This window comes from Calonectris borealis, chromosome 4 (assembly GCF_964195595.1).
Source record: "Calonectris borealis chromosome 4, bCalBor7.hap1.2, whole genome shotgun sequence".
In the NCBI taxonomy this organism is placed as follows: Eukaryota; Metazoa; Chordata; class Aves; order Procellariiformes; family Procellariidae; genus Calonectris; species Calonectris borealis.
In genome coordinates, this window is record NC_134315.1 from 2946105 (window position 1) to 3192199 (window position 246095).

General features: G+C 46.2%; 2 protein-coding genes across 9 annotated transcripts; both read left to right on the forward strand.

The window, feature by feature from the left end:
* Positions 1-57631: 57631 nt before the first annotated feature.
* On the forward strand, positions 57632-159308 carry SLC4A11 (solute carrier family 4 member 11). 8 transcript variants are annotated; one of them, XM_075148383.1, is made up of 22 exons: positions 63542-63759; positions 64660-65062; positions 75540-75590; positions 87176-87328; positions 97589-97635; positions 102243-102474; positions 103123-103185; positions 103730-103811; positions 112851-112974; positions 116177-116383; positions 121423-121507; positions 129017-129142; positions 129917-130030; positions 130907-131039; positions 131350-131423; positions 136123-136372; positions 137146-137252; positions 138414-138582; positions 141568-141741; positions 146447-146642; positions 148779-148948; positions 152166-159308. In XM_075148383.1, exons 3-22 carry the CDS (start codon positions 75557-75559, stop codon positions 152227-152229), a joined length of 2604 nt encoding a protein of 867 aa, XP_075004484.1. In that variant the 5' UTR covers positions 63542-63759; positions 64660-65062; positions 75540-75556; the 3' UTR covers positions 152230-159308. The 8 variants fall into 8 exon arrangements, with proteins under 8 accessions (XP_075004481.1, XP_075004482.1, XP_075004479.1 ...); XM_075148380.1 differs by lacking the exons at positions 63542-63759; positions 64660-65062 and adding an exon at positions 57632-58253; XM_075148378.1 differs by lacking the exons at positions 63542-63759; positions 64660-65062 and adding an exon at positions 61670-62625.
* Positions 159309-168595: 9287 nt separating this feature from the next.
* Positions 168596-177706, forward strand: LOC142082386 (5-hydroxytryptamine receptor 7-like). Its single transcript, XM_075150507.1, has 2 exons — positions 168596-169158; positions 176575-177706. The coding sequence occupies exons 1-2, from the start codon at positions 168650-168652 to the stop codon at positions 177344-177346; spliced, it is 1281 nt and encodes a 426-aa protein (XP_075006608.1). The 5' UTR covers positions 168596-168649; the 3' UTR covers positions 177347-177706.
* Positions 177707-246095: the final 68389 nt, after the last annotated feature.

Genomic DNA, 246095 nt, shown 5'->3' on the forward strand with positions numbered 1-246095 from the left:
GAATCTCACACAGGACGCAATAAATTAAGGGCAGATAATTAATAGAGGAAGGAAATTAAAGGAGGGTAACAAAACTAAGGCCAAGTAGTAATACTGTCAAGTGACTTTGGTACCTTTTTAAAACAAGATTTCCGAGTTTTATAGAATTGTAACAGGCTTGATCTTATAGGTTTTGTCAAAAAGTTACAGAAAGTGGTGCTGCAAGTTAGTTCTGATTTTAGTTCGAATTAGAGTTACAATGGTGTGCAATGCATGCGGAAGACATTAAATAGCTTGCAAACTAGCTAATTAATAGGATTCAAAGGGTCATTGTAAATGCAGTAATAAATGTAGTGGCCGTGTTTCCACTGGGGTTGGGCAGAAAACATTTCCATGCTATTTAACATTTGAATTAATGACCTGAAGAAAACATACATTCGCCACTGATAAAACCTTTCAGGTGACCCAAAGAGCAAGGAAGTCATAAATGACAAAGGAAGGAATTCTGCAATACAGAAAAATTTTGATTCTTTTATTGCCACACAATGAGGATGCATTTGAAGACAGCCAAGTATGCAGGTAGATCCACGGGCATGGGCTTTGGGAATTTGGGGGTGCGGTGGGAATCATGTTTAATCTGGGCTCCCACTGCCGTTCGGTGACCAGAGGACCGACTTCACCTTGGTATGCAGAAATGGTATGGAAACATAAAGTAGGAATAAGTTTCAAGGCTCAGTCCTCCTGAAACCCACACCAGAGGACGGTCCGCAGTTCAGGGAGCCACAGCTTGCGGAAAGCGTTGACAACTGGAAAGGGCTGATAGAGTCATGGGATGATTCATGGAAGTGAGAAATGCCTTACAGTCAGAGACTGCAGGATTTCAACTTTGAATGAACAAACGGCATTTTCATGCTTTTGGCACTTTAGGCATTCAGCGAATGTGGGCCACTAAGTGGACTCTCTGGCGATCCCTGCATTTCTGCTGATCGTAGAGGGTCTGAGCCACCCAGCTTAGGTATTTCAGAGTTGTTACTAAATTTAGACAGTGGGAACAGGCCCTTCACCCGAGGATGAATGTTAGATGCAACTCGATCCTTATCTATAATGCCCCCATGGCGTAGCAAAAAGGGGTCTGACAGCAGAAGTCATAGAATCATAGAATGGTTTGGACTGGAAGGGACCTTAAAGATCATCTAGTTCCAACCCCCCTGCCATGGGCAGGGACACCTTCCACTAGACCAGGTTGCTCAAAGCCCCGTCCAACCTGGCCTTGAACACTTCCAGGGAGGGGGCATTTACCACCTCTCTGGGCAACCTGTGCCAGTGTCTCACCACCCTCATAGTGAAGAATTTCTTCCTTATATCTAATCTAAACCTACCCTCTTTCAGTTTGAAGCCATTACCCCTTGTCCTATCACTAAACGCACTTCTCTCCTCAGTATAAATAAACAAACCGTTGCAAAACACAGTGGCTGGAGGGAGACTCGGACCAGGAGCGAGGGATGTGAAGCAGGTTGCTGAGATCTGAGTGAAAGATGACGATACCAAGCATTTGATCAGATGCTGCTGGGCACAGATTTTTTCTCATCGATGCTGTACACTGGGACGATGACAACTGAATCACAGGGTACCTATGGCCCTCCACCAAGAGGACTTGCAATGACGTACAGGCATGTGACAAGGTTTTGTCCCTGATGACAAAACCAGTGTTGCTTCAGCATGGTAGAGTTTTTCTTTGACTTAGGCGTTTTCTGTGGGCAAAATCAGAAGGTCGCACCAATTTCTGACTGTCCAATCCCCTGACCTCTGAACATAGGGCAGCAGCTGCCCTCTCTGGATGGCCAAGGGGATGTTGACCAGTGAGAGCATGCAGCCCTGGCAGCATCAGCTGCTCGGTGTCGCTGATGGGTGCTGCTAAGGCGTTAGGAAATCAAAGTGGCTCGACAGCAAGCACCAACAGAAGGAGGGTCTTGTAACCTTCTTCATCAGGTCTCTGTTCACTGTTGTCAAGGTTGCACAGCTTTCCTGAAGACTCTTGTTCTACATCAAAGAGGTAATGGATAAACAAGGGAAGTGATATATTTTCTCTGACAGGCTGTGCTCTCACCTGGGCTGTCCCTGACCTTTTGCTGTGAAATGAATCCGATTCCATGAATTTCTAAAACTCTGTTGAAGTGCTGCCCAGGCCTTTTGAGAGTTGCCCATTATACATCTATTTCCAAGAAAACCCCCCAAGCTGGCAACCTCCTCTTCTCTTCTCTTCTCTTCTCTTCTCTTCTCTTCTCTTCTCTTCTCTTCTCTTCTCTTCTCTTCTCTTCTCTTCTCTTCTCTTCTCTTCTCTTCTCTTCTCTTCTCTTCTCTTCTCTTCTCTTCTCTTCTCTTCTCTTCTCTTCTCTTCTCTTCTCTTCTCTTCTCTTCTCTTCTCTTCTCTTCCCTCTCCTCTCCTCTCCTCTCCTCTCCTCTCCTCTCCTCTCCTCTCCTCTCCTCTCCCCTGCCCTGCCCTGCCCTGCCCTGCCCTGCCCTTTCCATTTTTTTCAGATGCAGCTATGATGTGGTTCCTAAATTGACCCCTTTGATATCTGACTGACCCTCTGTTCATTTTCCCCCTCACTCTGGATCTGCTGACTACTCCTTTGTCTTCTTGTACCCAAACACTGACTTTCCTTTTCTCCTGAGAAGTCCACATGGCTTTTCAACACTCTCAACCTTTCCCTAGAGGTCAGTCTGAGGAGGACAAGAGGTAGGCAGAGTTTCTTGCTAACATTGGTATTCGTCCTCCTCATCCACTTATTCTCATCCCACCAAAGAGAAGTTCTCCCAGTCCCTCTGCTTCTTGTCCCAGGAGGCTTCTTGTGATCTGAGATCACAGCTCCTACCTCAAAGGCAGGACCCCTCTGCACAACACACTACCTCGGACCTTTTGACATCGTAGATGAAAAGGATAGTCAAATTCTAGACTGGAAAACAGTGGAGTGTGAAGCTCTTTGCTATCATGGGACAAAATCTTTGCAGCAGTGAGCCTGGCAGTGCCTGCTGGCCCTGGACAGAGGACACAGGGCTGCATGTACATGCCTTCAGGCATGTGTACGCAGTGGTGTTGAGGTTCCTGAGTTTGCTGCTTGCAGACCCAGATGCAGCACGGCAGTGTCATGAAGCTGAACACAACGTTATTGCCTTGGATGGAGTTCTGTGTTGGCAAACTGGACTGGTCTGAGCTCCAGGCTAGTTCCTCCATGTTGAATATGCATTGCACTTTACTGTGTGATGCAGAGAGACCTTTATGTCTCCTTTTGACTGCTATAGCTTGTGTCCACCAGTGTTTTCCACAAACAGACCCTAATCTTTGTACTTTTTTATCAAGCTTGCAGTGCTGACCGTTTCAGGTCAGTCGGTTCCTTTGAGGCAGTTGTGGTGGAGGAAATCATCAGCAAGCTTATGAGGGACTCCTTTCCAAAGTCTCCCCTATGAGCCTGAGGGCAAGTTTTGTCATCCTTTCACTTCTTCTCATCTGATGTTTACCTTGGGAGGAGCTGTAGCTCTAATATCTTAGTGGACAAATCCTTTGGAATTGGAAGAGGTCAGGTCCCTCTTGACAGGACTTTGGTGCTTTGCCTTGTTTTCCAGAGCCTCGTGCCTACAACCTTGTCCCTGAGCTATGTGGTCACCATGAAACTTTCTCCAAATCTGTACAAATAAGATCTGACAGGCAACAAGTGTATCTCCAGAGCCCAACATGAGCCTTAATGCAAAAAACCAGCCTTTCCTGGTTTTAGCCTGCTCCTGGTTTCTTTTTTTTTTTTAAATTATTTTAGTTCTGTTTAAAGATGACGTTTTTCATGAATGAAAATTAACCTTTTGACTGATTTGTGGGACAGTGTCAAGAAATAAGCAAGCTGCTTACATCTTCTTTGCTACTTTCCTTAAATCAATAAAATCATAATTGTTAAGGCTGGACAAGACTATTAAATTAAGAAGACCTGAACTCCTGTATAGAACAGAGCTTTTCATTTACCCTGTTAGCCCTGTAAGGAGACTGATAGTTTATGTTCATCCAGGACATCTCTTGCAGAACGGCATTTAGCTTTGAACTCAAGAAGTGAAGCTAGAGAAGACTCCGCTGCCCTCAGAGAATTTCACTTCCATTGTGAAAATTGAGACTTCATTTCCCATTCCACTTTATCTGGCTTTAATTACTCCTGACAGAATAGCAAAGTGACCCACGTAGCCCTAGAAAATCCCCCTTCTTCTGTTGAAATCCCTGCACAAGTCATGGTGCTCCGTGCTGCCGTGCCCTGCTGTGCTGGCTCTCACCATGCTCACTGGAGAAGAACTGAGAAATCATAGAATCATAGAATCACAGAACGGTTTGGGTTGGAAAGGACCTTAAAGATCATCCAGTTCCAACCCCCCTGCCATGGGCAGGGACACCTTCCACTAGACCAGGATGCTCAAAGCCCCGTCCAACCTGGCCTTGAACACTTCCAGGGAGGGGGCATCTACCACCTCTCTGGGCAACCTGGGCCAGTGTCTCACCACCCTCATAGTGAAGAATTTCTTCCTTATATCTAATCTAAACCTACCCTCTTTCAGTTTGAAGCCATTACCCCTCATCCTATCACTACACTCCCTGGTAAAGGGTCCCTCCCCATCTTTACTGTAGGCCCCCTTTAAGTACTGAAAGGTTGCAATGAGGTCTCGCTGGAGCCTTCTCTTCTCCAGGCTGAACAACCCCAACTCTCTCAGCCTTTCCTCACAGCAGAGCTGTTCCATCCCCCTGATCATTTTCGTGGCCTCCTCTGGACCCGCTCCAACAGGTCCATGTCTGTCCTGTGCTGAGGACCCCCGAGCTGGACGCAGCACTGCAGGGGGGGTCTCACCAGAGCAGAGCAGAGGGGCAGAGTCACCTCCCTCGACCTGCTGGCCACGCTGCTTTGGATGCAGCCCAGGACACGGTTGGCCTTCTGGGCTGCGAGCGTGCATTGCCGGGTCACGTCCAGCTTTTCATCCACCAGAACCCCAAGTCCTTCTCGGCAGGGCTGCTCTCCATCCACTCATCACCCAGCCTGTACCCATGCTTGGGATTATCCTGAGTGAGAAAGCTCTTGCAAAGGCCATTGGCACAAAACAGCATGGTTAGCACATATACCTTAACATAGGAAACTTCTTTGCAAGGAAGCCTGATCTCAGCTTCTTCAGCTGGAGAAGCATGTCTTCAGCTCTCAGTTAAACAAAGCTGGGAGTACCAGGGAACAGAATTTCAGAAACAGCATTAAATTCATCCTAATGATTGGACTAATTAACAAGCAGTGGAGCCTGCCTCCGCTGGGAGGTTTCCTCAGCCCTGTGGTTATTCATTATGGCATTTGTGATTTTCCGTCTGAGATGGCCTCAGAATTAGGGGGTGGAGATATTATTTCCTAGACACAGCATGGCTCCTGCTGTGCTTCAGAGGCAGTGGGGGGGATGCTGCATCAGACACTGTGACCTCCAACTACAATGTGAGTCACGACAGAAATTATTCTCCTCTGTCTCAAGAGGAGAGCTTCGCCCTGCGCAAAAGATGGCCAAGCTCATGAGGGTCATGAAGCAGGTTGTGAAGGGGTGGGGAGGTACAAGAGGATGTTTTTGTGGGTTGGTGTTGAACAACCACCTGTCCTTGGCTCTTCTTGAATGCCAGAAAGGGGAGATGCAAGTGCCTTATGAACAACAGGGAAGCCCCAATTTGAAGGGACAGTATGTGCTGCAAAATAAAGTAGTTTTCCTTGAATTTAAGTTGCCTTTGCTCTTCTTAGGCCCTGTTACTGGGAGGTAAGGGAATCAGCTCTTTTCTCCTGGGTGTTTCCTACCAGAGCTAGTAGAGATCAAGCGAAAGAGGGCAAAAACTGGTTATGCCAACAAAACATGCTCTCACATCAGCACAAAAGTGAGCATCACAACAACCCTGTTCATCGGCCAAGAAAAGGTCTGGCACAGAAAGCCACAACTTCAAGCTGAAGTTCAATCCCGTGCCTTCAAAGGGCTGATGGGCACCAAACTCCAGGAAATTACTTAACTCCAGTAAAAACAGTGAGAAAGCTCTAGATTTACCTAAGATCGGAATATGGTCACAAGGGCTGGTTGCTCCAGCTTAGTTCAGACGGGGGATTTAAAACACAACCCATTTACTGCCACGCTGCTTGATTGTGTAAAGCAAAGACAAACTTGTGGTTTTTGCCCTGAGAAAATGCTTTCACTCCTCTGACCCACTGTAGCTGAGTGATCCTCATATCACTGAGCAGTTATATTTCATTCTCTCAAGGATAAGGTCTCACCCACAGCTCACCAAAGTCTATGAAAAGACCTTGTGGAGGCCAGTAGATGTTAGACCTGGCTGTGCTAACCTGCTAGCAAATCACCGGAGCACATGCTTGGAAATGTTCACTGCTTTCTTTCATCCCTGCCAGGACAACATTTGCTTTTATTTGCTTATCAGATTGATATATGTGAATTCACAAATAAATAGAAAAGATAAGAAGATCATAGTAAGAGCCTTAATACAGACAGAAAAGCAGTGGAGAGAAATGGAATGTGATTATTGTTTGCAGGAAGATTAATGCACCTTCAAACAGAAACGCTGTCGGATTTCTAAACCTTATGTAATGTTTTTTGTGGTCACTGCTTTCTGGGACATCATCAACACCTGAAGGGTTTCTAGCTGCCTCTTCAAGCTTTTCTCAAGTAGGGACTGCAATGGCAGATCCAAATATGCTTGACAAGTTCTTCTTTATTCGGCTTCTTTTTTTTCTAGGGATAAGTGGTTTCTTTTAATAACGCTTAATCAACCCAATGCACGATAACATTCATTCAGCATGAGAGGGGAATCAGGCACGCGGAGCTCGCAGCTGCAGAGTTCAGGTTGGAAGTTCAGCTCCAGCTGTGTCCCCGATACATTCCAGCACGGAGGAAGCGTGGCGGGACGAGATGCCTGTGACGTTCAGGCAGCTTTCCCATTTTTGCCTGCAACATCTACCCTGCGAACCCTCTCTGGGATGAGAGCCTTCACCTTTTCAGTGCCTTCTCCAGTACTGACGTTTCAAACAGCCCCACTGAACTCCAAGGCAGGGTTAGCTCAGGGTTATTCCCGCCAGCACTTATTGACTGTTGTCTCCTTGTAAACGATAATGTCTTCTCTAAAATGTAATTGCATATTATCTGGTGAAACTAGGGGCTCCATCCTCATTGGGAAAAGGGGAAGCTCTTAAAATAAAGTTAAGTAATGGTATTCAGACAAAAATAAACACAGCTGAAATTGCTCAGTTTGGACTATGCTGCAAGGACTTAGCAGTTGATGACTGCAGCTACTTCTTTTTCTCAGAGACGAATCTCTTGACTATTGAGAATATGCAGAATTTTTGGCTGAATTTAGAAAAAAAAACCCACACTTTGTGTTGTAACCTTGATTGACAATCAATTATAATTTGCAAACTGCCACAGACGGGAACTCATCCTTTGCTTCATGAGCTTCTGCAGGTGACACCGGGAGACGATTATACCCTCCTGTGTAATAGACATCTGCAAATGTTGTCAAGAACATTTTCATTGCAACTTCCTCCCTTTGATTTTTTTTCCCTATTGTAAGCAGCTTTGGAATTATATGCTTAAATCTAATCATGAAATTAGGAAAACAGTTATCCTAATTAAAAGTTGATGACAAATCTACATACAGCCTTATACGACCTTCTTTCATTTTACCATGAAGGCTGGCAGGAGAAGATGTCCACACTGACACATTCAGTCAGCAGCCTTGCTCCGAGAGAGAACGTCTATTTGGGTTAATATAACAAAAGCGAGTTGGTTTTACTCTTGGGAGAAGGTATGAGTTTACATGAAGAGCTGAAAGCCGGGTGTCTTCACTCACAGCCTTGACCAGGCTGCTAACTGGGACAAATGTTGTCAAAATATAATTTTAGTAAAAGGTGATGAAAGGAAGAGTTTGGAAGCCACAAATGTTTCTCTGTCATTCACTGTTTCTCCAAACCACACAGAGAGATTGTTTCTTTACTCCAAAGTCAGGGCGCGTGTCTCCTGTGCTCCTTGCCGGTCATTAGACTTGTAGCTTTTGCTTCCCTCCTGCTGTTTTTTTCAAGGATGGATATCCAGGTGCTTAAATATATCTGCTTTGGCAAGTCTACCTGCACAATCGTAGTCTTTCAGCACAAGTGTCATCTTGGTCTCTTGATAGCATTGGTGAAGTTAAGTCTCAACGTTGACTTGGTTGTCCTATCAAGGGACACAGGTTGATCCCATGCTGGGGGGGACATGGTGAGCTGCTCTTTCAGGCTTTCTGTTCTGCTTCTCAATTGCTTTTCCTTGGCTCTCATCCCACTGGGCTCATACTGGTGGAGCAACCAACACACCGTGTGTCTGCTGGTGCAGTCCAGCTCAAGCCGACTGTGAATTCAGGTGGCTCTCACTGGCAGCAGTGTGAGGGAAAAGCTGTCATCAGGTCTGTTTTGATATGATTCAACGTCCATTTGTTGTTGTTGTAGGCCACCCCGATTTCAGTTTGCATTTCCACAGCAAACTGTCCTGTGAAATAATTCCCAGCAGTGTGAAGACGTTGACAAATGCCAGCACTGTGACAGAGCAGCGTCACTACAGCTGGAGATTTTCTGGGTGCTTTATGTGGTTCATAGAGAATGCACACTACAAAACTGAATAAATTTTCTAGGAAATGTCTCTGTTGACAATTCACAAGAAATAAATGTTTTATATGGCGCAGTGTACTCAGCACGTCCCAGTTCTCGTGGTCCAAAGCAAGTCCAGCTTGTGTTTATCATGCTCCTCTCACACTTCTAGCCTTGACCCCATCTTGCCACCACATCAGCCAAGGTGAAATGTCATGCAGGTTATCCTGAAAGCCACACTATGTTGTGGGAGACCCAAGTGGGGCTGCTCAGCTGCTGGATGGGTCAAGGATACGGTGCAGCCATAGAGCAGGATATCAATCTCAAACCGTGCTTTGATGGTACCGCTTCCTCGAAAGCAGTGACAGCAAGGTAGATGCAAGTGATCTCTGGGCTTTGAACCAATCTGAAATCCTTCCATGGAGTCTGGCTCCTGGCTCAAAACCCAAACTTGTCCAAAATGTCATGCACAGGCCCAGTGTTCCCATTCAAATCTTGCTCCTGCTTACTGGATAAGGAAAATTCAAGAGCTGTAGGACTTCAATCTAGTATATAACTAACTTTCAGGGAGGCTGTAGCTCACAACTCTGTCTTTAAAAACATATTTTACAGCTCAACATCCTTGACTTCCAGGAACTCATGAATAGAGAAGATATATTGTTCTTGGTAACTAAATAACATCATTAAAACCATTATGAATCCTATAAAAATTATTCCTGTCTACCTAATTTAATCATGTAACAATGACTATTATTAACTTGTCTTCTGCTGCTGCCATTTGAGATTATGGCCCTGGATGCACGGATAGCTATTATATGATTCACTTATTGTAAATGTGCATTGCTCTTAAGTGCTCGAGTGCCTATCTTTCAGTTAGCTCCCTGAATTTATCCATTCCAGGGCAGTATGGTGAAACTGAAGAAGAAAATGAGGAGTTCAGGGAACAACAGAAAGATTAACTCCTGTCCTCCTCATATGGATTAGTGTCTCATGGCTGAGTTCTGATGTCTAACTACACAAGAGATCCAGTGGAAGCTTCTCCTATGATTGACAATAACATCGCTCTGTGTGACTTCTCGAGTGTCTATGAAAGGCTTGAACTCCTCAACGTCGTGGTCACCCCTGTTTGTCTGTAAGGAATGTTATATTTTTGAAACCTACAAGTTTCAGCCAATTTTGGCTTCATACCCTCAGGCTCTGTCCCACAAGTCCTCAACTGCAGAGGAGAGAAAGCGAATCCCTGTCTGTTCCTATCCTCAGATTTTGACCGCATGATCCCAGACTTCACCTGAAAAATGTGGCATATTGAGCAGACGGCACTCCCTAATAGTGTGACCTCCCCCTCCACACACAGTTTAATGGAATAGGCCTCATTTCCTTAGGAAACTGGCTTCTAGAGAAAAAAAAAATCCTCTACCTATTTCTCTCCTTCCTTGGTAATAAAAAACCAGTGTATTTTTTCCCTGATCACAGATTCCAACTGAACCAGACAAGTCCATTGGAGTCCCAAAAATAAAAAAGAATAATACATATAAAGTCTGCCTTACTTTTGGATTAAATCACTGTGAGGATGATACCAGCCTCAGCAGAACCAGTTGTATGAAGGCAAAGTCCCTGCAGAGAGCAGGATGGACTAGAGCTGGGGTTCACGGTGTCTGTAAGGGTGACTGCTGAAGGTGCCAAACGTGCCTCCACCTGACTCTCGTTTCTCCTCTGCACTACAGGAGCAAATAACAGGAGTTTCTAGGCATCTCCAGCAGGAGACAATAGTGTTTCTGGTGTCAAAAATGGAAAATAGAAAACATTATTAGCCTACTTTTCTAAAGCAATGGGGTACATCGGAGCATCGTGTGTGAATGTACATGTTATTCCTACCCCACTCCTCTCTGGTGTTAGTTTTTACCCCTTTGGCCAATTCCAACCAAACCTGACAGAGCCACAAAACTACTGATTTCTTGAAAGTTTCATGAAAACAGACAACGGAGCAGCGTTGAAGGACCCTCCCTCCCACAGCAATTCTCACGTCCATGTGGACAGCAACCCCCCCCAATCCCTCCCAAACCTGTAGGAAAGCAAACATCTGTGTTCAGTTACCGCCACAACTATTTGTTTTTCAATCTGATTTTATGTGAGAAAGTGGGATTAAGGATGCCAGACTCTGCTATGGAGGTAGGTGCTCACACAAGAGCAGCTCAGGTACTCAGCTACTGAGACGTGTGTGATGGTATCATCCTGCCTTCCTGAAACATTACATGTCCTCATTAAAGAGGCTCTTGAATGAAAGATGCTTCGTCTTTCGCACTAACATCTCCATGAAGTTATTGATGGTACTGTCGAAAATTGCAAGACGGATCCCAATTAGGGCTTGTAAATGAGACCAGCCAGAGGAAATCCCTCTTGATGGGTGACCTGATCTCTGATTTGAGTCCAATCACACTGCCGCAAAATGCTGGCACCAGTTGTGATGTATAGTATAACTTAGCTGTCAGGGACAACATGTTTGAGAGCTGAGGTAATTTCCATGTTGGGTGGAAACTGTTTTCACAGTGGAATTCTTGCATTTCATTAAATACGAGTTATTTTGCAAAGCAAATGGGTTGGAGGATATCCCCTCCTGGTTCCTGGGCGTTAGAGATGTACGGACAGGGCACTGCGCCTGTCAAGGCAGGGATCAGTCCCTACAGCAACTTGCCATAAAATGGAGTCACCTGCAGAAAACAGAGGCTCAAACTGAACATCTGAACATATGAGCCGGCAGTGTGCCCAGGTGGCCAAGAAGGCCAACGGCATCCTGGCCTGTAGCAGAAATAGTGTGGCCAGCAGGAGCAGGGAGGTGATCGTGCCCCTGTACTGGGCACTGGTGAGGCCGCACCTCGAATCCTGTGTTCAGTTTTGGGCCCCTCACTACAAGAAGGACATGGAGGTGCTGGAGCGTGTCCAGAGAAGGGCAACGAAGCTGGTGAAGGGCCTGGAGCACAAGTCTGATGGGGAGCGGCTGAGGGAACTGGGGTTGTTTAGCCTGGAGAAGAGGAGGCTGAGGGGAGACCTCATCGCGCTCTACAACTACCTGAAAGGAGGTTGTAGCGAGGTGGGGGTTGGTCTCTTCTCCCAAGTAACCAGCGATAGGACGAGAGGAAATGGCCTGAAGTTGTGCCAGGGGAGGTTTGGGTTGGGTATTAGGAAAAATGTCTTCACCGAAAGGGTTGTCAAGCATTGGAAGAGGCTGCCCAGGGAAGTGGTGGAGTCACCATCCCTGGAGGTATTTAGAAGACGTAGATGTGGTGCTTAGGGACATGGTGTAGTGGTGGACTGGGCAGTCCTAGGTTAACGGTTGGACTTGATGATCTTAAAGATCTTTTCCAACCTAAACGATTCTGTGATCTCCCTCTAATCTCCCAGGCTCACTGCAGCAGCTGTACAGAGGGGACAATACGTTATCCCCCCATTTCAGAGCTTTTTGCAAGTCCATGTGAACTACCGTATAAAAACCAACATGGAGTTTGCTCTCCAAGAAAAGTCACGCCATCTTCAGAGCAAAATTTGAATGATGGGCTTTAAGTAAGACCAACAGCTTCACACCGAGGATGGAGGATATAAAGAAATCTCAAATAACTTCCCTTCTAGTGAAAGGCTCTGATGAGAGGACTAACCCCTAATATCTGTAATTGAGCAGATCAAAGTGAAGAGACAGAATAAAACACAGTTGTGGAAAAGCTCATAACTTTGCAACTTTAATGAACTTTTTTGATTATTTTTTCAGACCCAATATAAGGAGCAAGTCATGAACATTTGCACCCGGTAACACGAGGGCTGTGTGACACAGCCCTAGGTCATAGAATACCAAAGAATGAGATAGTGTGTCATTTACTGTCACTCGAGTAGGTGCTTGGGTATATATTTTTTTCTCTCCTCCGAAACTGGGATTAAAGCCTCCACATGAGATATGGAGTCTGTAATAATACTGACCAGTTGATTATTTTTCCATCTTAGTTATCAGGAGCCCAGTATTGTGAGACAAAGTGTGAAGAAAAGTGCTCTGATACCAGGACAAGCAATTAGTCTGGAGAAGTATCAGGAGTGTGGGATTGTATCAAAAACCCTTTTGTGGGTTACAACCCACAAAAACATACCTTGGGAATAACATTGAAAAAGCAGGGAAATTATAAGAACCAAAAGCAAACTTAGCCGTATGGTCTAAGCTCTCCCCATTCACCCTGGCTTCTCTAAGCCTCTCCAATCCCTAGGGAATGCCACTGGGAGGAACTTTTGGGGAAAAGCCCTTTCCTGCCCCTGTCTCCAGGTGAACCAGGTTTCCCCATCAGGCTGCCCAACATCACCTGTGCAACCTCCATCCCACCCCAGTGCCTCGCCCCACCCCAGCAGCAGCTGTTTTTTCAAACCCCAGGAAGATTCCGAGAAGCAGCAGTTAAACGATCACCACTGCTGCACCAAGGAGCCACCAAGCTGAACATCTGCAGCTACTCCTCATTGACCCATCTCCCTGCCTGGAGGAGAAATACCGCCTGGCACTCTAAATACTTGAGTATTAACCTCCCCAGGCAGGTCAAGCCTGGGCTGTTGGACCACTGGGCTTTAATCCAGAGAGCTGAGGAGCTTCCCCCACCACAAAGTGTAAATGAGTTTATAGGAAATAGCTGAGGGTAAAGGCTAGGGTGGGCGGGGAGGCTGTCTTCCTCCCCACCCTTATTAGAGGACCTGGCCTTCTTACTGTGTGCCCTTTTCTCTTCTCCAGTGGTGGGGAGGAGCTGCTTCTCCTGGGCTTGTGGTGGGGGTGATGAATGGGGTAACCCCTCCGGGAGCCAGCAAGAAGGGAGAAGAGGGAGGGGGCTGCGCCCTCCATCCCCCGAGCCCTGGGAAGATGAAAACTGAGTCAAAGGAGGTCCTGAATAATGAAAATGGGCTTTCTGTCCAGCAAGGTAAGTTATGATTTTTGTGTTTTGCTGCTTTCTTGTCTTTTTGCGGCCGTTTGAAGTGAAGGGAGACAATGCAGGCAACGCAGTAAGTGGCTGGGCTTTGTGTGGGGCTAGTAAAGCAAGTGAAGTGGAAAGCTGTTGAAGGGCTTGGTTAAAAGGCATCTGGTTTCTGATGGTTTGATGTTTTGGGTTGCGTGTTTTTGGTGTGTTGTTTTTTTTTTTTTTTATGGTTTTGTTGGGTTTTTTAATCTGTTCTTAAGGAGTCCTGAATGTCTGTTGTGCCTTTCCTGGGAAAAGCAGTGCTCAGGGGTGATGACTGTAGAGACCTCACTGTAATGGGAGGAGGGTGAATGAGCAAAGCTGTGGGATGATGTGAAACAATGAAAGGGACAGAGGTGAGAAATAATTTTTTCTCCTCGAATACAAAGGCTGATGTAGGGGTGGGTATCACTTGAAAGGTCTTCCAATATTGAGTTGCTGTTAAAAAATCCACTCTGTTATGTGTCCCACAACTAACTTGTACTTTTAGCCAGTAAAAAGGTATTGGCAGAGAGCTACACCACAGCCTGGGTAGTGGGGAAGCCAAGGTGATGAAAGGTTGTGTTTCTTCTCCCTTAAGCAGTGGCATCTCTAACTATGCTCTTCAGGAGAAAAAGCAGCTACTGCCAATAGCTGCTGGGAAGAAATTTCCTTGTTGTTGTTCAGAGGAACAGCCAAGAAAGCTCCTTGTGCCTCCTGTGGTAGCATAAGCTTGTGGACAGGGTGATGTATGAGCTGTTTGAGCTAATGCAGCAAGATTTTCCTTTCCAGGAGAAGCTAAGCATATGAGTAGGAGACTAGGCAATGATGGTGCCTAGGGATTTTTACCTAATTCCTAATGAAAGCCTGGGCTGGAAGGGGATGAAATAAACTGAGTGTGAAAGGAGCTGTGAGCCCCTTCTCACCAGGGATGAGGCCACAACCTGTGTGATGCTGCATTAGGCGACCTGGCACAGCTGCCTCGGGAGATGGTGTGAGAGATGAAGAAACTATGGGAATGGACCCTGCGCAATGATTATTCCTCCATCCATTATGAGAGCAGCCTTTGGGCTGTGCCTGTTACCTCTGGTTAAAGAGCCACCTTTAAATGAATGCTGCTGGTGGGGCAATGGGGAGACTTCTTGTTCCAGGAGTGATTTCTCTTCCTTTACTCACTGTTTCTTCTGGATAAATCTTGATGGACCAGGTTGCTCCTGAAGGTAAAGAATGAGGGATATGGGTAACCACCAGGTGGGAACTTGTATGAGGGAGACATGAAGGAGATCAAATGTTTGGTCCCTTTTTCAATCAATGCATTAGGTCTGGGGTACAGGCAGCAGAGATGAGCTCAAGGGAGAATGTTTCCAGGTGTGCAAGTAGATGTCTAGGAAAATACCCCTAACCCCTGAGGCTGCTGATGTGGGGTGCTCTCCTATCTAAAAGGATGTGTTGTAGCTGGTGGACTGCTGCTTGGGAGAGGTTCAGGTGTGTTTTATTAAATAGCAGGTAATTTGGTTATCTGCTGCACCCACCTGTGTGTCACTCTTGCTCTGGAGTTCAGATACATTCTGCAAATCAGCCATCCAATACTTGCTTAGGACTTGATTCAAGGATAACTCCTGTGAAAAGAGGCACTTTGCCTCCTTCCCAGGGGACCTCGATCTGTCCCTGCATCCTCTGCTCTTGCTGGGGAGAGGCTATAGAGGAGCAGACTGTCCTCCTCCTCCTCCCAGGAGCTGAAAAACTCCTTTCTGCACGGCCCTGGGAGAAAATGTGAAACTGAACTTCCCTACAGTTTAATCTTCAAAGCAATAATCTAATTTGCAGAACAGCTGTGAGATATGGAACTGACCCAGAATATTAAATTGTCTCCCTGCCCTGCAGTGAATAGGAGCTACAGTTCAAAAGCCGAATGCCCCTGTTATCTCCTGTGACGGATGCTCCCTCCTGATGAATGTCTCCTGTGATGTGGTGTGCTGTGTCCCCACAGATCAAGTTGGGGGGGCGGGATTCACGTGGGAGCCCCAAGGGAGGTTCTGGGGAGCAGAGAAGACATTTCCCTTTCATAAGTCAATTGGTCATGACAGAGGAGCTCCCTTCAGGGAAGCAGGGGTTGGGAATCTTCTAATTAAGTGTGCCCAGCTGGGCTCCCCTTCCTGGAAAAGCCTTGGTTCAAAGGGTGGCTTTCAACTCTGAACTTCACAGCTCTCTGGTATTTGAGAGTGATCTTAGCTAGAACTCTAGCCTACTACAAGTTTTTCTTTTAAAAAAGACTGGAATTGGAACTCGGACCTTAAAATAATCCTTTCCTTCTCGATGGGATAAGGCCTGTGCATCATCTGCTTTGTCTGCAAGTTCCACTCCCATTTTCCTGGTTGCTGTCTGTCACCCACCCCTAAAAAGCCAAATCCTCTGTTATTTAACCCACTGGCCAATCTTAACTGTATTTGATGGGAGTGGATGGTTCGAAGGCATCAGGGTTCCACTGTATCCAGTGCTGACTTACAATAATTACAGAAGTGATTGGAATTTCTAGTAAAGTGGGAATCTTTAATCCCCAAGACCTGTCAGCAAAGGGGGGAAAGTGGAGCTGGCTTCTCAATTACTTCTTGGATTGCAAACCTAGGGAAGGATTTCCCCTGGCAGAACCAAGGGTGGGTGCTGTAAACCTTCTTTTCTGCATTACCATGCAATTGGGCTTTTGATCCTTCATCCCAGTGACCAACCCAAAATACAACTCCCTAGTCAGATGGTGCCTTAGAGGATTCAACAGCTACAGTCACCTGCCAAAAGCTTCTACTTCTCACACATGCGTGCACATACAACTTGGCAAAAGCCTTGCCTGGAGTGAGCTGCCCTTTGCCAAGCCCTTCTTCGGTCCCATAATTTACTGGTATTGATGTAGAACTGACTGTTCCAGTTTTGCTCTCCCAGCAGAGTGCAGGGTCAAAAGTAGGTGAAGTAGAGTATAATGTAATTATCCCAGCTGCATGCTCGTGGCAGGAATTGAGGTAAGGGACATGCTAATGTCCTCAATAATACAATATATATGCTAACGTAGGAGACTGAGGGATGGGATGAACTCCAGCTTAGCCAAAAACTTTTCCTGGACTGGGTAGGGGACAAAATTGTATAATACAGAGGACAGGAGGGGCTCCCATCATATGGAAACAGTGCCTGGGACTACTTTTATTTCCTCGCGTCCGCTTGACATCTCCGGTGTTATCCCTTGGACTGATGTGTGGTGTCTTGACATCAGCTTGGGGGAAACTGGGACAGGATGTTTTGCCTTATGTGATAAGAGTGAGAAACACTTAATAGCCTCTGGACTGGGATATCAGTGGCCTGTCTGGGTAAAAATGGAGGTTGATGTTCTCGTGAGACCTCAGATAGATGGTTCTTGGGGAAAAACAAGCTGCATCCTACTGCTTATCATTAAGAGAAGTGAGTTCACAAATCTTACTTTCTTTTATTTTTTAAAGTGGGGTATTCCCAAGGAGGGAGCTATTCTTCTGTGGAAGGAAGGTTGCTGTGTTGTAGGTTGTCGCAACTGGCACCTGCTGATCCCCACCAACCTACTGAGTGTGGATGGAGGGGCTCAGCAGCACCAGTGCTGCAGGAGTTACTCCTCAGTGAGGAAGCTATGTGGGTGTGGGAGCCTCCAGCCACACACCTGGTGTGTAGACAAGATGGTGATGTGCTTTTGGGAATGGAATCTGCTGTGCAAATTCTATGGTAGGGCAGCTTGAAAAGTCTGCTGGAGCTTGGAGAGAGCCCTTCGCACATCTCCCCCAAGCCCTGGCAAGGGGCTGAGTCACTCTCATGTCTAGGGTTTTCTGATCTCTGTGTGGCTCTTTCTAAAAAGTTCTGTGCAGTTGGAACTAATGGATGTATGTTCCCAGAACAAAAAATATGACATCAGCCGTTCCCATAAACGGAATTAAGGCCAAAGCCTCCAGATGTCATGCGTTGGTTTTTTTATCTCCATTTGACTATAGGAATGCTTCCTTAACAATTTGCAGCTAATGAATAGAACAAAATGCAGAAATCTGCACTGGGTTATAAAGAAATGGATGTGTTTTTAAAAACATAATGCATGTTGACATGGGTGTGTTAGGGCTTGTGGCTGTATCCATCTAGGCAAGGGGTATATTAATACCACATGGTAGCTATGAGTGGTGCCTGTAAGACCAATCTAAAATAGCCTATAGGTATTCAATCTTAAACATCCTTTCTCAGCATGTGCAGAACATCTTTGCTGATGGTAACTCTCCTCCTGTGGGTGGTACTTGTGCTGTTGTGCTCTTGCTCCTATGATGGCAATGCAATGTGTGTCTGAGCCTGCTAGCTGAAGGACTGGTCAGGACCCACTGCTCCTGCTGTGAGAACATCTTGATTGCTAGCTTCCTCATGCTAATTGAATCAAGCTCATAGCTTAATTTAATTGAAACAAAGAGGGATCTGATATGTGGCATCTGTCAGCAACCTCAGAAGGAGGTAGGGATGCAATTTGTGTGGTAGGCAAGAGCATTTGAAGTATTTCCTAGAATGTCATATTTCATGGGAAATGCCTTTAATTAGGTTTGGACATTTCCACACTTCCTCACCAGACTGGGAGTGGGTTTCTCAGCTCGATGCCAGCAAGGAATATCTCCTTTGTCAAGTTAATAAAGAAAAAATAAAAAAAAAAAATATTACCTGGCCAGGCCTTCTGTATTCATAGCTGGTTCCACGGTTTCTTCTTTAAAACACAATAATACATTTATAATTGGTAATGAAAAAATCCCCAAAACTTGTAGCACAATGCCACTGCAAACATATTAAGAGACTTTTTGAGGAGGAGAGGATGAGGGATGACTTTCCTACCCAGTGTCGACTGAAATCAGAGCCAGTGATACAAGGAGGCTGAAGGCTGTGAAACTTTGATATCCTGGTTGGTGAAGGCATGCTGGTGAATGCCAGCTGAGGATCCAACTTCTGCTGGTTGAACGTGGTGCTGGTCCAGTACCGCACTGCATGACAGCTGGCTCCAATGGCCTTCCTGGTTTTGTTGTAGGGCAGAAGGAAAACCGAGGCTTTAGCTTCCCTCAAACTTTTGAAAAACCTCAAGTAAATGAGCAGCAAGAGAAATGCTGCTCAGGTACCTCAGTAGCTTTTTGCTCTCAGATAGAGGGATGGATGAGAGATTGAGAGCTGAGCGACTTGCAGCTCTTGTGGTTGGCAAATGTGTTACTGGTGGATGTGGTGTATCTGTCCCACTAGCCTGAACTCGTGCGAGCTGTGATGTGTGCTGACTTTCCCGAGTCATTAAATATGAGCTGAAATTGAACTTGCATGAACCTGCTTTGAACGAAGAAGTTAGCGCGATGACGCATGGGAATGCTTAGCTGGATGTGGATTCTCCACAAAACTGTTTCAAGTGTTTCCCTAACGCTTGTGTGCTTGATGGCTCCTGATGTGGAGCTGGGGGATGCTGGTCCTCTGCTGAGGATGGTAGAGCAAATACCTGCAACAAATGCCCATCTTGACTGCCCAGCACAAAGCCGCGAGTCGCAGGGCGCTGCTGGCAGCACGACTCCTCTAAGTGATGCAGGGCGAGAGGCTGGTGTGATCAGAGCTCGGGAGGCTGCAAGAGGGCAGATCTGCAAGGAGCTGCCTTGCTGCTTCTCAGTTCACCCGCACCAGCAGCTCTTTTCTTTTCCCCTCCATGCGCTCATTTTGTAATGTTTACGTATCACTTTAATACTGTGAAAATGGCATAGGCTTTTTCCATGCTGATTCAAGTTACCAAGAGGATAACGGCAGATAGCTACGCTTGAGTGGCTGAGTAGTAAGAAGCCTTGACTGGGACAGCTCCGTTTGTCTTACTTTTTCCAGGAGCGTGTTGCAGCTTTAAAGCTCAGACTGCCCAGTGCTTGAGATCGCTTGCGTGCTGGAACAATGCATGAACTCATCTTTGTTTTAACTGAAATCCAGGCTGGGTTGTTGGGAGCTCCTGTTTCTCTTCTTCGTGTAAATGTTTTATGAAGTGAGTATAAAGTCAATAAACACTTCCTGTTTAACGTCTGCCTCGCTGCCTTTTGAAAGATGCTTTATAAAAACATCAGATCTCTCACCCGGCACACGGCTTATCTCTGGTTCCCTGCTAAGAGTGATATCAAAACTCATCTAGTAGAGGGGGAAAAAAAAAACTTAAAGAGAAAATAAACTTGCATCTTCCTCTTAATGGTGCTGCACAGATGATGCACTAACACAGCATATTGAAATTGCTCTGAAATGGGATTTTGGAGCCAGCTGAGCTTCAAATCCTGATGGGAAGGCTCATAGGGAAATCTGGTCTGCACCTAGTGTGGAGAGTGAGCACCCAGCTTGCTTCTTTCTTGCTGCTTTTCAGTGTGACAAATGAAATAATGAAATTTGAATAATTGCTATGTAAACTGAGAGCAGCTCTTGAATCCAAGAGGGCTGAAAAATATGTGCTTTTCAGCTTTGTTTGCTCTGTTGCTGATGTTGATTCACATTGATCGTGGCTGGAATCTTAATACTGTGGAATACAGCAAGCATTTCTATTATAAAATAAAAGGTAAGCAGATTCCTGTTTTGCATGACTCTGCAAAGTTGCAGTTGGCATAGTCAAACCGGGCACGGGCTCGTGCTCGGCAACTGCCTGATATTGGCAAGAGCTTCATGCTGCCAGTGCCTCCCTGCACTTGGCCAGGGCAGTCCACGGCCACAGGTGGGTGCAAATATAAATGACTGATGTGATGCAGCTCCCGATCTTGTCTTTGCTCTTCCTCATGTGTGAGCTGTTGGCGAGTGTGCCTAGCAGGTATGGGGCTTTTGGTTTGCTCTGCTTGCTCTTCTTGGCTCCTTCGATTGGAGGAGAGGGAAAGGAAAAAAAAAAATAGATACACACACTTATTTTTTCTTGTTCCCAGATCTCTACAGTGCTTTCCTTCCTTTAGTTGAGGGCAATGGCCCCTGTTGAAGATGTTATTTAGACTCTTGCTCTGCTCCACGAGGTGAAATGTCACCTAAAGAGTGCAGTAACACATGACCTATGAAGCAAGGAAAATGACTTGGTGAAGGAAAACACTGATATTCTTTTTTTTCTTAATGGTTGTGCATATGTCTGTATCACATCTTCAGACGACGGTGATTATTTTCAAACTGTCTGATCCTCTGGAAGAAGCTTCCTGACAATAATAGTGCAGCAGCTGGCTTGCTGCTGAGGGCCACCTCCTCAGCCTTCACCAGGATGAAAAGACCAGCTTACCTGTAGTTCAGGGTGTCAGACCAGTGTGGTGTTGAAGGAGGCTTCAGTAAGTTTTTGGAGACCCTCTGCTTTTCTTCCTCCTTTCCGAAAAGAATCTTAGCCACAATGGCAAATAGCAGGATCTGTCATGTGCTCTCGGGTGGAAGTGCTAAAAACTAAATCTGTTTAGTACAAGAAACATAATGGAAGAAGTTACTTTTCATTAGCGGGGGACTTGTTGCTGATCCCCTCAGTTTTGCGAGCCCTCGTGTAGGTGGCACGTTGAGCTGTGCATCCACAGAATATATAACGTGAAAGCCCCCCACTGTGCTAAACGGTGTCCAGTGGAAGTGAGTGGGAGATGGGCTCGCTGCCTACCTGTGCCTGATGAAGTTGTGCTATTCTCTGCAGCCTCAATTTTGATTTCCAGGACTGCTTGGCAATTTTAATTTGACCTGCATCTTCACATACGGTTAAAAAGAACTCCAGCTTTACAGCTGCCTATAGCCCAGATACTAGTTGTGAATTTAGTGACTTTAAAAGTCAAGTTTATTCTTCCTCCAGATTCTTTTTCTTTCTCCACATAAAGCTTGGAAACTGCAACTGAACCTCCTGTGCTCCTATTCTAGCCCGGACTGCTGAAGCAGTTTTGCTTGAAAAGTTTAGTTAGGGCAAAACCTAACCTAATTATCCCATTCTCTTTTCTTTTTTTCCCCAACTGCTCCTCTACTAGATAACAACATTGGCCGTGCCTTTTCTCTTGCAGGAGAGCCCCTGCTGTTCAGTTACAATGATTGCTCTGATGAGACCTTGCAAATAATGACCTCTGTGTTTTGCCCCATGTAGGAGAGACCGGGTCGAGCTGAATTTAACAAGTAGCCCCTAGCATAGATGCTGTTTTATTGCTCTAAAGGTTCTTTGTGGCATTATAGTTAAAATTAAGGAACAGACTTCCACTCTGAATGCACTGTGTCTCATAAAAGTGAACAAGCTGTGAATAGACAAGGCAGCAAAGCTCTTGGAGATGGAGCTGTCAGGATGATATTACTGTGCGTTCACGAGTGCTTGCTAGCTTATGCAAATCTGAACTTGAATTGGGCTGGGCTCTCTCGGTTCAGAGGGTATCTGCTCAATAGTTTCTCAAATCAGTTGGAGACAGCTCCCTATCTCTGAAGGGCACATGAGGAAGGCTGGAGATAGGAGGTGCTGACAGCATCCCATCCCTTGCCAGGATAGTTATGTGCAGCCATGGTGAGTCTGAAAAGATAGAATCTGATGCCCATTTGGATGTGGTGAGGTCACATTGACAACAGAGACGCCGTGTTTCACAACTCCCATCTCATCAACTCCCAGTCTGAAGGAACAGGGATGTGCGGCAGCTGGAGCCTGAAGAGGACTTGCTTGCTTTTGAACAGCTCTTGGTCTCGGTGCAGATACCATCTGCTGTTGCTTTTTAAAATGGCTTGCATGATGGTGGAGAAATGTCTTGGTCCCTTTCCCACCTGGAGGAGGGACTAAGCTGATGTGCTTAATGCTTCATCCCGCCCCCCTGACGCCTTTAGGTGATAAGATCTGGTAGGTAGGCTCCAGAAACCCTCCAGCAAGTCCTAGCTAGCTGCTCTTGCTGGCATCCAGTTTGCAAACTGCAGTGCTATAAACGAATGCCCAAGAGATCAGTCGAGCGTGGCTCCAGGACAGAGAACAAGCCACAGTCTAGCCTTGGTTAACACTTTTCTGTTTCATGTCTGTGTTCACAGCAGCCTGCAATTGGGCTGCTGTTTGTGATCTTTGATCTGAAGCTGTGATGCTCCCAGTGTGACCATACACATCTTCAGAGGCCAGCTCTCCCCTTCCATGAGAAGGCTGCTGAAATCTCAACTGAATTTTTTTGGTTTTGCGGGGAGGGGGAGGGGGGGGCTGCTGTTACCTTGTCACTGCTGCTGAACTTGGTGGCTGTGGGCTCTGTGAAATGCAGGTCATTAAAAAGCCAGTTCAAAGGGAAATACTAACTTGGGTGTAGCTCTTTCTTTGAAAGACCTGTCTGTTTTTCATTAGGGTTTTGGGGCTCTGTTTTAAAATCTCTCTCTCTTGTTAAAAGCCCCGAGGTGAGACAGAGGACACTTGGTGGAAAAAGTATGGTCATGATGGCAGTAGGAAAGTAAATGTCTTGCTAGTATGCTTTGGATAAGGCAAGGGAAGCTGTTCAACTGCTTCTCGATCCTTTTTTAGGAAGCCACTGCTGTGTAGCCAGTCTGTTTGCATGGTCTGCCTTGGCTTGAGGTACCCGGGTGGGCAAATGCCTCTATGTCAGATCAATGTTTCCTTGCTGAGTGGTGCTCACCTATCCCCAAAGTTTTTTAGCCTTAGCAGACTAACTAGTATTACTTGTTGGAGACTTGCATCTTGTAATGCATCTTGAAAACGGAGAACCTGCATCCTGCAGGTGAAAAAAACCCAAACAAAAACAAAAAAAACCCTAACAAACCACCCCACAACTTTGCCATATTCTCTGCAAATGGACTGTGTTTTCTTCCTCTTGCTCTCCTGGAGGGTTGTGTATTGTCTGCCCCTGATCGCTATCTCCTGGCAGGCAAGTCAGGGTTTCCTTTGATTTGACTGCATTTAGAAGCTGTAATTCTGCAAGGAAAGTTTGTGATCTGCAGCTCTCAGAAATGCCACTTGCTCCAAGTCCGAGTGCTCGGAGGCAGCGAAGCTGGTGTGGGAAGGTGTGTGTGCGCTGCTGTGGCTGTCTGTAGTCCTCCGAAGAGAAAGGTTAGGAGGACTTGAGTAAGACAAAACAGAGGGTGTTTGGGAGGGCTTTGGCAGAAACTAAATATATATATATTCCTACTCCCTTTCAGCCATGTAGCACACTGCTTTCTCTGTGGGACCAGCTATTGGTATAAGGCTGGGGGTGGGATGTTAATGTAAGTTGTGGGAGAAGAAATATGAAGCCTGTGAACTGCTGAGGGCAGCTCATGCTGATCCAGGCTGACAAAACCAATGTGGTGCCATGCTATGGGTCTCTTCATCCCCCCCATTCTGTGCGTGCTGACACCAGGTCCCTCCTGCAACACGTTTCTGGGGCTGTGAGTTGGACAACAATGAGTCAGTAGCGGTGCTGGTGGGATCTAAACCCTCTGAGTTGTGGTGTGCCATACATCTCCGTAGCTAAGACTGTCCAGAGGGCAGCCGGCATGTGCAACCACAATGGCGTTCGTGCTCTGTGGGACAGGAGAGCTGTTAGGAAGGCTGGCAGGAGGTTCTGCACACAAGCAATCCTCTGCTCCAGCAATGCTTCACCTGGTGACATCTCTGGTGCTGAGACTTAGCTGTGGTGCTTGAATGGTCTTAGAGGAGCAAGCACATGCAATGCTTTCTTATTGCAGTCTTGCCTCAAGAGCTACCCACCTCAGGACAGCTTTCCTGTAGTGCCCACACCGAGGGAGCAAGTGTAAGAGACCTTTGCCTTGGCCATCTTGCAACTGAAAGACAAAATCCCAACAGCATCATCCCTCTAGCCCTGCTCTGCATAAAAGTACCTGTCTTGAGGTCACTCCGGGTAAACCTTCTGGCCTGTTTTTAAGTTTCCTTCAGGGGAAGGAACAGTTGTTTGGTCTCATTCTGTGACATGACTCACCGGTGCTTTCAGCTGCAACAATGGCAGAAATAGGCAGCATTTCTTACTATGTGATTATTCTTAATTTGTGCAGGATAGAGAAGTCTGGAGTGGAATTGCTGTGTGGCTGCTGTCCTGAAGGGAAGGTGCCTTTCATTTCTTGAGCAAAAAGGTTGGCAGTCTTACATGAGTAAATATTTAAATTTGAATTGGAGAATAAATGAGGTTGGAAGGGAGGTCTGGAGGTCTCCAGTCCAACCCGTTGCTCCAAGATCAGTGGCTTTTAAAGCTAGGTCAGGTTTCTAAGAGCTCTGTCCAGTCGAGCTGTGAGTAATTCCATGGATGGGACACTCTCCTACCTCCCCGAGATCCTGATCCAGTGCTTGAACACTGTAATTAAGGAAGAAATGAAAACCCCCAATATTATTGAGTTGGCACTTCCATTTTCATAGCTAGCATTTGTTACTGTGCACCTCTGAAGTCTGTCTTCTATCTTGCCTTACGCTAGGTAGCTGTACGCAGCGATGAGATACCTTCTTAGCCGTTTCTCCAAGCGGAACAGATCCGTTTCTCCCGCTCTTCTCACACACCATATGCTCCAGTCCCTGGTTGTTCTGGTATTTCTCTGCTGGTTTCAATTTGCCTCTTGTGCTGGAGAGCCCAGGACTGGGTGCAGCACTCCCGATGTGGTCTCACCAGTGCTGAACAGAGGGGAGGAATTGCCAGAAAGTTATAAAAGAGCTTCCATAGCCACGATACCTGGCAGACAGTGCCATGGCTGAAGATGCAAAGGGGAAGTCCGCTGCTTCCTGAGGTCAGAACTAGCATGTTGTTTGAGATGTCGTCAAGTGACAAATCTGAATTTGGCTCTGCGTTGACTTCTGATGACTGCTAGAGCTGTGTGCTTTGAGACAGTGGTTAAAACCGCACAGCACTGTACAAGGGGAGTGTAGCTTTACTGGTCAGTTCTCTCTTCAAACGTTCCTCCTGCTCTAGATAAGGCAGAACACAATCGCATAAGATCAGGCAGTTAAGAGCTTACATCTTGCTACGAATCTACAAAGGAATGGTACTGACACTACTTTGCCTTGACCTAAACACCATGGGCTCTTGGTTGCCTGAAAGTATGCTTCTACTGCAACCTGGTTCACGTCTGTGTCAGAAGGAGATGTCCCATTGAGATAGCCCTCATCCATGATGAGCAAACCCACAGCTTTAGCTGTTTCTCTGGCCCTTGCGAGATCTAGAAAGTGGCTGATGACATCCTCCAATATATTTCAAGAATAACAATAGCCACCCCACATCTCTGGTATCAGTATGCTCTTTCAATAGTTTCAAATACTGGCATTTCCCCAGATAACTCGCTTCCTCCTCTGTTCCTTTAGGAGAGATGACGCACTTGCTTGTGAGGGAGGTGAACTGGTGCTCAGGCTCATTCTTGTCTTGCATTAAGGTGATAAACAAAAGGTTTAAGTCTATAGCAAACAGGCTGTAGCTTGGTATCAGCTCTCAGATTAGTCATAATTGAAAGGCGTAAAACTTTATGCACCAGCTGCTGCTTTAGCACTAAAACAATTGGGTTCTCCAAGCAATTAACCTGTTGAGTTTTGAATTGAAGGCTTTCACCTGCACAGACAGTGAGACCAGAGGACTCCTCGGGTAATTTCCCGAATTCCTTTGTATGTGGTCAGGCTTGTTAATGTGGCAACTCTGCCTTGGCCCTGCCTTGTTTCCTAATCTGGTGGTAACTTTGGCATGACAGACACTTCTTTCAAGTACAAGAGTCTATAGCTGATGTCACGTTAGGATTTCAACAGTGTTATGCAAATGTTCGCTATTGTCCTAACAAGATGTCTGAACCCATGTCTATTAAAGTTTGCCTGTACTTATTTTTTGTTAGGAGGTCAGCCTATTATACTTCTTGCTCCAGGTCCAGCTCTGCTCTGATGGGAGCAGTTTGGGTATTGATATATTTGCCTCTATTCAGTGGTGGTTCAAAATGGGTCTGTCTGGGCTGGCTGGTCTATTGCATGCCCTAGATCAGAACAGTTGGACAAGGCTGTGTGTCTGCTGAAGCTGTCCTCAGGACTGGTGTGGTTTTTTTTTTTACAAGCTAGATAGCAAAGTCATCTTGCTAAATCAGCAACCAAAGGTAAAATAAGTGAGCGCTGGGATTTTCCTTTTTTCTAGCACACAGAGTTTCTCCCGGTGTTTGTCAATACCACTGCTATGGTCTTAAAACTTCCTTTCCCTGTCCCTCACTGATGGGTTCAGCTGCAGTTTCCCTCTGCTCCTGGGAATGGGGCAGAGCACTGCAGCTGGTCCCTGGGCCAGAAGTGGTGGGAGATACCAGTTTCCCCCCTACCAACATGTCTGGGTTTGCTGGTGTCGATGACAATATCTATTTGCAGTAAGGTCTTGGATTGGAGTCTATCTGAGTAATCAGAGCCCGCACGCATCTAGACAAACATGCTCGTACATCGATATCTTGTATGTCTGCTTGGACTAATCCTAGAGGCTGTGGATTTATTAATCTCTGGATTCCTGTGTTCTTGCAGTTATAGCTTCCCTTCAAATTAACCATTCTTCTCTTGAAAAGCAGGAACATATCTCCTATGAATAGGAGGGTTCGGCTGTTCAGGCCCCATCAGCCCGCTGGCATCCCCCTGCCCCAAGATAAGGGAATTAAGGAGCGAGTTTGTAATAACAAAACAGCACCGTGATGCCCTGTGCAGCGGAGATGAAATGGCTGCTTTGTGTGCTGGAGGCTTGTAGCTGACAGCTTGCTCAGCCTGGGGATGCCTTTTATTTCGAACCGAAATAAAAATAAATGTCAAAGTCTTCGCAAGCTGTTGTTGTGACTGAATCTTCATCCTCAGAAATGTTCCCCTGGACTTGTGTGCGCCATGAGCTGTCACAGTCCTTGAAGAATCGAACTTGATTGAGCCCCCAGCACTGTCTGCATCCAGATCTTGTCACTCCGAGGTCTATTGTAGTCTCTGCCTGGCTATTTGAAGTAGGCTAATAACTATGTAGGAGGTGCTCTTAGCTGCTTTTCCCCCTAAAGGAAGCTAGGTTTTATGTAATGGTACCACCTGTGTCCTTCCTCTGACAACCAGCTACAGCCAAACTTGACAGGAGATCTCAAAGCCTTTCACAAAACTAAAAGGAAAGGGACATGCAGGGGGAAATAACTAACTAACATCCCTGCTAAAGGAGGTTTCCTTGCACCACAGTGGATGCTGAGGAATCCACCTGTGACTTTGAATCCAGGGATAAATTTTAAGTCACTGGCTCTTGTTCCGCTGCTCAAGGAAACACTTGTTTATCTGGTGCTAGTCCCAAATACTAGAGTCCTGTCCAGCTTGGATTATGTAGCCACTTCTAACTAGCCCCCCTTCTCTAGTTCCTTGATGTAGGGGAGGGTTGGAGGCCACCCTTTGAGTGTTTGGAGCACTGCAGTCTCATTATCTAATGCTTGCTGGAGGGAGCATGGTTGTGTTAAACTTTTTTACTCTGACAAACTCCTTAATTCTGCATGGTTGAGCCTTTTTCCCTTGGCTGGCATATTTCCTGATGAATGATGGTACATGACCAGATAGCAAAACTGGCTCATAGCATAGTTGACATGGGATGGGCAGCAAGCTATGCTGGGGGTGGGTACAATCCCCCCCCGCCAAAACTTGCTCACTGTGATCTTGGAGCATGTGCACAAAGCAGTTGTGCAATCAGGTTTAATATTGGCTTGCAGGAAAAACAAGCTATTTGGAAGAAGGATATTTTGGTGGATACACAGCCACGTTCCTGTTGCTTCAGGAAAAGAGAATATATCCAGGTTATTTAAGAGAGCAGATGGATGAGCCCAAGAGACTCTCCAGGTTTGAGAGGGATTGCTGAAGTCTCCTGAAGCAAAGCTTTTGTGTGCACGCAAGTACACGTAAAACCAGAAACAGCATGTGGCTAAGCTGAGAGTTGAACCTTCCCCAATATTGGTGTCGACTGGTTTCTCAACTTGTTCGGGCAATATCAGTTTGTGGAAGTGGGTGAGCAGTGCCCTTCTAAGAAATGAGAAAGCAGAGGAAAAGCTCTGCAGCTGTCTATCCTGCAAGAGAACGTGCCTTCAGGAGTTTGCTGCACAAGCAAAGGAAGTGACAGCGCCATTTAGCTCATCTATTCATAAACCTCTGCAGTTCAGACTTGGTTAATGAGACTGCGCTAAAACAAAACACAGCTGGAGGGAAAGGACCTGGCACCTGCTGCTCAACCCCTTTCCAGTAAGGAAAAGGTGGTGATGAGCTGCAGTGACTCATACTGGATTGAGAGAATGGGTGTAGGATAGTTCTTAATGTCAAGTATGGAGCTATTGGGTCTGGGCAGAGCAGCACTTAAACTTGATCTTTGTGGTTGAAGTGGGAGAAATGTGACGTGGACTCCTTAAAGCTTAATTAGAAGGCTCTTAACACTGATCCTTGAGGATAGGATTGGGATCTTTAAGAAAGAAGCTGATATAAGGCTTCAAGATCTCCTGAGGAAACATCTTGTGGAAAAAGCCTGTGGAGTGAGAGCAATATCCCAACTACTCCCAATGGTTGGAAAGCCAAGAGATCATCATAATTGGATGAGACATATTGTCTAACTTGATACCATCAGGTTCAGAGGGTGTCCTTTTTACCTTTCTGCTGGTTTTGTTATTACCTTTACATTTACAAGGAAGGTTTTAAAAGGGGTTTGCTGTGCCCAGCAGCTGTAAGGATGATCTTGCAGAACAAGTCAAAGTTGTCTGACATATTAGAGCTGAGACCGCTGACAAGCACTTGGCTTGGCAGAGGTTGGGAGAATGACTGTTCAACCTGTCTTGTACTAAAAGCACAGCTGTTTAAAGCACAGTAGGATTACAGAATTGCTAACGAGGACTCTGCCTAGGTTAGGGATCCAAAAAACCTCTTTCATAAAAGCAATCCCATTGTAAACAAGTCTTTTAGTCTCGGTAAATAGACACCAAGTGCTGTGAACTTGCAAATGGTGAAACTGAACTGCAAGGGGTAACATTTAGGGGTAGACTCCTGTTCTGGACAGGCTGCATTATCTTTCTGCAAGCCATTAATTCAATAAAGCAGTGTAACAGATCCATTTCTGCCTCATTTTCAGATGCTATCATGTGCTTTTATTGTACCCTGAATAAGGTATGAAAAACTTTGTGTGGATGGAAAGCTGGCAAGGCTTAAAAAAAAAAACCAGATAAAAGTATATAAAATTGACCTTAAAGAGTGTGGGCTGACAGAAGGGGAAGAAAGAGCTGCTGGGGTCAGAACTGAGGTTAAATTTGCATCACGTGTACCTCTAGTTGCTTACAGTTCTAACATTAAACCTCAAAACACTTGACAAAATTCTTCCTCTTCAGCTCAAAAGTGAGATTGAATAAACTGAAGAAACCCAGTCTCTACAGAAAGAGGTGGTGTGGTACTCTTGGTCACGGGTAGATTTTCTGCTTGAAAGACCTGGTATGCCATTGATTAGAAGCAGGTATCCTTGGCTTCCACCAACAAATGGTGAAATTCTCAAATGCTGCAATTAAGCCTCTGCAGTTGCATTAGCAGAGTTTCATTTTACGCATGAAATGTCATAGTTAGGTGTTACCAGACTTTGTTTGAAGCTTCTTTGAAGGAAGATGAGATCAGAGTTCTGACTCTTCATGCAGTCCCTACCACCCAAGTAATAGCAGACTGCTTTGAAACTTGTGCATATGTCATTGATGCTGATATAAGCTTAGGATTGGAGCTGCATCCTTCACCTGAATGCTCTAGACATCAGATGGCCAGGCATTTAACTGGGTAGTTGTATTTATAATGTTTGCACCCTGCATGGCCAGTGTACAACTGATTTCAGTCTTTTGGTACTGTTTAGACCCCCTCACTAGAGCTGGATATCTCTGGAGCAATCTCTATGGTGGTAGAAACAGCTGTCATTGACTTCATGCAGGAAGATGTGACCACAGCTCATGTTTTTCCATCTCTGTTCCAAAACATAAAGGCAAACTGAATAATAATCAGATATAAGGTTACACAAATGTTGAATAAGGCTTAGCAAACACTACTGTTTCGGATCTGTTTCCCTTGAGCATAACACCCAACACCCAACTTTGTGCCAAATTGCTAAAAACGCGCGGGCCACAAAAGCAGCGCTCTAAAGCACAGAATAATGGAACTAATGCTGTATGTTTTATGGTTGAATAATTAAAGACTGACTTACACTCTTTCACTCACAAAATAAGAAAAACTTGCAGAAACTAATTCCTGCCTGCTACTGTGAAAGTGTTTCTCAGCGTGCCTCTGGTGTCACTGTTGTCCATCAGCAGGTTTGTGTTTCCAGAGCTGCTGGGCAGATTCTGCCCCTTAAAACAAACAGCAAAGGGCTTTTCCAATTGAGCTGGAGACACAAAATCTGCTTTGGCCAGCTGAGCTTTCCTGACAAGGAGAGTAGGTGAAATGAGGATCCTCCCTTGTGATATAGAAAGGCATATTCTATGGTGGAGCCCATAGAGGATTTCTTGCCATGTCTGTTTTGACACTGTCCCTTGTACAACTCTTCAGTCTTTCCAAGCTGCTGCTCTGGCCTACTGGCTTCAAACCTGGGTTCTGAATCTCCTTCAGTCACCGATTCTCTTGGTATATCTCCTGCTGCTGCGTATTTTCTCTTCTTTTTTTTTTACTGCCTCCTATTCCTCATTACCTCCTGCTTGCTCCATATATGCTTCCAATTTTACTCGGCAAAACCAAAACCCTCAAGTCTTAAATTCTAAAGTCTCTAAGGGTTGTTGAGCATATGCAATTTAGTTGCTTTTTCTCCTCCCCTCAAAAGGCTTATAATTTGCCTAGATTTTCGGCGATGACAAAAATTAAATTTGACACAAAAAGCTATCCCCTGCTCATTAAAGTCCCAGTTCTAAATCATGGGTCCAAGGCTTTTCAAAAAAAAGTCACCAGACATTGAACAAAACAATGTGTTTATTCCCATGCTGCTTTCTGAGAAGCAGTTGAATTCACATGTTCCAAAACAACTCTGCCCGAGGCAGCCCCGGCTAGCATGCAAACTCCTATCTTGAACAGCCAGGACTTGGTGAATTTATAAGCAACTGAAAACAGTACTGGGAAGGGTTAGGCAGCCTTAATAATATTGTCTAAAGATGCAGTCTTGGAAGGAAGATTATCTCTTTAAAATTCTCCCCACCCCCCAAAAAAAATAAAAAAACCAAGCCCTGCTGAATTCCCCCAAGAACACGCAGGATTTAATTCAGACTTGCCACACTCTTGCGCAGACCTCCGCAGACCCCACATCATTCCTGCTTAAATAGCCCAGTATTCTTGAATCTACCACAATAGCACAAAAGACAAATGGAAGTGATTGTGTGCTTGCGAGCCTATTTTCTTTAATGGATGCATTTCAGGGGTCATGGGCCATGTGGCCCTCCCTTAGATATACAATCAGACCCTGAAAGAACATTGTCTGCCGGAGAACTTCCTCTGACACACCACCCTGCTGAAACAGCATGACAACAGCCGTGTTTCATTTTTCAAAGAGCTGCGTTCAGCCAACTTTGTAATTAGGACAATGAGGAATACGTATCTCTAAAGCAGCGTGCCTTTTAATAGTTGATTTATTTTTAAGAATGGGTGTGATTCAACAACTTTTTAAAAACTTCATCTCCTACTGTCTGTATCTTAAGGAATAAGCCTGGTGTTGATCTAGTGATTCTTTAAATGGAAGGCTGGAGTTAGCTGACTTTGCTGTTTTGAATGTCTTTTTATCAATGTTATACCAGGGTCTGGGGGCTCGAGACTTGCTCCTTGGCCCCTCTATTACCGGCAGTCTTGCAGTGCGTTTGTCTGACCTGTTCAAGCGAGAGCCTCGCAATGGAGATGTCTCCTGTGAGAGGTTAGTGGCATCCGTCTGGTCTGACATCGGTGTGTGAGCTCTGCGACAGCCAGCACAAATGCGTGTGTGTTGGATTGCTCTGTTGAAAGGGGGCTGGATTTCCCCAATTTTGGGGGCTGAGAAGGAGGAATGATGCAGAGTGCTCTGGGGCTTTTACTGTCCGGCCGCCCAGGTAGCGGGGTATGGTGTATTGCTTGGTGCTTCACAGTGGGCTTTGAGAGGATGCTTTTGAAGTCTTTTTTTTTTTCATTGGCTTGGCTATCTTTTGTGTAAGGGTTGTAGCATGTAACTTCTGCAGTCCAAACTTTCCACGGGCACTGGAGCAGCCTTGCTATCCCTCAGCCTGAATGGGAAAGGGGGAAGAATGTAGACACAAACAGTAGTTGTGATGTTCAACTGATGTCCCCCATACTAGGAGTTCCTCTTTTACCCTTGCTGCTCTTTTAATGCCACATCTCTAGTACTGGAGCATGAGGTACCTCTGCCCAGATCCTCTTCTATGCTTGGACTTGTCCTTCTGTTTCCTTGCTAGGAGGTGCTGACATCTGAGTAATCCTTTCTGTACAAGACCTCTAGACTCCTTTTCCCAGGCCTGAATTACGCTGGCTGGTGCTGGAAAGCAAGGCATGGTGCAGCCACAGGGCACTGGGTTTTGGAACAGAGAAGACAAACTGCAGTGGGTGACCTGTGTTGGCTAAAATGGTCTTGTTTTCAATCAGTTCAGCTGCTTCCATCCCCATCAGAAGAACTGTCCCTCAATGCTCCCTGAAGCTTTGGCTGCTTGGGTACGGTAGTCAGGCTATTGTTGTGTACAACTGCTGTCTTTAAAACAGAAGCCTTACCTCTCCTCCTAAGTGCATCAGTGTATTTTTTGCGTTCTGCAGTATTTTCCAAGGTTCTCATGCTCTGAGCCTTAAAAGCAGTTGAGTATTTAATATGCAACCTGGGATGAACACGGGTGCCGAGCTTTGAGATGAACTAAGTTGACCACCAGCTTCCCCCCTTCACCCCACTAACTGGTCACTTCAAATTCAAGCTACATTTGTTAATGGAAACTTAAATTGCTCTTGGCATCTTGGGTGGGCTGAGTATTTCCCCGATAAGCCCTTGAAGGGTCTTGCTTGTAATAATGTTCCTCAGTGCTTGGCGTGGGCGAACAGCACTGAACTCGCAACAGAGCTCCATGGTAACAAGCAATGGGATTAATGAGAAAAATAGCCAGTTCTCCTGCTTGCTAGCTCTTATAAAATAGCCTTGCAGCTGGAGGAGCACATGCCTGGATCAAGTGTGACCTGGGTTCAAACTGAAGTAGCCGCCGCCACCACTTTGTGGACCTACAACCCAAGCCTTGTTCTTCCAATATGCTCTCAGGCTGGGGATGAGGTCTGCTCTGCAGGGCTCCTCTGGAACCAGAGTAAGTTCAGAAAGGGACCAAGAAAGAGCAGGCTGTGAGCACAGTGATAGGCATCCACTTTGGGTCTGCTCCAGGTACTGCTGACACCTTTGGCACTAGAGTAGCTAGAAGAATGTGCTCTTTGCCGATTTGGATTTCGGCATGACCATCTTAAGGGGCTTCCTATTAGTGTGGGATGGGGAGCAAGCAGGACAAAGGATAAAGAAATTGTATTTTCTGAAAGCCACAGTATTTCCATTTCTCATTAGAGGGTGGGTGGAAATAGCTGGCAAGCGTTGGTGAGATTATTTTTTTTATTTCCTCTAACTTTCAAACTCTTCAACTTTGTACTCTGAAGCTAATTGGTTTCTCAGTAGCCCAAGTTTGTGTTTCTTAGTGCCATTGGGTTGCCTACCTAAAAGGCTTCAACTTCTGTGCTGAAAGAGTTGAGGATTTCCCTTACATATAGGCAGACCTCTACCTGAAGGTGAACACCTCCAGGTTGGAGACCAGTTCTTGTCTACTGAAAACGCTGTTCAGTGCCTAGAAACTGGCCAGGGCTTCAGCTGACCAGAGAGTGCAAGAGCTGTCTCTAGGTCAGACTTCAGAGGCTTTCTGCTAACAGTGCATTTGAAGTGTTGTGTTGCTTCAGCCTTTGACCCTCCTAAAGGAAAGGAATCCTCATGCTTGTCTCTTGCATATTGGAGTTGTATGAATATAATTTAATAGAAAAACAAGTAGGGCCACAAGGCACAGCCACCAAGGAGTTTAGGTACTGAAATTTCAGCCTGGCTTTGTCCTGGGTTCAGGGTAAACAGTGTAGGATCAGATTGAGGGGTTTGGGCATCAGTTTCCATCATTGTCAGGTGTTAAACTTGGGAATTCACACCCCTCTGAAAGAGGCAACTCCTGTAACTACGCAGGACTGAGCAATGCTCTAGCTCAAATTCGAGAGCATGCCCCAGACACAAGTGCTTGGATGCTGGTGACAAGGGAAACTGTTGAAAATCGTTCATCCCCTTGGTGGGCCTGACACGTGGGTGGTCAGTGTGGTACATCTGGCCACGTCTCCGTGTTGCATAGTACTATGGGAAGGAGAAGGTCAAGAGTAAGTGTGGGCAAGGAAAGGACTGTTTAAGTGTCCTCCACACAGAGGTGGGGGAATCATTTTACACATTGAATTTCTACCAGCAACAACAGAATTAAATTGCTGATTTTTATTTAATAATTTTGTTCATGCAGAGTAGAGAAACAGTTAACCTGAATGGTGGAAACTCTGCTGACAAAGCATTAAGTACTTGTTTCTGACAAGGTTGGTTTGTTTGTTTCTGGTAATGAAGATCTCCTAGGCTGGCTGGAGAGCTATGACAAGCCATAGTACTGCTCCCACTGCATTTTGTTTAAATATATGTATGACTCCCATCTTGATGATTGGGGGTGAAAACCATACAGATAAGGTACCTCTGCTGGAAAGGCACTTGGGAGAGAGACCCTTTCTTTATGAGAAATTTAAACTATTTTCCCTGCTGAATTATCTTTGCTTTTCTTAAAATGGCTTTCTTTTTTTTGAGTACTTCACGATGGCACTTAAATAACACTTTATATCTCAAAAGTACTGAGTGTGCACTAAATCCTACTGTAACTATTAAGAAGTAAAACTTCTGGGGATTGGCAGAAAATGAATGTGATGCTTCTGTATTTGAGTCATTTACTACCTAAAATAGTAAAAGATGGGGGTCTGGCAGACAGTTACGTAGCCCAAGTGTGACACGTATCTGGTAAGGAGACCAATACAGACAGGCACAGGAAGCTTGAAATGATAAGCACTAATTCTCTGAGGCAGGTTTCTATTAAACTTACTATTTCCTGAGTAATTTTCAGATATAGCTCTTGTCTCAGAATCTTCTATGTGGCTATATTAAATGGTACATGGTGTACCAGAGTCTGAGAAATGTACTACAGGGAAGGGACGTACCCACACTGTGGTGTGGATTCTTCCCCCAGCAGATAAGGGTTTATAACCAGAACTGCCAAAATACAAAGAGACTAGCAGCGCGAGGATGTTTATCGGTTTCGCTCAAGTTGCGTTTAAATAAGCAAATACCTTTTTCTTAAGCAAACCTCCTTTGGCAGAGGGGAAGAATAGATTTTTTTTTTTTAAATATCGAGGGTTGTAACTTAACTGGCATCCTTGTCAGTTCATTAGCACTGTGTATTTGTGGGTGACAGCTCCTTTCTCCTGAAGGAAGGATAGTATGGGTAGTGATTACACATCTTGGTTTTGTTTTTTCTTCATCCCCATGACTTTAACCTCTTTTTGTCAGCTGATATTGATGTCTTGTTAGCTTGGTTCATCTTTTTCCCTTTTTGAAAACACTGCATTTTTCAGCTCCTCTAGCAAACTTGATAAATGGATTCATCATTAATTCTTGCTGTATTTTTGTGCTGGTACTTGCACATCTCAAGTGTGCCTTGTTCTCATTGCTGATTTCTGTGGAGGTACTATAGCACCATAAGCCCCTCTCTGCTTTTTCTCTAGCTGCTATTAGTTGAAAGGAGGAATTCATATCTTCTCATGCTGGCAGATACATCAGTAAGTTGTCACTTCCCTGCAGAACTAAAAATCTGCCTCTGATGTGTGTAGCTAACTATCAACTGAGCTCGGCGTAGCTTAAATCTTCATCTGTGGCATTCTCCTCATCACCAAGTGCCCAAACTCTCCTGTTTATCTTCCAGGGTTTCCTGTATGCCATGGGTCTCCCATATCTTGTTCACTGAGATATAGCCTTTGTCCACTCTGATTTCTACCTCCTAGAAGGTGGATTGCTTACTGATCTAGATATGTTTGGGTTTTATATTCAGACATCTGTTGATGGCGTTTCTGTCTTGCTATACATCTACCTCACCTGGGAGTCTGGTTAACTATGATGTCCCTGATGTAAGCCAGTTCCTTTAAGAGCTGGGATGGTGTTCATCAGGAATGATACTTGACTCTGAAAACAAAGCAGTTGGAAGCTGAGCCTCTTAGGAAAGCCTAATCGCTTAGAAATAGGAGTAGCTTTGCTTTCACTTTCAAAAGGCAATAGGTGACAGCTCTGTTGCAAATTAATCGGAGTTTGTGCACAGAATGTCAAGAAAACAAATGCCTCAATCCTGCAATGCATTGGCTAGCTCCTCTTAACCCTATGCCCTTTGTACCACCCATGTCATTGATGCTGGGTATTTAAAGTTCAAGAGAAGCTCTTTAGAGGACTGGGGTCTGTGCAACCCAAGTATTTCCCTGTGAGACAGAGGAAGCGGTATCCTTTAGCAAAATGTGTTTGCAAAACTTCTACTAGAGATCCTAAGGCTTGGTCTGGGAGACGGGTGACTCCATCCCTGGTCAAATTCCAGCTGAGTTCTGCAGCTTGCCAGCAGGCAGGGGCTCTGGTAGAATATGGTTGTCATCCTATACCATATGAACAGTTAGGTGGATCCTGATGTGTTGATGTTGGATTGTTGCCTTCTGCCAAAAATGATGGAAGGTGTGATGTAGGTAGCGGTGCAATGACTCTTGGAGGAGAAGAGGTCTGTGCGTGTAACTCTGACCCTGACTCAAATTTCACATGCAGATAAAAAAATTAACTGGAGAGCATTCAAATGTCATAAATGCGCCATGGTCACTTGGTCTCTCCAGCTTTGCAGATGAGAAAATGTGAGAATGACATGTTTTTGGAGGAGTCTCAAAGGATAGACTGCTTTGATATTTAAATATGCATCCGGGGAGGCGGGTAGTTGTGTGTCTTGGAGAAGAATGCAAGTTTATTTGCTTGCTTGGATGATTGCTCGACCACCACTTGTAGCGTGAAATATGAATTTGGAGAGCAACTAATAGAATGGCTCCAGTGACGGCAGGCAGATGTGGGGTGGGGCATGCTGTCTCTGATGCCTATTTAATGAGCTCTGGTTTAAAGGTTGGATATAGAAACACAACTATGCATGCACATCTTCTGTAACCCTTGCGAGACCTTGGGCTGTCGGATTCTTACTTGATTGCAACTGTAGTTATACGGAGCATGCTTGTGTGAAAGAATTGAGGGGAACCTTGAAAACAGCATCCTGGGGAGCAGCACTGCAAGTTTAGACTCGCTTTTCCCTTCTGACCAGCTTTTGAGGCTTTTGAAGCATGAGCTGTTGCTTGAGTGTATAAAAGCAAAGAGTATTGCTTTTACCTCCGTGGGATGAGAAGGAGCAACCTTGTCCCCAGGGTGACAAGCCATCCAGCAGCCCTTCACACAGAGTTACTTCTGAGATGGGGTGACAGGGTCTGCTCTACCTGACATGGGGCTGGATGACCATATGGAGGGCAGCATGAAATACATCTCTAGTAAAACTTCAGATAAAACACACTGTATATGTGCTGTTTTAGCTGCACCTAGCGTCCAGCTAAGAGCCGATCTGGCACTGACAGCTTAGAAATGAACCTATGGTAGGATTTTTTTTTGTATGCTGTCTTACTATGAATAAATACAATTGGTCTTCTCTATCCAAGTGCCAGCAAAAGCAGAGCAAGAGATAAGGACAGTCAACACCTACCCTATTTTTGCCTGAAAACCTCTTACAAAAAAATAGTGCGGCATGATAGACTGAACTATTTACGAGTCTACTTCACTGCAGATAAGAGTGGATGGGAAGAAAAAAAACATCTTTAATACGTCTAATATCTTTTTGACTTGTGCACAAACTGTGGACAATTCGGAGCACTCAGCTGCAGGTCCGTGGATGTCCTCAACATGAAAAGGTCAACAAAGGCCACTAGTTAGTCCGTCTGCCCAAAACCAACTCTGTCGCTACCTGTAGGTCCCTCTGTAAGGGTGGGTTTAGAAGTCTGAAGGTAAAACCATTCTAGTTGCTCTGATCACTTGTATCTGAGGTAACAATGCTTCCAAACTTAGGGAATAAGTCTGCTCGTGAGGTGACTTACTGGGGTACTGTGATGTTAACTTTTGGTTAAATGACCATGAGTGATGACCTTAATGAGTGTGTTTGCCAGTGGAAAAGTATGAGGCAGTTGGCGTTTAAAACAACATTCTAATACCTGCTTATATTACCAGGCATTATCTTAATATAGAAATACTGGTATCATCTGAGCACTTAAAATTAAATTTTACTTAAGGGTCCCCCCAGGCTAAGGCCATATATCTGTTACATAACACTCAAAATAACCTCTCTCAGGTATCTGAAAGTCCCTGTGGGTAGCTGAGCCTTTAGCTCATCCCGTGGGTTGTTGCAGCAAGAATCTGCTAACCAAAACCAGCCTGATCCACTTAAATCAGCTCTTCCCTCAATGTCATCAGCTATTTGGGGCTCTCCTTCTCTCGAATAATACACATGGCCTTCTGCTTCCTCATCTTTTGGGGAAGAAGGGATCAGCTTGTGGCTTGAGCACCGTAGGCGCTGTAATATGGACCAGACGTGTTCCCTGTTCTCCTATCCACGTGCACATCCCCTCTAGCAATGCTGGTGTGGCTTTGGGATGCTCTGTTCTGCCTGTGAGCGCTCCTCACCTGCAAAATGAGGGAGGATGACTGCGTTAAAGAAGGCTTTTCTGTAACGGGGCATCCCCTTTGCAGAGTAAGAGGGATGAGCTACCTGTGGTTGCACATCTCGCGTGAGCCTTCAGTTAACTAACGCACCTGGACGTGTTAGCCCAAAGCATTCCTTCCATCTTCTCTGGCTGCGATGTTTCTTTCAATCCAAATGAACTTTGAGTTGAAATGCAAAACAACTCTTTGAAATTAAAGCTGCTTAAGCTTAAAGCACTGCAGAAGTCATGCTGGATTGCAAGATAGGTCTGTGTCTGCAAAACCCCCTAAGTAGTCTCCCATGTGAGTAATTTCTGCCTATTAAAAATCTAAAATTAACCCCTGGGATAAACACCCCATGTTACAACTGGAGAATGAGTTTATCTTTTTCTGAGGCACTGAGTGTTTAATCCCTACAGTCTCTGTCCCTTGAGACACAACTTGGCAATTTATAGCAGATCTGAGAGTCTTTTGAACTTGGCCTCCGGCAACTCTTTTTGGCTAAATGTCCAGTTTCACATCTGACAAACTTTTAACTCGGAGTGTGTGAAAACAAATTCAGAACTTATCCATCCACAATCCAAAAGGGCAGGAGTTCAGACCCACTTCAGAGGGCTTTTTGTCGAGCAGTCCTGCTCATGGGTTTGATGGCCAAATCGTTCTGCAAGCCTGTAGGCTAAGGTGGTGTTGTAGAGGCGGCATGAGAAGTGGCTGCGATAATGATGTGTGAGGTTGGCAAGGTTGCAAGGGCTAAATCGTGTGTAATCTCACAGGAGACTTTGCTATGAAACAACAGATGTCATAGCAAGGCCAAGAGGAATGCTAGCCAGAACTGAGCAGAGCAGACCATACGTACCTATTCTGGACTTCATTTTGTTGGCTTACAAAAGCATGGCTGTTGCATGGTGGTCGGGGTTCCTCTTCGCGCTGTCCTTGGCTCTTCTGGCTGTACAAACACGACATCCCCAGAAAAGCCTCTGACACTCAAAGGCGCTCACGCTGGGAGATGTCAGCTCTCTGAAATGTTCTTTTAGGAAAGAAAGCAGAACTCTGCAATTAAATTCAGTCAAATTCAAGATGTGCAGAACAGGAATCCTATGGTGCAGGACAAAGCAGGACATGCTGTGCTATGTATTCTGCTGGGGTTTCCTTTCTTATTAAATGACTTAACAGAAGGAAGTCATAACCCACTCAGTGTTCCCTCTTTTGTCTGGAAGAGTTAACTTTGCAGCACAAAACAATCTGGCACAGCAGAATGACTGCAGTGAGTGCAACGTAGAAATCCATTTGCTAAATCGTGGCTTTCTTGGTGGTTTTGCAGAGTGCCTCTCTCTAAAGAGAAACTCTTATGCTACTGTGGGGGTCTTTTAGATGTAGCAAAGTCCATTTGACAAATTTAAGATGTTTATAGTGTGCGACCTTGCTACAGATTGCATTGAAGTGCAGCTACCTACTGAAATGGCCTCGGTCACCAGCTTGGCTTTGGCCACCCCAGGAGCAAGGGTGTACGTGCCAGGATGGAGCGGGCAGGGGTAGCTGGACACAAAACGCTTGTCACTAACAAAGTGAGGGGGCAAAACAGGCTGCACATTAGTTCCTACCTCTAGGAAAAAAACTCTCAGGTTGTCTAAGAGCCTTCTGGTTTCCCTTGGAGACCTTACCAAGAGGAAAATAACCAGACAGCTTATCTGACTCCAGCTAGGGAAGAAGTGAAACACCAATGGATGAGACCCATCCAGAGGCAAGGCTATAACCAGGAGTCAAGAAAGGTGTTGGCAGTCCTCATGTCCCTTGCTCTGGAGGAGATGAGGAGAAGCCCACGTGATTTCTCCAAGGTCAGCTAGTGTTGTGATGCTGGGTTAAAGGCCACAGAAATTGGGGGAAATCTGGAGAGCAATTTTAAATGAAGATGAACTAGCTGTAGATGCCTCTCTGCAGAGCACTTGCTTCTGTCTACACCTGGTTAGACTTCTTTAGATCTAGGAAACATTTGGAGATTGCCCAGCCTGCTTTTTATTTTTTGGCACCTTAAGAAAGTCTGTTACAGATATACATGCTTAAAAGCAGCAGATACCTTTGCTTTGTGTGCCTCTGGCTTCCTCTGGATAGCTGAAAACCTAGAGAGCAGGCTTTGAGGGCCTGCTGCTGGCTCCCATGCCTGCTACTTTAATATTTCTAAGAATTGAATGCTGTGAGCAGAGTGTGTTTGTGCTGGGAATATTGTGACACTCAGAAGTTACACCCTTAATTGGGATCTGCCTTATAGACAAACTTGTTCAGTAATAAAACACAGCATTTCTTGCACACAATTCTTAACTTTTTTTTTTATTTATTATTATTTTTCCTCCCATCCCCCTGAGCCAGGAAGCTTAAAGTGAATGTGCTGTTCTCAGCCGTAGCTTTCTTCCCTGCTGCTGCTGGGAGGGATAGCCTCTGCCCGGGCAACAGCCCCTCTGCGGGCAATAAAGGAACAGGAATGGGGTGTCGGACTTATCCAAGCAAGGAATGAGCCACAGGGCATTGAGATGAGGAGGAAGGATCTCGCAGATGCGTGGCACTGGAGAGACCCAAATTTTGTTCCTATTGCTCTATTCCCCTCTTAAACTTGGGCATGCGGCTTTATCTCTGCCTCAATCTCCTCCAAACCTTTTTTCTTTGAAGGTTGGGGGTAAGGGGAAGCCCATGCAGGAGCTGGGGTACCTCCTCAGAAGATGCTGAAAGGATGAGCCATTTTTGGACAGTATTATCTGCTCTTGTGGCTTTGTTCCCAATGCCTGAGCGCAGCCCTCAGGGCTGTCCCTGGATGTGGGTAATTGTTACAAGCCGAGACGAAACGCGGAGGCATCCCCAGCCGGGGCTGCCAGTACAAACAGCTTTCCCGGCCAGCCGAGCCAGGAAGCTGCCGAGTGCTTCCCCTTGGAGCTCCTTCCGGAGGCAGGGGGCCTTCCTGCACGGGAACACCGGCCCTTTCCCAGCTATATTTGGAGGATCCGTGTGGCATATCCCTGTGTAACTCTTGCAGCATCATTCCAGCCTTGGGCTGCTGTGGTGGAGGGGGGGGGCGGGGAAACAATTCTGGGTTAGGATGAAGCAGCAGGTCTGCAGGAGGCAAGGTAGTTGCAAGGTGGTTACAAGGTGGTGGAGTGGCCCATGGCCATGGTCTGCCCCTGGTAGAGATGGTGATGGCAGGGCCGATAACTAGCACTGATTTTTTGGATGGTGAGGCTGGAGGCAAGACTAGCCCTAGGAAATCTGCTCAGCTTGTGTCTTTCTGCCTCCCCCTTGGGATTAGAGGTCCTGAGCAGGCTGTGAAGCAGATGACGAGAGCTTGTCCTAGTGTGAGTTGGCTCTTGTTGCTTTGAAACTCGCGATTAGCCTGATGAAGATAAAACAGAAAACGAGGTGTATCTGAATGGTGAGTGCCCTGTGGATCAGACCAGTTGCTACGTGGTTGGGGATGATCTCTGCCCTGCGGAGCTGCAGGATGGATGGAGGAGGAGAAGGGCTTTGGGAATACCCTGGATAGCTCTAGCAGCTGGTCCTGCAACTTCATTCATGCTCCTAGCACAGGTATGCAGGCAGCAGCCCAAGTTGGTCATGACTGGGATTCCCAGCCCTCACCAACTTTTGGGAGTTTGGGTTGGCCAGGAGCTGTTCCTGAAAAGTACTTGGAACCCACCCAAAAATTGCTGGTCTTAAACTTATGGAGAGCTTCCAGCTCTGAGGAGCTGGCTCCAAAGAATGCAGGTAGAAAAGGATTGTTTTCATGTTTTCCTGTGCCAACAAACAATGTTCCAAGATTGTGATGGTCTTAAGAGGAGCTTTTAGCAGCCTTGGGGTCTCCTGGATGTTGGGGGCTACCTGGTCATCTTGGACAGATGTGGTGTCCCCAGCCACTTCCCAGGACTCCAGTACCCATCTCACATCAGCACAATGGTCTGGCAATAGGAATTCTACCCTGAGGGCACTGTCTTTGCTCAGAGCTGTAAAGTGTAGGAATTGTACAATGTAGGAAGACTTGTTGCTTCTCCTGTTCTGATCCACCCCTTACTCGGCCTGTTCTCAAGGCGTGTTGATTGAAAGTATGTCTGTGTATCTCTCCCTCCAATAGGGAAGCCTCTACCTGCAGGACGCCTGCTTTAAAGCATCTCAGCTGCTTTCCCCCAGAGCTCCCCGTTCTGTTCTTCTGGGATGCCATGATTTGTGCCTTCCAAAAAAACCTCTTCCAGATGGCTGAAATCACTGCGCAAATCACCTCGCTTTGGAGCAGAGGTGTTACTGCTTCATCAAGCACCAAACTCTTGGAAATCTTTTATGTTAACAGCAAGTATTCTGTTAGAATAATAACTGGATGATTATTTAACTCCCGACTTTGGTTCTGTGGTGCTCTCTCGCACTGTTAATCAACTCTATCTTCATTAAACTGTGCTCCAGTGTCATTACTGGGGCATAATTCACAGAGGGAAGTGGAACGTAAACTTGTGTTCCTGAGCCAAATTTGCTTAACCTACCTAAAATAGTCTATCAAAGTCGTATTCCTCTAGGCCACCACTAATTCTATTTGTGCTGCTGAAGACCAGAATGACACTGGATGATCTGATCTTCCTTTGATTTAAGGCCTCTTGCTTACTGGAAGTGCAGTGAGTAGTTTCTGGCTTACCCGGACAATAATGGAGGAAAAGCACTGTGACCTCTGGTAGGCAAGGAGAGGTGTCCTCGTATGCTTTTGCTCCCCTTGTTACTTGAATCCTGGCTTGTCTTCCTGTAAAATGCGGTGCTCCAAAACGCAGAGGTGCCTGCACTGCACCTCCGGCAGCCCTAGGCATCACTGGCGGGGTCAGAAAGGCAATGGTGAGGGCCAAGGTCAAAAGCAGCTTCTGTCCAAGAAATAACAAAAAATTAGGCTGTCTCCAACCTGGAAAAAGTCACAAGGGAAGAGACTGAAGAGTGAAGACAAAGGTGGGAAATGAAGACACATTATGCAGGTTTTTTGCTGAAAAATCTAGCAAAAGGAAACCGCTTGTGACAGCGTGCTAAGCTGTGGAGCTCCCTGCTGCAGGATTTTGGAGATGCTGAAATGCAGATGACCTCGAAGAATGAGTAAGCCCTTCTGTGGAAGGGATGTGTGCTGCAGGTTATGGAGCACAGAGACCCACCTCTAACTCTGAAAGTCCTTGGTCTCCAGACTTGTTGGAGGATGCCCTAGGAAGCCTCCCTACAGGCTGGGCTGGTGCTAAAGCTCTTGTCTAGGTATTTGTTGGTAGCTGTTATCCAGTCCAGGACACTAGGCTGGATGCAGATTTTGTTGATCAGTGGAAGGAGCTGTTCTTAAGCTCTTGAGATGCTCTTGCTTTGCACCATACCCATCACCAGCACTTCCCATACTGTTCAAAGCTAACGTACTGATAGCAACCGTGCTCCAGGCCTTAGCTTTCTCTGCAGGACCAAAACCTTAGTGGGATGTTTGTGTAGGACATGTGGCCAGAAACACCCACTGTGTGTGGATGTCGTAAGGACATGGGCTGTGTCTTTAGCTCCTGCTCTCTTCCCCAGTTCTTACTAAGCTGTTCCTTGTGTTTTTCATAGGACTTGCTAAACTCTTTCCTCATAGTTTCTATTGCTTGTTGATGATCATAACCCTTCTTACAGAGGAAATGTACCAGGTGAACCTCTTATTATCTGACTTTCTGAAAGAGTAACCTTGAATCTGGCTAGGACGGTGCTCTCGGCACTTCAGCATGCTTTGCAGGATTGGGACACTGCTAGTTAGCGATTTCAACCTTTCATGTGTGAGGCTGAAAAGCGGTCTGGTGACTCAACCCACACTAGATCTAGGCAGTGATAAGTTTGATATAGACTGAAATAAACTGCAAATTGTGCTAAACTGTTCCGAGCTGGAGCATGTACCTTGGGCAATAAGGGATAAGGCTTTGAACTTCTCTAGGGCTGTCAGATCTCATTTACGCTGCTTGGGGTAGAGCTTGAAACCTGAATTGGTCTTGGTATTGAGACAGAACCAGCCTGTCTCTGAGGACATAAATTGCTTCTCCAGTCTGCTGCTGGGGGACCGAAACCAGAGATGTGATGTCTAGGCAGGCTGCCTGGTGGAGGGTTGCTCATGGCGAAGATACACAAAGCTGGGTAGCAAGCTCAAGTCAAATCTTTAGTAAAGATTTCTTGCTAAAACTAACAAGAGCACTTAATTTATCGGTGTTGGACCAAGATGGATATCTTCATCCCGATCTGTTGGGTACTGAATGCCTATATCCTGAGGAGGTGACAAAAGGCTCGGGGAGATAGTATTGCTCAACCAATATGACCACAACTGGCTCTCCGTACTTGGTAATCCACATAGCATTTCTTCAGAGTACAGTGAAGTATTTTGACTGCGATGGTTCAGGTAACAATCGGCAAAATAGCCTGACTAAGCTAGAGGGGAGTCCTGGAGCACATGTTGACAGAAGATGGCTGGCAGTTAACTGCTGTGGTGGTCTCAGTATATAGTCAATAAAATACTTGTAATGGCATGCAAGCCCTCTATTCAAATGCACTGTGGGTATCTGCTTTGTATCTCCAGGCTGAAAGCAGAACTGTGTGAGAGCAGCAGTCTGCCCGAGTCGCTCCCTTCAAACGTTGCCTTGATTTGCTCCCCTCTGGTTTTGCCAGCTGACAGAGCTGTACAGTACAGAGCCTGTTGGTAGTTTGGTCTGAAAGCGAGAAAAACATTTTGAAGGAATAAAGTTAATGTCAGCTGTGACCTGGGAGAGATGGACAACTGCCTTGAAATAGCTGCATGGCCAAGGAGGTGAAGTATATGCAATGCAACTTCTTACCTAAATGTTTTTGCATTGTTTTAGGGAAGAGCGTTGCTAGCTCCTTAATGTACAACACGAGTGCTTGGCACGTCTGTGCGTAAGGGAAATGTACTTGTAGGACGTACCGGTTTTTGACAAGGTATCTTTTGTGGATCTGTGTATTGGGTACCTGGAAGGGGATGGAAGGTCAACCTCTTGTTGCTCTGCAGGAGGGTTGCTCCAGGAAAGGCGTCATTGGACCTCTCCTTCCCTAAAGCTCAGAGCAGCATGGAGTTACAGTAAGCTTGATGACTTAAGGGCATCCTCCACTCAGCAGCATCGTGCATTAGTTGGTTTAATAATGTCTACTCTGCGAGTCCAATTCTAGCTACTTATCTGGTTCCCAGCAGGTCTCAAGTTCAAGATCTTAATGTTCAGAGACAAAACGATCTGAGGCTGGCACTGTCTTGGTGAAAGAAAATGCTGTGAATAGAGGAGTTGTTTCTAGCTCTGAACTAAAATGTTCCCAAAAATCAAACTGCTGTCTAGCTTACCAGGGTGTAAAAATATTCTCTTGTGGGAATAGCAATTGCAGACCAGTCTGAGCTGAATCTAGCTGCCTTTCTTCATATTGGTCTGCTGGAGTTTCTCAGACACTAGAGGTTTTCAGAAGATTTAAGATGCATGATTTTTCTCAGAAGTTTTTTTTTCATCAGGGGAGTGAGCAAAACTTTTAGACTACCAAGAATATTTGACTTCATTGAGAGGCCAAATGGTTGTTCTGTAGTGGATGTTAAACCAGTGCAAGGGAATATTCTCCCTCAGTAAAAGAACCCCTAGTTTTGGCTGTTCTGATGCTGAGAGATCAGAAATGGCATCGAGGCTTCTTCTATAAACCCATCCTTGTGGATACTTCAAACTGGTTGAACTCCTGTGGACTTTGACTACCCAAAAAAAAAAAAAAGGAAGGACACACTGTTGTGATGAAGGAGTTGTACTCCTGACATGCTTTACTCTGTCTCTGTGTGTAATCATTTGCCACATTCTAGGACTTCAGGACCTTCTTGCTCACTGGAAGGCTGGTAAAAGGGCAGGGCATGTGGGAGCTCCCCAGAGAAGGAAATTGCTGTCAAGTTACTCTCTGCTTTAATTTCAATCTTTTCTACCTACTTCCTCAGGATTCTTAGCCAGGAGCCAGTCTGTCTGCAAGAGGAAACCATCTGAATGGATGATAGCGTGCCAGCACTTCTGTAGGTGGCTTTTTGAAGTCTACTTGTTATCTTCAGTTAGGACTCCCAAAAAAATCTAGACGTGAAGGACAGGGGGTAGGTGTTGTAATTGCAGCTGTCTGCAGAACAGGATCTGCAGCTTGGCATACGCAAGTCTGTCATGGTGAACAACTCTGAACGCAGCTCTCAAACTGGCAAATAAGGGCTGGTTTCTGTCAGCTTGGTGTATAAAACTTGTTTCTGCTCATTGTTGGCGTAAGAGCTGTCTTAACAGCAGTACTTAAAGACATTTCCTGTAATTCTGCAGCCTCAGGTGGAGAAGAGGGAAGGGGAGAATCCATGAAGTGTGGCTGGGCTATCTCAAAAATAAATAAAAATTAAGTGGTGGAGTCCCAGAAAATATTAGACTGTAGCTTTCAAGCTTGGCTGGACATTTCGTAGGGTCAGTGTTGTGCACTGAGGCTGAATGTACCCATTCACATCTGTATGAGTTGAAACTATCTGGGTGGGTTACAAACTCTTGTCTAGGTAAGAAAAGCTTGCAGGTGTCTTGAGGTGTCTGCACGTCTGAATGCAGTTATATAGTCGTGTGCAGCTGCAAGGTTTTGGAAATGAATCCTACACTGAATATCTTGCATCCCTTTACATGTAGGGATCTTTCCTGTGACAAGGAAGTAATTTTATATTCTTCTGGTACAGGACTTGATGGTAAGACACTGAATTTTGAGGTAAGAACCACTTGTTTTTTCTTCCAACTCTCTGCTAGTTAAAAAAAAAACTCAAAAAAACCCCCCCTTATTTGCTATATGGCGACCTTTGGGTTTTTCCAGTTTGTGCAGGAATAAGACTCTCCTGAGAGAGGATGACTAGACCGCAGTCTGCCTTAATCGTTGAAAACTTTCCTGTTAGTCAGCCAAAATTACCTTGCGCTGTTTTGTTCTGTTCCTTTCCAGTTCCTCTGTCTCGAAGCCTATCCACAATTGCTTTCCTCGCAGGTCAGTTTTCTGAGAAACTGTAATCGTCTTATTGTTTGCTCTCAGGATCCTGTTTAGCTCTGCCAACAACGTTGGAGTGAGTGATTCCAACTGCAGGCTTTAAACCTACCTGCCCAACGCTTCATGCCAAGAAATGGAGCTGAATTATTAAAACACTGACTGTTAATGCTAAGCTGCTTGATTATGGATATGAATGGGACAAACGTAAGCCACAAAACAGGAGCTGTAGAACATGGAAACCTTACAGTCTACCTGGAAGCGTTCATGGAACAGTTTCTCCTTGAACCCTTTGTAGACTGGCAGGTGATTTCAAGCTTGCTACTGGGGTACCACGTGCTTCTGAGTTTCTTTCTGCCTTGCAAAGACTGAAAAGAAAGCTCAGAGCCTCCAGATCACTCTGAAACAGTTTCTCCCTATTAAAGGGTTGCAGAAAGCAGGCTTAATCATCTCACAGTTGGACTTAGATGATTGTTGTAGGTCCTTTCCAACTGAAAACATTCTACTCTATCTCAAGAATGGCTTGTCCAACTGTTTAGTCTTTCTTCCCTCCCATGCAAAATGGAGGTGTGTGGCTGGTCTTGAAGAGGGAGGGGGAAAAAAGCCAACCAGTGAGGTGGTGGTTGGTGGCGGGGAAGGTGCAGATGGGTATGGCCCAGCCTCAGCTAGGTAGATGTGTTTGTCTGCAGACCCTCTGAGCTCCTGCAGAAGGTCTCCTCTGAAAGTGAGCTTGGCCTTGCTGGAAAGAAGTCTATTGCTTAATGTTTAGGAAAGCCCTGGGTTGAATGAAAACTGGCTGGTTCAACACAGGCCATGGATGGCTCACAGTGGAACGGTGGACGAAAATGCGAGGTCAAGAAGGAAGGCCCTGAGCTTTGAGTTAACTCCACCTACAGTTAAGACACAGCTTCACAGCATGACTATTTGCATTAACCAACAGAATAGAAATGCAAGCGTGTGCTTGAACAAGAAAGATGGCCATTTGTAATGCTTTCAGACTCTTTCCTGCTTGGCCTTATACTTTGTCACTATTCACAGAGGAAGTAGATAAGCCCTTGATGGCATCAATAGTCTATGGCATTTAATGCAAAAATATAATATGTGGGTACTAAGCTGCTTCATAATGGCACCAAGGGCTTTATTTATCCAGTTGTTTAGGCAGTGGGAATGCTACTGGTCCAAACTAGTTTTAAGAACAAGTGCTATCTAATAGTTCGCATGTTTGAGTCAGCTGGGCTTTTAACATCAAAAGAGCTTGGTTTTGTTTAATCTGGCAGTAGGGAGAGTAACTCTTTCTCCGTGTCTGGGAGTTGGATTACAAAATCTTGAATTTGCTGTTGAGAGGTGCTACTAGTGGTTATGCTGGAGCGATGACAAGGTCTCTGTACCAGCGTTCTAAACCATGCTAGGTGATGGTCCATCTGCAACCACGTGGCCTACCTGTGTGTGGAAATAAGGTAAAAAAACTGTGGCTGTATCTTCAGGCAGTGGCTCCTGCAGTCTATTATGCCACTGATCATCAGGCAGACGATTAAGTTTTTGATTGAAGAGAATGCTATTTTAATGGTCTGTGGTTCAGTATGTGCATACCCAGCTACTGCTTTCATGCTCTAATTAGCTCTGAAAGGCTCACTTGTAAATGGGAGAATTTCTACCCCATATCTGTAGGGCTGGAATGGGATGGAAACCTTTTATAATTATAACTTGAGTGATTTTGTTTTTTTAAGGAGGTAAATGCTGCCTGGCTGCTCTGTGCTAGAGTGTTTCTTCCCAAGGAAGGCGGTGAAGGTGGCCAACACCTCCTTAGATCTGTCCTGTAAATGACCAAAGTGTGTCCCCCCCATTCCCTAGTGGGGGTAGGGGACTGCAAGCCAGACAGCTCTACACTTGTCCCTTGGTGCCCCCAACCAAACCGAAACAGTTGTTGAAAGTTTTTTTTGTCCTGTCTGTGCTATTGAGGTGTGTTGATAACTACTACGGGCTTTTGCTTAACAGTGGGAAAACAGATCCCCTTGCTGCTTCCTGATCGCAGCCTGGAAGTTGTGTTTGTGCTAACGGTGGGGAGGCGAAGCCATGAATTGCTCTGTCCAGAGGTGAGACTTAACTTGCCAATTAGCTTGGCTTATTCTGAGCATCCATTTGTAAGCTTAGCATCTAACATAGCTGTATGGTGAGCTGAAGGCCCCACCAGCTATAAAGTTCTGTATCTGGCTGGCCAAGAGGCCCTCCGGTCCCTATAGGGACCAGGTATTGGCATCCGCATTCCCTTCCCAAAGTGTTGTTCCGCTGCTGGGTTGTGCTGTTGGATTAGCTTTTACTGTCACTTTACTCGTTTCAGAGGGCAGATGTCTCCTTAAAATTAATGTTGCTCTAAAGTGATGGGCTCTTAAACCTGAGCAGATGTGATAACCCATGGGTACGTGGAGACCCTCTGCTCTCGGTAGAGAATCCTCTGAATCCACCGAGGTAGCAATGTCCCCTCTCTAAGAGGACCGGAACATTGTTGAGCATTTCTCATGCTCAACTCAAACTCTTTGCTGGCTACTTGAACTCAACGTGTTTTTTGAAATGCCCCTTCTACTGCATCCTTTTACCAAATATCCCGTTCTGATCCCAGTCTGCGGCGTCAAGTTGTAATCGCTTAACTTGGAAAACCAGCGCATCCCTGCTACTTGTATCCTACTGTCCCATCGCTGGGGGAGGGTGGCACTTCAAGGAGAGAAAAGCGAGAGGCTTTTCATGCGACTCGAATTAAGTTAAACAAGCATAGCAAACTGTGAATCTGTTTTAGCAGCAAGTAAAACACTGTTGGTTTTTGAAGCTGCTTGTGGAACTTGAGGGGCTTTTTTCTCTTCTTGTGTATTTGCTGCCAGCAATTGTATCTGCTCAGTGAGATGAAAGTCGCCATCCCAAAGTGTGAAGAATCTTCACAACCGCATCCCAGCGTATGATCCCTTTTTGTGTTAAAAGTGGGGTTTTTAGCTTGTCTGGAAACTGCTGGTGTTGCTCCCGACTACCAGCTTCTCTGTGCTGCAAGTCCTCATGAACCTGCTGCTGAGTTCGAGGAAAAACTACTCTTTGCCTGGAAAATGTTGGTCTTAGGCTTGTTTTCATCTCCAGTGATTCCCGTGGGCTTTTGCTTGGTATGAAACTGCACTGGCGCCTGGTGCCCTCCTCTTCTTCGTCGTGAAGGTTTCAGGTAAATATTTACGTCCATGGATGTCGTCTGATCTAACTGGATGTGTTAGGCAAGGGGCTTTGCAAGCGCGCATAGCTAAGATTTAAGGTTATTCCTTATTACATCTTTAGATGTTGCTGAGTGTTCCTGTTTTTTATCTATTGCTTGCCCTCAGTTGTGTAATTCTTTATTGCTCTATTACATGACATCATCTGGATCTGCTGCTCTAGTCTGTTCTGAGCTTCATAACATGTTTAGCCGAGTCTTGGGTAAGGACCATCATTTATTTCTAAATCTATTAGCGTTCTGAAAATAACTAAATAAATGCCATGCTAAACTCCTTATCGCCAGCACGTTGCCTCCAGCAGCAGTGAAAATATTCATTGTTTGAGTCGCTGCTAACTGCAGAAGAGAGGTTGGGTTGCTAGTGGCTGGACTAGTTACTAAGGGTTTTTTTTTCCCTTTAAATTGTACTCTTGCACAAAAAAGGCTGGCAAGTGTGTTCTCTACTGGAATCAACAATCTCTTAATGCTCTGAGGCTAAACTAAGGCTGAAGTCAGCTATTCAGCTGTGGCTCTGTGCAAATCTATTGTGTGTTTATCTCTGCCTGAGACCTACTCATTAGGCTAGGACTCCTTGTATAGCCGTAACATCATTTAAGGGTAGGCTTTTTCCCATGATCTTACCCACATAGAAACCAAAGCAGTGGAAAACCATCTCTTGCTGAATGTCACCTCTTCGGTGACTTCATGGCTGGGTCTTGGCAATCCTGCTGCGCCGGTACGTACTGTGTCCCATAAAGATGAGATGTGTTGGTTCTCAGGCACGTGCTGGCAGGAGGGAGATGGAGCCTGGGCTCTCTGGTCCTTGGCTGACTGCTGCTATGGGGTCTAGGGAGCAATGATACAGGTGGAGACACTGTGTCCTATTGTTAATGAGCCATGAAATGGAGATGTGCTTTGACGAGCTCCATGGAGATGTCCTCTGCTTAATTGCTACAGAAAAGTAAACTGACGCTCGGGTGTTAAAGTGGCAGGCTAGAGCTTAAGCTACTTCTTGGGAGATGGATTTCAATGCCACGCTCCCTTAGAAGTAACATTTTCCTTTATGCCAAAATAACCATAAGTGATATTCCTTCAAACTCTGGTTCAAATTTTGCCCTCGGGTGGAGCGTGCTCAGGAGCCTGAGGACAGACCATAGCTGTAAAAGCAATAAAGTCCACGTGCTGTTGCTCCTCTCTTTACATCATCTCCCTTAGCTCTCTTCAGCTCCCCTACCCTACTTAGGTGTGACGCACCTTTGCTTTCCTACAAGAGGTGGAAAGATGAGATGGCGTTTGGTGTGTTGTAGGACTCCAAGGTCTGGATTAGTTTTAGATCTCTTCCCAAGGCACTTCCCTGGGGAAATCTCTCTCTCCTGCTTTCCACACCGATCTTGCCTGGGAGGCCCTGTGATGTGCTGTACTGCACAGGATGCTTCAATCAGTCAGCCATGGGGCTGCACTGTCTAGTGCAAGCTTTCAGTGGCTACAAGTCCATGCCAAACTTACAATTCGCTGGTTGCAGCCTGGCGAGATCTCCAGACGAATCTTCTGCTAACTAAACTTTTTAGCAGACCACCAAATGTCCCTCTTGTTCCCTCTGTTTCCAAGATAAGCCCAGCTAGTGGGGATCTAAGCCTGACCTTGTCTTAGTGTGTTGTGACCCCACCTTTCTAGTAAGGTGTGAGTTTGGCCATTCTCGGACTGCCTGATCTCAAACATTGCTTGTGAAAATAGACGGATGGATGAGGAGCAATTCTTTTTAATGTCCCTACAGGGGGGAAGGCCTGAGCATCCCCTGTTCCTGGACACACGGGAAGGCTTTCTCACCCTGGGGTCTAGGCAGCTTCCAGGGATGGCCAAGTAGTCCCTAGTTAATGTTTTGGCCAAGACAAGGGGAACAGGGTTCATTCAGTCCCTGCTAACCATCGCGGTCAGGAGACAAAAGCTTGGGTGGCATTGGTGTCCATCACATGAACCACAGCTTTGTATCGCAGGTGTCCAGCCACGCTGGCTCCTGCTCTGCTGGCAGGTGGGATCTTCACACTTACAAGAGCTCCCAGTCGGGATGCCTAGGTTTTGATAGGGAATCTTCATTCCTGCTGCTCCTGTAGAGGCGAGACATACTTGGAAAACTCCTCCAAAGAGGAAAAGGTTTATTCCTGCTGCTATCCCCTGCCCCAAATGCGTGCTCCTTAGGAGGGCTGGAGCAGGGACTTTGCGGTCAGATCCTCTCCAAGCTGCAGTTCCCTTCCGTGGCATTCGGCTCCTTTCCAAGAAGGCAATGGTTGGGGGAGAGTTGCTTGTAAGGGACCCTTAAATACCTCCTGGAGGCGAGAGCATCTCTGTCCCAGGAAAAATGAATCGTGTTTTGGGGCATGGGGAGGGGGGCTGCATTTAGGCTAAGGACCGTGCAGCAAACACAGTTATGATGTTTGAGCACTCGGTTCTGCTTTCATCTCCCTGTTCTAGTCGGTGGTAACGCAAGTTGGCTTGCACGGTCCTGGCCTAATAAAACCTGCATGCTGGCGTGACTTTTGCCAGGGAGTTTCTGCCTCTAGCTCTGGCAGAGCACGCTGGAGAGACTGGCTGCCTTCCCCAACTCCTACCAGTGCCAGGAGAAAATCACCATCTGGGTGCAATCTGCATCTAAAGGACTCTGACCTTCCCAGCAGCCCTTGGTCTGAGCACCAGCCCTGGTCCTTGCTGGCCCTGCATAGCTCCAAGCATCTGTAGGAGAGAGCCAGCGGTGCTTGAGGAGCTGTGGGAAGTGGTAGGAAAAAAAACTCTACAGGAGGGAGACAGAGGAATGAGTATTTATGTACCTCTTAATCAAATATAACTAATTTCTCTTTTTGTCAGGCGTGACCGGCTCTCCCCTTAGTTGCAAACGTGAGCAAGGAGAAGCAGCAGTGTTGTGTCTCTGTTTGCTTTAAAGCACCAGGCTTCTGGGTCAGCTCCTTGGGCCGCTGCCCCTTAAACTCCCCTGATCCCCCCCTGTGCTGAAGGGACTGTTGGGCCTTTTCTTGGAGTTGTTTTGTGACCGTTTCTGTGGTCTTCTCTCCTATTTGGATGAGTTTTGGGGGTGGGGGTCACGGATGACTTTTAAAGGGTAACTTGAGACGTGCTCCCTTGTATCTGGAGGTACTGATACAGTTCTGCCTAATGTTTATTTGTGCCCTGGCTGTGGGCTGGAGGACAGGCACCGAAAAAAGGCGATAGTTGCTAAACTCACCCCAAAGTCTCAATCTGCAGGCTGCAACTGCCCAAACTGCAAGGTCCCTAGTTACCTTGGCCTCTAGTACTGAGTTTCCTTAACAAATCTGGTGCCCCAAACCGGTGTGGGTCTCTGCAGACCACCGTGCCAGAGCAACTTCAAACCTGTGTCCTGAAAATGGGATCCTTAGCGCCGTGGTTGAGACCTGTGGGATTCGGCTCCAGGGGTGAGACCAAAGCGCACTGAGGCAAACGATGGGGTGGGATAAACATTTAAACCCCTTCCAAATGACAAGAAGTCAAAAAGGAGCTGTTATCTGGTGGTTCCCCCCTCGGAGGGGGGGTTCCCAGCAGGACACTGCTCCCTCTGCTGTGCTGCAGCATTTATTGCACTGTCCTGCAAGCAGAGCTGGCCTCCTGCAGCTAATGGCACCAAGCAGGCTGTGCAACAGGAGCTCGATTTGTGAAGCAAACTGACGCTTCGCTTGAGTTGTAGTCAAAGCAGCAGGAGGGTAGGGGAGGATTTAAGGAGTTCAGGGCGTGATTAAAACAGAATAAATCAACTCTGCAGGTATGGTAGTGCTTAATTTTTTTTTTTGATCCCATGAGCAACTCCTTTGCTTTTGTTTAAAGTCTTGGCTGTGTCACAGGCATGGGAATCCCTGCACTACTTCAGGCATGAGTATTGGATAAGAGTTTCTCTGCAATGCTTGGGTCCACCTAGTGTTTCTTTCTGGGCTCCAAACTCTTGCAATCTCCAATGCTAGCCCACCAGAAAAATCAGAGTCTTGGCAAAAGCGTCCTGCTAAAAAGCAGATATACCTGATGTCTGTCCCTGGCTTGGAGGAAACCCAAGTATCTTCTGCTCAGATACATGGCTGGTCCTGCTAGACCAGGCAATCAGGTCCTGTATGATCTGGATGTGAAGGCAAGCAAAAATCCACTTCCCACTGGTTTCTAGCCCCAAACCAGCTTAGGTACAAAGAGCTACTTAATGCCAATCAGGCAGTCAAGAAGAAATAACTTGCTAAGAGAGGGTAACGAACATCTGCCTTGAAGGGAGGTTGTCTTTGTGCATAAAGCTTGTTACTTGCTGGAGGGGAATACTCAGATGAGGCTCCTCAGAAGCTGAAGGTAGGGTGTAACTCCTGCTCCTTGGACCCAGTTCCCTCTGGGTGACTGTGCTTAGCTGGGCCAGTGGTGACTCTTGCAAAAAGCAAGTCTGGAGACACTGGGATAGACCAGATAGCGCCAGACAGAAGGTATATGATATTTTCTTTGGTGCCTGGCATCGTATCAGATAAGCTGATACCTTCCAGAAAGCTATACTGATAGTGGGGCTAATATTTCTAGCAAGAGACACCTACTTCTATAATAATTCTTCATCATCATAGGGAAATACGGTTTGGTTTGGGGTATACAAGAAACTAATATGGGGCCCGGTTTTCCACCGTTAGCTCTGTGCCCATTCGATGTAGGTCTTGAAGGAATCCTACAAACCCCTGCAGGAGACTTGTATGACATACAGCCCTGCAAAGCTGTCCTTGCATGCTCCATGCATTCCTGTAGTCCTGTCCTGCCTGGTTGTCTTATTCCAGGAGGAGCTGGCAAGGTCACCACTTGGGAGACTGGGCTCCCAATCACCTGATGTAACTGGATGCCATGTGTTCAACTTGTGCAAGGGGTTAAATGTGGTATTAAATTTGTACAGTTTAAACCAATAAAACAACTATTAAATTCTGCAATGTAAGCAGAACTTCAGCAAAACCACAAATTGTTACTTTAAAATATATCCATCTTCCAAACCAACATAATTGGATTAAAACTAGACCTCCTCACTCTTCTTCCCATCATGATTTTTGGGTGGGAATAGGTTTCTCTTGCGAACTGAAGGAGGTGGCACTTAGCTTTTGAAACTGGAAAATGAGTTGATTGCTTGAAATTAATCTAGGCGCTAAATAAGCATGAAGACTCTCTTCTCCAATATTTGCTGGATCTATACAGCAGCTTAAGCCTTCAGATTTTGGCAGGGGGTTTCCCACCTCCAGCTGAAATGGTGTCAAATGGTTTTCCAGGTGTGTGGGGTTTTTTTCTGGATGTTGTTTGCTGATTTAGAGGATGGGGAATGTTCACTATGGATATGCTGCCTTGAGACCAAGATCTGTAGCAATCAAAAGCTGAGATGTCTTTAAGATTTCTTTAAACCCCCTTCACCCCTAACTTCTAAATTTTCTAAGTTGCTTGCTGCAGCTAGATCAGCTCAGAGACCCTTCTGGAGGAAGGAAATGGAGAAACAAAACAGTCCGAGCCAGCCTTTATGGTAGTATAGTTATTTATTCTAATATGACACTGTGTAAACACTGGAGGCAATGCAAATGTCCTCTTGCCAGTTTCTAATTGCTACCTTGCTTTTATTTCAGCAGAGGGGTGTTACGCTTCATTCACCACTTCTCCAACTTCTTCGTGTTCAGTGCTCCTGGTGTTGGCATCTACCTCCTTCTGGGGAGAGTGATTTGAGCAGGGAGGCAAAAAACACCAAGGCTTGCTCAGGTTGTGAGCAAACAAAGTAGCAGCAGCTGTGGAAAACTCACCAAAAAAAAAAAAAGCAAAGTGTAAGAACTTAAACATGCCTGTTTTTTCTTAAAGCGAAGGCTGCAGGTTGGGGAGCATCACTGCGCCTGCTTTTAAAAACTTTATTGTTGTTGCTGCTTGGTTTTGTGAAGAAACTCGAGGGACATCACTGCGCTGTGCCCCCGGGATTCATTTTGAATCCCAGCTGGCTGCTCTTGACTCCAATGTGCCTGCGCCAGGTTATTTCAGAAGAAGTTTTGAAGGGGCAGAGAAAACCAGTCCAGATGATGGGACCCCGTGGTGTACATCAGCATGCTTTATGGGAAAAGCAAGATTTTGTCAGCTCGATGCTTTATTTTTTTTTTTCCAGCTCTGAAATTATTAGTGGCATCTCACCTGCTAACACTGCTAGTAGCCTTGCATCTGTAGAAAAGTGAAAACTTGATTTTTTTTTTAAATTTATTTTAATTGAAGTAACAACCCTCAACATGGGAGGGGGGGAGAACTGACTTTAAATCTTCCCTTTCGAGTGCAGCCGGAGCCGTACCGGAGTGGGGTGCCCCGAGGGCCCCGGGCCGGACGCGGTGCGATGGGCGCGGGCTGCGGGGCGGGCGCTAGGACCCGGGCGGGGGTGTGACACCGCTCCGTCCCTTCCCCTCCCAGCCCGCACTCCCGCACCGCCAGTTTCTTTATTTTATTTTTTCCCCGCCAAAAAAAAAAAAAAAAAATTATAAATAAATAGAAAACCCTTCGTAAACCACAAGAAAAGCCCGAAAAGTGTCGAGAATGGGGAAGACACTTTTGGATGGATGAGAGGAAAGAACCGAGGCAGCCATGGCAGCGAGACGGGTGTTCCACCTCCAGCCATGCGGTGAGGGGCGAGGAGCCGGGGGGGCACAAGTGTGATGAGTTTTGCCGGCAGCTTGCGGGGGGTTGTGTGTGTCGTGTGTCCCCCCCCGCCTTCTTTCCCCCCAGCTTTTTGCAGCAGCGGGGAGGGGTTGGGGCTGGGGCTGGGATGCGATGGGGAAGGGTGGGATGGGGGGGGACGTGTATCCCGCTTGGAAGGGTGCTGGGGGGGTAACAAATCTGGGAAATCTTTGCTTTGTATCATTGCTCAAGGCTTTTTTGTTCAGGAGCCGGTTGGTGTCTGCGGGGAGGTGGTGACACCCCCCAAATCTGGGCTCCTTGGGCAGCAGCGGGATGTTTCAGCCCAGGGAGAACAGATGCGGCGTTGAAAGAAGTACCAGGGGATAAAGGAGCGATGTAAACTTGGTGGTTGGTTTGTTCCGGGGGTGTTTCCCCCCCCCCATCTGGTACTTGTTTATACCTAGCTAGGGGAGGAGGGCACGGTGTGGTGGTTAGCTCTGCTCCGGCGCTTTGCTTGCGGATGGGGTTGCCCGAGTTCATGTTGGTAATGGTGTAAAAGCCGCAATAAAAAGAAAAAAAAGTGAAACTTATATGGCTCAAGCTAAACTAGTGTAAAGGGCTTGGGCAGTCGTGGCAAAAACCCCAGCGATGTGGTGGGGGTTTTTTTTTTGAAAGGCGGGGAGAGGGTGGGTATAAACGCACTTGGAAACGCGCTTTGCGATTTACGCTAAACTTTAAAAGTGATTTTCTGAAGTGCCTCCCCCCCGCCTTACCGAAGGAAGCACTTCCTTAATCAGCATGGCTGCGTTAGCGCTGCTTTGACACTAAATTAAATGACAGGGACTCGGGTTCGCGTAGGAAAGTTTGTCCTGGAGGAAAAGCAACTGTAGGTGGCACAACAGCTTTGCTGCCTGCAAAGCAGCGAGCGGGAGGCTGGTCCTCAAACTTCTCTTGAGGATCTTTTCTCGGGGAGGGTTGTGTCCTTTTTTTTTTTTTTACCTCCCTCCCAGCTTAATGAAAAAGTTTACTTCAGATCTGATGTTCTTCCTCAAAGCTTTCTTCCGCGCTGCTGTTTTTTCATGTCCTCGACCGTCGTTCTTCCTCTTAAGATCTGGTGGTGCGGACTGCCTGTCCATCAGCAATATGTATTTGAACAATCTACTGGGAATATAGATTCCTCCCCCCCCCCAAGCTGTTGCAAGGTGCAATGTTTGCAGGACTTCTCCTGTGGGTTTTCTCTAGGTGTGAACATAGCCGTGTCCCTCAAGCTGTAGCTGAAGCGTGGGATAAACTGCTTGACCCAGGGCTGGATAAATCCAGTGGTGTTTCAGCCTTCTCACCTGGGTTGCTATTGGAGTTGGTTTTGTGGCTGGTTTTTTTTTTCGGAGGCTGGAAGGAAACAGTGATGCAACACTTCAGTCCTGTCTACGCTGCGACCTCAGTCATTGCTACCACCCCTGTGAGCCGCGCGTCGCCGTTTCCCTGCTATAATCGAGCTGCGTTGGCTAATCCATCTCAGCCAGAGCCCTCTAGTTTTGAAATATCTGTGGCTTTTATACAGTTGCCGCTCTGTAAGAATTATGTACCGCAGAGGAAGTTCCTCTCCGGCTCTTGTGTTGTTCCTTGGCAATTTGAACGCTTCAGCTTTTTTAAATGAATGCAGCTAGAAATATGAGTTGGGCTTTTAAACGGAGCGCTCGCTTGACTCCCCCAGTGGCATAAGATATCTGTATGTAAACTCGTAGAGCCTTGACTTCTAGTAAAGCTGTAGTAAATCATTTAAGGCTGTAAACAGTTGTTAAAGCAAGCTTTATTTTTATGTTGAGTCAACGTGAAAACAAAGACGTCTTGGTTTTAAAAGCAAAAGGATCTGAAATGGAAGCTTTCTATATTGTCTTAAAAAAAGAAGTGTCAGTGAAAAGCTTGATATTTCTTGCAGGAGGGAGCTTGAGGTTAGCTGCAAAGTTGGAATTTAGTCCAGAGTTATCGGACTTTTAGCCTGGTGCTGTTTCATTTGCCTGTATAAGACTAAAACCTCAACCCTTGTCCTTGCAGAACTGCAGTGATGCACCGCATATGTACTTTATGCCTAAAGACGGGTGCTAAATCACATTACCTAGGGGGAAAGCTGTTCTTTTTTTTCCGTGAGTAATTCTAGTACTGTGCTGTGATTTAGGTGTCTCTGGGAAGCCACAGTGATTGCTATCCAAAAGCTTTCTGTTGCTGTAGTTAGGGTGGCACTTGAGTTGCATCCTCCTAATGCAAAACCACTAAGTTGCATCTTCCTAATGCAAAACGACTTCTAGAAAAGTCCCGTTTCCTTATGTAGGATTTCTCTGGGAGTAAACAACTCTCTGGGACACTTTAATGACTCATCATCATGAAACTGTCATCTACCCTCTAATAAATATGCAAATTACTGCCAAGCACACCAGCAGATATCCAGCATATGTTAAATCCAAGCTACCTTTGTTGCTAGCAGCAGCTGAGGCATGGCAGGGTGCTATCACTGCCAAAGCAGGGTAGGGAGTCTGCTGTGAAGGATGCAGTGCAGTAAGGTTAAAAACTGGGAATGCTGAGGGCAATTCCTTAAAGTTCATCTAATTTGAGTCTGAGCAGTGTTTTGTGATCATGAAATCTGCGAAGCAGCTCCTTCAGGAGTTTGTGCTGGGACCTGGGGAAAATGAAAAATGCTTCCTTTTTTTTAATGCAATATAACTTTCTAAATAAGATCTAGTATAAGGTCCCTATAAAGGCTTTCTGCAGAGCACAGTGACATGCTGGCCCGGAGCAGAGCACTGCAGGCTTCTGCATCTGTCAGTGCTGGCTTTGATATCAAAGCACTTAGCTGTCACTTATAACTCCATGGGTTTTTCTATTCCCCCTTTCTAAATTCATCCTGGCTCTGACTTGCAATTAAAAAAAAAAAAAGCAGTACTAAGGGCTTCAATTTAACTCTGTTATTGAAGAAGGGTCTGCAAGCTCTGATGGACCAGTGGGAGCTGTGATTTGGATAGGGCACGGCGGGAATAGACTCCAGTTTCATTCCTCATAAATGCCCTTCTGAGAAACTGCAAGAAGATGGGGAGAAAAGCGTGAAAACCTGGCACAAGCCCCTGGAGTGGGTAACACTGACTTTCTATTTGTGTTGGGCAGGAACTTTCTTCCCCATGGGTGTTTTTTTGGCTCCCTAGGTTTGAAGGACCTGATGCAGACGGCAGCAGAAGAGCTTGTGGGGCTGTGGCTGCCCCAGGGGCATCCCTGCAGCCATACCATGGTGGGATGGATAGAGACGAGTGATAACGTGGGCTCTGGTGGAGGGGGGAAAAACCCAGATTTGAAGCTGGTGGAGAGAAGATCTCAGCTGGTCAATGCTTGGAGCTGGGCAAGCTTTGTCTCAAGATGCTGCGGGTGGATTTTGAACAGCAACGGTGATGGAGTGAGTTATTGCTAGGTGCTACTCGCTCCTGGGGGCAGATAAGGAGTGGAAAATTAGGAGGGGGGGGCAGTCTGAGGGCTGAGGATGAGGTGGCCTTCCTCCCCTTTTGGTGTTGGGGCAGGTGCTGGCACCCTGTAGCGGTGGGAGCTGCCACTTGGCTCACGCCCTGGGGAAAAAGCACCCCATGGAGTACAGTCGGGTGCCAGGTTTATTCTCCTTTTCCTCTCGCCCGCTGCCATCTCCTTCTCCAGGAGTTAAATGCCTCTTCCCCCTGCTCCGAGCCTAATTGCGTCCCCAGGGTTTAACACGCGTGTGTTTGTTTTATTCAACGTGTTGGCTGTTCCCACCGGAACAGGCTGATTTTTTTCTTTTTAGGGATTGGGCTTTTTTTTTTTTGCTTATTGTGCACAACAAGCTACTGCACAAGATATATTCATGGGGAGGGGGGGGGGAAGGAATTGTAGTAATGCCAATACTTGAATATTATAAACCTGGCTTATCAGCCCGACGCAGAGCTGGAATTTGTCTCTTCCTGTGCTGCATCTCTGCTTTCGGAGAGGGGCGTTTAAATACAGGCTGGAGACGCAGCCTTTCCAGTGTGCTCTGCTGGGCTGTGACAGCAGCAGCGGGGCTGCTTGAGCGGCTTTTTTTTTTTTTTGCACTAATTCCTCTCCAAAAAGGAACTTCTCTGGGAGAAGGCTCTGAGACTGCATGTCCCAACAGTACCCGCTGAAGGAGGTGAAGGGAGACGCGGTTTGCTTCGTACCTGGCTCTCCTCTCTTCTCTGTCCTAATGGAGCCAGCTTCTTTTTGCTACCCTCGGCTCACCTTTCTCCGCTCGCCCTATGGCCAGTTTGGGGCAAGCGCTGGCTCTTCGCAGGATTTGGCCCCGTGGCCGCAACGTTTGGTGACGCAGAGGTGGACTGGGCCGGTGGACGGTGCGTGACCGGGGATGAAAGAAAGGGTTGGGGACCAGAAAGGGGTGGCGTGGGGGATAGCAGAGAAGCCCATGGAGATTTGAGGGGGGGCTTTGGAGATGGTGAGTAAAGAGGGAGGCAATGCAGGTAGGACTTGGTGGATGCATTGGCGCAGTTGGGTTGATGCACTCTCCTCTTGGACCTCTTCTGGTGGTGCTGGCTTGGCCGCTGTCATCTCCACCAAGGAGCAGCTCTGGTCCCTGCTACAACCTCGTGCCCAGGCAGACTGGCCAGGGAGAGCTGATAAACAACCTCAGCACAGGAAAAAATAAAAATAGAAACTGATCTTAGCCAGTCTTTTGTTTCATAAGCTTGTTCACTTGCTGAAATGAATCCGGCAGTGTTTGAAACCTGAAATACCTGCTGGAGGCTAGGCGGGCTTGTTTCACCTTAAGGGTTGTGATGCTGTCAACTCTGTCCTTTAAAGTGCTATTAAAGGTATCAAGTGTGGGTATAGGGGAAGGTATTGAGATCCTCTATTGCAGATTTGTCTCGCTAGAAGGAAGTACCTTAAAAGTATCAGCTCGGTTCAAAAATTTACACGTTGCTTTTCTGCAAAGAATCTATATTCTTTGGAAACTCAGTAAATCCTGCTGGTTTAGGAACTGAGCCCTGCTGTAAGTGCTGATCCTGAGGACAGCAGTCTTGACTGTAGAACTTTTTTGGGAAGGTATTGGGCTTGATGAGATGAGGTCCTGAGCAGCCTTGATGTAGCTTTGAAGATGGTCCTGCCTGGAGCAAGGAGTGGGGCAAAAGACCTCCAAGGGTCTCTCACCCTCAAGTACTTTATGAACCATGGTATACTTCCTTTACATCGTATTAACATGATGCGCCTTACCTGGAAAAGCTGGTCAGGTGGCATGCAAAATAAAAAATGGAGGAGACTGGATGAGCAGTCTCGGCAGAGAAAATGCGTAGGAGATGTTTAAAAACACGCATTGCCTGTGGTTTCGTGCAGCGGAAACAAGTCTGTAGCAGGGACTGAAAACGGGGGTATGTGGCTGTGAGTGAATCCCTCCGCTAAAAGCGATGCCTCTTCCCGAGCCGTGCCCTGCCTCGCCTGGCTTTGCGCTGGGAAACGTTTGCTGCCTCCTGGTAAATATGATCACTGGGAAATTTTTACTTAAGTCAGAGTTACTGCAGGGGAGTGACCTAGTCTTGCCAGCATTTGGATAACTCGCTGTTCGTTTCTGTCTTTTTTTTTTTTTAGGGTTCTGCCTTTTCTAAGGCTGACTTGATATTGCTTTGGGGAGTTAGGGTTGTTTTTCCTTTTTTTTTTTTTTTTTGGCCAGCATAGACCATTCCTCTGGGCTTTAAATATCCAGCTGGGGGAGACTTGGCTTATTGTTATGAAAATCTTGAATTGTAAGGAAAGTGAAGCAGCAGAATAGGCTGGAGGGAGGGGGGGAGGCTGTGGCATCTTCTCTCCAAAGCTTTTTAAGCACTGCACAGTCGAGCGCTGGGCAGACAGGCTTGGATATAAGTCTCCTCGGATGAGGTGAGGTCTCTTCAGCTCTATTTTCTGCAACTTGTTGTTAGAGCACAGACTTAGTGCCCTGTTTCTCATTCCCTTATGCAGGCTCCTGATTGAATGCGTGCGTTAACCCTTGCGCTGCTGCTGCCCGTGCAGCTGAACTGTCATGCTGGGTAGCGTGGAAAAAAACATCGGAGCCCAGCCCCGCAGTCGGGCAGGCGCCGCGCTCGCGGAGTACAGCAGCTATATCTTTAAGAAATTTGCTATATCTACCTCTCGGCAGCAGTTTGTTTTTTTTCCCCTCCCTCTCTTCTTCCTGCATCTTCACATCCTCTTGTTTTCCCTGTACTTCTGTCTGTAAGGTACAGTATCTTCTCACTTCAGTTGAGCCTGGTTGCCACAAAGCTTTTTTTTTTTTAAGGAGGCACACGAGCTTTCTCTGTACAGCATCCAGCAAAAACCGCCGGCTCCGAAGCGCAGGGTCACTTTAATTATTCTATTTTTCCTCTTTGCTACCAAAGGCAAATAGCTCTGAGAGGCAGCGGGATCCGGGTGGCTGGAGGAGACAACCCAAAGCCCAGCCTTGGCCGGGGCTGCGGTGGCATGCGGAGCGGTGCTTTGCAGGCGTGAAGTTAGCGGCTCGCCGGCCTCGCTGCTCCGGTTGGGAGAGCTGGGTTGGAGGTGCCCATCTGGGAGCTAATGGGTCGCGCTCTCACTCCACCCATTCGCCGCTCGCCAATTGGAAGTGAGGGAGAAAGATGCTCTGGATGGATTAATGTTGGAGCCATTGAAAAAGCACGAGCCATTGCCGCCTCAGCCACCTGAGCAAGTGGCATTTGGGAACAAGTGTGGTGGCTCGGGGGGAGCAGCCAGGAGGGGAGCGGAGGCTGTTTGAACAGCATCTCTGTTAAAGAAGTAGTGCAGGTAAGTTGTGGTCTTATTAAAAAAAAAAAAAACAAAACTGAAGCACTACTGTTGCTGGGCGATGTATTTGGACAGGAAATCTAGAAAACCAGCTTTGCCAGCTCTTTAATTATTTAATTCACTAAAGTAAGGCAGTACTTGATGTATTTTCAATGAGCTTTGCTGCTTAGTGATGGTATCTATTGCCTGTGCCGGATGTCTCTGTGCTGTTGTGTTTAAGGATGGAGATACCTTTTTAATTCAATTTACATTAACCAGAGTGCTGTCTTTCAGGGTTTGAATTTAGTTTCAAGATATGCATGGGGAGATGAGCACAAGAGATCTTACCTGTTCTGGTTTTTCTCTAATTAATGCTAAAACATCCTTAACAGCCTGTCTGTGAGGCTTTACATACTGATATTTCACATGGGGGAAAGTGCAGGGCTGAGTGAAAACAAAATGCATATATGTAATCTGTCTAAAATGCTAGCAAACATCATCCTTGTTGCTGTAGCCATGGAAGCCATGTAGACGAACCATAAACAATGTCCTAATGAATAACACTCTATCATGGATTGTCGGTCTGCAATTATTTTACCACCGGACCGGGGCATTTTTATTTTGGGTTGATGATGGACAGTAAAATCAGATCTGGTGCTGCTGGCTCTCCCCCTGCCCGTCACTGCTGCTGTTTCGTGGCTCCTAGACATAGAAACTGTATGGGGTGATTTGTGTTATCCTGCCAAGCCTGTCGTGATTTGAAATCCCTGTTTCTGGAGGGATGGTTGGGGCGGTGGGGCTGCCGTTTGGACATCCGTTTGGGTACGCCTTTTAATGGCAGAGGGAGGTTTTTCTGTCTGTCTCTTGCCTGGAACCAGAACTGAAAATGTGTTTGGTGATCAGGTGGCTGGGTTCACCGCTCTACTTCTGTGCCTTGCCATGTTTCCAGTATAGACCTTGGTTTTGACCTAACTTCTGGTTTTAGGTGAATTAGAGCTGATCTCCTGTCTCATCCAGATGCCTTTTGGGTGGTGGTGGTGGGAAGGGGTGCAGGAATAACTTTCGCTGCAAAGCTTGGCCCAGCCACTGCTGCCTCTTTAGCAGCCGTTTTCATTTCTGGTGGCAATAAGATAGGGGATAAAAACTTTATGGAAATGCACTCTGTTCCAAAACATGATCCTGGTACCCTGGCGGGGGGGATGCTAGAGTGTGAAACGGGTGGTGCTGGAGCATCCTTTCCACCTAACCCCAAAGAAGAGGTCTTATAGCTATTAGTGTACACTTTGCTGCTGCTTGATTTTTACAGTATTTAATGCAGTTGAACGACTGCAGGGAACAGCTCCCTTCCTTCGAGTACCCCAAGCAAGTAAAATGTTGATAGACTGTCTCTTAACCATTTTTGCGTGTTTTACACTCTACCAGTGCAGATAAGTGGCAGGTGGTGACCTCTGGAAGACCTGCCTGTACAAGGAAAGCATTTCAGCAAAGAAAACTATTTCGGGCACTTTTTTGAATCCACATTCAACCCTGACCAAGATTTGGGGCCATTGCAGTATCTTTTTTATTAAGAGTTATGAGGTTTTTGATAGGGCCTTGCAAGTGAAAGAGCTGACTAAAAAGCTGTCAGTAAGAGTTAATGCTTTCTAAATTATTTAAATGTTTCAGGAAAAGTCTACTGAAAGGCCTCAACTGGTCTGTTCTTGGGCCTTTGCCAGCTTGTGGGATCTCTGGAGGTATTTGCTTTCGCTCCTCTCCATGTAGCACTTATGCAAGAAATCCTTGCAAGTCTTAAATCACTTTTTTTTTTTTAGAGGGCCCAACAAAAATGAAACCTCCCCTTCAACCTGGAAATAAAGGCAAATAGCCCAGATTCTCTATCTGCCAGCCAAATCCCAAAGTGTCGATGTTCCCCCACTTCTCGGCTTGTCCTGCTCACCTACGAAATGCTGGCCAAGAAACCCGGAGGAGGAAGAGAGATCCTGTTAGCATAGCAGCTGCATGGCTCTCGATTTACAGGGTCGCTTCCTCTTGCAGCTCACCTCTGGGAGGCACCCTGGGATATTAATTGCTCGGGTGGGCTAAATTGTGATGAGTCAACCTGGACTGGTGCTGCTTGTAAATCCAAGCACCTCTGACAGCAATGTTTCATGTGCATGGGGTTTCTTTTTTTCGGAGGGGGGAGGTCTCTGGTAGCTGTCACTGCTGCAGCCAGCCGTTCTTTCATTAGATAGTTTTATTGCGATGGGTGCTCTGGATGAAGAGGGGAATTGTTCAATGCAGTGAGGAAAATGCTTTGAAAGCAGACATGTCTGATCCCTGAGCTTGTGTGTGGGTGTGTGTTTGCCTGGGAGTGAGCAGGCAGGAGGATGCTTCCTGCTCTATCCTTTCAATATGATGCTTTCTATTTTCACAGCCAGCAACTGTGAAAATTAGTTCTGGGGTTTTGTTTACCGGAGTGATCGTGGCATGATTTAAGACCTCCTCACACCATTTCCCTTCGTTGGAAGAATATCCAGCTCCTTGCATAATAGTCCCTGATTGATACTTTATTGCCTGCTGAGTGAGCCATGGAGCTATAAAGTTGTGTTTTCCACCTGGATTGAGACTGGCACCCCAGGGTGGTCATGCTGTGGTGGAGGACACTGGATAGATCCGTGGAGCAGAGCTTAATGTCCAAGTGACTGGTGCACCATGGGGTAGCCTAGGAAATGTCAGAGGGTTGGTGTCGTGTCCTCCAAAAATCAGACAAATGGGACACTTCCCAGCGGGGTTAGAGATGGTTTAGTTTTGGTAATCCAGACCTGTTGGTCCTAAAAATAGGAATTTTGGGAAATGAAACCCTTGTGGGGATAGCAAAGGTGGTGAAAATCCTTTAGGAATACTTCTAGTAGGGGGCCAGGGGAGACAAGTGACACATCTATGCAATCTGTGGCGAGAAGAGTATGTTAAGCATACTTATCTCGTAAAAAGTGCCCTTTACTAACAGAAACATCCCCTCCTGTAAGGATTCATAGAGGACTTGGCCATGCCTACACGTAAGGAGAGCAAAGCTTGTGTCCCTGTAGGTCTGAGTCTCTTGGCCAAAGCAGCAGTTTGCCATTGGATTGGATTACTTAAAAGCACCTTTCTTCTCGGTGTCTGCTCTGGCCAACACTTCTAAATATCATCTTCTAAAAGCTTACCAAGGTGAAGGGGTTTGGAGTAGATTTAAATCTTCCTGGGTCATGGCTGTCTTCTAGACTGTTTTCAAAACCTCAAAAGTTGATTTCTTGTAGGTGTTTGCACGCAGACAATGTTTTAGTTGACCCATTTAGGTAAAGGTCTCCAACAAAAATCCCTGCTTTATTAAAGTGATGCCAATGCCTGCTGGTATCCTGTACTGCTGCCTGCGTTAAACCTCCAGGCATGCCACGTGGGGATGAGTCCCTCGTCCATCCTTTGGTGTCTGGCTCTGTTTTTCAAAGGCTTGACAGCTTCATGAGGAGGAGGATAAGCCGAGAAGAAAAGCGGGAGGCAGCAGTGCAGCAAGGGAATGTAGACAGAGGGGAGTCTGCCCTTCTTGTGAGTACTGGCTGGTGTGCCTTTAGGCTTTCACCGTGATGACCAGTACGTTGCTAACTCTTTACTCTTCAAATAGTGCTGTAGAAAGCAGTATTAGGAAGATATTTAGGTGTGTGATGGGCATGTGGATATAATCAGGGGGAGGAAGAACACAGCTGGTCCTTTGTGGAGCTGGGTTGTTGTGGGGCTCTGCTTAGCCCTTCCCTGCAGCTATGCCACTGAGATGGATGAAGGACAAGTTGAGGAAGGATAGGGTTCTGGTGTGTCTCCTGAAAGAAGTGTTTATTCCTCTCAGCCTCTGCTTGGGATGAGATGAGATGCAGATGGACGTGTGTCTGCACAGAGAAGGCACGTGTGGTGCTCACAAGAGGAGCAAGGCTGTAAAGCTGCGGTGAAGAATAGCCCTTTAGTTATCTTGACTGTTATCCCTTCAAGATAAAACTCCCTGGAAGGTAGCAGAGTGCTGATATTTCCCATTTAATGACTTACAAAAGGTCTTTTTACCCCTCTTGAGTTTTTTCTGTTATGTTTTCCTTTGCTTTTATCGATGCAAACTAGTGCTTTCTGGGGAAAGGTCTACATTTGCGCTTGCCACAGGCAGCAGCGCTCATGCACTGTATTTACCGGGCGCTTTCCTGCCCGAGTATTAACAAGCATGCCTTACTCATCTTACACTTCCTTGAATTATGGTGATTGGTTTTGAAACCCTGACTTGTGTGGTTTGTTTTCTTTCTTTTTTTTTGTCACACCTCTCTAGGTGTAGAGAAAAACAAGTAAAATCTCAAGCTCTTGTCCTGTGTGTCAATTGTTATTGCCCAGAACAGCAGCATAAGGGCATGCTTCTCATCTCTGACCGTGCCAGTATGAGCTGTGCTTTCACCAGCGTTTTCCAGTTGAAGTATGCAGGGCTGTGGGAAGGGATCAGCTGCTTAAGATATGGATAGAAATGAGAAGTCGTAACTTAAGGCAAAATAGCTTCTTGCATGCTGCTGTCCATTCATAATTGCTGACTTGAATGGTTTTAAATAATTTGCAGCAAATTTCTCCACCAGGAGACCTCGCTGCGTGGTTCTTCTTTGAAAACTGCCAAAATCTCATGTTTTATGAGCACAAGCGATGCTATGTGGGAGAATCCTGCAATATTGATATATTTGGACCCAATCAGCTAGTCAGTGTGATCAGATTTGCTGCCTGTCAAGCTCTTTTGCTATTCTTCTGTGGCAATGCAGTTTTGAGTTATGAAAGGAGTTTTGAAAGGAGTTTGAGGCTTCTTCATCTTCCTGCTGTGGTGAGCTCTTGCTGCATACAGACATTTTTAGATGCTCAGTTGCAAGCTCCTTTCAGTCAATGCTCTATGTAATTAAAAAAAAAATCCTCTCTTGCAGGTTTCCCTTGGGATATTACTCCTTGTGTGTGTGGTTTTTCTCTTAAGTCTGTCTAGTTTTCTGCTGACTTTGGGTGGAGGAAGGGAGCAGTGTTACTTGGTTATTAGGTATCTGAAGCACATAAATTGTGGCTCTCCCCCTGCCCCAAATTGCACGAACCTGGGTGCAGCTCCCTGGTCACTTGTGCTGCTGCAGACTCCCTTGTCCTGTGATGTTAATTCATGGTGGGGTGGAGAGAACAAAGAATAAGAAGCAAGCGTAGAGTTTAATTTGGATAGGTAGCCTTGTGGTCTTTCCCCACATCTAAGCCTTAGATGAGACAATACACGTGTTCAAGCTGGACTTGGCCCCAGATCTGTTTGGAGTAGTGCAACCAACAGCAATGTTCCCTATCGTGCAGGGAAGCTGGTGGCCAACTACTTAACAGTAGTGATGGATGCTTTTAGCATTGACTGACAAACTTCTGGAAGTCAGCTTGAAGTGGCCAAAACCTTGGTTCAAAGCTAAAGCCCTATATGTCTTCTGGAAAGTAGATTTCCCCTCCCCCAAGATAACTGGGTAGTTCAGTCTGTCATGCTGAGAATTGGTAATTCCTCCTGGGAGGAAACTGGGAAAGTCTAAAGGCTTTTTCAGCTGAGCAGGTGATTTCTGCTGTAACTTCTTGCTCAGAGGCTCAAGTGTTTTGCTTTATCAACTTTAAGGCAAAATGTTGTATTTGCTGATGAGTTTCAGAAATGTCCTCAGCTTCAGTGAAGCAGTGTTGAAGAAGGTGGTGGAAATCGGGATACTGGAGCGTGCCCTGAATAAAACATGATGAAGGTACCAATGTTTTCCCATCAGTACTTACGGGGTAGCCAAATGCTCCAGATATATGGGCTGCCTATGTTCAGACACAACCCAAGAGCAGCCAATATTAAAGGGCCTGTAAATGAAAAAGTACCTTTCCAATAACTCTTTCAAAATGGTGTTGTCTCAAAGTAAACGCCGATTAAATATAAAGACACTAGAACTTGGAGAGATTTACTGGAGGGAAGTCATAAAAGCCGAAGTCCGTAAAGTACCACTTGTAGAAAACTTTAGTTGGAGAGCTACGTTTTGCTTCAGTATAAGGCTTGTGCTGCAGAGGGCTGTTTACTTGGAAGATGCCAGCAGCAAAACATTGTAATTGAGTTACCGAAGTATCCAGAGAATGTGTTTTTCTTTGTAATCCACTAATATTGCAAGGCTCAAGAGAACTTATTACTAACCTTAAAACAAGAGAGTTAAAATGGGTTATTAGATCTGAGACACGTTTCCCCCAGGAATTTAATAATGGAGGATGGCATGGTAGGGTTTTGTCTGTTTTTGTTGTTAAATGCAAATGTAAAAATGGTAAGAATGTAAGAAATTGGGAAGTATACCCACTTCTGGTCTGATATTTCCCACTGTGGATCGTCTGGTTTGTCCTAGTCCTAAGACCAAGCACCTTAAACTACAGCAAACGTGACTGTCCTACCAGTTAAGAAGTAAACTTCATATACCTCCCCCTTGGTGGCTCTTGGAGTCACTGCAACAGCTTCAAGTGAAAGGGCAGTGACTTCTGAAATCTTGAGCTGTATCCCTGTGTCTAGAGAAATAGGCTTTGTTTCCATTTTGCAGCACTTCAGTGCTTCAGCTCTTCACTCTTACCTTTGATTTCAATGCTCATTAAGGGATGAGAAACTAGTCAGAAGCTTTTCTTTGAAAAAGTAACTAAGTGGTGACACTTTTAATGCCGTCCAATTTAGTCTCATCTAATAGACATCCCTGTAGGGAATAAGGTGGGGTGGCAGTAGAAACTTACTTGCTGGAGTCTCTTACCTCTTAAAAATGAAGAGCACTGCTTACATTGTCAAAAGAGCTATACCACATGCTTTTGGGCGAGTAATGGAAGATGGTATCTTGTTCTGCCTTTGGACAGGGAGAGCAATTGGGGAGTCTGGTTGGCCTTGTAGGTGTTGGATGAGAGAGACTCTGCAGAATCAGGATGTAGACCTCTCTGTGAGAGTTACTAGAGTGAATTTGCTGTGTTGTGTGTCTTAGCTCCTCGGGGTAATGCTTTCCAGCTTTGTCTCTAGAAGCCTGACCTTATGTCTTGCTGAAATTGCTTTGTTTGTATTTTTTTTTAATTGCTGATATCTGAAAGAAAACCTGGGGGAAAGGAGCTAGCAATGTGGGTTTGGTGGATCTGAGGGAAGTGGTGTGCTGGTGTGGAGAGGGGGAACTCCTACCGTTGTGGTAAAAGTGCTCTCCAGACCATAGGTCTTTTCCTCCAGCCCGCAAAGTCTGGCGTAGGGGCTGATTTATACTTCATAGAAACACTTCTGCAACTTCAGGCAAACCCTGGAAAGCACTGTAATGCTGATCTCTAATGTATTTGGAGACTTGTATTCCTGCCCAGGCTTCCCTAAGCTAAACAATTGCATCGATTACTGCAGTGTTTTATAACTGCCCCTTGATTGAGCTCTTTTTTTCAAGAGTGGAGGTGGGATGGGGAGAGGAAATGTGGGTTGGTGTGTGTGGCATCAGGTGGGGGTATGTACCTTATTGCTAGAGAAGAGGACTCCGCCTTGCTGTCAGTTCTGCACAACTCGAACCCGTTGCTCCTGTCTTCAGCAAAACATGACTAAGTTGCTGAGACCTTGGATATTAATCCCATAAGCCTTGTGAAGGGAGAGGCATGTGGACCCTGCTGATATGTTTGCCGTGCTGACTGCTGCTAAGCGTGTGCTTAAGCACAGTCTAGGTGGCCTTGTCCTTAGCTTGTATCCCATAAACATAAGCTATGCTTGCTTGTGCTAAACTGATTGAGGAAATATGGGGAGGAGGGGGCTGATGCATAAGGAGGAAAGATATTAACCGCCCTCTCTCCAAATAAGTCTCCTTTGTTCTGCTCAGTTAAAAAGTTAGATGGATGCTGCTTTCTCTAGAATCTCGGAGGTGCAGATGATGTAGCCCCCAATTTACCCTTCCTACCTCCACTTCTGCTAATGCATTGACCTTTAAGCTAGTCCCATAGCTCTGTGCGTGTGTCTGGACTTGTGTAAACACCCCATCACCTTTTACCTCCTGGGCATGTTACACCGTTCCTGATGTTAATGTGCGTAGCCCTTTCCGTGGGGGTTGTAACAACTTTTCAAAAGGCTCCAACAAGACTGTTTTGAAGTCTGAATCCCGTTGGTGCTGTGGGACAGCATTATGTAGGGAGAAGACAAATTACCAGGGCTGGACTTTAGCCAGGACATAGTAGGGTGAATGCCTGACTTTTTTTTCCCAAACGTGCCATTGCATCTTTAATTACAAGGTTAAGACCTCTGTTTTATGACTCATCTGAAAAAACAGCACCTCCGACATAATTGCCTGAGCATGTTGCCTAGGGGACTATTGCTCATTAGTGACTCAGAGGAACGAGTGCCACCTAATGAAATGGCATTGTCTGCTGTAATACCCCAGCCTTGCCCTTTTCATGCCTAGTCCAAGCAGCGACCAAACCATGTCTCCCGTAAAGGGGCGATGTCAACCCAGGCAAGCTGCAGTTAAAAGGTATTTCTAAGGAAGAAAGCGACCAACTCTGAATTCCTGCTCATTGGGCATTATCAACCCATAGAAATAGGTGTGTTCAGTTAAAGAAAAAGCAAACAATGTCTCATTTTGCCTAGTGAAGGATGAACATGTTGCTTCAGGCTCCCTCAGAAGCCATAATGGAAATGAGAAATTGATACACCATCCTGGTGGGAATGTCGGTTCCTTGGGTAATCCGTCTGCTTAGGCGTATTTTGTTTGTTTCTCTGAAATACGTAAATGCAATCATTACACAATAAGAGCCTCTTTAAAACTTTCCTTTGATCATTAGCATGCTAATCAGTCTGGATGGATCTTCTCCTTCCCTTCCAGGTGGAGGGAAACAATTGACTCGTGTAATGGGTGCCCCTTGGCCACCGTGCGTTTGTTCCTCCAACCCATTGTTCTGGGATGAACTTGGAACATTGTGTTTCTCTCTTGGACCAGACACTTGAATTGCCCTCGGGTTTGTGTGGTTGGTTTTTTTTTTTTAAAGTGGTCATCAGGGTGTCCCTCCAGGAACCCGTGCAGCCCAAATGCTGTCTGCACTGAAAGGTCTGAGCCACGCTGGGCTGTGACAAGTGTTAGGGTGGAAGGTGCTGCCGTCAGCGGTGTGACTTGTATCCGTCTGGCGCACAAAGGCTCCCGGTGGACCAGGATGAATTATGATGCTTGAAAACGTGGCACACTGTAAAAGGGGAAAAAAAAGCACTTAACCTGTAAGCCAAAAGTTACGGGGTAGAGAAAGGGTCTTTGGGAAACAGTCTCATACCTTAAGCGAAAAGCAGGAAGCCTAATCTGTAGAACAATAAAGCAGGCAAAACCTCTTTCCTTGTTGGCCCAAATTCATCCCAGGCTTGCGTAGGTAATGTTTGATTAGCCTAATGAAGTGGGGAAAGACAGAGCAAATCTATTCCTCTTTCTGATTGCATTTTGGCTGGGGAGAAGCATATAAAGAGGCAGCATCTAGTAGCAGCTTTCTGAGGGATTGCTTGGGTGACTCTTGCTCAAGGCTTGAAATAAAGAGCTCTGTTAGCTCACCATAAAATGGGGCATGCACCTGTACAGAAAAGCTGGTGCTTCTAGCCCACGCAGTCTGAACTGTCAAATACTGTTAGTATTAAAAACAGCCAGGCTGGGCTTGGGTACCAGACTTTGATCACACCCGAAAGCAGGTGCTCCTATGCTGTTTGAACATCTCTTTGTATGGCAAATACCCAGTTTGCCTGCAGTTAATTGCAGAACTGACTCGCTAACAAAGTACGTTCCATAATGAATCATGGGGACTTGGTCCTGGTGCTGTTGTGTTTGTGGGGTTCGCTCTTGGCCAGCGTCATTTCCCATTTGTGGCTTCCTCACGAGACCCTGTTGGTGTAGATGGTGTTTGCTGCAGGACCCCTGCTCAGGAAGCAGGCCAAGGAAGGCTGCAGTGTTCTGGTGCTTATCTTCAAGTACCAAGCACTGTTTTGGGATATCCTAATGATTAGGAGCAGCAGAATAGGATGAGAAGTCCTGTTCCCATCTAAATTGAGTTGTTTTTTTCTAAAATAAACTTGTTCTTTTTATCTGAGCATAAGATACAACCTGGACTTCATTATGGTTTGTGTTTTTTATTAAAGCCTCACAGATGCTTAGCCTGTATTATTTTTGGATGCACTTGTTCAGGTTTGATAGGTCACTGAGATGATCAGGCTTGTCCTGATCTTTAGTCTTGCTGTTTTGTGGTCCCAGCCCAGAATGTCTGACACTGCTTAACTTTTTTCAAGCAGCGACTGTGACTGTATAGGATATTCTGGTAAATGCTAAAGTCAATAAACAAAAGGTTAAAGCTGCCACATTCAGGAAAACCTGATGCCAGCAGTATTTTGGGGCTGGGTTTCTGCTGTAGTCCAGGCTTACAGTGAGTTTCGCAGTAAGGTGAAGACATTCAGCATCTTGATGATTCTTATGTTTCCTCTTTTCTGTATTTTTAGAGTCTCCACCAGCAGCGATGTCAAGAAATGGATACTTCTTTGAAGAGAGTGGCAAGTATTATTTGACTACTTTGTGCATAGTATCGCCTTATTCGAGGCAGAGCTGCACTATAGGGTTAGCTGAGAACTTGAACTAGGGGATGCAAAACCCATTTAGCTTAAGCAGCACGCAAAGACGGTCTTGCATGGTAGTTTTGTAATCTTGTACTGGAAGCAGACTCTGTGTTTTTAAATCCTGTAGATGTTCTAGATATTTAAAGCAGTAAATAATCATCTTCACGTTGTCATCGGTGACTATTCTGGGTGGCTCCTTGTTTTTCAAGTTCTTTCATGATGTTTTCCTGTAATACAGGCTGGCAGGTGTATTTGCTTGTCTTTTTCTGGAGTGGAGATCATGTGTAGGTGTCAGATCCCTTTGGAGACATCCTGCCAAGAGCATCAAGCAAATGTTGGATGGCTCTGGTAAATGCATTTTTTAGTGCAAAGTGCTCTCAAAGACTTTTCTTTGAAGCCAGATAAGTTTTGGCGTTTGGAAACTTGTATCATCTGCCTCAACAAAGGTGGCTGAGCTCTCAGAGATGCTGTACTGACAAAGGGCCAAAGCATCGTACAACCAAACTTGAAGTGCAATGAAGTCCCAACTTCTCTACTGGTTTTGGAGAAATCCCACGTGTGGGGGTTGTTAGGGAGAGATCATCTCGAGAGTTCAAGTCAAGTCCAGCCTCCTTGGGTTGTAGTCCGTAAGGGGCTGGGGCTTTTTGCCCTTGAAAAGGTACAGTGCTTGGAGTATTTAGGACTTCCAAATGGTGAGAGCAGAAGACTAAAATGCTCGAGTTATTTAGGCCTGTAGATGCTTGTTACTGTCACAAGACTCATCTTTCTTGTTCCAGGGGGCCAAGTCTTTAGATTAACATCTGGAAAGGGGAAGCTGAATGTCTGCCAGATGTCAGCTGCAGTAGATCCAGCATTGCTATTGACAGAGCTTCCTTTGGCACTGGCTTGCTTGCCTTCTCTGAAAGCATTATATGAAGCCTATTTCTAGGAGTAGAAGGATAAAACTGGAAGCAAGCACTCTCAGCTCTAGTAAGAGGTCTTTTCTGAAGGCTGGATCGAGTTGCAGAAGGGCAGAAATTAATACTTGACCTCAGGGAGGCTTTGTTTCCTTGGTGTTTGCAGGTTTTCTGAGGGCGTGTAGGGCATGAGGTCTGGGTAGCCCTGCTCCTACCTTACCTAGCTTGCTTGTGGCCCCTTGGGATGTGGTTGGTGCTTTCTTGAGGACTGGAATGTAAGAGGGTGGCCCAAGTTGGGACCTGGAGAGATGACTAAGCCTCCAGCTTCTGGCTGAGAGCAGTGTAAGGGCTTGGTGAGAAATGCTGCTGTATAATTTGGAGGAAGGACAAAGGCGGCTGTCTTCTGGAGCCACCTATTTCATCCCAAGCCCTCCTGCCACAGGGAACACAAGCGCAGCTGTCTGTCCTAGCATCTTATGTGGAAAAGGCTCTACATGCCCCCTTCCAGGACTCAGTCTTGTCTTCCTCAAGCTGTCCAAACAAAACAAAAAAGCAGGTATTTGGATGTTTTTAGAGTGCGCGTTTGTAGTTGTGGCATTCCCTGTGCAAAGCTCTCTTTTGTTAAGTTGGTGCCATGGCAGTGAGCGTTTATTTCTGCCCTATTTGTGTTATTACTCAGCTTCCTCCTTTGTCTTAAGGAGCACCTTAGAGCTACTGTGAAGGACTTCACGAAGCTGTGTGTGCTTCTCTCCTGTTACGCTTCTGCATGGCTTGGGGGAAGGAGGGAAGGTTGCTTGCAAGTTCCTCTTCAGCCTGCATGCAGTATTGAGTGTTGTATTAATTGTGATTAAAAATACAGTGGATTTCTTGGTTATTTCACGCTCAAATCTGCTGTCATTCTTGTTCCTCATTACAAACTGACCTTTTTAAAAAGTTCAGTTGCTGTTGAGTGATGAGTCACCTTCTACTGCCTGGTTTAACTGAGGGCCTGTGTGTTTCTGCACAGAATATATGGACAGCACATCTCGGGGGTTGCCAGTGTGAATATTCACATCCCTCTGCGAGGCAGTGTTTTGGCTCTCTCTGTACAGAAGTTTCATGCACGCAGATTCTTGAAAACTTACCCAAAAACTTAATCAGGGCTAGAGGAAATGGCAGAGAAAGAAGCTACCTTTTCACATAGTTTCAAAACTGCTTGTTTTGAAATGGAGCTACGTAATCATTAAGCTGTTTCTTGGCACCACTTGTTCGGATCTGCCAGTTCATTATGGAGACCAAGAGATGCTCTTGCCTCACCTTTAAAATAAAAACCTGATCTCATAAGCGGTGGGGGCAAAGAAGAAAATAAACTTCTTCCTTTGATTCCCTTACCACTTACATTTTTCTCTTTTCTCAGTAGAGAAACATCTTTTGATACTATTGCTCTTTGCACAGTCGAGCTTTTTCCTTATCTCCTCCTGAGATCTTGCATATACATATGGTTTTCTGTATCCTTAGTAATTAGGATGTTTTTGTTTCTGACCATGTCTGTGGCTCTGTTCAGAGACTGTCTCTGTCTTTGCCAGCTAACTTTTTTCTTACCCTTGTTATGTTCTCAATAGCAGCTGCAGTAATGTTAAAACTTAAAAGTTGAGACTTCAGTTTTAGTTTAAACTGTTGTGGTGAGGGTAATCTCGGCTGCAGCACCAAAGCAGTGCTTTGTAAGAATCTCTTGGATATTTACTGTTCATAAAAAAAAAGAAAAAAAAAAAGAACAACTTACTGAAGTATTTAATAATTTGTAGCTCTGTTAATTACTGAGGAGCTGAGGAAAGCCCAGGAAGGATTTTCTAGTGAATAGATGTTAATATATGACTATTCTGGAAGCTCAGAGGGTTGTTATGGTCCCAACCATGTCCCAACCTATTTGATAACTTCTTAACTGGCTAAAAAGCTAGAAAGTTAATCAAAGGAGCCTATGTCTTTAGCTACAAGTTCCACTTCCCAGCATACTCTGGTTTTCCCCTATTGCTGGAAGAACTTGACTGAAAGCTGCTTTTGTGGCCTTTAGTGCATTGCTGGAGGTAAATGTATGCAATATGACTGGGGGGAAAAAAAATCTGTTTAGTACCTTGCTCAGTAGAGGCCACATTAAAAGGAAAAATAAGGAAATACGTTTGTGCCTGCCCAGTTAGAAGGTGCTGATGGAGAGCGTGGTGGCAGCAGGTATGATGGCAGCTATTGGCTGTGTTCTGTTTTCAACCCGTGTATATTGCCAGTTTTAATAGTTGTCCTCTGACATCTCTTGCTGACGAAAATCCATGTTTTGACTCATTCTTTTGAGTCTCTGGAACAAGCCTCTTGCACAAGCAAATGAACAAAACCTGGCATGGCCCAGTAATATTTGGTGTCCCCCTACTCGCCCCGTGAGCAGGCTGTGTGTTTAAGTGACTTGAATCTTCAGCAAGGTTGTTTTGTCAAATGAGTTTTCTTCCTGGCAAATTTAAGTGACTAATGAGATGATTGTGTAGACCTAATCCAAACCTGAAGATAATTGGAGTCCTGATGAAATGCAGCTTGGCAATCAATGTTCAGAATAACTACTCATCAAGCTTCACATTGTCTCTTGGCTATCAGCCTCCTGCACCCTCGGTGGTGGGGGGGAATATCCAGTGCCTGATACAAGTGGATTAGCTCTAAAGGCATTGGTATGAGCTGCAAGTGATTAAATTCTGCCAATGTATGATGAGCTTTTTAATTGACCCAAGAATGTTCCCTGATAAGACACAAAACCGGAGGCTTTCTAGTTCCTCTTGCAAAATCCAAAGGAAAGAGTCCCAGTATAGTGCTGGGGATATCTGAATTGTTGCATTGTTTTAAAGCTGGCTCAACAGGTATTGCAGCATAAACCTTTGTCTTCCAGAGCAAATCCCTCATTGCTTGGTCTCCTCTGACTTATTAATTGGTTTTGCTGGCACAGTAAATTGCAGTTGTGTTGAAGGGCCCCAAGGCCCCAGTCTGGCTTGGGATGTTTGGATGTATTTTATCTGCTTGTTTTTGTTTTTCAGTTTGCAGTTCAGTGTGGTATGTGTGGTGTGGGGTTTTTTCTTTTTTTAAATTTGTCTTTATCTGTCTTGGAATTGTTTGCCTAACTAGGAAATTAATCTAAATGTCTTTGTGAAACAAATCCTGTTGCAATGGGTTTCCCCCAATGAGATGCCCAGTTTACCAGCAGGAGATGCACTACTGCTACCTATGGAGAGCCTGAGGGGGTAGCTTGCAGGTCTCTTGCAGATTTTTATTTCTGAGAACAGTCTATCAGGAGGCCTATAATAAAATGAACACTCCTGATTTCTGTGGGTTCTGATACAGAACTGAAATTCCACGTGCTGCTCTGTTTTGTAAAAACAAAACAAAAAAATAAAAACAAAGCCCCACTGAATTACTTGGATTATTCACAACATTTCCTAGAAATCTGGCTGCAAAATACAATACTGGAGTTAATTCAAAAGTGCCTGGGTGGTTTTTTTTGTAGCAGATCAGTTCTCTTAGTTCTGTTATGAATTATTACTGAAGTGGTAGGGGAAACTTTATGTTTCCATCTGGCTCTTCATGACAAAAGACTGACTCGAAGTAGGGTTGGCAACATGTGACTGAAGTTATGGTTGGCCAGTAGTGGAGGGATCTGTTACTTAAAGGATGCAGGTCTGGTCTTGGTGACTTGCCTGCTAGAGACTTTGCTAGACACTTTGTACCTTTTTTTTTCCACAAGAGGAGGTTGTGTTTTAATCTGTGGTCTTGAAGCATTCTGAAGGCTTTAGGTAAGATTGACATCTCCATAGCAGGTGGCCATTACTCCAAAAGGCCACAAACCTGTATTTGAAGAGCTTCCAGTGACTGCTTAAGAGCCAAGAAGCATCACCCAACCCTTCCCCAGCTGTTCTGTCCCTCAAGCTACCTGTGGAGGGCCTTGGATTGGAGGACACTTCTCTAAATCCCATCTAAATGACCCAGAGAAGTCATTAGTCTACCTTTGCCAACCCATAATGTTTGGCTTAATAAAGGAGGTCGTCTACCAAAAGCATGGGAGGTAAGCTCTGGACCACTCTTGCCAATTAGTTGTCAGCAGCAAACCCTCAGCAGTCCAACAACGCAGTCTGTGGACAACCCGTGCCCCTAGTTGTCTTCTCCTGGGCTGGCATAAACCCCATCCACGTGGCTGCCTGCCGCACGATGGGTAAATCTCCTTAGGGCAAAACTAGTGAGCCTTGCCAGGGAATCTCTCAACTGTAAACCAAAGGAAAAGCTTAAAATTCTAGCAAGCATCCAGCTGTATGCAGAACTGCTTTATTTAATCAGCGTGCCTTAAATTTTTAATTTTGTGGGAGACAGCTTTGCAAAATGTGACTTGATAGCAGCCTTCGGAGGGTATTGCTCTGTGGCTACAGCACTGCAATTGTTCTTGTCTGTGAAATGGAGTCATTTGTTAGGAAGGAAGGAATTTTTCATGACTGCTTTTCAGCCTCTTGTAATTCAAAACAATAAGTAACCCCCTAACTTTGAAGTGTAACCTCAGCAGGAACATGTAACATTTAAGCAAATATTTAAGTAAAAAATGCTGTTCTATCCATACAATTGCTCTCTTTTCGTCTCAAAAAGGAGAGCTGTTTTGATAAGTAGGCGATTATGCCGAAATCGGCATATGAGGTGTGACCAGAAGCTTGCCTTGGTTAGCGTGTGTGAGAGCAGGATGGTATTTAAACCCTTTTTTTTCTAGAATTCTGTGCAGATTGGAGAACTGATAACACTTGTACAAAGTTCTTCCCAGTCTCTCCTGACTCCTTCGATTGCTTTATCCCTGCCAATATTAACTAACTGTAAGGTTATCTAACCTTTGGAGGCAACACGAGTCCATGTTTTTGTGCAGAGTGTAAAGGTCAAAATGGAGGTGGAGGCTCCATTATTAATTGAGTTTCCTTTTGCACCCAATGTTGGGAATTTGGGTATTTTCTGAGTGACGCAGTGAATCTGCAAGCCTGCAGTACTTGGGGAACAAAGCAAGCTCTCTGATAGCTTAAAGCTCAGGCTGATCGCTTTAGCTCAGGTTAATTAAAACCTCATGCCTTTCTTAAAAATTAGTGTCTATAGTTGGTTAGAGCAAGTTGAAAATCCACAGGAGTGGAAAAATCAGATGAAGCTGACTTTTTTTTTTAACTTAATGCCAGTATGGTGACTAGCTTTTAGGTAGATACAGGGCTTAATTCTCTCTCGAGTTCCTTAACACTGTATTACAGCTGTGTGCTGGGATTCTCAAAGAGCCAGACCTGATTTTAGGGTAATGCCCATGTCCCAGTTGATGCCCCCTTACCTTTAAAAAGCTATTGAATATATATTATTATTGCTTCTGTTGTCCTTCTGTACTTGACCTGTAATTCTGAGAAAACGGGTGCAAATAGCTCTTGTGCGCTTCCAAAACAAGAACTTGCAAGCTTCTGCACTTGACTGTCTGACTGCAGCAGAGCTGGCTATTTGGCTGTGTGAGGTTTATGGCTTGAAATGCTAAGAGTGAGGCCAACTGCTGGATTTCAGTTCTGAATGGATCAGGATCGGTGACAAAAATATCTCAAGCAGTGATGTTAGAAGGAAAGCCTTTGCTTTTCCCAGGCGAAATGTCTGAGGCTGCTGAATCAGACAGGAGCACAGTGCATACCGTTGCTCCTGTGTTCCGGCGAGGTGACCGCAAGCGCTGTTTTGCGAAACCAGTAAAAAGGACTGTCCTGCAATTTGCTGCCTTTGCTGCCTAGAAACTCATTTGAGAAATCTGAGATGGCTTTTAACATGGCTAGCTGATCACGTTGAATTGCCAATCGTATGAGCTCAAAAGAACCCTTTTAATGTAACTTTAGCTTTCTGAAGAGATTTCATGGGAGGGGACAACTACCATTTCTGAAGAAGAGCAGATGCCACCCCATGATTCTGGAAGCTGGGGTTTGGATTTGGCTGAGGGAATAGGCATTGCTGTGCAAACAGGTGCTATCAATGAGAATGCTTTTCCAGACTTGTAGTGTAGACAACCTTGGAAGTTGAGGGTAAAAATCAGTGGTTGCCAGAAAACCGCTTTGAGCATTCAGAGTGTTAACGTAGCATATGTAGTCCTTCAGAAATAAAGCCAGCAATTTTTGCAGAAACTTGGCAGAGGTCGATAACTTTTTGACAAGCTTTGATCTTAGCTTTCCTATTTTGCCCTGCTAATCTAGCTACGTGGATAAGTACCTTATCTCATCCATGTAACTTTTGCTAAAACAGTAGCAGCAATATCTGCCTAAACAAAAAATTTGTGTAGCGCACGTATGCCCAGAACTGTGCAACATCTGGGTAACGCCAAAAGGAAAAATGCCCAATCTCCCCCAAAACCCTCCTTCTTAGATGTTTTGTCCGGCTTGCTGTGCTAAACTGAGTCTGCAGCAAAGTGTGGTTAGATGCATTTGCACTCCTAACCTGCTGGTTAGCGTGCATGCTTGCAGACGCACGTGTTGATTAAAATACCACGATGGGCTTTGCCTCCTCTGAGGCACACCGAGAGGCTATGTGGGGCTGTGTCTGGCGTAAGTCTCGTAACCTCGGATGTGAGATGATGTTGTTAGTAATAGAGCTGCTTTTCTCCCAGGAAATTGAGTTTGATGATTAAGATTTTTGGCTTTCTTAGAGAAGTCTGCAGCCCCTGGGCTGTGAGTGCTGCTCCCACGGAGCAATTAAGCTTTTCTAGGGAACGTATATGATGTGGCTGAAGTTGTGTTTCCTGCTAACTACTACTCTGCTGATTTTATTACCCCAGGTGCAGCTGCCAGGTGCCAGTAAGGCTGCGGAGGGAGAGGTAATGCCACCTCCGATTGCTGCAAGTCAATTCACTGCTTTTCCCGACAGAGCCCTGGGCTCTTAAAACTCAGCTCGAAAGCAAAATAGCTGCAGGGCAAGCACCTTGTCAGAATTGCGAGAGGGTTGGTAGCAGCAGGACTGGGGAGATGAAGTGGATCTGAGAAGGTGATGAGAGTAAGGAAAAGAAGGCTGGGGATGGATATTGAGGTATTGGAGCAAGGCAGTCCTGGGCTGGGCATGAATTACAGGGGAAGGGGTGGTGCTTTAGAGGGGAATGGCTAGAGAAACTGCTTTTTTTTCTTCCCAGCACCTGCATAAAATGGGGGGGATGGCTTATTTTCCTGTTGCATATGATGGGCTGAGGTATAGAAAGACTTACGGTCAAGGCATCTGCTACTTACGGCTGCACAGGGTGAGGAGTTGATTTTTTTCCTGCAGCACTAAGGATGGTGCCTGCTGCCCTTGGCCTCGCGCACTTTTCATGCCTTTTCCATTTCTCTTTGCTATGAGATGAGTCTTGTAGGGTGGCCTGAGGGGACTCATCCTGACCGCAAAAGGTGTTCTTCAAGGCACAGGAGGGCTGCGTGGATCTTCTCAGCCAACCTTAAGTCAGTTCCTGACTCTGGCCTCCTACTCAGCACCATCTATTTTCTCTAGTGCTTTTAGACCATATTTCAGGCTGAAGTGGCACTTCCTGTGCTCAGAGGTCTGACTCACCCTGTCATGTACCTCATGGCGCTTCAGCAAATGCTGCCTTATATGAAGGTGGCAATCTGCAGTGACAGAGATGGGGGGGCACCACTCCGGAGATCTTAAACTCTTCCCCAGCCAATTTGAGGCAGTATGCAAAGGTGTCTAACCCCCCCTCCGCCTCCCCGAAGCAACTGCTCATAGCACAGGCTTATAAAGCGCTACTGAGACTGTGCTTCCATATGGAAATCTGATTGATATTTACACAAATTGTGCAACGGCCACATCAGATCCTGCTCTAAACTTCTGTAAACACCGATCAAACTTTCAGAAGGAGCTGAACAGCTTCTGCTGTCGCTTGTGGCATCTGCTGCCCTTCAAGCAGCAGGGGTGGCACTCGGTGATCATCAGGCCATGGGGGGGGAAAACGGGTGCCAGGGCTGGAGGCAGCCATTGAACCATGCTCAGGGAGGAAGGTGTATCTGCCATGCACACAGCTCATCATCTCACCTCAAAGTGACCCTGCGTTTGACAGGCAGAAGTTGATCACGTTTTAAAATGCCTGGCAGACTAACAAGGCTGAAGGATTCAAAACAGGAATGGTTTGAATTGAGGTGGTTTAGTGACAAAGCAGACACCTGCCCGGGAGTGCAGTTCCTGTACAGCCCAGGTTTGGGTTTATTTGCAAGCTGAATGTTTTGTCCGTCCCTTGCCCAAGGGACACAAGGCTCGGCTGCCTTTTGTTCTGCTCTTTCCTCCCCTAAAGAGGGAGGAACATAGGATGCTTCCCTTGCCAGAGTCCTCACTGACCTCTGCCCAACCCTCTGATCTTACTCCACCCTTGCCCTTCTCCCAGCTCCTGTGCTGCTTCTCTCCTGTCTCCAGCCCTCTCCGCTTTCAGGGCCCACCGCTGCTGCGCTCTTATCAAGCCAGTTTCAGTGGGCTTGGGAAGTGAATAAAATAGTCTTCCTTGCTTGGCTTTTACCCATTTAGGTCTTAATTGCATTAGGACGGTAGGGAAAAACTCAACCATGTTCTCTGAGCCACGTACCTCCCATCTGACCCACTGAGTGGGAAGGATGGAGAAGCGCAGACTTGTTGTGACAGCTTCCCTGGGGCTGCAGTCCTGGATATGGCTGAGATAGAAAAGCCAGGATCATGGATTTGAGGCTGGTTTTTGCTTTGCAGGGCTGCCCAGGCTCTCCTGGCACCAGGGGGGCTGTCAGCACTGGTGGGTGCTCTGCTTTGCTGAGGATAGGTTATGGTGTCCATGATGCATTTCAGAGGAACCGAATCCCAGGTTTGGCAATTTGTTTGGGATTGAGATGCTTGCATGGAGCTTTGTAATACTTCCCATGTCAGCAGGCACCCCGCCTGGCTCTTGTCTATCCCTCCAGGACACAGACTGGCCCTCAATTCTGGCACATCTGCCAGCCCTTGTACAGATGTTTCATAGCTGGTCATGCCCACAGTGCCATGATACTTCAGGCACTGTGTTCAGGTGTTTCCTCTGCTTTCCTCACTTGTGTCTTTCTGGCTGTTTTGGGCAAGCTTTCATTATGCAGGGATGGAAACAGCTGCCTAAGCTCCACCAGCAGCAGAGGACGGCACCCTTGGTGCGTTTTGCTGGCTGTCTGGCAGGCTGGGTGGGGACAGCAGCAACCTGGATGCTTTTTATAACCTTCAGAGCAGTTCTGATAGGATCGTTTCACGTTTATTCCTGTCAAGCAGGTAGATGAAGGAGGCAGAGATCGGGAGGGGAATTAATCTGAGTTTTTTTCTGGGTTTCCTGTGCCTCAGGGAGGTAGCTCAGAAGTTACCTGAAGGCTTGAACCCCTGGCACCCGGGGAGATGCTGAGCGCCCATCGGCACGTCGCCCGCGGCAGGAAGCGCTGCAGCCCCTGTCCTGCGTCGCCGAGTTCCTGTTTGTGGCCTCCCTGCTCGGGGCTTGTTTTTTGCAGTAGCGAGCTGTTGGCTCGAGATCCCTCCGAGACCACTTGTGCCGCTTTCAGCTGCTGCTGCCTCTACGTTTGCTTATACGAGGCTTTAAAAAAAGCCATCAATATTTTAGTTTCCATTCAAGCCTCCGCCTTGAAGCTCACTCTTTTCATTTTGCTGTAGTGCCTAAAGCAAGCTAATGAAATATATCCCTCCTGCTTCAAATTAGGCATAAAAGACTTGTCAGAAGATGGGTAGAAGCTGCTGAATAATCCTAGTAATGTAAAAATTGACATTCTATAATGTCCCTAATTCTCCTAATTAAACATGATACATGAGCACACCACAAGAGTCCTCCAGCTGCTTCGTAATAAAACGTTGCAGTGAACCAGCTTGCTGTTGAATGAGGCTAGGTTAAACTCTAATTAGAAGCGTTGCGAAAGGCTAAGGAGTTGTCCGCTGTAATTAAGAAACTTGTCTCACTTTCTCGGTGCTGCTGCCTCCTGTGACCTGCTCCTCTGCCCCGTGGGGAGCTGCGGGTCTGTCTGTCCATATCAGGTGTCTCCTTGGAAACATCTTTTTTTTTTTTTCTTTCTTTCCCCCCCTCAGTTTCAAATTGCTGAACCGCAAGCGCAACGGCTGTGCTGCTGGTGACTCGAGCTGACGAACGCGTTGGGTTCAGGGTGGGCTGGGGCCGCGGTGCAGCTCTTGCTTCTGGGTGGCTGCCTGGCGTTTTTATAGTTTCCAGTCCGAGTTTTCATCCTAGTTTGTTTTTTTTTTGTTGTTGTTCCGAGAGGAGCGAGGCATACCCCCTTGGATTTACCACTTGTGCCATTGACTTGGTGAGCGGGCTGGCACGCGAAGCCTGTGCTGTCGCCCGGCCAGGCTCCGGAGCGGCCCTTAGGACACGCAGCGGCCCTTAGGACACGCGCCTGAGGCCAACCCGAAACGTGCCGGAGCCGATGGCTTATAACTTTCAGCCCTCGCCAGGCGAGGGCGTAAGAGAAGCCCCTCGCAAGGCCCCAGGCGCTGCCCAGGCCTCGCTGCAGCCCTCGGCGGCCATGATCGGTGGGTACGCCCGCACCCCGCCAGCGCCGGGCCCCGGCGTGGCCCCGCTAACCGCCCTCCCCATGTCGTTGGCAGGGTACCTCAAGTGCGACACGGACGATGGCTGCGAGGCCAAGGAGGAGACGGGAGGCGAGGAGCTCTTCGACGCGGTGAATTCCTCCATCGTCTCGGGGGACAGCATCCGCTTCTTCGTCAATGTCAACCTGGAGGTGCCGCCGAACGCCGCCGGTGAGTGCTGCCCCCCAAAACGAGACGCGGTCGTTCCTCGCTGAGAAACTTCAGAGTGATTTTTTTTTGTTTGGTGTTTTTTTTTTGGGAAAACCCGATAGAAGTCTGGCTGCTGAGCAGGTCTTCAGCCACCTGTATGAAGCATCCCGACTCCTTTTTCCTTCCTTTTTTTTTAAAGCAAGGCCTCAAGTTTGGGGCCTGGGGCCTTGCTGTCGCTTTTGCTGCTGTGGTCACTGGATGAGAGCTGTTTCTAGTGAGAAATGGGGATTTTTGGTGCGTGTGGATAACTCTAGGGCTTCCCAAGGTTTTTTGGAGCTTTTTGATCATGTTTGAATTGAAATGCTGCAGGTGAGTCGGAGCCGTGGATGGCGTGGGTCAGCCGCTGCTCTTCACAGCAGCTGGTAAAGGAAGAAAGCGTGAAGGGACTTTTGGGGTTGGACATGTACCTTTTGGGTTTAATCCTCCTTGCTGGAGGCAAGCAACCCCTATACCTGGTGTGTTGAGGCAGATAGCAAAAATGAGGAGAAAACCAGCCTGTTGGACTCCTCTGATGGAGGTCAGGGCCTGGCAGCTATGCCTGCAGTACAGGGAAGTGCTGCTGTGTGTCATGCTCTGTTTATAAATACAAACTACCTGCTCCAGGTGAGGGGCCGAGTGTCAAGGTCCCCTAAATATGCTTTAGTGGGATCTGTGCCCGCTACAAGGCAGCTTCATGCAGGGGAGGAGGACGGCATTTGCTGGCGGTGGTGCGTGTGGTTCTGGGGGTGAACCCACCAGCAAAACGCACCCCTGGGGCTTCCACCCGCGGGGAGCTGCGGTGTCAGCTTTGAGGGGTGGCCCAAGTGTTTTGGGAGGGGGTAGAGAAAAGCAAGTGGCAGAAGACTGCTCCACAGATCGTTGGAGGGACTTTGGATCAGGCTGGTTCTGCTGGCACCGGTGCTGTGCTGCTCCTTGGGAGAGATGGGTGAGAACGGAGAGGTGGCTGGGCAGCCGTGTTGCAGATGGACATGTCTGCCCAAAACTGTGCTCTTTGGCTTGGCAGGGAGTACACATCCTTTAGAAACTTTGCCCAACATGGAGAGCAAGGTGGAGGGGACTTCCAAACAGCCTAGTTAACACAAATTATGAAGATCCTAAAATGCTTGCTGTTGAGGAATAAAACCTCTAGATTGCTCCAGAGGTTGCTTTTGCCTCTAGCACACCATTTTAACATCCTCTGTAATGCATATGCTAAATAGTGAAGGAGGAGGGCTAGCAAAACCAGGCTTCCATGCTGTGTGCCTAGAAAAATGCAGCTCTGGGACATGGCAGCAACCTGGGTTTTGTCCCAGCAGCTGGAGGCAGCCTGGAGCCTGCCTGTGTGGGCACTGACTATTTTGGAGATTAAATGTGAGGGCTCTGGATTATAATTGGCGTCACGGTATCAGAGAGTTCTTTAAATTTGCTCAAAGTTATTTTTAGATTACAAACAAATCCCAATTGATCTATAGTGAGCAATTATTGGAAATGGTGATGCAGAATAGGCATGGTCTGGATCGCTGCTTGACTGTCTTGAAGTGCACTTTTTGAATCGGAGCGGTGACTTTAACTTCAGAATAATATCTAGCAATTTTCAAGCCTGCAATTTTACAAATGCCATCTTAATTGAAAGATTTAAGGGGAACTGTACTCTGCTATGACAAGTCTGGGCTTAATGCCGTGGGGTGCATTGTTCGGGGATGAGGAATGCAAGTGCTGTGGATTCTTCTGTGTCTGAAGAAGCTGACTTTCCTTGTGTGTCCTCCTGGGCTTTTTATAAGTGTTTTCCCTTCCATTCAAAATAGGACAAAAAAGGCTTCCTTATTTCCCTCAAGCACTGATGTTTGTGACAGTGGTATTAGTTGTATCCTTTTTCTTCAGCTGAGATGTTTAGGATTTTTAAGGAGAAATGGACTTCTCTTGTGCTGGAGTCCCCTTTCTGAATGCAAGGATGGAGGTTTTAAAAATGGGCTTCAGGCAGAACTAAAGTCCAGACTTTCAGTAAGGGCAGGTGTGAAGTGAGATTTCTTTTTTCTTTTTTTTTTTTTTCCCCCCCTGTGACAGCACCAAAGAAGTCCAGGTAGCCAAAATCCAGGTTCTTCTCTGTGAGCATCAGGCATAGGATTCCTCAACTCAAACACATGGAGTCTATCTAGGCTGTCAGCTCTTTCTCAGAGGTGGTTTTGCTGAAGCATCTTCCAGGGTTGATTTTATACATACTAAATCAGTCTCTGGCTGCAGAAGGCATAGCTGATCGTCCTGGAAAGCTGACTTCTAGGTGGTTGAAAGTGGCTGAGATGAGCCCCTTAAGCTCTTCTAACGAAAGTAGCCTGAACTGCTGAAAAAAAATACCCTCTTCACAAGGTTTCTAAACTCTTTCCATAAATGAAGTTTAACTATGCCATGGCCGAGGTATGTCTGGGAGTGTACTGCTCCTTGTTCAACTCTGCAAGGGGACACTTTTCAGAAATGCCCTTGCATTCCTGCTGCTCACTGGGTGTTTTGTTGTATATTCAGGCTTTGCGTTCCTGAAACAAAACTGTGGAGCTGAGCACTTGCAGTGCTTGTCTCCAGCAAGACAAGCTGAAAAGAAAGTGGGAGGGGGAAAGCAGGTTTTGTCCAGGCAATGTAAGATGCCCCCCAAACACCTCACTTCCAACCCCCAAGGGAACTAGCACACCAGGATCCTACAAGATCCTCTGATGCTCTTTAAACATAGTGGAAAAGCAAGTGTGGGAATGACATCTTTCCATCCCCATCTCGCTTTCTCCAAGCTGGGTGAAGTCTTTGAGCTGAAAGGCCTCCTTGTGCCAGAGGGCTCGATATTGCCCTTTTGTGTCGTGCAACCCATTGCAACACTTGCTGGGGCTTGGGCAGCTGCTGCTTGGCCAGAGAGGGACTGACCATGGGCCATCTTCTGCAAAGAGGGCTCTCCAGTGCTGCCTATGTTGATTTGCTCCCTAGTGTCAGATGCACTTGCTGCATAAAATACACTTGCTCGGTCTCCAGTAGGAAAAACCCCTAAGGTGACCTGAAACAAATAGCTGCTCTGTGATATCTGTGAGTCTCTGTGCATGTTCTGGTCATCACAGTTTGGTCTCTTGGCTGAACGTGGTGTCCACATTCTCTCCTGCTGGAGACCTTTTCTGGTGACCTGCTGTGAGGTTGCTGCCCACCTTAGTGTAGGGCTAGAAGATCCAAAAATCCCATCTGGGGAGGGGAAGAGTTGGTACCCCAGGGTCCTGGCAGGCAATGTGAGTGGAATTACAGATGTGGTGACAGCTCTGCCATCATCCTGTTGAGCTGTTAATCTCCATATGATGGATGTACAACTCGCTATGAGCATAATTGGATGCACTTTACTATAATTCTGTTGTAAAAAGATCTCTGCGTGGGATTAAACGTTGAGCCGACAAAACATAACATGGCCCATAAAACTCCGACAATTAACCATTGTCATAAAATGTTGGGCTGTGTGCACAGATGTGTATAAAACAGGATAGCTTGAAGAAATCTAGGGTTTAAGGTATGGCCTATCTCATTTTTAATACTGGCTGCTGTTGCATGGAATATTGAGCCCAAATCAGTGCAGATGCCTAGGCACTAAAATGCTTCTCAGTCTTGACACTTTGGTCCTTTCTCCTGGGTGTTTTATTGCTTCCTTGCGGTAGCTGATGAAAAGCTCTTTTATTCTCTTCTGCCTCTCATCCTTCCAGCTTAGGTTTTGGTGGCAAGACTTCTGTTTTCAGCAAATGTTAGTAGCTCCAACATGAAGGTGGGTCTTTATCTGAAGCTGGATGCTTTTGGACCTGGGATCTGCATTTTTGGGGGAAGATCAGGATGGTTTTTAGAGACTGAGACTTGTTCTGAAGTCACAATAAATGGATACAAGTAAAATGTTAGGTCCGTGCCCTGCTGCATGTATATCGTAGGAGTCGGTACTGCATTCCTGTCCTAAATGAAGTCCCTTTTCTCTGACACCCATGCCTGAGTTCGGAGAGGGAGCCCCTGCCACAGGAGCGGGGATGTTACCTTTCCTGTGCTGCAGGTGGAAAATCCAGCTTGATACTCTGTTCCCTGGGAATTTGTGCCAGAGAGGATGAGGAGCATCAGTGAGTTTGGAGTGCAGCGGGGGGGACCTCTTTCCTCTCCAGACTGGTGTGCTACAAGCCCTGCTTATTTCATAGCTACCGGGTTAGCTGTCTAGTGGCTTGCAGGCTCCCACATGGCTTTACAACTGCTTTCCTATTCTCTCACCCAGCTAGAAGTGTATTAACCCTTCTGTCTTAGTGCTGTCTGGATGTGAATTTGACTATGTCTTTTTGTATTTTAAATGTGGGCTTTTCCATAAATCCTTCTGGAGCCTGGGCTGCAGGTGTACATACCTGCATCCCTTCAGCCTGTCGCAGAAACGTCGAACTAGGGCATCCAACCGCTTGCTGCTTTATCTGCAGCACGCTTAGAAATAAACCCCTGCAAATGAATACAGCAATTTCTTTTAGGCTGAGCCTTGAAGATGGTGGACAGGCAACGCAAGCCTCAGTTGTTGCAGTGGGTCTGCGAAGTGTGCGGGGCCTTGCGTCGATCACAGTGTTCTTGTCTCCTTAGTGGCTCCCTTAAATCAACCGGGCAAATATCTTCATCGTTTGGACCTTGTTCTTGTAGTTTGGGGTTTTAAAACAATTCACCTTCTCCTCCCTTCCCCAGATTGCAATAGAGGGGTTTGCACAGGATTTTTTTCCTAAACTTGGGCACAATTTATCAGGGATTTGTGGAGCTGTAGCTGCTCAACTTTTGCAGTAAGCACTGCCACTTACAGCTGATGCCCATACTGGTGGTTTTAGCTGCAGAGAGGTGCCTGAAGCTGTTTTTTGGGGGGAAGAAGGCAAAATCCTGATGGCAGCGTAAAAGCCAATCGGAAAGCAGGATGTGGCTTTGTTGGGGTGTGTGGGGGAAATAACGGAACACAATTTACGCTTCATGAGAAATTAAAGCCTGTTCCACCCTCTGGACAATTGATCATTCCTAGATACGGAGAATCAACAGTTTCCTGTAATCCGCTCCAGAGGCACGCACGTGCACGCCCGCTGCTGCTGCTCTGAGCAAAACACGGTGCTCTAACTCATGGCCCAGCCCCTGCCGAGATGACTTTTTTTCTTTAAGGGGACGAGGAGAAATGCTAGATGCTGGCGCCAAGGATATTCCAGAGAGAGTAGCGTCCAGAGACAAGTGGTCTGGGCCTGAATGGGTATCATTCTGCACACAATAGTCACATTTCCTCACATTAATACCAAGGTCCTTTTTATGTCTCGAGGCACAATGCTGACCCACGCGTTCCATCTGATAACTCCTGTTTTAGCAGTTTGATGTCAGAGTGGGATGTTGGACTCCTGAGGCTTCCTATACCCTAATGGAAAGTGGATACACCGATTGTGTCGCGGCGGGGGGGAGACGGCCTCCCTCCAAATTTCCTGACAAGGGTGTTTTCAAAGCGGTGCTTACGAAGCCAAGGGAGGTGCGGGAGGGGGGGTTTGGATAGCGCGGGTGATTCTGCACGAAGGCAGCGTTCTCCCTTTTAGGTGCTTCACCTCGAGTTTGCTTCGGGGCAGCTTCCCCTGGGATTTTGAGCGCCCTGTCCCTCCAGTTGGTATAGGAAAAAAACCCTGCACCTTTTTCACCTGCCCCCAACTTAATGACAAAAGCTATTGCAGCTTTTCTTAAAAAAGAGACTTTGCTTTTGTAGTGTGTGCATGTCTGAGGAGTTGGGGGGTGTGACAAGTGACACAGCGCTTGGCCCTTTTATCTTGTCCCTGGCTCTGTACAAGAGCCCTGGTCAGTCTGTCTGTTCTGTCAGCCTGTCTTTCCAATTCCTCCAGAGAGGAACGCGAGGCGATTAGTCTTCACCTGCCCAGCCGTTGCGATGTCTGTGCTGAGCATTACTCGGGTGAGGTTTTCCTCCCCACCCTGCCTGCTCCTTTCCAAACTTGCAGCTAGTTGCTTATTCCCACCTGCTGTTAACCTGGGTGTGGGTTTAAGAAGGAGGAACCTGGCTGATTTTTAGGCTTTCTGCTGCAGCTCAGCCCACCACCCTATCGTGGGAATGTGGGATAGTTGGGGCACAACTATTTATCTAACAATATTTAAGCAAAACTACTCAAGTCTGATGGTGATGAGTCCAGACTCAGCACAGCCGTGGCAGGACAGCAAAGCAAAGAATCCCCTTGAGATCCTGCTTGTGCAATCCCTCACTGCCAGTGATGGGTTAGAGGTATCTCCACTGCTCCTTACAAGCTCCTGTCATGCCATGTGCTGATGTGTTTTTATTTTTTTTTAAGGCAATGGATTCTAAAAGCAGAACAGTTTTTGCTGCTCGCAGTGTGGTTCAACACAAGTGGTTGAGGCTTAGATTTGCTCAGACCCCTGAAGAAAGCCCAGATAAAATACCTTTTTTTTTACAGTAAACCCCTCCCAAGCCTTAAATACTTCCACGTACACCAGATCCTTGATATTTTTCTGAGAAAACCATGGAAGTCCTAACGTAGTATTCTGCTCTGATTTATTAGCCTATTTACGATGCAGATGCACTGGGGAGTGCATGTAGATCTAAAGTAGCTTGCACTGACACCTGCACAGCCAGAAGGTTCCTGCTCTCCAATTTCCACTCCTTTATCCCAAAGAAAAATATGGTCTTGAGATATCCAGTGGTGGCTTCGTGCCAAAGACTTTTGGGTCTTCTCAGGTGTTAAGGGTAGCACTGGGGACCTGTATGAGGGAAGGGATGGAAAGGGGATCTTAAGTGAAAGGAGATCTCTTAAGGCAAAAGGTGAAAGCCTTAAACTTTGGTATATGACTTTCATGGGTTTGTTTTCAGGGCTGTCTTTGTATAGAAGATGTCATTATCTAAACAGGGGGTGGAGGGGAAGCAAGTAGGGGATTTCATTTCTCTGGATTGCTATCAGGGATGTTTTATAAAGGGCAGCTGCAATGAAAAGGCTTTGGAGTACAGCAAATGTATTTCTTGCTTCCAAATATTAAATCTTCTTGATAATGTCGAAGCCGAATGGGTCCTGTTCTTCTGCAAATGGTGGGAAATAAAAAATGGAGGCGTTCCACGGTGCCCTGGCAGGGCTCTGAATGTGCTGACACGAGGCCACAAGCGTAAGTCTAATGCTGGCAATTCATCAGTGTTGCTAAAACTGACGTGAACTCCCAGCGAGTCGCTTGTAGCGTATTCAATAACGCTGCGTGCTTGCGTGCATGCATCCTAGAAATTCGGGATATGCGTGTCGCCTTGATGTGGCTGCCAGGGGATGTCGGAGATGCGTTGCTGACTTTTTGGTTTTCCCCTGGGCAGAACCTGGAGCACAGCCTAACAGATAAGGTCAGCCACCCCTGGCAGCTCTCCTTTAACTATGTGAGGACAGAGACAGTAATGCCCGTAGCTAGCTAGCTTGCCTAAAATAGACTTTTGCAGCCTGCTTTGTCCAGCAAGGAGGACCACAAAAATAGAAATGAAAATTTTACGTGGCCCTAACCTCTTCTTTCTGTTTAAGTATGCTTAATCCTGACATTTAGGTGTGAAATCTAGTTACCACTGCTGGTAGTGAGACATAACTGGTGATTGATTTCTGCCTTGTCAGTAGAGGGTGAATCCATGGTTTTCAGTATCCATTTTCTCCCCATGAAGGGCTCTTCCATGGAGGTGCAAGGGTCAAGGGTGTTGCATCTTTTCAGCTCCTCCATAACTGGAGGGAAGCAGTGATAGTGTCATGAAGGAGGAGAAAATGGGTGGCAGGCTGGTGGTGGTGGGTTGGGCTTTAGCCCAGCTATCTCCTGATAGATGTGTCATGGGCAACCTCATGCAGGGTTTTATCTCGCATTGCCTAGTGAGTTCCCCTGCAGTAAGTAAATGAGTGGTTCGTAAGCCAGGCAGAACAACACTTGGGAAGTCTCTGTGTATTTTTCCCCCCATTTTTCATGTTCCAGTGGATTTGCTACTATCCCTGAGTAATGTTATAGCACTTCAGCGGGCCTTTAAGATAACATCCCACAACTGGGATGGCTGTATCCAGCTGTCTCCTTTCCCTGGATCAAGTCTGAGTGGCGTGTTGTTTGGATGAAATGATGAACGAGGCTCTGGGCCTTCCAAAGCATCACCTCTGTACCCAGAACAGCGTTTTTGAGAAGTTTGAAAGATCCTGGTCCAACAAATGTAATTAAATGTTTTTGCTTGTGTTGATAAAGCAGCACTCGGTGCTCATCTGAGATGAGCACCTGAGAGAGCTGTCAGCAGCGAAGATTGATACATGCTTGAAACTGATAAGAGGGATCAAGAGTTGCTGCATAATAAAAGGACAGGATGAATTTCTGTTGCATTTGTATGCATCCGTAAGGACAGACTGCAGATATGCAGGTATCTTCTTAGCACGTGCTTGCTATTGTTCAGGGGTTGTGGGTATTTTTTGTCTCTAAAACTATTTCTTGCAAGAGCAGAAAAACCAAAACATGTTTTCTCCTCAATGAATATTTATGGCTTCCAAATCTTCCAGCGTACTCTTGCATGTGTAATTAGGCTGTAAGTTGAGTAAGTGAGTGTTGAAGAACTAGAAATGCAAGAGCCCGGGGAAAACGCTTGATGTTTCTGGTTTATTCGGGTGCTTGCTTTTTAATAATCAATAGCATTTTTTAGATGAAACAGCTTGTGTTTTCCAAAAGATGTGCCAACAGATGTGTCAAAAGCGTAATAATTGGGCCAGTTGCACCAGCAGACTTGTCTAGTTAAATGATGCTTTTAATCACATGTACAGCATCCAAGAACTTTGGGAGAAGTTGGGTGATGTAACCAAAGCCTCTGAACCATCTTATTTTGTTTAGTGGCAGATGAAGGCAATCCTTTCCCTCTTCTCTACTGTGGTCAACTCTCTTCCCAGTTTGAGTGGCAGCCTTTTAACATGGACATGACTTAAACTCCAGCTTGATCAGGGATGGTTTTTAAAGCAGCTTTCTCTGTGCAAAAAAAAATCATTACTTTTTTTGGAGTTCTAGTGTTTTCATGTGTGTGCAGCTGAACTGCATCCTCAGTCAGCTATTTTTTTGGACAGTAGCAGGCCTGGGCTTGAAGGTGCCTGTGTGTGTGGTCAGCCTGTGAAATGGGATTGCAGCAGTTCTTATAGGGTTAGGATTTGGAAGTCCAGATCTGGAAAGGAAGCAAAAACCTTGTCTGAATAGCTGTAACTCTGTGTTACATCTCTGTACTTTTCCACAGCTTGGCCTCTGGAAATATTTTTGGTCTTCGGTGGTTTTTTCCATGCTGTCACTATACTCATTTGAATGAAAACTGTTCATGCGTTTCATGTATAACGTTGATAGCAGGTCAACCTTGTAGGTTTTTTTGGAGGAGAAGGATGCGCAGACAGTACCTGTGATACTAGTGATGCTACAGAGGTGCTGCCTTGGATACAAGAGTACAGAGTGGCCTTGTGGCAAAAACAACTGGGTTTTATTTATGTTTTTTAGCTTATACCCAAAAATTGCTTCACAGATACTCTGAGAAAATGTTAATGTTGGTGCTTGGAAGTTTGAACTGGGAACTTTTTGGGTATCCCTGTCCATGTAACTCAGCTGCATATTAAGTGACATTTAATAGTCTCTAAACAGCAGTTTTCTTTCCCAAGAGCTCTGTTGCTTTACGCTTAGATTTATGGAGGCAGCGTGGTGAGTTGACAGGACATTAATGTGCTCATCTTCCAGTCACTGCGTGTGATCTCTCGCAGCCTGCTCCCTTGGAAGTGCCTGGGTGTTATTGTTGACTCTTTAACGAGGATAAGAATGGTTTCCAAACAAGTGACTCATGCAATCTTAGCCTCAATCTATCAAACAACGACGCATGGGATTAAATGATTACCTAAAGGATTAGGAGTTAGATTTGGGGGGGGGGGAGGGGAGGGAAGGGAGGGGTGAAGGGTAAAAATACGCAGGGAATCTAAAAAAAAAAAAAAACCACCAAGCTGCAAGACTCAAACCCTAACTGATCAGATAATACCAAAGGCTGCTTCTACACTTTACATTTCCAAAATGGGAAATGTTGTAAAAATTGAATCTCTGCTTTTTTCTAGAGATCATCCTCTGCCAGGAGAATGATACTTCACCTTATTCTGAGCTTCTGCTTGGTTCCTGCTTGCCTGTCAGGTACCTGTGATAGTAACTCTTTCCTGATTTTATTTTATTTTTTCCCCTTTCCAGCTGAAAATGAAAGTGCTGGCTGCGTGTTACTGCACACATCAAGGAAGGTAAGTAGGAATGCTGTGTGATCAATTTATTATTTTCTTCGTCATCTAGAAGCAGAGAAAAGGACCTTGAAACACTCCATTGGGGTGAGGAGGTTGCTTTTACTGGCTAAAATAGAAGGTGTATTAATGCCTCTTTCCTTGAATTCCTCTGTCTTTATTTAAACATAAAAAGCCATGTGCTGCTTGTCCTCCAAACAATTTCTCTGTAATTCCGATTGTTCCACTGCTTTTTGTCCCAGACAATTCCTTGACATGTTAATTCATCACTTTCTCTTCTGCAGCTGCCTGCAAAGGGATCCAAGTATGCGCCGTAGAGGTTCAGGCTGCTGAGCTCCTCTTGAGCTGAAAGCAGAAACACCCAATAGACACTGCTGTGATTTGGTTTCCTGTTTATTCTAGTTAATCAGATCTGCCTTCACGAGGTTCAGCAGGAGTGGATTCCCTAGAAACATGCAGTCTAGGAGGACGAATAGGAAACAACGCTTAGTTTACACTTGCTCTCAAGACCGTAACTCAATAACGATAAGGTGAAAATGCAAAAAAAATTCGTGTAGGCTGTATTACTACAAACCTCCGACTGTGAAAGTACACAGAAAGTATGCGGCGAGGAAATGGATTGATATGTAATACCACATGAAGTCTTGGTCTTTGGGGCTGTGAGGCATGGCTCGTGGTGCTTTAAGGTTGTCTTGACTCTTGCCTCGTCTGTAGGCTGGAGGGGCTGGCTGGCTGCGTGAAAACTTGCAGCATCGCTGATCCTGGTAGATCATATATTGCAGGCTTCGTTGAAGGTTGTAATTTGGGTTCTTAAATCTGTGTACCAAAGCCCTGGGGGCTTTTTTAGGGAATCCCGGAGAGCTCTTCAACTCTGTTTTGCTTTAGGGCCTCTAAGGCAGTTCAGATCCTGAAAAGGTGTTTCAGCAGGCTGAATTAGTAAGGGGAGGAAAATGTGTAATAGCTTTAGTAGAAGAAACCTTCCCCAAAGTTTAAAAAAGCAAACAAAACAAACCCCCACAACCAAAAAAAAACCCTCACAAAAACCAAACCCACCACCAACAAAAAAATTAAACGTTGTTTGATATTAAGTCATAGAAGTTACAATAAGCTATTCTGTGCTCAGGAGTGGAAATATCTTTGTCAACAATTTGTCTTGTCTGATACTAGTGCCAAGGTTCTCCAAGCTGCGTGCACTTGACTGAAAGTAACTGAAGAACTTAATCACTTAAAGTATGCATTCTAAGTCCAAATGCAGGATCTGCCTCGGATAAGAAATGGTTGGAAACTGCTAACACTTAAGTGTCTTCTATTTTCTTTTTCCTTTTCAGAGCTGTAGGATTCCTGCTTTTCTGGCCTATGGTTCATGCTCGAGCATTTTAGTGTGCTGTTGAACAACAAATAGCAGAGAGCTAGCATGCTTTAGCAGGGCTTGAGAAAAGATACTATTGCTAGTTTTTGCCTCCAGGGAGTATGACTAGAAATTTTGCACTTCAAATGCAAAGGAAATTGGGACCTGAGTCATGGAGGAGATGGTTCCAAGTGTCTGGGAAGGGGGAGTCGCTAGCAGAAAAGTGGTCAGGTCAGAAGCTGTATCTGGAGATGTTTCCTTGCTAGGTTGTCCCTGTCTCTGGTGGTAGACCTGTGGTTCTTGTGCCCCTTCAGGAGTGCTGGAAGGGCAATCTGTGTCTCGGGCAAGTTGCTATCTGGCATGGCACTTGGGAGGCATAAATAAGGAGAAGCTCCTTTGTGCGGTTTGAACCATTTAATCACCATCACGGTGTGTTTCTGAGGGAATTGGCCCAAGTGACCATGGCAGCAGCACAGGTAGAGCTCTGCTCAGGACAACGTGCTTTTTGGACACCCCTTCTTGTAAGGTTCTTGCAGTGTCTGTAAGCGGAAGTGATCTCCAGAGCAGCCACCCAGCAGAGAATATGCATTTTGGGCCTTGATGAGCGCTGAGAGCTCTTTTTTGTACAGATAGAGTGTGCGACTTTAGCCAGGAGACCTGCCTGAAGTCAGGAGAGGCTGTTTCAATGCGTTCCCCCTTCTTTGGCACAACAGCCTCTGTTCTTACCACAATGCAATGCGCAGCTTTGCAATCAAGGATACTCAATGCTATTAAAATGGCTATTGGGTAGCTGTCTTGGGTTTCTTGCTAAGCAGTTTCCAGCATCAAGTATCCTGGTGTGACTTGAGTATCTAGCTAAAAATATTTGTGAAGGAGCAATCATTAATCTCTCCTAAAACCACTGGGTGTCCTGACTGGAACAGTTCTGTTTGAGTTATCTCCAAGGTGCTGCTGTACCAGTGCTTCCACTAATTTGATTTTGGTTTGTCTCAGGGAGTGGGGTATTTATATCCTTTCATGGTGGCTATTTGCCTTGCGATGTTCAAGGTGCATATCTTCCCCAATATTATGGGAGTGATGGTAATGATGGGTAATGCCTCTATTTCCTATAAAGGACCAGGGGAATAAAACAGGACTGAGGCATGGAAAATTGTTTATCCAAGGCATTTCCTGAAGTCTGTGGCAGAGCTGGAGCTGAATCCTTATAACTTGCAGCAAGCTCTGACAGTGCTGTCCTACCACAACAAGCAAATGATGCTGTCGTGCACTGCTCAGTGGAGGATCAATGTTGATTGAGATGATGTGGACAGATAATAGCCTTCTTCTGAATGCCTTTGATTCATTTCTGCTGTCTCTAAGCTGTCCCTCAACTCTCTCCTTCCACTGTTCTGCTTCTGGTGGCTTTTCTCATGCATGGGAGACGTTGGTGACACAAAGCTACTCTTTCTTTTTTGAAAGCTCCTCGGCACTGTGTCAGTCCTGATGCTCTTAACCTTCCTCATACCTCCGTGGGTACCTCCTCTGCCATCCACCTTGTTAAATCCTGTCTAGGTCATTTGGCCTTTTTGCTGTTTGAACCAACATCCTCAGTTGGACTCTGCATGCCAGCCAAGCCAAAATGAGTTACTTTTGGGAAGTGGTTGCTGGTCATATGGTGACCCCATGAACACCAGTGTTACAGATGGTGATAGATGTTTTAATCTACTCTTGTGCAGTGATAATCTGAGACCGACTTGGCCACTTGCAGTTATATGGTCTTTTAGGTGGAGTTCTAATGTAGCTGTGTCACTGTCTCCTCTCCTAAGAGCAGATGGCAACAAAGCCTTGGGGGTGGGAGCTGAAATCCTTCAGAGAATTCTCCCTCTCAAGGATGCTGTGTACGAAGTGATTGATGCAAAGTAAAACAGTGCTAATTGCAATGGATGTGTACTGACAACTTGATAGTTGCTGTGATAATTACAGTGATTAGTGAGATATTAGGATTTTTTCCCTCTGTTTAGGCTATAAATGGAAAAGGTGGAGAGGATATGTGTGAGAGGAGGGTATTCATGACTCAGGCTCTGGGGTGGTCCTGTAACTTGGGGGGAATGTGCCAAGGTCCTGGTTGTGGAGGCAACTTGGTGTCAGACTTGTAAAAGCAATTCAGAGCTTGATTCTTACTGAGCTTAAGGGGAACTGGGGGTTTAAATGTATCTTGACAATCTGGCCCTCAACATCATGAATTCAAGCCTGGCTGGTTTCCCGTCGGAAGGAAGATCCATATAACAAAGTGCGGTTCCCATTTCCTCACTCAATCTTAAGCTGTTGAAGGGAGAGGACAGGACTGTCAGTCCTTCTTGACCAGTACTGTGAGTGCTAACTGCGTGTGTGAATTTCTGAGGACTATGAAATGGGAATGATGCATTTGTAGTTTGATCACTCAATTAATGAACTTCACAGCTGACAAATAGAGAAAGGAGATGGGGTTCTGTAATACAGCATACATACTGTTTCTTCCATCTCAAGGCCAACAAACCTGGGGCAACAGAGAGTTGAGACAGTTTCAGCCTCTGCTGTTGTGGTTTTGGTTTTTGGTTTCTGGTTTTTTTTTTTTTCATTGATTCAAAGCTAAATGTTATGCACAAAGGAAGAAAAATTCCTTGGGAGTGGGAACAATAGGAATTTAAGAAGTGTCAAAAAAGGCGATGGGCTGGATGGCATTGCCTATCTCCCACTTCAGGCTCCCTAACCAGGAGCACTGGAAGAGAGATGGTTCCCAGTTTGAGAAGAACTGGGTTAGGTTGCACTGAGATGCATGCTGGTAATTTTTCTTGCTGCTGAGCTCACAGTCCATTTCTTCCAAATAACTCTTCCTACCTTTCTGCAAACTTCTTGAATTATTTAAACCTGAAGAGGATTTTAAATGCTACCTTAAGCATTTTTGATTTTAGGCTAACTTCTGTGCTTTATCTGAGGCAACAAAACTATTTATTTTTTTTTTAATTCTGCTTTCTATGTCAGGGTGTAAATGGTGCCTAGGTATTCACCTGTGGTGACTGTTAGGGTAAGCCTTGGAAATGCCAGCCTTCGATGCATTAATAATATAACATAAACCTCCTTTTCTTCTATAACGTGATCTGAATGGTCAAAGTGATTCCAGAATCGTTGGTTCGGTGGCAGTAACCTCAACGAAACTGTCTGCTTGTGAACTACACAGATCCTAGTCCTTTGCTGTTAGGTATTGTGCGTAGCTGTCTGACGCTCTGACCTCTTCTTAACACAGTACCTGAAATTAAAGAATTTTGAGGAGGAAGTCAGAGCCCACCGAGACCTGGATGGGTTCTTGGCCAGAGCCAGCATCATCCTTGATGAAACGGCCACCTCCTTGGATGATGTTCTTCGAGAGATGCTGAAACACTTTGCTGAAGATCCTGAGAACATGGAGCCAAGCTGCAACTTTGAAAAAATCATGAGCACTTTATTCACGGATTCAGGGACCCCACGCGAAGGGAATGGTAATCAACTCTTGATTTGTTTTTGCCTGTGGGTTACTGTTAAGTTGTTATCCTTTCCATTGGTGGTGTGTTGAACACTCACTACTCTGCGGTCCCCAGACTTGCATGTTGCATGTGGCACTGCGGGTTTATTTTTTCTATGTCACCCAGGGTGAAGGGTCTCGTGTCTCTGGGGTTTTTATGTTTTGGTGGAGTCTTGCCCCTCTTTCATTAAGATGATACATAGTGGTGTTCTCTGGGGTGAGAAGTCTACAGCAGTGGAGTGTCCTGTCTGTTTGGGCCTATTAGGTGTGCTTGTCCTCAGACAAGTGTCTGATGCTCTTCAGCAAGGAGGCACTTGCTGGTGTCCCTTCAGAAATGGCTCCTTTGCCTTGTGATTCTTCATCTGAATTCACCCAGGCTGGGGAAGTTTGACTGCTTTGGACAAGTAATTGGTTGGGGAGGGCTGAGCCTTCGCGTTGCTCCCAGCACACTGGGAGGGACAAGAGATGCCTTCTTTTCCTCCAGAAACTCAACTAGGGCAGCCCTGGCCAACGTTGTTGGCTCACATGTCACCTTAAGCTATCAGCAAATGTCATAGTGTAGTCTAAAACGCTACCTTTTAGCCCAAGATGTAAAGAAGCTTAACTAAGCGTTGTTTCTCTGTAGGCACCCATGATGTTTCAGAGTCAACAGGAATGAATATACAAACATGTACATCGCACCTCAAATGTAACTGTCACAGCCTCAGTGAATTTGTTTAACAGATATGTCAAGTCCTGAGCATGTAGTAAGCATGTTCATGCTTTGGTTACTTCTTGCTACCTGTCTTAGAGCTTCGCATTTATAATCTCTTTAATATAGGCTTTCTGCCAATAAAGAAAAAATAAGCAATGCCATAAAATAATCTGAGAACAGTAGTTAAGAAGAGGGGGAGAGAGGGCAGGGGAGTCAGAAGACAATGCCTCTTCTGGTCCTGTCTATGTGTGTGTGTTGAATAATGCTAATCTAATAATCTAATATTGCAGTAGGTTGATGTTGGGAGGAGAAAACAGCTGCCTTTCCAAGCTGTGAATAGTTTAAGGACAGAATTCAAAAGCATCGGGACAAATGTTTCCATCTTTCTCTGTCACCCCCCACCCTTGCATCAATCCACTGTGCAGATAAATAAGTATGCTTGGTCTTAGTACTCAGCTTCCATTTGAAAGGAAATGTTATTTGCAGTTGCAAACCAAACATGGACAGCCTGTAACGTTTCCCTCTCTTCTTTTCCTAGTTCACCTCTTATCAGATACAATTCAAGGGGTCACAGCGACAGTCACAGGGGTGCAGTATCAGCAGTCCTGGCTCTGTATCATGTAAGTACCTGGGTTAGATTAGCAGAATCCACTGGCTGCTCAGAACTTGTAACTCTTCCTCCTGCTGGGAAGAAGAGCAGTTCAGACGGTGCCCTTGGAAATCGGGATGGTGGTGCCCTCTCTGTGCATCCTGGTCTGTGGGATCTCAGTCTCAGCATTGGGCTGCTCCTCTTTGCAAATGGTCAAGCAGCAGCCTGAGCAGAGATGACCACAGTCTCTACAGGGCTTTAAGCTCTTGGATGCTATCGAAATCTGGTGTTAACAAGCTAAGAATGCTGAAAAAAGTCTGAGCCAGAAAATGCTAATTACTGAGAAATGTTAATGAGAGGAACTTCTGAAAGGGACAAGCAAACTGGTTCATGGACTACTTTGCCTGCCAAAGTCTGGGAACTTGTACCAAAAGATTTCTCAGGTCCTTTGATGAAAACATCTAAACTTTGTAACTGAAAATTGAAGTCAGAAATTCCGACACTATTTAGACACTGATTACTTTGACAATTAATTCAGTCGCTGATTAATTGTCAACACCGTTAAACATTGGACCAGACCCTTAAGACAGTAAGGACTATGTCACCTGGGATTTATGAGACATGGTGGCTTCACCCCAGCTTCCACTTGACCAAAACTGGGTTTTGAAATTATTGTCCCAAAGTCAAGCATGTTGGGTGAGCCAAACTGTCCCTTCAAAGAGGAAGGCCAGAACATGAGTTGCTGAGTCAACCAAACCAATGCGATTTGACTTCTCTCTGTTGCCTTATGCGTATGCAGTCTAAGTCAAGTTGTCAAGAAATATGTTAATTCCCAGAGAAATTACTAGGGTTTGTTGGATAGGTGCCTAAAGGCTTGGGGAGTGCATGCACATATTTTAGCCTTCACAGCCAGTTTGCTAGGACAACTGTCAATAGCTTTTGTTCTACTAGCAGTTCTTCTCCTACCCTCTGCTTATGGCTGGAAAAAATGTGGAGTATTCTGCCTTGGAAATAAATGTTTTTTTTAAAAAAAAAAAAAACAACACAACAACAACAGAACCAAAAAACGCCAACAAACAACAAAAAAACCCACCCTTGTTTCCAATCTCTTATGAAAGAGATAATTGTGGCCTTCATGTGAAAAGGTAACTATTGCATATAGGGCTCTGTTCTGTGAAATAAGTGAACTGGAACATGTCTGTGCTGCATGAGCTACTGTCAGCTCTACACTTATGCTTGGCATGTACAGAGCAGCTTGCACAAAGAAAATGAGTTTACACAGTAAAATGGTCTTTCTGGACTGATCAACCAAGAGGGCTTTTGAGCAGTTTTCTCCCCTTCGGATGCTATAGGTAGGATAGCAGCAATAAGGATACTTACATCCTGGTCTAGGAAGGGTAGAGGGTGGAAGTTTCTACTGTAGCATGTGATATGGCTCTATGGAAGCTTTGGAGAGCGTTGACTTAATAACAGCATTTCTAAAGGTCATGATACAAATGCTGTGATTATATACCTGAAGCTGAAAAGGGTAGGTTCAGCCTTTCTGTGGAAAGTGTGCCAAAGCTTTAAATGCATCCATGTGAGTAATACTTGCTTCCATGACAAGACATGATTTGAAAAATAAGCTTACAGCCTGAAGGTGTCTTGTGCAAAACTTTCCTTGTTTCTTCCTTTTGTTGCTGTGAAGAGGGAGAAGAAAGTGGTGGGAAAGCAGTGATGAGTTATTAACTATAATTATCTAATTACTGCACTGTATTTCTGCTGTAGCTATTGTGCAACAGATTGAGAACCATATTTTTAGATCTTACATTTTTCTTGAAGTCAGATTGCAAAACAACTTCCAAAACTCTGAAGTAAAAGGAATTTGTTGATGAAAAAATTTTCCATATGAGTGGGAAGAACCTTTAAGTTATCTGCTGTTCTTTATCCTTGCATTTAGTCTATACTCTTTACTAAATTTTAAATTAGCACTACTGTTTTTTGTGCACCGTAACTAACTTTTTATTCCTAGTGGATGAGATAGGCTTGAGTATCATGATATGATTATATTAATGAGGAAGAGCAGCTCAGAGATACGGTTTTGGTAGTGCTGCTTCTGCATTGATTTCAAGAGGAAATATTAAAGCCAAAATTAACTTAGAGTCAGAAAGAAAAAACTTGCGTAGGATTTTCACTGAGTTGTGCAGAGTCTGGCTGCAGAAGAGCATTCCTAATGGACACAAAAATTTGGTTCCCTCTCCCTTCTGTGCTGGAGAGAGGGCTGCTCTTTATCTGACTTATCCTCAGGGAAGAGCGATGGGGAAAACCTAGGGCGAAATAGGTATTCTGCTTCTGCTGGAATTGGTGCTTTCCTGACAGTTTCAGGTCTATTGAACTGCCAGCAAGGTCAGATGTACCATATGGATCTGGGCTATAGCCATATGACAGAACAAACCATTGGGGAATTGAAGATCTGAAGGTTTAAATGTTTCATTGAAGTCCAGGAAAACAACTGGCTTCTGATTCACAATAGGCTTTGGGACTTTTTTTGTCAAGAATGACAAAAACATGATCTTGCTGAAGCCATACCAGGGTACATAAATTTGTGGAAAACTTGAGGCTCCTTCATTAAAATTCTGTGTAGCTGAGAGTAGCACAGTACTTCATGCCCCACTAACAAGCAATCTTCAGCTCTAGAAGAATGAAGGTTGCTAGGTATTTGTGTACATGATGGTTTTCTAACTAGAAAGCAAATCTTCAGAGTTATAGATTAGCTTCATCAGTCAAGGACATGATCTTGTATCTTAAACCATAGACACAACTCTATGTCCTATTCATAGCATTTGCCAGAACAGCAGGACGCAAACTGGCATGGAGATCTCTTGCTGTTTCACTGTGAAGCTGCTGGTTGATTGTTTCATTAGAGAACTTGGGATGAGGGATAGCCAGACCTGTCCCAGAACACGGAGTGCTGAACTGTTATCTTCAGACTTAATCAGTTATTTCGCATGAGGAAGCTCTGCTGTTAGTAGGAGCTTAGGGAGGTACTTCGGTACCCCTCCAGCACGCAATGACTGCAGCAGGTAGATGTGCTGCCAGGAGGGTGCTCGGAGTTCCCCATCAACTACCCAAAGCTTGGAGCGGGTAAACTTGGATGCTTTGCATGCCTGGATCAGGACAGGTGAGGAAGAAGCCCCTATGAGAGCTATTGGTTTTGGTGTTGCACAGCTTTGTGGCTCAAAAAGCCCGAGGAAAGTCCCCCCCCTTATTCAATGGAGAGTATAAGGAGAAGTGGCTGCCATCACAAGCCAAGTCCTATCACACCCAATTCTTTCTTTCGCTGTCTGACAAATGGAGATGCAAATGCCTATTTTCTTAAGTTTTTTTTCCCTTGGAGTGAAGGATACCTAATGCTAAGGATGTTAAAGTAACTTAACTGCCTGCTCGTAGATCTCTCTCCTTGATGTCCTCCTAGGAGAAAACACCAGCTGTGTGGGTTATTGAACAAATGCTGCCTGAGCTGAGTGGAATTCCCCAGGCATCACAACTTCCAGGCTATATTCTTCTTGCCAGGAGATGGATATAATTGCTTTCCTCCAAAGCTGAATCCTTAGAAAAACATGAAAGCAAGCTGCTTCGTAGTCTGGATTGAGTAGTTGAAGAGTAATTTCCTTTGGCTGTATTGATAAGGCACATGGATTGGTGAAGGACTTATTTTCAGTGCATTCAACTGATTTGCTAAAGCTGTTTTAACAGGCAAAGCAGAGGAAAAATGCCTCTCTGCAAGCAAAGAGTTGTTTAGTAGTTTGTGTGCTCTGTGTTGCTATAAAATTGCTTACTCTGATATAGTGTGTCGTTGCAATGATTTCTGTGGAAGAGTTTTAACTCAGAAAAACGCAGGTAGCCTTTCAAAAACAGGTATTGTGAGGTTATTTTGTGTATCAAGCAAGACTGCTGTTCAAATAAACTTTAAGAGTAGTAACGTCTCACATTTAATGTGTAACTGATGGTTGTGTGAAACATGTTACTAATGGATCTCTCAACAAAAGTAATGCAAAGCCTATTTCATGTGCCCCTTCTTTCAAAGAGCAAAATGGGATGCTATGGGAAATTAAACAGTTCAACTGTTTAAAACAAATATTCTCCTTCAGAGGGATGATTACAAGATTTGGAGTCTTGTAAACAAGAGCCTCTTCTCCAAAATTTGCAACCATCATCTCTCAAGCGTTCTTTGGGTTCAAAGAACCGATTGATTTTCTTTTAAGTGCCTGTAGCTAGCCTTGTTGGGCTGTCCCAGCTTATGCTAGAGAGCTGAAGCTCTTGCAGGTGCTGTGTTAGGAAAAGGAGTTCTCAAATTCAGACCCTTCATTAGGAATTTGGGTCCTGAAGGAGATCTGTTGGAGAGAAGGGTGACTTGTTTCAGTGCCTGCAGCATCTGTACAGGGAGGAGGAGGAGGTGTCTGCTCATGCATTGACCTGTAGGAAATACTTTCCCCTAGAGAGATTCACTGCTAGTGAGGATGGGTCTTTCTGGAGCCCAGCAAAGTGCATTTACCAGCCCAAAACGATATCCAGCCTGGAGCGACTTTGTTGCTGAAACAACTTTGTGCCAAGCTGCGGGTGAGCTGGCTTGCTGGTCACAGCCTCATTCCTCGCTTGTGAATTCTGGTTTCTGAAAGCTTGTGCTTGGAGCTGCCTTGCGGAGGAAGATTTATTTGCAGTGGATGAGAACAAGAAGTGTCATTGTTGTTCTGCATTGGGACAGGAAAAGGCTGGCTAGCTGATTACCTCTGCTGGGCACTTTTTCTTACTGCAGGGGATAATTTGTTTCTGAATTAACTTCCTTTCTTGCCTTGTTTAAAGAGGGTTTCTGTTTCTCTTGGGTCTCCATAGTTTGACCCTTTTTATGATTTGTTTGAGAAATGTGTTATTACTCTGATAACATCTTGGGCGTGGGGCAGACCTGCAGTGTGTGACTTGGTCTATCAGTGATTTTGGTGGAATGTTGCCAGTTCTTACCATCTGAGTGCCACGCTCAACGCTGCTAGATACGCAGCCTGGAAAGAGAGGAGGACAGCGAAGCAGGAATGCGTGCTATAATTTAAATGCCCTTTTTATGAGCTCAATTATTGGAGGATCAAGATAAAATTGCTGAGAACACAACCTGGCATCTCGTTAAATCATAGCCCAGCATTTCCTTGTGTGACTAATACTGGGTGAAAATAGATTTTTCAGCTCGTTGGCCAAACCAAAGGAGAATCAAATTTAGCTCAACCCAAACCAAAAGGGAACTCGGAGTCTTTGGCCAAACCAGACTTGATTTAGAGTCAGCTGAAAATGTCTTGCTAGTTCTCAGGTTTTTTGGGGCTTTGGCTATTTAGCCTTCAGAATTTTTTTTTCTTAGTGGGGAATTTACTTAAGTGCTACTTGAAAAATGTTGCTTCATTTTGAAGGTGGCTCTCCTCTTGGCCTGAATTATGCTGAGTTTTACCTGCGGTCTTGCATAACTTGGGATTTCTCCATGTGAACCATATAACTTTTTTGTCCTTTACAAATATTTGTACAAGTCTAGTAGGGACTCCAGTTTTGGTTTGTATTATATTTGTATCTGGATTCTGGAGTTAAAACAAAAGTGGGAGCTGCAAGTGCTACACTGGGGAATAGGATTTGAGTCAGCCAAATAATGGCTTCAGGTTGAAGAAAAGCTTGAGATATGCTGAATGCTGCATGGGCAGAAGTGACTTGGCTATAAGTACTAAGACACCAGTTGGTTTTTTTTTTTCCCCCAAATAAGCAGATATAACAGAGTGAGACCAGGCTCGGTGCAGATGAGGCTGCATTCTGCACAACGGCACCGTTTCTCCCCTCTGTGCAGCAATGCTCAGGTGCATCAGACCTTCTGGGGCGCCTGTTTAAATCTGGTTTTACTCTGGTTTACCCTCACTAAACCACCTCAGCCTGATTTGTAAAGGTATTATTGACTTAAATTGTGTCCATACATTGACCTAAACTAGGTTGGAAATTCTTCAGTAGTCCACACTCAGTTTTACTGGTGATACTGGGATTCAGATGCATGTGTCAGTGTCAATAGAACTCTTTACAGAAGAGTTGGAAGAAACTGTCTCATAGGTGTGAGAAGTCTCAAACTCCAGCACTGCGGATAAAACTATTTCAGATAAAAATAGGTAATGATGACAGTGGGTTTCTTGGTGTCTTGTGAATGTGCTCAATGTTGCTAAACCTTCCCGTACTGCCTAAGCACTGTGAGATCCTCTTGTTGCACGCTTTCCTAGTTCCTCAACATGAGGAAACAGTGGTCTCCTGATTTAGAGAAACACAAGGTTTTGTTGTGGCTGCTAGGAAAATTAGCTTGTATGTGAAAGCGATCCGATAACAAATAACTGGACTCTTATAGAGTCAAGTTTTTTCCCTTCCACACCCAAGGAGCTCTTGAGCTGAAGTGATGTTGTAGCCCTGTGGACTGGTACTGTTGGCAGGACTGTCATATCTGGAAAGCACGGCCTCAGAAACAAGTTACTGGAGCTGAAACAACGCTGTCATTTCAGGGAGAAAGCTAGCTGCAGAAGAACGTGTGGCTTGCTTAATTATTGCACTATATAATAGATTTTTCCAAATAACTTGTTATATTGCTACCTGACTTCACATATTGTAGCTAGGGGAGCAGGGCTCCTGCATGTTGGCTTTCCTGCCACAGGTAGGACCAAGCTGAAATTCTGGGGAGGTTTCAGTTCTTGGATTTAGTCAAGTGGGGAGGGAGCAGGCAAGCAGGTACTGCTGAGCAGCACTGCTGAGGGGTGGCTGGTAACTCGTACCTCCACAACACGTATAAACTTACGTTCATGTGCATGCCTTGGTATCCTCCCGGACTTCAGGCACCAGGAGTGTGCTGGTGTGTGATCGTCCCTTGCCCTGTAATAAGTCTTCTCTGGTCATGCTTTGTACTTCAGTAGTTCTTGCTAGGTCAGGTACTGCCCGATAGACGTGGCAGGAAAGGGATGATGTCTGGAAAGTGTTAATATAGCTCTGTGAGCTATAGGTATCTGATACCTGCTTCTGGCCATCTCTGGAGTAGAAATGATGTTTAAAATGCCCAGATGCCTTCCTTTTTAAAACAAATTAATCGGTGAGCTCAACATCAAATACTGAGAATGGAGCACAAAATAAGGGTCATTTTTGCTAATGGTGCATTAACTTGTCACTGTTGTTGACCAGTTCAGGTGGATAAGGAGAGAACTGAAGGTGTTGGACCACTTGAAGGTTCTCCTGTTAGTATAAAGCCCGGAGATCACGTATCTTCCCTGTTGGCTTGTTGAACTGTAACACAAGGAGACTTGTACGCTGTCCAGCCACAGCGGGATTGCTACCGAGGGCTTTGATTTGCTTGTGAAAACCAGCGTTGTCTGTGCTCGTTTGATCCCTTGGGAGGGAAGGACAAGGACAATGATTGTTGCAGATCCAAACTATGGGTTTAGTTGAGAAGATAGCTTGCACTCTATTTTTAATTACTTTAGAAGAGATTTATTCCTAACCTTAGGACCTACCTTGATCTTTCTCCCTTACAAAGCTGATTCGTGTAGAGAAAGGACAAGGGGCTGTGGTGGAGGGGAGTTAGGAAATAAATGAAACTCTGTCATCTTACTCATGACCTATGTTGTTCTAATTAAGCTGTTTGGTTGCTCTCAGACAAGTGCCTTTGTCAGACTAATTTGTGTAAGTAGGCTGTTTCCAGTCTGTGATCAGGAAGTCAAACTCAATAAGAAAATAGTTGGTGGTGTGATTTTGTATGCAAGTTATTAAGAATTTAATAGAAAATATAATGTGCTCCTGACTAGTACATCTCCAGCCAAAGATCTTCAGCAGCCATTACTGGAACAACCTTCAGGGTGCATGGGTGTGAGAATATATGTCAAAAGGAAAAAAATAGGCTAGGATTATGGAAGAGGGTTAAAGGAGAGATGATTTAAGGACTGTGATAGATGCTTGCTAGATGAATAAAAGGGAGCAAGCAGTCTAAGTGACTTTGAACCGGGGGAAAAAAAAATATCACTATGAGGTAGGAAAACACACTTCCATACTTCTTGCAGTGTCAATAGGCAAAACCTATGCATCTATCTCATCAGTGCTTTTCAGAAGACTTGAAGTAGTAGGTGGCTTTAATGGGAACAGGAGATCTGCGGTCCAGGCTGGTGTTAACCTCTTCCTGCAACTGCACCAAGCCTCTTCGCTGCTTTGTCAGAATTTCCCTGCAGGAAAAGTGATGGCTACTCAGATCACAGCTCTGTTTAAATATCCCAGGGTGGAGACAGACCTGGTCTGTCATGGCTTCCACAGATGATCTCTGTGTTTATTTCAAACAACTCGTTGCTAGTCTTTGTTATGGGAGACAAACAGCCATCGCATGCCCAGCAAGGCTGGCTGGATTGCAGCCAAGGATTTCCCTCTGAGCAGTAATCCTGCCTGCTACAGCCTCTGTAGATCTTGAGCAAGGAGGTCAGCTTGGTTTCTGTAATACACCTGTACCACAAAGTGGAAAAATAACAGCTGAGAGCAAATGGGGAAAGCCATTCAATCAGAGAGAGAGATCTGCCCAAGGCAAAAGAAGTGGAAATATGTTGGTCTGGCATCTTGCCTTAATGTTTCCAAAAGCACTTCGGGAGATCAGGTGAAATGAAATGAAGTGTAAACTGCTTTCCAGTAATGTAGGTGTTGGGTTTTTTCTAAGAGGGTTTTTTTGTAGAAGCTTCTGTAGCACTGCAAGTACTAGGTATGTTGCATTCTCTGTCTTTTGATTTCTTGGCTATTAAAAAGCAGATGGGGGAAGAGGAAGAATACACCTTGAAATCTTGAAAGTTATTTCCCATAAAAACATGGGTGTTCAAATTCTACAAAAGAGCTAGCAGAATTGAGCTAACAGTAACTTAAAGTCACTGTTTAAGACTTCAGAAGTGAGCCTTTCACAACCAACAACACTTTGTATTTCTCAGAGTTGAAACGTGTGTTTATAAACTTTGCGGAGAGAGCATGCCATGTGTCACAATGGTATGTATAACAATGCCATCTTCCTTGACAGTTGCACTATAAAGTCCCTTCAGCGACGTCACGTTTGCATCAGCCGCCTGGAGAGGCCTCAGAATTGGGGTGAAAACTCCTGTGAAGTGAGATTTGTGATATTAGTCCTGGCTCCTCCTAAAATGGTGAGTACTGCTCTCTTGTTTGCTCTGGTGCTTCAGAGGATTCTCCCAAGATTGCTTTTCTTTGGTCTCCTTTTAGGGTTAATGACAATGTATTATTTTTAAGACACAAGGGGACGTGAAAAGGCCTGAGATCTTCTCAGCAGTTGTCAAGGTGGTTTATTCTAACAGGAGTAGATTAGTCAGCTGCATCCTCATCTCATACTGGAGAATGGCCACTAGCCTGACTGGGAGGAGAACGCTGCAGATCAAGTATCTGTAGTCCCCATACGCTTTTTGCTAGAGCTACCTCTGTGACGCAGGTAATACTCGACAGATTCCCTCCTTCCAGCTTTACCAGTTTAGTTACTGTTTTTAGAGGTAAGGAATGCTGTTCCTGGTTAAAGCCAGGCTTGTGAAGGGCTCTTGCGAGTCTGCAGCTGATGCCCCACTGCAAAGGTCTGGGTTGCTTCCCAGCAAACACTTGATGGGACTGGCGGTTACACTGCAGTTGTAGATGGACTGAGGTAACCAAGAAGTAGATGTAGTTTTGTGAGCTCTATTGCACTATGGGCGAGACTATTTGGGAGCTGGGGTGCTTTTAAGGTCAGACTGTGCCGAGGTCCTTCGGGATGTGTTTTCACAGCTTTTGGCACTTGAAACACCGAGGTTAAAGCTTGCTTAAGTGTACTTGCTGGTTCTTTGGTGTAGACAAGGCCAACAAATGACATAGTAGTACACATTTACTGCAGTATCACGGGGGGCCATCAAGGTCAATTGGGGAATCACTATCCTGTCTTCCTAGAAAGCACTGGCTTGATCAAGATGGTGTGTTCTTCTAGCTAATGGTTGAATGGTTCAAAGCTCAAGACCTTTTCACACTTAAGCTGGCTGTTTACACCTTGGTGCTACTAGGTCTGTGCTTCTGGGAGGTGCTGGAGAGGTTGGGGACCTTGTCTGGAACAGGACATATCCTGATTCAATTTCCTGCACTTTAATGCTATCCGTGTGACCTTGGGACCTTCTAGTCTGGTCTGCCTGTCTCCTCCTCCCCTCCACCACCACCCTTGTTTAAATGGAAATACTGGTGTTTCCTCATTTCCCAGGATTTCTGGCAGATCTTTCCCAACTGAGCAGTTCAATGCTTTTGGCATAGATCTCAAACCCAACAGGCTGAAAACATATTGATGTTCCTTATGAAAAGCAGCAGGCAAACAACTGAACCCCCTGCGCAACTGCATTGATCTCTTTCATTGTATGTCAGTTTGCTTATCTCCGGCCAGCTACGTGCAAAGCACCTAGCGAACAGCTCTGCATCCGCTTGTATCCTGAAAGTTTGCAATTCCAATGGGCAGCATCAAATTAAGGAAAGGGAGTGGAGGCCAAGCAGAGCTGCAGTTGCCAATACGCTTTTTATTTTAAATGAGTTTATCTAGCCAGCTCTAAGTACGCATTTCTGGTACAGCAGTTAAAATAATTAACCTGCTGACAGTAACAGATTAAATGAGCCTTGCTTGGGGAGGGGAAGAAAAAAAGCGCAGAAAATGGGCATCTGTTGTGCTGAGGAATCCAGATCCTTGGCCTTCTTTAATATGGAGGATGGAAAAAACTTGAGTTTCCTTGCAAATCTCTGCGCTTGTCCTCTAAACCATTCATCTCTCTTTCTGGGAAAGCAAAGAAAGGGAGAAGCATTGGGCGGCTTGAAGTAACCCCTTGCAGCATCCAGCCCAAGGACTGCTGCTGCTTAGAGGTGAAGGAGAAGACGGCAAATCTAGGCTGGTTCAGTCTGAAAGGACCAAAGCAATTCCTAGAGTAGATCATCTTCACTGAAATCCAAACCCTTCCCTAGAAACTTAAATTGAACATGTCCTAGCAAGTGTGTCTGAAGGGACATTCCCTGTGATGGAGAGAGGGCGATGGAGGAGAGGTGGAGGCAGGGCAATGTGAGTGATGGAGCAAGTATAGTTAGTGATGATTTTGGGACTAGTGCAGTGCCACCCACATGTCCATGCCTCTGCGTCAAGCAACACTGAATTATTTGGTTGTGTTTATGAAGAAATTCTTCACCTGCTTTGTAATGAATCATGAAAACTAATTCAGATCAATCGCATATGCTCGCTACTACTTTTCACAGTAATGCGAGGAGCTTGGAGGCTGTCCAAAGGAGGGTGGTTGTTTGGGTGTCTCTAGCAGTTGCTGCATGATGAATGTTGAGTGTAGCTAAGGCGGGTGGGTTAAAACTTTGCATCAAAAGGAGCTCTTAATGAGCTATGGTTCTACATAACTTTGCCTTGGCAGGTATCTTATCTGTCCTGACCAAGGTGGTACAAGCAGTTGAGCAGGTCAGGGTTTGTAGGGCTTGAATTTGGTGAGTTTGTGCAGGGATGGGGAGCTCAGTCTCCTTTTGTATCTAATTTCCAAGGTGCTTTGAGCAATAGGAAAGCGGGCTTGGATACTGTTGAAGCTGGACCCTCAAAGAATCAGGCCTGTGGCTCACGGAAATGTTAAAGCCTGCAAATAGGCACTTGTTCCTTTTTCACATTTGCAAGTCTCCTGTCCCTTCCGAGCATTTAGTGAAGATAGGCAGCGCTGCTGGTGTGCATGCTCAGCTGCTTCTTTCCTATGCTTTCCTCCATGACAGTAGTTACTTTAGCCGACAGCTCTAAATCTCCACTTGTGCTGTCAGAATTGCCCCAGAGAGGCCAACCGAATTGAGTTTTAATGCCTAGAAAATAGGAAGCTGATGAAGCAGATGTGCACAATAATCTGTTTTCTGGAAGAGACATCAGGACACTACTACTTGCAGGAACCTTGATTACAGTGTCTTTCCACCCCAGTAGCAGTAATGCTGAGGTGCTGTAGGACAGCAAAGGCTCTTACTTGTTTAGCCTCAGCAGGCTTGAAGGGAGACGGGGGATAAAATGCATGCTCAGCATGATTCAGCATTGGATCGAATCCTGGGACGTTGATCAAGTAAGACTGATCAGTGCTTTTGGTCAGGGCCTGAATGTTGATGCCTTCACAGGATCCTGCTGTGGTTGGTGTGTTCGTCTGCACAGCTTCCACATGTACCCTTCTCCATCAGGTGTCTCTGGGGTCCTGGAAGCTAGGCAGCTTGCGCTTCAGATGGTGCCCAATGGGGCAAAGCAGTTGTTTTATCTTTCAGAAGTGAAAGAAAATAGTTTTACAAGGTTTTTTTCTGTCTTTTTTTTCCCTCCCCACTCAGAAAAGTACCAAAACTGCCACAGAAGTGGGCAGGACCTTTGCCACGATGTTTTCAGACATAACCTTTCGGCAGAAACTCCTAGAAACCAAAACTGAGGAGGAGTTCAAGGAAGCCTTAGTCCACCAACGCCACTTGTTGACGGTGGTGAATCAGAGACCCTCAGCAATGAGCGATGGGCACAAGTCGCACGGTCCTAAGCCACTCAAGGTAAGACTGGCCAACATCTGCCACGCCCCTGCTTCAGTGGTGTCCAAATGCACAAGTGCAAGGATTTTGGGGTAAGGAGATGAAGCAGTTGTGCTGCTTGCATCCAATGGGCTTTCCTAGCAAGCTCTCAGTGCTGAGGTTTCTACAAACGGCTGCTGTGTGTATGTCCACCTTCCTCAGCTCCTGTTGTAAATCTAAAAAAAAAAAAAAAACCACACTTCAAAGAGACAGGTGCTGAAGGGATGCAGAGCAGTAGGGGGTTGAAATGATTACAGGACTTTGATTCCAGATGCTTAGTCAAGGGTGGGATTAATGGATCACTGTGCGTTGTCAGTCCAAGGTACTTAATCCTTACAATCAGAAGTCTCTGAAGGAAACTGCTGCTTGTCTTTCCCGCAGCCGAAAGACTTCTTGGCCATGCCTGCGTGGTAATTTCACTTAAAAGTTGCCTGTCAGTATCTGGCCTGACTTCTCACTGTTTGATCTGTAGCTCTGTAAAATGTTACTTGCTTTGTACTTTAAAGTTCGAGGGAAATGCTGTAACTCAGCTTTCTTTTCTGGAATTTCCTGTGTATTGGTCATCGCTTTGCTTTTCCGTTCAGAAATTCATTCTTTAACCAGACAGCGTACCTGAAAAACAAACTGTGCCATCTCTAGCTTGCTGCTTCTGTCCCCGAATTACAAGTAACCTTAAAGCTTTGTGTTGCCTACAGTGCAGAAGCTGGTTAACTTATCACTTTTTTTTTTCCTGGAATAGACTTAAGGGGTTTTGATCTGCACATCTGGAAATGAGCAAAGCTCATGTTTTTCCTGCAGAATCCCCTTGCTCACAGGTAGCGCTTTGAACTTTGCTAGACCCCATACCTGCTCTTTAAGTTTGCAGAACAAGTCTTGAAACCCTCTTCAAACCTAGGTCATTCAGAGTGCTGGTATTTGGAGTAGTTACAGTAATGTAATTCAGATAAAGTACATTTAACCCTTTGCACTTGGTCTTTCAAAGGGGTTTTTGGTAGAGCAGTTAAGTGTCTCTCTGTCTTCTGCTAAAACTAGCCCTTTTAAAATGTCTGTAGAGGATTTTCAGCTCTGTGGCTTGGTGAGCAGGAGGGCTGGAGGCAACACTGAGCTTGTAGATGTGGGCCCTGAGATATGGTGATATTCCTACCTGCCTCGCTGGGCAAGCAGCCTTGGCCAGGCAGATTTTCAACGGCTCTGAGCCAGTGCTGTAAATAGTGACATTTGTTTCTTTAGCGCTTGCTCTTGGCATTGACCGTTCTTGGTCTGGATTTGGTAAATCATTGTTTTTAAAATGTTTTATCCTTCAGCTCTCAGGAGACTCAGCGTATGTAGTAGTAACTCTGCTTTCTCATGTCTCTTGGAAGAAACTGTCCCCTACCCTGCTGTGCCAGCATAGACCTTAAGAGCTGGGAGGGAGACTTCTTTTCCTGGCAAGCAAAGATTTGTCTGGAGAAGTGAGGTTGATTTGAGATCATAGCCTGCATTCCTCAGTTCCTATGAGAGCCATCTCCAGCAGCATCTCCTCCCCCTCTGTCTGCCCTGTGCGATAGCCTTCTAGAAAGGAAGCATTTAATATAAGCACAAACTCATATGAGACCAGGGGTGTAATTTCAACCTGTGAACCACCCCCAGTGAAATAAATACCCTAATCTGGAGCCACTGCATTATTAGAAGAGAGCCCTCAGGAGGGTAAAGTCTCTCGGTAGCATAAAATCTGCCTCCTGCTTCCTTTCTTCCCTTGGTCCTGCGGTGATGGGCCTCAATTGCTCTGTGTGTGAGTGGGATTTTTGCAAGTGCTTGTTTTTACCTCTGCTAAAATACTGAAGGGAACATGACAGTTGCACACCATGCTGTGCCTACAGCACAGTCAGTTTGCTTTGGCTCATCTCAGAGGATTATTTAGGCAAGGCTACATGCTCAGTCATAATTAAGTCAGCCTGAAATCCTCTTGTTTACTGAGGCATCTAATTGTGATTTTGTTCATGGAGGAGCCCCTAATAGTTGTGATGCTTTCTGGCTGTGATTTTGTGTCTGTTTGATACCTGTGTGGATTTGCTGAGAGGGCTGGGCTATGCTTGCTCGGCATCAGCAGAAGGGAGGATAGTGTGTGTCCCTGGTCTGTGCAAAATAGTTGTGCAGTCCCCAGTACTTAAGGGAGGACTGAGAAAGGGTCGGTGTTGTTGGAGCAGGTATTTTCTGTTTGGCTTTGTAATTGCTGTTAAGTGCTGGCTTAGCCTCTTCCTCCAACCCAAACAATGGTTGCTTATGGCAAGAGACTTGGAGGGATTTGTAAAATGAAAAGTGGAAAATCCATGAACTTCATCTAATGTTTTTTGTGTGTGCTCCTTTTGCTGCTCTTGCCTCTCTCATGTATTTGGAGCAGCATGGGCAAAGCACTGGCAGGACTTGCAGAAGAGGAGAATAAGGAGACTGAAGGAGGATTTGGTGCTGGGTACCTGAGCTACGGTTCTTAAAGGCTAATAAACCTTGAGCTTGGTGTTGGTGGGGGATGCAGCTCTGGACTCCTGGATAAGGCCACCTAGTATTAGGATGTTAAACCAAAAAGTCGACAGGGCTATGAGAGAGGTGCCACCACGAGCAGGAGTGGAAAGCCAATGGGTCAGCCAAACTTGATCCACTGAAGGAGAAAGAAGCAGGGAATGGCAGTCCAAGAAATTCCCAGCGCTGGAGCGTACGAGGAAGGAAGCAGATCAAAAAGGGCAAGAACGAAGTGTCAGCACTGTCCTTCCCAAGATTTTTGGAAACCTCACAAGGTGCAAGCTCCTGCCTGGCAGGAGGCAAAAGCCAGACTGAAACATTTCTGGAGTAGAGTTAGACAACGAAGATGCCTGGTGGGATGGATTGGGGGATAAAAGTAAAACCAAAAAGGGCAGTAACTTGAGAGGTCAGTAAACTTGGTCTTTTATCTCCTTAGTGCAACCCAAGTTGAGTATGAGGTTAGCAGAGCAGAGGAAGAAGATTAGCCATACAGAAGAAACAGCTTTCCCCATACTTAGCCACTGATGAGGTTTAGCTTGAGCTTGACATCCCCATGCCCCACCCTAGGCTAAACTTGCACACGTGCAAGAAATAAATGCATGAAGGAATCGGGGGTCTCAAACACAACCCATTGGCTCCTCTTCTCTCAAATTTGCCTCAATGTGCGTTGCGGGACAAGAAGTTAGGGAGTGCTTTTCTCTTCTGCACGCTCACCGCTGCCTATGAACAGGCAATGTGCACGGGTGCCCCTTCCCTCCCCACCCCACGCTCAGCCCCAGGCCAGCAGCACCACGTGGTTTCTTCCCCAGAAGATGAGATACCCCGAGCATCGTTTTCCCTGTACTCACTGCAGTGAGACGAGTAAACATATTAGTCATTAAAGCTATTGTGATTCTCTGGCTGACTCGTGCCTTCAGGAATGTCTTTCTGGGGGGAAAAAATAAAATTGCTTTTCAAGTGTATACGGCTTTGATGTCCAAATATGCCTCCAAATATGGTTTAAGCTCATAACTTTTTCGGAAATGCTTAAAATGCAGATGTTATGCTGGTGTCTGCCGTCTTTTCATCCCGATTGTTCAGGTTAGAGAGTTGAAACTGTCCTAAAGTAATACAGGTGTATTAGCAAAATGCAACAGAATTGACTTAAGTAGCTGAAATATGAGATGTCATAGTCACTGATAAAGGAGCTGATCCTCTGAGGTATCTTTTGCACCCCAAACCCTAGTGTTTGCCGTACCCGGTGTATTCCTTCTAAAAGAGAGGTTTCCTTGTTGTGTTTTACTTATGGCCTTGATCATCCAGGTGCTGAAAAGCAGGTAAGTCCCATGAGAAAAGGCAAAGTTGTGTGTAGTCTGTTAAACGAGCACTGCAGTGTCAAGTCTTTTTTAAAGCAGTAGTTTTTATCTGTTTCCACATAAACCAGTGAAAGGAAGATATCCATGCTCTTTTGAGGTGATCTGTTAGAGTAAATTTTGGATCTGTGATTTTTTCCCCCCAACACTCCCTAGCAGATAAGTCTTCTGTGTCTAATTCTGCAACAAACATCTGAAATGTTTTAGATGGGACAGCTGGGGTAATTATCACTGTATAAAGGTGCATTTGATTTTCAGAGTAGTATGTGTACTCTGAGTTGAGGATAATGGGGAAAAAATCTGACAGGTGTCTCATTTGCAAGTGTTGCCTACTCTGATGCTTTCCATGTGCTTTCCGTAAGGATGTAGTTGTGAGAATTGGGAGGCTGTAAGTCAATAGCAGCTGTCACATATTTCTGAAAAGCTCCTTATTGCCTGTGGTGAGCATCAGATTGTATAAACAATCGTACTGCACCTTGCAGGCCCCTAAACCAGAAATAAAAGGGAACATGGTGGGTTTTTGGAACCCTTTCATAATGATCTTACTGTCTTTTAATGGGCAGAAATTACAGCTTGGTTATGTGAAGTTATTCAAGCCTTGTTCCCTTTTGCTGAAGTTTGAGGTATAGACAGTCTTTGTTCCCTTACTACATCTGTTTGAGGTCTCCCTTTCCCATGACAATGCTGAGGAAGAGGATACTGGCTGGGGATCCCCTTTCAGAGGCTTCACGTGGATTTGGGGGAAGAGTTCTTTGTGGTGGCATCTAAAGAAAAAGAAGTTGGCTAGAGGGATGGGAAAGGCGTCTCTGACCTGATGTCTAACCCCAGGATACCCAAGGTCTAATCCTGCTGTTGGCCAAGGTGTTTTCAGCAAGTCACACTGTGCATCAGCTCCCTCACCTGCAAAGCAGAGATGCGGATATGAACGGGAGGGGGGAAAAGGGAAGGAAGGGAGGAAAAGCAGGGTGGTCTGGGGGATTTTCTCTTTTACAATGCTTTTGAGGATATAAATTGAAGTGCAAAGAGTTTATTTTTATTATCATTACAAAATCTGATTTGAATGCCCCATTCAAAACGACCAGTTTTGCTCCTATCAGTATTGAATAAGGAGGTTAATCTCTTTAACAATACATGAGCCTTTAAACTGACACAGCACTTCCTTCCTTTCTTTAGTTGCATGAGTTTCTCAATGTTGGCAAGGGGATTTCTGATGACATTGCACGAAGATTTCCAGTGTACGCTTTGGACTTCACTGACGGTATGTTGGCCAATGTTTATGAAAGCATTGGCCTGATTTTGAATTTTTGTGATGCGATGTCCTGTTTACAGTGTGCATTGAATGTGTTCTTTGATACGCGTAACAGCTCTCTTATTTCTTATTTAAAAGAATATTTTGTCAACAGCCTGTGAATAGGCAGCGTGGCACACTATAGATGGGAATCTTGCAGTGTTCCCTTAATGAAGATGCTAGCTGTATGCAGATGAGGATTTTAATTTTTATTAAGCAATGAGGTGATTAAATGGATTGATTATTGTCGTGTGCAGACACAGATCAACTCGTTGCAACCTAATTAGTCAGCACTGGCCTAATAGGCCCTTTCTGCTGTCTTTGCAAGCTAGCATCAATAGCAATTATGGTCATGCTGTGGGAGTTGAGAATGCTTAAACAAAATCTGAGCTGCAGTAACTTCAGCTCGGTGCTTTTAAAAACAGGATATAGCTTGTCTGCTGTAGCCAGATCACACGAGCAGCAATACAGTGTTTATATAGAGCCTCAGGTTTTGGGCTTTATATAGCTCCCCCAATGGCCTTGTTGGTTTTAAGAGTCACTTTCTCCCTGTTCACTTTCAGACTTTCACTTTCAGAGATTCTTAAAGACTGTGAAAAGTCTCCAGGGCAAACCATGATTACAGAGCCTCAGCCTGACATCAAAACATGTTCAGTTTTTTACAGCTTATTGGGGAGCTGGTTAATATATTCAAGTATCAAACCCAGAAAGTTTGCATAAAATGAAGATGCAGATCGTAGGCAGGGAGAATCTCGGGGCTCTATCAGACACCTTCCTGCTGTTAAATCCTCCTTAGCTCAAGCCACAGTGTCCCAGCCTTCCCTACTGCACCTCTGCTGAGGGCTATCTCCCTTGGAGTTGGCCTAAGAAAATAAGATGCATACCCGAGCCCCATTTTGCAGACAAGTATTCTAGTGCAAAACCACCTTCCACGGCAGCTTAAGCTTGAAAGCAAGCATGGGCGGGGTATGGATGTGCGTCCCCCACTACATTTCGATAAGGATGGTCACCACCAGGAGAGGAACATAGCAATCAGCTGTTGGCTGCTTGACTGAAGGAGATGCCATGTGTCTGGGGGAGTTGCCAAGTAGTTGCTTCCCACAAAGATCCAGTTTTGTCGACTAGGAATGCTTCATCCACCATGATATGTTTTGCAGTTAGTGGTGCCCACTCTGCTGGGAAGAATAAAATGGGAGGAGATGCTAGCTTAGCACAGTGCTGGATGCTTTCTCTAGGTGCTTTGTAACTGCTGGGATAAAACTATTTTCAGGAGGCTTGGGGTGAAAGGAGGGCAGGCTCCCTTTGAAGTCAAGCTAATGCTGTGTTCTCTGGGGAGTGAGGGTATGTTGAGGAGGGAGGGGGACAAGAAATTATTTTCGGGGTAGCAGCAAGGAGTCTGATAAAACAGACTCTTGGCGTGTGCATCATTGGCACCAGATCTGGCAGGGGACTTAAGCTCCTAATCTGGACGCTTCTGGAGTGGGTTCAGGATACTTCATCTCTACGGCTGTTGCTTTGCAGGACTGTCAAAGTCTAACTTTTCATGGTAAATATTGAAGTGCTGCAGAAGCACCTTGTGGGGACCCATGTGCATCTCAAGACAGAGCAGTGTGTCCTATGGCTGTCAGCATCCTGAGCGCAGCAGGTTCACAGGCACAAAAGCATCATACGATGGTCCTGCAGCCAACTTTGGCTGTTGGCAGATTTGGAAATCCATTGCAGGGTCCATGTTCTGGCTCTGAATGCATCCAAATTAACCTGTGTGTGCTGCCTCTCAGCCCTGGGGCTGCCAGCTACAGTCAGGTCTGCAAGCTTTCCATGAACTGATGTACATAGCAGATCAGGCTTAGCCTAAACAAGGTGCTGGGGTTGACTAGCTTGAAAGAATTTTTCCTTTGGTTGCATGTGCCCTGAGTGATGAAATACTGTCATAGTGAGAATCCAGCATTACAAATATTCCAGAAAAATGGTTTTGGTATAAAATGCAAATATATGTTAAAAAGTGTCAGTGAATTGTTGTACAACTTCCGGAGAGCGGAAGGTGCAGAAATGAGCCAAGTGAAACTCGAGACCTACTGCAGCTCAAATGTGAAGTGCTCACCTTAGGAGCGGTTGTGCTCTTTCAAATAGGAAATGGGGAAAAGAGGATTTTTAAAAAACCTATATATATTAGTATGTGCCATTTCTTCCCAGAAACCAGAAATTAGGATGAATTCTTTAAGGATCTGCATGGAATGAAAACCAGATGGAGCATAAAGCATCTGCCATAAACCACCAACACCGAAGGTGATCAGGAATGTGAAATTCCTGGACCATCTCAAAGCAGCAGTGTACCAGAATGTTGGGGATTTGAGCTATCCAAGTATCTGCACTCCAGACAACCACACGTGCATCATCAAAGAGCTCTGAATTACGAAGATGCCTTTTTTTGAATGGTTGGAGTCTCTAAATCCTCAATCTGAGAAGCATCCTGGGGTTTTGGTTTAGACAGATAACTGATTAAGGGCAGGGTGATAAATAATAAGGCTTTTGTAGGGCCAGCAAATGTTTTGTCAGTTGGACTTTTTGTAGGATTGGTCTTCACACACTGCACAAAGCTGGCCATTAAATTATTCTTAACCATCACGATTTGAGAGAGGAAAGAAAAGAATCGTCTTTCTCTCTTTTTTCTTTTTTCCTCCAGATTAGGAATTTGTCAACTTCAGGTGGTCTTTGGATTGTAGAAGTCTTTGCTGAACATGCAAGTATCAAGGAAGAGGTTTCTAAACTTTTGGTCCAGGATTTTAGTGATATGGATGGCTCGTGATAGGCATTTTCTAGCAGGAGAATCTGAAGATGAACAATTAGATTATGCTGAGCCTAAGAACACTTGTAATTTTCCTTTGAAGTTAGGATTAACACAATTTGGCATGTAGTCTCCTCTTAATGACTACAACCTTTGTTTATGAGATTCTGCTTTCTTAAAAAAAGTTGTACAAATTTCATCCTGATCTTGTCAAATAGGCTCAAACCACGTGTGTATCAATATTCTTACTCTTTAAGACTCAGTAGAACCATATGAGCTTCCTGAAAATTTTTTTATTTTGAGGCTGGTTTGAATGGAGGAGGGAATTCTGCCTGGGCTCAGCTACAAATTTTCTGAAACCCCTTAAGGTTGCTACCTGTATTCTTCAGCGTGTATTTTCTGGTACAACACTTGGAATAAACACTTGCGAATGCCTGGAGTGCTCAGGGGGAAATTTGAGGTGCCTGAGGTTTTTATGGTGAGCTTCAGTGCTGTGTTCTGCTGTATTCCTTCGCCTCTTGAGGAGGGAGGGTGAAGGGAAGAGAGGAGAGCTGAGATTTGTTCTGTTTCCCTCTGTTTTCCTTGACCTGTGTCCTCGGCAAACTGCTGTGGTGGGTGGATAGTTCAGCTGGAGGTGTGGATTCCTCCCTGTCCTTGGTCCTGCAGAGGATCTCTAACCAGCTTCTGAGAGTAAGGCGAGCACATCTGCTGGTGGTGTTTTGCAGGAAGGAGATCTCCAAAGCTCCTTGTAATGTAGGCATGCTTAGAAGGAAGGCTTGAAGGCACTGGAAAAATGGGATTTGAAAGGAAAGTTTTGTCTTGCTGGTTGTCTAAGATAGCACAGAGCTTAAACCTGCTAAAATGTTGACTGTGGATTGGCTGTGGCATGTACCAAATCATCGACTCTCCCTCCTGATTGCACTGGCAACCTTGTTTGGTAGGATTGCATCCTTGAGGGAGGAAGAAAAATAAAGGAGTTGCAGATAGGCTTTTTCCCTTCTCTTCAGTGCCTCTGCTGCCCTAGGTTAGATGGTGGGGTAGCTCCTGCATCATTCTGCAGCCCTTCATTCCTAAATATCACCTTGGTGTAAAAGTTCAATGGCCACTTGAAGACTGACTTTGCTTTGGGGCATCATGACCTGGGTTCACAGCTATGGTGCTTTTGACATCTCTCTGTGTCAGTGGTGGGTAGGAATACCTTAAAGATGCACAAAGACATTGTGTTTTGTCTGTGGGTGTTTCATTTCCTTCCAAGAGACTAGCACTTCATGGGAAATGGGCTGAAAGAAACAAGAGAAGAAGGGAAAGCTCTGAGCCCTTGATTTGTTTCTTCATACTTCTGTAGTCTGAGCATATGCTTGACTTCTCTGCTCCAAAATCAGTAAGAGTGGATTTCCTTTTCCAGCTAAGTTCTTAGCCTCACTTGTACTGTGATTTACTCTTCACAGAACTTAGGGAAGATTCATCTTCAGAAAATTGGGCAGAGTCCAGCAGCTATTAACATAAGCGAAAGCCCAGCTTGAGGGCATTAGCAGAAGTTTGTAATGCTTTGAGTTTTTATGGCTCAAAACCTATGAACAGATATCCTTACTGTGTGTTTTTTACCATTGAAAGGTAATTTTTTTTTTCTTTTTTTAAATCAGGGCTTTAATAGATATCCTTGCTGCTGTGCTGCAGATCAATATAATTAAACTTGTTTTGTGTTGGATATTTCAGAGCATTGGGAAGGAACATTAATAGTCAGACATTTCATAGAATGTCCATCTGTCTCGATTTGGATTCAGAAAATGTACAATTAGTAGACTTAATCCCAGTCTCTGGGTCTCTTGGTCATTGATGCAGAATACCAAGCAAAGCGAGGCCAGCAATGCTGCAGTTTTCTCTGAAACTCTACCCTTGTCTTTAAAAACTACGGCATTTCAGAAATTCAAGCAAGTAAAATAGAACTGTCATGTTGATGAACATAATTGCTTCCCATGTCAATGTGTGGATGTACCTTAATTTCAGGGGATTGCTTCTGTAATAATCAGCGACTCAAATTTCACAGCTGGTCTAAGAGTTGATTTTTCTGCTACAAATTTACGTTGTGCAGTTGGAGTGACACATTTTTCAATGGCTTTATGAACCTGCTGCAGATGGAATGCCATCATAATGCAGCCCGCCTTCTTTTAAATGAAGTAATGTCAGTCCTTGGGTTGCAAATAGACCCTGAAAATGTTTAGCCAGATGTTGACTTTAAAAAGGCAAAAGGTAAATGGTGGTTAACGCTGGATTTTAGTGCTTGTCTCAGGTGAATCTGTACAAGGAGGCAGTATTTGCTTATGATTTTAACTGTAATTAAAGAGCGATTAATCATGTTTGTGAAAGGGTATGTTTAATCTGATGTAATTTTCTCCATTATGAATTGAATTTTGCTGCCGACCAGTAGGGATTCTTTGCTCCTTGGATCTCGTGTGGCTGATTATAGACTAGAGGAAGTACTTCTTTGTACTGGAAGTCTTGGACCCAGCCATGATATGGCATAAGGACTTCTGTGATCAGCAAGGACTTGTGCTGCTTGCAAGGATTGAAGCTGAAACTAAATGCCATGCATGAGCTTTTTTGATGCTCTTCAAGGCTGCTTCCTTCCTTCTGCCCTCTCATACTATGTTTATCTACCTGAAATTTTTTTTGAAAGCACCTCATCACTTAGTAGCTTTCTCTGCTCAGCAAATGAGCTTTTTTGTTTTAATATTAGTTGCTTCTCTGGTCCTGGTTGCCTGTCTTTTTATGAATGATTTCAAAGCTTTCAGGCATTGTTGCCTCTGACCTTTCGTGTTGGAAAAACTCCTTTGTCCAAAAAGCGGTATTCTGGAGCGGCGCAGAGTCCTCTGAACAAGGATGTGACCATCTCTATTTATAAGACTAACACTCAGTCCACTGTTTGCCCTGCTAAGTCTTTCATTTTCTCTAAAGGTCTCAGGCACGTGGGAGTGTGAGGTAGGAACCCGCAGCTGGACTTGAGATCACATGAGAAAGCTTCATCTGTAAGAAGTAAATTTCAGGCCCTTTGGTTGCCAAGAGTGGTCAGGAATGTGGTCTGTGGTTTCTGAAACTTCACAATAAGTTGAAAGGAATCTGCCTTGAAACAGCTGGTCCAATGACTCCTGGGAGGTCAGGCTCATATTTGCATGCTTGCGATGTCTACTGTCAAGTTTCAGCCCCTGCCCTTTTAAAATTTATTTTCAAGGAGGCTGAGCATCAGAAGTCCTATTTTGTCTGTTCCTCTGTGTCTGTGAACAGGAACTATCATGAGATGTCCTTTATTCAGGCAGCTGCCTGTTCATTACACTCCATCTTTGATTTTTGGTTTTTGCATTCTCCTCTTGTCCTTATCACTGCACTGCAAACGGTGCAGAAAACAGATGTTAGGTAAGATCCCAAAGTCATTGAGCGATTGCTTTTCATTTCAGTGATACAGTTAGGCTGTTGTGGCAACGTCCAGATTTTCTCAAGTGTTGCACCAGCAGCCTCAAATGCAAAGCCCTCCCTTCTTGGTTCAACTCATTGGCTTGTAGCTCCCTCGGCAAGGGACTGATGCTAGCAAAGGCTTAGGTGGGCATTTGGGAGCTTAGGGGTAGATGCCTGTGTTGGGAGCTCACTGCTCAGGAGGCTTCCAGAAAGGGGATTTTGGCAACTCCAAACCTGTCCAAGTGTCTCACAGCAGGAGCATCATCAAGGATGGTGGCACAGGCAGATTGAAGGCTGTTTCAAGGTTTTCTTTGAAAAGGCCTCTCTGGTGTATCCTCTCTGAAGAGGCTGTTCGGTGGAAAAACTTATGTTCTCCTCGAGCAATATCAGCTGTTGTCATCTCTCATATTTTCTCTTGTGTGATATGAGCTCACTGGGGATGAACATCAGCCTGAAAACAGGAAAGGGAAGGGAAGCTACTTCAGAGGCCCTTAAATTCATATTATGACACTTTAATTCTCTTTCTGGCTGCTTTTGTTTTGGCCTGGTGTGTTTTTTCCGATGGAGATGAGAGGGGGTGAGTGGATGGAAAAGAAAGAAGCCATTCTTTCAGAAGGGCTTTTTTTAAAGCAAAACTCTTAATGTACGCATTCCTGACCTCTTGTGCTATTTGTTTTTGTAAGTCTGCTAGCACTAATTGGCTCAGCGTAGCATATTATTGATTCAAGCCTATAACCTCAGATTTCTGCCTAGGGAAAAAATGAAGTGCTTCATGTTTTCCTGCCCAAAGCATCATGAGTTGCGAAGACGAGTGATCATCGCGAAGCTCATTAGGGGCATAGCCCAGAATACCTATAAAGTTTGTATTAAAAAGGCAGGGGGTGGGGGGCTGTAAACCCAAAACTTATGGCTTCTGCTTTGATCCTCTTCCAAGCTTTTGGGGCTGGCAAAACTGAACAAAAGGCTTCCAGTATTTCCTGTTTTGACGATGCCAGAAATGTCTGTTGAAGCAGTCTGGTGGCATGTTGGTGCTTCTACTTCTGGTCCCAGATGAACAAGAGAGTATGATTGTACAAAAGCAAATGTTAAAGACCTACCTATATGTTTAAGACTAAAGCGTGGATTGAATTTCTTCTGCCTTTCAGCATTAAAAGAACTAATGGTACATATGGCTGATGCAAGTAGGGTTTCAATGCTTTGCAATTGGGCAGTAATAACATGACTTTTATTATGGTTTACACTAGGTGTTATTGGAAACAACAAAGCTATAGGAAAATACATCACGACTATGATCTTTCTGTATTTTGCCTGCCTCCTTCCATCCATTGCATTTGGGTCACTCAATGATGAAAATACCCGAGGAGCTATTGGTAAGTTATCAGTTTTGTGCATCTGTTATAGGATCTCATGTATTCACACTGGGTAGCTCTGGTCACAGAAAGTTTTGATAGTTTTTATTTGCTGGAGAAAAAAAAAATCACTGAAGGTTTTTTTAATTGGTTATGTTCATGACTTTTTCCTCAGAAGACTAGAAAAGTTGAACACTACTTTGGGTAGTACCATCTGACTTGACTGATACGGATATATGCTACTGTATTTTTAAATGATGCTGACTTTATAACTGTAGTTATCTACACGTTTTTCCTAGTACAAGCTCCTGTGCTTTTGATCTGAATTTGATTGCCAGTATCCAAACCACTGGTATAGCAGATGACGTTTTGCTCTATCCCAGTTGTGGCCCTGAAGCAGTTCATACTGGTATTACAGCTCCTAGGAGTCTTAGTTGAAATCTTGTCCTGAAGGCCTCCACAAACACTGGTTATGTTTTTATAGTTGTTTAAAATAAAATAAAAAAACAAACAAACAAAAAAAACCCCAAAACAACAACAAACCCCAAACCAAACAAAAAAAAACCACCCAACTTTCATAGTGCAACATCTGGAAACCTGATGGCATCCTAAATTATTGGTCTAAGTTTTTTGGCAAAGGGTCTCTTCTTGCTTTCACAGTGTCTCACCTCTATACCCTCTTAAACATTACTCTTACTCGTTAGTGGTTGGTTTCTATGCCCTGTGAATGCTCCTTGGTCAGGGAGGTGTTGGTTAAAAACCCTGGTTTTTTCTATCCTTCCTAATTACTCGTAGATGTGCAGAAGACAATTGTCGGCCAGTGTATTGGAGGGCTGCTTTACGCGCTCTTTTCGGGGCAACCTCTAGTTGTACTCCTAACTACGGCTCCTTTAGCACTCTACATTAATGGTAAGTCTATTAAACTTATACGTCAGGGGACTGATGTGATTGCAATTGATGGAATGTGATTTTGTACAAGAACCTTGCGATCTTGGTGGAGCTTTAGTTGCATTTGTTTAATAAATCGATACTAAAGGGCTGCTTCTGGTGCTGAGGGAGAGGGGAGGGATTTGATTCAGGTTTAGTTAAAGTTGGTTTCCAAAGGAATCATTTTGCATAGAAAAAAAGTTTTGTGAGAATAAACATTTCTTCTGCTTCAAGGAAGAAATCTTTTTCATCTGATGGCTTTCTCACGTGGCTGCATTTAGCTGACGAGGATAAGAGCCTGAGACAAAGTTTGGTTGTATGTTTGGTTTTTTTGATTGGTCTTTTAAGGTGTGATCAATAGCTTTCCAGTTACAGCTGCAAGCCGATATTACTGAGCCAGAGGTGTAAAGGAGCAAACCCAAAATCTATAGGAACAATCAGATAGGCTGTGATAGCTTGACAGGTCTAAGACTGAGGTTTTGTCCACAATGCAGTGACTGAGTAAACATGGTACAGAAGCAAGAATGAGATCCCTTGCTCAACAGCATCCCAAAATGTCAGCGAGAGCAAATTCCAAGGGCTGATTTTGTGGCCTTGATCCCTAGGAAAGATGCTTTGAGCAGCGTGGGAGAATATTTTTCCAAGTGCTTCTCCCCATTTCTAGTGGGGGAAGGGGAGAATGGCTTGGGTTGATCCAGTGTTCATCCGGGAGTGTAAGAATAGGGGTTTAATGGTATCTGCCATAAGCGCATTTGGGCGAAGTCTTGAAATTGGTTCTTTTTGCCATCAAGCAGATGCGAATCATAGGGTGGTAAGGGCAACCGTTTAATCTGACACGTGAATGCTTCGTTTTTACAGTCATCCGAGGAATCTGTGATGACTACAACTTGGATTTCAGTGCTTTCTATGCCTGGACTGGACTGTGGAACAGCTTTTTCCTTGTGATGTACTCCCTCTTTAACTTCAGTCTTCTGATGAAGCTCTTTAAAAGGTAGCTATTTTCAAGAAGTCATATTTTGATCAGATTATTCGGCAAATGGAAAAATTATACATTTCACAAGCTCCTTAATTACAAACTTGCTGCCAGATGTATTTTGCGAGATGAGGCTAGTATCATCTCAGCTTATTGTTCCAGCTTGAAAGAAGCTTTTAAAGATTCACTGGGTTTTGTTTCTTGAGTTGAAGTCTAACTAAAATTGGTATATTTTCATGTAAATGCATGAATATGCTGATTTTCCTTTGAATGGAGTTGAATGCAGATTCTGCTAATGGCTGTATTAATTCCTGGGATTTTTCCACAGGTCAACAGAAGAAATAATTGCACTTTTTATATCCATCACATTTGTGCTTGATGCCTTTAAAGGTATTATTAAAGGTAAGTCTTGCAACAATATTTTTCACTGCAGATCTCTGCTTTGCTTCCTTGTCAAAGGGAAATAGAAGGCTGTAAATATGCATGATGTTTGCTTGTTCTGTGTTCGTTCAGGGTCTTCAGGAAAAAAAATGTGTGTGAGATTGAAGCAGCCCTGTGTCAGTGGTTTACCTGGATATGCAGAATTTCTATCAGCTCAAATTTCAGTTACCTGAGACAGAATTAGTGTCTTAACTTAACAAATGGAGAAACCATATTAATGTTGCTGTGAAAGCCTTCCTCTGATACCAATCTCTTTGATCCTGGCAAAAAAAAAAAGTCCAATTTAAATGCAGTGCATCTAGACCTCTTTCCTTGCTACATCATTAAAACTACATGGAGGGGAGCTGAAAGATGAGTTGAGATTGCCCATTCTTATGTGAGCTCTGAGGCCCTTGTTTAATGGCAGCATAAGGACTGTAGTGCCTTCCAGCATGCTCCTAAAGCTATTCTGCCCTTTCCAGCCACTTGGTCCCTATTTCTGAGTTAAGTTCTAGGTGAGTATCCATGAGCAGCCTTGGGGTTTAACAAATTTCTCTGGCGCCTCTCTTCCTCCTGATCAGGATTGGCAGGAGGTGTTTGTGAAGGCGAAAGATGTTAGCAGAAATGCCGTGCGAATGGCAACCTTTCTGTTCATCCCAGTGAGGAATTGGCCAAGTCTGCATTCCTTGTTTTTTATGACCTATTGTCCAACAGCCCCAAGTTTGGGCTATCCTTTGAAATCCTTCAGGACGTACCTAAGCACACTGAGCACACTCCTTGTTTTAAAGATTCTCAGGCTTGTCTCATTATGGTATCCTGCAAGCAAGAACAACATCTTCAAAGAGCAGGCTTGACACTGCAGAGCAATTTGAAGTGAGATACTTCCCCGCTTCACTGGGAATCCTTAATTTGGCTCTTTGGGCACATGCTTTGATTGTGCAATCAGACGGGTTTTTTTTCTCTGCAGAACACCTGCATCTTTCAAATACCCTGCTTAGACAAAGCTTGGTGAAGGAGAAGCTGTTCTGGGATACTTTGCTTTCTCCTGGCGTACTATGTAGCTGTGAGCTTTGTTTAACGTGTGCTGTTAGTGCCCTGTTCTGGAGGCATGAGACAATCTCCCTGTGGCACTAAGGTGTTCCTCCACAGAATATTCAATGGCTCTGTAAAAATTAGCAAATGCAAATGTTCACAGTGCTTCTGTAGTAGAGAGCTGATTTCCCATAGCAGGGGAATGAGGTGCAGGTTAAAGGTATGGAAAGCATCCATTGATCTCGGCTGCCAGACTTTCAGGAATATGCAAGTAATACCTCAGAGTATTGCAGTGGGGACAGGAGAGGATCCTGGAAGGTAATTAGTGAATTAGTGTAATTCTCCCTTGTACTGGGGGAAGGGCTGAGTTTATAGGAACAATGGTAATAAAATCAAACCAACACTCCACTCATTTGCCAGCTCATGTTGGCTTGAGCTGCATCCAGGGAGTGTTCAGTGCATCAACAGATGGGACCCCAGGTCCAGCCATGTTCCCAGATGCAGAAGGGCACCGATGCTGGCAGGCACAGACTTTGTCCTTCACCCTCTCAGTGCTCATATTTAAACACGTGGCAGCAGTGCAGCTCACAGCCGCATGCTCATCTATCTTCTTCCACTCCTGTTTTGTAGCAAGAGGTGATGGTGGCTGCTGCCACCTCCCCCTTCCACTCAAAGCTTCGGTTGAGCAGTAAGTGGGAAGGGGAAGCTGGTACCTTCTCCATGCTGTTAAATGTGTCCTGGTAGTGGCTAGCCAGCTGACAGTGACTTTGGGTTTCCTGCGTGCCAGGGGCCTTGGTGCTCTTGCTCAGATATGTTTTCCTCAGTCTGTGCATAGCCTTTGATTCTTTTTTTTTTTTGCAAGGTACTCGTAGATATGCAGGAAAGAAGGGGGGAGGGATGTGATACTGTACGGAGGAATCAAGCCATGTGCGTTCACGCTATCCTGGTGACACTTTGTTTTTGCCTTGTGGCCCAGCCACCGAAGCTGTGTTTGTTTGATCTTGACATCTGCACTCTGCAGGAAACAGCGGTGAACCGGCTGAAGCAAACAAAACGAGTTAATGTTGTTGGAGGGAACTTGAGCACGTAGTAGGCTTGAGAATGGCTGTTTCAGCGAGGGCACCACCTGCTTTGCTGCTGTCTCCGAACGTGGGCGACAAGATTCACGTAGCTCTATTATAAAATCAAACTATAAATCTGCAGGAATCGAATACTTTATAGCACGTCCGTGGTGCAGGACAAAAGCTTTCACTAGCCATCTTGGCATGTTCTTGTTGCTTTAACTAAAATACAAGAGTAAAGTCAAAGTTTCTTCCCCTATATGCAGGATTGAGTGGAGCAATCCTACCTGATTTTGAGGTGGCTGCAAACTGAATCGCAGCCTGAGAGGTAGTGTACATAGATGTGGTCAGGCTGAACGCAGTGCACCAAAGATATGCTCAGCCCTAAATGTATTATTGCTATATAGCCAAGTGTGGGAAATAGAGAAAATCCACAAGACCCCAAAAAAAAAACTTGTTTTTTAGTCATTCGAGTCCAAATCTAAATACGGAGGCACGCAAATACGTTCTGCATAGTTGCTGAGTTGTATGTGCTGTCAGTTTATCATATGCTCGGTAACTGTCTGTGTCTCTAGGACGTAGTAACGCTTAGGGCCAGCTGAGATGGTGAACAGGCTTTTAGCCCTGACCAGCTGCGAATCCCCAGGAAATATTGCCATAATCATTTTTGTTATGACGAAAGTGTCCTTTAACGTTCAGAGCCGGAAACTGCAAATCCTCCAACAACCTGTTCTGGGCTGGTGTGCGGGTCACGTCAGTGCCCTGTGCCTCAGTTTACCTGTTTGCAAAGCAAGTGTGGGTGTCCTGCCTGGGCTGGACGCAGCTGTGAGGGTGGAGGGAGGAAGTGATAGCAGAGCCTCTTCCGTAGCACGCGATGCAGAAATACGCAGTGCTAATGGAGGTCAAAATGAGATTGCTCCTTAATGGGGGAAGCTTTCTTGTGCTTTAAAAGTGCAATAATCTCCTCGTTTCTGGCTGCTGCTGAGAGCACGTAGAAAGGTTGAATCTTGACCTGTAAACCTTCTATGATCTTTAAATTTATATGCAGAAGTATTGAATGTGGAGTAACTGGTCTTTTCTCTTGTGACCTTCATGCGCTATTGATCCTATCCATTTGTCGAATGCCTGGACTCCTTTTAAAACATAAAGGTGGTACAAGAAGGGTTATTACCACTGTTAAAATGGCAGCATAGCTAAATATGGGGCTTTTTACATTGGGGTGAGCTCCAAACCACCACAAAGTGTGTTTTGGCCAAATTCAAGGTGGTTGCAAATACCAATTGTGCTTTGCAAGAACGTTTACAGTTTGTTTTGCTTGTTTTCAAATGCTTAGAATTACGGTTTGTTTTGCCTGTTTTCCCTATAGCTGCTGCAGATGGAAAAGCTGAGGTGCTTGGGGTTTTCAGCAACTTGATTATTATTTGGGGGTGGGGGGAAATATTGTGAGAAGCATTATAGCCTAAGCTTCAGATTGTTGTATTTTTGCCTAAAGAGGATGGGTTTGCCCTAAACTTTTGAGTTTCCTTATGCAAAGGCTGAAGGGATATTTTGACTAAAGCAAAGAAAGGTAGAGGGACTGCAAAGCTCTGACATGGTGGTTTCCATCCTCCTGTGTCTTCCCATTGGTTTGGGGGCAAGCGGGTGCTACCTGCTGCCATCCGATCACATAACATGGGAGTAGCAAGGCTGCAAAGCCCAACTCCCGTCTTCAGGCTTTACTTGCTTCTTGTGGCACCTCAGGTTCTTGTTCCCAAAAGAGGTGAAATCATCCCAACACCACGTTTCTGTGCTTGAAGCCAGCCAATGCCATAGAAATGGGAACACAGCTGTCTAAATGCTCAAGAGCAAAAGTGTATTTACAACTGTTAATTACTTATATAAATAATAATTACTTATATAAATGCCTCTGAGCTAACCTAATATGTTTATGGACAGTTCCAGAGGCATTACTGGGTGTTTCACTTGAACAGATTTACTTCAGGTGCGCTGTAACTCTATTTCAATTTGCAGTGTAAATTTAAATGTTCTGCCAGGTTTTGCATATCATCAACACTTATCTTTAAAACCTGGACCAGCCTTGGAGGAAAAGTAATTACTCTACATTTTGTAGTCCACTTACGGATCTGTGCAGCCTGGCTGCTCTTAATTTTTTCAGAGATCCTGATGGAATTTGTTTACCAGGCTGCTTGAAAGTAGGTGTCTTATATATATATATTATATATATACACACACACCCCTAAAATATATATGTATTTTTTTTTAAAGTAGTGATTCTAGTGCTAGGAACAAAATCATATGCATAATTAGCACTGAAAGTCCTTACAGTTCAAACGTGTTGCTTTAGATCAATTTAACTTTTACCTGTTAAAATAAGTGAAAAATAAATTTGTAAAATGATTTGTAAAGTGCTGTCTTTATAAGAGAAGCAGCTCTCCTGATTTCTTTTCACTGGTTTGAGGGGCAGAGCTATAAACCTGGTGAAGCATAACGTTAATGCTGCTTGATCAAGCAAGAACGAACCACTTTATTTTACTTGCTTTGATTGTCACAAACCTGTCCTAATGCTTGCCTGTTGGTTGTTTGTACAGTTTTTAAGAAATATTACTACCATGGGCGCACAGGAGACAGTTACTTGGAAAAAGCACGAACTGATGCTATTCCAAGCCTCGGCATCAATACCACCTTCTTGATGAATTCATCAGTGAGCAGATCCATGTCCCTAGAGAATCAAACAGGCACGCATGATGTGCATTATGGACGTGAAACTGCCGTCCTTAGTCTCATGTTGATGTTGGGTACCCTTTGGCTTGGTCATACGCTCTATCAGTTTAAGAAAAGGTGAGTTACTTCAGTCTTAGAGCTCAGACTACTGATTATTTCATATTACCTGTGAGGAATCGCTAATGGTTTAGATCTTCAATTTTGTAACCCAGAAAAATCAGGTGGAACTCTTCCATTAGTGGCGGTGGAAGCCAAAGCCAGAGATTAACTTGGCTGGCCATCTGGAAAATGTTAACAGCAGAACAACATGTTCGGTCACTGGACGATGCCCTTCCGTATTTGGTTTGGCGTCGCAAGTAACTTTTTGGAAAGCTTTGGGTGAACCATGTATTTCATGTTGGAACTCCTGAAACTCCTCAAACTTCCCACAAATAGGCATTGAACAGTTTCGGGGGGCACAAATCCCTGATGGTGCTGGAAGGTCTACTGGGGAATGTACCTTCAGAGTGCTCTTGGGAGTCAAATGCCCAGCTCTAATTTGGGTTTTACTCCCATTGCCCTTAAAACTCTTCATTTGAAATGCTTGGGTAAGCAATTAAACTAAAATGGAAATGAGACACAAATTGGTGCTTGGAAGACTTTTTTCTAGCTTGCATCTTAGTTTCTTGTTTCTTTATGGGTTTTGCTTATGCATTCATCAACCTTCAAAGGCCATATAGATTCCAGAGGATTTAAGGCTGAATTAAAGACTAATTCTTCACTCCAAATATCTCTTTAGAATTGCAAGATTGGACTGAATTTTCACTTGTTAAAGCATTAACAGTATCTGGATTGAAAAATTCATCCCTACAGTATGGTGTTGATGGAAATTTTTTGTCTTTAAATTGCAGCCCATATTTGCATGCAAGAGTACGTGAAATTCTGTCTGACTGTGCCTTACCGATTTCAGTATTGACTTTCTCTGTTGTGGGTTCCTATATCTTCAAGGAAATTGAAAGTAAGTTTATATTTCTATTCTCTGAAATACTTGGGGAAGCTATTTAGGGTGTAGGGAAAAGAGAAATGAAATCCCAGGAAGATTTTTCTAAAAAATAGCGAAGTTCTTATTATTTCACAAATATTACATGTACCACCCCCCATCCCAAGAACTCAGATTTTTCTCAATATTAGATTTAATTCATTCAAAACCCTAATCAAACAAGGCAGGGTGATGTTTTTTCTCTAGATAAATTATTCCAGTGTGTCTTTTAATTTCAATGTAATTTCAAGTATGTATCTCTTAAAATAAAGAGGATCAACAATTTCTGGCAAAGAACAAAGGGCAGAGTAATTAGCAGGCAGGAAGGGTTGTTGCCAGTCATACAGACGTAGAGTTGATGATCCCAGTCTGTCCTCTTTGTCTCCAGTTTACGTTTTCCTAATTTAGGTGAAACGTTGCGGAGCATCTGGGCAGTTCTAAGTTATACAAGGAAATCTAAAAATGAGACACCATTCATTGGCCAAATAGATCAGCTTTTCCATATCAGGAAGCGATAATGGGGACAGGAATTGCATTGTCCTGTGGTGACGTGAGTGGGTGATGTGAGGAAATGTATGGAAACAAATAAGAAATGGCTTTTTTCTGTGATGGCCATTCCATCCAGTTGGATTGTAAAATGATGTGTGGCCATGTGTGATTTATCCCTAGTCATGGATTTCTTCCAGTGGCAGGAAAGTAGGGACATTTTATACTAAAATGCCTTGCATGGCTATGGATATGAGGAAGTTTTTAACCGCCTCTGTCAGGTGATTAACTGAGCAGGGGGAGTATACTGCTAGTTAGAAATAAGGTTTTCTAATCTAAAAATGCCTCGCATCTGTGGAAAACAAGTTTCCCTCTTTTGTTTTGCTCAAATATATGTAATGCCTCACTAGAACTAGCAGTAATCTGTCAAATCAGGATGGCAGCCAAATTCCAGGAGGATGGAGGAAAAAATAAACTAAAACAGCCAGATGAGCCCGTCTGGTATGGCCTTCTGGCTCCCACATGCCAGAGCATCATGCCTGGTTTGCTGCGTTGGTTCCCGATAGTTCGTGGTGTGGGTAAAACATTACTTGAGTCCATGTGGATGGTTGGACAAGAAGGTGCCTTCTAACATCATTCCCCTTCTCTTTCCAGTGTCCAAATTTAACTACAACCCATCTGAGAGCTTGTTTGTGCTGGCCCCGGTCCAGTCCCTCTCCATCGGGTCAGTGATGAGCGCCATGGGGCTGGGGTTCCTCCTGTCAATGCTCTTCTTCATAGAGCAGAACATCGTGGCGTCACTCACAAACGCCCCGGAGAACAGGTAATGCTTTCGGTACTCCTCTTCCTCTGTGGAGGGGTGTCCTCAGGTCTCTTCCCAGCACTGCTTGTCCAAAGCTTGTCTGAATATCAGAAAAGATATTCAGGACATGTTCTTCAGCACTTCTGTTGTCACAGGTGAAAGTAACTCTACTGCTTAACTCCTCACCATCCCCAAAACCCAATATTGTGGCGGCAAGTCAAAAATGCAAAGCATCAATGAGCTCATCACCTCAGCCTGTTTCTTCTTTGCCCATGTGTGAACGTTACGTAGATATTTTGTATGCTTTGAGGTCTGCGGATGTACCTCCAGATATTTAGGGAGTGTTTGACCTATCTAGACACTTGCACTGCATTTGCAGTAAAGAGATTTTTTTTGAAAATGAGAAGTCAATGACTTGCACAAATGTCCTAGCATGATATGCTGCAGTTGAGCATCAGAAAAAAAGTGTTTGGAGCTGTTAGTCTGCAACTGAAAAGGTGGAAGTGAAGTAAAACAGTGTGTCTAATGTCTGATAGGTCTGACTTATGTGCAAATTTGAGTCGAGATGTTGCACTACTAAAATATTCCTTCTGATGTTTTTGTGCCAACTGCAATCAGATATGATATCAAGAAAGAATGTGTATGACTTTTTCCAGGGAAACCACCATGTCTCAGAGGACTTTTTTGCTAATGTAATGCGTGGGAGGGTTCTCTCCTTGCATAACATACATTAGCATTCTCCATGTTGTAGCTGAAGTGACTCTGAATTAGGGGAGAGAAGACAAGCTCAGATTCAGTTATACTAATTTGGTTTTCTTTGACCACTTCATTTTTTTCTCTCATCTTCATTATACCCCTTTAAGTAAAGCATTGCATAAATCTGTAATGTAAGTGGGTCATCTCTTTCCCAAGTTTCTTCTAAACTTTCCACTAGGGTGTCTTTAAGGAATATAAAATATTCTTTGGAGTTCTTAGTGTTTTTCATAATGCCCTGTTACAGGGCTGAGCTTATGCCGATCAGGTATCGGGGCATGGGTTTTTAGAGACGGAAAAACTAGGACTTGACACCTTCTGTTTGTGGTACCATCCCAGAATAAAAATACCATTGTCTACACCAGCCAAATGGAGAATGTGCTGTTTGGTGTCTTACCAAATGTAGTGATTTCCTTGTGTAGAAAAAAACAAGGAAAAGATGATGCTTGCCTGAAAGTACACTGATGTGCTTTGGTAAAGAATAATCACAGTGAGCTTATCGGAGAGTCCAAGGAATATTGGGCTGGTTGGGCAGTGTGAAGATAACCTAGGATAAGGCATCTAGATCTTTGTATGCGTGGTGAGCTAGACACGCTCAGTGGAGCCTATTCATTGGTCAAAGCAGGTGTACACCACACACAATTCTGCAAGACTGCTGGGACCAAACAGTGTCCCAGGGGGACTGTTAGATGTATGGCCTTTGTACAGAAAAGCCCTCTGAAAAGGGCAGACAGGACAATCAAACAATAACCTTGCATGTCTTTTGCTCTGAGACAGCAGCACATGAGCAGGGGCTGTGCTTTCAAAATGTGAGCCAACATAGGAAGTGTGTTTACAATCCCACCCTTCCTGCCAGCACCTTCCAGCTTTGAGAGGCATTGCAAAGTAGACATCTACCTGACCTAGTCACCCTGTGGCCGCCTCAGTCAATGGAGGTGAGCACTTCCAGTGAGACAAGTCTTTTTGTTCCAAAACAGAACCCCACCCAAGATTTTTGCTGCCCAAGCAATGGCATCTGCTGGTCTTTGAGATAGACATTAGGCATAGATCTTCATGTGCTGGGTCAGTATCCCTGGAAGTATCTAAAAGACATGTAGATGAGGCGCTTAGGGACATGGTGTAGTGGGCATGGTGGTGTTGGGTTGATGGTTGAACTCAATGATCTTAGAGGTCTTTTCCAACTTTAATGATTCTATGACTCTATGTCTGCTAGCTCTATGCACCTCATGTCCTGGAGCATCTCGAATGACTCCCAGTCTCTGCTTAGGTATTGAACGGAGCTTGCTTGGGTGGCATTAAGACACCTAAATGGTGCTCCCTTTCCAGCTGATGGTACCTGGAGAGCAATTCACCTGATCCCTTGTGTTGTGTCAGGGTGACAACTGCTGCCTGCTCTGATGCCCAGGCAGAAACACAGCTGTAGACCTTTAAGTTAGGTATCAAAGTCTGAGAGCTGAATCCTTCCCCAGCCTTTTTCTAAACTTTACTCATGGCATCTGAGCAGTTGGTACCAGATGGGTATATTCAGGAAAGGGGCAGATCTTGCAAAAAATGACAAGGTTAAACTAGATGCGAGTTCAGTGTTAGCAGTGGGAATGTGAAGTGGTCAGCTTCCTTGGTGAAGGCTACCGGTTTCCCCCTCCCCTAACAAACAAAACGGGGAGGCTACCCTGCATTCACCAAAGTTAGGAGCATATCTCCTTGGCTGACTACTAAGGAGAAGCTGAAGCTTAATGAATTCATGTCCCATTTTCTTATCGTGCAGTAGCAATTACATAATTAGGGGATTGCTGCAGCAAACTGAGCACATGTTCTGCCTGTGGGGAAGGAGGGGGATCAGGGTTAAAAACAAGACGGGTCGGAAACTTCAGTGTCAGTAGTTTGGCAAACCCATGCCTAGGTTTCTAACCACTCCCCACGTGGATTCTACTGGTAGATATATGTGTACATTTTGAGTGGACTCTGCAGTAAATGTAGCAGCAAAACGCTGATGAAATTTTCATGGGCTGTTATTTTAGTGGGTTGCCTTTCCACTCAGTGTTTTTTCCGGGAGATGACTGCTTTGGGAGCAAGCTATCAAGTTTCATTACCTTTCGTGTTCATGTAACGCAGGCTGTAAAGCAGGAGGAGTGTGAAATCGCTCTGTGCATGGAAGTGCATTTTGGTGTTTAGCGTTCGAGCTCAGGTTCAGCAAGAGCAGCCTGTTACAGTTTGCACCGGGTGTAACTGCTGTCAACAAAAACCTCATTTCAGGTTGGTGAAAGGAACTGCCTATCACTGGGACCTCCTTCTTGTTGCGCTGATTAACACGGGGCTGTCAGTCTTCGGCCTTCCGTGGATCCATGCTGCCTTCCCTCACTCCCCAATGCATGTCCGCGCCCTGGCCTACGTGGAGGAGAGGGTTGAAAATGGACACATCTACGAGACGTAAGTGGGAACCGCGGAGCTGTCTTGGATCTCTTTGGTTTCATTTGTGGCTTCCTAACCCTTTGGGTACAGTGGGTTACGTGTTTGGGGAGTTAGCTGTCTTCCTGAAGACCTGCAAGGTGGAGGGGAGATGCACCAAATGAAGCCACCTCAGCCAGCATGGCCTGTGACCCTGCTTCATCCCCCTTCACCAAAGCGCTTGTTTTAAGACAGACGCAAATTTATGCTCTCTTCAGTGGCTGGTGGCAGCCTGCAGAGATTCCAACCCACTCTGGTGCAAATTGTCTTCTGGAAGAGTCGGCCAAGGCCTTTTTCAAGTTTATCCTTGTGGAAAGCTGAGGAGATGCTTTGGCCAGATCTTTCCAGATGTCTTCACCAGAAAGAATCCAGCCTGATTCATTGCCTGAAACCTGTCTGGTGGTTATTACAAAGGGTAGGAAAAATGCAGCATTATTTCTGAGCTCCCGTAGCATTTTCTGCCACGTTTCGGGAAGGCGAGATGCTTATTAAATTCTCTTGTTTTTAAGCAAAACCGACTGTGAAGCCATGCCCAGGTCACGGCTTTCTATTTAAGACCAGCTTTTTTGCTGTTCTGAGTTGTCCAACACACTCTTATCAGAAACATATTTAAAAAAAAAAAATTAAAAACCTAATTTCTCATGAAACCTGCTCCAGAATAGAGATTATCTGGTCTGTTTGATCTCAGTATGTTACAGTTGAGTGCTTTTACCTCAGAAGTGGTAATTTCCACGCACATGCCATTAGTTTTAATTATCCTGTCTTGGTTTCCATTTTCAGAGTTGCCACTTATCAAAAGTGAGGCTAAGTGGTCATTTACTTTGGGGGGTGGAGCGGGTCTGTCTTTTAATTTCAGTCTTGCCTTCATGCTGTTCTTGGTGCCAGCTGGCCCAGCCCAACCTGACACAGCTGCTTTTTGAGTCAGTGATAGACAGATTTTACCTTCCACATCTGGAAATTGCTGAGTCCTGCCGCTTCATGCAACGCTTTTACAGACCTTTGCTGAGAAATCAGTCCCTTGGGCTGGTATTCCCATTAGTACATGTTGGTATTAGTTGTTCCCACAAGTATATCTGTCTTGAATAAACGCTAAACCATATTTCAAAAAAAGCAACTTTGTAATTTGAGTTCTGTAGAGTTTTAATCCATGCCCTTGCTCCTGGTGTCCATGGTCTGCTCTGGGATACCCCTGCTCTCTGTTTCTTTGTGAGATGCAGAATCTACACTTTGAAACCCATGTGCCAAGCCTCCCTCCTGTGTCTTCTGTTGTCAATTTTAATACCTGGTGGCTTTTTTCCTGTTTTGCTGCCTACTGTCTTTGTTCTGCACTCTGGCTTCTCCCTGACAAAGTCCAGTTTCCAGCCTGAATTGAGGACTACCTTCTGCCCTTGTCCTCTACTCCTTCACCCAGTGCCCTAAAAGAGCATGGGAGAGTCCTCTTCAGCCATGCTAACCTAGATACGGCTCCAGTGATTATCCTAAAAAGGACAGAGGGGGGTGCCCTGATCTCGCTAAGCGTGTTCCCTCTCAACGCTGCTGTTCCTCTGCTGGAGGCAAATCGGTACGTAAATGAGTGCTGTCAGCTGGATATTGGGAGCGAAGAAGGGAACGAGGATGTCCTGGTTATTTCAACTCTATTTGAGATTGAAGCTTTTTGTTCTCTGAGCAATGTTGTCATTGTTTTTTCTTTTTTCTCTTGGTCAGCTCTGAAAAAGAAACATACTGAAGCTCAATTAGAAAATCAGGAGTTCTTTCGGCGCTGGCTCCCTTGGCAGGCTTCTTTCCTGCACTCAAGTGAAAGCTCTCAGTGAGGATGATGATACAAACAAGACTAAAGATCTGTCACAATGAAAGCAAAATTTTCTTCTCCCCTGTAGGGTAACCACTTGAGTTTCATGTGAGAATCTGCAAATAGGCTCTCTTTACTCATGGAGGAGGTTGGGAATGGCTAATCTTGTGCTAGCCATATTTAAAGGATTCTGGGGAAATGAGCCTGGATTATGCTCTTTTATCTCCATTAATTACTTCATTTCCATTGCAGCACAGGCTTTCTGGAGCTGTTTCCTCAAGGACCAAACCAGATTCTGAACCACATGCAAATTACTGGATTTCTTCTATTGACTTAATGTGACTGTTCTTGATGTCCTTACCCTGGAAATAAGAAAGGTGCTAGAATTGGCAAAGGACCAATTTGAAGCTGGGAACTTCAGCTTTAAAGATATTAAGTTTAGTCAATTATGAGCAATTTTAACTATCTTCTGATAAGAAATTCCAAACTGCTTTAATAAATGGCATTGGCAGGAGCTGACAATAGTAGTTGCAGTACATCTTGTATGCGATCAAAGACTCTTCAGTGCTGTGATTGCTGCATCCCCAAGAGATGACAGGCAGAAAATTTCATGAACTTCAAAAATCCATTACCAAAGGGCTGCTACTGTGAGCTGTTCTTGTACTTGCAGGCTTGCATCTGATTGAAATGTCGTGGCTTCGTATCTAATTTTGAACCTGAGCTCTTTGGTTTGCATGACTTCACTTGCAAGGAACCTAGCAGACTTGTGCTCAGACTGACACTTGCAGGTCATGAGCATCCCCAACAGTGGGTTAGATCTTTGCCTGAAATAGCAGAAACGCTTCCTCTGTAGCCAGGGGAACTCTTGCTGTAGCTGGATGAGGCTAAATCAGTTAGTGCATCCTTTCACTCCTGCTTTACTGGGCCACTCGAGAGGTTCGTAGTGGTTCTGGTAGCTCTGAAATAGTCTGACCGCTCCTTATAGGACTATCAAATTATGCTGAATTAGCTCTCTCAGTTGCACTTTAAGATGCTTGGCTCTGTCACCTCCAAGACTTCTGTTCTGTGATGATGCAGACCTGGAGGCAGTGAAAAGGGTGCCAAACTATATCCGCCTGGGTGATGTCCTAGTTCTTCCAGAGCTGGCAAGAGCAGTCTGCAGCTAACAGAGTGGAGAGAAGTGCTCTACTCTCCCCCGGCTTCTCTAGGCATTGGCAGGGACCTCTTGACATAGGAGACTTGCAAGAGGATCTGAATAAAATCTGTTTGGAAGGAAGAAAGCTGTGGTTTCTGCTGTTTAAACCTAGCCAGGGGAGGGGGGAGGTTACTTAAAGGTTAACGCCTCCTGTGGCTCTTCTGTGCATCCTCTCTTGTGCGTTCTCGATAATATGTATGATCTGCCCCATTACTCACCAAGGAATTCAAGTGCTGTCCTCAGGACTTTGTGTACTGTTTGTGATCTCTGTTGTTCCTTAGGTCTCATGACCGTTCATGTTAATTCTGCCATGTTCCCCAAATCCTGAGAGCAAGCCTTAGGCTGTTACTCTTTCCCTCTCTCTCTAAATACAAGTGTGGAAGGTTCCTTCATCCCCACAGCTTCATTATGCTCTTGAAGATATAAACAGAGTTGAAGTTCAACCTGACCTTACTTATAAGCAAGACTCTCAAAAACTTAATATTGAAAGAATTCGCTGGGAAGCAATCTTCTTTGGGACAGAAGGGATTATGAAGTCTCAGCAGTGCATATGTGACAGAGGGAAATATGTTTTGATACATCTTGTGGCTGGCTCTTGTGTTAATCTTCAGAGTTGTTTGTGTACAGGGTTAATTCGGAATATGAGGTCTCGCATCCAGGGAATGAGGCCACTAGATGACACCAAAACAGCCTATGGACAAGAATTTCTCCTGATATAATAGGGGAATTTACTCACTAGCTTATCCACTGAATTGGTGGATTTATCTTCTGCAAAAAAGTTGCGTTAAGAATCCCTCTTTTCTCTATTTATAAGTAGTCTTGAAAGATGAGGGTTTTCTTTCCTCCTATTGTTTCTGGTAATTTTTTTTTTTTTTCAAATTAGAAGGAGATGCTCACAGGTTTAGTTGAAGTGAAAAGAAAACAAAGCAACTTCCCCTCACCTCCCAAATAGGCTCTGAAAGTTGCTGCATGCTTTCCTGTCAGTGTTTCCCCCCCTTAAAAAAAAAAAAAAAAATCAGTCTGTGGTCTGTCACCTCTGGAAAATTTGCATTAATTAATTACATGTTATGCATGGTAATAGGCAATCTGCAGTGCAACTGCTATTATCCACAGCAGAATTAAGTTTCTAGCTCCCTGCGTAGTGCTCTCAGCTTTCCCTTCCATATAAACAAGGAGATCCTCATATACATCAAAAATGCTGACTCGCAGTCAAGAGTGCAGACTTTTTTTTTTACAAGAGGTTCATTAGTTCCTGTAGAAGTCAATGAGTTTTCTTTTGGATAAAAGCCAATTGCATATGCACTGGCTAAATCAAGGAAAGGATTACTGCCCAGAAAGAGGATTCTTGCCTTGTTTTTTTTGTTTGGTGGTCTTTTTTTTTTTGTGCAATGTGCTAAACAGAATTAGTTTAGAGGGCAATTTAGTTCAGGATAGGATCTGTGGAGCATTTCAGAAGGGGAATTTGGCATTTTTCCAGCTGCTCTGAGCTGTGGATTAAGTGCTTGGCCTGGATCCAGCAGAGCTCTGCCTTCTCAGTGTTAGCATGGGGCCAGAAGTGCTGATCTCAGTGCAGTGGAGATGAGTTTCCCTTTCCCGAGCGGCACGTGTCCTGCACCTACGCAGAGTAGTGAGCCCCAGCCATAAGCTTACGTGAATACTGGGATATTATCCCACTCCCCTAATCCCTGTTTTCTTGCTTTCAGGATCGTGAGCGTGAAGGAGACCCGACTGACAAGTCTAGTGGCAAACTTCTTGGTTGGCCTCTCGCTCCTGCTCCTTCCTTTCCCTCTCCAGTGGATCCCAAAGCCGGTCCTCTATGGCCTCTTCCTGTACATCGCATTGACCTCCATTGATGGGAACCAGCTCTTCGAAAGGGTGGCTCTCCTGCTTAAAGAACAGGTACACAGACTGGGGCACCAGCCTGGTGGAACAGAGAAGGAAATCGTATTTACAACCTTAGCACCAAACTGTGCCAGGAGCTAACACGGAAAGCTGCTGGTGTTGGGAATGGGGTTACCCCCAAAACTCATGCTCTCAGGAGGTGGATTTCCAGCTCCAACCTGCTCTTTGCATATCCCTTTCACCCTTCTCTGCAAAGAGGGATTGAAACTTGGTCTCTTGTTTAGCCTAGCTGCCACTGAGACGTGAGCAAGAGAAGTCTTTTCCATTAAAGCGGACAAATGAGTGGGAGAATAATGCAGTGTCAAACACCAAAAGTGGCACGGTTGTTGTTGGGTTAAAAAAAGGTGGTAGCTGAATTGTTCACAGAATTGCAGTGCATCTTGTCTGTCTGTCAAGTTTTGCATAAATTGCTTTCTGCATTTCCCTGCCACAAAAGTGTTTGAGCTTTTTCATGTTCAGAGCGATGTCTCGGATATAGTCGTCCTCTTTTCAGGCTAAGAATTGCTCTGGAGCCCCTATCTCCAGAAGGCAAAAATGAGTGCATGAATGGAGCCAGGATAGCTGCTGCCAGTGAAGACACCCCCTAAACTGTGTAGAGTGCAAATCAAAAATACATTCAAACAATGCCTTTTTAAAAACAGTTGCACAGACTGTTGCTCACTGAATATAGAGTGTTTGTAAGTTTTAAAAACCCACTGTGACGTCTGTCAGCTGCAGACTACGTGCATCTTAAAATAAAAAAAAATTTAAAAGCACAAGCATAATGTCAGTAAATTGTAATCTTTGATTTCTCTAAGAAAGCTTCAGAACAGGTAATTTTTTTGCTATATTTTACACTTTCATTTTGACTTGTGTGAAATACCACGAGGTAGGATTTTAAACTCAAAATTAAATTACTTGCATTATTGAAACCCTTCTGATGTGGGACGAAAACGAACCTGGAAGATGGGTTTTCAAGCCATCTCTATTACAAGTGCTAAGAAGGTGTTAGCTTGCAGTGTAGGCAGTACCTGGGAGCAATGGCGAGTCTCCTGCTCACCTTATCTTATGTAACAAGGGTCAAGGGCTTAATAAGCCCAACATTTGGCTCTGCATCTCTGCTAATCTCTAATAGAGGTTAAAACTGTGAAATCCGGGTAAAGATTACATTTGTCATATCAATTTTTGAATGAGGATTGAATAGTTACTGATGTATGTGGAATATTACTTCTGGATTTAGTACAAATCACATGTGGAATTTTCCAAGCTTTGGTTTGGAAAATTAAAAGTATTCTCAAATATGGAGATCTCCCTTTTTTGGAAACCTTTTAATGAGTCATGGCACAATCTGAAATCCATTGAGTCTGTATCGGTGCCAGCAGACAGTCGCTCATACTCTTCATTGATGTATAGACAGTGAGTCAAAGCCTGTGCTCAGACATGAGCAAGTAACTGTCAAAAGAAACCACGAGCGATATTTAGCCTATTAATGTCACTTTTTTCCCTTCTTTCTCAAAAATGAATAGCTTATGAGTTGAGAAAATCACTGCAGTCTGAGTACAGCCTCTTCCTACACCTCCCCAATCTCATCTCCTGGTCTTCCCCTGCTGGGGTTCAGCCAAGAAACGGGACCACCAGGGGCAAGCATGGAGTCTGATCAGCAGAGAACAGAAGGCTATAAAATAATGAGGAGCTGGGTTTCAGGTGGAGAAACCATCCAGCAGTAACACCACCCGAATGCATCTGCTTACCGTCACCCCCCTGCCCACCCCCACAGGCACTTCACATGTTGCTGCAAAGCCCTGATAATCCTACTCAGGGGAATCTCATTACTGTACTTATCAAGATATTTTATTGCACTCCAGATGCTCCCAAAGGCAATCTTAGCTGTGTGGTGTGTCTTTTCTTCTCCAGGTTTCTAGTGCCCAGTCATCTTCTGTGTGTTGCTGCCAATGCTGTGGTTTAAGACACTTGCTTTAACCCTACAAATCCTGCGTTCAGCTGTTGAACCTGTTAAGGACTCTGATGTTGATGCACTCTGTGTGTGTAAATTAATGATTTCCTTAAAACCCTTGTGTTCAAAAGCCGGTGCCACATTCTGCAGTTGCAAGTCTAGGTCTCTGCATGTCTAACGTGTCATTCTTCTCTTCCCAGACTGCTTATCCTCCGACACATTACATCCGCAGAGTGCCCCAGAGGAAGATCCACTATTTCACGGGCTTGCAGGTCCTGCAGCTCCTTATCCTCTGTGGTTTTGGCATGTCACCGTTGCCCTACATGAAGATGATCTTCCCGCTCATCATGATAGGGATGATCCCAATCAGGTATGAAGCTTGGCTGCCTTTTTTTTTCCTGTCTCCCATGCCTTTTGTCTTCAGGCTTGGACTGCGGGAAGTCTGAGTGGTCTAGAAGGGCCGCTGGTACTTTGCTGAGTAGCCAGATCCTGGAAGTGGGTGATGGTGACCTCTTCTTCACCAGCTGCTCAGGCTTGAGGAGGAATAGAGCTGAGAGTCTGTGATTTCACAGTTGCTGAATGTTGTGCAAAGGGTTCTGGGCTGGCAGGTACTCTTCTTCAGCTAGCAGAGAGACAAGTCTCCTTTTTCAGTGCCTGTGAGATGCCTCATCTTCCTGAGAAGCTGTAGTCTGAACCTTCCCTCTAGGGATTTGATAATGTTCCTTATTGCTTTGCAATTTGATTTCCTAAGGCTTGTGCTCAGAGCAGAGCTAGAAACATTTCCTAAGAGGAATCCTTATCTCTTATCCAGTGCTGCGATGACCTTACAGACCACCTGCACTGCTGAATGCCATTGCCAATGATCAGTTAGGTCCAACTGGTCCACTGTCTTTTTAGTCTTAAAATGTATCTTTAAAACGGGGAGGACCCCACAATATCTTGCAGTCTTGAGAGAGAATCATTGAGAAATTTAACTAATTTCTTCCTTAATGTTCGTTAACAGTGACTGCCCATCATTCTCCAGTTAAATCATTCATGCTCTCCATCCTTTGGATATAATGAGAAGCCATAATAAGATCTTGGAAGGAACAGATCTGTTTCTAGTCCACTTGATTATTTTTAGGCAAGCATGGCATCCAGCGATATCTGGTTGTCTTTGAGCTTGCAGTCTCAGATTTTCTGTCTGATCTCAAAGTTCAGGGCTACCGATGTGATAATCTGCCAAGGCAGCTATTGTGGTGTTTTCCTTGAGTGATAAAGATGGGTCCAGTTCTTTCTAAAACAAAAGCAAATGTCAAAACTACCATGGCTTTCAAACAGGATCAGGATAGAGCTATTTGAGCTGCATTTTTAAAGATAGTCTTGGAAAACACTGAAATTATTGTTCCTATGGTAAGAATCTCTCACCCACCCTTCACACAGGCGTCACTTTGGATGACTGGTTAAGTGGCTGGTAAATACTTCAACTGTGTGCAGTGCTGGATGATTGACTCTTGTGGGAATTGCAAGTCTCCGCACAGAGCAGCTCAGTACAGAAAAGAAAACGTGGGACACTCTTTGCCAAACATTCAAGTATTGGACGTAGTGTAATAAGCTAAATTAGTGTAGAGAGACTGCTGTGTCAAGGAACCTGATTTTGTAATAAGAGCTAGGTAATTTAGTGGTGCAAATATATCTTCTTTTGAGTACATAAGATATTGTCATCCCGTACTAGCTCTGTTGCTACCTCGCTTCTGTTTCCAGAGCAGCTTTTTCTAGTAGCTGGATAATCAGCCCTGCTGCTGAGAGGAACATGGTGCTACCTAGTACAATACAGAAATTTGCCCTTGGCTTTCCTTTGATTTCTTTTGCCTTCATGTAGTTTCTGTGGGCTCCAGCCGAGAAGGCAGCACCATGATGTGTGAGCTCTGTAGTTAACAATGACTTTTTCACAAAGATTTGGCACTCTAAATAGATGAGACAGAGTAGAAGAAATTAAATATATTTTCTTCCCCCCCCCCCCCCCCGAAGTGAAGGGAGGAAGAGGAGATGGGAGAGTAGCCAGAGGTCAAAGTCAAGAGTCAAACCCAGATGAGTGAGTCATGGCTCAGTGTCCCATCCAGAAAACCAGCCATGTTACTTGTCTGTCTCGAAGCCATACTTCCATCTGTCCGACAGCATTAGACGCATGATTTGCATTGTCAGTGATGAAGGACCATCTTTCTCCACGGGTGTAGTGTTAATGTGAAAGATAATGGATTTCAATGGCTTCTCATTATTGCAGTGGAGAACAGCCTGTTGGGAGAACATGTGATCTCTTTAGGTATCCCCAGTTCCTGGCTTTGATTCAAAACTTTGGGATGACTAGTTTTTGGTTACGCTCTAATCCCTGCCCTGAGGAGTACTGAGGTTAAGATTGCTCAGAGAGGAAGAATCTTCTTTCCAAGTTCTCTGTGATGCTTATCTGTGCTCCCACAGCTCTCAAACATTTTGTTTCATGACAGGTCTATTTAAGCAGATCCTGGTACGTCTCAGCAGTAAGTGCTGTTTGGGATCTCTTGCATGCTGTGGAAAAGGCCCTTCCAAGTCTTTAAACTGGCTTTCCTAGTGCTTTGTGCTTTATTTTAACAGCTGAAGAATAGCTTCCTTGTTAAGCAAGGAAAAGTGTCAAACCAAATATGCAGTAGGATTTAATGAGAGCAACTTCATCACATATTACAGTGCCTTGCCTTTCTCACCCAAATAGTTTAATTCATGAGGATGTTCTTGCAAACAAACAAATTAAAAAAAAAACAAACCTCAAAAGTAAGGGAATCGCTGTCTCCGTGATCCAATGGAGAATCCAGACACCGGATAGGGATTGAGTCTTACCAGCAGCTGGAGGAATGAATGTCACGGCCCTTCTTAGCCTCTTGCCATGGTCTCAAGTCTTGCTGATAGACTTAGTGCTTCTCTAAAGACCAAAGTTTCTGGGTTGTCTATTAAAGCTGCTTTGTGGGAGAGCTTAAAGGAGTGAGCTGGGGTACTTGGTCTTGCAGGTCTTTGAGCCAGCCCTGTAAATTGAGAGGAGGGTTTCTCCTGTGAGCTCTCAGTGCCTGGTGTTGATAGTGTTGTAATGAGTGTAAGGCTGCAGCAGGTGGGGTTTGTGTGTTGGGAAAGTGGTGAAGAAAGGAGAAACTAGAAATAAATGGTGATTCTTAGTAAAGTAACCCATCCACTAGCAAACTGGAGGCAGCAGGAAGCTATTGCCTGCCTCCCCAGCAGTAACCAGGAGCATAGCTGTGGGTCAGGTGAGGGTACATTTTTGGCAACTTTAAGACTTTGTGGTGAGAGAGTGCTCTAAAAGAGATTTTTTCCTTAAGGATGATCTTTCCTCTTCAAGTGAAATGAGGAGGCTTCTAGGAGGAGCTCTGCACCGTTATTCCTATAAAAGCTGTATTTGCTTGCAGGATTGGTTGTTTTTACTTCTCCCCTTTAGCTGGGTGAATCTGTTGTATGCGTGGCCGTGGACAAACTCAACTCAGGACAGAGTCTGTCTCGTGACAGACAAACAAAACGTTATACGACAATAAACAGGCACTAATGCTATCTCTCTGGTTCAATCTTAGGTATAACCTGCTCCCTAGGATCATCGAAGCCAAGTACTTGGATGCTATGGATGCAGAGCATTAAACGGGGTCCTCCGCACACGGAGCAGTGAGGACAGCTTTTTTGGAGTTGAAAGGCAGATTTGCCGAGGCGTAGAACAATCTATCTGCAGTTCTTTCTTTCACCACTTTCTTTCTGCTCTAATATGGCATTGGTAATGCACACATATCAAAGACCAATTGAGCGTTGAAGTGACAGACCAAAACAGCCTTGGACTCGGGAGGCCGATGCTCTTTGGAGCTGTGAGGCAAGCAAGCTTTATGGAAATGCTACTTTCCACATCCCAAAACTGGAAACCCCAAAGATGAGCATGTCCGTACGGTTGGAGCATGCGTTCTCAGAGTTGTCATGTGTTCCCTTGTTTGAGGGGTGGGGGGAAATCTCTTTTTTTATGCACCACATCCCTTTCTTCCAAAACACTATAAGGACAGCAACTGACCCTTCTTTCACAGAATGACAGTCCTGTTCTGGCCTTTAAATTCAATTTCCTGTGCATCCAGTATTCCCAAATTGGTATTCTGGGTGGGATGGCCTCATGCTAAACCACTGATGTCAGGAGAGATGTCTGGCCATCTCTTCAGATTAGCAGGGTTGGAAACAGATATACAATCCACGACTTTGGATGAATACTTAATTCCTACAAATGAGCTCGAAATGTTCAGAGGTTGGGCTCGCATGGTGATGTTGATGAAACCGCATCTGTGTCTAAGCTATTTGGGAATTATTTCGGATCTTTCTGCCATTACTTCTCAGTAATCAAACACAGAAGTGTCGTTTTGCACAACAGCAACATTCTTGCTTGCACCCAGAGTCAGATGCTGAAACTTGTTAAAGGGCAGTTGTGTTAATGATTGCATATACATATGTACAGTAGTGCCTATGTGTACATATATACATATGGATTTGTGTATATATTTTGCATAGATATACAAATAGGCCTGATTCTTTCAAAATATCAAGTGTTTTGTGCAGACAGTGTTACCTGTGATGTCTTGACCATATACTTGTTCTCTGCTTCAGTGCTGCTTTTTCTCATTTGAGGTATGGTCACTCTTTTCCTTTTGAAGCTGCTCAGTTACTGTTTTTGTTCACGTGTTGCTTTATTCAAGGTGTTCCTTTGCTTTCTTCTTCCCATGGTTTGAGACCTTCATCATTCTATCTTGATGCTCCAACATGTGAATTTTGCATTTATTTTTAATGTACAGCATGCAATGAAAGTTTTCCTCTTTCGCCTAATCAATATTTGTTGGTCACTTCATTGTTTCTGTTTTGTAGCTACTCTCCAGTTTTCCCCACTCCCAGACATTATATTATATTTCTGGATGAATCTAACTTCTGCTGTCTTTTATATTTCAGTTTATTTAATTTTGCTTGTACTATGGTCAGTTTTCTTATTTGGAGTACTGTGAAACAAGCTGCCCTTTAGTTCAGTGCTTGCCCTTTGCCGCACACTACAGATCACAGGTAAAGTGTTAAGAAAAACGTGGACGTCTGAAGATACGAACTTTCAAAACAGCAGAAATGAGGGAAGAAGGGTAATATAAAATGAAATGCAAATATATTATTAGCACAGAGAAGTGTTTCTTACCAATTGCTTGCCCAGTAAATGGTGCAGAGGGTTTTTTTTATCAGACCATGCCCTACTGATTGGGTGTTCCTCTGCGTGATGAGGAAGACCAACTCTGTAATGGGGGAGGAAGGCATTGGGTAAAAAGCTCCTATGCTGAAACTAAGCCAGACTCAAGCCACTGAAGATTTGGTGTATTTGCACTAAATATCAGATGGTATTTCATCTTAATGTAGCTGCCTACAGCTTTAAGACATGTATGAAAAACTAAATTTTTATTTTCTTATGAAACCCTTCATCTTTGTATTGATACTTGATGGAGGAGAGCAGTAAGAGTGTTCCCAAGAACGTGGCCATAGCTCATATCTCCCAGAGTAATCGCAGGGGAAAGCCCTCAGCTTAGCAAACCAAACAGCATTGTGTGACCTTTGAAAGCATGACTTTCATGTTGCACCAACTCTTGTGGGACAGCTGAGAAGTCTCGCGGTCAGGATGACCACCCCGGTACATCAAAGCGGGTCATGCCACGCATTTGGCTTTCAGTCAGTCTTGGGTAGCAGGGGTAACTCATGCCATGTCTGATAGGTGGCGTGACAGCAGATATAAATACGTGCGTGGTTTCTGACCACCTTCGTCAATATTTCTTAGCTTTTGAGTCATTTCTATGGTGAGATCGCTAGTAGCTGTTACCAAGGTCTACGTGTAGAAACGGGGCAAACAGGATTTTGGGGCAGTGCAAAGGCGGAGATGGTAAAAGCGTGTCTGATCTTCAGTCAACAGAAAAAGAGCGGGTGACAGCAAACAGTTCAGTACCTGTTGTAAGACAGGGAGTGCAAAGGCCTGATGATGCTTAAATAACACGCTTTTCCCACAGATGTCAAAAGATTTAACCAAAGGTAAAATGAAAAGCGTCATCCTGTGGTTGAGTAAGCTATTAAACACGCATGTCCTGGGGTTGCATTTCTGGTGTCTCAGCTCTTGGCAGGAGGAAGTCACCCTGTGGGCTGGTTTAAATCATACCGTGGATGCTGTGGCTGGAGGAAGGAGAGGACGTGCCCAAGGGAATGTGGCTCTGGTCCTCTTTGAGGAAGAGCAGAGGCCCTGGGTGAAATTTCCTCCGGCGCAGAGCATGGTGGGGTGAACTGGCATGCAGGTCTTGCCAGAGGAAATAGTTTTGAGATGTACCTTCCATCCCCCCACTTAGAACGACCAAAAATGTCCCCATTTAAAGCCTCTTTGAAAGCGTCAGTTTCAGATAGTGTCAGATGTTGGTAACTGAGATCATTTAAAATCCAGATAGCTTGGGAGGGGTTAAATATCCTTCACAACTCTTGTTTATATCTTTTAGTGCTGTTGCTTTACCAGTACGACTTCAGTGTTCATATTTTCTTTGTAGCGTCAATAGGATTCTGTTTTGCAGGGTTTTCTTTCTACAGAAGTCCGGGGCCAAAGAATTGACTGATGGCAAATCAGCACAACTCGGGAAAAGAAGTTGTGCTGGGTCAGACTGGATTTGGACCCATGTCTCAATATATGGGTAGAAGGGAGATGTGAGGCTCAAGGCCTCTTGGCTCGTAAGGGGTTGTAATGATCCTGCAGAGGATTTTTTTTCATGCAAGTACCTTTTCTCTTCTTGTTTGCTTCTGGTTTTGCTGACTTAAGTGCAGGCGTTTCCAGGAAGTAGGCTAACTAGGGAAAGAGAGTTTGTTCAGAGTTGATTGAGCACTTTAATACTTCTGTGAAGGTTAAGACAATTAGAATGTAAAAGAAGTTTTATTATAAGCTCTTTATATACGCACAATGCTATGTATAACTGTTGCCAAAGAACTGGGTTTGAAAGACGTTGATAGCTGTTAAGAGAGTCCGTGATGTTCACCTGGAACCGTAAGGTAATAAAAAGGCTTCTGAAACGAGTGGATTTTGGAAGTTACCTTTTGACAGCTGCCAAAACGATCAGAAACTGGGGATAGAATAAACTTCTACTCTCAAACTTGTTTTTGATCCTTGCATTGAATGTAGGAGCTAGAAGTTAGCTTGACAATTAAAATTGGATTTATACCTGAATAGTTTCATTGGTCTGAGACTTATTTTGTTGCCTTCAAAAATACTGTTGATGCGCTATGTATGGAAATAGATGAGTTTCTCCATGTAAATTGAGGAAAGTTGGTGAAAACATGGACTGCTGAACAGGCGGCATAGCACTTTCTAGATTGCTTAGGAAGCGAATCTGACAACTTCACTAGCAACAATCCCCAGATTCTCTGGCGTCAACATTTGAAGCTATTAATAAATGTTAAGCTCTACTTGGATATGCATCAGTGCATTGCTGCGAAAGGATGGGGATGGAGTAAATGAATTCAACTGGTTTGCTTCAGAGCTGCCATCTGGTGAAATGCTTCAAGATGAGCCCAACAACTGTGGGACATGATACGCACTTCCCGATGACCTGTGTGAACTGGGATGCTCTGAAAACAAACACAGTAGATGGTCGTGTTTCCATGTTCTGTAGGTCAAACAATTCTCCCCAAAAGGTCCATATCCCCAGCTGTACCAAAAGACTTGAAACTGTTTGTAAACTTTTGCGTATCATATTTTGCTGCTTCAGAAACTGCTGCTGAACTGTGTTCTGTGGACACTCTTTGAAGAAACATGAAGTTGGCCAAAGCTGGATATACCTGGAGAACACTTGGGGGTGGGAGGGAAGGGGTTTTTTGGTGGAGTTCTCAGCAACAAAAAAGGGACCTGAGACGTGCCATGTCACCAAAAGCACCTACCATTTTCCAGTCTGTGTCCCACTAAGCATGGATCTACTCTATCTGTTGGCACATGCTCATATTGCTCCTTGAGCAAGCTTTTCTTCATTGTGTTCTGTATCTGCCTACCTTAACGGGCAGAACCAGGGTTGGCTCAAGCTCATCTCTTGTGTCCGTCCCCCCAAAACTTCAGTGCAAGCCACTTTCTCTGTCATCTCCTGACCCAGCTCTCATTTTTCCCAGCCCTTCCCTGGAAGTGGATTCTGGCATCCCCACTGTGGAAATGCTGCCGGAGTGCCGAGTGGGAATTTTTCTCTGGAGAACTTGAGCCTGTGTCTGAGCAACAGCATGGCAGCGGCTGCTCCCTTGGGGCTCGCTTTGCATAATAGGCAATTATGAAGGAGTCATAATTGTCCTACAGTTGCACTGTCTTCTGCATCTCTTTAGATGATTACTTTATGGCACAGTGTTCCAGTTGGGCTGGAACATCCTTTCATCTGTCAAGCTTCCCAAACAACTTAAATGGACATAATGGGATGGGTTTGCCCCATTTTCTATCTGTGCTGAGGCCTGTGGATGTTAGAAGAGAATAGTTTTCTCTAATTGTTTTCATATCTAATTAAGTCGTTTAAGTACCAAACCCTGTCCATTACACTACTGGCTGCAGATCTGGTTGCAAAGAGCAAACCATCAATATTGTGTAAAGAGCAGACAGACGAGGGAGTTGCCAGAGTACATGCTTTAGAAATACAAATTAGCACTTTCCTCTTCAGCTTTTGTGTGTTTTCCTTTCAAACTAAGACAATCCTTGGCTGTGTCTTTCTTTTCCCTTGTAAAAGAACTCTGCATGAGCTTGGATCACTTGGCACTGTTCTGCTGTCGCATTAAATATTAAGAGCTTGTCCTGGGGGAGATGCTGCCTTCTGCTCTCCATCTGCATCTCTGCTGCAAAGAGCTGCTTACTTGGAGAGCTGAAGCCCGCTCTTGGAGCGGAAGACGGGATGCATGTGGCATCTCAGTTGGTCATCTGTGTGACAAATACTTGCTGCTGCAAAAGCTATCAATATCCCTCATTTAGCTGCAGGTGGGAGCCCCAAAGGTGAACAAAATGGCAAAGAGTTGGAAAAAACAGTTTGCAATTAAATTCTCTCCCTCTTGACCTGAGCTATGCTGGCTTTTTGCTCTTAGCATGCAAAAAAAAAAAAAAAACTGTCTGCCAGTAAAATGTTTGTTATGTGATCAGGGTTTTGCAGAAAATCAGGATATCAAATTCAACAGCTGGAGTATCAGTTTCGGTGCTCGGGAGGCTTGCTGAAGGGCTGAGATCAGTTCTCACTCTGCCTATCAGCAACAATCGGTGTCTCAGCACGCTTTTTCTAGGCATCGAATTTAGACAAGTTTCATGTGATTGGATGATTTAGATGGTATCTGCAAGTGTCCGTATGAGCGCTGGCAGGGTCACATGGCCATGCTGGTCTCTCCCGCACGTGGCTGGAGCAGAAGATGCAGCCCTTGGTGCCATGAGAGATGGCATCTCCAGTTTTGCAGGTGATCTCTTTTCAGGAGGTGGTTGATTGACATCCGAGTGACGTGACCGAGCTCATGCGGTGTACCCTCGTCTCCGTGAACTGCTTACCTTGGGAGCTGTTAGCCACCTTTCTATTACTTAAAGCGTGTATCTATAGCATCGTCTATTTCTGAACTTCTCAAATTTGGGACCAGCGCCAACTGATTTCAAGCTGCGTCCCCAGCAGAGTCCCAGCCTGCATAAACAGGCTTTTAAGTGATTCACATCTTTACTGCGGAGCTTCCTTTGCCTGCCCCGGTGTTAGCAGCTACCTCCCACCTCTAAGATTTCTGATGCCAAAGTGTAATTAGGACCCTGGCTTTAAGTGGCCATGTCTGGAAGCTGTGACCGCTGGGATGTGCATTGGATGTGTCCACCCCCGGCAGGTGCTGGGCTGTGATCTGAAGTGCCCAGCAGATCTAAGTGGATCTATTCCCAGGGGAGAAAGCACGATTCAGCTGCAAAGCCCAGCAGCCGCTGGAAAGCGAGAAGCTTATTGCGCTGTTGACCCTTTGAGGATTTTAGCCTCTCGCGTTTGGTGGAGCTGCTCTAATTTAATAAGTAAGGTGGCTTAGTGCTCTGTTATTTTCAGAAGTGTTTAGCCCCTCTGTTCTCCCTGTCCTCTTTATTGATGTGAAGTTGTACCTTGCTCCCACACAGAAGTTACCCCTGAAAACAGGAATTGTCTTACAAAAAAACCCCTTACTTCTCCAGAGTACGCGCTCCTGAACTTTAGTGCAAACCAAACCCCCTTCCCCTTGCTCGACCTGAGACAGGGCTGTATCTTAAATACTCCCTCATTTCCCCTCCTGCTTTCCTTGGAGTATAAATACAGGACAAGCTCCGAGGAGGTGATTTAAGAGGAGGAACCTTCCTGAGGCAGAGCCGGCTCATCTCAAATCCTGCATCCCGTTCCTGCGCAGGCGAAGGCTAGCGGGCAGCCCGCAGTATGCCGGGAGAAGACCAGCGGTGGGTTTATTTTCCAGCATGTCACATAGCACGTAACTGGTTAAATGTTTCTGTATTTGGTGAGCAGGAGGTTTCTGTCAGAGGTTGCTGGGGCGCTACTTTAAGTGAGGGAAAGCACGTGTTCCTATTTAGGGAGATACGGCCTATAGATATTGCACTTGCTAAATTTGCTCTTAAAGCGCATGCCTCTATCTAGTGTTGATTTTACAGTGAATGATTTCTTTTGATAAGAGTTGCTTGGGGCGGGGGGTGGGGAGGGAGAGGGAATTCCTTTATTGTGTAAGGAAACTCTGTATTTAAAAACAATAAAAAGAAATATACTGTTTATATATTTCTACTTTGTGCCTAATCTGTGTCCTTTATTTAACCTTAAGCTCCCAGCATTGCTTGGATTTCTCTCCTAGTGCTGATGTACGTACTTCTCTGGTGACTGGTGGGGTCCCTGTAGCTGAGATACTTCTGTAATCCCCAACGCTTGTAGAATCTGAGCATCTCACCTGTGAACGTAAGGACATGTCTTGTCTTAGCCATGGGGAGTCTGGGGAGCCAAAATGGGATTCCTTTATGCTTTAATGGGGAAGTGTAAGAAATAACTGCACCTTTTACCTGATACGGTGCACTTGAGAGTACCTGGACCAGGCTAGCACTGCCCTTGTGGCTCTACTTTCTTGGCATCATCCAAACCAGAGGTAAGCCCAAAACCCAGTGAATTTTGTGTTGTATGGGAGCCTGAGAATGATGCACTTCTCCGAGGAGTAAATTCACTGGTTGCCTACCGTGGGACCCAGGCTTGGATAGTTGCCCTCCGGCTCCCTTTAGCCCATCAGCATCTTTGAGGAGTTCACTTTTGCAGAAAAAAGGGGCTTTTTGCAGGTGAACGCAAGCCGTGTGGGTCTGGTAGCATCATTTGAGAGGAGCCAGAGTCTGCAAACTTGCTCCTTGCCTCCAGTCACCGTGTCTCTCCATGTCCTGTGGGATTCACCTTCCACTCAGAGGGCTGCTTCTGGCCTCCATCAGCATTAACTGCCCTAGAAGCAATGTTGCTGACCCTCTTAACTTATATATATATTTTATATATTTATATATATTTAAAAAAAAAAAGACACAGACAGGCTATTAGGAAAAGGGGGAAGTGTTAACTTCAGAGGGCTGTTGAGTATAGGGGAAGCCTCCAGTTTTGGGGATGTGAGGTGCCCTGGCATGGGGACCTTTGAGATGTGCCAGTCCCTGGGGCAGTGGAGGAGCGCTCAGGCTGTGTTTACTGCACCAGTCTTGTGCCACCCTCTTCTGCAGAAGGGTGAAGCGGGAGCAGGGTCTGGGGAGGCTCATGAGCCCTTTCATAAAATCATAGAAGCATTTGGGTTGGAAAAGACCTTTAAGGTCATCAAGTCTGTCTGTTAAGGTAGCACTGCCACATCCACCACTAAACCATGTCCCTACGCACCACGTCTACACGTCTTTTAAATACCACCAGGGGTGGTGACTCCACCACTTCCCTAGGCGGCCTCTTCCAATGCTTTCACAGCTCTGTTGCCTTCAGGCAGGTAGATTGCATCCCCCTTACACAGCGATGTCCAAAAAGGGACCTCCAAAAGGAGCCAAATACAGAGACTGATGCAAGGACTAAGGTCTTGGCAGCAAGAAGCAGCTCGGGGTGGCGGGGGAGTGGGATATGTGGCAAATGTCTCTCCCTTTTGAGGTCTTGGTCTGTGATGAAGGACTGCCTATGTGAGTTGATTGTCCTGAACGCCTGGGGATCCTCTTGCAAGATGACTGGAGAGCGAGGGTGTGCTCCTACCCGAGATGGATTCCTCCTGGACAGGCTGGAGGCCCCAAGAATGGACACAAAATGGGTAAGAAGTGGTTGTGCACCCATCAAAGAATGCCTCCTGGGAGTCGTGGGGTCACCTGTGTCCATGGTCTTTCTGTGGCAGCTTTCTCCAGTCCATCAGGGTCTTTCCCCAGGACAGCCCCTGCTTGGTGCCCAGGAGTAGCCTTGGAAAGCTGTACGGCACCTTTGGGCTGAAGTGAGGTGTAATGAAGGGCTCAGTGCTACACCAGGACCATAAACACATGGGGATGCGGCGAGCCCCTTGGGATGGGAGCAGAGAGGGGGTGGGCAGGCCATGGTTGTCACCTGGATGGCGCTGCATGGAGTTCTAGCTGATGGACATCTGCCTGCGACTGCTGGCAAGCTGGCAAGGCCGTAACCCTGTGAGGTGTAAAGTGTCCCCATTCAAAGCAGATGTCAAATAATAGTCGGTTTAAATGTCAGCTGCCTTTGGTGCAGAGCTGAGCTTGGGAAGGAAAGGGTCAGACGGGGACGTGTTTCCCCCCGCAACGTCCTTCCTTCCCCATCAGGACGCACACGCGATGCACTGCCAGGAGCTTTGCGGGAAGGGTTTAAATATCTATTGGCCAAAAATTACATGGATAAACTGTTGAAAGAGGAGCCAGGCCCCAGGGATGCGATCTGCGGTTTTGCCCTGTACCATGTCTTGGTACGGAGGGCGTAGAAAAAGGGATTATTTAGGGTGGCTGTATCTGGGCTTTCCTCAAACTGACACGAGTTTTTCAGTCCTGTTTCCCTTCTCAATGGCCTGCTTTGATTTAAACTGGAACGGGAGTTGGCATATTCCTCCCCTGTCTGCGCTTCCCAGCCCTATGAAGGACTGAAATATCTTCACGGAGTGATCCAGGTCTGACAGGGTCCATCGCTGGTCCCCGATGTGCATCTGCTACTGCAGCAAAGCTGGTGGGAAAGGGCCCGGTAGTCCCCGTCCTCTGCATTTTGGGGGGATTGAGGACCCAGAGATGGAGCAGAAGAGAAAGCAGCAGAAACGCTGCAGCCAGCGAGGGGTCGGGTACCTCAAGATCTTGGTGTAGAAGCTAAAAAAGCCATTAATTGTAGCTTTTTTTTTTTAATGTTTTGGGTGGGTTTTTTGTTTGTTTGTTTTCTGGCAAGCAGTTTGCAGCCCTGAGCCTTCCCAGGCACCAAAACCTGCTGGTTTTCATCAGGGATTTAATCTGCTGAAAGCAGGTGCCATCTAGGGGACAGACAAAAGAAGACAAGGAGGGGTTTCATTTCCAAACCTGCAATATTTACTCCATCACCCCAACCCACCTGCAACCTCCAAATGCTCTCCGCGATGCTCTCCTGGTTGCATCGGCAGTGAGCATGGTGAACGCTGGGCTCAAAACGGGGAGCTGGTGGGTACACGGCTTGATGCAAGCTTAGCTGGCCCCGAATCCGGAGCAGAAAGCATCTGCCTTCGTGCAGCACTCGTGCCCAAAGCCATGGACCGGAGAAGCCTGCACCAAGGTTTTTCTTCGGTGGTTTGCTCTAAGCGTGCAGAGAAACCAGGAGCGAGCCGGAGGGCTGCGAGCTTGCCTCTCTGTAGGCACAGCTCACGTTTCCAGCTCTAAGTTTGCCATGATGTCCTGAAGCAACCTTCTCGCTGCTCTCCAGAGGACCGTATCCTGCTGGATTTTAGAAAAGGTTTGGCCAGGAGCGCTTGCTCTGCATCACCCGCTTCTCTCCCTCTTGAATTTGGATGATCTGGAGTTGTAACACCAGCACCACACACTGGGGAGGCCAGTTCTCTTTACCTGAGCCCAAAAACCTAAATCAGCGCCTACCTCACTGCATAGACTTAAAATCAGGCCCTACCCAAACCCTTGGAGATGGTGGATGGGACAGCAGTAGGTGGAAATGCTGCACGTCCATCACTTTGAATAAATAATAAGCGCTCATGATGCCGACTCGCCAATACAAGTCTGGCAAATGGGTGACTACAGCTGCAAGCTAGAGCTGCAGGGCTGAAAGGGTTTGTGTTGGAAACTTCAGCTAAATCACTCATTTTTCACCCTTTCCTCGCTTATTTCAGACTTTTTGATTTTTCTCTGCTAGCTTCATCAGCCCCCCCTAGAAATCCCGTTAGCACCTGCCATAGACAGCTTCAGGGTGGACAGGAGGGGCTGCAGGCCAAAAGTTTGCTGTTGGGGGCTCCTCTTCTTCCACCTTATCCTCATCCTGCACCAAATGTTCCTCCAGCTCATCCCCATCCTCACCCAAGGCAGTCCCACCTTTGCAGGACATCAGGATGAGGCACTGGTGCTGGTGGCTTGCCCTGGCTTTAGCTGCGATGGGGCACAGAGATAATTCTTTGAGAGCCCTCCCAGATAACCCAAATTTGCAAATCGTGGGGGATTTAAACACTAAAAGCCACTTGCTGTCTGTGCAGACTCCAGCAGAGGGAGCGTGGCGGTGTCTGGCAGCGTTAACACCCGCTTCTCTTCAGCGAAGGCGACTTCTTGAGATGAGCTATTTGGATGTCTCCTGCGGATGGTGTTTTCTCACGAGGTTCCTGATTGCTCCCCATCTGCTCGAACAGCAAAATGCATGGGGTGCCTTTATAAATAGGTGAAAAGTGGTTTTTGTTTTTTTCCTATTTTGGGGAGATCCAGTAAGAAAAAACAAACCAAAGACCCAACTCTGGGAGTTTTAAGTCGCAGGTAGATCATTAACTTATCAATTCTGCATTGGCTTTTCCCTTCATGAGGAAAGGATTGTAAGCAGAAAGCCCTTTGCCGCTTGGATCCCCTTGCTGAAATCCTTTGGCTATCGATGTCACCGCTACGGGACCGGTCCCCTGGTCCCCACAGGGCACTTTGAGCAGCGTCCCCTCTCTGTGCCCCTATTTGCCTCCTTGCCAGAGGATGGGTTTCTGCAAGGAGGCAATGCCCCATGTTGCTGATGTGGTGCAGAGGGAAACCAAAGAGATGGGAGGATGCAGGGGTGCTCAGATGGGCTGAGGGTTTCGTGCCTTGGAAGAGGGACAGAGAGGAGATCTTGTCCTGGTCCATTTCATTTCAAAGCTGTCATGTCTTATTTAGGGACTCTTCTTCAAACACCTTAAAATTGTGGCTTGATTTTTAAAGGACACGTATGGTTTGAAAGTTCAAATACTTCGCTGCCTTCTTGGGCCTTTCAAATGCCTCGGTTTCCCCCCAAGCTCCAGTTCATTTGCCACAGACCCCTGCCAGCCCTGTTCCAGCAGGCACTGAGGGGCTGAGACCGGCCACCCTGGGCTGGTCCCCGAGTCTGGAGGGTCCCTGTCTGGGAGACCCAACTGTCTCTTGGGTACCACGATCCCACCACACTGAGATGGTGTTTGCTGGGTGAACACCTCTGGGGAGCTGGGCTTCAGTGTTCATCAGGAGGAGATGGGGCTGTCTTTGTGAGTGGGAAGCCTTGCAGGGAAAGCAGAACACATGTCCATGGAGAGGAGGTGATGCCCTGAGCATTTTGGGTCCTTGAAATGCCTCAGGCATCACCATTCCTGACTACAACCACTGGAGAAGCACCACGGTATCTGCACGTGGTCGGGTTATTGGCCATCCTGCTGTGAAAGTGGGTTAAGCCCCTCTGTTTCCAAATCAGAGGGGGTTTAGATACCCCAGATGAGTTCATCAGGAACTTCTCTGGAGGCAAGAGCAGTCCTTAGCGATGCTGCTTGAAAGCTGATAACCTCAAGTGATTAATTTTATCCATCTGGGCAACCTGCTCGGAGGGAGAAATGTCAACACGTGCGATACGGGGAAGATTGCTTTGGGACACTAGCCGTGAAAAACATTGAGAGATTGAGGTCCTTGGAGTTAATGAAATTTCTCAGAATTTGCATATTAATAACTATGCCTATTACTTTGCCATTAGAGTTAATAGGGTGTAATATTAACAATTAATAGTTAACAAAATAGCCACTTTAATGGTCATTTGTACATGAAGATGGAAGAACATATCTGGGCACTGCCTTCATGACACTGTGGGAGGACTTTGTTCATCTCTTGTCTGCCTGAAGATGCAGGGGGAAAACTTTGGCTATTTTGGATCTTCAACTTCTCAGCTTTATTTTGCAAGGACAACTTTCTTTGGGGTTCATCCGTCTTGCTCCAGCAACATCCCTGCTCCTCCAAATCTGTGCTGTCTTCTCAGTCAAAGAGAGAAAGCTACGGTTAGCAGCCAAGGAGCACTGGCCATTTCCTCCCCTAATTGCCATTAAATGCAATTAGTGCTTCCCAGTGTGCCCCAGGAGCAAGTGTCTTAACAAGGTCATCATGGCCTCCAGCTGGAGAAATGTTGCACTAAAAATTTTAGGGAGAATAAGAATTATTATTATTATTTTTAATCCTTCCTTCACACAAAAATTGGCACTTTCCCTTCTGTCCTCCAAAAACCAGCCAATGCAGAGACCGTGCCCTCCAGCCGCTCACTGCGTGTCCCATGAGCTGGCCGGTGGCTCGCTGCTCTTGGTTTTCCATGGATTTTGCTGCTCCCTAAATCATCAGAGCAGCTCATTCCCCCTAGAAAGAGGCGGGGAAACCCCTCCTTTGGAGTCCCCAGACCTGCAGGGGTTTCGGAAGGGAGAGGATATAGGTTGTATCCTACAGAAATGGTGCTGGGATGGGAGAGACGGAGGTTAATTCTGCTCCCTGAAGCTCTTGCAGGATTTTGGGGCTGTGCTATAAGTTGTGTAAGGGGTTGACCAGAGCAAAGGGACCATGAAGTTCATCACCTTTATAAGCATCTTCTCTCCTTCCTTTGCCAGGACACGAACGTGACCGCTGGGCGTAAGCCGGCTGCTTCCCAGCGGTGCGTCGAGAGGGAAAAAAAAAAATATATCCCTCCCTGTCTCTCCTTGCTAATGCACAGGAGCCGCTCGCTGCGCTGCTCTCCCAAAGGCAACCTCCAGGGAAGCTGGAAAAACCCCTCCTGCCCGTTCCCCACCCCGTATCCTTCCTGCCAAGCCCCGGTCCCAGAGGTGGAAAGCAGAGCAGGAGTTTGCAGCTCGTGCGCAGATAGTTTTCCTTAAACTCTCCGGACATCTGGCGCCAGACTGGCTTGGCATGTAACAGCTGGTCCTTAGGGAATGGTTTTATTCTTGGGTGAATTTGTTTGGAGACTTCAGAATCCTTTGGTCCTGCGGCAGGCAGTTCTGCAGATCCCCCCTTTCTCTTTGGAAATAGAGGGTGTCTTTTTCCACTCAATATTGGTGAGTCCAGGCTGAAGCAGCCCTTGCTCTCCAGGTCAGGCAGGGACTGGGCTTTGCAGGTTGTATTTACCAGCCCCATCCCGTCTCGGCATGTCGTCGCTCCGAAGGGGCTGAAAAAAAACCCACACGTAATGCAAAGAACAAGAAAGCCAGAGCTTCAGCACACCCTACCCTGGCGAGGAAGCTATTTTAGCCAGCCTCCCACGCACGCTGTGATGCTTGAGCAGCACAGGAGAAACCCTAGAGTTAAGTACAGCCTTAACAGCCCTGTTCTAGCTCGCCGGAGCTTTCCTTGCAGGGAACATCTGTCCCAAAAATCTCTTAGGCTTGGTACCGACTTTGACCCAAGGTAACGCAGTGCTCTGCATCTCAGAGATTTAAAGGTGTTTTTTTTCCATAATCAGCCCTCCGCGCTGTCCCCGGGAGGGCTGGAGGGTGCCGGGGTGTTTGCACAGCCCTGGGATGGGTGATGGAGCTGGTGGCACCAGGGATGGAGGTGCCCATCTCCTTCCCAAAGTGCTTAACACGGGGCAGGGCAGGGGGAAACGCTTTCCAAACCTCCAAACAGCTCTTGAAGCCGTCTGCCTGCACCTCTCCTGGCTGGACACCCATCGCCCCGAGGGGTGCAGGATGGGGCCTGTGCAAGGAGAGAAGCCCCACACTGTCAAACCTGCCCGGGGAGGCAGCGGACGGGCTGAGCTCCCGGGGGAACTGCTTTTAGGAGCAACCAATTCAGGAGATGACTCTGCTCCGCTTCTTTTGCCCCGGGAGGAGCGGGGAGCAGCTGTCTGATGCCCTGGGTTGAAGCGCCGGAGCAATCCCAGCACCAAAACGCCCGTGAAACATTTGGCGAAGAGGGAAATGGATGTGGTCCTCTGCGTGCTCTTGCCTGGTTTATTCTCTCTGTTTCGATTTTACTAAGATAAGGGAAAAGCTCATCTTTAGGGATCTGCCTCTCCCTGGCGGTTTGCTGCTTTTTAGTGCAGAGCTGAATGAATATGGGACCTCCTACAAGCCGGGGGGGGTGTGAAAAAAATGCATGGAGCAGGGAAAGAAACCCTCTCCTGTAAAATAAAATAAAAAAAAAAAAAATGGGGAAGGGTGCTCTGGAAAGAGCCTTTTTCTCTGTACCCCCATTCTGTACCCCGCTTGCTGGGTTCCAGGCTGCTCCTCCTGCGCCTGCCTCGCTGGGCTGCACGACCGCGTTCAAAAGCATCTTCTCAACTTCCAGCCTTTCCCTCGAGGTCCTCGCCCGCTCTCCCCCCACCCATCTCTGCAGGGCTGGCGTGGGCGCAGGACCCAGCCTGGACCCCCATCTCCCTGGGCTTTGCTTCTCCCTGGGGCTCGGAGGGAGCCAGGGACCACCTGGGTCCCTGCCCGGGGAGAGGCGAGGGGAGGGCGGTAGGAGGGACCGGCGAGGCGGGGAGGGGAGAAGGATGCTCCGGGGGTGGCTCTTTGCTTTCTCGCCTTGCCCGGAGCTCGCAGGGGCTCGCTTGGAGGATGTCTCACCCCCTCGATACAGGTAACTCCGGGACCCCCATCACCCCAGCCTGGGGGAGGTGGAGGGGCTGCAAAGGGGAGGAGGGGGTTGCAATCCTGCTTTGATTTAAACAAAACTCTCTTCAAGGGGGAAAAGGGGCTTTGAAATGAAAAGAAAAGGCTGCAGGTTGTGCATGATGTTTGGAGCCCCGCATAGCGGGGGAGCCCTGCCCTAAAGTTTCCCTGTTTATGGCTGGGAAATACTTACGGGGGTGAATACCCGGGGGGTGGGAGCGCGGTAGCTGCTCTCCGTGTCTCTCTGCTATGTGTGTGTTGGTGATGCTCACGGCTCTGGGCACAGGCTGGGATGCCCTGACGGTGCGTGGTACCCTGGGGGTGCTGCATGCCATGGATATGCTCCCGCTGCGAGCTGCAGCTCCGCACCGTGCTCCTGTGGGTACGTACGGTCGCGTGTTGCCATTACATGCCGTGTGCATGGGCTTACGGTCACAGCTTTGAAGTTTATGTGTTAACGCATGCGGGAGATAGAGCCGACGACGTGTGTGCACACGTTTGTGGCTGTTACTTGTGTTATCGCATGCTCTTCTATACCCACATGCAGGAATATGCATGTAGCTGCAGGGGATTTAAATGCACGGATGCACAAGAGAAGTGCAAGCCCAGCAGCACTCGGCAGTAACACATAATAACATGGGCAGTAACGATCGGCTGCCGTTATCTGTCCTTCTGGAAAAGCACGCAGATGATCAGGCAGCCGTTGTAGGCGGACCGGGCAGCTTGTGCTCCTTTAAAAGTGGAGACGAGCTTTCTCCAAGCATCCTCCAGCAAACCGTGTGTCTTCAAGCAGACTTGGGAAGCGGCTTCTTGCTGAGCACGTGAGATGCAGCCGCAGCTTTGGGAGGCAAGAGATGGGGTTGGGGGGGGGAGAGTATTTTATTTTCTTAGCCTGTTTGTGATAAAATGTTCTGGTTTGTCACTGGAGGTGTCATTGCTGGGAGAGAACTCGTGCCATTGCCCGCTGCGGTGAGCTCAGAGCATGTTGCTAAGGGCCAGCCCCAGGCGGTTTCTGGAGCACCATCTTCTCTTTGTGGAGAACGCAGAACAGCAGCACCCGGCTCAGAAATCGCTCCCGAATCCATTCATGACTGAGGAACCCTCCGTCCCAGCTGAGCCAGACCTGTCGTCCTCCAACCTCACCAACGCGACGGACTGCGGCGAGGAGATCCTGCTCTATGGGGACACCGAGAAGATTGTCATTGGAGTGGTGCTCTCCATCATCATCCTCATGACCATCGCCGGCAACGGTCTGGTCATCATCTCCGTGTGCATCGTCAAGAAGCTCCGGCAGCCCTCCAACTACCTGGTGGTGTCCCTCGCAGCCGCCGACCTGTCGGTGGCCTTCGCTGTCATGCCCTTTGTGACCATCACAGACCTGGTGGGGGGAGAATGGCTCTTTGGCAAGGTTTTTTGCAATGTGTTTATCGCCATGGATGTTATGTGTTGCACCGCCTCCATCATGACCTTGTGCATCATCAGCGTGGACAGGTAAGGGAAGACAAAGCACCTGCCATGTATTCAGGTGGGCTTAAATATGAGGGAGTTTCTGGAGGTTGAGGGCCACCAGAATCATGGTTCCGGTTGGATCAATGCTTCTGCATGTGTTTTCCAGGTGCACAGGGTTGCTGAGGGCTTTCTGTATGAATTAGGTACCTCAGGTTTTTTGGAGGAGCTGGGCTTAAGGTGCTTTCTCAAGTAACTTCTCTAAGTTACTTGCTTAGTCCTCCCCCTCTAGGCAGCTGCTTCACATTGTTCTTCCTTGGCTTGAGGAAGAGATCCTAGAGGATAGACCCGTGACCTGGCCTTCTCCATGGAAGGAGGCTGGACCATAAAATTATTCAACAAAACAAAACAAGAAACCCACATGCGTTTGGAAAATCCAGGTTATGGAGCTTCCGGAGCCTAGTCCTATGGGATGCTCTGCTGCTGCCTGGACTTGTGCCTTCGCTAAGGATGTCGGCAAGCCCCCCCACCCCATCCCGAGTCCCCATAATCCCTGGTTTAGCCCAGTGCATGCATTTGTGAGGATTTGCTGGCTTCAACTCCCACACCTGGGATCAGGAGGGAAAGGCTAAGCCTGTCTGGCAAACTGGCCAGACTCGGGCAAGTCAGCACCCCCATGGGTCTAATTATAGCAGCCTGCGTCATTAGGTACATTGCGCTGACGAGTCGGTGGGCCGGATCCAGATCTGACGCGTGCGCTGGCTTTCTCGGGGGGTTGGTTTGGGTTTACGCTGGCACCGCTGAGCCGGGCTGGTTTGTGTTAAGGAGCTCAGGGAAGGGAGAGAGCCGAGGAGATGGGTGCCTTCAGCTCTATGACCTCCCTGGTCACCCTCCCACCCTCCCCAGGTGTGACACCGGGTGACAAAGCAGAAAGGACAGAGAAAATCCTGCTGCTGATGATTGACTTTGCCCCCCAGCAAGCAAACAGCAACTTCTGCTCCGAAGACTGCTCCCCTGCGAGCTGCCCTTTGCTCCCCGGCCCTGGTCAGCTCAGCGCTGCTGGTCAGAAAGCAAAATCAGTCCCAGGCCACACGACGAGGTCCGGCTCTGCTGCTGAACTTGCTTTGTTTTAATAAAAAGCCTGTTCCTAAAAAAAGCAGGTGTATCCAGAGCTGACAGAAGTCTGCCTCTGTTAGGGGGAAGAGAATAAATGCAGTGATGGGATACGTCAATGCTTCCTCTTGATGAGTGAGGAGCAGGGAAGCAGCTACACACTGATCAGATTGGCTTTGCTTTAAAAAATTTCTTTTCCCTTCCTTTCCTTTTTCCTTTCCCCTTTCCTTTCCTTTTTCCTTTCTCCTTTCCTTTCCTTTTCCTTTTCTCCTTTCTTCTCCTTTCTCCTTTCCCCTCCTGTCTCCCCCTTCCCCTTCCCCTTCCCTCTTCCCCCTCCCTTCCCCTTCCCCCTCCCCTTCCCCCTCCCTTCCCCTTCCCCTTCCCCCTCCCTTCCCCTTCCCCTTCCCCCTCCCTTCCCCCTCCCTTCCCCCTCCCTTCCCCCTCCCTTCCCCCTCCCTTCCCCTCCCCTTCCCTTTCCCCTTCCCTTTCCCCTTCCCTTTCCCCTTCCCTTTCCCCTTCCCCTTCCCCTCCCTCCCTGATCCCACCCCCCCCACCCCACCCCTTGGCGAAACGCTCCCCCCACGTGCACACCAGTAGGACAGACCTTGCACAAAAATCACTGCAGCTCATTCCACTTCTTCATCACGTCTCTCCCGCCCGGTGCCACCGCTCCCGGGAGCAGACCAAAATCCGAGGATGCCGTCTAGGCGGGTGCCTGGGGTTCACGTCGGTCCGTCTTTCCCCGCTGGAATGGGACCGGGCAGGAGGTTTCTGGAGAGGTGTGGACACAAGCGTGGGGGGGATCCACACATGCCGAGGCCAAATCCTGGGCGGTGCTGAGGGCCGTAGGGAAGGCAGGGTGGGCAGGAGTTGCAACTGTAATCCCCGGCTTAAATGGGAGCAGCCCTAAGGCTGGTCTAAGTTGCACCCTCTGGTCATACAGCCAAGGAGGATCTCTTAACTGGGTGATGCTGGAGGCACTTTTTCTGTCTCCAGCAAACCCCACCTCCCTGGGGAGCCCCTCTGCCCAGCCCGCCCCGCCGAGCGTGGCGGGGCTCCGAGGAGCCCAGGAGCGGGGCAGCGTCAGGCCCTGGCTGCAAAACTCATGCTGCCCGCGCTGAGCTGCGGCGAGGGAAAACCATCCCACCCCACAGGCACGCGGTCCCACGCCTCATCTCAGGCAGCTCTCAGGCTCTGCTGCAACATCTCCAGGTGCTGGTCGAGCAAACCCCCACCGTCCTTTCTGGATGTTGGAGAGAAAAGGGGAGCTGCAGCAAAAGAAATGACAGAGGGAGGAGGTTGCCGGGGGCTTTTACACAACGGCTTGACCTTTCTGTGCTGCAGACCTCAGCAGGGTGATGAAGGAAAAACCTGTGATGTAGGAGGCTGCCACAGGGTCTGAGTCTTCTGGCATGGACTTGTTCTTCGGGTGCGTTTTCACAGGGACCGTGCTGTGCTGGGAGCTCGGCTGGGCTGCAGCATCACCGTTTGCTCCCAGACCTTCATCCCTGCCCACCAAACGTCTGATGAAGAAGTTGAGTGGTGAGAGGGCAATTGCCCGAGATGCATTTTGAGCCAGGGAAAAGAGAAAAAGAGCAAAGAGTAATTTGAGTGGAAGGAGGACTGGGAGGGCAGAGGGAAGGGGGTGAAGAGTCCTCCTGGCCGTGCCCACCATGCTGCGAGTGCATGGGGGCAGGCGGGCTCAGTCTGTACCAGGGCTTGAGGAGGGAAGAGGAATGATTGGGATGTCCTCTGATGCACGAAGGAGGAGCAGGTGACTGGGGCACTGTCCTGCTGCTTTGTGCCCTGAGGACCCCCAGGGTCAGGCTGTGGGCTGTGTGGATTGCCCCGTGGCCGTATCTTGAGCATCCTGTAAGTCATCATTGCTCCACGTCAACCCATCATCCTTGTTGCTCCCAAAAGGCAGTTGATGAAGTGGATTGAGGGAAAGCACAGATCCAGGACCACACCTGGATCGCCACCTCCCCCCAGCCTTGACATGGGCAGGATTTTTTGTTTAGCTCCTGATGGAAACATCTCCAAACCCACACTTTTTCAGCTTCTATGCTGATACAAAGCAAAGCCGACCACAAAGCTAAAGCAAGAGGATAGCTGAGTTTGCAGAGAGCCTGAAACACCTGCTCCAAAAGAGATGAAATAGTTGTTCATCTCAGTGAGGCGTTAACTAAAATTTCCACCAGTGACGATGGCAAGCTGTTCCTCCTGCCCTGCAAGAAAGAAGAGGAACAACATATATTTCCATATTCTTGGAAACATAAATATCTCCTCTAGTTCTGTCCTGAATGCCAACTTGATCAGCACTGTTAGGCAGGTGCCTGTTTCTGCCCAAGGGGAGGTTGCGTTTTTATTGATGGCTGAAGCATCTGCATATTTTGGTTAGCTTAGATATAAAAGATGCTTGGTTTGCCCAAGATGACGAGTACTATTAAAATGTAGGTTGCTATTATTGATTATTAATGCAGAGCGCTTTCTAAAAGCCTCTTGACTGAAGCTGGTAGAACTAATCTTGTCTGAAGGGGGGTTTGATTGATTTTCTTTTAAATCAAAAAAGAAAAATGCTAGAAACATGAGTCTTTCTCTTAAATTTTCCTTAGATAAAAGCCTGCCAATGTTATAGATTCTTTATTGCCACAAACCAAAAACAAGACAACAACAAAAAAATCTTTTTGGCTGTTCAGCTTTTGATGAAACTCTCCGTAAAAATGCCAAGTAGCTGATAAAAGAAGCTCCCCAAACCCCACATATCACTTCAGGTTTTCCTAGTGGAGGAAAAAGTCTCCATCCATTTCCCAGGCAGCCCCGCTGGGGCTCTTCCATCTCCCTGGCAAGTATTTTCTACTCAAAATCGGATTATATGCTCCAAATTGGCACCGTCCTCAGTAAAAAGGATGCCTCCCAAAAGAGTCGATGGGATGAAATCTGCACAGCATTTTGCTGGATTGCCTTTACCGTGTCCTTCATCTGAACATGTCCCAGGGTAGGTCCCTGCACTGTATCTCCAGCGAGCTGGAATGCATCCCTGGGATGCTCCCACCAGCCCTGGCTTAGGGCATGGGCAAATGATGCCACAGGTAGCTGCAGCCTCCAGCTGCCCTGTGCATCCTCTACCTGGAGGGGTCTTCTCATTCAGCAGGATGGGACAGGCATGGCATCAGCCTGGAAGCCAGGTACGGAGCTTGAATTTGTCCCAGAGGAGGCATGGGATTGTGGTAAATCAGTGGAGTCCGGGAAACCCCAGTTCTGGGCTCATTTGGGTTCAGCCTGCGTGAGCAAAGGTTCATCCTTTCGCAGTTTGCCAGCTGCAAAATGGAGATAGGGGCACCTTGGAGAGGTTTTGTTTTTCTTTATTTTTTAATCCCTGACATAAGGAGTCAATTATTACCATTGAACGTAGAATAAATGCGCTGAATTCACTCATCCATGGGGTTGATGGTGGAGTCCAGCCTGGGGCAGGTCTCCCACCCTGCGGCCAGGGCTCAGGGTGCCCAGGCATCCGTGGGAGCGAGGACGTGGAAAGAGTTTATTGCACAAAGAACAAGTGGCTACACCATCGGTTCTGCACGGCGGGGGTTCTGCAAAGCCGCACAAACCGCCGGTAAATCGCTGCTCTGGAAACTGGCTTTTGTTACCTGATTACCACTAAACTTGATTAACAACAAGACACACGCGCAAAAAAAAAAAAAAAAAAAAAAATTAAAGCAAGAGAATTCGATTTGAATTTCATTGCATGTCTGTGCAAATCTCGCCTCCCGCGCTGCTGTAAACGCTGGCCTATTTTGAGGTCTTCCCGCTCTCATCAAAATTATAAGCAAAGACCTCAAAACGGCCCCATTTCCTCCAACAGCGACTGCACAAGGCACCTGCAGATGAAATGTGTCAGCTTTGCCTGCTTTTTAAATCTTGTCACTGTGCATTTTCTTGGCTAGCATGTAAATTCCTTGAAGTTTAGCAAATCCCGAGTGGGTCGGCTTCTAAAGAAAACCCAGTAATAGCATAATAAAGGATATCACACAACACAGCATATATTAGTTTGCAAAGTTCTCGGCTTGCATATACAGAGGAGTGATTTTTGGGTGCTGAACTGGGAGATGCAACAGCAGGGTATGGTTTTCTTCCAGCCTAGGGGACATCAAGTCTGCTTTCCCTCCATAGCCCCTTCCTACAGCAGGAGGGATATTTGGCAGCATCCCTCCAGCCTGCTCCCACCCATCTCTCTGAGTCCTGATCTTCCAGCCAGGCTCATCACTACTCACTGTGCTCAGCCCAGGTGGGAAGGAGGAGGTGGTGTGTTTTGGAAGAACAGCACCAAAACCAGCCCTGTTGTCCATCTCCATCTCACCAGGTCTTCTCCTTCATAGACAGGGCCCCCGTGGGGTCAAAAACCCTTTCCCATCCCAAGAGGTTGCGTTGCCTTTGCATCCGTGAATGTCGTCCTTCAGCCTGTACCACTGCTGGGCGTTCAATCATAGAATCACAGAATCATTAAGGTTGGAAAAGACCCCTAAGATCATGGAGTCCAACCACCAAGCAGCATAGGTGGTCCTGGAAAAGACCCCTAAGATCATGGAGTCCAACCAACAAGCAGCATAGGTGGTCCTGGAAAAGACCCCTAAGATCATCGAGTCCAACCACCAAGCAGCATAGGTGGTCCTGGAGAGTTTGGTTGGGTTTTGCGAGTAACGCCAGCTGAAGAAAATACAGAGGAAAACAGGAAAAGAATAATGCAGTGAATGAATTTAAATTCATTTTATTGAGGAGTCAGGGGAGAAGGCTTTGAATTTATTTAGCAGTGAGGAAGGGAGAAGGAATTGGATTTTTTTTTTATTTCCATCTTCTTCCAATCTTGGGGGAGGATCTGGAAAAGGAAGATAATCAGGGAAGAAAAATCTCCTAACGCTTACAATGAGACTGATTGTTGGGAAAAAAAATAATCATACAACAGAGGCAAAATTCTCTGCAGAAATGTTCTTTTTGGCAGAAAAGCCCGTTCTTCCCTTGAACAGCTTTCAGCAAAAAGTACCCATACAGCTGCTGTTCTCACTGCCCCTTTGGACTGACACTGTTTATCCAAGACAATTAAAAGGTGATGTGATCCTGCCTAAAAATGCCTCCAAAATCCTGAGAACAGGCAGGTTTGAATCAAAAAAGCTGTAACGTATAAGAAATCCATTTGACAGCTGGAGGTTTTTGCTGGACAGGATTGAGACTGGATAGCAGGCAGATGTTTTTCAGTGGGAACGTTGGCTGACAGTGGCCAACTCCCTACTGATTCATTAGTTTACACTTGCAATTTACCAACTAAACAGTTGACGCGATTCCTTAGTCACACGAACCCTCTCAATCAAGGCTGGGGATGGTTCAAAATTACACCCTGTAGTCTAATCAGGAGCTGATGGGTGTTGCAGTCTCCAGCTCCTTTCAGTCAAGCTAAGAAGGTAACTCCTACCTCCAGGCATCAGGATTTGTGAATCCATGGGTCACCACATGCTTTTGGGATCTCCTACTCGGAGCGCCTCTCGTTTTATTCCCCAGGGAGGGCTGGACAGCATCGCTTCAGGAGCTATGGGCCATGCAAGGGAGCAGACTTATCCAGCTGTTTGCAGCTGGCACTCGCTCCTGTCTTGGTTTCTAGAGGTCTTCTCCAGTAGATGTTGCAGGAACATGTAGGTTTGTCCTAATATTGCAGGCTAGCTGGAGAGGAGATGTGCTGCTGACAGTGGTGTCTCCCACGGGTGCCAGTGCTGCAAGATGCGAAGGTGTGAAAGAAAGCAGGTGTGAATCAACAACTGTCGGTCTTGCACCGCAGTCCATCACCCGATCACCAGCTCTGCTTTCTGTGCCCATCCGGACACATCCTTAAGCCTGCCCAAAGGCAAGATTGCTCCTTGCTCGCACGCTGCCGCAGGGGCAGCTCAGCTGCAGGTCGTATTTCTTCCCCAAGTTCCCAAGTTGCCTGGACAAATAAGAGAAAGGTGTTGTCCATCCCACTTCCCATTAAACAAAAACCATAAAAGACTGGTATGAGTCTATTCATTTCATTTGGAGTCAATCCTGACGTATCCTGGTGCAAATATTACTCTGTGGATCACCCATCCCACCCTTGGGTGTTTCCCTGGGAGGGCGACAGGAGTGAGTTACCTGCTGTGGCTGGAATGTCGCATGTTCTCTGTATGAACTAGTTCTGGTGGAAAACGAAGCTTTTTAAAGCATTTTTATTCCCCAGGGCCAAAATTCTCATGGGGCTGAGCATGAACAGCTGCTTAGGAATGAAAACAGTGTTCACACCTTGCAACCCTCCTCACCCTTTGCAACTCTTCCCTTTTCCAGGTATCTGGGGATCACTCGGCCATTGACGTACCCCGTGAGACAAAATGGGAAGCTGATGGCCAAGATGGTCTTCATCGTTTGGCTCCTGTCTGCCTCCATCACCCTTCCTCCTCTTTTTGGCTGGGCCAAGAACGTCACCGTGGAAAGAGTCTGTCTCATCAGCCAGGACTTTGGGTACACAGTCTACTCCACGGGGGTTGCCTTCTACATCCCCATGGCGGTCATGCTCGTCATGTACAGCCGGATCTATAAAGCTGCCAAGGTCAGCGCCGAGAAGCACCGCTTCATGAACTTCCCCAAGCACTACGAAGAGGAGGGCGTCTACTGCCTAGAGGCCTCCAGCCGGGGCCACCACAGCTCCAAGCGTACCAAAGCGGTGGAGGAATGTGCCACGCTCTCCAAACTGCTCTGGCAAGACCGAAAGAATATTTCCATCTTCAAACGGGAGCAGAAAGCAGCCAGGACCCTCGGCATTATCGTGGGGGCGTTCACATTTTGCTGGCTTCCATTCTTCCTGATGTCAACAGCTCGGCCTTTCATCTGCGGCATCCACTGCAGTTGCATGCCCCTGCGGCTGGAGAGGACTCTGCTCTGGCTGGGATACACCAACTCCCTCATCAACCCCTTGATTTACGCTTTCTTTAACCGAGACTTGAGGACTACTTTCTGGAACCTCCTGAGGTGCAGGTACAGGAACATCAACAGGAGGCTCTCCGCCGCCAGCATGCACGAGGCCCTGAAAGCCACAGAGAGGCACGAATGCATCCTGTAGAGACGCGTCCTCTCGCTCAGTGCCTGACCAACGAACTCCTGCCTCTCCATTTCAGGTTCCTTGCTTCTCTTGCCTCTCGGGGCTGGCAGAAACCATGCGTGCCATCGTTCCCCTGCCAGACATCGCTGCTGAGAGTGACACTCCTTCCCCTCACTCCGGGAGGAGCTGCGGTTCTCCTCACCTCGGGAACAAGTGGGCAGCCCTTCCTTCTCACCATGTCCCAGGTGGGAGCTGAGCAGCCATGAGCAAGACTGGGGGGGTTCAAGGTCTACCACCAATTGTGGGCAAGTCACACCACCTTTCTGTGCCTCAGTTTCCCCATCTGTTAAAAAAAAAAAAGGAAAAGCAACCCTTCCAACCAAACAAAAAAAAAAAGAAACCTAAAACCTTGGTAAGACTGTGGCTGTCGACCTTCAAAAAGGGCTCTAAGGTCTGAGGAGGGCACACAATATATTATGTAAAGATGACGTTGGCTGCACTTCTCTATCGAATATGACAGCAGCTATAGGCTCCATGGTAGATCCAAGCACTCATGCCATCCCAGCTTATACGAACTCTTTCCACCGATGTAACTGCATTTTACACACTGAGCTCATGTCCAGGTTTGCATGTCAGAGCAGTAACACCAATGACCCCTCACACTGTAGCACTGCATCACGTGAAAGAGGCACGCCTGCAGAACGAAACGCAAATGAACACCAAGTTTCCTTTATGGTTGACGTAGGAAAGACCAACGGCCTCCTCATCAGGGCAATGACCAGTGAGCAAAGACAGTTATGTTTCTTGGGTTGTACTGTAATTCATTCTCAGACAAGTGATGTGTGTTCATAATTTGTGGCTAATTGACTCCATAAAAGCACGCTTTGGTCGACAACAGAAAAAAGTGTATAATTTCTATATCAGCTTTACAGTCCTTCAGTATGATGTCCAGCAAGCTTGAAAAAATACACTAAGTGATGTATCCTTTTTTTTTAAAACAAACAAACAAACAAACCCTTTGGTTTCCTTATTTTGGTGTAGATTTTTTGCTCACTTTGACTTTAAAGTGTCTCTTTACTTTTATGTGCTAGTGGGACTTGTCTTCCTGCAGTCCTCTTTGCTCTTGACCGACCTTCTTGCATCAACCTTGCTTTGCAGCCCCACAAACCCTTGCCCGTTTGTCGATGATGTCTGCTCCATGGGCTCAGTTGTTTGCACGTCTCCTGTCTGGGTTTTCTTGTCAAAGCCAGAGTGTTCAGAGGCTCGGGAAGGGGGTTTCTAGCCCTCCCTCCGCTACAGATTTTCTTTATCAAGCAAGAGTGTACGAGTGGTGGTAGTCCCATCTCTCGCAACATCATGCAGTATGATGCTTCCATGCATAGCCAAGTTGGCTGTTGGATGTCTTGGCTGACTGCTGGCATGGTTTGGCTTAGTAATCAAGGTTTTTCCTGTGAAATCTTTCGTGCTCTCACTTTCCCTCTTTTTAATAGACATTTCTATCCTGTTTCTTTTTACCCTTGTTTTTTCTAGAGATGTCCAACAAGGTCTCCAGTTTAGACTGGAGATTCACAGCAGGGAAACTGGCTCAAGTCCATTGGGAATGTCCCAGGGGACCGAGGGAGGTTGGGCACTGGAATAGCAACATGTCTAGTTGTTCTCCCAGCTCACGTCCTCAGAGCTGGAGCCAGAATTGCACATAGGTGCAGGGGAGCTTGTTGTAGCTGTCGTATGGGTCTCCAGTGGGAAATGCTTAAAGATCAGACAGTAAAGAGATTTGAAGGAGAACGTAGTCAAGAGGGAACACAAAGGTTTAGCTGGAGCCCTTTTCACCTGCTATCCTACCCAGGAGGTGTTTGTAGAGCAGCAAGTGATTCTGCTAAGGTGGTTAACAGCTTTCCATCTATCTCCCATGGCTTGTATGCTGGTGGTAGGTTTGTGCAAGGCTGCCTGAGCCCCCTGTGACAGGACCATGCTGTCTGCTGAAGGCAGAGCATCGCACGTCTTGCAGCCTGACCTTGCAGCCACATTCCGTTCCTAGCCCCTACCGCTCAGAAGCTGCTGTGCATCTCTACAGCCATATATTCCTGTCCAGGACCAACACAAAATCCAGCCTCGCTGAACTGCCCAGTGTGCGTGCCAGCAGTGAGGCCCTGTCCTCCACCATTCTGCCAAAGACGGATGCGATTGCCCAGGGAAACTTGAATGGTGTCCCTGAGATGCCCTGTGGTCCTGTATCCTGCAAACCAGAGACTCCACTGACACAACGAGGCAGGAGAAGGCATGAGCGCACCCTCAGTCTCTTGCTTTCACACTGCTGCTGCGTGAACTGGTGCTAAACCTTGCCACAACCTCTCTATTTTCCCTTGATGGTGTATGTTCACCTTGGTGCACTTGCTCCTCATCACCCTTCCCTAGCTTGGTTGCAACTTCTCGTGATGTCTCTGCTTCCAAGCCCATACAACAGGTCCCCACGCACCACATCTCTAGGGCAAGGTCTGATTGCCCATCTCAGGACCTGCTTGTCAAAACCAACCCCTTTCCTCCCAGAAAACACTTTGGGCCATTGTCTCCTCTGTCACAACATTTTAGCAGCAGCTGGTCGCTGCCTCTGGCCTGCCACGGGGACATGAAGTTGCTGCAGGGTCCGATTTCCTCCCTGGGCTCCCCCAGCTCCTTCCCTGCCGTGGAGCTACCAGTGCCCTTTTGACAGAGCTGTCTGGAGTAAAACTAACCAGCGGCTAATTCAGACTGCCTCGTCGGGATGTGAAAGCCCCGAGACAGCCCATTTCATATTCAGCACATAACAATAGGGTCTGGCTTGTTCTGCTGTGGTATATTTATATGCCTCAGGTCATAGTGGTATGGATTTACTTACTTGCTGTATTACAGGTTCTTAAACCACCTTCAAAATTCATAATCTTGTTTAATTCCACTTAACATCCCTATTCTGATGGTATTTCTAGCACTGCTTAGAAGTGTTCTGCAGAACAGCCAAGAAACAGTGTTCAAGCCTTTTAAATGAAGTCATATGAATACTGTTTTTTCTGGTTTGATGGTTCTTCCAGAAGCAAAAGAGTAGGGGAAAGAATATGATTCTGGATGATCCAAAACCCAAACTTCTTCTAAGCAAGGAATCAAGCAAAATGGGTCCTTTGTCTTAAAAATCAATGTTTTCTTTGACTTGGAATTGAATGCTTTGTTTCACTCAAGCCTTATCTGCTCATCTTTTTCTTTTTTTCCTTATATTTTCTTTTCAAGCTGTAGTTGTGTTAAAAGAAAAGCCTTGTTGCCAGAAACAATTCCAAAAGTTTGCATACGAAAAGGTTTAAACATAATAGCTTCACTGAAAAAAAAATTTTGCTCAAAAAATAATGAGATAGTTTGCACAATTTTTCCAGTAGTTATTGTCTCAAGTTGTGAGACAAAACTCTTGTTTTTTAACTGTCCAAGATTAAATTGTGTTTAGGTTATTTAACTTAAATAATGTGCATTGAAAGACACCAAGGCCTTTTCCACGCACGAGTGAGCACCAACCATTTAGTTAAGCCAGTCAAATCCTTGTAGATGAGCCGCTAAATCATGCTGAAAATACTCTGTGGGTTGTTTTTTTTTTTAATCAGACAGGAATCAATGCATTTGGCATCTGCAAAAAAAAAAAAAAAAAAAGTCTTAAAATAAATCTGAGCCATTTTGAAACTGATTGTAGCGCGCAGGCGTGTGCCTAACCAAACTATGTAAGATTTCAGATAAATTAGCCCTGTAAGAGTCCATGTTTAGGCAAAAATCTGAGCTCATGGAGAAAAGTATCAATTTAGGAGGACAAGAGAAACTTCCGCGGGCAATGAGAGAGTCCCAGCAGACTAGCAGCAACGGAGTGGAAAAGAATGAGGAGCCTCGGGCAGAGAAAATCGAAGTAATTCAGGCATAAAACGAGTAGGTCTCAAGTCAGCTTTTTATTCCACTCCACGTGCAGGGGAAATACATACAGAAACACAGGCAGAAGCGATCTGGGGAGAAAAGACAGTTTTGACAAACCCCTATGGCCCCCCCAGATGGGGTTTGGAAGTTTTTTGATAACGACGTTGAGCAAAGCTAGGGGAGATCAGCTAGAGATGTAACGAAAAGCCCAAGGCGGTAAGAGCCTGCGTGTCTCTTCCCAAAGAGTGTGAAACCTCCCCGCGCTCTCAAGTCAGCACTTTATGGGTGGGTTTGGCTGAGAAAGACGAGCATTGGTGATTTTAAGAGACAGCTCAGCAAACCCACCACGTTCTTCACCTCCACTCGGGTCCAGCCATCTCTACCATCTCCCGTTGACAATGTAAGATTAAAACAGCTGCACCACGTCCAACTGGAAGGTGATCTAGCCCAGGATCCTACCTCGAGCAGAGACCAGTGGCAGATTCTTACAAAGATAGGCTAAAAACCAGCAAATCTTTTGTGATATGTCTAGCGCATCCTTCCTTGTCCCAGCAATAAAAGGTTCGGCAACTTGCTGAGCCAGCCAAACTCTTGCAGTATTTAATAACCTCCAACGGGTGCTTTTCTTCTAACCTGTTTATGTTTTTCCTAGTTTGCCATCCTGAGGCAATGAGTTCCACAATTTAATTATTTTTCGGGTAAAGAACTATCTCCTTTCACTCATTTCGAACCTGCCATCTGCTGAGCTCATTAGGCTCTGGCTAGTCCTTGCATTAGGAAGGAGAATGAGTGATCATCCCTATTGACTCTCTCCAGGCCAGTTACAGTTTTGTAGACCGCTACCATGTTCTTCTTTTTGAAATAAAAAGTCTATCCAGCCCATGAGTCCTTCTCCGACAGTAGACATAAGGAGATGCCTTGGGAAGAATATTAGAACAAGGACAGTCTGGATCATATGCTTTCCCACCCTTCACTGCTTTCAAAGTATCCAACCATTTTTAGTTCTGGAAATTCCCTGCTTAGACATGGTTTCTGTGCAAGCCTCAGTGTAACCCCTTGCTTTTCCACAGACAAATGCCAAATCTTGCATCTGGGACCAGATAACCACATGTAACAGCCCAGGCTGGGGCACCTAGCAGAGCAGGACCTGGTGCCCAGGGCACTGCTGAGCATGGCAAGCAGAAGGCGAAGGGGAGGGCTAATGGTGGCCAGCCATTGCCTTGAGGAGGATTAGAGTAAAGATGGAGGTAGATCCACACAGAGAGGTGGGGGAATCTTCTTTGGAGGTATTCAAACTTCAGCTGGATCAGGCCTCGAGCAACCTGAGCTAGCTCTGAAGCTGTCTTTGCTTTGAGCACAACATCGGTCCAGAGACCTCCAGCTTTCCCTTCCAACTTCAGTATTCTATGAATTGGATGATTTGTCTAAAAAATCTCAAACCCATGTAAATATTTATCATGCATATTTTTTGGCAAGACAATCTACAGATCTCCTACCTGCCATGTGAAAAAGCTCCTTCTATTTTGAACCTTCTAGTAGCATTTAAGTTGCATATCTAATAAAACTGAAAGTCAGCCACGTGACACTTTCCACCTGTGTTTTTATGCAAGAAATGGTTTTCCTTTGTTTGTTTTATTGCCATTTTAATCTGGACACATTTCATATTCACCATGCAAGATCTTCAGTTGCCTGACTCTATTCCTTTTCTCCATCTTGTACATCGCTCCGAGATAGAGCTTAAGCAAAACCCCAATAACACCAAATGACTGGGCAAGGCACTGCTATAAAGTCATTTTGTGGCACGTAATTAAGGCAACGGGTGGCTATTTCCAGCCCTTCTCAGCACTGGCACGCAGGGAAGGAAGCAAACTCTGCTCTGCTCAGACAGTTCCACTTTCTTTTAATGACTACAAGATCTTTCACATAGAACATACAATTTCAGAAGAAATCAAGAAGAAAGTGGGAGTTGAAAGATGATGTTGTACAAATGCCTTATTCTGTGAAGAGCTGAATATATCTTGCAAATAGACAGTTTTGTTCAGCTCTCTTTGGTTGTATTAATACAACCTGGTGAACCTTGCACTTGGCCCCTTGGTCATCCAGGTGGGCACCTGTTTACAACACACAAAAACTCCCATCTGGGTTGTTTTCACATTTCCTATTTGAGATATCTGCTTCCCCGTGACAAGGGTATCACTTCTAAAAAAAGGGGGAAAAAGCAGCATCTCCTGTGGAAAAATAACCCCAGGAAGGGTCTTGTAGTTCTATGGTGGAGCATGTGGACCCAAGAGGTCCCATAAAAGCAGCTGACCCCAGGGTGTAAAAAACAGCTCATAGGTGGTGTCAATTTGATCAGGGTAGGGTGGTGATGGACATGAATAGGGTCCCTGGGCAGGAGATGTGGAGAAGGTGGAGGTGCAGCATGGCATGGTGTCCCAGTCTAGGTGGAAGAGCAGCCTGCACAAAGAGGGTCTGACATCCAACCTGAGGGAGGGCGACATTCATAACCTTGATTGAGCCCCATGCCCTTTGATTGCTGGAGGAAAGCATCTCTTGGGTGGGCGGGTAGCAAGAACTGCCATCCTGGAGGCATGGTCACTGACAGAGTCAGGATACATTCATACCCTTACACCCAGCTCAGCCCCCAGGATTTACACGCTAACCTGCTGTGTTTCCCCCATCAAAGTGCTGAGTCTAAGCCCTGAACCTGCCCCCCCTCCAAGGCAGCCACATCCCAGGCTATTTCAGATACGCTCAGGCTCAGAGCAGCCTACACGCACTGTACATTTTCCGGCTCCCCCCGCCAAGCACATGGACCTTGGACAGCAGCAGCAGGACTCGTCTGCTGCTGCTGCACGACTTGCCAAATAGCTGCTCTAGCAATTAAAAAAAGCAAAATCTTTATAAGCTGCAATGTGTGTGTGTGTGTGCTAGTAGATAGCTGGAAACTTGCAATACTTGCTCCAGCCCATGCAAAAGATGAAAATTAACTCTTTCCAGGTGATGAGAAAGGCTGTATAAAAACCGCATTATTTGGATCCACTTTTTCAGCCTCTCTGCCACTCTTTGCTTCACATCTCTGACCCTTTGAACATGGTCAGTGGTCTGTTAACACAGCAATTAGGAAAAGAGGGAGGAAGAGGGTGGCCAAATGCCAGACACTTGGTGACAGTACGTGACAAAACAGCCGTGTGCTTGTAAATAATGAGCACAGCTCACGAGGACTCTGCTCTAAGCCTGTGATTTTTCTGTTTGAATGCAGACAATCTGAACACGAAGTGTACATTTTTAGACTGTGAAATGCCTCGGTCATTTAACTCACACAATAAAGCTTTGGGCAGGAGCTTATGGCATGTGCCTGGTGTGAACATACCCAGATGAACTGCAGCCACATCTCTAGAAGATGCTCTCCCTAAATGAGAAGCAATAACAGGTCGTGAACATGGTCTTGCAATGTCCTAGCGAAGCTGCATGGGGATTATCTATGGTTTCCACCAGGCTTTAACTTCCCATTGCCATACTCCTAGCTGAGGACCTGAACCCTCAGGCATGGGTTGCGTGGGAGTGTGTGGTCACCTCTTAATTACAATGGAAATTAGTATTCTGGGATCTTTAAACAGAGATTTGGGAGCTCTCTTCTTAAAAGCTGAAGGAGAAATATTCCTCATAACAAACCATAATCTTTCCAAGCCCCACATTTCTACAGCATTGTCAAAAAAAATCTGAGCTACATATGGAAATTGATGCAGCTTCAAGAAAATGGTTCTGGTTGACTATCTAGCTCCTTGGAGACATTAATCAGAGTTTAGTGCTGTCACTTCTCAGGACTTACTTCTCTGTTATATCTTCAAAAAACATCAAAATGCCAACAGCCTTTAGCAAGAACAAATCCAGCGCGCGAACAGACTGACGTGTCCAACGGTGCCTGCAGGCACGTTGTTCCTGCGGTGCAGCCCCCATACCCAGCACCCTGGGGACCAGCGACGCCTCAACCACCCCTCCTGCCCCACCCGCGCATGGTCTCCGTGCCCTGCCAGCACAACAGTCCATGGGGAAACAACGCAAACAGCCCTTTGGAGCAGATTTGGGGCTGTCTCAGCTCTCAGATGCAGGCCAGGACATAGTGTCCTCCTGGAAGACTCTTGGGAGAAGGGTGCAGAGACCCTCTGAGTCTTCAAGGCTGCCAAACCTTGGCATCATAAAGCCAGGGCTGTAGCATCTGCACAGCAGCAATATAAATAAACAAACACGTTATTTAAATTAAGAATAATTAGCATGGAGCTTGGGATTGCAGGATCAAACCAAAGGATGAAATTGCCTTCAAAGCAGCTGGGAAGTAGCTTGTTACAGGCAATGCCTGTCTCTGTAAGGAGCTGTTCATGCCACTCTGGGGGGAAAAAAAAATGTTCCTGGTACGGTCACAATGAGGCATCTGTCCCCAGTAGGTACAGACTGTGCTGCCCATCACCCATGCATGTGTCTGGATGCCGAAATAACAGGTTACTTACAAATCCCTCTGGGAAACACATGTCCTAAAGTATGTCTCGTTATCTTCCTCACGTACTTCTTTATGTTTTTCCACTGGCAATTAAGTGAAAACTGACTAGAAGTGTCTAATGATGATGAGTCCTTGGTTCACCAACAGCAACACTAAAAAACATTAAAGAATGCTGGGAAAAAAAAAAAAAGCAATTTTCTTTCTTGGGCACCTAATACAGTTCTGAAAACTGGTCCTAACTAGAAAATCCCTGGCACTATCAGATTTTAGCCCAAAGACTCTCCAAAAATTAATTCAGATTTTTCCTGCCCCACTAGTTTACAACGTAAGATTTTTTCCTAATAATATATAATACCTTTTTCAGAATGAATCTAGGGCTGCATCTGTGGTTGGAAAAATGTTAGCAGGAGTAATAGAAATGTAACAGAGAAAGCAAAAATATTGCTGTGAGCAAAGAACCAAATATCAGGGAAAGAAAATGAAGCAAATAATAATTCAGGATATGTGTTGGTTTTTGAAATCAGTGTGATGTAGCACCTTTCCACCTCTGTTTTTTCATATAACACATATATTTTACAAAACTCACTAATATATTTTTTTTAAAGAGCTTCAAGGAAAGACATATCAACAAAGATGAACTACTAGTAATACCACTGAGCCCGGAGAAGAATAAAGCAGTACGACCATCAGATGTAGAATAAATCAATACATCAACACGATCCCATTATTAGGTTTTAATTCGATCACCAAGTCTCCTAAATCACCAAATAGAGCTGCAAGAGGAGGGGAACTGCGCCTTCCCCTACTCCAATAATATTTTGCAATAAGTGACAAAAAAAAGGTTGTGCTCCAATCTAAAGGCTAGCAACTCTGGGGCATGGCCACTGCCATACGCGGGTTGCTGCCCAAAACAGCCCATGCTCTGACGGATAATTTTGCAAGACAATATTTAGGGCATGACAAGCCTGGGGAGATATTCTTCTGGCAACGTCCCCACAGAAGAATTGGCACGCACATGTTGTGGATCTGAGTTAGGTCCTCTCATACCATGACTTGCCCAGATATCAGCCATAACCTGCTCCTCAACTCACAGCTCTCATGGCTGAGTTCACTCCCATATTGCAGAATTTAGGTACTCGGTTCAGGCAATCAAAATGGGCTTTGTTAGCATAGCTGTAATAATTCAGCAGAGTAAAAAGGAGCTAAAAGGCACGAGCTGCAGTTCTTTGAAGAGACTGTACTCCTTTTTCTTCTTCTGGGTCATAGCACAGCATGATGGAGCCATCTCTTCCTACAGCCTATTCCCAGGAGAGCATTTTGGAATCTAAACTTTATAGGGAATGATGTCTAGACATAAAAGGCTAGATATTTCCTTGAATTTCTTTCAGGAAATACTTCAAAAGAATACGAACCTGACTGGGTAGAAAACTAGTTTCTTTTAGCTTCCACAGGCCCTACCAGCAATGGATTCCCAAACCCTTGCAGTACCAGGACACACAGCTTATCTCCACTGGCCTCTCTGGCACCCAGAGTCTTCAAAACACTTCTCTTCATTGAGATTCAATTTAAAATTCTCCACAGACCATGGAAACAGGTGGATTCATGTAACCTAATTTTGGATCCCTCCTTATGTTTGTGCTAGTCACACAATGCTCCCGTTGCTATTGCTGGGGAAAAATAAACATTTTTAGGAAGTTATTCTCTCGACCCAATGTAGATGTCTGCTGCGGATGAGATGAATTCTACCTTTGACTGACTGTTTCTTTCCAGGTACTACAAAGAGCCCACAGGGACTTGCTCAGAGCAGATGTCTACAGAGGAGGTATCTGCGTTTGAATAGATGAATCCTATCGTATCTGTGTATAACTCTGCCACAGCTAGAGCTGTAGCCACATCTTGGAAAGCTGGGTCAAAACTCTTGGCATAATTGGCTGGGGATGACTCAGAAATCCCACATATACCCGGACTGCCGTGGTCTGTGTCAGTGATGCCATTAAAGTCTGACCACAAAATGAGTTAAAAATCTTGCAGTTTCTAGCACAGAAAAGTAGAGAGAAATAAGATGGGTCCTTAATGGGAAAACTGCGAGTACTTCGGTGCTAGCTGGAAACTCCTGAAGGATCGGGATGAAGCTGATGCACTAGATTATAGCGTCCATCCGGCAATAATTGGGTCTCTTACGGGTGCACCTCCACCTACTTCTGTATTTTGAGATACCCAGGGAGAGTCTTGGCCCAGCACATGAGCTTTCCCCTCCTCTCTGCCCAGCTCAAGATCTTGGGCAGAAGTGGCCATTTAGAGCAGTCTCGTGGTTTACTTCGAATGTGACGGATGCACAAATGCTTAGCTGGCCATGTAAAAGTACCCAGAGGGACTGTGGGACAGCAGCTTTCCCCATCAATGATGCACTGACCCAAAAGACATGGCTTCTTGGTTTTTAAGTCTCATTGCTGGCAAATTTAGCTTACTCAGCCTCACTAACCTGACAAATCAGGGTCAAAGCTGACCCGGGAGGGTCCAACCAGATTCAGATTCAAATGAGGTCATCCTAAATCGGGGGCGAACTTTATTTTAAGTCAGTGATTAAAAATATACATACACACAACATTTTGCATGCCACAAGGACTAAGTCGGTGACACTTCAAAAATATCACAGCTTTTAGAAAGCTGAGAAGACATTATTCGCGATTTAACAAAAAAAAAAAATCTGACTGACACAATGCCACCAGCTGATGGAAATTCAGTTCTCTCCCCACTCCCCAATGTCCTATAAAAACAAGTGATAAAAAAAAAAAAGAGAGCATAGCAAGTCTCTCGGCTGTCAAAACATCCATCAGCAAAATGAAAAACAATGTGGACATCTTACTCTTAGTACTTTTGTTCTTACTGCCAAAACTAAGACAGAAATGTTCCAGTTTAGGATCTGGACAATAAATCAAACAGCCAGCCTTGGAAAATTTTTTCTTAGTACCAAGAAAAGTTACCTTGATGCCTACGGAGGTGAGACCCACTTATATTTCTCCCAAGTTTTTATTAAGGCTCTCTTTGCACATGTGCTATTTTTTTCCTTACAATATCTCACGGTAGATGGGAACAGGAAAAAATAGTCTGTAGCCTAGTAATTAAATAGACTTGTTTTTAATACTGCAAATTACAGCTAGATGCAACTGTCTCAGGTATATATATATAATGCTCCAATCACTGTCGCACCTCAGTGCTCTTCCCTCCACAAGGTACTTAGTCTCTCATCCCCCCCGCAAGGCGTGAAGTGCTCTTATCTTCATTACGGAGGCAGAGGTGGAGGACTGGAGGGACCTCCTGGGTTCTCACAGACACCTTGTTATACAATCCCTTTCTCGGGCCTATCGAGGCCAAGCTGAAGAATAAGCTCCCCCAAGCTTTCCCCCTTTTTTTGCCCTTTCAAGAGCTTTTCAGACCCTCACAACTGCAATGCCCAAGATCTCCCCTCTTCATCCCAGCCTGGATCCCTTCACGGCAAGGTCTGGGCAGTTTCCAGTTTGGCAGCAAGACCTTTCCATGAAATGGTTCTTTGTTTCCAGTGTTTACCTTTTGCACTCCCTGCTCAGGATATTTATAGAGAGCAATCATATGATGTCTTAGCTTTCACTGTCGAGGTGGGATGAGCCAAAAATCATTTTGTCTCCTCTTATAAGACAACGTCTTTGTTCCTCTCCCCTTCGCCTGTTCCAGTTTGGACCCACTTGCTGGACGCAGGTGACCAGAAGAACACGGACACTAGTACACATGCCCTTCCCAAGATCTCAAGCAAGGCACCGGGAGTTAAAAAAACCAGAGGTGTGGACTTGCATCTATGTTTTCACGTGAGCTTCCAGCCAATACTCACGCATAAAGCCTGATTGTCTGGGTTGTCCCTGATGGCTCGTTGTGGCTGGGCAAGGCGAGGGGGCTGTCCAGGTGGGAAAACTCAGGCTACATCTAGGCTGTTAAAGCCTACTCCTGGAAGGCATCTCAAGCCACCCAGCTAAGCAGCACAGAGGGGCTCAAGGCTTATCTCTTCTGGGTCAGGGTGGCTGTGTCCACCCTATGCAACTGTTGGCCTCTGTCTTCTCTGGGCCTCACATAGCAGTGCTGTGGTTGTAACAAACACAAACAAATACATTGGGGTATACATTTATACTTATAGATCCTTAAAGGCACACACATTTTTCTGCAATCTTCAGAGGATCCAGAACAACATGAGGACTGTCCCACAGACAGAGTGATGTTTTAATAGCACAAACCTAAGATTCTCCTTGTGTGTGCATGTGTGTTGTGTGTCTTGCAGTGTGGCATTGGGCCATGCAGGGGTGCCCGAGTTGCACGGCTTGCTGGGGCAGCAGTGGGAGCCCAACCTGATGCAACCTCACTCATAGTGCCTACTGTCCTGGTTTCAGCTGGGATAGAGTTAAATTTCATCCTAGTGCTGCGTTTTGGATTTAGTATGAGAAGAATGTTGATAACACACTGATGTTTTTAGTTGTTGCTAAGTACCCCGCTAGTCAAGGACTCTTCAGAGGCTGGGAGGGAGCATAGCCGGGACAGCTAGCGCAGCTGGCCAATGGTGTATTCCATACCATATGATGTCAAGCTCAGTATATAAATAAGAAGCATGGTAGCGATCGCTACTTGGTTATCAGTCAGCGCGGGTGGTGAGCTATTGCATTGTGCATCACTCATTTTGTATATTCTATCATTATTATTATTTTCCCTTCCTTTTCTGTTCTATTAAACTGTCTTTATCTCAACCCACGAGTTTTTCCCTCACTGTTACCCTTCCGATTCTCTCCCTGTCCCACTGAGGATTGGGGATGGAGGGGGGAGCGAGCAAGCAGTTGCATGGTGTTTGACTGCCTGCCAGGTTAAACCACAACACTACAAAGCCCGGTCCCTGGGGTGGACCATCCCCAGACCCACACCTGAACTGTTTCTTAAAGTGAATGAACCATTTCCCAAAGAAGGAAACAGGAAGAAACACATCTATTGATGTGGGCAATTGTCCGGGGCCCTGGAAGAAACTGGAAAGAGAGGTTATCTGCCTCTGCACCCAGCAGAGCAGGTGGGACTGGTGCACCCGCGTGCCCTGCTCCTACAGCAGATATTGAAGCAACTGCCTTGACCTTCCTGGCCCCAGGAACTTGAATTTCAAGTCAAGCTACCTAAATTTACTGCATAGATAGTCCTAAATACTATTGCCATTGGTGCTTCCTTACCAGCTGGGCTCTGCGCACACCCAGCACGGGGGAGGTCCCAAGAGGAACAGTCCATAGGAGATCAAAAACATATCCTCTTCCTTCCTGCACAAAGCACAGCTGCAGGCTGAGAGACCTGCAAGAGATGTGTGTGTTAGCCATGGGCTCTCTAAGGAGGCGCCTTGAGATTGAGAAGTGTTTGCAACCTCCAGAATAGACCTAAAGGCTCCATGTATGCTGGGAAATCAAACTTATCTCAAACCGCCCTCTGGCCCTGAGGCCAACGGCTGCAGAACAGCCTGTGGCCAGCTGTCCTCTTCTCCACTGCAGAAAAACCCAGACTCCCAATGTTAAAGGTCTCTGTTTAATGCCCATTCCTGAATTCCCCAGATATGACATGACAGCTCTTTAATGCATATCCATAGAATCATAGAATCATTAAGGTTGGAAAAGACCTCTAAGATCATCGAGTCCAACCATCAACCCAACACACCATGCCCACTACACCATGTCACTAAGCGCCTCATCTACACGTCTTTTAAATACCTCCAGGGATGGTGACTCCACCACTTCCCTGGGCAGCCTCTTCCAATGCTTGACAACCTTTTCGGTGAAGACATTTTTCCTAATGCCCAATCTAAACCTCCCTTGGCACAACTTGAGGCCATTTCCTCTCGTCCTATCGCTGTTACTTGGGAGAAGAGACCAACCCCCACCTCGCTACAACCTCCTTTCAGGTAGTTGTAGAGTGCGATGAGGTCTCCCCTCAGCCTCCTCTTCTCCAGGCTGAACACCCCCAGTTCCCTCAGCCGCTCCCCATCAGACTTGTGCTCCAGGCCCTTCACCAGCTTCGTTGCCCTTCTCTCTACCCAGTGGTTTCTTACCCACGTGTGCTGGCCCCATACTAAATATAAGCCAGCCTGTCCTGCAGTCAGCAACCTCGCTCCTACCACAGGATAAGGGTGCACCCAGAGCTTTCACCATGGGAAGCTGTGCTGGTGCAGGAATAACCACAAAGCTTGCGTGATGCACTGCAGTCAGAGAGGGGTCCGGAGCTCCCTTGCAGCCTGAATTTCATTCTTAAATCACTCAAAGCTTTCCCTTTCCCTTGGCTGATGTCACAGCCGGGATTGGCACTGGAAGGGCCCTTCTGCAGGAAGGGGAATGGTGCAAAGCCAGGTCAGCCACCACCTCCTCCTCCCACCGACCTTGCCACCTCTCACACCACTACTTCTCACACCAAAGCTGCTCCCACCTCCAAAATACCTCTAGCTGAAGTGAAATACCTGCTGCTGGTCATCAATGGGAATGAAGTGTACAAATGTGTCAGCAGGACACATGGACTCTCTACCAAGCTCCACCTATGACTTACAGTGCAAGCCTGGCCAAGTCTTTGGACTCCCTGAGCTCCTGTTTCCCCTCCAACCCTGAGATTGTTTTGTCCCTGTTTCACGAGCTTTGGTGGAGAAGGAATAAAAGATCATATTTGGCACCTAGGTTTACATCCGTCTCCAGGTAAACCACCTCTGGAGATGTTTCTCCTGACTATACATTCATTATGATCAGGTATGTGACTTGCTGTATATAGCTGTGCTATACCTAGGGCCAAAGGAAAGTCATCGTTTGTTAAAAACATACCACCAATGCAGTAAGCATTGTGGGATTTCAGCCCAGAGGGAAAAAAAGGCTTTAAAAACAAATAAAACAAACACATTGCACGAAGTGACAAGCAGAATAATCTAATTGCTGAGTTTTAAAAACAAAAGACGAATCCATTATAAGCTTAAAAGCAAAGGACGTCCCAGAACTCTGATATTTGCCAGTTTAAATGTCTCTTTGATCAGTTTTCATTTGGTTTTTTTTGATGTTTGTTTGCTGTGTAGCCCACTAGAGTTATTCCATCTCCAGCCCAAATTGCATCTGTGTCTCTACTTGAGCATAACACAAGTCACCTTGGAAGAAGCACAGCAGAAAATAATAAATAATGATGAAAAAAAAAAAATTGGCAAATCTTTGAACAATAACTGAGGAACAGCTATTTCACTAAAACTGACTTCAAGTCAATGTGCTCTCTCACAGGGCCAAAAAAATGTTCCTTTCTTGGGATTAAAGCAGCTCGCCTAAATGAGGCTGGCTATGATTGACGCTTTAATTGACTGGCACAATTTCATGCTTTAATAACTTTGGGCTCTTCAGCTTAGCCATGAATAAATTTAACCATTAAGTCCTTGCGTATAAATCCTCTTGCCTGGAAGTTCCTATTCTCTCTTTAAAATGTAAACTTGGATTAACAAGACTCACCGACACATCAGGAGCTGGACGCAGTGATCTGCGGCATCCCCTGGTCAATATACGCACCAGTTCCCCCAGCTCCTTCCCTTCTGGACCACCACAACTGGCTGGCAAAGGGCACTAGGTGGGATGTCTCCAGCCTTCAGCTGAAGGAGCCCTTATGCATTTTGGTAGCTCAGCATCACACTGATATCTGGTCAGCAATTAGTGGGATAATCAACTTGTGCTGAGGCTGATGACCAACAGGAGGGGAGGAAAACATCTCCTTTCTAAGCAGCACCTTCTGTGCATCCGGTCCTTGCCCTAGGGCAAGGATAACATTTTCCTGGGGTACCTCAAGCAGCCCCTTTTAATTTGGCAGACGCAAGGGCTGGCCCTGGGCAGCCGTGAGACAGCAGGAGCCAGCAGCTGCGTTCAGCCCCTCTTGCATTTTCTAATCACACGTTATCCCAGATACGGCTTGCTCATGCTTGTCATTTTGCGAAAGCTCAGGTGTGATACCTAAGGGGAGAGCTTTGGGCTGCCTCCTGCTGTCTTACATCTTTTATGTAGGTATTAACATTGTGGGTCTGGTCTGTGGTTGCAGTCCCCTTCTTCCTTGGGTTGGATGGGCCCACAGTAAAGCAGGATGAAAATGCAGCTCTTAGGCAGACTCCGTGTTTCGGGCTGTATTTTTAGCTTTTCAGTCCGCCTTCTTGCTTTTTTTTCCATGTGTCTAAATCTCCTAATTTAGCAATCACAGCTGGTTCCTGGACTGAACACTTTTTTTTCCAGGAATGTTCTCCTCCTCCAGCACCTTAAGTTAGGGATATTTAGATTCATTTCAGGTTGAAGAGAAAAGAAGCTGCAGCTGCAAATTCGAGTGAGGTTCAGCATTTAGTCAAAATGCTGTGAATCCGTCTGTCCTGAGAGGCTTTTGGTTTCCCATCCCTGTCTCACCACACACAATGGGACCACTCAGGCGCCTGAGACTGCATTTGAGTGCCAGTGGTCTGGAAAAGCCCATTTCCTCCAAAGATATCTTTGATTAAGTAAGAACCCCCCCCCATTTCCAAGATGTCTCCTCCAGATGCCCACCCAGCTCCACCTGACTCCTTTGGGCTGTCCCTTCCTCCAGGGAAACACTGGTCAGAAACTGGGATGCCTGCAAATACCATGAGTCCATGTCCGTGGCAAAGAAGATGCCCTGAAGAGGCTCTTGGTGGTTTCTGGATGTCTGACAGCTCCATCAGAATGATTGATCCAGCCGGACTGTTGGTTCACCCCAGATGAGCTGGGGGAAAACAGAGGCAAAGAGGAGGTGACCAGATAAAAACCATTAAGGGACCGCTTCTGCAGCACTGAACCGGGTCTTTGAAGTCCTCCCTGGGAGGACATGGTCTCAGATGCCCCCAACATCTACGGCATGACCCAAAGCCCTGCCAGAAACAAAACTCCCTGATTAGCATGCCTGCCTAATTAACCTAATTAATGGATCTCGGTGGATCACATTTCCTTTCTCCTGGTGTCAGAGCCTTGCAGCCAAAATCTGGATACAATCCTCAGCTCGCTGGTGTTGATTTACTCACACACAGCTTCTCCCTGGTGTGCATTAAAGCACTGATGGATGTTGGTAAAACAGATGGTTGTTTCCTGTAAAAAAAAAACAAATATCATGAGCGCTTGCCAATCTATGGGGGTTTTCATGTTTTTCAGGACTCTCTGCCTGTTGTAGAAATGGGCTCCCTGAGGAAAACCTGAGACCCAGACTGAGCTGAAGGAAAGTGGCTGTGGTTTTCCTCATGCGGCGTGTCTGCTGCCCGTTAAATCACGCAGACAAGAAGCGAGGCTCCCATTCCATCCGTCTGGCAGGAATCTGGCCTCGCAACGATGTAAGAGGCAGACAGGGAACAGTGTGGGGGTTTTGCTGTTTTGTTATCGCCACCTGAACCTCATCGCTTTGTTTCATTTGGGGGAGCTGTGGGGTCGTGGGGAAGTCCCATCTCAAACCTAAGCTTTGGCCATGCCGGTCCTAAATTTAGAACCTGTCCCTTTTGTTAGGGAAATGAGAAACGTGAAGGTGGCATAGATAGGAAAATTTCTTGGTATTTCTGCAGCATCTTTTGCCTAGTAGCTTGTAATAATTTGCATTACCTTCCGTTTCAGTTGACCTCTGACAAATATAGAAATCTCTGGTATCAAAGATTCTCCTTCGCTAAATGGAGCAGTTTTGTGGTCACAACGAGGGACCCCAGGGGCAGGGAGGGAGCCAGCAGGCTGGATGAATGGTCCAGATAGGCTGGATGAAGCCCAGAGAGCATCAGTCATCCAGCATAAGCCTGTAAATCTCATTGGGTTCATCTCTGCGACTGGCAGCTGTGTTCCATGTGAACTCCCCTGCATGCGCAAAGGACTTCTGCTCGTTTCTGATAAGGACAGGTTTGCTCAAAATGAGGCCTGGGACCACCCTCCCCTCCTTGGAAACCCCATTGGAGGTTATTGCCATAGCAATGCATAATGCCGACAAGGCCCAAATCTGGCTCATTTCTTAATATAAACACTCCTGGGGTGAGCAGAAAATATTTTAAAGAGGTTGCGGCAGGGTGTCAGGAGAGGTGGGGTTCCCAAGCATCTTCTTCCAAGGAGTTGCCGAGTCACTTGTCTCTGCCCCTTGGCTTTCCCCATCTGTAAGCGGATGTCCAGGTAGACCCAAGTGTGGCTGTGGAGGCCTTGGCTGGCTGAGATATGAGGCAGGATGAAACCCATCGTCCCCGCGACATCCCTCTGACCCTCGCAGCGGTGTTTCTGGGATGCAGATGGACAGCTCTGGCTCAGCCCTCAGGTCGTTGGAGGTCGTGGGGTCTTGCTTCATTCCTTCTTCATCCCTGCCCTTCCAAGCACACTCGCTTTGCAAAATCAAAGCGCTTGTCAGCACCGTACAGCGATGTGCGGATGGACAGGGGGCAATGCACCACATGTCTGCTCTTAGGTTAATAGTCATGGTTAATTAGCCAGTCTTCCCACTCAATCAATAAGGACCTGGAGACCCATCACACTCTTTGTCCTCACTTGGCACCCACAAATTTTCCTGCTTCTCTATGTATCAATCACCATGGTCTTCAAAGATGGACGTGCTGCTTTCTCAGAGGACAGGTGGTGGCATCAGAAGGGATGATGGTCACAGGTCTCTGTTGGTGGCCCCTGCTCTTCTCCTCTTAGCCACAAGCACAGGATCCGTCACCAACCATCACTGGGCAGTGCCAGCTCTGCCTCCTCCTCCACCCACATCCCCAGGGCTGAGGCTCATCCTGCATCCTCGGCATCCACGGTGCAGACCTCGGCATCCGAGCCCGGCACATCCGTGCCAACCCTCACCTTTCTTCCAAAGGAAAAGGCTGCTTCAGCTTCAGTCTGGCTACAAATAACGAAAAGCCTGGCCTTGCTTTGGCCTGTCTCAATGCTCCCATGTTAGTGAACAAAGATCGGTCAGCGGAGTTGGGAAAATTTAATTCGCTTTAAGGGAAAGCAAATATAGGCTGAATTGCCCCTGGTTGCTCACGGAAGAAAGGTGATGTGGTGCAACTGAACTGCAACTTGGTGAGATGCCTCAGCTCTTAGGGATAAACGGGTTTTCAAAAGCACTTGCTTGAAGGGAAACTGGCAACAGAAGCAGACTCTTTTCATTGGGAACGGTGGGAGGAAGCTAAAAAATAACAGTGGTGGAAACCTGCACCAGCTCTTTTCTACGCCTCATCTGCTGCTTTATTAGTACTCCTAAATCTGTTTTGCTAAATATAAACATACCCAAATTTACATAAACTTCATTAAAAGCTTGTGTCTCAACTCTGCTGCTCCTGTAACACACCCAGGAAACGGAGAACTTCAAACTCCTCTGCAGTAAAATAAGCAACGACAAGAGAAACAAAACAACATTTTAAGGGCATTTTTGGTTTTCCCCTGGTTTGTTTCTGCACGTATCTGCCTATGCCCCCAAGGCTTGTGGGTGATTTTTCTTTCCCTTTGGGATCCTTTCTGCCCAAACCTGGAGCAACGCTTCCCATCTCCTAAGAGTACATTAAAAAAGAGAAGTGGAAGCCTGATAAAATACTGAATGTGACGGGCATTGCTCTTCTAAGTGCTTTTATTACCCTGCTGCTCACGACCCCAGCGAGGCTGACCAGAGACACCCAGGGGACACGCTGGCATGCTGGATGTCTCCTTGGAGAGATGCTGTGGGACTCGGTCATGTGTCGGTGAGAAAGAAGAGGACCATATTTCTGGTTGGTTAGCACTTGACTAAAACTTAAAGGTGCTTGCTGGAGCCACAAGTGCTGGTTTCTCTTTGGGACCTCTTAAGGGTTTACTGAGATTTGGGGTCACGTCCCTAGTGCACCCAGTGCCTCAGTTTCCCCAGGGAGTCTGACTCCTGAGAGATGTCAGTTTGGGGCAGTTATGTTGCACACCCTCTGCTGGTATATATACCTGAGTATTTCCTTTCCATATTATTAATAACTTAATCATGAGGAGTGGAGGGGAGTAGGGGATCTGGAGGCAGGAGCAAGGCATGCGCAGCTGTATCAGGACATCACAGACTCACCACGCACCCTCCATGTCCTCCTTCGGATCTGGCCAAGACTTGTCACCTCCACTCTTCAGCACAGACAGTGCTTTGAAGGGAGGCAACCAGGAGGCTGGGAGTTCACAGAATCATAGAATCATTAAGGTTGGAAAAGACCTCTAAGGTCATCCAGTCCAACCATCAACCCAACACCACCATGCCCACTAAACCATGTCCCTAAGCGCCACAACTACACGTCTTTTAAATACCTCCAGGGATGGTGACTCCACCACTTCCCTGGGCAGCCTGTTCAGACCAGCCTTTCATTTCTACCCAGTATCCATCTATCAGACAGACCCAGAAGAGCTGCTTTCCCTCTCATTGCCCCTGCATCAGTGCTGGAGCAAGACTAGGGAGGGAACTGGGAGAAATGTTTAGATAGGATCAAGTTCACCATTGCAATGTCAAGGAGAACATCTGGCCAGACAAATTAAAACATATCCTCACTTGCCTCCCTCCCCACTGCTTTGCGGGTACTCTGGTGGGAAGAAACCTGAGAGCACCTACATTTCATGCCAGATCTGCTAAAAAACAGGTGGACGAGATGCTTTTTTGTTCAGTAGTGAGAAGCAAGGAAAGAGGTGAGGGCAGGGGATTTGGTTCTGTGCTATTCTATCAGCAAAGCATTTCCACCTTGCTCTTGCCCTTCCCAGATGTCTCAAACACTGCTAGGAACAAAGTTGCCCCCTCCAAGGTTAGCCCTACCAGTGCTCATCAGCAATAGCTGTTCCCACCGGACCTTCCCGGGATATTCCAGCTTGTACCTGCTCTTCTCCCACCAATTTTAAACACTCATGACAGCTTGAAGGAGAGGGTGGGTTGCTGTTGCTGCAGCTCCACCATTTGTCCTCAGCCATGCTCCTTCCCCAGCTGCCTCTGTATTTGGGCACTCATCCAAGGCAAGCTCTTGGTAAGAAAATGTTGAGCCGTGCAACCCTGACCCTCTTGTGTAAACCTCAGACCTGGTTTCTGGCCAGAAACCCTCTCCTGGACAATGGGAGAGAGACTTTCACACGTGCAAATGTTCCCAGAATAACTCTGAGTCTACAGTGAGGAGGGCCCCGATTTCCCCTTGTCTCTGCCTTCACCTCTCGGACCATCCAGTGTTTTAAGGAGATGGATTTAGTAGATGGGTTTAAGAGGTGATCCCTACGATGGAGATAACTTTTCCTGCGACATCGAGGCAGGGACAACGACCAGGAGGCAGCTCCTCGCACTGTGAGTGGTTTGAGAGGGAGGCACACTGCAAGCGTCTGGCCTTTGGGAAAACAAATTCTCGATGAGGGCATTAGCACTGTGACTAGTCTGCTGCCTGGAGAGCCGAAATGGAAACACCAACCCAGCGAATGGACTCCTCTAGGGACCAAGCCAGACCCCGCTGAAGGGAGGAATGCCAAGAAATGCCAAGCAAGAGACAGGCTGTTATTTTCTAAGGGTACAGTTTCTTTCTTTCTTTCCCGACGGCTGTATTAATGCTCTTTGGAAAAAATTATCTGCAAAACATCCTCGCTGTGATGGCCCATGCACCGGGGGTAGTCTGGTCTCCAACGACTGTAATCCCACAGTCAGAAAACTCGCTCTCTAGCATCGTGCCCCGTGTGATAACAGGGGAAAGCAAAACCCTTCGCAGGAACTGGCGTCTGCAGCAAAGAGCCCTCCAGATTCAAAGTATTTCCTTTCACTGGAGTAAATTATGTTTTATGACTATAATTAACTGGGAGCCAGTACACACTGCGCTGGTTTTGAGCTGACTCAATGCTGTCTGCGAAGCACAGTGTGATAAAACAATATTCAAATCAGCTTCTTAACTAAGCTGGCAAGTGACACAATCTAGAGACGGATGCCAAAAGTAAGTGGAGGTTTGCAAAGCCCTGGGCGCAGGGAGGGATTTCAAGGACTGGGAGTATTTTCTTTAAAGAGCTGGTTTCCAACCCGCAGTGTGTGGATGGGTCACGCTTTCTGAAACATGGGAAGCGTCCCGCAATGAGTTCCCACATTCTCACTGCTATGTTATTTTTCTAGCAAAAACAAGGCACCCAAAAGCACTGGAGACATCTGAGGCTGGAAGCCACAACTGCTGGGCAAGGGGATTTGATGAAAGCAGATGAAATAATGAGCAGTTGTGGCTAAAAGGCTCAAGTCTTCCTGTCCACCACTTGCTCTAGGTGGAAATATTTTACGTACTGTTAAACATGCCGAGTGAGACCCACACGTGGAAGTTACATGCGTGGGGCTTAGCTTTGTGCAACTCCGTTCTGCAGGGTTTTGACACGGTGCAAATCAAACCTGTGGACTCACCACCTCATCCTCCTGCAGCAAAGGCATAAGCAGAGCTAACTCCTGCTTTCGTCTAGTCTTTATTATTGCTGTGCCTCCAAACTAGAGAAAAGCAGTTCTTTCCTTATTCTATTTAGATTTTCGGAGAAGTTTGGCAGGTTTTAGGCTGCTAGCTCCACATCTAAAGGTTTCACCCAGTTCCCTAAATAAAAGTATCAGAAAAGTCAAGGCTCCAGAAATGCCCCCTCTTCCAAACCAGTGTATGAGTGAATGCTTACCGCAACAAGTTTTGTCAGTGGTCTAAGCATGCGGGAAGTCAAGGAAAGGTGTGAAAAGGTCTAATGTGGGAAATGGTTCGTTGCCCCCGAAAAGCCGATTTCAAAGAAATTAAGGTTTTTCTTCATTAGGTGGTGTTTAATAAAAGAGCAGTCCCATGAAGCTGACCCAGTCTATCTCCATCTCCATGTGCTGTGCAGCTCCAAGCAAATACCCAAATGGCAATGGTACTGATGATAGGAAAACAGAATGCACTTTTTTGTTCTCCTCTTTAACTTACAGGACTGGGATTGTTCCCAGGGACAGTGGAGTGGAGCAAGAGGACAGCTGGGTTACCTCAGGCAGCCCTGAACTAGTGCCAGTTATGCTGCTTTCCAGGTAAAACAACCTCAGGGCTCTCTGGGTGCAAATTCTCTCCTGTAGCCCCAGTGCCTGAAGTCCTTAAGCACAGCCTGGTGAAGCTGGCCTCTGGGTAATTGCTCCACAGGACTAAAACCCATCTCTTTCTCAGGCTTGCCGAGATACGAATGAGTGGGAGATACCTAAAGCTGAAAAAACCTCCATTTAGGGGGTCTACATGTTGACACCTATTGTGAGCTAGCTGCTGAGGTGTCTTTAATGGTTACTGGAGGTCATGGCTGTGCCACCAGTGGGTCAGGCCATCCCGCGAGCCTCTCAGTACTCCAGGGGCACGTGGTGAAAGCTTTTCATGATGACAAAGTGACTCAACTTTAAGCATTTGCAGCTCCAGTGCCTCAGGATGATCTGCTGAAAGATTGACTCATTAGGAGACCTTCCAAATGCTGGTGGATGGGATAATGAACCTGAAGGCTACCCAGAGAGTGCTTGTGACTGCACCAGCCCTAAAACTCACATACTCTCCCCCTCCTTCTCTCCCTGTACGATACGGCCATACTCTCCAGTGCTGCTCGTAATAGCTATTAATCACCACTTCTTGGAAAACAATGTGGTTCTGAAGGTGTTTGACCTTTATGGTATCAATAGAGACCTTATAATGCTTGTAACTACGCCTTTCCTTTAATAGGATGCCTTTCCTTTAAAAGGCTATTTTCTTATTGCTGCATATTATGTTAAACCCAGAGAACTGCAAACCAGCGCTCTTACCGTGTTTTCTTTCTATATGATAAAAAGCAAATTATAAAAAGACTGAAATTGAAACGAAACCTTTCGTTTGAGTGAAGTGGAAGAATTTTTCATTGGTCTGATGGAAAACTTGCATTTTTGTTCATGGGTAAGTTTGGAAAGTTGATCCTATCTGGAACAAAACTCCTTGTTGAAAGCACAGATTCCTGCACAGTTGAAGGCAATAATCCTCCCCTAAGTTCTTGATGTGGTGATGAGCGTTACCCCCATGCATAGCCAACTTTGTTGACTTGTCAGGAGAAGTGGGTTTTGTTTGCTTGCCAGTGCTAGTAGATACTTTGGAATTAGGGAAAATGTCATGTTGTAAATCAATAAAATAGTAAATACAATTTATGTCTACAGAAATTGCAGTTACATCTGGAGAGTTTCCAACAAAAGGAAAGGAGATCTCAGCGTTGCACTGGGGCAGGGCAGAGGAGCTGAGAAGTTTCTGTGGAAACTAATGCGGTGGTGTTGTGTTTGTGACCTGTTCCAGAGTTTAGGGGTTTGGGTCAGCTTTGGGTCTGTGAGCTGCCAGAAGACGTGAGGGGGAGGCTGGCATGCAGGTAAAGGAGGCATTTACTTGTATGGGTTGGCAGTCCACTCTACTCCCAAAACCCAGGACACCAGTATGGCTTTTTGGAGTAAATGCAAAGGCATATGACAGTGGATTGGCATGGACAGATGTGAAGTGCTGGCCTAGCAGGAGACCAGGGACAGAAGATGTGGGTACCCATGCTCGCAGGCTGAGCAGCCAGTCCTGGGGCTGTGCGAATGTGCAGGAAGAAGCAGTATTTGAGATGCTCTAGGGTAACTCCCCTGCTTTCCCTTCGCCACCCTCCCAGAGGTGGTGTCACATCTGCCAGCCCTTTGCAGATGTGGTGGTACCCTACACACCTGTGTGGGCAAACAACTCAAGCTCTCTCAGGATGTGCTCAATCGCTTACTGGACGTCTGTATTTTCATCTACCAGATGAATCTTGTTCATGAGGGATGAAATCTCTTAACCTCTGTGGAACAGGGCTCAGCCTCCAGGTCTCTTTGAACCTTGCCATCTGAGGAGACTCTCAGGAGGCTCTGGGAACAGATGTAGATGCCTTCAGCTCCACTCCTAAGGAGCAGGTAATTGCTGCACTGTGGTCCCCAGCAATCCCACACTTGTCACTCTTTTTTTTTTTTTTCTTTAATGAAACTGGCCAGAAGAGAACAATGGCTTTACTATGCCTGCCCCTCTGGCTGGGATAAGACACATTTCCAGGAGAGCAGAGGGGACGTTAACCTGTCTTGTGCCCTGTCGAGCTCATTTGGGGGTTGCAAAGGGAGCCTGGGCACAGCAGCTATCGATTGTAATCCCTTTTTCCCCTGCCGTGGAGACTCTGAGGCTTCCACTGGCCCATTACCGTCCAGCGAGGGTTCTGGTTTCCCATAGTCCAGATGGGTATTAGCAGTGGCAGAAGCTGTCTGGATGAGAAGCAAAGAAGAGATATAGCTGGAGGGGAGCTACTACATCCAAAAAGATGAAGAAGAAAAAAAAAAAGAAGAAAAAAACTAATAAAGCGCTAGCAAACTTCCTGGGGGAATGGAAAGAAGGGAAACAGACTTTCAAAGAGCAGATGTGACTTGCAAGGCAAGCGCTTGCAAAGATACGCTTCCATTTAACAAGTAGTTGCAGCCATTTATGATATTACTGTCCTCCAGATGTTTGTAACCGTGCCGTGGCTGGACAAGGGGCCAGCAGGACGGAGCATGCTGGACATCCCATCATCCTCTCCGGGGTGAAGTCTGACTGCCCTGCTTAATTCACCTCCTGCAGCAGCTCAAACCTACCCCCAGACTTTGCCCTGAGGCATCTCAGGATGGCCATTTTGTTCCTCTGATGTAGTCATAGAATCATAGAATCATAGAATCGTTAAGGTTGGAAAAGACCTCTAAGATCATCGAGTCCAACCGTCAACCCAACACCACCATGCCCACTACACCATGTCCCTAAGGGCCTCATCTACACGTCTTTTAAGCACTTCCAGGGATGAAGCCACAATATCTCCCAGAAAGGTCCGAGTGAAGAGCTGGAGGGAGCTGGTCCTAACTTCTTCCACTGCTTTCCAAGGACATGCATGATGAGTCTGCAGCATCCTGGGCTCTGACCCCAGGACCCTCCACACTGCCTACGGCACAACGATGCTACCTTTGCCTGAGCTTTGACATCGGTGTGATATACCGCATCCTGCCTGGCCTCCGGGATGCCACCAAGCATTGGTTTCTTCACTCCAGAGCTGTCCAGATGGTTAGAGATAATGTACAGAGCAATAATGGATCGCTTTGTGTCACCAATCAGTATTTATTTCCTTTCCTTCTTCCCTAAACTGTGAGTTCTTGAAAGTGTTGTCATGACTACTGAAGAGTGAACTTGACTCACTTCAGCAGCCTTTGTTCCCTCCAAGTGAGCTGATCTAAAATTTGTCAAAGCTCTCTTGTCATCGGCTGCAAAAATATTGTATCTATTTCTTGAGAGGAGCTTCTTTTGCAGGTCTATCTCAGCTATATATAAAGGGCACAGCAACAGTCCAAGCCTGCCATAATGCAGTGATTTTAATGCCCCCGGGTGCCCTCAGCAAATAACTCTTGAATTGTTCCCTTGTTTCCAGCAATCTTTCTGCCACATATCAAAAGATCAATCTTCTACGAGGTCTTCTGTAATCTCCCCGCTCGCATGTGTTACAGTATATTCTGATCAATGGTTAAAATGGGCGTCTTTTTATTTTAATGGAACCTCCATTGGAGAATAAATTCCAAAAGGGTTTTCAGGAGCACTGAAATATGTATCGTGGTTTTGGCTCAAATTAAGGCATGACATAATTCCACTAAAATCAATGAAATTGTACTCTGGGATGCTTCTCAACTGCTGATGTTAGAGCTGCACAGCTATAGTTTATTGTTACTTATTGCTTACCCTTAGTCTGTTTTAATATGAGCTGAGTCCTAGGTCTATCATGAGGAATTCTCAAGGGCTTCATGGGGGTTTGAGCAACTCATGTTGAAATCGATGGACAGAAGTGAAGAGAGGAGAGTTACCCCACGCTCGAGTGAGTATTTAAGTCCCTGATCTCACTGTGATATCAGTACCTGTGGGAAACGAGCAGATGCCCTCCTGGGGAGGGTAGAGCCAAAACCGATGACGTAGAGCTATGGCAGATATTGATTTCTATAGCTACCAATATTAACAAAATTAAACTGTTTTGCTACTAGGAAAGCTACTTAAGCTACAGCTATTCAATAGATAGTCCTTTCACAATTCTTAAAATGATAGTTATTAAATTCAAATGTGCAGGAAGAAAAGAAGATGTGCAAATACAGAATTGAGGGGGAACAAGGCAAGATAGGGGTCAGAACGGTTTGCAAGACCGAATTGCTCTCTGTCACAACAATGCTCAGATCCCCACTCTCCAAGAAGGTGCATTGTTCCCACTGCAAAAAGGTTTTGGGAAACATCATACCTTGAAACGGTAGTTTAGATCCCTGCAGAACAGATGAAACCCCCTCGGCAAATTCTCTTGAATTTAATGGGGATAGTATAAATTAAATCTCATTCTATAAAAAAAATAAGTAGAAAGAAAAAGAATGTGCCTTTACTTCTGTGTTTTCTTGTAGTGTTTTAGTTGCCTGGACATAGAGTCACCTCCTTTAGTTTATTATCCCCAAAGATTTGTTTTCCTTTGGACTTCACGGCTTTCAAATATGTGTTAATATTAGTACTTCTCATCCAGCTATTGACTTAAGCATATTTGCAGATGAAAAAATTTCTTCATAGCTTACTTTCTACAGTTGCTTATTCGTTTTGTTGTTGTTACTATTTTTCTTCGCTAAACATCTTTTCATTGAATGATTTCTGATTCTTCCAAAACTGGCCACAAATGGGCTCACAAAGTTGATTTGTTAAAAGAGTCCCCTGTCTCACTGAAGGTCTTGAGACTTTTTACAGTGCATTAATCCTGTCAGGATCTGAGTTTCACGATATGCATCAGAAAAGCAAGCATCACTCACTATTAACTGCACGAGGATTGGAAATGGCAGTTTTGTTACGCTCTGGATGGCCTTGGAGGCTGGTCTTGCAGCACCTGACATCCAAATGAAAACTTCACTTGGATGTCCAGTTGAAATATAGTTCAGAAATACTCTCCAGCACCAACCACAGCATCAGGTACAGCAGAGAAGCTGCAAACTCTTCTGACTTCTCACTGACTCATCTTCCAAGCTGGAGTGATCTGTTGCTCATCATCACCCATGGCTTCTGCCTTCAACTGTTTTTCATTCTTAGGACAGGCCTTGAATTCAAGGGAAAAGGAGAAAATGCTTTTCCATCTCAGGAGAAGCCATGATTTCAAAAATTCTCCCCATCTTTTTGAAGGCAAAATGGATTCTCTGACGTTTGGTGCAAACTCGTACCTCTCCCAGACGATGAATGGGATGGAGGGATGCAGGGGGACATGGTGGAATCTGAGAGTGAGGTCTCCTTTCTGGTTGCATCCAAGTTTTGCTCCTTTTCCTTGCCTCAAGTTTGGAGGAATCCATAGACTGTGATCCCACCCCAAACCTGCCTCTTTTTTGAAGAGAGTACAGCATTACCAAGTTTATCCTACTCTGAAAAGTCCAGCTTTGGTGGTGTCCTCTTTGCATTCGTACTCACCAGCGATTCCTTTGAGTCAAAAAAGAAAAGTTAAGACTAGATATTGGATGAGAAACATTTCCCACATGAGGACAGTCAAGAAGTGGAACATGTTGCCCAGAGAACTTGTGCCATCTCTAACCTTGAATGTTTTCAAGACCAGACAAGATAAAGCCCTGAGCAACCTGGTCCAGCCACACAGCTGACTCTACTTTGAGCAGGAGGTTGGACTAGAGACCTCCTGAGGTCCCTTCCAACCTGAATTACCGTACGATTCTATACTATGACCCTGTGGTCTTGTTAGGGTGTAGTCCAGTGGTTCCAGGAGCTTCCAAGTTTGTAAAGAGGAATCCTTCCATGAGGAAGTCGAAGCTACAGACACGGGGCCTCTGTCCCGTTGTCCATCAGGACAACCTCTTTGCAGCCCTTGGGCTTCTTCAAATCTTGCAGCCTGCAATGCTTCCTTTGTCTTGAGGACTCTTTGCCTTTTCTCCTAAAATGCACTGATAATGAGACCATTGGTGAGGACTGTAATGGCTGGGAAGAGATTTCTATTCTCAGCACCGACTTCTTCCATAAAACTGTGGAAAAGTGTTCCCACTTGCTTTCCTTCTCTGCTCTCCTCTTGTTAAAGTAGAGACAATTTAGAGTCGCAATATTTGTAAATGATTTAGCCCTGTGCTGTGCTGAGCCACTAAACCAATCATTGGTTCTCCCTCAGATTAGCACTTCATGCCAAGGGGGATCTGGAGATGGGGTAGGCTGGTCTTTCGAACTCCCTATTGTAGGTCTTATCCTCCCTCCCTCCTTCCTTCTGTGGGAAAATGCAATAATTCACCTGCCCCCATTTCTGGATATATTCTCAGGCACTGAAGAGCTTGACCACTCGCTGTTAATCAATAGAGTTGGAGTGTAGCCATCGGCCTATTACTGTTTCAAGCTTCTTCAAAGCAAAAAAATGTCTGGAAAAATGAAAGGCAGAGATGAAATACATACATTTCTGTGGTAATATTTCAGAGGCAAGGGCACAGCGGTAGCTTTCTTTTTTAAGCCTGTACCCTATATATAAAATATATTTGAGGGATTTGGAGAATGAAGAAAAATTAAAATAATTAAGGAGCTGACAGAATTGATTTAGAGTCCGAGGAACGAGGCAAAGAATTCAACGTGTTCAATGTGGTGGAGCACATCTGGCAGGGATGCGAGCGTTGTCTGGAAGTGACCTGAGCATGGCAGCGTGAGTCCCCATCTAACCAACCCTTGGCTCTGTTCTAGGTTGATGCTGGGCCAACATGCTTGCACCTGCACCTGGGGCTGCTCTGAACTGGTGGGAAACCAGGCTTGGCTGCAGTGGCCTCCTGAGGGTGCCAAGACCTGTCGTAAGGAGTGCTGTGGTCCAGGGGTTAGAGCTTTCCAAAATTAAAATCAATCCAGGGCTCAAGTTTGGGTTCTTGTCCCTCAGGGAGGTTTTCAGGTGTCATGTGTAGACAGTCTCCATGCAGATGAGGTCTCTTGGAGCAGTCAAAGCAAAGGATGTAAAATTCCTAACAATGGATTGAAAGAGGGAGCAGTTTTCATTGGCATGATGGGATATTGGCCTGCCTGACCTGTGCCCAGAGCTGGCCAAACCTGAACCACTCACTTTCCTCCAGCTGACACCAAACCTTCACCTGCAGGGACATCAGCAAGAGATAGAAGCTGAGAGAGCTTGGACTGGGGAGGTCAGGGATGTGTAAAACCTCTCCATAAGCAGCCCTTGCGGCAGGGTGGCTGTTTTAAGAAGCGCGGCGGTTACTGTAAGCACGTCTGTGCTCGAGTCAGCAGATGGAGGATGCATAATTTAAAACAGGAGTGACCAGACTAAGGTTTTTCCGTGTGCCTTTTAAGTGCAGCAGTAGGACGAATCTGCTCACATCAGATAAGACTCATGCGGTGGCTTCGCTTCCGACTGGCAAGTTGTGCAAGCCCAGACCTTCCGAGGTTCTTCCCTCCTCTCTGGAAAAGGACAATCTTCTATTTTCCATTTCATGCACCTCTTTATTCTTTTCAGTAGTAAGAATCCTAACTCACCATCGGGAGCCCTGTCCTGGTTGGATTAGGAGCCCAGCAAAAAAGCATTTGATGTTTCCCAGGGAGCAACTTTACTCTGCACGTCCACTCTGATAGTCAAGAGTCCTCCACAGAAGCCAACGTAATTTCAGTGTACTTAACCAGTCCTTTCTTTTCTGCAAAAGCTAATTCAGTTACATGCATTTCACTGCAGATGAGCGTGCACTTTATTGCACATGAACCATTTAGATGAGATTTGACACGTGAGATGGCTGGACATCTTTCACTGAAATGCTTGGATTTTTCCCATGGAAAATGCTGGTTTACATCAAAGAAAGTTTACATTCAAAAGCTTCCAGAGAAAACAACTTGAAATGATTTTTTAATGAGGAATATTTTATGTGGAAGACATTTAAACACACAATTTAGGAGATCCCAAAGCTCTGTTTATGTGTATTTTTGAAATGCCTTTTGGATTATTTCATGACACAACACACCTCTGAATCAAAACCTCCAAACGCCCTGATAACGCCCGCACTGTGCTATCCTGTGTGCTCGCACCAGACCCCCAACAAGCCAGCTAAGACCGGAGCTCCTCTGCAGCAATGCTGCAAAGACAGAAAAGCTCCAGGCTCCAAGAACTTCTTACCTAATGGGAGAAACAGCAAGACAGAGCGATGGATGTGGAGCGGACTTGGAAAAGAAAGCTCGTGGGTTGTCCAACCTTGGAGGTTTTTAAGACTGGGACAGACAAAGCCCTTATCAACATGATTCAGCATTGGGGATAGTCCTGCTTTGAGCAGGAGGTTAGATCCAAGACTTCAGAGGTCCCTTTCATCCATTGTCTCTTTGAATGTCTCCAGACCCTCTTTTTACTCAATCTAATAAGCATTTGGACACCAAAGATGCCATTTCTGCAGTGATAATTTTCACATATCTAACATCGGGTGGGATTTTTGCTCACCTCCCTTAGCAAGATCAGCCCACATTCTCCTTTATTTGCAATGTCCCAAGGAAGTGCTTTTCCTCTAATGTAATTAGGAGCAGCACCCTGCAAGCTGGCTGCCAGGTACCCATTGGCAAGCTGCCCAGAAAGCAAAAAATCGGGGTGGAAAAGTGGATTTTCCAGTGGCGGGACCTAACTGCCCGCTGGTCTCACTTTAAAATGTTTGCACGGCTGAAATATCTGTGGCATAAGAGATTCAGAGAAAGAGATTCCTCCTCCTCTTCACCCTGCTGCAAGGATGTATTTTTCATTAAGTGGGTTTATGAAGGTCGTTGCTCACTCCAGATCAGTTTGGCCACTTGAAAGCTGCCATAGGCTATGATCCTTCTTATGCCTTTTGCAGCTACTCAGCCATCTGGACAGCCCAAAAGAGACATCTGTTCACTCTGGTTTCTTGCTGGGATGGAGATGCTCCTCCACGAGCTGAAAGCCAGCAGCGTTTGTCCTGTAATTTTGACTACGTAGCATGATTGCTCAAAACTAGCATCATGCGAAAGGTTTGGTCACCAACAGGATGCATCTGTTGAAAGTGCCCTGGAAAAGTTTGAAGGCTCCTCCCGACGTTAAAAGCATGGGCAGGGGCAGAGATATCAGTAAATGCTTTGCCAGCAAGTGGAGAAGGACTGGGGAGAGCAACACCATCCTGAGAGCAGAACCGCTGTCATGGGTCTAAAGGATGTCCCAACAAGGTGATCCCATGGGCTTACATGAACTGCGTATGGCTGGGATTGAAATGGGGCAGAAGGAGGAAAGGCACCCATTTCAATGGAGACTGGTGACCGTATGAGAAGCTTGTTCGATAGTAGTGTTCACCACGAGAGATATGTAGAACTGCAAGAAAGGTCTGTAGCATCTGCTCAGAAGCAGGACCAATTCTTAGACCTTCCTTTGTAGGTTTTTTCAAACCTATTTCTCATCCCTGCTCCCAGAGAGGGCTTTAAATATTCACAGCAAGTTCCAAGCATTTTTCCAGCCTTTAGTGCTTCCTAACTACCAAACTAAATCCTTCTTTTTCTTTTTATTTTCCGTTTTTTTTTTTTTCTGTCCTGCCCTTCCTTAGTGGATGTCAAGAGCATTCAGTCAGTCCTACATGTCACAAGGCTTTAGCTACTGGGAACCTGATCTTTTCCTTACCTCCTGGTCCTGTACCTTACAAAATAAGTTAGCTGAGTTCATTTTAACCTTCCTCATGCTTTGTGCTCTCTAGATGTATCCGTCTTCTTCCCATTTGGACACACTGTCCAGTTTCTTGAGGTCTATTTCAATGGAAGGGACCCAGGTCTGGACATTAAACTGTGTCCAAGACTGGTCCAGTGTGAAGTCCGTGGCAGTCCTCCATGTCTCGTAGCAGAGACTGGGTCACTGGCCTCCACCCTGCAGGAGAAGAAGCCAACAGACGCCAGTCCCAATGTCTCCACCATTTGGCCTGGAGATCGGAAAGGAGGATTTTGTCACAGCCTCCTGGATTGCTTTACCAGCAGATGTCTGGACAATTTAAAGTGTATATCAGCACTTCCAGTAACTTAGGAGAGGACTGGTGGACCAGAAGACCACCCTCCAGAATGGCTGGTCCTACCAGCTGCCTGATCTAGAGATCCAGGAATTGCTGAAATGCCCAATGATCCCATTTTCTCTAGGTCTTGCCTTTGGTTGCTTCTGTTAAATGCTTGAGACAACCTTCTCCTGTCACGGTGGCTGAGTTGCTGACAGGATTTACTTCCAATTTTATCTTCGTCCACCTCTCTTCTCCTCCTGGGCCGCAGAGCAAGTATGTGCATCTGCATGTATAAAATAACAGCTCACCTTCTTTCAGCTTGCTGAAAAAACGACAACTGCCTCAGCAACCCCTTCCTGCCTCCAGGCCATACTGCTGGGGAGCAGAAATGTGGAAAAAAGGACCAAGAGACAAGAAAAGGGAGTTTTACCGTAATAGATGTCAATATACTTAAGGAGCACATGTTTGCTTTCACTGGGCTTGATTCCAGTGTATGTTCTCCTAATTACCCAGCGCTGGGACCTCGCGGTGTGTTTCAGCGCCGGGGGCTACATGTGATGGAGCTGAGTCGGCTCGTTGGGCTTCCTAGCTAAAGCTGCTTGAAAATGTATTTCCTGAAGTGGTTTCCCTTTGGGAATGGTTTGGGTTTGTCACTGTTTCAAGGGAAATGCTGCGGATGTTCGTTGTGGGGAGGGTAATCAAAAAGGATGGCTTTCCCCTGGAAATGTTTGGCCCTATAAAATGAAAGAGGGACAACCCCTGTTTGGAAGTTACTTGCTTCTGGGTTTTATCATACTCATTTGATGCCAGTATTCTTATATTAGGGTATATCTGCTATATCTTCTATTCTGTATATCAGAATAGAATAGTTCAAAGGCATTTCCAAACCGGCCTCTCCCCGGGACATTCATTCTGCAGGGAAATTTTTACTTTTCATCACTCCACAGCAAAACCTTGCTCTGAATTTCCACCCGAAAATTGCAATCTCCATCCTGTGCTACCGACGACCCTCAGAAGAGCAGCAAAGGGGCAGGGATGCTCAGCAGTTCCCGAAGCCGATGCGTAGCAGAGTCGTCTCTCCTTCGCAAGCCCCAGGCGCTGCGAGCTCTCTTCAAGCGCAACAGCACCCGGCTCCTCCGACTGATTCCCTGTCCTGCAGCGCTTTGCTGTCTTGCAAGGGGAGAGTTTGTCCTAAAGAAGGACATTTTTCCTTTCCCTGGGAATATTTCCAGCGGAGAGAATAAGCCAAATGCAGAAGAGGCCTGAGGAGAATTGCATGATGGTGGTGAGACTTCTCCTGTCCTTGCTTCATCGGCATCTCATGCTCTGGGGATTCCCACATCACTGGGAGCCCGGGACCACGGTGCCAAAGCAAGCCAGAGCTTACTGAACTCATTTAAGAAATTGAATCTTTTCCCTTTACTCAGTAGCGTTGCCTCCTCTGGCAACCTTACACAGGATCTGAACTGTCCTGCTCTGTACCTTTAGCATCCCTACATGGGACCCGAATCTCTTCCAAGGCTGCATCCCAGCTCACCTATCCTTGGTCCAAGGCAGGTGGACCAGCTCAGCACCAAATTGTCATGTCCCAGTTCCTCTTCTCACCGGCCGGAGTCCATGCAGTTCACAGAGGCTTCACAACCTTCTTCCCCCTCCCAGATATCCATGCTGGACAGCACTGGAGGGGGACCCGTGTCCTGTCATGGGCATTCCCAGAGCAATGGAGAAAGAGGCAGGCATCTTCCATCACGGGAGCTGACGGGGTCAACTGCCCGATCTCATTACAATGCCCAAGTGATGACTGCAGCTCCCTCCTGAAGCCCTCTCACACACACGTGCATGACCCTTGTTTGTCTCTTAAATTCTGCACGCCTTTCCCTCGCACCCAAAACCCCTTAAAGAAATCCTCCTTTCTCCTCAATCTCTTTCCCACCCTATAACAGACTAAAACAGCTGTGCAAAATGCATTCCTGGTGCTATAATGACTGCAGACGCTCAAGTCTTGGGGGCTTTAGTGGGGCTGTTTGATTGTAACATCTGCCTTTCACGGCACACTAAAAACACAGGAGTGCCGGCGATGAATCGCATGCGCGGCGTGGTGCCGGATGGGGCACGAATCGCCAAGCAGCACGTTAAGGCACAGGCACTGATGAGTTTCACAAGAGAAGCTGCTTTAGCTCGCTGTTGGGTCTGGGGTTGTAGGTGGGTTTCCATCTGTCCTCCCATGCCACATGTGGGTACGTTGTTATAGCCCCCCTGAGAAGCATCATCTGCTGGGATGTGGTGGATCTGAGGATGTGGTGGGACAGTGGGACTGGGGGTTCAAAGGGTTGGAGGTCCCGATTAGCTGCAGACAGCTCATACATGAGCAGGTAGCAAAGCCTTCCCTCGCACAGGAATGTCCCTAACACTTGGGTAGAGGATAACTCACCCCTGCCTTCATCTTAAAAAGCCACCAACCCTTAACTTTTAGCCTGGAGGAGGTTTAGCCTGGGGAGGCTTTCTTAGTTTTTTCCTTTTCTTTTGGCACGCTGAGATCAAGTAGGTCGTCATCCTGGAAAAGCAGCTTAAAAAAAAGAAAATCTTTCTCATTTTCTTCCTGGATTTCTATGGACCAGAGAAAGAGCTTCTTTGTGACCTGTGGACAATTTAAAAAGCTCTTCAGCAGGACCCTGACTTTCCCAATTACCTACTGTTCCACCATAGCAGCTCTGCTGAACTCCTTGCTCTCTCCAGGTCTCCCCCTGGGGTATGTTCACCACTTGTTTGGTTCAAGGATCTCCGTATTTGCCTTGCACATGATTTGCAAAATGCCGGCCTGAAAAACACCTTGAATAGGACTATTGTACTCATGAGATTTCACTCAAAACATATATTTTTGAAGGCTGGCATGAACTTAAAATGCGGTATACAGCATCAAATCATGGTTGAGTGTGGAGAAGAATTAAGAGGTGGCCTAATGAGTACCAGCTGATTCAAGAGCAGAAACAGGTGAAGGGAATTGTGAGCTGCCATGTGATTGTTGCCGGAAGGGAGATATAAGAGAAGCAATGGAGAGAGACAAGGGAGAGAAGCAATGGAGAGAAAGATGGTGGGGCTGCCCTATTATGATAAAGGCTATGCATGTATCCACAGTTGAGCTCTTGGCAAGAAAGGTCTTCTCCAAGCCAAAGCTATTTATGTGGAATAATGAAGCCAAAGCAAAGCAAACTGTGGACTCGTAGGCACTGGCTGGTTGTAGGCATAGGCAGTATTCCAGATGTGCGCTCAGATCAGCTCAAACCAGTGCAAACATTGACCATTTTTTGTTTCCTCCTTCACAAAGAAATGAAGACATGAAGTTTGGGTGAAATCTCTGTTCATCTGCCTATCGTGGAACTTCTGAACCTGGTGGACCACCAAGTTTTCACCAAAATATCGCAGCCAAGAAAAAGGGCCTTAGAGATGACAGCGTCCTGGGACTTGGCAGGCACAGTGGCTGGTGGAGGAGAGAAACCCACTTTATCCCTCAGCTCGTGTCCGCTCTAACAGGATTAACCACTGATAAACTTTGGCTCTTGCTGTTTTGAGTTAGTTATAAGCAGCAGTTGCTGCAGGGAAGGAAGTAACGCTGGAGAAGTGGCATCTTGGGAAACGTGCAGAGATTTTAAATTTCTCTTTATCCTCCAAGTGGCAAAAGATGAATCGATTTTTGTGTGTCTGGTTTGTTTTGCTTTTAAAGGGGAAAGGGCGTGTGGTTCTCCCACGGCAGCAGGGGCCTGGGGAGAGGAAGGCAGGTTCAAATCCCTGAGCAGAATTTAACTTCTTCAGCAAAAAAATTCCAAATTTTGCCTGAATCCAGCCAGGACCGAGGGAGATAATTCAGACTGCTACAAATTCTCCTCGGAAGCCCTTTCTGCACAGCTGCTTTCATTTCCAAGCTACTTTGGAGATATGAAAGTACCAGGAGGATATTTTCAGCCTAACATGAAAGCACTATTTTTTTCAAGCAGAGAAAATTTCTTTGATTGGGATTTTTTTTCTTTTCTGTGCACTGCCCAAGGAACGTGCCATCATTTCATCCCCATGCCAAACCTTCCTTATTTACATGTATTCCCTGGAGGGGATTGACTAAACCTTCCATTACTCAACAGCATCTTGGCTCCTGCACAAAACTACTACAAGGTTGGGAGGACTAAAAATATCTAAGGTTATACTGAATGGGGGCAGGGAAGATGCTGTCAACTGAAGGTGACTTTATTTTCCACCCTGATCTTGCTAAATAAATTAATGAATATGAATTCATGCTATTTTGAGTGGGTCCCAGGAAGGATTCTTCCTAGATCTGGGAGGTTACGGCTGCAAGTAAATGACCTATGCTTCAAAATGTATTGATTTTTGTCACTTCACCCTTTTTCTGCCTGGAAAGCCTCCCACCAGGTCCTGAACTCTGCTACCTCCTGGCAGAAAAACTTCAATATGAGTTGTAATAAACACAATTATTTTTTGGCTTCATTGTATTTCTAAGAGAGCCACAAACAACATAAACTCAGGTATAAAACCCCAGGATATCCGAGACAGATGAAATAGAAAAAGCGCTGCATGAGGCAAATACAGCCTGACAGCTGCAAAATAAATAATTCCTGGCTATCAAGGAATCGGAGCAGAAATCAAGCTATAGCCATAATCCCTGGGTTGTAAAGGACTTAAGAAGCACGGGAAGGGAGTTTATCACCATGTTGCACATTTTCCATCTTTGCTCTCAGATGAAGCAAACTACTGTCCGCAGCCATCCCTGTTCCCAGGGTGTCCAGGGCTGATATAACTTTTATACAATTTCCCTGCGGCAGTAACAGCTGCTCTGCACCTCCTCTTCTTAATCTGGCTGGCACAACGAGAGACCGAGTGCCTTTAATTAACAAGGAGGGAATAGGATGGATTAAACCTTAAGGTCTGAGCCATGAACAATTGAAAGCATTTAGACAAGTCTTTTTTTCCCTGCAGCGTGGTGTTATTATTAATTACAATGATCAAGCGGGCAGATATTCCTCAGGATCCATAGCAAGGTATTAAATATGGCAGGGGAATAAGCGTGCACTTTCAATCCACAGGAAAGGCTTAAAATGATACTGGTCCCTTTAGGTTCCTGGCACAAAGCATCAATGTGCACGCTCCCAACCTTTGCCAATCCCTCTGGCTGCGGGGGAGGAGAAGTCCTGCTCCCACCGATCCCATGGCCAGCAAAACACACAGATACCGTGCTCCATATTAATCAGCATGTCAAGGATGGGAAATGCCTTCCTTCAGAGATTTGCTCAGCTCTATAGCTAGATGGCAAGGGATGGTGTGCACCCAGGCGAGGTGTCGGAGGGATGGGTTGGGTGAGCAAGGGATCATGCTTTGCTCGTACTCCCAGGGCACTGGGAAGCTCCTGTCTCAGCACTTTTCAACCATCCTTGTCCTGGAGTCCGATACTGATGGAGCCAAGAGCTAAAACCTGTGTGATTCCGAGATTTTGAGTGTTTGATTTGTGGGTCCCACCTGCAGAGGTTGAAAGGGAACCTGATCACAACTTGTGGATTGTGTTTGTTACATTGGACCTGTACTAATTCTTCGCTGCATCACTTGGCTGCAGGAAAAGGTGCATTTTTGCCCACTGATTATGACTGTAATGAAGAGGGGTTGTGGGGAAGAGTGCACCGAGCAGTTGTGGAAAACAGCATTTACATTCCTGCTTTGCGTATATTGCTCAAGAACTCCAGCATTAACCAGTTGCTATTTTATGACTGGAAATGAGCTTTCCATAGGGATCAGGAGGACCCTTGTGGTTCCTGGTGTAGCACAGAGAGTGATGGATTTCCTAGGATAACTGCATGTTTTCTCTAAAAGGTGTCCCTTGGACTGTGGCAACAGCTCTCATTTCTTCTCTTTTCCTGCAGCACATGGTATGTCATCGTGGCTTTTCCTCTTCCATGCAGAAGAATGATGTTTTGTCCAACTACCATTTTCACTGCAGCACCAGGTTTCTGGAACCACAGACTGCTGATGCTGTGGAGTACGCACCCAATACTCGATTGCTTCACACCACTCTGGTGACAGCGCTGTCAGCAATGCGTGATGGAAATCTTCCTCCTCATGTTCAACCCATCTTGTGCTGGACCAAAGCTGGGGCTGAGCAGTTGCTTCTCTTGAGGTCTCTTCTCTGTCCTTCTTCCCAACACCACCACCTCTTCCAGTCTGAACATTCTTCATGAGAGACTAAGGTCAGACTAGCAGGCCTGTAGCTGCATGGATCATTTTTTTCCATCCCTTAGACAGAAATGCTACTTGCTGTTCTCCAGTCATACCTCATCGCTGTGTTTGACTTTAATTCAACTTCACATGCTGTCAAGGATTTTGGGTGTTTCAGTACTCAAGAACAGGGTTATCTATCCCAGACAGAGCTGACTTCACCCTCAGATTAGTAATTCCCATTTCATTACCCACATTTTCCCCAGGTTTCAGAAAGAGAGACAATACTGAGTGTTTCTTTGGGCCATACATCCCTTCTTCATCTCCACTTGGGCACTACCACTTATTTTCCCTATCCCCATATTCCTTATATTCCCAATTATCTTCTCAAAGCTCCAGTTTGTCCAGTGAAGTCTGGACCTGTCACTCAGGTACACATTTTAGAGATTTTCCAACATGCAGTAAAGCATTTTGAAAACCTGCTTATGGTCTCCCTGACTTGAGTTTCTCAGTGCTGCTCCTTAAGGAACCTCAGTTTGGAGGTCCTGCTTTGCCTCCCAGCTCGATCTGAACTGACAAATGCACACTGGTTCCAAGACCATTTTCAATCGCGGTCTCTAAAACCTCTTCTTTTCTTCCCAAAATAAAGTCTGAAATACCTTCACCTCTGTGACTCACTGTGATATTATGCGCCCTGCCTCATTACGCGTTACACCAGTAATCATCTTCTCAGCTGAAAACACCACTGTCAAGGATTTTGTATTGTTGGCTGGGTTATTGGCAAAAATGTCATGGCCAGAAAGAGCCCTTCAGGAGGACCCACAATGTCCGTGTGCTATTTCGGCATCAGCTCTGCACTGATTTTGGCCAGGAAGCCAAGGAGCAAATCTGTGACCCATCCCTTCCTGTGTAGTGTTGGGGTTGGAGAATGACCCATGATTTTTGGACAGGCAGCACCACACAACGTTCCTGCACCAAGTGACATGCTCAGCTTGGCTTCCCAACATTGCTTCCTCCTCTCACCCACCCACCCACTCACACTCTATTTATTTAAGCCCTCAGAGAACAAACCAGGAGAGAAAAAAATTAGCTCTGAGGCAGCATAGAAAAAGCAAAGCGATTCTGGCCAGAAAGTTTGCAGAGCCCAGAAAGGGTAGTGGTTAGGACCGCGTCGGAGGATGCATACTGCCTCTCCACCGCTTATCTCATTGAGGCAGAGCTATCACGCCTCTCCCACACACCAACCCTCCTGCAGCCCGGCAAGGTCTGAAGCACAAAATGGCCTCAAACTTAAAAGGGAATTATTTATTTATCCTACTACGAGATGTTTTTAATTAAGGTTGCAGCCAGAACTCAGCCTGGTATTCATAACTGACGTTAAGATGCCTAATTATCGATTCAAAAGCCTATGAAATTTGGATGGGCTGTTCTGCAAAGTGCTGCTGTTATTGTAATTAAATTGGGTAGGATAAAATTTCTGGAGTGACGTCCGCACTCAAAAGGACTCGGTGACCCATTGACTCTCCAGCTGACCCTCGTATTGCCTACAGAGACCAGGAAGGTCTTGAAGGTCTTAAGCCCCTGGAGTCATGGGAAACTTCACTACCATGAAAATAACAGCAGAGTGCTCTTGATTACAGGGAAGGGTGCAACACCATCTCCAGGTCCAATGTGCACAAAGCAAAGTAAAAAAGCCAAATTATTGCTGTGTCTGGGAGGGGTTGCACATCTTTGGAGCCGCTCTCGGCTGTTTGGCATATTTGACTCATGGTTTGAACCTCCATGATTGGTGCTATCAAACATCTTAAGAGGAGCGTGCAGTAATATACTCAGTCCAAAAATGTCACGAGACCTATTCCTGGCTTGACTATGGAGGGAGGGATATAATCCCAGCCTGCCCTGAAGCACTTTTCATCAGGTGAGGTTTTTCTTTCTCTTGCAAGCCACTTCTTCTATTTTGATGTGGTTTAAAAAAATATATATTCTAAACTGTTATAGAAATCTTTCATCTGTTTGAAAACCACAATGAGCAAATATTTTAGGAACAGCTGCTGTAAGAAAAAAAAGCTGTGAAAAACAGAAAAAAGCAAGGATTTTCTTCAGGGGAAAAAGACGTCTCTTCACCCGAAGCCCATGGTTTTTGGTCTTTTTCTTAAGGAAGGGAAAAAAGACATGGTTCAGAAAAAGCTGAACATTCCAAAGGGTGTGAAATGAGATGGCATGAGCATTAGCCTTGTGCTGACTCTTTTAAAGTCTCAACTTACCTAATAGCTCTCTTTCTTTTCAGATAGGAGACAGAGGAAACAATTTGTACAAATGATTGCTTGGAGAAAGGCCACAGCAATTTGTATATGCTAATCAGGTTGTACCTGCCAATCATATCTTATTTTCAGTAGTATCTGTGGTTTGCAAATGAAGCGCATCAGAGCAGGGTACCTATTAATAGACACAAGCCAAAATAGATGTATTTTCCCTGGCCAGAGGCATCACAAAAGCATCCTCCTTACAATTATGCAACCCTTTGCTATTAGCAGTGATTCATGGATGCCAGCCGGAATAGATAAATAAAGAGATAAAGCTGATCTCTAGGACATTCCTGAGTCATCTGGAAGCCAACCTTTTCTTTTGGGGGACAGTATGACCCAGCTTTTCCCTCTGCCTGTTGTACTACAGTGAAAATAAGATGCGTATGTGTCTGCTTGCCACAGAGACATCTGTAAAATAGCATTTGTAACGTTGCAAGGATATGCGTGGCCAGAATTAATATCAAGGCAGAACAGCTCGAATCTTCCAACTCAGTCCTACCTTTCTGGCTAATTTTATATTTCAGCTGAGTCATGTTAAATGGGCTCAATTTTTGATGGGGATACGTGCCAGCAGCTCCCACTGACGCCAATAGGCTCGGCAGATGTTCAGTGCTTTGGAAACCTGGGCCCCAAGGTGTGACGCTGGGCAGAAAGGGAAAATTATCGCATCCTTCTGAGCTGTTGATGGCACCGGAGCAGAGGCTGCATAATTCAGCAGGTAACTTTGCTAACAGGTCCTGCACCATGGCTGGGCAGGGATGGTCCCTTTTGTCATGGTGGGACAAGGCTGCTGTGGCCTTGTGGGCACCGCCATTGGGTGGAGCATGAATATCCATCAGCCACAAGAGAGATCCCACAGCCCTACCACCTTGGAACGACTGCAGTGCAGGACAGATGCCTGTGCTTTGGCAAATGAAAAGCAGCGTACGTAGGAGCATTGAGTCAGGGTCCAGGTCTGGGGTGACCTGGGTAGCACAGACCCTATGGGGACACGGAAGAGAGGGTCCTTGCTGCTCTGAGCATGGTGCAGAGCCCTGGCAACCCACACCCAGCTGGCTTGGTGCTCCCAAAGCTGTTAACTTTCTGCACTTCCTTATTTCCCTCCCTTTTGAAAGAGGAGAGTGCTGCCGAGGGTGAAGAGAGGAGGCTTAGGGAAAGATCAGTAAGATCTGCCTGGGATAACCATGCCTTAGGCTTCACGGGCTTTTGAAGAGCGGCAGACAGAGCCATGTGTAAGGGTCTGCGAAGGCTTTCACCCACGGCTGCAGGCTGATTTGATTCTTTCTGTTGCTAAGATAAGAAGTCATAGTGTCTCCAGGGCTCAGCAATGGACCAGCACCTGGAAGAAGGTGACCTGAAGATCACCCAACCATTGCCTCCCAGAACCCAAGAGATGGGCATTGCATGTGGCAGGGATGAGCAACAGCACGCAACTGTCCCAGGGGGATTGGTTTGGGAAAGCTGCCAGCACTTTCCCTGGAGCAGTTTAACTCCAGCAGAAATGCCAAGGAAAACATCGGCAGCATGGGAAGCCTGGCCAAAAGCCTGGGGAGACCCCTCCTTTATCTTGTTAGTGGTTCTGCTTTTGTGTGCGTAATTATCCATCACCTGGGCTTTGCAAGTGGTAAAAATTAATTTACTCACGCATATCTGTTGTTGATTTTCTCTTGAGCTGAAGAAGAAGCCGTGTATTTTTGGAGCTGCTTGAGCAAGATTTCAGCTGCTTATCTGTGTCTGAGAGCAGCTATTTATGAAATTTTTAAGCCCAAATTCTTACTTTAAGTTTCTGATGCTTTACAGAGCGTGGCCGCAAGTTGTGGCCACCTTCTCTTTACTGGACTGAAAAAAGCCAAGCTTTGGGCTTGAAATCTCAGCTAACAAATCAGCCACAACAGCAAGAGTTGAGTTCATACTCCACATCAGTGGCCCACCAGGTACATTTAGCATCTTCAGCCTGGCCTTTTCCATCCAGGGACCTCAAAGCATATTGCAAAGAAAAGTTTTGCAAGCCCTCTTGCAAGCTTGGCCATGGATGGTAGCCCGTCCTGATCAAGCACTTAACCAATATTCAGGATCTCACTGTCTCTTCTGGAGTGGGATAAATTAGCTATTAGAAGAGGTCTTTCAGAAATTTGCACACAAGCAAAATAGGGATGAAAAGTTTCCCTGGTTGTGAAGGAGCCGGGACAAAGTCAGGTTTTTCTATCAATGCTCCAAGCCTCCATTTTTCCCCCATTTTTCCCCCCTTTCCCTCCTCTGGGTCCTGCTGAAGCTGACTCTCCTCCTGGTCTCTAGTTTCCAACCCGGAGCTCTCTCCCGCATGCACAGCTCCCTTCACAGCCGTACCCAGCCCAGCTCCACCACCAACCTACCTGCTCGCTGTCCTCTCCAATTGCTGCTCTCTGCTTGGTGGTCCCTGTTCCTCCAGCTATCTTACCCCAAACGGTACCTCCATTCTCTGAGATCACACCACATCCATCACAGCTTTATTTCTGCCGCAGACGTACTTTTCTTTGTATGGACGATGTTGGCAATTGCTCATCCAACTCAACCAATGCCCAAGAAATGTCCCCGTTGCTTGTGGAAATCAGAAACACGTGAGATGCGTGGTTTGTATTAAAATAACACCATGCGTTAAAACTACTGGGTGAAATGCTGTAAACTTGGAGTTTGTGGGCAGACAGATGAAGTTTAGGCTAGAAAAGATTGTTGTGATGATATATGAGATGCTTCTCTGATGCTAGCATGATTATGTCTCTTTAGTGGTCAGCAACCTTCACCAGGGACCACAGGGCTTGGCTAGAGGACCATTGTTTGAACTGGACATTCATATTTCAGCCCCAGCACCCAGGATCCAAAATGTTTGAAATTATCTGCAGGGAGAGAAGAGGAGGGGGATGAAGTTGGGTATCCAGTGTAATCCTTAGCTGAAAAAACCTATAGAAATCGGGGTTGCTCAGCTTTCAGACCCAGACACGTAGGCATCCAAAACGTGGACACAAAGGGCTACCCTGTTAACCATACACACAGTTTTACCATGCCACAGGCTTGCCCCTCTCTGCATTTACGAAGCCGTACGATGTTTTTCCAGAGACCTCGTCTTCTCCTCCCATCCCATCGTTAATCACCAGGGCACCCAGACAAATCTCCAGCGGCAGACGCTTCCCACCACTTCAGACATCTCCCGGCACTTTGCGGCGCTGTCCGTAGAGCTCTGCCCTTTCAGAGTATCTCTGCGGAGACAGGCAATGGGAAATACATCCGTGATTAACGTGAGTGGCTCTGACAAGAGACTTCTTGGGACTATTTTGATGTCGGGGAATGTGTTTTGTTGCAAGGACGAGATGGGAAAGGAGTGGGAGAGGAAGATTTTTTGCTTCTCAAAATATGAGTCATATGAGCCCGTATGACCCAGCTCGCCTCTCCAGGCCTGTCTTTACCTGTCAGCTGGATTTTGCTTGCTACAGTGCAAAGTTGGCCTCTGAGGGTTTGGGTCTGCAAACAAAAACACAACAAAAACAACAACACAGCAACCCACGTCTCAGACAACTAATGCTACAGGGAGGAAGGCAAAAATAAGGGAGGGAACCTTTTTTTGCTTGTCTAGAAAGATTTATTTATAGCTCTGCCATGGCTGTGCAAGGACAAGGCTATGTCTCCAGCCCAGCTAAGGAAGCTGAAAACAGCTGGTAAGATGTTTCTTCATGTTTTGGGACTAACCACCTCAGCTTTGCCAAATATTCAAAGTCTCTATGCAACAGCAACAGCTCAAGAACAGTGGCTTGCTCCACAGTTCCTGTCTTCACCCCAATGTTCAAACACATCCTTGGACACTTGAAAACCAGCCTACAATCCAACAAGTAGGGCCACCTTCATGACAGCTTCCCATTTGTGAAAGAAGTCTCTTGAGAGTCCCTTGTTGCTGCATTTTGGCAATACTACTTGTCGGGTCTTGCACTGCCATGTGCTGGGGATAGGATGAGGATGGGGTCGGGCAGGTGGGATTAATACATGGACAAATGCATTTTTGCGTCCTTAACTTTGCTCCAGTTTGCCTTATTCTTCCTTAACTGAATTTGCCAAAGCTTGAAGGGTTTCTGAGGAAGGACTCCACTATTCATACCACATGCTGATATTCTTCCTCAATCATCTGTTGGTCACTGCCAGATCATGGACAATTCTGACCTTCATCATGGCCCAATTTGGCATTAGCATGGTTTTACCTTACAATTTTGCACATCTTCAAGAATTCATTTTGCATCTCTCACATGAGATCAAGAGGTTTCATAAGTTTGTAGGCTTTGCAGTGTTCCCCAAAGAAGGACTGAGCCTAGACCTCCCCGCTCCTCCCCAGGTATTTGTTTTAGAGATAGAGCTCCCTGGTGAAGAACAATTTGGTAGTGGCTGGTGATGATGAGTTGCCATGTTCACAGAGGAGTTTGACCCATGTAGATGTTGGCATATCATGGCCAAGGCCATGCGCTGGTACAGGGAACCAGCTGGTACCCAGGGACAGACTGCAAGCACGGGTCCTGGAGGGAGCAGCCCATCACCTCCAGCACAGGAGGAGCGGGCACCTCCGGGGGTAATCACACCATCCAAAGATAAACCCTGAGAAGAAAGGGGAAGAGTCACCCTCCAGAGGGGTTTGTCTCCTTTGACTTGGGCGTCCTTCACCCCAAACACCTACGTTTAGGCTCCCTTCAAAAGATGCAACCATATCTAGTATGCGCCAATACAGCTCATTCTGCCGCAGGACCTTGTTTCTGTCCCCCAGCAAAGAATCTGCATTTCCAGCATGATTCCTGGTCCCTGTGTGTTTTCCCACAGCAAGTGATTTTCTCAAGTCCTCAAGGGGCCCACCCAGAAATGCTGTGATATATGTTCATTGGGATTGAGCTAAGGAAAAAAACTCCCTCGAGCAATTATGTCTAGGCACAGATTTACGGATTCACGTCTCCCACGTCCTGCCAATCACATCATGCTATCTCAAATTCCTACAAAGCCTTGCACTCCCTAATCATAAAAAGAAGGATGAAAATTAGCTCCAACAATAAGCAGTCACTGAGAGTGGGTTCAGCTCTCTAAACACAGAGCCATGGGAAACGCTCTGGGTTATCCCAGCTGACCTCCAGCAACATCTTGATAAGGCTGAGAGTTTCCTTCAAATCCTCTGTTGTAGCTGCCTATAGATGGCTCAGGTATCCCAGGTCATCTCAAATGGCATGATAACACCTCTATTCAGAGAAACAAATACACTGTGGCTGAGTTTTCACCCCTCTACTGTTTTTTGTTTTTACAGAGATAGGACCAAACCACAGTCCTTCCCCAGTCTGCATTCAGGATTCTCACTTCTTCAACCTTTTTTTTCTCTTGGACAAGATCCCACCAGCTGGGCTCTTCAGCCATGATGCAACTGTATGATAGCAAACACTTCATCGGTTCTTAGGTTGAAAATACATCATTCTGTGTGCACCATGAAAAAAAAAACCCTGTTTTTCCTTTAGATTTCTGTTCATGGACGTTTGGGTTTGCTTGTTGAAATAGATGAGCAACCTGGGTGAAGTGTTTCTGTGTTCCCAATAGGAATTTCTGGGTGTCTGGGGTGGCTGAGCTCAGCCTGCATCCTCTCCTCAGTGGAAGCATGACTAAGGTTTCTCTTTGATCATTTTTTTTCATGAAGCAAAACAAATGTCTTTGACATAACTTCCCTTCCATCAAATGTGGGGCTCAAGAGCTGTTTGGGAACACAGGCAGAGAGGCTGCTGCTGCGGGGCAGGATCCCTCTGCCCCATTGCACGTATGGGTGTCTCCATTTCAGCTGGCCACCGCTGCCTCACTCCACAGCCAACAAAGGCAAATCCACATTTCCTGGGCACAGGAAGACACACGTCTAGAATAAGTCCAACAAACTGTCTTTTCAGCAACTTTTTCACTCCACTGACTGCAGAGGGAGCTCAGGGTCAGAAGCTCCAACAGATGCATCTACCTTTAGCGTTAAGCGAGGCAAGTCCTATAAACACACAGACGTGCTCATAGGAACCTCCTCCAGAGACGAGGCTAATACCCACGGATGTCGCTGAGTGCTATTTTAGGGCTTAATTACTTCATTGTTTTATTCATGGCCTTTTTCACACCTTACAATGGACTCGGAACAAAGTTTGGATTAAATCCTCAATTATCGCTGTTTCCTCCAAGGACTTGGATTGCCCTATTTCTCCTAACATTTACAGATATTCTGCACTAAAGGAGTTTAACTCAGTAACTGCCATTACAGACTTAAAAACCGCAGACCTATGGGGAGAGCAGATTTGAGACTGGCCTATTTTGTGCAATTTTAAATGGTGAATCTAGCCAGAAAGCCAGGGAGAAGGTGAAACGAGACCAAACATAGAAATGCAAAGCACTCAGCAGCCCTTGTTTGGATGTGATGGATGCTGTATTTGTACAGATCAATGATCCATTGCACTATATAACATCTTCATTACAAGCGATGCATAATTTGAAATGTAAACCCTCTTCCCTTTGGGTCTTCCTTATTCATGAAAATTCTTGATATAATATCAAAGCACATCTTTCAGGTCCCCCGCCCCCCGGCTTGGCCATCTTTATCACACCAGGTCTGTGAAAACAACTTACCAGCTCATTTCTGGGTTGGACATAAAACCAGCACAGTCCTTCGGACAGTATTTCATAAGGAACAGTTAATCATCTTAACTACTGCTGCCTTCCTGAAATAAAGATCGCGAGCGATTTTGCTTTCATCTCAGTTCGACTGGTAAGGGAGAATCCTACAGCTCATCGTGTGAATATAACACACGCTCCCGGTGAGAATCTGGTTATTCCTTTTTACGTTTCAAAAGGCAGTTATTGTGCAAAAACACATCTTAAAGGCCCCGGAGCACTGGTTTTTGCTTTATTTTTCCTTCCCAGCACCTCAGTGGATTTCATCTAACAAACTGTCATCTTCGGCTGGGTTTTGGGCATAACGGGTTTTGCTGCTTGTTTTTTTCTTCTAGCAGCCCAAATCTTTGCTTTCAGTTCAGCCTGCGGTGCAGCTGGGATTCATCTCCTGGGCTCTTCTTAAGAAGTGTCAATGGCACAAGCATTTCATCCTTTTACAGATGGAAACCTGGGATGCAGAAACTCTGGCCCAGATCTACTGAGGCTTTTTGACTACCCAAGCCTAGTCTCTCTGTCACCTGGACTTGGTGATAGACATGCTTTGTGGTGGCTCAGAGGACTGTGCCCACATCTCCATCGTCTTAACCACTGACCACATGGTCAAATTCAACACCACCTTATGAGCATTGCTATCTTTGCATTTGCATCCTATCAGCTTCTGCATTTTAGCTCCAGCCTGGCCAAATGCAGCCTCCTCCCAATCCTTCACCCAGATTTCTGCCTCTGGGGGAGCCCTGGGCCCCTCTTCCTTACTCTTCACCAGCACCTTAGTGTCCCTGTCTTGTTTAAGCTCCTTTTCTTGAACCCCAGCCTTCAGCCCAATCCTCAAGCTTTGTTTCATCCTGAACTGGTCTCGGGAGTAGCTATTAGAAAATAATAAAAGCTGGAAGCTGAAGCTGCAGAAAAGATTTGCCCTCGGAGGGGATTTCTGCAGCCAGAGGAGGCAGAACTTAGCAGAGGTCTCATGAGACCCATCATCGCAGCAAAGATAGTCATAGTTCTCTGCAGTCATCAAATTCCTCAGTGCTTAACTTCACCACCGCATGCTGAGCTGCCATCGGTCCCGGGGGACCGGCACGCTCCCAGAAAATGAAGACAAAGGGTCACAGGAAGATCTAAGTGGCTTTAAAAGCCCCGAGCTCTGCGCAGCATGCTGAATTTTTAATAACCAGTGTGCGCTAGTCTCTGGGCTCCCCGTGCCCACGTTCAATGCCTGGGTCTTGCAGAGCAACAGCAGTTGTCTTTCCAGCCAGATTTTCTTCACATGCCCCCAAGCCAGGGTGGTGAGCAGCTCTTCTGGTGTCCACCTCTTCTCTCTATTAGAAACTAAGCTTTTGCTGAGTGCAACTAAGTACCTACAAGGGCTTCGATGAAGTTAATGGATGGAAAGAAATAAGGGAGGCTGTGAATGTGTTGTACCATGTCTGTTTTGTTGTAATGGTGCATGTGTGCACCTTGGGAACACCAGGCATAAACTGGGGTAGCTACATCCATGGCTGACACCTCCTAAGGTCCAGCTCTGCCCCTATCAATAGTAACCTCAGCATATGTTGGTATCTTAGCTCAGGGTTTAATGGTTTGTTTTATTCTTTGGGAAAAAGAATAAAGATTGCTTGAATTTCATTTGTTGGGCGGCTGGATGAGTGGGAAATAAAGGGACTTTTAGGTAAACACAGTTTAATTGGTTTGCAAAACTGTAATTTTATTGTTATAATTTGGCTTTTAACTAGGCACTGACCCCTTCTTTCAATCCTGCCTGGCAGGGGGGGTAACATTACAAACCAACTGCCTGGGAGAGAACACATGGGGGGAAAGGTTTATTTATAATCATTTCATGGACCACCTTCTGATGTCTTACAGACCACAGCGAACCACAAGCCCAAGGTGGGTAACACTCTGCTACAGGATCTGATGCTCTCTTCTGGTATAAATGTTGTCCTCAAAGCTGTGCCTGTAATCACACTTGAAAAAAAAGATTGTTTGTTTATTTGTGATACTGAGAAACATGTTCTTAAAAAGCACCTGGGATCTAAAGAACCATTTTATTTTACTTTGTACCTTTTCAAAAGAGATCTCTTAAAATAAAATTGAAGTAAGTTTAAAAAATTAAATGTAACTTTTAAATGAGAAAATTGAAGCATTTTCATGCAAGAGTGTTAAAATGTTTCAACTGTCAAAATGTTTCAGCTTTTGCAGGGCTCTTTCCAACTGAAGTGATGGGTGAATTAACAGGAATTCATGAAATGTTTCTGACAACCGGATCAGCTCTTTTGGTAGCATCTCCTGTTGCCTCTGACTCTAGAGGGAATGGGTCAGATTCTGCACCACCACAAATCCGAGCTGCTACTCTGGCAATTGCAACCGCATTTTGAGTGAGATGAGACAAGACTTGACTCACGTCATTCCTAGTTGGGATTTTTGCCTTCTCGTGTATTTATTTGTCAACTGTCCTGGAGAGTGAGTCTGCAGCCAACAAACCTCTGTGCAAATAACGTCGCATCCTGAAGGAGCTGGTTTTGTGCCTATCACAGACGAAAAGGCTGAAAAATGTCAAAAACAGCACAGTGGATGCTGATAGCAACCAGAGCGCAAGCTCTGGCTGTTCGTGCTGATGGGGACACCACACTTAACGCCAGCATTTAGGACAAGGGCTGAGTTTCAGTGTGTTGCCTGGATTCCCTCTATGGTCTATAGGGAGAGGTGGCTTTGATGGGGGCAGTTCATCCCATCCTATGGTAGGCAGGTAAAATGCAAGGGCAGAATCACCTGCAGGTACCACTGTCTACAGAAGGAGCATGGAAAGCTGGCTGAGATAGAATCATAAAATCATACAATCATTTAGGTTGGAAAAGACCCTTAAGATCATCGAGTCCAACCATTAACCTAACACTGCCAAGTCAAGATGATGCATCTAACATTGGGATGGCTAAAATTAAGTGAGATCCTTTGCAAGGATTTACCGACTCCCGGTGTTGACCTAAGCACTGCCATTAGGCACACGAATTAACGAGGGACCTACCTGCAGCAGGTCCACACACACCAACAAATGGACAACTTTAATCCGGTATAGGAGATAGCATGCCCCACAGCTATGGCAGTAGGACATTTCATCCCATGATGAGTAGGCTCATTTCATCTAATCAGCTAATTTCAGCATCACTGGAAGCAAAACCACATTTTTCTCTGGAGCCTGGGTACTCGTAAGCTTTCATACCGATAGATGTTAAAACTTATGCTCTCCTCCCCATTGGCACATAATGTCAACAGTGTCGCTGCAGATGTTAAATTGGGATAATCCACAGAAATTATCATTATCATGCATTTCTAAGCAGGCACTGAACTGCCATATAGTGTCTTGGGATTGTTTGCAAATCTGTAAAAATCAACTAGAATAAGAGTGCTGTTGTGTGCAGTGCTGTCTACCCGTGGCCCATGAGATCAAGGCAAAAATAAGTGCTATTCAGGCCAATCAATCAACAAATAAAATGGAGAAAGATGAAAGACCCACAGAAGTGCAGCCTTATTTGTATGTGATAGGAGGTGGGAATGGCTGATACAGCACTGAGTGACATCGTCAGTAGATTTTGATGTGAGAAGGCAGAGAGGATCCTTGGATACAAAAATCTTGAGGAAAAGCAACTAACGCAGCCTGAGAGGCCCTTTTTGTCTCTGTTACTTCAATCCAAGTTCACCACTCACAACTGGGCAGGTTGTATCCATCCACCTGCAGGAGATGACTAGCGTGCTAGACAGCATCTTTGGTGGGTTTTTCACCCTGTTTGCTCTCCTGACCTGCCAGACCCCAGCCACGCACCCAGCCTTTAGAGTGATGGAGAAACAGGCCACCCTGCACATGGCCAGGCCTCGTCTCCTGCTGCACGGATGTCCCATGGTGTCCCATCCCACAGCCAGACATAATGTGGACTCAGCCCTCAGCGCCAAGCGGACAACACGGACTTGGACCGCTGCTCCACCTCTTGCAGAGCCAGCAGGGACATGTCTTCCCTTGATGGGTTTTAAAGGGAACCTTTGGCCCTCCCAATGCTTGGACCAATGAGCCAAAACACCTCGAAAGCTCAGGAACTCAAGAGCTAATGTTCATAACTTCTGGATACCAAAAGCCACAAACTCAGCTGTTTGTCCTTCACTATAATCTCCCTCCCATCTATTATCCCTTTTCTTTTATCTATTTTCCTTTTTCTTTTCCCTTTTCCCCCCCGTGCCCTCTTCCATTGGTACCAACTACCTGCTCCTACAGAGGTGCAAACCTCTCACCGATCTCCAGACAAAACAGTCTCAGTTTGGAGATCTGCTGTTTCTATTTCAAACCTAAACACGGACTCAGAAGCCTGTCTGATTTCTTTCACAGTTGGTTGAACAAAAGGTAGTACCTCTACCTACAAACCTTGACCAACAGAGAGAGTTTTGAAGATGGGAGAAATCAGGGATTCTCCACTGTGCTCTCAAAGTTGAGCAATTCAAGATGAAGCGCTGAAATCCCTGTCCTCCTCCAGCCCCAAATCTCACCCTAAAGCATAAAAGAACATTTCAGGCCTGAAACCACCTCCATGTGACCAGACAGCAGCTGGGCACATCGGGGAAAGTGCCAGTAGCTCCTGTCACTGGTGGTTTTATTTGCACCATCTTTCCCAGCTGCGATCTTACACCCAGTCTCTCCAGGGCTGAACAAGCCCAGAGCTGGACTTTTGCATGCCCAGGCCAGAACATCATTTTCATGTTTAAAAAGGACTTGATTACATTAAAAGACCCTTTGAGGATGGAGACTCCCTAGGCATAAGGAAGCCAAAGCTCCCGGGTTTCTCTCTAATCCATGTGCCGTGCTAAATCGGGGCTTTCTAACCTCTCGGAGAAATTTGTAGGCGAGGCACCGGAAAGGCTCCGGAGGCTGCCGTTGAATTTTGATGATGTTCATCCATTATGGATGAAGAGGTTTATGTAAGAGTCTTTCCCTAGCGTTCATCTGAGGCCAGGCTGTCCCAGGCTGCAGGTGGGAATTCGCAGCACATTGGAAGGGAGAGCAGGGATGGGAGGAGGGAGAGGGGACCCAGAGCTGGGATCATTGCTTTTCTTCTGACAACTGGGACCACTCAGCTTCCCCCCCCCCAAAAAAGGGCTCCAGCATCTGATACAACCTTGTCCTCTCTGCAAGGTACATCCTTGCTGTGTGAAATATGTATAAAGCTTCTGTTTGGCCATAAATCATGCTGAGGTCTTTTGGATGCAACCACACCTCCATCCATTACCTTTGCACCTCGTGGAAAGAGGGGTTTTCCACGGAAGGATTTCCCTCCCGTCCTCTTGGGTTATGCTCTGACATCTGGGATGGGGAGAGACTGGGGACACAGCCAAGCCTTGCTCGCTCTGCTGTCTTTAAACAGGGAGGAGATTAATTAAGCCAGAGAGTTTGCTAATGCACTGTTAGATTTCTCCACAGACAAGGCAGGAAAATGAACCGCAGTTAATTAGCAAAGGTATTATTAATAAGCCAACCGGATCAGATCCTGCCTGGATGGATTATTGCTGACTGTCCCCCAGCTCAGACCCAGAAATCTTGTTAGAGTGTCTTCGGACGTCTCTTTTATTTTCTCTTCCTGACTCCGCCATCCATCACGGAGGATTTCCACCTATTTGCTCATTCTCCTACAGGGAGATCGAACACGACTGAATAATGACCGTCTCCTGTGGACACCCTGCCTGTGTTTGCAGAGCCCGTACTGCCTGGCTGCTGAAGAGATCTGCATGTCTCCACACCCGTGGACAGGACACAGAAAGCGTTCAAAGCCCTCGCAGGACCTACAGTGGGGTGAGGTGGGCCACAGTTAGCAGAGGCCACCACTTTTTGGAGAACTGCTCACAGATGTGGACCAGCAAAGCCCTTTGCCTTGTGTGTAGTCAAGGCCTCCAAAGTCAACAGGACATCTCTTCATCCTTAACGAAGCCCAGGATCGGTATGAACACACACGACAGGGGTGTTACTGCAAGATGTCCCTTCCCAGCCATATCTTCAGTCTTACCCGAACATCAGCCAGATCTTTTCACTCTCCCAGTTCTCAGCAAAACCCTGTCTCCAGCCTCCTTTCCTGTAACACCTCTCCCACCCAGGAACAAGCCCTTTCCAGTCCTATATAGACCCTGTAAAGCCCATTTCCATGGGCAGAGGCATTACTCCAGGTGAAGGTGCCCCTCGGTGGGTAGAGGCCACTGTGCTCCCCACCCTATTCCCCATCTCTGCTCTCTCATGCCACCGAATATGTTTGCAACTTTGCTGAGCGCTGCTACAGATCAAAATGACATCTTCACTGAGCTCATCTGCATCAGCAGCTGCATCTTTCCCTTCCTTCCCCCCCCCCAAGGTTTCACTGGTTTCAGAAGTCCTCCGTGGGCACAGAGCGCGTCAATTCAATTTGCATTGCCTTCCACTCGATTTGAGGCTCCCACCACATCTATCAAACATGGGTGTTCCCAAAATACGTGGGACTCACTGGAGCAAGGGCAAAGCAGAAACATGGCAGAACAGTTCCTGCGCTTGCCAGGATTTTCTCATCTTCCTCACAAATTCCCCTGAGTCACTTTGAAATATTATGTTGGTCTCACAAGATTGCAAATGAAAAAAATTGAGCATAAACCTGCTGCCTAGGGAGAAAGTGGCTGCTCATTACTCTTCCTTGCTTGCTCCTCCCATGAGTTTTATTGTCTTTGCTCCGAGATTTCCTGTACTTTCCTGTATACAGGAATTTCCTGTACAAACCTATAGGTTTGTCTACGCCTTCTTCAGATTCCAGGACAGCTTGTTTATATCCACTTCCCATTGGGTCATCCAAAAATTCAGCTCTAGTTTTAGCTCCCCCCCCGCTATGCCTCAACATCCCCCTACCACCACCGAACAGGCAAACCTGACTTTTAACACTAGGAGAGCCTTTTGCTGTCTTCCCATGAAAAGCATCCTGAAAGCATGATGCTTTATTCACCCCAAGGGAATCCCGTTCTGGAGGAGCATCCCTCTGCTCATCAGCTATACCAATGCCAACGGAGCAAACTGCCAAAGGGACGGGACGTAACCCCTGCATCCAGGCTGCAAGCGTGGGAAAACAGGCAGTAGCGATCTCTGCAATTCCCTGCTCTTGGCTTTTGCTCTATCTGAGCATCTGCTCTTCCTTCCTCCCATAATGGTGCGAGGACCAGCCTGAGCTGGGAGGTGACTTTCCTTAAGATCCATTCCGGGAAGGTCTAACTTGTATCAGATAAGAAAGAGAAGGTGGGGAGCTTTGGGATGAGCTGGAAGACATGAGATGGGAGGAGGTAGGGCTAAGTTAGTGATAGAAATACCAGCAAAAGAGACATTCCCAGAGATGCCCACCTTCTCTACTGGACAAGGAGGTGGCATGTCCTCCTCGCTGTCCCCACCGCCCTCCGGAGAACAGAGCAGAGACTCTGCAGGTGGAGGGGGAAAACACCAACAGCCTCTGCCAGCAGCATCTCTAACTCTTGGAGGTCAGCATCCCCCCAGGTTTGCTGCCAGGACCATTTCTGTGAATCCTCCCTCAGCACCTCAATCCCAATTAGCTCCAGCAGCCGACAGAGCAGCTCGTTGCTCGAGAGGTTCCTTTAGCCGTCGGTGCTGTGCTTGGGTGGGTGCTAAGGCGGGTGAACCGTGGCTCAGCCCTGGCAATCACACATCTGCAGCCGGGTGTCACTCCTGGAGAGTAACGGCTGGACCAGAAACGATGCAGGGCTCCAACCCGCTGCCGTCAGACTGAGGGATAATTAGATCTCTGTCCTGCTCCCCCCAGGACTTCACGGGCTGGATGTAAGCTCTTTGGTAGCACGATGCAATCCTTCACTGCGGGGGAGACTTGCTTTTCGGGCCGTGATCCTTCTCCTTGCCATGTTGTTGAGATTCAGCACTGCAGGCGCTGCCGGAAGATGGATGGATGAGCTTGGCTGACCAAAAAATGGACTGCAGGGCTGTGAGATAGTTACTCTGACAGACCAACCCAGCATGTGGGGGGATGAAACAGGGCCTTCAAGTGGAAGGGAAGTTAAGATTTATGGGCTGTCCTGAACGGGTTAAGGAGGGATGGGAAGGGAGGGATGAGCCTGTGCATGACCCAAACCAGTCAAGGTGTTAAAAAGCCCCCAAAATAGTAGCTCTGGCACCTGACAGCAAGTCATAACACGCTGAGAAGTGTGGAGAGAAATTGGGGGGCTACACGTGAACCTGTTCATGTGTCAGAGAGAGGGAGTGCCATTTAAACACAACCAGATGTGGAATGGCCTGAGAGCATCTCTGTGCGCCATCTCTGAGCCATCTTTCCTCTCCCAGCCATGCTCAGAGCTATAGCCCAAAAGGAGATGATGGCTTCTGCTGTTGAGATGTGCAGAAAGCCATGTCCAGGCTAACCCTACAGCGAAAGGAAAGAAATGTCCTTTTTCCTCTACTCCACTGGCGAGGGGCTGAACCCTCCTCATCCAGGTTTCAGCTTCCTCATCCATCACCACCCTCTGCTCAGGACAGAGATTTGGGTTAGTGCTCACCACTAAAACCCAGAAGTTTAGTGGGACAAAGGAGGTCTCCATGCCTCTCATTTGGGTGGAGGTGCATGACCGTACTGGCAAGGTGGGGAACTGTGCTCCTTGTGAGAACCAAAAGGGTCTGGTGTCCAGGCTGGAATAACGTTCATCTTCTAAGATGCTGGACAGTGAAGGTAGAGTCATCCTGTCACATCCTGGCTACATGGCAACACTGAGCAAAGGTCCTCTGGAGGACCCCACTAGGCTGATACAGCTCTAGATGTATTCCAGGGAGAATGTCTTTTCAATTTGAATGGGAAATGCAGTGGTAGATGTGCCTCTGCCAGATGAGCTCCAGGTTGACTTCTAGACAGGATGGGATCCTTGGTAAACATTAGAGATAATGTGAGCATGCGATCAGAGCTTGTTTTCTTGCACCTGTAGCTGTTTCCAGCACAAAGCGCCTGCTGTCAATCCAGGCAAGATCCATGAATCCAGGGAGCAGGGAAGGGAGAAACACCATGCACAGAGACACCTTTCCATCTGCTCGTCTTCAGCAGCAGGCAGAAACAGTTGGAAGAGAGCAACATTTTCAGTTGAGAAGAAGACAAATTGTTGTGTAGGATATCACACAAATGCACATCCAACGCCTCTGGGCTCTGTCTGACCTCAGCAAACACCACGGGGAAACCATCAGCATCGCAACGGAGAGGACAAAAGGCCATGGCTCAAAGCACTGCAGCACCTAAATTAGTCAAGATCTCCCAGAAGGTGGATGAAATCAGTCCAGGGATGGCAAAAAGAGGATTAAAGATGCAATTCCCTGCAAGCCCTCTGCCAGCTGTTACAGCAGTTCCTAGGTATTTACAAAGCCAGTGTTTTCTGGTGCCTGGCACAGCTCAGATGGGACCTGTTCAGCTCCAAGTGTGAGGCCGGCAATTAATAAACCTCCTTTCAGTCCATGAATGTGGACTCGTCCTCCAGGAAGCTAATTACAAACTTTGGAGACTGTTTCCAGCAACAGTGTGTGCATTATAAAAAAAAAAAAAAAAGAAAAAAAAAGATCGTTAAGGTTTCAAATGTGAGAAACCAGGGACCCAAATCATCAAGGCCCAGGTGTAATTAAGCCACTAATTAGTATGTTTGGTGAAAGGGGTTTAATGATGGTTAGGTCTCCCCAGCATTGTTAGAAGGAAGCAGCTGGGAAGAGAAGCAGGTAGGTTTTTTCCCCTTTATGAAGCTAGCAAGTCTCCTCTTCCACAGCAATTATTTGCCTGAGATGCCTAAAAATATAATGCTCTGGCATTTGAAAAACTTTTATTTTTTAAAACAAGGCGAACACTTTGAACTAACATGGCTCTTTTGGCATGAAGCAAGTCAGAGCTTGCACAGATTTCGTCTCAGTTCGGTCCCAAAGCCTACCCAAAGCCCTATTTCAGTTTAATTTTAGTCTGTTGCGGGTTGTTTTAGGCCTCCCCATCACTTTGGAGGTGTTAACTCCGGGCTGTGTTAACCTCGGCTTTGCCGCAGCCGCGTCCCGGGTGCAGGTGTCGGAGGGAAGGGATGGCAGCAGAGCCCCCTCATTAATTAAGCACAACACCTCGCCGTGCTCAGGCGCTGCAGAGACGGTCTCGGCTTGTCACACGACCAAAAATATCCCAGCGGCAGCAGCTGCGGCGCTCGTTTTAGCACCAGGCGTGCCTCCAGCCCACGCGGGTGTGCGGCTTCTCCGCGATGCCGGCGGAGGCTGCCTCTTGCAGGCAGAGCAACGGGGAGGCAGGCCGGGTGCTAAGAGCAGGGCTGGGAGCACAGTGTGATCACAGATCCCTTTTTTTTTTAATTTTTAATTTTTTTTTTTTTTTTTGGCCAGGTTCTTAAGGAAAGAAGGGCTGTTTCTGTGCCTGCCGTTCCCCTCCTGCTCACCCCTCTCCTCTGCTTTTATCTTTGCAAGCTGTTGACCAGTTTTAAAGGAGAGGAGTGAAAATAGCCTGGCTGGGAGCAAAGGGATGCTCTTTCAGAGACCAAAGACCTTCCAGGCACCACCACTCACAGAAGATGGTCATCACGAGCCGGACTCCAGCCTGCGAAGAGCATTCATGTTTCTCATGTTCCCCAGGGGCAGATTTACATTTTCCTCCTTGAAAACCTCCCTAGCAGTCATAGAATCATAGAATCATAGAATAGTTTGGGTTGGAAGGGACCTTTAAAGGTCATCTAGTCCAACCCCCCTGCCATGGGCAGGGACATCTCCAACTAGATCAGGTTGCTCAGAGCCCCGTCCAACCTGACCTTGAACGTTCCCGGGGTGGGGCATCTACCACCTCTCTGTGCCAGTGTTTCACCACCTCCATCATAAAACATTTCTTCCTTAAATCTAATCTGAATCTACCTTCCTTTAGTTTAAAACCATTCCCCCTTGTCCTGTCGCTACAGTCCCTGCTACAAAATCTGTCCCCATCTTTCTTATAAGCCCCTTTAAGCACTGAAAGGCCGCAATAAGGTCTCCCCGGAGCCACCCTTCCTCTGCATCGACGGGTACCATGTGTCCCCAGCCCGTGTGTCACCAAGGAGGAAGAGGGTGGCTACAGGTTTGTTTTTCACTGTTGTTTGCAAAGGGTTTGGAGATCCCAAAGCTTCGGATGTGTGAGTCATTCCCAGCGCCCAACCCGCCCCTGTCATTTTATAAGCCCTTTCTTGGGAGTCTTTCCGGCTGTTTGGCTTTTAGCTACCGCTCCGACGCTCCCAGGCATGTGCTTTGCAATCTGCGGGAGGAAATGCTTTCATAGATCCTCCCGGGTTTGCCCTGAACTCCTCAAGAAACCGGGAAAGGGATAAAACAGAGCGTTTCCTGCCGACGGAGGAGATTTGACCTGGCACTAAACCCGTCGCCCGCAGAAAGTCGCTGGAGAGAAAAGAAAGGACGGAGAGGAAACGCACAATTCCTTTTCTATTCGGTATGCCCGGGCTCCCGATGATGAAATCCAGTGCCAATGAATTATACAAATGCTTATGCAATTAGAAGGAGCTACAGTCAGTCCTTCTGCAGCCAAAAATAGCTCTGTGCACCAGCAAAGGGCCTGCCTTCCCTCACGTCTCGTTAGGAAGAGAAAACACTCGGGGCTGGTGAGTGGGAGAAGCTTCAGACAGAACAAAATATTCCTGTCTGCTAACGCTGGAGGGCAATGCGATACACGGGCAAAACACGCAGCCGGCCCCACGCCTTCCCACTGATGAAAATCCTCTGCCTGAGGGTCGTGTCCCAGGAGGGACATCTCTGGGTATCTGCATCCGAAAGGGTGCCTTGTAGCGGTGCCGGTCGGGGTGTGCGCAGTCCCAGGAGCTCCAGGATAGTGAACTCTCCATATCAGCATAAGGGATTTGTCTCCAAAAAAAAAAAAAAAGGGGGAGTGCTCTGGTCCCTGCAGGCAGGTGCTGGAGGGAGTCCCCAGCCCCGAGCGTGGCACCCATGCCCCTCGCAGCCAGGGCTGGTAAAAGCAGCTCCCTTGGGCTCCCTCCAGGCATTGCTCTTGCAGAGCCTTTAATAGCATTTTTTCTCATCCTGCTCCCCAACCTTTTCCTCCACAATCCATCCAGGAGGAGATGGTTTCCTGCTGCCAGCCTCAAGCCCCCCCGACGGCGGGGGGAAAGCCGTCCCCTTCCCAGCTCCAAACAGATCAACAGACTGAAGAGGAGGGGGAGGAGGAGAAAAAGGGTTTCTCTCTGTTTTGAGCTGAGATTTTGGGGTCTTGCAACAGAGGGTGCAGACCGCGGTGGTGCTGCTGAAGGCTGACTGCTGGCCCCACCACCGGCAATAAAAATCCCACACCGCATTTGCAAAGCATCTCCCTCTCCCAGCACATAACATTCCTTTCCAGCTTCACATCCCTCCATTGGGGAGATAATGCTCCCTGGGATGAGTGCGGCCGAGCATCCTCCTCTGAGCAACTCCGCCTGGCTCCCGGCACACTCAGGAGAGCTCTGACTGCCGCCGTTCCCTCCTGGAGGCTTCTTGGCCACGTTGACTCCTAAGTCCTAATGCATATTTCTCAAGTCTTTCCTTGCATCCCTGACATCTAGAGATTTTTATAGGAAAACGAAGAACCAAGGAAGGAGGGAGCAGCTCAGAAGAGGTGTATTTGTGCGTTATCTTCACCCAGCTGTCCACACCTGACCCTCGCAGATCATCCAATAAAGGCTTCTAAACCACGGCACAAACAGCATATATTCCCTGCAGCGTACACCTAAGGTCTCTTGAGCCTTGAGGAGTTAAATTGTTTCATTATTCGAATAAGAAGCATACAGAAAGATAGCTGTGCTGCGAGAGGCTGGCATTTAATAGCTGATAACTCTTTTTTTTTCCCATTTTGTCCTTACCAGCTGTGACCCAGCATCTCTCTGCAGAGCTCGGTGATGGCCAGTTTGTGGTCATGTTTTTTAGATGAAACACAAATCCAGCCCCGAACTCTATTTGTAAGCATTAAAGATGAGGCCAGCAGCTGGTTTAAGCAAAGTGCCCTAAGCAGATTTGGGCTTGAACAATTTTGTGATCTCACCATTAAAATTCAGCCGATTACAGCACTTTCTGAGAGTGGGGAGATAGTGCAAGGTGATTTATGGTTGGCACCAGCCCACTATAGCCCTGTGCACGTGTGGCTGCATGTGACAAGAAATGTCACAGAAGCAGGAGCTGGTGACCTTCTTTGAGTTTGAACCATACTGTTCTTCTGGCACGGTGTATAGAAATTCCAAGGAGACTTTCTGAAGAGGGGAAGCAAAGCAAGGCTCACGGTAACTGCAAACTGCACTATGCTGCAGTATCATATCCTGCTCCGTCATCTCTTGCTGTTGGGTGTCGCTTTCCAACAGCAGAAAGGGAGGGGATGAATCTGTCATGCGTGGTCTGAAAACCTGTGTTTCTCCAACGGCATGTTCTCACATCTCTTCCAAACATACGTTGTTCAACATCTGGGAGATGGGGCAGGAGGCTGGTGCTCAGCCAAATTATCTGGGGAACAGCAAGTGAGGTTTGAATGATGGCCCTGAAATTCTCCTCTAAACATCTACACTCCCAAGTGGGAGAGGGTTGGAAAAGGGACCACTCCCAGCGATCAGACCTGGGGGAGATGCATCTACCAACTTCCTTCTCAAGATATCGAGATAGTCCAGTTTGATGGGAAAGGTTGCCATGGGACAGTACTGAGCGCAGCTCTAACACCGTGCTGGTCTTTGGGCAGAAGGGTATGAGGATGGGGAAGTTATGAAAGCTGGACTCTGTACAACGCTGTGGGATGTCCTTGGTCATGACAGGTTAGATCCATTACAGTCAATAAAGAAGAGGAAATGTTTCTGGGATGCATATCATCTCCTTCTAAAGTCAATGTCAAAATGAGATGAGTCACCTCCCAGAACTATCTCTCTGCACTGAATAACAGGGCAGACCTGGATGATCAGCTTGATATTTAGATATTTAGCTTAGATATTTAAAATCAGGTGAGGCAAGCCTTCCCCTTGTAACTCTCCAGCCAAAGCAGTGAAAGAGTCTGCGTTCTGGAGGGCACCAAGTGTTTCTTTTCAAAGGGAAAGTTTGATATTTACTATGGGAGTACCAGGGGGATTAGCCTGAATTTACAGTAGTCTTCAAAAAAGAATTTGGAGACACCCACCCTCTGTGCTGGTCAGGGCATGGATAGGAGCTTGAAGGAGAAGGGAAGCAGCAGCACCATCTGGGCTTGGCAGAGACACTCCTGAGATCCGTGTTCTTGGCAAATCCCAGCACCACCGAGGCCTTCCAGGATAAAGTGGCAACAGACCAAACGTACCGAGTCAGCAGCACTTGGCCCAGGGTGGGGAGAGAGGTGGAAGGGGGCCAGAAATGCTCTGGGAGTCCATGGAAGTCACCGGAGATTTTAAATCCTTCCTGGCAGCGGTGCTACTGCTGGAGAGGGAGGCGGATGGCTGCGAGTCCCGGAAACGTCACGGTGGCAGGAGGATGTCTAGGTGGTACGTGCCATCCTTGAAGAAGTTTGTAAAGCAGTTCTGCCCAGTGGAAAGACAAGCAGTTGGCAAACAGGCCTTCTTCTGATGATCCATCACATACTGGGAAATATCCCATGGACAACCCTGCATCCACAGAGCACAGGTTGAAAACCACTGATGAAAACCAATGGCCACAGCAAGGTTCGTAGATGGCAACTGGCCCGGGATATGTAATCCTAGCTGGAAAGCCCCCCTGGCCCACCTGTGTCCCACCTGCCAGCCTCCCAGATACCTGAGGGCATCTCCTGGCACAATGGTCAGGCAACCAAATCACGCCCCTGCACTGTGGATACTGTGGTGTGGGTGTCTCAATGTTGGCAAGACCCCACGCCGGTGATGGTAGTGGTGACACCAAAATAAATCACCCTGTCCCCAGATACTACACCAAAGAGGGACAAATAAGATTCCTGGGATTTTACGGCACAGTCCAAGGGCAGTCACTTGGTGCAACGTTTCACATCTCAGTTTGTCTGGGAATAAAAGAGAGGCTCCAAACTCTGTGTCTTTACTTTCCTTTAGCGTGTTTACTATTTGGAAGCGGTAGGTGTTGCACACAGCAGCATCTAGCCAGCCTGCCAGTGAATTCATGTCAAAGTTTTGCTCATGGAAAAAACATATTGTGGTAGATAATGTTCTCGCTGACAAGCCAGATGTCAAAACATGGCAGGATAATGTTACTGAAAGCCTCAGCTGCTATAAAAGGGAAGTGAAGAGACGATTGTTCCTTTGTTAGACATCAAAATTTGATGGCGTATCACTGTGACTGAAAGGCTCATGAATGCTCAAAATGAAGCAGGGCTAAAAGTTCCCCAGGATGTCAGCTGGGAGGTTTCATGGAAGAGGCCGACCACTTTTGGTCTCTCTTGTGTGCATGCTCACAGCCAGCAGATGTGCAGGGCTGTTGTGAGCTCTGCACAAGAGCCTCTGGCAAGAGCTGATCTACCACAGACAAGTCCAGACAAGGTTGCTCAGGATCAGCGTTTCTTTCCCCTCCGATTCCTCGGTGCAAAGAATTTTAGGTAGAGCCTGGTTAGCAGGAGCTGTATTGGGTCAAATACCCACCTCGTTCTTATCACCCTGAGCAAGGGAACCTAAGAGCGACTGCACTACACTAGAGCAAAGTCTAAATCCATGTCTGATAGCAGCCCATGGTGGGTGGCTTTAGGACAATGTAAGAAACCTGCCCCAACCTGCAGAGATCTGAGGCAGTGGCAAGCAGCCCTATCTTCACCAAGACACACCACCGTGGTCGTTCACTGGAGTTACCGTGGGAGAGCTCGCTCAGCCCGTTTCTTGTCCTGTCCTCTGGGCTACTGAATGGCCCCAAGGAAGAGTGGTGAGAAGCTTTCCTCATAGGGGTTCACAGCCTAATGGCTAGGGCTTTCTCCAACAAGTCAAGATCTGAACCCACCATGTCCTTGCCCACCAGGCCAAGAACTGTAAGAACTGGTGTGTTATGCAGAAAGTATTCATCTCCTCTCTCTTTAGGCATTTGAAAGCTAGACCACATTCAGCACTGTCGGCTATAGTCAAAGAAGAGTTGGTACTTCTAAAAGGTGCTTTTTGCCTCTTAATCTGCACGCCTATCTCCATAGGAGACAGAGACAGATGTTGCTTCTAGAAGTTGGACTTAGACACCAAGCTTTTAGATTGTTTAAGGAGTTGGATCCCATGCATGACTTGCCTACACCTCACCTCTGGCAGAAGAGGAGACCTGACCCATCTCTCCATCCTCCCAGCACTGGCACCGGCAGCAGCTGGCTGGACACCACCACGTGGTCCCCCAGCAATGGGAAGCAGGGTCATCCCTGGGGGAGGGATGTTCAGGTATCATTTTTATTTTTGACTAAGCCTTCTGGGAAGGAGGCACATGCAACCACGTCTACATAGTATTGAATCAATCTAAAAGCCCTACCAGATCCCAGCACCTGCCCCCTCTCAGCTATGCTTTGTCACACACACCCCAGTGCCCTCAACCTGCTCAAACTTCTGAGGATGAGATGTCACTGGTGAAACTCTGCTTGGCCGTGACCCCTCTGCACCTGGAGTCTTCACCCAGCTCAACGCTCCCCGATCGTCAGCAGCTCAGTCAAAGGAATCCCAAATTCTGTTACTCCTCCATGACCCTGGTCCCACAGACAGAACTGCTACGTTGAAAGCACCAGAGAGCAGTGAATCATCAGCTGGATCATATCTTGCTGTCCTCTGAAGGTTGTAAGGAAATGAGTTCCTGCAGAACATAAAAATGAGAGGGTTTGGGTTGTTTGGTTGGTTTTTTTTTCCTGAACAAGTGTCTTACTATTTAACTTTGCTTTTGTATGCAGACTCTTAACGAGAGCTTCATGGGAGAAAGTCTCCCAACTCCTTTGGCCATTGGCTACCTTATCACGAGTACCTGTTTGCAAACCAAAACACAGAGGGTGCTGCAAGTCAGATGGGAAGTTACTGGGAATGGGGGAAATTGCCTGCCTGGTTTGGTAGAGAGAGCCCCTTGCTCTGCGCAAATTCAAAGCCCACGCCTGCTGCCCACGTTTGCAGCACAGGGTCTGTTTCCCTGTTGTGCCACGCTGCTTCTAGACTGGTGTCTGAACATACTGGACGGATGCTGCTGGAAGGATAATACTGGACAGATGGACATAAACCACTGCTCAGTCTTGCCCAAAACAACAGTCAGAAACATCTCCTGTGATTTACAGGTAGAGACCTGAGGGGCTCAGGTGAGATCAACACCAAGGACCAGGGGTTGCATCTCATACTGGGGAGAGTTGCCCAATTCCCCATCATTTTCTGCCCAGACCAATGTGGCAAACACCAGTGTTAGCTCTGCCATGAAAAACGCGACTCGAGGGTACCGTCCAGAGCAATCATCATCCTCTTTATGAGTCACAAGGACAAGCAGCGTCTGTTCAGATTGCTTTTGAACTTCGCTGGTATCATTTATCTACATTCAATGCTCCAAGCCCCATCTGTCTCACAAAGATTTTCTCTTGACATCAGCCCTGCGTGGCAGTTCTTTATCAACTTCATTGTGTCTTTTAACACAAAGGCAACCTGCCATGACTCTTCCAGGAGGCTTTGTAGCAAAAGAAAATGAAAATGCTCCTGCTCTTAACACTTTACCTACTTCAAGAGTGATTTATGGGTGTTGTTGAATGCATGCATCGTTCACAGAGATAAATCTCAGGCAGTTACGTGTGGCTCATGTCCTGAACACCTTTTAAGTAAAGAAGGAGGAAAAAAATCCAAACACATAACTGGAATAGAGATCAGCAAGGAATAAAGCGGAGTTCTTTGGGTAGCTTATCCTCTGCAGGATCTCAAGACCTGCATGAGAAACATGTAGCTGCCATCTCCTCGTTTTACAGATGGGCAAGCAGAGGAAGGGAGAGAGGAAATGCTGTTCCCATTTGCTTATGAAGTGGTTAACCGAGTGAAAAAAAAAAGAATAAAATTACCTTCTTTTCCAGACTAAGGCTTGACCTCATATTTTCATTTCCAATTTCATAATTTGGCGATTCCTCCATTGTGTAAACCAAAAAGCAATAGGACTGTACACTGGGTACAAGTTTCAGCTCTAGCTCTCACATCCCCCCAAGCCCACCTAGGCAATCTCCTTTCTCACAAAAAGGAAAAAAATACCAGATTGCACATTTATAGCAAAGCAATTCTCACTTTATGCAGCACTGGCTACTCTGTGTACACCAGAAAGCCTCCCACAATGACAAACAGCTCTTTTGGCCAATATAGCTCCTGGTGCTGCCAGGACTTTTATCGCTGGTATAACTGCACGTACACTGGCTATTTGCTCTGCTGCCACCATGGCAAATACGAGTTTGGATGCCCAGAGCCACACCAGATCTGAGCGTGCTGACTGCATCTACCCAGAAAAGAGGGAGCGAAGCCAGCCCGAAGCACGCTGTGCATGCAGAACAAAACCCAGGTGGAGATGAAGAGAGGATGAGCCATGGGGCTGGAGGCTCCTCAACTTTGATCTGGTCTCTCCCGTGCTCCTCCTCAGCCATGTGCCCGGGAGCACCGTGCTCAGCCCCGGGACCCGCAGGAGGCATCGGCAGCCCCACGTCCCTGTTAATGGCTAAAGCGGAACGAGTCAAACCATGAAGAAGTGGGTCCCAACACAACTAAGAGCGTCTGCAAATCTCTTTAGCTCCAGGCTGATCGCCGGGAGCAGCACCAATATGAACCTCGCATCCTTAATTTTGTGCTAAGGCACGTGTGGGTGCTGATCAGAAAGCAAAGTGGGTAACGGAGCTGGAGCACAAAGCAGCATTTAGTACTTTTGTTCCTAAAACGATTTGCTGTTTTTGAACGACTTGCAAAGACACAGCCCCCATAACCTTCTCCGAACACTTTTTACATGAAAGCACTAAAACAGTAGGGAGATCATTTTCTCCGTTTCACAATGATGAAGAGCAGTTTATTCTTCAGCTGTCGCTTTTTATCACTTCCTTTTAGGGAGTTTTAGACACCTTTTCAGGAAAATAAATCTGGGAATGCTCTTAATAACCCGCACGCTTGATTAGCAGTTATTACGCTGAGCCGGGAAGGTGACATCCTGCTACATCCTCACTCTGCGTCTGGGGACCAAGAGGAGAAGTGATTGATGCGAGGTCATCCAGGCTGGCTCTGCAGGGAGCAGGATGCAAGGCCAGGTCTTTGGAGGCTGTGAGGATGTTTTAATTACAGACTCTGCTCTTCTCCCTGGCTCCGAGGACATACCCCTGCTCCCCAGTTACTCCCAGCAGTGCCAGCCACCAAAGCTGTCCTTAGCATTCAAGCCCGGCCATGCAGATGTCCTCCTTTGCCACCAAAGTGGGACTGCAAATATTTTGGCGACTGACTCTATCAGCACACACCCTTTCAGCCCACATCATCACTCCCCACCTCCACCCAAGCGCCATCCCAATTCCCTCCCCTGCTCCTCCATCACATGCCACTCACTGCCGTGTGGTCTCCATCCCAGACTGTGTCAGGGAAACTGCTCCAAGATCTTCCTCCTGCCAGGAGCCCTCCTTCCCCAAGAGGTGTCACCAGGCTTGATGGCAGCCTTCCCCATCCCCCCAGACCCAGCTCCCCTCTTACATCGCTCACCTCTCTCTTAGCACCTCTTCCTCCTCTTTTAGGAACCCTCCATTCATGCCCTTGGGCGGTCCACCCATGCGGGTCAGGCAGCAGGCAGCATCCATCAGCCACAAATCCAAAAGGAGCTTGCCAAGGTTTGTGGGCACCTGAGGACCTTCTGGCCATATGTTATCCCCACTCAGCCCAACCAGCCTGGATAAATACCGCAGCCAGGCTGAGCACCGACCTGGAGAGGGGCGGATGGAGGTCCAGGAGGGGCAGAGAGTGAGAAACACTGATTCCTGCCCCATCCAGCTCCCATTTTTAGATAGTCTTCTCGGTGTGGCTTTCAGCACACCTCACTCCTCGCCCACACAGCCCAGAAGATAAAAGCAAATCGGCCAGATCATACCGAAAAGCAATCCTCTGCTTTCAGCGCTGATAAATTAAAAGCTCCTTGGCCTCTGAGTGAAAGGAAGTTTTCCCACACAATAGCTCA

Coding starts and splice junctions, on each gene's coding strand:
- SLC4A11 (XM_075148378.1), top strand. CDS start 62,400: ATGTCCCAACAGTACCCGCTGAAGGAGGTGAAGGGAGACGCGGTTTGC. Junction 112,975..116,176: donor TCCTGGCTCCTCCTAAAATG/GTGAGTACTGCT, acceptor CTCCCCACTCAG/AAAAGTACCAAAACTGCCAC. Junction 121,508..129,016: donor CGCTTTGGACTTCACTGACG/GTATGTTGGCCA, acceptor GGTTTACACTAG/GTGTTATTGGAAACAACAAA.
- LOC142082386 (XM_075150507.1), top strand. CDS start 168,650: ATGTTGCTAAGGGCCAGCCCCAGGCGGTTTCTGGAGCACCATCTTCTC. Junction 169,159..176,574: donor TGCATCATCAGCGTGGACAG/GTAAGGGAAGAC, acceptor TCCCTTTTCCAG/GTATCTGGGGATCACTCGGC.